The following is a 243,793-nucleotide window of genomic DNA, read 5'->3' on the forward strand; positions in this document are numbered from 1 at the left end:
TGACTTACGTCACACCCACTACAAAATATCAGTATGAGAAATTTTGCATATTATATTCCCTCATATTTAGCCTGTTAAAAGGTCCTTAGAAGTTCTGGAAGAAAGACATGTATTTAAATATGTTGAATCTGGCATTTCCCAAACTCAATTGACCAAAGAGTCTTCTTATTTCATAACATTTATTAAAACAGAAACAAGTTTGAAAGGAAATACACCAAAATGTTAACAGTGCTTATTTCTGGGTGATGGGTTTATGGGTATTTTTTGCTTCTTTCTGTATTTTATGACGGCTTTTTGTAATAAAGTTTGTATTACTTTTATAACCAAAGCAATAATAAAGCTAGCTACATTTTTCAATAGTATCCTTTGAGGGAGAAAAAGAACGCAGGGGTGGGCATTTGGCCTAGTGATTTACATGCAGCTTAAGACACACACATCCTACATTGGAAGAATTTTTAATTTGACAGTGGCTCCTGATTCCAGTTTCCTGCTGCTGTGCACTCTTGGAGGCAGTGGTGATGGCTCAAAAAGTTGGGTAGCTGGCACCAACTTGGGAGACCTAGATGGAGTTCCCAGTTTCCAGCTTCAGCTCTGGCCCAGTTCTGCCTGCTGTTGTGGGCATTTGGGAAGAGAGGATGGAATCCCTCTCTGGCTCCCTCTGTAATTCTGTCAAATAAATAATTTTTTTTTAAAAAAAAGCAAAGGTAATTTAAGGTGGAAAACAATTTAATTTTAACAAATGGTTGCTCCCTCATTTTAAGCAAATAGACTACTCTCCACTGTCTTGAAATACAGCAAATCAAACACGATGCTTGTCCTATGGAATCTCCCAGTTCTTCATTGGACTGGCTCACCTACAAGAAAACTGGATAAGAAAGATAAAATGGTGAATTTTGAATTGCGTTTAAATTCCTATATACTTTATTGATCTGCATGCTGTTATTATATATAGTTACTATTAAAGGTAATAACTTTTTCCAAGATCAGATTTTAGCTTTTCTCTTACTATGAACCAAGATAATACAGAAAAAGCTTTGATGAGTTGAAAAAAGAAGAGTAAAAATGTGCTTCTAGTACAACTGGATTTGGAAGGAGTGGTAGAAGTATGGCCAGATAGTTTTCCTTCTTTTGTTTTTAAAGTGACCTTTCTTTCTGCAACATGTATAAAACTATAACTTTGGGTATCCTTTTTATGTTAGATTATTTTGGTTCTTTTTTTTTCATCGAATAAATCAATTGTATGTCTCTTGTATCATTTTTTCCTCTAATTTTACTTTCAGTAAATTCTTTACTCTATTTCATACTACTTGATTTTTCTATCCTGTTTCCCATATCTTTAATGTTTTTCATCATAATATTTGTCTCTTCTCCTTTGTGCTTCTTCATTTCTGTGAAAGTTTTACTTTTTGTCTTTTGCATTTTCTTGGGCTTTCATCTACTTTTCGTTTTCTTCTTTATCATATCTTGCCTGAGTTCTTGTATTTCTCCTTACTGCTATTATTTTATAGGTATGATTTTTATAGTTACTCAATTTATTTAAGCACACACACATATTCCCATTGCAATGTCCATTTCTGAATACATTTATTATCTTGGAGAATCCCTGTTATTTAATGTTCACAGGCAGAAGTCAATGAGTTATAAGTTATAACTAATAGTCACACTTCCAACTTCCCATTAGAAGAGCGCTAGCTTTGAAAGCTTTAGATTCAGCCCTCTTTTTCATCTAGGAACTCTGGTGTTGGTTTCTGTTGAATGATATTGATAGGGAATCCAGGGGCCCCAGAAAGGAAAGAAAAAACATGATAAAACTCTCTAGGAGCCCTAAGGAAGGGGGCGATGGGAGATGGGGAAGCATACAATGAAATCTTCAGATGTTGTTGAGTCTGCTGAAGGGATCTGATTGAGCACACTGCACACATCTATGCAAAACCGGTTACTCCAATGTCAGTTCCCTAATTGGTTCACGTAGCATGTCTCATTAGCATACAATTTAAGCTCCCTGGCCTCCTGATTGGTTATCTTTGTGTGTGTGGTGGGGGGGGGGGAGAAAGCATGACATTATCATTATACCAAGTAATAAAATGTAATAAGTCCTTAAGTTCTATCGTCTAGTAATTTTAAGATTTTAAGAAGCTAAAAGCAGCCTAAACAATTATAAAAGTAATTCATTGTTTTCACCCTTAGTCAGGGATAGATGTTCAGGCTGGCTGCTGCTTCACACCAGTTACAAGTAACTATTTACTACTTTTTAATACATAAAATCTTTCACCTTCATGAACCCATAGGGAGGAAAACTGCTTAATCCCCTTATTTCTTCAAAGAATTGTGTTTTTTTCCTTACTAGATCTAAGAAAGAAAAAAATGAGCATTGACATATATGCTGCTTGGTCTAAAAGGCACAAGGAAACACACAATATATACTTATTAAATTTCCCTAAGAAATAAGAAGAAAAAAATGAACTCTTTGGGTAAGTTCTAAGTCTGTACAAAGAAACTAACAACTTAAGGGCTCTCCTATGTAAAACACAGAAATAACTTAATTATTATAATTAACTGTCATGACAGCAGAGCTTGAGCTTTGCTGAATCTTCATATTCCATGAGTGCATCTAAAACACCCATCCATGGAACACGTACTGATTTCTTCTATCTATTGACACAGTAGCTTTCATGGATTTCTGGCCACATGTCACAACAAAGGCCAAGAGCTTATCCAAGACTTCATCCCGGTTCTGCTGGTAGTATGTCTGGGGGTTGGTCATCTTCTCCTGGGTCTCCTTGTCCACTTCATTGCTGTAAATGCCATGGGATCCTAGTGCCACAGCTTCTTTGTCCTTGAACTCCTTCCTCTGTTCAATTTTGGCCCATACTGCTTCTTTGGCCTGCTTCAGCCTCTGGTTGTTTCACTTGTGGGCCTCTGACACCTTCTCTGTATCCCACTTCTCAACCTGTAGTAGCTGCTGGATTCCTTGTGCAACTGACTGCCCGTGGTGGTGGCTGGAACTCTGAGCTCCTGATTGACTATTATTCCCTGCCTTCTGATTGGTTGTTGTTCTACTCCTCACTGATTGATTATATCTGTACTCATTTTTCAGAAAGGGGCCAATCAGAAAGCTTCTTTGGCAGCTTCTCCCTTGGAGTCCTCCCTCTTAGCTGCTGTGGCAGGATGTTTCTCATTTTCAATAAATCTCGCTTTGCTCATTGTCCCCATCCGTGTGGAAATCCTTCTTTCATGTGAGACGAGAACTGAGATCTTCCCCATTTTCCCACAACAATATCAATTCCTCCTATACCAGTTATTTATAGGAGATTCGCATGGCAAAGCACCAATGCCATATTTGAGACTAACAAAATATTTCCATGATGTTGAAGTGTGTGAATCATTAGTGACTTCTTTAGCCTTTACTTCTTCCCAACCAATTGAGAGCAGCAACTATCTTCATTTAAGACAAGCAAATACTGTAAACTCTTCTGATGCAGCTGACCTGCTAGCCAGAGTCTGTGTAACAGCAATCCACAGGATGTAGGATGAGATATGTCTTGATTTCAGTCCCAGCTTCTTTAGTCAGTGTAATACTCAGCTGCTATATCAAATATTCTTGAGATCTTAGTTGGTTAGCACAACAAAATTTTTATCTCTGATGCCTGCCTCATTTGTATGTAGGTCAAGTTCTCTTCTATCAGGTGATTCTGGGATCCCAGCTCCTTCTGTCATGTGGCTCCACTGTCTTTTTTTTTTTTAATATTTATTTGTTTGAAGGGCAGAGTGTCAGAGACAGAAAGAGAGACAGAGAGAGATATTCTACCCACTGGTTCACTCCTCAAAAAGCCACAATGGAAGCCAGGGACTTAACCTGCTGTGCCACAATGCCAGCCCTATGGCTCCACCATCTTATAGTCTTTCATTCCAAGCCATGTATATGTAAGAATGAGAAATGGTCTAGACAGTTGTGCAGGACATTTTATAGCCAGGCCTGGAGCTCTCAGTTTGACTTTTGTCCTTATTCCCCTGAATAAATCTCAGTCCCAAGGTCCCAGCCTAACTACAAGGAAGTTGGGAAATGCAATGTTCCTCTGTGAACACAGCCACCCACATTCCTCCAGGAGAAAGCCCTTGTTTCTCTAGTTGCTGAGGGTGCTGCTGACAGTCTCTAGTTGTTAGACTGGTTATGTGTTTCTAAAATCCCATTCACCACTGTGTCCCACTCAAAGTCCAGAGTATCTGCATGATATTTGGTTCTCTAAAGTCTGGGCACAGCTCTGTTTGATTAAATGACCTATGAACTAAAGCAAGTTATCTTCCCCTGATCTCCACATCCCATAACAATGATCTAGCAGGAAGAAGATAACCACAATAAATATTCCCATTTGATAGAGGAAGACTGGGAGATAAAGCAGTCCTTGCTCTGTAATTATCCTGGAATCCTGCTGGGCAAACATTGATTAGGCTCAGATCTTGCTTTATGAGAGGCGCTCCCTGGCCTATTGTTCACCCTTGAGGAGACTCTTCTGGTTCATTATTTTCTAGGGCTTCATCTGAAGCAAGGGTTTGTGAGTGTGCCCTCCTAAAGGCCTTCAAAATTGGTGCTCTTCTCATGGAAAATCAGAAGTTTAAATACAGCATTCTTCACAATTTAGTTCCTGCCTATAATTTCATGGGGGCATTAAGTGTTTCTCAAGACCTTAGCTGGGAGTGAGCGTTTGGCCTAGAGGTCAAGGTACTGGTTAAGACACTCATGTCCCGTATTGGAATGCCTGGGTTCAATTCCTGGATCTAGCTCTTTATTTATTTATTTATTTGAAAGCCAGAGAGAGAGAGAGAGAGAGAGAATCTTTCATCTGCTGGTTAAATACTTAAATGGCCACTACAGCCAGGGCTGGGCTAGGCTAAAGCCAAGAGCAACGAGCTTCATCCTGGTCTCCCATGTGGATATGGAGGCACAAGGACTTGGGCCATTTTCTGCTGCTGGCATCACAAATAGCAGTTGGCAACTTAACCTGCTGTGCTACAACGCCGGCCCTCTGTCTCTAGCTCTTGACTCAACCTTCCTGCAAATGCAAACTCTATAAGGCAGTAGTGATTGCCCTAGTGACTGGGTCCCTGTCACCCATGTGAGAGACCTGGATGCAGTTTTTAGGTCCTGGCTTCAGCCTGGCTCAGTCAAGGCTGCTGTGGTCATTTTGGGAATGAAGCAGGGGATGACTGTTTCTTTCTCTTCTTTCTCTCTTTCTCTCTCTCTCTCGTTCTCTCTCGCTTGCTCGCTCACTCTGGCTCTCATTCTCATCTATCTCTCTTTCCCTGTATCTCTGTCTCTCTCAATAAATACATTAAAAATAAGCTTAACTGACTTCTGATCTATTCACCTCCAATCTGCTCTGTGTTGCTTCCTAGACCTGGTTCTTGATCTTGTGATAATTTTGAGGTTATCAGGAACCATAATCTGATGTTTGCCCTCAGCCACCAGGAAGTTAAAAGCACTTTGGGTTTTTGAATTCTGCAAAAACCTACATTTCTATTAAAATTTTAAAAGTTTATTTTCAGGGGCCAGTGTTGTGGCATAGCTGGTTAAGTCTCTGCCTTTAGCACTGGCATCCTATATGGGCATTGTTTCGAATCCCAGCTGCTCCACTTCCCATTCAGCTCCCTATTAATGAGCCTGGGAAAGCAGCAGAGCAAGGCCAAGTCCCTGGACCCCTGCACCCACGTGGGAGACCTGGAAGAAGCTCCTAACCCCTGAATTTGGCCTGGCCTAGCTCCGGCCTTTGTAGCCATTTGGGGAGTGAACCAGTTGGTTGGAAGACTTCTCTTTCTGTGTGTCTGCCCACTCTCGCTCTCTCCCTCTCCCTCTCTCTAACTCTGCATTTCAAATAAATAAAATAAATCTTTAAAAATTTATTTTCATGGGGCCAGCGCTGTGACGCAGCGGGTTAATGCCCTGCCCTGAAGCGTTGGCATCCCATATGGGTGCCGGTTCGAGACCTGGCTGCTCCACTTCCGATCCAGCTCTCTGCTGTGGCCTGGGAAAGCAGTTAGAAGATGGCCCAAGTCCTTGGGCTCCTGCGCCCATATGGGAGACCCAGAGGAGACTCCTGGCTCCTGGATTCAGATGGGTGTCGCTCTGGCCATGGCGGACAATTGGGGAGTGAACCAGTAGATGAAGGACTTCTCTCTCTCTCTCTCTCTCTCTGCCACTCCTCTCTCTGTGTAACTCTTTCAAATAAATAAAATATTAAAAATTTTATTTTCATTTTATTTGAAAGGCAGAGCAAGAGTGAATGGAAGGGAAAGAGAGGCAGAGAGATCTTCCATCTGCTGGTTCACTCCCCAAATGCCCACAATAGCAAGGGCTGGGCCAGGTCAAAGCCAGGAGTCAGGAACTCAATCAAGATTTTCTATATTTGTGGTGAGGACTCTCCTATTTGAGCTATCACTGCTGCTTCCCACCATCTGAATTGGCAGGAAGCTGGAGTTAGGAGCTGGAACCCTCCCACTTAGGTACTGTGATATAATAAGCAGGTGTCCCAAGTGCATCTTAACTGCTGAACCAAATGTCCACCCTCTAACATTTCTACTCTCTATTCCCCTTTTAAAAATATTTACTTATTTATTTGAAAGGCAGGGTTACAGAGATGCGGGGGCGGGGGAGGAGAGATAGAGAGATAGAGAGATAGAGAGATAGAGAGATAGAGAGAGAGAGAGGTCTTGCATTTGCTACTTTGCTTCCCAGATGGCTGCAACGGCCAGAGCTGCGATGATCAGAAGCCAGAAGCCAGGAGCTTCCTCTGGGTCTCCCACGTGGGTGCAGGGGCCCAAGGACTCGGGCCATTTTCTGCTTTCCCAGGCCATAGCAGAGAGCTGGATGGGAAGTGGAGCAGCCAGGACTTGAACTGGCATCCATATGGGATGCTGGCACTGCAGTCAATGGCTTTATCCACTACACCACAGAGCCAGCCCTCTCTATTCTCTTTTATATATTTTTGCAAACTGGTCAACAATTCCCTGACCTCATCTCACTTGGACTTGACCCAACGACTTGCGAGTAATTGTCTTATTTCTCTCTCTAGTAACCAGCACAGAGACAGGCAAGTAATCATCTCTTGGGAGATTGAGATTTGGTTTAACAAAATTTAGTTTGTTTTATTTTCCACAGAAATTTCCTTGTCTTCATATGATTTTGTAGATAAATATTTTGGTAAATTTTCAGGCAATTGAGAATGCAGTTGATACATCATTTGTAATTCCTGAGCCAAAGGGAAGGGAAATTAGTAGTAGTTAATACAATTAATAAAATAAATGATCAGCTGCAAACACTGGTTTAAATATAACCTGTCAGTCATTGGCAATAGATATGGCAGGTTGGAGGGAATAAAGGGAGAGGGGATCATTTGAAAAGAGATCACACAGCTTTTGAGTTTTGTTCCCAGAATCACCTTCCTTAAATTTTCTCTCAATTATGAATGTGCAGACTGGTATCTCTGCCCCCCTTCTTCATGTTCCCTGTGTCCTCTTCCCATAGTAGCTTACGTGAGGCAGCAGAGGGTCCCCATTATTGCTGTGGTGATAAGAAAAGCAAAAATGGCTGCTGGAGGTATGAAGTTCTTGATGAGATCCCACAAATAATTCCTGAAGTTGCTAAGCCAGGACTTGTGCTTTCCTGCATAAGAGCATAGATATTCATTGAGGAGAGGTCTAGTAAAGGATGGGGCTTGGATTTAAACCAAGTTCAAATTCAGATCGTTGCCCCAGATATCATGTTATTACACTTGCCCAAAGCATATGACAAATATTCTTTGCTGTGCTGCTTCTAAGATGTTCAAAGGTTGTACATTTGTTTACAACTGTATCCTTGCAAGTTAAATAGGAACAATAATCTCTGCCCCACATATCTAATGGCTTATTTTGAGTATATGGGATATATTGTGAAAGAGGACCCTATTCTTTACTAAGTGAAGGAGGAAAGAGTACTGTGAGTTGATCTCAAGAAAAGAGGGAGTTGAGCTTCATCAGCAAGACAATTTCCACAGCTGGAGCACCAGAAAGGACCTGAACAGTGTGTGTGTATGTGTGCACATGTGTGTGCAATGAGAACCCCTGAGATATGGATCAGTAGAATATCAGGTTAATTTTAGATTTTTATCTCCTCTGTCAAGTTTTCCATGACCCCTCCCCTAAAGCAACTTTCATTATACGCTTCCATGCACTGGTTAAGATGGTCGTGTTCCACTTTGGAGTGCCTAGATTTGATACCTAGCTCCAGCTCCTGATTCTAGCTTCCTGCTAATGCAGATCATAGGAGGCAGGAGTGGTGGCTCTGACACTTGGGTCCCTGCCATTCATGTGGAACACCTGAATTGAATTCTTGACTCCCAGATTCATCCTGGCCCAGCCCTAGCTCTTGCAGGCATTTGGGGGAGTGAATCAACAGAAGGAAGATCTCGCTGTCGTTCTGTCTCTGTCTGCCTTTCAAATAAATAAACATTTAAAAAATTTATTCACTTGTCTTTGGGGAGAATTTCTCACGTTCCATGGAAGGGTGGTATACGGCTTTGTCCATCTGTGAGCTACTTGATAATGAGGCTGCTTAACTCCTAATCCATGTACTTTAGCAAAGGGCTTGCTACATAGAGTAGCTTGTTGAACCAAACTGAAACAAACCAGAATACCAAGATACTTCAAAAAGTTCATGGAAAAGAGAAGTGAAATATAAATTTATTTTGGTGCAAGAATTTTTTAAAACTCCATTCATAATATGGATTCTCCATGAACTTTTGGAGGTACCTTCATAGTTTGCTTTCCTGTGAATGTTATTTTTCAACATGAAATCACTTTTTCCTGACCTGAGACAGGAATCTTATTTCTTACAAAGAGAGGAGCATTCATTCTGAAAGCAAACATACCCCTTGGGCGTGGCTTTGACCCTGCTTTCCATCTCGTTTTTTCTTGTATTCCAAAGGCAGATGAAGGTGACCTAGGGGGTGCCGCCGTCTCCAACAAGAGGTAAGTCAGAGAGCACAGCAGAAATCCAACGCTCAGCAGCTTCTGAGGTTCCATGGACTCCCGTCCTCGCTGTGGTTGGCTCTGCCCAGAAGAGATTTCTTTGTCCTTAGCTCTGTCCACAGAAACTTGGTAGGAAAGACTAGAAGATGGTGCTTTAATTTTCTTTGCTAAAAACTCCTCGTTTATCACAAACACAAAAGGCAAATCAAAGCAAATCATTATCTGACATTCCCTGCTACACTTTTTCTCCAACTCAATTACTAGAAACTCTTTCAGCTGTTCAGGCCAAAACCTGTGACACCATCTTTGACTTTGACTCCTACACCTTATTCATTAGAAAAAAATCTGGTGTGTTTTATTTACAGATGTATCTAGAATCTTGCCATGTCATACTACCTCTGGTGCTGCCCATCATCATCTCTGTCTCCCTGCTTTTATTTTTGCCTTCAATGAGCAGACAAAGAAATCTTGTTGACTTGCAGGTCATATTTTGTGCTAGTTACTTCTCCTAACTCATATCCTACTAGTTTTCTTATGCTCACACCAACTCAGCTTCATTTCCTCCAATATAGTCTCAGGATCTCTTCCCTCACCTTCTTCAGATGCTGAAATAAATTCTCAATGAAGATTCTCTTGTGATCACTTTTATTAAAATTCTATCACACTCCAAAAACCATGCTAATCATCTTACCTATTTGATTTTTCTCCATAAACCTCATCAAAACCTAGTGTGATATATATTTTACTTGTTTATTTTGTTACATGTTTTTCCTGACTATAATATATGCTCCATGAGTTCAGGACTTTTTATTGGTTTTATTCACTGCTCATAGGGTACTAAAGTATTCAGTGAGATGTTTTTGAATGAATGGATGGTGAATTTTGGCAGATGTTGTTCATTGTATGACTCAACAGTCTTTCCCACCTCTTATTTATTTATAAGAATCTCGCTTTCCCAGCCGTCCTTGCATCTAGGCATGCTTATGTGACATAGTTTTGGACAATGAAACATAATGGAATGTGATGGATACTTTGGGGAAGGCTTTTTTCTGCCTTGATGAAAGAGATATTATTTGCCCTTTGGGCTCTACACTCAACATTGTTTGAGGAGTGTTGTTTGAAGTATCTAGGGTCATCTTGTGACAATGAGGCAATGGCCATGAGAAAAAGTCCAAAGAAATGACATATATTCTGACAAACAATTTCAAGCCAATAAAATGACACCTGTATCTGCTTACCTCTAGCCTGCTTGCTATGAAGAAAATAAATCCCTATTTAAGCCATTGTGTTTGGGCTATTATTTAATATATTTATAGTACACACTTACCTATGGTTTGGTGGGCTGAAAAAAAGTCTTTGTCTGGTAGAAAGCCACTTACCTGAAAACTGACTTAGTACTGGGTATCCAAATAACCCAGTAAATTAGACATGAATATTGAGAATAGAGCAGTTTTCAGAAGAAGCTGACCTATTTCTTCCCCTTCAGTCTCCAGAGTTCCAAATAGAACACCACTCCTTATGATATCACCTATCGCATTTGACTCTTCCCAGTATCTCTATTTGACGACTGAGCACTCAGACATCTTCTGTCCATGCATAAACATCTGAATTGATATCAAAATCCATCTTCATAGTAGTTGTGTCCTCTTAGGCTTGAAGAATTCTAAGATATTTTATTTTCTACATGATGTCTGCTACTGTATTGTTTTACACACTGAAATAATGACAAATGTAGTATTTCATATCCACAGAGCAAGAAAAGATTATTTAACGTGATGGAATGATTGACTATTCAATTGGATGCACACTAACATGAGACAGAATAAGAGGGTGATCAAAAAGGAAGTCATGGCCTTTTTGTAACCCAATTTGAGAGGGACACCCATCAGTTTTGTCATATTCCATTGGTTAGAGATACATTCCTAGGTCCATACTACAGTAACAAGATAGAAACGATACAAGAACATGAATACCAGAAGATAGGGATCAATGAGTTCACCTTAGAAACTGCCTACTACATAAGTTTTTTTAAAAAAAGATTTTATTATTTATTTGAAAGAGTTACACACAGAGAGAAAGAGAAGAGCAGAGAGAGAGAGAGAGAGAGGAGAGATGTCTTCCATCTTCTGGTTAACTCCCCAACTGACCACAATGGCCAGAGCTGTGCTGATCTGAAGGCAGGAGCCAGGAGCTTCTTCTGGGTCTCCTACGTGGGTGAAGGGGCCCAAGGACTTGGGCCATCTTCTACTGCTTTCCCAGGCCATAGCAGAAAGCTGGATCAGAAGTAGAGCAGCCGGGACTCAAACCGAAGGCTTTATGGAATCATGGAACTGCAGGCGGTGGCTTTACCCACTATGCCACAGCTCCGGTCCCACCACATCAGTTTTTAATCAAATGAATCCATATTGTAAAGATTGCAGCATTGCATATACTAACTAACCAATGAATTTCATAAAATTCCAATGAATTTTAAGTTTGGGTTTCCTAGAGGCAGATTCTGGATAAAGATTCCTGTGGATATAATTTATTGAAGGAATGCACTCAGAAGAAGTCTAAGGGAGTGAGAGAAGCAGCATAAGGAAAAGGAAAGAACTTACAGGGTGTGCTAGCAGGAGCATATTTTGCACCTTAGGGGATTCAGCCTTTGTATCCTAGCCTGTCATTTCTTGGCCATGGTCTGCCACGCCTGTGTCAGGGTGAGTAACCCTCCGATATTTCTGAGTGAGGAAGCTTATATGCCTAAGGACTGTCCTCTGAAGAATATTGTAATCAGGAGCCATTCCATTGGCCAAAGCAGTTGAGAGATGGGTGCAAACACTAAACTGGTAAAAGGAACTCTAAGAGATCTGTGTGGCACAATTAAAGCACTTACTGTAGTCTACTTCTTGCTCAAAACCACTTATGTGTCACATTAGGTTCACTACATTCTGCCAGGTTTCTTCAGATTTCTGGTTGGTCACAACCTCTGGGGAAAGTTACAACAGGAAAGTTAGTAGGCTTAGGCCCCCCGTGGATCACCTAAGTGCCAAGCATATTCCTTGCCACCTCTACCATAGAGCAGCATTCCCAACTCTACATGAATATCACCATCAATTATTCTTGCCAGCATGTTAACTTCTTGCTATATGTGAGGTGAGAAAGAGGAAGAGTGCTATGAGTCACAAGACAATCCAATCTCTTGATCCTGCTGTTTTCGGTAAGATAGATAGACTTTGCCCATTACCATGCCTGGTGTCTCTCTCAACTTCAGGCTTCTGCTAGTGTGAAGCAGAGTAGAGAATTGCAAATTAAACTATTACTTTTTTAAAAAAGATTTATTAATTTATTTGAAAGTCAGAGTTACACACAGAGAGAAGGAGAGGGAGGGAGGGAGGGAGAGAGAGAGAGAGAGAGAGAGAGAGAGAGGTCTTTCATCTGCTGGTTCACTCCCCAGATGGCCACAATGGCCAGGAGCTTCTTCCAGGTCTCCCACACGGGTGCAGAGACTCAAGGACCTGGGCCATCTTCTACTGCTTTCCCAGGCCATAGCAGAGAGCTGGATTGGAAGTGGAGCAGCCAGGTCTTGAACTGGCACCCATATGGGATGCCAGCACTGCAGGTGGTGGCTTTATCCACTATGCCACAGCATCAGCCCAGATTAAACTATTTCTAATTGTCTAATAGTTTTTCAATAGTTTTCCTTAGTTTATCACCTTCACCTTGATTTCCAGGATTATCCAAAGCCACCAATTCCTGACTATTTTGAGAATTCTATAGTACAACTCCAGTTGCTGGCGGGGGGGGGGGGGAGAGAAACTCATTAAACTGGTTCACTCCCCAAATGTCCACGATCAGCAAGAGGGAGCATGATAAACCAAGGCAATTATAGCTACCCCTACATCAAAGTGGGAGCTGGAGTAGTAATCAGTGATGAAGCTTGATGCGAATTCAGAGATATTTAGGAGTTAAATGGATTGTGCTATTGAGTTATAGGAATAGATGTAGTGAGGGGGAGAGAGGGAGCAAGGATAACACTTGAATTTCCGGATAACATTTGGTGACTGGGATAACTAGTCACGTCAAACACTGAGTGGGAACACTGCAGGCCTAGGAGAGACAATGATTAATATGATACATGAAACATTTAGGACAAATGAACAGTAGGCATATATAGATCTTATGCATAGGGTAAATGTTGAAATAAAATATGTGTGTGTATATATATTCTAGGAAATACATGTACTTTGGATGGAAAAAAAATCTTGGGTTACATTGAGGAAATATTTTCCACAAATCCTTTTCATTGTCTTGTTGAGATGAAAATTGTAATTGAGAACCATCAAACTTAGAAAGTAGTCTTTTGGTTGTGAGTAACAGAAACTCAACTAGTTTACAAAGAAAGAGAAATCTTGGTTCACAAAACATACACCAGCTAGGAATGCTATGGTGTGTGATAGGGCCAATTTCCCAAGGGAATGAATGCTGGCTACACATAGAGCAGGTGACTGCCATAGGTAACCACTTTAATTCTAATTTCTTCTTTTAAGGTAATGTATTTGTCTGACAGATGCCTGAAAAAATTTTCCTTGTTTGTAGAACTAGAGTAGCAATGAGACTGAAAGAGTCAGTCTTGGTTAGCAATATAAATGAAATTATAACCCACAAGTTTCAATGGCACTTAAAGAGAACCTTTGAGAAAAAGAAGCTGTTGACACTTGTTTCTGGAAGTGTATGTTTATTGTCACCCTGTGATTAAATAGTCAAAGAAGAGGCTTAGAAAACATTACAGTGAAAGTCAAATCTGTCCTTAGTCTATCCTGTCATCATAAAATTGAGGTTCCAGATAGCATATAAAAGGACATAAAACTTTAAAAATTTTAAGTAATACATAGTGGTTACAATATTTATGGGATACAGTGTAACATTTTAATACATGTATAGAATACATACAAATTAAATTAGGGTAAGTAGAATTTCTATCTCATCCTTTCTTTGAGCTCCTCTCTTCTTGTTGTTCTCAAATTTATAATAGGCTATTGTCAAATATAGTTGCCAATTTACTATAAATTGTTATTCCTATCTGATACAGAGCATTTCTGTTAACACTCATAGACTTGTTTTAATACATTTAATGTTTTAATACATGTCTTCCAAAGACAGTTGATTTGTAATCTTGAGATTTGCTTTTTAGTTTTTTAAATTTATTTTTAAATTTTAATATTTAACTATTTTTAAAAACATTTATTTATTTATTTGAAAGGCAGAGTTACAAAGAGCATGAAAGGGAGGAAGTGAGGGAGGGAGGGAGAGAGGGAGGGAGGGAGGAGGGAGAGAGAGAGAGAGAGAGAGAGATTTTCCATTGTCTGCTTCACTCTCCAAATGGCTGCAACAACAACCAGGGGTGGGCCAGGCTGAAGACAGGAGCCTGGAACCTCCTCCAGGTGTCCCATATGGGTGGCAGGGGTCCAAGTACTTGGACCATCTTCCAGTGCTTTCCCAGGAACATTAGAAGAGAGTTGGATTGGAAGTGAAGCAACTGGGTATGGAACCAACACTCGTATGGGATGTAGGCATTACATATGTTAGCTTAAACCACTGCACCATAACTCCTGCCACTAAATTTAACTATTTTTAACATTTTACCATCTTCATTTCATATGTAGACATTATATACATACTCACATATCCTATGTTTTTCTTGAAAACAGGGATATTAACATCAAGTGTTGTGGGATTCATGATAATGAGTATAGAGTGAGGAAAGAAAGGTGTATTATCATGTATGTCGTATAATTTAGTGAAGACATTATTTATAACTATCTATATACCAAATAATATGACATCAACATAATTTTATACTCCCTATATATTAACTTCTACACATGAGAGAAGAAGACATGAGATATTTGTCTTTCTGGGTCTGGCTTATTTTATTCAGCATAATGATCTCCAGTTGCATCCATTTTATTGCAAAAGTGAGGATTTCATTCTTTTTTATAGCTGAGTAATATTCCAGTGTGTACATGTACCATATCTTCTTTATCCAGTTATCAGTCAATGGACATCTAGGTTGATTCTACACCTTTGCCATTGTGAATTAAGCTGCACTAAACATGGGAGTTCAGGTATCTCTTTCATATGCTGTTTTCACTTCCTGGTAATGGGATAGCTGAGTCATATGGTAGATCCATTTGTAAATTACGTTTGAAAAATGTTTGTGACAGGGGCCTGTGCTGTGGAGTAGTAAGCTAAGCTTCCACCTGTTGTACCCGCACCCTGTATGGGTGCCAGTTTGAATCCTGGCTGCTCCTCTTCCAATCCAGCTCTCTGTTATGGCCTGGGAAAGCAGTAAAAGATGGCCCAAGTGCTTGGGCCCCTGCACCTATGTGGGAGACCTGGAAGAAGCTCATGGCTCCTGGCTTCAGATTGGCCCAGCTCTAGCCATTGCAGCCATCTGGAGAGTGAACCAGAGGATGGAAGACCTCTCTCTGTCTGTAACTCTGACTCTCAAATAAATAAATAAATAAAAATTTTAAAAAATGTTTGTGACAGAAAATTATAGTTAATCACTTAAAGTTACAAACTATGTTTGTCTTAGTGAATTTGCTTACCAATATTCTGATAATTAACTTCTTATGGTTTCAATGATCCATAATTAACTAGTATTATATAATCGTGTACTTTTTTTTGGAGTTAGCAATGGTATGTGTTTTCATACGTCACTAAGTTTATGCTAGTAAACAATGTATAATCTCATTCTTCCACACTATTCCAGGTATTTAAATGGGCCCTAGGCAATGCACTGCTTGATCTAACATTTAATTCTGTTATTATCTCAAGTTATTTTCTCTTATTGTTTTATTTTACCACACCTGTCCTGCATTTTGCATTAAAAAAAAAAAAACTGTGGTAAGAACACTTAGCATGAAATTTACCATCTTAACGAATTTTGATGAGAATGATGCAGCATTTTTACCTCTAGGCACTATGTTATTATACAGTAGATCTGTAGAAGTTACTTATCTTGCATACTTGAAGAGTAATTCTCCACTCTTCCCTCAGTCCCTGTTTACTATATGCTCTTCTCTGAGATTGAGAGTCCATTTCTTCTTTTTTAAAACATTTTATTGAATGGCTCATAAATCCTATAAGTTTTTACTTAATCTGCTATTCAGTTCCCTATTCATTTAAAAATATGCCCATATTTTAATTTACAGTATAAAAACACCATTCTTAAAGGCATTTGTCTTTATGCATCAATATTTTATTTAATTCATTACTGAGGAAAGTAGCAGGAAGACAAAATAGTTGGTTCCAAGAGCATTGGGGAAATATAGATAGGGGAAAGAAAGCCAAAATAAGATTATTAACTTAGACGTAAGAGTGGTTAACCTTTTATAAGAATGAAAACCCTATCGCTTTTTGGCTTAATTCCTCTCCCAAGCTATAAAAGAACACTACTTATTGGTTTCTGTGAGTTAACTGCTAACCTTAAGAGCTCTACAGGTCTACAAACCACTTGCTCCTTTATCAGTTGAGTATACTATGATCATCCCCAAAGAGGTCAGAACACAATAAAGAAGGATTATTAGAAAATGCTCTAGAATTGGAGAAAAGCAGCCATATTCTTGCTTTGGGATATAATTTTCTCTTATTCTAGGAACCTCTGTTTTCAAACTGCCCTCAGTTGTAAATTCTAGATGCTTCCTGAAACTGTCCCATGGCTTGTGCTTGCCTCTAGCCACCTCTAGAGCTCTATACTAGCAGGAAGTGATCCTTTGCATAGTTCTAGTGAAGGGGCAGGTAGATGGAATAAGTAAACCCTACACAACCACATATGGGAGTGGGGCAAAGTGGGGGTTATATAGTTCAGCTAAATAAGTAGAACTGTACTTTCTGGTCATGGTATACAATTTCTCTGTTACATTCTTCTTGTATTCTTTCAGCAGGAAGTTAGGTGAAGGAGAGAGTACAATGAGTACATTGTGACAGTTATCAAGTTTATTGTCTCCTACCACAGACAGCTGTGAATTTCTCTCATTTTCAGTGAAGCATATTAAAAATATACCATTTATAAGCCTATTATAATCATTACCTTTCTTGAACATCAAAAGTTTCAGGAGGATATTGTTATTCTATTTCCAGTTTCCTGATAATTCTGTATCCCCACCATCCCATTTTTTTTGTTGGTTAGAATTAGGATAAAATGGATTTATCTGCACAGAATTCTGGGATTGAGTCAATAACACTTTAATGGAATTCTTGTATTTTCTCTATTTTGCAGACTGTCAAAATGACTGGCATTTGATTTCAAGGCTATGCTGATATGATTCCAAAACATGTTTCTATCCATGCTTGACCAGAACCATAAATGTGTGAGAGTTTTATGTTAAGTGTATGAAGTTGGGTGTTACAGCTAAGATGCCACCTGGGACATCTGTGTCCCAAAGCACAATGCCTGGGTTCAAAACCTGACTTCGGCTTGTAACTCCAGTTTCCTGCAATGTAGATCCTAGGAGGCAGCAGGTGATAGCTCAAGTACTTGTGCACCTGCCACTCCTGGGGGAGATCTTGACTGAGTTCTAGGCTCCTGGCTTCAGCCTGGACCAGCCTGGCTGTGGTGGGCCCTTGGGGAATGAACCAGCAGATGGAAAATCTCTGTGTGTCTTTCTTTCTCTCTGTCTTGCAAATAAAATGAAAAATAAATCAATAGTTTTAAAATATGTGATGCTTAATCTAAAATGCTTACTTACATTATGCCTATCTTCTGCTGACTTTCAATACATAACTTTTCTACAACAGAGGAAGTGGTGGCACTGTGAGAGACTTAACCCTGAGTGTGTTTCTCCTTACTTCTTTTTGCCTAGTTGCATTGGAGGAATCTGCAGCAAATGCACAAGAGTTCAGTTACAGGCAACACTCTCAGGAAACTTATTTGGGAGGCTTCACACCAGTGTCTGCTAGGGTTGTATAGTTTAGACATGGAGAAATGATGATGCCATGGACAGTGGGGGAAGATAAGTAACCTGGAGGCAAGGCACAAAGGTAGAAGGCAAGTCAGAGAGAGACAATGGCCTAGAGTTAGGGAATAACCTGGATCTGAGGAGCAAAGGGGCTAGCTGACTCAGTAGAGCTGCTGTGCTTCACAGCCCAGAACCTCCAGCCTCAGGGCAATCTGGTGGACCCAGCTCTTGGGGTGAATTCTGAGATAACGAGTCAACAGTGGTGGGTCTAGAGAGTTCAATACAGGTGTGAAGGAGTCTTGATTTCCTTTAAAAACCTGAAAGAAATAAGATAGCATCAGTTGTCTGATAGGAAATATACTATCAAACCATCCTCCCTACCCCACTAGGTCCCTGAAATCTTGCTCTGTCAGTGATCCATAGCTCCTTCCTCAACATGGCCCTCACTTTCCTTGACATCTATCACAATGCCCACCAGAAAGCACAGGCTCTTTTCTCACCACCACAGCTGAACCCTGGGAAATCACTGAAAGACTCTAGAATTATAAATACTATGTTTTTTTTTTTTTTGACAGGCAGAGTAAGACAGTGAGAGAGAGAGACAGAGAGAAGGTCTTCCTTTCCATTGGTTCACCCTCCAATGGCTGCTACGGTCGGCGGGCTGTGCTGATCCGAAGGCAGGAGCCAGGTGCTTCCTCCTGGTATCCCATGCGGGTGCAGGGCCCAAGAACTTGGGTCATCCTCCACTGCACTCCCGGGCCACAGCAGAGAGCTGGACTGGAAGAGAAGCAACCGGGACAGAATCCAGCGCCCCAACCAGGACTAGAACCCAGGGTGCTGGCACTGCAGGCCCAGCCGTTTACCTTTTCTAAAAAATATCCATGGGGCAAAACCATGTAAATGTTCTGTTCCCCAGTAAGCTTTCCTTCAATGATTTTAGTATCCATTGAAATTCCTTAAAAGTATTCAATAATATATTGATGGTTGAAAATTGATTTTCTATTTTTGTGATTTATTAGCTGGGATTCTTCTGTGAAGAAAAACTCTCCCTTTTCCTTTATTTTGTTCACTATGATTATGGACTCTTGAATTCTGTATTATATGCATTACAGCATATTTTTAAAGATTTATTTATTTATTTGAAAGGCAGAGTTACAGAGAGGCAGAGGCAGAGAGAGAGAGGTCTTCCATCTGCTGGTTCACTCCATAACTGGCTGCAATGGCCAGAGTTGGGACAATCTGAAGTCAGGAGCCAGGAGCCAAGAGCTTCTTCCAGGTCTCCACTAGCGTGTACAGGGGCCCAAGGACTTAGGCCATCTTCTGCTTTCCCAGTCTATAGCAAGGAGCTGGATTGGAAGTGGAGCAGCCGGGTCTCGAACTGGTGCCCATATGGGATGCCGGCACTACAGGCAGTGGTTTTCCCCATTACACTTCAGTGCCGGCCCTTATAGCATATTATTATAACTATTATCTGTGATGTTCATATTGTCTCAAATTTGGTCAACAGTAAGGCCTTCCAGCCAGCTGTTATGTTCTTTTCACAAGACTTCATTCATCTTTGAGTGTTTCCTTGTATTCTGGTACATCAAGGTATTCCAAGGTCACCAGGTACTGTCCTTGCTCCATCCATGAAATCAGTTGTTTCTCTAAAGAACCTAGATCCCATTTACTTGGAAATGATACTTAAAGACCAACATCTAGGCACTTAGTGTGCTCATTGTCACTTTGTCATTACTTCTAGGCGTTCTCAGTGGACAGTACTAGAAAATATATTTTTTTCAAGAGTTAACAACTCTTTTTTTAAAAGATTTATTTTTTATTTATTTGAAAGACAGGGTCACAGAGAGAGGTAGAGACAGAGAGAGAAGTCTTCCATCTGCTGGTTCACTCCCCAGATGGCCACAATGGCTGGAGCTGCACCAATCCAAAGCCAGGAGCCAAAGGCTACTTCCGGGTCTCCTACACGGGTGCAGGGGCCCAAGGACTTGGGCCATCCTCCACTGCCTTCCCAGGCCACAGCAGAGAGCTGGATCAGAAGAGGAGCAGCCAGACAAGAACCGGCACCCATATGGGATGCCTGTGCTTCAGGCGAGGGCTTTAACCCGCTGCACCGGCCCCAGGAAATATATTTTTAATTCCTGAGTTCTTACTGATACTGATAATTCAACTCTAATATTCCTTGCTTGTATTAGTTTTCAAGGGCTGTCATAACAAATTACTCAGTGGCTTAAAAATAAAAGAAATTCATTCTATCTAAGTTTTGAGGTTCAAACTGAATCCCGGGGCCAAAACATAAGAGACTGAATCAAACACCCAATCACATTTAAAATGTGTTTGGAAGTGGAGTGTGTCATATCCACTTAAATTCTATTGGTCAAAATAAATCATAACTCTCTGCCCAAAGTCCATGTGGTTTTCAAGGAAAGAGGTAGTGGAAAACCAAGAAAGATACCACCTACTTCATATATCATTTTCTGTTCACTTAGAAAATTGTTATATTTTCTGGTTCTAGCATGTAAGAGGTGATTTTATGTCCGCAGAAGTGAGGGGTTTGGGCAACTAGCTAGGTTTCTTGGTTCAGGAGCACCATCTACTGTTGATAAAGTGAACCGCATTTATTTAATAGACGGGATCATAAGAGGTTTAGTCTTGTGATATTGTTTTTATAGGATACTTAATTTCCACTACTAGCTTTTTTCTTTTGTTCATCATTTCTAGTCCTATGGACTTTAAACACCTTTCCTTTCAGTTTTCCAGAAGCCAATTCAGATATCACATTAGTGCATCATCACTGGAGGAGACATTCTGTTCAGAAGTAATTTTACCTCTGTTTTATCATAACCAGTTCCTGCAATAACCTTTCCTCATTTCTTTTATTTCTGTCAGTTTTTGCTTTAAATAATTTTGAGGCCATATAATTAGGTTATACAAATGAAATTGCTGTATTTTTGACATTATGAAGTTGTGTTCTTTTATCTTAAACACATGTTCTCCTTAGTGATTTTTTTTATTTATTTATTTTCATTTTATTTGAAAAGCAAAGAGACACAGAGATAGACAGTCAGAGAGGGATCTTCCACCTATTAATTCACTCCCCAAATGCCCACAACAGCCAGGGTTGGACCAGGCCAAAGCTAGGAGTCTGGAACTCCATCTGGGTTTCCCACATGGGTGGCAGACACTCAACTATTTGAGCTATCACCTGCTGACTACCAGGGCACACATTAGCAGGAAGCTGAATTGAAACCAGAGCTGGGACTTGAACCAGGCACTCCAATATGGGATTCAGATGTCCCAACTATGTCTTAACTACTGCACAAATGCCTATCCTTGAGGTCATATTCTTAATCTCCAATAATATTCTCTTGCCTTAAATCATTTGTCTGATATCAATAAGACAACAGAAATCTTTTAGATAATATTGTATAATCTTTTTTCATTATTTACTTGCTACTTTTCTGTATCTAATATTTTAAATATTTCTTTTGTAAAACATTGAATTTGCTCTTGTGTTTTTATCAATCTGACAATCTTTGTCTTTTAACTGGAATATTTCATTTTTTCACGTTACATATAATTACTGTTGCATTTGGAGTAAAATCTACCATCTTATCTTTTTCCCCTGCCTATTTTATGTTTCTGTATCTCTGTTTGTTTTCATTGAGATTTATATTTTGTCCTTTGATATTTATTTTTCTACCATTTTGGAAGTCCTATACCCTATTTTATATTCTACTACATACCTTTTTTTCCTAGAAATTATAGCATGCATCAAACTATCAATGACTAATGTTAATATTTTATGTCCTGGATAATATAAGAATTTTAGATCCTCTTATTCTATTTAACCCCATCCCAACTTTTATGATGTTGCTGTTAACATGCTCTAAATACACACACATACACGCAGACACACACTTGGCTTAAATGATAGAAATGTATTATCTCACAATTCTAGAGGTTGAAAGTCAAAGATCAAGGTGTTGGCAGGGTTGTTTTCTTCTGAGGCCTCTCTCCTTAGCATATAAATGACTATTGGTCTTCATTATGTCCTACCAGTGCTTATTCGTCCCTGTGTCTGTGTCCTAATCTCTTCTTCTAATAAGGACATCAGTCTTACAGGAATAAGGGCCACCATAAGGAACTCATTCTAGCTTAATTACCTCTTTAAAGATCCTATCTCCAAATAAGGTCACATTCTAGGAACAGGGGTGTTAGGACTTCAACATATGCATTTTGGTGGGATAGATACAATTCAGAGCATAAAAGCCTTCAGTGAACTGGAGTCTAGTATTCAGGATATAAAAAGTACTCTTACAAATCAACAATAAAAAGAATCAAATTTTAAAATAGGCATAGGAACTTTTCCAAAGAAGATGTATAAATGGCAACAAGCTCATGAAAAAAAATAATCAACATCATTAATTAATCATTATGGAAATGCAAGTCAAAACCACAATGAAATACCATTTCACATCCACTAGGACAGTTATAATTTTTAAAAAAGAAAACAAAGTGGGAAAATAGCAAGTGTTAGTAAGATGTAAAGAAATTGGAACCCACATTGATGATGTAAATGTGAAATGGGACAGCCACTGTGGAAAACATTTTGGTGGTTCCTTAATAAGGAAAACATAGAATGAACATATGATTCAGCAATTCCACTCCTGGATATGTACTGAAAAAATTTAAAACACTAAAACAAAAGACTTGTACAGAAATGCTCATACCAGCATTATTTGCAATAATCAACAGATGAAAACAATCCAAATGTCCTTCAACTGATGAATGGATAAGGAGAATGTGGTATATACATACATGGAATATTATTCAGCCATAAAAGGGTAGATTTACTGATACATGAAGCAACATTGATGGACCTTGAAAACATTAAGCAAAATGAAATAAACCACCACAAAATTTGCATTTTGTATTATCCCACTAACATGAAATACCTATAATGGGCAAAACCACAGAGACAGAAAAAAGACTTTTGTGATTGCCAAAGGCTGGGGATTTCCTTATAGCAGCAGTATATCATTTTGATTCATGTAGTTTTATAGTCAGTTTTGAAATAGGGAAGTGTGAGCCCTTTAATGTTATTTTGCAAGATTGATTTGCTCTTCAAGATCCCTTCAGATCACATACTAATTTTAGGATAGTTATTTTGCAAAAAAAAAAATGCCATTGCTATTCTGATACAGAATGCTTTGACTCTGCAAATTGTTTTATTAATACTAAGGGACTTCAGAACATTTGTGGAGAAGTGGAATTAAAAGATACATTGATTTTGGTGCAAAAATTTTGAAATCCATGCATAATTTTCTCATAACACACATTTTCCGTGAACTTTTTGAAGACTCCTTGGTATTGTCATCTTGACAATGCTGTGCTTTCAATCCATGAACCCAGGATGTATTCCCATATATGTGAGTCTTCCTTCATTTATTTCAACAATGTTTTGTAGTTTTATGTGTACAAGCCTTGCAGATCCTTGGTTGATTTTGTTCTTAAGTATTTTATTATTTGATGCTATTGTTTTTTTAATTTCTTTTTCAGATTTTTCATTGTTAGCATATTGAAATACAACTGATTTTTGCATGCTAACCTTGTATTCTACAGTGGTTATTTTTTTTAAAAAAAGATTTATTTATTTATTTATTTGAAAGAGTAACAGAGAGAGAGGGAGAGGGAAAGGGGGAGAGAGAGAGAGATTGAGATTTTTCACCAGCTGGTTCACTCCCCAAATGGCAGCAATAGCCAGGGCTAGACCAGGCTGAAACCAGGGGTTACGAACTCCATCTGGGTCTCCCATGTGGGTGATACAGGCCCAAGAACTTGGGCCATCTTCTGCTGCCTTCCTGGGCACATTCGCAGGGAACTAGGTCAGAAGTAGAGCAGTCAGGATTTGAATCAGCGCTCATATGGGATGCTGGCATCACAGGTAGCGCCCTTACATGCTATGCCACAATGCCGGCCCTTGCAATGGTTATTTGAAACTGCAAGTAATTTTGGATAATTTGTGTTTTATGCTTTCATATTTCCTTGCTTTAAGATTTTATGCATAATTATTTCATATGTGTATCTGTCAATATGGAATGCTCTTCAAATTATAAATCTGCATCAATTATTTCTGCTCACTTATACTCAAGTTGTCTTACATGTTTGCTGGTCTATGTCTATGACCTTATCATTTTAACATGTGGAGGCCTAAGTTACAGGATACTTTTTTTCTAGAGAAAATTTAAGAATGATTCTTCTAGGTGTCAGAGGATGCTACTGACCTTATTTCTTTAGCTCTCTTCTAGGATTCATGAGTGAATGAAGAAGTCTCACACTCAGTTCTCCTTATATTTTGCCCAAGACTTTGTCTCCCAATAACACCACTACTGTGATCATTTTCCTTGAGGGAAGTTCTTCCTTTTTATATATTTTTTAAAGATTATTTATTTATTTGAGAGGTAGAGTTACAGACAGAGAGAGACAGAGAGAAAGGTCCTCCATCTGCTGGTTCACTACCTAAGTGCCCACAATGGCTGGAACTGTGCCAATTCAAAGCCAGGAGCCTGGAGCTTCTTCCAGGTCTCCCCTGGGGGTGCAGGGGCCCAAGGACTTGGGCCATCTTCTACTGCTTTCCCAGGCCATAGCAGAGAGCTGGATTGGAAGTAGAGCAGCCAGAAGCTTAGCCTGCTTTGCCACAGTGATGGCCTCTTAAATATATTTTTCCACTTCTCTCTACCCTGATTTCTACTTTTTTTTTTAAATAAAAGATCATGGAGGAGGCTGATGATTTCCCTTTCTATGCTGAGTACAACATATTAAGAAGTACATATTGTCAGCAATAAAGCCTTTTAAATTGTAGTATAATATACATAATATAAAATTTACCACTTTAACCATTTTTAAGTGTAGAACTCAGTAGCACCAAGGAAATTCACAGTGTTATGCAACAGTTGGCACTATCCACCTCCAGAACTTTTTCATCTTCTCAAACCAGAACTCTGTACTATTAGACAGTAATTCTATTCACCCCTTCTAGGCCCTGGTAATCTCTCTTCTACTTTCTTACTCTATGAATCTGCCTATTCTTGGTATTCCATTATGATGGTTAACTTTATGTATCAACTTGACTGGGCCATTAGTACCCATATATTTGGTCAAACTTCATTGTAGGAGTGTCTGAGGGTGTTTTGTTTTATGCGATTAACATGTGAATTGGTAGACTGAATAAAGCAGATTTATTTATTTGAAAGACAGAGTTATAGAGAGAGAGAGGGAGAAACAAAGAGATCTTCCATCTGCTGGTTCATTCTTCAAATGGCCACAATGGCTAGGGCTGGGCCAGACTGAAGCCAAGTGCCAGGAGCTTCTTCCAGGTCTCCCACATGGGTTCAGTGGCCCAAGTACTTGGGTTATTTTCTGTTGCTTTCCCAGGTGCATTAGCAGGAGCTAGATCAGAAGTGGAATAACCAAGACTCAAACAGGCAACCCACATGGGATGCTGGTGTCACAGGCAGTGGCTTAACCCACTACACCACAACCCTGGCCTCAACATGTGGAAACTTCTACAGTAAAAAAAAAAAAGAATGACACTTCCTAGTTTTTTTTTTTGGAGGCAAACTAATCCTAATTTAGGTGAGTTAATCTATTTCATTTACCAAGTGATCCAAAAGCTGTTAGTTTTGAGTGGGATCCAGAACAAGAGAAGACTCAGCTGTATATCCAGTCTGCCATGTAAGCTTCTCAACTTGGTCAATTTGACCCAGTAGATACAATGGGACTTGAGGTATCAGTGGCAGATACAGATGCTGTTTGCAACATTTGACAGGATCCCATATGTGAACTGCAGTACAGACCCTTAGGATTTTGGAGCCATCATCTGTTTGGTAAGTACTTTTCTTCTGAGAGATAGATCCTGGCCTGTTACTAGGTCTTAGCAGAAATTAATGCTTGACAATAGGCCACAAAGTTACCATGTGACCCGAAATGTCCTTCATGAACTGGATGTTACCTGATCTAGCACACCACAAAGTTGAGCGTGCACAGGAACAGTCATCAGGTGGAAGTGGTACAATGTGATTGGACTTGAGCAGGTCCTGAAGGCACAAGTAAGTCATGGTTTCTACTGCTACACTGCCCTTTCTCTCCCAGTCTGCACTTGTGGCCTATTGGGGAATAGACTAAGATCAGTTTACAGAGAAAGAGAGCCCTCAGGCCTGCTTTACAGATGGTCTGAAGAATATGCAGGTACCACCCCAAAGTTGAAAGCTGCAGCGCTACAGACACTCTCTGAGACATGGCTGAAGGAGAATAGTGAAGGGAAATCCTCTCAATTGGCAGAACTTCTGTGTTTCTAGTTGTGTGCTTTGCTTGGAAGGAGAAATCACCATATCTGCAATTATGTACATATTCAGAGGCTGTAGTCAGTTGTTTGGATTTCCAGGGACTTGAAAAGAACATGATTGAGAAATCAATGACAAAGAAATTTGAGAAACAGGTATAGATGTATCTGAACAGGCAAAAAACATGAAGATATTTGTGTGCTATGTGAATGTCCACCAAAAGAGGACCTGAAAATAGAAAAACTTTGATAATCAAATGGATGGGATGACCGACCTATTTTATGGATACCAGACAACCACTTTCTCTGGGCAGCCCTGTCATTGGTCAATAGGCTCATGAATAAACCAGTCATTCTAGCTGGCATGGAGGTTATACTTGGGCTCAGCAATGTGAATTTCCACTCACCAAGTATAACCTGTCTACAACCACAGCTAAGTACCTAGTTTGCCAGCAGCAGGGACCAACACTGAGCTCCTAACAAGACATCATTTCCCAGGATGATCATCTACCTGGTGGCAAATTGATTACATTACTAAGTGGGGAAGTATTTTATTCTTATTGTAGTGGACAGTCTGGATATGATTTGCCTTCCCAGCACAGAATTCTCCCAAAATTACCATCAGTAGAATTATACAATTTTTTATCCACTTTCATGGTATTCCACCCAGCAATGCTTTTGACCAAGAAAATCACTTTATAGCCAAAATAGTTGTCCTATGCCTATGGAATTCACTGGATTTCTCATGCTCCCCAATAATATGAAGCAGCTGGCTTGATAGAATAGTGGAATGAGCTTTTGAAGGCTTAATTTATAGCACAAGCTATGTGGCAATATTTTGAAGGTCTAAATTGAGGTTCTCCAAAAGGCTATATATGTTCTTAATCAGCATCAAATAGAATGTATTATATTTCTTCCGTAGGCAGGAGTCAGAGGTTCAGGACTCAAGGGATGGGTGGAAATGAGCATAGTACCCTTCACCATTATTTCTAGGAACCCACTAGCAATATATTTGCTTCCTGTTCCCATGGCCTTATATTCTTTTTTTTTTTATTAACTTTTATTTAATGAATATAAATTTCCAAAGTACGGCTTATGGATTACAATGGCTTCCCCCCCATAACGTCCCTCCCACCCGCAACCCTCCCCTTTCCCACTCCCTCTCCCCTTCCATTCACATCAAGATTCATTTTCGATTATCTTAATATACAGAAGATCAGCTTAGTATACATTAAGTAAGGATTTCAACAGTTTGCTCCCACACAGAAACATAAAGTGAAAAATAATAGATGATTTTTTAAATGATGATGAGATCAGATCAGACCTATTGTCATGTTTAATCCCAGTGAGAGTCAAGTTGGGAATTGATAATTTCTTCTTTTTTTTTTTTTTACAGAAGATCAGTTTAGTAACATTAAGTAAAGATTTCAACAGTTTGCACCCCCATAGAAACACAAAGTGAAATATACTGTTTGAGTACTCGTTATAGCATTAAGTCTCAATGTACAGCACATTAAGGACAGAGATCCTACATGAGGAGTAAGTGCACAGTGACTCCTGTTGTTGACTTTACAAATTGACACTCCTGTTTATGGCATCAGTAATCTCCCTATGCACCAGTCATGAGTTTCCAAGGCTATGGAAGCCCCTTGAGTTCTCCGACTCTTATCTTGTTTAGACAAGGTCATAGTCAAAGTGGAGGTTCTCTCCTCCCTTCAGAGAAAGGTACCTCCTTCTTTGAAGACCTGTTCTTTCCACTGGGATCTCACTCACAGAGATCTTTCATTTAGGTGTTTTTTTTTTTTTTTTTTTTTTTTTTGCCAGAGTGTGAGTGTCTTGGCTTTCCATGCCTGAAATACTCTCATGGGCTTTTCAGCCAGATCGGAATGCCTTTAGGGCTGATTCACCTTATATTCTAATGGCCTAGAGGTCTTAGTTCCAAAGGGAGGAATATTTGTACTAGAAGAATCAAACAAAGATTACATTAAACTGGATGTCAAGACCTGTCCAGACACTTTGGACTTCTCATGCCTCTGAATCAGAAGGTAAAGAAAGGAGTTACTGTGTTGGCTGGGGAGATTGAATCTGAATATTCCAGAATACTCTTCCTTACCTCCATTGTGGAGTAGTAGTTTCCCAATGGATATTCAGGATCAATCTACCCAGCCAACACAGTAACTCCCTTTTTTATCTATTGATTCAGAGGTATGAAAAGTCCAAATTGGGCAAGTCTTGACATCCATTTTAATGTAATCTTTGTTTGATTCTTCTGGTACAAACATTCTAGAATGGGGAATGAAAGAAGGTATTTATGAATACCAGCTACCACCATGTGACCAGTTACAGAAACACAGGAATTCTCATGAGTATTTTCTCCTTACATTGTTATGAATATGTGTATGTATCTATACATATACCTGTTTTCTTCCTTCTCTTATTGCCCTATAAATGTACATAAGATACATTGACTTTATATCATATTCTTTAAGTATCATTAAATTATGTCATAGTATTTTGTTGCAAGATGTCAAGACATAGAGTAAATAAAAATTCAACAACTTCACTTCTTCTTTTAGGAAACAGGTTAATGTGTTTTTGGTTAAACACAATTTTTTAAATGTCCTATTATAATTGAATTATGACCTTGTTTTTGTCTTCATTTGGATATTGAGAATCATGTAAGGAGATGCATATGAATGCCAAATTGATGGTTAACTCTATACGTCAACTTTACTGAGCCACAAGCAATTCATATATTTAATCAAACATTATTCTGGGTGTTTCTATGAGGGTGTTTTTGGATCAGATTGACATCAAAATTGGAAGACTGAGTAAAGCAAATTGCCTTCCCTCATGTGGGCATCATGCAATTTGTTGAAGAGATGAATAGGACAGAAGGGTTTACACTCCTGCAAGTAAGAGAACCCTTGCTCTCTGACTACCTTCATACAGGGACATCAGTTCTTTCCTGCCCTCGGACTTGAACTAAAATACTTTAGTTCTTCTTGGGTCTCAAGCTTGCAGATCTTCTGACCAGAGCTATACCATTGGCTCTCCTATGTCTTCAGCTTGTTGATTAACCCTGTAGATCTTGGAACTTGACAGTCTCTATAATAGCATGGGCCAATGCACTCACTCTCTCTCACATACATCCCATATTCATATATTTTATATATATATATATAATCTACTTGAAATATATATTTCCTATGTATCGCCTATGAGTTCTATTTCTCTAGATATCCCTAACATGCCCATATAATAATAATATAATATTCATCCTTTTATGTTTGGCTTATTATACTTAGCAAATTTTCAAGGATCACCTATGCTGTAGCATAAATCAGAGACATTTTCTTTTAAATATGGGAATTTATTCTACAGTAACTATTGTCTAGACTCTAGTCCACGAAACTGCCAAAAGCATAAGTCTTTAACCAAGTCTTGAGGGATCAAGTAATTCTTCTTGGAGATGTTTGTCCAAGATTTGAAGAATTAGTCAGGCAAAAGGGCAATGAGGGGTAGTTAGAAAAATGTTATAGGTAGAAGAAATAATATATATATATATATATATATATATGCCTTATGTGGTATAGATTTGCTACATCTAGAGATCTGAGAGTTTCTTGCTATAGATGGACATTATAGAGCAAAGGAGCAAGTGGCAAGATACTGTACTAGAGAGATTGAAAATTAAGATAAAACACACTACAGAGCTGAACTATTCCTTCCTCCATCATCATGGGATAGTAAGACTTTATGTCATATCTTCTGATCAATATACTGGCAAACTCGGCGCTGCGGCTCACTAGGCTAATCCTCTGCCTGTGGCACTGGCACTCTGGGTTCTAGTCCCGGTTGGGGCACCAATTCTGTTCAGGTTGCTCCTCTTCCAGTCCAGCTCTCTGCTGTGGCCCGGAAGGCAGTGGAGGATGGCCCAGGTGCTTGGGCCCTGCACCTACATGGGAGAGCAGGAGGAGGCACCTGGCGGCCATTTGGGGGTTGAACCAACGGAAGGAAGACCTTTCTCTCTCTCTCTCTCACTGTCTAACTCTGCCTGTCAAAAAAAAATATATACTGGCAAACTGAGATCAAGACTGTCTGGACAAATAGAGTTAAAGTTTAACAGGTTTGGGAATACGGGTTGTTGATGAGAATATGGACATTATTATGCATTTTTGCAGATAACCTTCATTCTTCTTCACTCTCATGATTTTTGCCCACATCATGAATGATCTTAGCATCCATGAGGAGAATCAACTCTTGGCTCTATTCTTCCCTATTTTTGGGCTTTTAACTACTTGCTTAAAGTCACTGTGTTCTCTCAAAATGCCCTTCACATGTCCTGTTACCACAGGTACTCAGTAAGTTTTATGTTGGAAGTTTGGTCATATATCAACCTTGTTGTGTATCTAAACGTCAAGCTCTAGGAGCAGTGTTTTTTGTATGTCTTATGAGACCAGCATACCTTTAACTTGCCTTTCTGAAGAACAAGAGTCCAATGATGGCCATCTTGACTGCTGGAGATGAGGAACTCCGTTACATACATGCTGGTAAGGAGAGACTTAACTCCCTGGGTGGTGATTCCTGTGACTTTCATTGTCTTCCGCAAGTCCACTTGCAGCCACTCTTTTGGATTATTCACCTGAGGAAGATAGCATTGGACTATCCTGTTGGTCACCAATTGCTCCCAGAAATCCACAAATCCATTCTTAACCATATCATAACATTTATCATTCTGTATTTTAATGATTTGTCAGTCTCCCTTATTAGACTCTAAGAAACTTCAGGAACAAAACTGTTCAGAACTGATTTCTGTATTCTCAGAGTCAGCTAATTAATAATCTATTAATAACCCATTTCATTTAAAATAAACCCCTGGAGGAGAACAGAAATTTATTTAATTTCTTCAAAAAGTCATTCAATGATCGAAAAATCACAAACTGTGTGGCTCTGGAAAAGATCATGCCCAGTGAATTTTATATGACTACAACCATTTTTCTTTGAGGTACTGAGAAACCTGGAAATAAAGTTAATAGTTTATATTTATCCATAAAATTTGACTTTATATATCATAATTATTTGACAGAGGTTAGCCAATTACTGGATGTAAAGATTCTTCTTTCGCCTGTGGGGTTGTGAGTCCTTGACATACTTTTAAAAGAACAGGTGACAAAAATACTTCTGATGGAACGTCAAGGGCTTCCTTTATTTTTTTTTACAACCACTACTCCCTGCTCTATGTCAGTTAAGTGGTAAATCTGTTATATCTTACCTGAGGTCTCCAGGCATTAGTCTTTCCCTGGAGGTGAAGTCTGGCTTTTGAAGGAGACCAGGTTGTAAACATATTGGTGAAGTAAGATGAAGCAGTAATTTGTGAATCTGATATTGCTTTACTTTCCATTCCCAATGGCATGCTGCAACCTCAAATAAATGAAAGGAGAATGTTATTACAAGGGCATAATGCAGTTTAAGTTCCACTGGCCTCACCCATCAACACTCTAAGTCTACTGTCATCATGATATCATTTCTCAAGCAGTAATTTTTGCACAGATTTTGTTATTGTTAACATGATCCTCATTTTATTCTCAGCTCTGATTTTTATTTTCCTTGTTAATAGTAGTGTAGGGAGATGGCTGTCTCTGGGGAATCCCATAGTTATGGAAACAAATTCCTCAGTATTTCCAGGATTACGTTGCTTTTAGTACTGATATCTCTGTTTCCCAAGACTGGAAACCCCCACCAAGCTTCAGGTTAGCTATAACAGTTAGTCACCCTACCCTTGGTAGGGAGAAGTAAGGATATAGGAGGATGTGGCACTTACTATTTAAATCACAGCCTATCAACTCCATGCGAAGCGTGCTACGGATGCTATAATGAGTTGGGTGCAAACGAATATACTGAGCAATAATTGGAGGGTTAAAAATGTTGTGTTTTATCCCAGATGAATCCACATTGCCAAAGAAGACCTGTTGGAAGATTACCACAAATACATGGGAAGTGAATACAGAATGAAAAGCAATTCCTCCCAAACACATCTTCCTTATAATTTGGCTTTGTGTATTCCTCAACAGCATGTCATATACAAATAAATCTATGCTGAACTCTGGCCTCAGAAACAGCCGTTAAGGCATTTGGATCTGGCTGAAGAGCCCATGAGAGTATTTTAGGCATGGAGAGCCAAGACACTCTGGCCAAAAAACAACAAACAAACAAACAAACAAGAACACCTAAATGAAAGATCTCTGTGAGTGAGATCCCAGTGTAAAGAACAGGCCATCAAAGATGGAGGTACCTTTCTCTGAAGGGAGGAGAGAACTTCCACTTTGACTATGACTTTGTCTAAATAAGATCGGAGTTGGCAAACTCAAAAGGCTTCCATTCCATAGCCTTGGCAACCCATGACAAGAGCCTAGGGTGATTACTGATGCCATAAACAAGAGTGTCAATTGTTAAGTCAACAACAGGAGTCACTGTGCACTTACTCCCCATGTAGGATCTCTGTCCTTAATGTGTTCTACAATGTAAATTAATACTATAACCAGTACTTAAACAGTACTTTTATACTTTGTGTTTCTGTGTGGGTGAAAACTGTTGAAATCTTTCCTTAATATATACTAAATTGATCTTCTGTATATAAAGATAATTGAAAATGAATCTTGATGTGAATGGGATGGGAGAGGGAGTGGGAGATGGGAGGGTTGTGGGTGGGAGGGAAGTTATGGTGGGGGGAGCCATTGTAATCCAAAAGCTGTACTTTGGAAATTTATATTTATTAAATAAAAGTTAAAAAAAACCCATGCCGAGTAAACACAAGTCAATGTTTTTCATATGAAGAAAAAAAGTACCAGGCAGAAGAATGGAACAAGGGAGATTAGGCGTTGGACAACTCTACCTTGAGTTCCTTTAAAAGATTCATCAAAACTGACAGAACTATTTGGAATTTTGCTCCTCTGTCATGGTCCACAGGCCAGTAACAACAGTATTATTTTTTTATTAAAGATTTATTTGTTTATTTGAAAGAGTTAGAGAGAGAGAGAGAGAGAGAGAGAGAGTGGTCTTCCATCCAATGGTTTACTCCCTAATTTGCCGCAATGGCCGGAACTGTGCTGATCTAGAGCCAAGAGCTTCTTCCAGGTCTCCCACGCAGGTGAGGCGACCCAAGGACTTGGGCCATCTTCTACTTCTTTCCCAGGCCATAGCAGAGAGCTGGATTGTAAGTGGAGCCAGCCGGGTCTAGAACCGGCGCCCATATGGGATGCCGGTGCTTCAGGCCAGGGCATTAACCCATTGTGCCACAGTGCCAGCCCCAACAACAGTTTTATTATATGGGAATAATTATAAATGCAGAGTGATATTAGCAAGTTGGTAAAATAGGAGGGTCTCAGCTCCCAGTCCTCTGTAGAAACAACAATTTAGCAACCATCTATGGAAAAAAGTGCCTTTGTGGGAGCCTTGGGATCCAAGTTTAAGGCTGAGAAAGCCCAGTAGAACCTAAGACCAAGAATGACTGGTTTGAAAAGGCAGGCCCACATCTTGGTGATATGGCTTCCAACCATGGACCTGGCTACAGACCCAAAATCAGCCTATACCTTTGTGGACTCAGTGTTAGCCACATTTATGTATGGTCCTGCCACCAGCCTTATCTGTGCAGGGACCTGGGAGAAACAACTCCAACTGATACCCCTCCATGATAGGCCCACTGACTGTATACCCTGGAATATCTCTTCACCATGGTCTGTGGGGAGTTCTACCTATCCAGGGAACTGGGGGAGCCGTGCCAGTCTATGTACTCCAAAACAGGCACACTAACTGGAGCCAATTGTAGACTCAGAAGTATCCCTATGATCTAGCTTCAGTACTGCTCTACCATGGTCTTGGGAAATCCTGCCTGTAAAGGGATCCAGGGGGATTCCATGCCCATATGCATTCAGGTTCAACAATCACAAGCCTAACTAGGGATGTTGAAGCAGTTCCAGGCCCTCCACTATGGTCTGCAGGTATTTCTGCCCACCCTGAGACACAGTGAGAGCTTCACTCATTCATACCTCTAGTAATGGGATTACTGTCTAAAGTCCTGAATGTGGGCCCAGAAGAAGTGTCTATTTCTTTAAATGTCCAGAGACCAATGAAAGGCTGCATGGATTACAATCAGGAAAACATGACCCCCTCAAAGGAAACTAACAAAGGCCTAATAGTCAATCCAAAAGACATGAAGATCCATGAACTTCTTGACAAATAATTAAAAAATAATTACTTGGGAGATCCAAGATGGCTGAATAGGGTGTAGCCACACTAACTTAAGCAGCTCTGGGACATGAAAAGAACAAAAGAAGGACTACATTTCCAGAGGTAGGACAGAAATTTTCAGCAAAGTGAAAAAAGAAAAAGAAAAAAAAAAAAGACTCCATGGGACAAGAGAAAACAGAGATATCACTATAGCCAGCCATGTGGTGCTGCCAGCTGCTGGCTCTGAGCTGCCATCTTACCACATCAAGGTAGGAAGAAATATCTACATGCCCCAGTGCTCACAGTTTTAGCTAAGAGGGAATTCTACAGTCACCCACTGACTTTTACTTCAGCCTGGAGAGCTGACTGAGGTCTAAGCAACTGCCAGGTTTGGATCAAGGAAGCCACATTGCTTTCATCCACTCCCCCACCCATACAGACTGCCATATTCATCAGTGAAAAGTTGCACAGTGTGCCTGTATTCTGCTCCTACCAGCATCTAGTCAGAGTCAGGGCAATGTGTGGAGTAAAGGACAGAATTCCCTGAATCTTGCAACTGTGGAAGTTGTGGAGCATTAGCCCCAGAGCTATGCTTACACACTCTACATGAGCCAGGTGGATTCACCTTAGCTTCTGGGGACTAACACCAGAACCAGCCCATAAAAATCTGCTCCCACCCTGGGAGATCTGTATAATGACCCCCACTACACCCTGCAACAACAGGACAATTCATGCTAAATTTCTTGGTGCCACTGGATCTACCCAATGGACACAGGGGAGAACCTACCTGCATTCCACCCCTCTGGACTCATACCCTCCAGAGTAAAATCCCCTGTATACCTTGTAGTCACACTGTAGGACTGGAATAGGGTTCAGTTCATATACCCTAGTCCTAGGACTAGGGATGTTGGAATTATAAGCCATAGCCTCAGTTGAACTCTGCTAGTAGGACCTGAGGAAGGCTCCATCTACACCACACAGACATAGAGCCACAGCAATTGGTGTCATTGGTGGTACAAGTGCCAGTATCACTCAGGCTTGCCAGTAGGACAAGGGAGTAGCCACCCTTGTCTCCCTCAGCACCAAGAACAAGGCCTTGGCTATCACATTTGCCAAGGAGACTGACAATGAATTTTCTTTGGACCAAAGACTCATACCCAAGGAAACCCTTATTCATCTCAAAGCCATACTTCTATTCTTATGAACTGCAGCAGTCTAGACCACTGTGTCACTTACAGACACAGCTGACATTGATTAAGACAAAAGAAATCACTCAGAAACTATACTCCTGGGCTCATCTAGAACCAAAGCCAAAACAATAAACTAAGTGATACACTGAATATTAGCTAAACCATAAACTATTTTCCAATAAAACCTACTCCATAAAGAAGGGACAAGTATACCAGATGGGCAGATGTCAATGTAGGGACACAGGAGACATGAAGCAAGGTAGCGTGATACCTCAAGAACAAAATAACCCTCCAGAATTAGATCCTGAACTGAAGGAAATCTACGAAATAACAGATATAGAATTCAAAATAATGATTGTAAGGAAACGCAATGAGATGCAAGAGAATACAGATGGACAGATTAAAGAAATGAGAAAATCAATGATTGACATGAATGAAAATATTACTAAGGAGATAGAACTCATTATGAAGAACCAAATAGAAATTTTGGAGAGGAAATCTTCCATCAGTGAAATAAAGAATACAACAGAACTTTAACAGCAGAATAGACTACATGGAGAAAAGAATTTCTAACCTCAAGGGCAAGAATTTTGAAATACCCCAATCAGACAAAAGTAAAGAGAAAAGAATTAAAAAGAAAAAAGCCTTTGTGAAATATAGGATGTCATTAAATGACCAAATATTTGTATTCTGGGTATTCCTGAAAGAGAAGAAAAGCAAAAAGGTATTGAGAACTTGCTAAATGAAATAATAGTTGAAAATTTCCCAGGTCTTAAAAGAGACATGGGAATCCAGATACAAGAAGTTCAAAGAACCCCAAGCATATTGAGCCAAAAGTCTTCTCTAAGGCGTACTGTCATCAAATTGTCAAAAGTTAAAGAAAAGGAGAGAATCCTATGGACAGTAAGAGAAAAGCTTCAAGTTATATACAAAGGAATACCAATTAGGTTAACATCAAATTTCTCAGCAGAAACCCTACAGGACAGAAGACTGGGATGATATACCCAAGGCCTTAAAAAGAAAAGACTTCCAACCAAGAATATTGTATCCAGTGAAGCTGTCCTTTAAAAGTGAAAGAGAAATGAAGTATTTTCCAGATAAACAAAAACTGAGAGAATTTACCACCAGCAGACCAGCCTTACAAGAAATTCTGAAGTCTGTTCTGGATTAGAAGGAAACATGAAACACGTGTCACTGCCAAATTCACCAATAGAGCAGATAGAATCAGTATCCAGTTAGAAAAATGCCAGGTCTTGGTTCTTATCTATCAATACTAATCTTGAATGTAAATGGATTAAATTCAGCAACCAAAAGACTTAGGTTGGGTAAATGGATAAAAAAAGGACATCACTATATGCTGCCTACAAGAAACTCACTTCACAATGATACACACAGACTAAAAGTGAAGGGCTGGAAAAAGATATACCAGGCAATCGAAAACCAAAAGCAAGCAGGTGTAGCTATCATGAAAACAGATAAAGCAGGCTTTAAATAAAAAACTGTAAAGAGAGATTAAAGATATTATATTTTCATAAAGGGTTAAATTCAGCAAGAGAACATAACAATCATAAATATATATGCACCCAACACAAGACCACCCAGATATATACAGCAAATACTATTAGACATAAAGGGAGAGATAGACTCCAATACAATAACAGTGGCTGACTTCAACACCCCACTCTCATCAATGGAGAGGGCATCCAGACAGAAAATCAAGCAAGATAAACGGGAGTTGAAATATACTACCAAGCAAATGGACCTAAAAGACATTTATAGGACATTTCAGTCAACAGCTACTTACACACACTCTTCTTATTAGCATATGGAACATTTTCTAAAATAGACCACATATTAGGACACAAATCAAGTCTTATCAAATTTAAAAAGCTTGAAATCATACCATGTATCTTCTGAGACCATAAAGGAATAAAACTAGATATCAACAACAAGAACAACAGAACACTCATAAATGCTTGGAAATTAAACAACATGCTACTGAATGATCAATGGGTCATTTAAGAAATTAAAAAAAGAAATTTAAAACTTTCTTGAAAATACAGCAAAAGGAGTATAAAGTGGGATGTTTATAGCATTAAGTGCTTACATTAAAAAAAGAAAAATGTCTCAAATTAAAGATCTAATGATCCATCTTGAAGACTTAGAAAAACAAGAACAACCCAAATCCCCAATCAGCAAGAGGAAAGAAATAATGAGGATCAGAGCAGAAATAAATGAAATTGAAACTAAAAAAGATCAACAAAATGAAAAGTTGGTTTTTTGAGAAGATAAAAAATAAATAAACCTCTATAAAGAAAAAAAGAAAAAAATCTCAAATAAACAAAATTAGAGATGAAAAAGGAAACATTACAACCAACAGCACTGAAACACAAGGAATCATAAGGAACTACTATGAAGAACTATATGCCAATAAACTGGAAAACCTTGAAGACATGGATGAATTCCAGGATTCATATAACCTACTAAGATTAAATCAAGAAGATATAGACAACCTAAACAGACCCATAACAAGCAATGAAATTGAAGCTGTAATTAAAAGTCAAGGGAAAGTTGGGACCTGATGGCTTTTTTACCGAATTTTATTAAATATTCAAAGAGGAAGCAACTCCAATACTCTTCAAACTATTCCAAAATATTGAACATGATAGAACTCTGCTAAGCTTTTTTATGAGGCCATCATTACTTTGATACCAAAACCAAACAATGACATGAAATGAAAAGAAAATGACAGATCTATATCCTTAATGAACATAGATTCAAAGATTCTCAATAAAATACTAGCAAATCAAATCCAGAACCACATCAAAAGACCATATATCATGATCAAGTGGGATTTATCTCAGAAATGCAAGAGTGGTTCAACATTCACAAATCAATGAACATCATAAGTTGCATCAACAGAATGAAGAACAAAAACTATATGGTCATCTCAACAGATTCAGAGAAAGCTTTTGATAAGATTCAACACCACTTCATGATAAAAAAAAAAAAAACAACTCCACAAATCAGGTATAGAAGGAATATTCCAGGGTCAGCTTTGTGGCATAGTGAATAAAGCTACCTCCTGCAGTGCCGACATCCCATATGGGCACAAGTTTGAATATCGACCACTCTGCTTCTGATATAGCTCCCTGTTAATGCATCTGGGAAAGCAGCAGAAGATGGCCCAAGTGCTTGAGCTCCTGCACCCACGTGGGAGACCTGGAAGAAAATCCTGGCTACTGGTTTCCGATTGGCCTGACTCCTGCTATTGCGGCCATCTGGAAGAGTGAACCAGCTGATGGAAGATCTCTCTCTGTCTCTTCCTCTCTCTCTCTCTCTTTAACTCTGCCTTTCAAATAAACAAATAAATCCTTTTTTTAAAAAAAGAAGGAACATTCCTCAACATTATTAAGGCTATATCTCACAAACCAACTGCTAATATCATGCTTAGTGGGGAAAATTTGAAAGCATCTCCCCTCAGATCTGGAATAAGACAAGGATATCCATTTTCACTACTCTTATTCAATATAGTACTGGAAGTTTTAGCAAGAGCAATTAGGGAGGAGAAAGAAATAAAGGGCATAAAAATTGGAAAAGAGGAAGTTAAATTATCAATGTTTACAGACGACATGATGTAGTACATAGAAAAACCTAGTCACTCCACCAAAAAAGCTGTTAGAATTGATAAACCAGTTCAGCAAAGTTACAGGTTACAAAACAAACATACAAAAAAGAGTAGCTTTTGTATTGCTAATGATGAACTCACAGAAAAGAGAAATCAAGAAAGAAATCCCATTTACAATAGCCACAAAAATCAAATATATAGGAATAAACTTAGCCAGAGAAGTGAAAGATCTCTACAAAAAAATTATCAAACATTGATGAAAGGAATCATCAAGGACACACAAAATATGGAAATATATTCCTTGCTCATGGATTGGAAGAATTAATATCATCAAAATATCTATACTATGTAAAGCAATCTACAGATTCAATGCAATCCCTTTTTTTTTTTTTACTGTGGAAAAGATTTATTAGTCTGTACAAGTTGGTTTTTGATAAACTACTGATTGCTTGTTACAATAAATTACCAAGGTTTTCTTGCAACAGTGTTTTCCCACACACATCAGAATCTGGAAGTAAAACGCCTTTCTCAAATTGTCATTTAGTGTTTTTGTCCCTACCCCTCTAAACAGAGAAACAGGTTTTGAATATCAACTCCATTTATAGATGCCAGAAGACATGGATATTCACCAACATTACACGAGCTACAACAGAGGAACCTGGACAAACACTGTCAACATTTATGATGGAAAAAAAAAAGCTGGTTCTAAAAGTGGCAATTATGACAGGAGTTACAATAAACACACTATATGTGCCCTTCTGAAACCAAGATGAGGGAAACCTTACTGCGGTTCTGCAAAGTACCACGCTAACTCTAGATGCTGGGCACAGGACCGTGAGTCCAACAGACACACCACAAGATTAAAACCCCAGGTAAGCAACTGCGCTAATCACTGAAGGAAATCACAAAGTAATGCCAAACTTCTTTAGTGTATCAAGACTATTTTAGAAGCATCATCAAGACAAATAGATTTAAGACTAAATTGGCCTGGGCTACATTCTGTAGTGTGGGTTTTGCTTAGTGCTCGCAGAGACTCTCAAACACCCTAGAAAAGCTGTGAAATCATGCTCGCTGTCGTTCCTGAAAGGAACTTTGGCAGGTCTGATGATGCCTGTGAACCTCCCTGGGGTTCTGGGGTTCTACATACCAAATGATCCAGTAATTTAAAGAAATATTTAAGCACAAAGAAGGAAACCAAAAGTGGACCTTGTATCAACACATACTAGAGATGGACTTTTAAAAATTACATGATAAATGTAAGTCATAAAATCAAATGCACTGATAAAGGTACACCTGTTTTATGTTACATAAAAAACTGAAGACTGCAAACTGTGCATGCTTACCATAGCATTCTACCTGGGAAAGCCGATGAGTGGGATGTCTTGCAATTATTTACTGCCATGATACAAAACAATTATGTGCAAACTGCAAGGTCCCCCAAATAGCAGTTAAAGAATATTTATGCAGAACGATGCCACTGTGGGGAGCAACTGGGAGCAACTCGGACTAGACTAAGTTACTGGAATTAAGACTTATTCTATGCATCTGCTTTCCCACAATATGGCGCTGAGAAGGGAAACAGCTTCTACTCAGCTGCCTCCAGTTCAACCAATAAACTGTGGGACCTGCTCCTGATTGGAGAGCAGCGTACTCGGCGTGTGGGTAGCAGAGTTGGGATTGGTGGAAGGACTATAAAGGAGGAGAGAGACAACATGCACCAGGAACATCTAAGGGGAACATCTGAAGGAACACCTGTGCAGCCCCCGAGAGAGCCGGCCGGCGGTGTGCCGCTCCCCCGCGGAAGTGGGGAATGTGGCAGGGGGAACCGCCCCTCCACGGAGGTGGAGGGACAGTAGCCAACCCGGGAAGAACCAGCAGCAAACCCGGGGAGGGCCGAGCAGACGAAAGAACAGCGCAGGGTCCTGTGTCGTTCCTCCACGAAGAGGGGGAGCGACATGCCACTATCTGGTGAACTAGGCAAGAGATGGAACTTCCCAGAGTTGACAGCACAGAGCAGTAACCACTGCAGGCGTCTGCCCCGTGGCCTTCTTCCCTGTGTGACAGTTTCACTCCTTTGTTCTGGGTCTCGCTCTCCCACAGTCCGGGTGTCTGAATGATCTTTTTGACAAGCTCCTCAAAGGCACACTGGACACCATCACACGTTTTTGCACTTGCCTCTATAAATAACATAGAATGCTTCCGTGCAAACTTCAGGCCTTCATTTCTGTTGACTTCACGATTTTCCTTATCAATTTTATTTCCAACTAGCATGTTTACTATGTCATTTCTCGTACAGTATGTTTCCAATTCATTTAACCAATTATCCAGTTTAACAAAGGTGTCCCTTCTCGTGACATCATAAACTAAAATAACACCCTGTGCACCTCTGTAATAACTTGGAGTTAGAGTTCTAAACCTCTCTTGACCAGCAGTATCCCATATTGCAAGTTTAGCCTTATTTCCATCCACTGAAATTGTTTTCACCTTAAAGTCGACACCTATAGTTGCTGCGAGCTCTGGATCAAAAGTATCATCTGTGAACCTCAACAGCAGGCTGGACTTGCCGACTCCGCTCTCGCCGATGATGAGGATCTTCAGGGTGGTCAGCACGTCCTCGTGCATCCTGATCCTGCTCTGAGCCCTGCTTGGCCACCCCGGTCCGCCTCTCACTTCACCAGGGAATCCCCCTTTTTTTTTTTTAAGATTTCATTTAGTTATTTGAGAGACAGACTTACAGACAGTGAGAAGGAGAGACAGAGAGAAAGGCCTTATGTTCACTGGTTCACTCCCCAAATGGCCGCAATGGCCGGAGCCGCACCGATCCAAAGCCAGGAGCTTCTTACGGATCACCCACGTGGGTGCAGGGGCCCAAGGACTTGGGCCATCTTCTACTGCTTTCCCAGGCCATAGCGAAGAGCTGGATGGGAAGAGCAGCAGCCGGGACTAGAACTGGCACCCATATGGGATGCCAGAACTGCAGGCGGAGGATTAACCTACTGCACCACAGCACTGGCCCATAATGCAATCCGTTTCAAAATAGCAATTGTGGGGAGCAATCCGGACTAGACTGTTACTCGAATTAAGACTTATTCTATGCATCTGCTCTCCCACAATATGGCGCTGGGAGAGAAGTAAACAGCTTCCGCACAGCTGCCTCCAGTTCAACTAATAAACTGTAGGACTTGCTCCTGATTGGAGAGCAGCGTACTCGGCGTGTGGGCAGCCGAGTTGGGATTGGCGGAGGAGGACTACAAAGGAGGAGAGAGACGGCATGCACCAGGAACATCTATGGGGAACATCTAAGGGAACCCGTGCAGCCCCCGAGAAAGCTGGCCGGCGGTGTGCCGCTCCCCTGCGGAAGTGGGGAATGTGGCCAGGGGGAACCGCCCTTCCACGGAGGTGGAAGGGATAGTAGCCAACCCGGGAAGAACCAGCAGCAAACCCGGGGAGGGCCGAGCAGACGAAAGAACAGCGCAGGGTCCTGTGTTGCTCCTCCACGAAGAGGGGGAGCGACAGCAATGACATTCCTTACAGAATAAGAAAAAGCAATCCTAAAATTCATAGGAATCACAAAAGAACCATAATAGCCAAAATGAACCTGAACAAGAAAAATCAAGCTGAAGGCATCATAATATCTGACTTCAAAGCATACTACAAACCTGTAGTAATTAAACATCGTGGTACTGGCATAAAAACCTATACATAGGTCATTGGAACAGAATAGAGAGCCCAGAAATTAATCCACTAACATACAGCCAACTGATTCTTGACAAAAGTGCTCAGAACACACAGTGGAGTAATGCTAATCTTGTCAACAAATGGTGTTGGCAAAACTGAACATATATATGTAGAAGAATGAAATTAGATACATACCTTTCACTATATACAGAAATCAACTCAAGACCAATCAAAGACCTAAATTTAACACCTGAGACTATGAAGTTGCTGAAGGAAAATGTAGGGGAAACACTCCAAGACATTAGCATAGAGGATGACTTCTTGGACAAGACCTGCAGAGCACAGGTAACAAAAGCAAAACTAGGGGTAGGTGCTGTGGCACAGTGAGTTAATGTCCTAGTCTGAAGTGCTGGCATCCCTTATGGGTGCCAATTCGAGACCTGGCTGCTCTACTTCCAATCCAGCTCTCTGCTGTATCCTGGGAAAGCAGTAGAAGATGGCCCAAGTCCTTGGGCCCCTGCACCCATGTGGGAGACCCGGAAGAAGATCCTGTCTCCTGGCTTCGTATTGGCACAGCTCCAGCTGTTGCAGCCATTTGGGGAGTGAACCATCAGATGGAAGACTCTCTCTCTCTGACTCTCCTCTCTCTATGTAACTCTGAATTTCAAATAAATACATAAATCTTTAAAATGAACAAAAGCAAAACTAAACAAATGTGACTATATCAAACCCAGAAGCTTTTGAACAGCAAAGGAAAAATAGAGCGAAGAGACATCCAACAGAATGGGAAAAAATATTTGCAAACCACCTATCTGACAAAGAATTACTATGCCAAATATATCAGCAACTTAAGAAAACAAACAACAACAACCAATTCAGTTGAGACATGACCAAAAAACTTCAATAGTGAGTTCTGAAAATAAGAAATACAAATGGCCAATATATGGGAAAAGGCTCAACATCACTAGCCATCAGGGAAATGGAAATCCAAACGACAATGAGATACCACCTCACTCTGTCAGAGTGGCTAAAATTCAAAACACAGAGAGTAACAAACGCAGATGAAGATATGGAGAAAGGGAAACACTTATACATTGTTGGTGGGAATGTAAATTAGTGAAGCCACTGTAGAAAATAGTGTGGAGATTTCTTAAAAAAACTAGAAATAAACTTGCCATATGCTACCCAAAAGACTTGAATACAATATATCAAAGAGATACCTGCACCATTATGTTTATAGCAGTACTGTTCACAATAGCTAAAATTTGGAACCAACCAAGGTGTCCATCATCAGATGAATGGATAAAGAAAATGTGGTATATGTACACAATGAAATATTATTCACCTATAAAAAAGAATGGAATTCTACCATTTGCAGCAAAATGGATGCAACTGGAAACATCATGTAGAGTGAAAAAAGTTGGATCCAGAAAGACAAATACTGCATGTTCTCCCTTGTTAGGTGGGAACTAAAATTTAAGAAACAAACAAACAAACAAAAAAGTTTGTGTTTATCAGTATTGCTACAAATATAGTTTTTGTAAAATTTTGTTTTATACTTTTGTCAAACCAATGGTTAAGAGTGTTATACTACTATAGTTTTAATGATCTGTGATTACGTTAAAATTTAATGTATATGGGTAAAATGATCTTTTTTTCATTCAATTATTGCTTATAAAGATTTTAGATATTCACTAAACTAGGTTAATTTTCCTTTTTACTTGTTATTTTCCAGTGACGTATTAAGCCTTTTTTACTGTAATGTAAATTCAAAATGTTATCTCTAAAACTAAAAAAGAGACAGAAAGAAAGGGAGAAGGAAGGAGGGTGGGAGTAGAGGGGAAGGAAAGAAGGAAGAGAGGAAGAGAATATCATTATGTTCTTAGAATTGTTTCTATAAATCACATTGAATCTGTTAAAAACTAATTTGTGGGGAGCAACTCGGACTGGACTGAGTTACTGGAATTAAGACTTATTCTATGCATCTGCTCTCCCACAACATGGCGCTGGGAGAGAAGAAAACAGCTTTTACACAGCTGCCTCCAGTTCAGCCAATAAACTGTAGGACTTGCTCCTGATTGGAGAGCAGCGTGCTCGGCGTGTGGGCAGCCGAGTTGGGATTGGCAGAGGAGGACTATAAAGGAGGAGAGAGACGGCATGCACCAGGAACATCTAAGGGGAACATCTAAGGGGAACATCTGTGCAGCCCCCGAGAGAGCCGGCCGGCGGTGTGCTGCTCCCCTGCGGAAGTGGGGAATGTGGCCAGGGGGAACCGCCCTTCCACGGAGGTGGAAGGGACAGTAGCCAACCCGGGAAGAACCAGCAGCAAACCCGGGGAGGGCCGAGCAGACGAAAGAACAGCGCAGGGTCCTGTGTCGTTCCTCCACGAAGAGGGGGAGCGACACTAATTAAAATTAAAATAATTTTTAAAATTAAAAATAATTTCTTAAAGAAGCTTAATAACCTATAAGACAACAGAGATAGACAATAAAAAAATTCAGGAAAACAGTATATGAACAAAATGAGATGTTAGTAGAGAAATAAAGAAAATAAAAAGAACCAAACCAAAATTCTTGAGCTGAATATAATGACTAAAATTAAAAACCAGTAGAGATCTTCAACAGCAGATTTAATCATGCAGAAGATAGAATCAGTTCAGGGATGGGTGTTTGGTATGACATAGTTAAGTTGCCACTTGGGATGCCCACATCCCATGTTGGAGTGCTTGAGTTTGAGTCCCATCTTTGCTTGCAATTCAGCTTCTGGCTAATGTGCACAGTGGGAAGCAGTAGGTGTTGGCTCAAGTACTTGGGTCCCTGCCACCCACATGGGAGACAGATTGAGTTCCAGGCTCCTAACTTCAGCCTGACCCAGATGGCTACTGTGGACATTTGAGGAGTGAACCAGTAAATGGCAGTTCTCTATCTATCAACCATCTATCTATGTATATATTTATTTTTTCTATCTCTGTCTCTGAAATAGAATAGAAATAAATAAAAATTTTAAAATGATTCAGTCAATTTGAAGACAGGTCATTTGAAATTATCCAGTTAGAGGAACAGAATGAAAAAAATGAGAAAAGGGAAGAAAGCATATTCAACTTATGATATATTATCAATATATATTTATATATATTTATATATACTAACATATATAAATATGTATTTATATAAGGAGCCTTAAAAGGAGAAGAAAGAGACAAAGGAAACTTATTTAAGAAATAAGGACTGAGAACTTCTCAAATCTAGGAAGATCTTATGGGTAAAGTAGGACATGTCTCTCCAAAATTCATACAGATATTTAAACTCTGATGTCTCAATGTTAATGGGTGATGAATTAAGGGTAGAGACTTGATCTAGTGGTGGTAGCTAGGAGGTAAGTCTGGTAGGAGGTGTTTTGGTCATTGGGGGTGCTCTTGGAGGGTGGTTCTCACAAGAGAGTTGGTTATTTGAGTTTGACCTGGGTTCTCTCTACTTCCTGTTCATCGTATGAGCATCGTCCACAGCTGCCGTTGCCAGAGTCCATCAAATGGCAACCATGGAACCACCTAATCCTTACCTTAACTTCAAACTGTAAGCTGAAATAAGCATTTTATTTCCCTATAAGCTCCTCTCAGGTATTTTAGTTAAAGTAATGAAAAGCAGATTAGTATAGAAAATTGGTACTGAGAAGTGAGGCAATTACTATTAAAACTTTATCTGAAGGTGTAGAGGAGCCTTTGGAATTGGTTTGCTAAGAAGGCTTGAAGAAGGCTGGAGAAAGCCTAGAATGTTTTAATCTGAGCATTATGAGCAATTCTCATGAGGGCTCAGAAGACCAGAATATTTGCAGAAATGTGGATAGTAAAAGCTGCGCTGGTGAGGTTATAGTTTTAAACGAGGACCTTACTGGGAACTGAACTAAAAGACACCCTTGCTGTAGCAAGGTACCTGGCTGCACTGTGCCCCTGTCCAAAGATTTTGTGGGAGGCTGAACTTAAAGATGGTGAACTAAATTGTTTGGTGGAGGAGATTTCAAGGCATCCAAGTGTTTAGGCTGCAGCATGGATGGTTCTGTGTGTGTGTGTGTGTTTAAGGATTTATTTATTTATTTGAGAGGCAGATTTATAGACAGTGAGAGGGAGAGACAGAGAGAAAAGTCTTCCATCTGCTGGTTTACTCCCCAAATGGCTGCAATGGCCAGAGCTGTGCCAATCCTAAGCCAGGAGCCAGGAGCTTCTTGCGGGTCTCCCACGTGGGTTCAGGGGCCCAAGCACCTGGGCCACCTCCTACTGCTTTCCTAGGCCATAGCAGAGAGTTGGATTGGAAGAGGAGAGCCAGAACTAGAACCAGAGCCCATATTGGATGCCAGTGCCGCAGGCGGAGACTTAACCCACTGCACTGCCCCAGCATGGGGTTAATGGTCACTCTTAGTGTTAGGTATCAAGGTAGACAGCCTATGTGTGTAAGAGGAGCCAAAGAAAATGGGAATGTTCTGAAGAAAATCGGAATTTTTGTGTGGTTGAATAAGGGAAGAAACATAGAAGCAAGCTTGGAAACAGACAAGTAATTGCACATCAGAAGTCTTGCCCTTGTTCAACAAATTTGTTAGGTGGGCCCCAGCCCTCTCCTGGAGGCAGCTTAGGGGAATCTTCCCAACCCTGCACCAAAGGGGTTATTAGGTCTAATAACACTGTGATAATAAGGTTCTGGGAGGAATTTCAGGAATTCCACACCCAGAAAAGCCCTCCACCCTACAATATCCCAAAGAAGGAGGGGAAGGAGAAGTGGAGGGCCCATAACTATGTCCATGAAAACTCCAGTCTGAATATATATTGGACTCTTAGTTCTTTACAGTTCTTTACTGAGATGCCTGTCTAGCCTGTCAGATGTATTCTGTTCACCAAACTTGGCTACCATGCTTACTGCTACTATCTCATGTCTGAAATACTCTTCCTACATAAAGTCAAGAACTTCTGATCAGCCATCTCCCATAACATTACTATGTTTTATACAAAGAATTGGGGATAATTAGGGATAGAGCAGAAAGATTTTGAAAATTTGCAGCTTGGTCAGAGAAGGCACAAAAAGAAAGCAGAACATGTATGACAGGAAAATGCCATTGAGAAGCTATTTACCGAAGAGTTAAGTTCAGGTAGAAGGGAGTCATGTGTTAATGAGAAAGAATCTGGAGCTGGTCTAGAGTGAGCAGGGTGCCCTGGGGCTCTTTCAGGGGAGAATAAAATTTGGTCATGTCACTTCCAAGCTTAAAGACCTTAGTGATATGAATGGAAGGGGAGAGAGAGCAGGAAAGGGGAGGGTTGCGGGTGGGAGGGAAGTCATCGGGGGGTGGGGGGAAGCCAATGTAGTCCATAAGCTGTACTTTGGAAATCTATATTCATTAAATAAAAGTTAAAAAAAAAGACCTTAGTGAGTTAGCTGTTAGCTTACAGGGTATTCTAAAAGCTGAGCATGGCTTGGCTTATGCTTACCTCTCCTCCAGCCACATCAACTACCACTCCTACTCTTCAGACTTATTGAACTAATGACAGATCTTCCCAAATGTTTGGCTTCTCATCATGCTACCGATGCTTTCACACATACATTGTCCATAAGCAGCTTGCCTGATTTACTCTTACTGTTTCCATAGATGTTTATTGACCATCATACACCATGATCAAGTGGGATTTACACCTCCAGTGTCAGATTGGATCAGCATATGAAAATAAATTTATGTAGTAAGCCATATTAACAGAGTGGCAGTGAAGAAAATTTCATGGTCATCTCAATCATGTGGAAAAAGGAACATTTGGCAAAAATAAACTCAGCAGACTGCAAATAGAAGGGGGCTTACTTAACCTGACAAAAGGCATCTATGAGAAAGCCAAAGATAACATCATGTTTAATGATGCAAGACTGGGTGACTTCGCCCTACAATCAGGAACAAGATAAGGATGTCTTCTCATGTCAGTCCTATTAAACATTGTACTCAGAGTCCTAGTCAGGTCAATTAGCTAATAAAAAGAAACAAGTGGCATCCATTTTAGAAAGGAACAAATGAAATTATCTCTGTTCTTTTTTTTTTCTGTTCATACACAATATGTTCTTATATATAGAAAATACTGAAGAAGCCATCAAAAAACCAAACACATTAAAAAAAAGCATTCAAATATACATCAAATCAGCTCAGAAAAGTTGCAGGATCTAAGATCAATGTGCAATAATCATGTAGATGCATTTCTACACACTAGCAATGCTCAATCTGAAAATAATATTAAGAAAATAATTTTACAATAGCATCAAAAGGAATGAAACACTGAGGAATAAATGTAGCAAATATGTGCATGACATTTACTCTGAAAATCACAAGACATTACAAAAACAAATTTAAAAGACCTAAATAAATGGAAAAGTATTCCACATTAATGGACTGCAACATTTACTATGAATAAGATGGCCCTTATCTTCAAGGAAATATACAGATAGAATGTGGTGCCTGTTAGAATATCACCTGCATTCTTTGTTAAAATGGACAAGCTGATCCTAAAATTCATATGGAAAGAAATGCAAGAGCCCCAGATACCACAAACAATCTCAAAATGGTACCAAATTGGAGGGCTGACACTGGCCAGTTTCAAAACTTACTACTTACCATAGTTCAAAAAGAGTGCCACTAGTGTCATGATAGACAGGTCAGTGTGATAGGACTCAACAATGGTGCCAAGAATGTTCAATGGAGAAAAGCATAATCCCTTCAACAAAAGGGTGTTGGGACAATTGACTAGACAAATGCAAAGAAATGAACTTGGACCCCAAAATCACTTCATGTAAAAATACATGTAAAACTCAGAATGGATCACAGATGTAAGTCTCCATGACCTTGGAATAGGTGACTGTTCCGTCACCAAAAGTACAGCCACAGAACTTATTTTTCTTTTGACAAAATACAGTTCATCCAAATTAAAATCTTTTGTACAAGAAAGCACTCTATTTTGAAAATGACCACCCATAGGATGGGAAACGCACTTTAAGCCACATACCTGACAAGGAATGAGGAATATATAGAAACCTTAGGCCTCCACAGCGAAAAGATAGTGAATGCAATGAAAACATAGGCAAAGGATTTGTGTAGACTTCCCTTCAGAGTGAATATCTCAAGGACCAAGAAGTATCTGGAAAGGTGTTCAATATGATTAGGCACTGGGGAAATGCCAAGTCCAAAGCACCATGACCTAGGACTCCAAACACACTAGGATGGATACTAGAAACTACAGCAGAGGAAAAGAAAGCAAGTTCTTTTGCTGGGAATACAAAAGAGTAGGGCTGCTGTGGAAATCAGTTTGGTGATTCCCAAAGAAGTTAAATATGTGGTATAGGATCCAATGGTATGAAAAGGAACAAAGTACAGCTTAATGTCACAAAGAGGATGACCACAATGAAAACGTTATGTGAAGGGGAAGCAACAGGGCACAAGAGGCCCAACATTTATTATGAGTCCACCCGCAGGGCACCTGCAGAATAGGAAAACTGCTGTGTACTATAGGGCCAGTTACTGGTTGCTGGAGACACTGGCGAAGTGGGATGACTAGGATCAGAGGAAGGGGAGAAGGGGGAGTGGAGAGAAACGAGGGGGAGATGGAGAGTGACTTGTTCATGGCTGCAGGGGCTTCTTTTTGGGGACAGGTGTAGTGAAGTGTGTTGGAAACAGACGGCTGCGCAGCACTGCAGCTATTCTGGACATCACGGAGTTGCTCTCATGCCTCCCCCCCCCACCCCGTTTAATCCTTCTGAGGAGGCTTGCACGTGGTGGAAAGCGACAGTTGCCGCCAAGAGATGCGGGTGAGTTGGCACCGCCCACAGCGCGTCGCGCGGCCCAGCGGCACGCGGCCCAAACGGCAGCCATCTTCACTATCACCGGAAGTGCCCGCTCGGTGGTCTCTAGGCTACCGCGGACCGCCTCAGGAGGCAACGGCTGGTGGCGCCGGAGGAGGCCGAGCCGAGCGAGCCAAGCCAGGCAGTCCCCAGCGCTCAGCATGCCGAGGGGTGACAGCCGTCGAGGGTCCTCCATGCCGAGGGGTGACAGCCGTCGAGGGTCCTCCATGCCGAGCGGTGACAGCCATCAAGGGTCCTCCATGCCGAGCGATGACAGCCGTCCAGGGTCCTCCATGCCGAGCGGTGACAGCCATCCAGGGTCCTCCATGCCGAGCGATGACAGCCGTCCAGGGTCCTCCATGCCGAGCAATGACAGCCGTCGAGGATCCTCCCACCGCAGACGGCGGGCCCGCTCCCGCACCGCCCGAGCCCAGCTGACCTTCTCTGTGAGCCAAGTGGAGCGCCGTCTGCGGCAGGGCCACTACGCTCAGCGCCTGAGCTCATCCGCATCTGTGTTCCTGGCTGCCACCATCGAATTCCTGACAGCCAAGGTGCTGGAGCTGGCGGGCAACGAGGCCCACAACATCGGCAGCCGGCGCATCACGCCTCACCTGGTGGACATGGCGGTCCACAACCACGGGCTGCTCAGCGGCTTCTTCGGCACTGCGACCATCTCGCAAGTGGCCCCGGGCCGGGGCCCGGAGTAGCCGCTGACACCATATCCTTGCCTGTCCAGCCCACGGCGGACCCGCCAGCGTCCACGCACAGAGCCCTGGGCCACCCCTCGCTCCAGGCCGGGCGGGCCGTCCCTGACCGGTGCCTCGACAGCATTCTGTGATTAAATTGTTGAAGCAAACCACCAGCTTGCCTCAGTTACTCTGCGTCCTCAGAGGGACAGGGCTGCAACCCAGCGTGGGGGCGGGAGGGATGCTGGTCAGAGGGTACAGGCGTCCGGGAAGTCCAGGAGGAGCAGGGACTCGCACCAGGACAGGGTTTTGGGATGTGGGGGTCTGCAGGGTCCCCGAAAAGGGTGGTGAAGGACAGGGGTGCTGGGTGGGAGGGGCTTGTGGAGGGCAGGGTGTGCTGGGTGGGAGGGGCGTGTGCAGGGTGTGCTGGGTGGGAGGAGTGTGTGGAGGGCAGGGGGTGCTGGGTGGGAGGGGCGTGTGGAGGGCAGGGGGTGCTGGGTGGGAGGGGCGTGTGGAGGGCAGGGGGTGCTGGGTGGGAGGAGGCTGTGGTTAGAGTAAGGGGGTGCTGGGTGGGAGGGGTGTGTGGAGGGCAGGGGGTGCTGGGTGGGGGGGTGAGTGGAGGGCAGGGGGTGCTGGGTGGGAGGGGTGAGTGGAAGGCAGGGGGTGCTGGGTGGGAGGAGGCTGTGGTTAGAGTAAGGGGGTGCTGGGTGGGAGGGGTGAGTGGAGGGCAGGGGGTGATGGGTGAGAGGAGGCTGTGGTTAGAGTAAGGGGGTGCTGGGTGGGAGGAGGCTGTGGTTAGAGTAAGGGGGTGCTGGGTGGGAGGGGTGAGTGGAGGGCAGGGGGTTCTGGGTGGGAGGGGTGTGTGGAGGGCAGGGGGTTCTGGGTGGGAGGAGGCTGTGGTTAGAGTAAGGGGGTGCTGGGTGAGAGGAGGCTGTGGTTAGAGTAAGGGGGTGCTGGGTGGGAGGGGTGAGTGGAGGGCAGGGGGTTCTGGGTGGGAGGGGTGTGTGGAGGGCAGGGGGTTCTGGGTGGGAGGAGGCTGTGGTTAGAGTAAGGGGGTGCTGGGTGAGAGGAGGCTGTGGTTAGAGTAAGGGGGTGCTGGGTGGGAGGGGCGTGTGGAGGGCAGGGGGTGCTGGGTGAGAGGAGGTTGTGGTTAGAGTAAGGGGGTGCTGGGTGGGAGGAGGCTGTGGTTAGAGTAAGGGGGTGCTGGGTGGGAGGAGGCTGTGGTTAGAGTAAGGGGGTGCTGGGTGGGAGGGGCGTGTGCAGGGTGTGCTGGGTGGGAGGGGTGAGTGGAGGGCAGGGGGTGCTGGGTGGGAGGAGGCTGTGGTTAGAGTAAGGGGGTGCTGGGTGGGAGGAGGCTGTGGTTAGAGTAAGGGGGTGCTGGGTGGGAGGGGCGTGTGGAGGGCAGGGGGTGCTGGGTGGGAGGAGGCTGTGGTTAGAGTAAGGGGGTGCTGGGTGGGAGGAGGCTGTGGTTAGAGTAAGGGGGTGCTGGGTGGGAGGGGTGTGTGGAGGGCAGGGGGTGCTGGGTGGGGGGGTGAGTGGAGGGCAGGGGGTGCTGGGTGGGAGGGGTGAGTGGAAGGCAGGGGGTGCTGGGTGGGAGGAGGCTGTGGTTAGAGTAAGGGGGTGCTGGGTGGGAGGGGTGAGTGGAGGGCAGAGGGTGATGGGTGAGAGGAGGCTGTGGTTAGAGTAAGGGGGTGCTGGGTGGGAGGAGGCTGTGGTTAGAGTAAGGGGGTGCTGGGTGGGAGGGGTGAGTGGAGGGCAGGGGGTTCTGGGTGGGAGGGGTGTGTGGAGGGCAGGGGGTTCTGGGTGGGAGGAGGCTGTGGTTAGAGTAAGGGGGTGCTGGGTGAGAGGAGGCTGTGGTTAGAGTAAGGGGGTGCTGGGTGGGAGGAGGCTGTGGTTAGAGTAAGGGGGTCCTGGGTGGGAGGAGGCTGTGGTTGGAGTAAGGGGGTCCTGGGTGAGAGGAGGCTGTGGTTAGAGTAAGGGGGTGCTGGGTGGGAGGGGTGTGTGGAGGGCAGGGGGTGCTGGGTGGGGGGGTGAGTGGAGGGCAGGGGGTGCTGGGTGGGAGGGGCGTGTGGAAGGCAGGGGGTGCTGGGTGGGAGGAGGCTGTGGTTAGAGTAAGGGGGTGCTAGGTTACAGGGGAGTGTGGAGGGCCAGAGGGCCCTGGGTAGGAAGTGCTGGCCAGAGTATGGGTACATAGGATGCCCATGTTGGCCCTGTGCCAAATCGGGGCCTACCTGGCTATGTCCCCAGAGTGGTGGCGACTGTGGGGCTGCAGCTCAAGACCTGGACTGAGGCGGAAACGCGGCGGCGTGACGGGGCAGACGACTGGCCCGGGCGACCCTGCGGGGCTGGGGAGGTGGACGGAGCCTGGGTGGGCACGGGCTCCCGTCGGGGCAAGGCTGCTCCTGGACGGAGCCTGCAGGGGCGGGCGGAAAGGCCCCAGGAGCAGAAATTCGGAGGCAGGGTGTTGCGGGGTTATCAGACCAGAGCCGGTCACGCTCAGCGGAAACCGCCGTGAGGCGCTGTGCGGGAACGGAGGAAGCCAGCGGGCAGCAGGCAGCAGTCCGCGCCCGCGGCCGATTCGCTCGGAGGAGCGGGAACGGGGCCAGGCCCCGCCCCGAGTCCCTTCACGAATGTGTGCGCGCGGCGGGCTGCCCGCCCGGCCGGGCCCGCCCCCGCTCCCGCCTTCGGCCTCGGCCCGTCAGGTCCCGGGGCAGCGCGCGGCGTGGGGGGAAGGGGCTGGGCCCCGGGCGCCGGCCGGTCCGCCCGCCGCGTCAGCGCCGGTGCCGGCCGGTCCGCCCGCCGCGTCAGCGCGCCGGGACGCGCCAGGGGCGGCCAAGATGGCGGCGGCCGCGGCAGGCATGGGCGGCGGCGCGGGCGCGGGGCCCGAGCCCGGCGACTTCCTGGCCCGCTACAGACTGGTGTCGAACAAGCTGAAGAAGCGGTTCCTGCGGAAGCCCAACGTGGCCGAGGCCGGCGAGCAGTTCGGGCAGCTGGGCCGCGAGCTGCGCGCCCAGGAGTGCCTGCCGTACGCGGCCTGGTGCCAGCTGGCTGTGGCGCGCTGCCAGCAGGCGCTCTTCCACGGGCCCGGGGAGGCGCTGGCCCTCACCGAGGCCGCCCGCCTCTTCCTGCGGCAGGAGTGCGACGCGCGCCAGCGCCTCGGCTGCCCCGCCGCCTATGGGGAGCCGCTGCAGGCCGCCGCCAGCGCCCTGGGCGCCGCCGTGCGCCTCCACCTGGAGCTAGGACAGCCAGCTGCCGCCGCCGCCCTCTGCCTCGAGCTGGCGGCCGCCCTGCGCGACCTGGGCCAGCCGGCCGCCGCCGCCGGACACTTCCAGCGCGCCGCGCAGCTCCAGCTGCCCCAGCTGCCCCTGGCCGCGCTGCAGGCGCTCGGCGACGCCGCCTCCTGCCAGCTGCTGGCGCGGGACTACAACGGCGCCCTGGCGCTCTTTACACGTATGCAGTGCCTGGCGCGGGAGCACGGCAGCCACCCGGTGCAGCAGCCGGCGCCGCCGCCGCACCAGCAGCCGCCGCCGCCGCCGCCGAACCAGCTGCTGCCCCCGCCGCCGCCGCCGCCGCCGCCGCCGCCCCCGCCGCCGCCCCAGCTCGCGCCGCCGGCCGCGCTGCTCTCTCCGAACGCTGGCGCTGCGGCGCCCTCTCCCGCCGCGCTGGGCGCCTTCTCCGACGTGCTGGTCCGCTGCGAGGTGTCCCGAGTGCTGCTGCTGCTGCTCCTGCAACCGCCGCCCGCGAAGCTGCTGCCGGAGCACGCCCAGACCCTGGAGAAGTACTCCTGGGAGGCCTTCGACAGCCACGGGCAGGACAGCGGCGGGCACCTTCCCGAGGAGCTCTTTCTGCTGTTGCAGTCCTTGGTCATGGCTACCCACGAAAAGGACACGGAAGCTGTCAAGGCCCTGCAGGTGGAGCTGTGGCCGCTGCTGACCGCGGAGCAGAACCACCTGCTGCACCTCCTTCTGCAGGAGACCATCTCCCCCTCAGGACAGGGCATCTGAGCCCTCACGTGACCGAGTGGCTTCGCGGAATGTCGTCGGACCTCTCGCGCGCAGCTGCCTTTGCGAGGGGGTAGGGGCTGCCCAGACGCTGCGCAGGTCCTGCCTCTCCTGTTGTGCGTCTTCTTCGGCCGCTGGGAGAGTCGAAGCCATCCGCATCCCGGGGGCTTGTTTCCATGGCCGTGGGAGGGGGGCGTGCAAAGGCGTCGGTCGTGATAGGATCTTGCCAGGGGTCTGGCTCTCCTCCGCGGGAGGAGAACCCCTTTCGTAGCTTCCCTTGCTCACTTGCACCGCACGTCGCCTCCCGCTCCCATCTTCATTTCACAGCCAGGGTTTCCTTCCGCACGGCTCTGTCTGAATGTGCACGCTTTCCGATTTTAACCGCGACTCGCATCTCTTAGCCTATGCCTGCGCCTCTGTGACCGCCGGAGTCCTCTTGTTCCTTCTGCGCCCCAGCTGCGGCGCGGAAGGCCCCTTTATCCCTTGCAACCTTGCCTGTTGCGTGAGAAAGCGGTGCTGATACTGCCCACTTGTGATGTAGACGGGCCCTGTCTATAAAACGTGGCTGGCTATCTCACCTGTTTGTCAAAAAGCTGAGCCAGGGAGCTAGGTGTCTTGGAGCCCGGGGATGGATTCCTTCTTTGGAAGTTGCCGATGTGGCGTGCCTAGCGCGTGGGCGACGTACCTACCGACAGGGGTCCCATGGAAGGCAGACGCGTCCAGGGCAACAGTTCCAGCGCCGCTGTTAATCTGCCTCGGCTTCACAGCTGCGAACGGTGGCGGGTCTGTCTGACGCCTCGTGTGTGTAATCTGCCTTAGAGCTTTTGTTCGGAACGGGGGTCTTGCTGCACCTTTTATTTGACCCAGGTGTGCAAAATTGGAGCACGGCCTCTTTGGTGTGATGAGATCACGGCTAGGCAAGGCAGTGTCCCTGTCCCCCAAGAGCGAGGTGGTGCTCCGTTGTAAACCACCGCATCGCCAAGGCTCTTTGGCCCACGTGTTACATGCAAATCTGCTTAGCTCCTTTCCTAGTTTGAGAATGAGCATAGGAATTCTACAGAATAGAACCTCACTCTCAAACGTTCGACTTTGGCAAAAATGCGTTCTCTCGGCTGAAGGTATGCACACTTCTGATCTTCCGGGGTGAGGTTTAAGGTTGCAGCCTGGGGATAGAGCTTTCGATGTCTTATGGTTTGCTTTTGTTTTGTATTCCTGAAGGGGTAGGGAGGGAAGTTGGGAATTAACTGCCTCCAGGTGAGTGAGGGAGTTTTAGGGCATTCTTTTCTGCCTCTACATCTGCCTCAACAGTGTTGAGGGGATGGAAAAGACAGGAGAGTCCCGGCACATGGGACGGATCCAACCACCACTCCTGTGCTGGCACTGGGCTCCTGGGGAGGGTACTACTATGGAGCCTTAAAGGCTGTGTCCAACTTCCTGCAGAAGTTGTGTGTGCAAGTGTGCATGCTCCTTTCCTTTGTTGCCTTGTTACTTTCCCCCTTCCCATCCCCACCCCTCAATATCGTCCTCTCCACCTGGGCTGCAGGCCTGGGCAGCTAGCTTCCTCTTTCTCGTATGACCAAAATGCTTAGGAGTTGGTTATGGAGCATGACTGGTGTTATGTTTTGGATTTGTGCTTGAGGCAGAGCCTCATTAGGCCTCCGGCCGAAACTTGTACCAGGGAGTCGGGTATCGGGTGTATAAGCGTCGTTCTAGAAAACACTGAAGTTGCTTGTTCTCCGTTTGCCGTTGGCTCATCGGTGTATCTCCCTCAGAAACTGAAGAGCAGGGATAGCCGGGCCAAGGCCAGATGTCAGCAAATTTGATGGAGTTCTCTTGGAATGCCACTTAATATCAAAATGGATGCCAGGGGTGGGCGTTTGGCCTAGTGTTTAAGATGCACACTAGGTAGGACACCTGCATCCATCTCCTATTGGATTACCTGGGTTCCGTCCCTGGCTCCGGCTCCTGGTCCAGCCTCCTGCCAATGCAAACCCCAGGAGGTAGCGGTACTGATGGCTGGAGTAGTTGGGTTCCTGCCACTCATGTGGGAGACCCGGAATGACTTCTCAGCTCCCGAATGGTCTGATTTTTAATGTGAAAACCAGGGACAAAGATCCTTGCTGTCTAAATGTTCATCAGCAATTCGAAATTACCATTGAAAATATTGCAAGCTACTGACAATGGTGGCAGTGAAGCAGTGATCCTTAAAGGGAGTTGGAGTTCTCCTCCTCCCATTGTGAGATACTCCTATGTTGAGAAATATTGCTTATGAAAGAATATTTTATATGTGAATGAATGCGACAAAGAGAAGACTTTTGAGAACCACAATGCTGGAGGAAGAGGATCACAGCTGAAATTAACATACTAGGCAAGCTCTGGGATCTAAGGGTTCTGACACCCGAGGGTTAATGTCAACTGTCTAGGCACCTGCTCTGCTGGTGGAGTAGACACAGTTTACAATTTTGGGGGGCTGGTGTTGGGGCATAGTGGGCTAAGCCACCGCCTGCAATGCCCGCATCCCATTTGGGTGCTGATTTGAGTCCCGGCTGCTCCACTTCTGATCCAGCTCTCTACTAAAGTGCCTGGGAAAGCAGCAGAAGATGCCCCAAGCCTTGGGAGCCTGCCCCAACATGGGAGACCTGGGTGAAGCTCTTGGCTCCCGGCTTCGGCCAGGCCCAGCCCCAGCCATTGTTGCCATTGGGAGTTAACCAGTGCATGGAAGACCTCTCTCTCCTCCTTTATCTCTCTCTCTATAACTCTGACTTTCTAAAAATAAATAAATATTGAAACAAGCAAATTTTTGGCCATAAAAGGTCAGATTGAAATATGTTGGTCTTGGCCGGCGCTGTGGCTCACTTGGCTAATCCTCTGCCTGCGGCACTGGCACCCCGGGTTCTAGTCCCAGTTGGGGTGCCGGGTACTAGTCCCAGTTGCTCCTCTTCCAGTCCAGCTCTCTGCTGTGGCCCGGGAGGGCAGTGGAGGATGGCCCAAGTGCTTGGGTCCCTGCACCCGCATGGGAGACTGGGAGGAAGCACCTGGCTCCTGGCTTCGGATCAGCATGCAGCACTGGCTGTGGTGGCCATTAGGGGAGTGAACCAGCGGAAGGAAGACCTTTCTGTCTCTCTCACTGTCTGTAACTCTCTCTCTCACTAACTCTGCCTGTCAAAAAATTAAAAAAAAAGAAATATGTTGGTCTTGAGGCTGGCATTGTGGCACAGCACAGTAAGCCACTGCCTACATTGCTAGCATCCCATATTGGAGTGTGGTGTCAAGTCCTGGTCGCTCTGCTTCCAATCCAGCTCCCTGCTAATGTGCCTGGGGAAGCAGCAGAAGATGGCCCAAGTGCTTGGGCCCCTGACACCCAGGTGGGATGGAGTTCTGGGCTCTTGGCTCTGGCCTAGCCCAGCCACATCCAATACAGTCATCAGTGGGTGGAAGATAACACATACTCTTTGTCTCCCTGTCTTTCTCTTTGCTTTTCAAACAAACAAATAAATAAATCTATTTAAAAAGAAATGTGTTTGTCTTTACAGGTCACAAATGGTCTTTGTCATGTAGTCTTTATTTTCATGCATGTCTGTTTTTGCCATCCTTTAACCATGTAAGAAACTATTCTTTACTCAAAGTCCCCACGAAAGCAGATTTCAGGCCAGATCCTTGTACTATAATTTGCCCATTCCTGTATTCAAACCTAGAAAATAGTGACTATTAAATAACTGTTAAAAGAATAAATGTCAAGAGTTATTAATCACTAAGTTTTTTGTCCTTATTGTTAATGAAACACTGAGATAAGTGAATTAGACATTCAGCTCCAGATTCTAGGAAACAAAAAATGAAAATGTAAAGGAGTTTCTTTTTTAAAGTTTTAAACAGAAATTAATGAATTAGAAAATAGCTCTTTCAAAGTTATCTTTGATTTTAAAACCAAGAGTTGATGCTTTGAGCAATCAGTAGCCAAACATTTGCCTATTCTGATAAATGTGGAAAATGGAGAGAAAGCTATATATGTGCATACACAGATTATAACTATATGGCAAGATAAGAATTATATGACTCTACAAACATATTTGTAGTAATTACTGAAGGTAACAAAAGGAGAATATTAATAATTACATAAGAAATGTACAACATAGTCAAGTACCTATTACCACATAACCACAAGTTTCATGTAGTTTTTCCTTTCACTAAATGTTATTGATACATTACTTAAACTATTCTAGAGAAACAATTTCATAGAAAAAGGTGGAAGCTTTCCTAATTTACTCTTAAATGTAATATACCCTTCATGCCAAAACCTGGTAAATAGAGGGACTTCCAAAGACAAACCAATTTCATTAATGAACATACAGAAATCCTATGTAAAATGTTGGCAAATTGGATCCATCAAAGTTTTGAATGATTGGTACTCTATGACCAAGGGAAGTTTTCCCAGGATTGTAGCTGGAGCCAATTGTGCCCACCTCTTCCCAACTGTGAATTCAATGGCAACATGGCCCTATATTGAAATCAGGAATGATGGGAACATTTTATAACGTGGAAATCATCAGATACTACAAATCAAGGGCATGTGTCTAATGTCCCTCCACTTTTCCTGTAAGTTTCTTGTTGATCACTTGCCAGCACATTCTTTCATGTAAGTGTAACTTGACAATTAAGGAAAGAAATGGAATCATGTCAAAAGTACTGGAAAAGCTTTTGAGAAAATTCAGTTGCCATTCTAAACAGGAATAAAAGGAAACTTTTTAAGTTTGAGGAAAAGTGTGTGCAATTAATAGTTATTAACAATGAAGCATGGGCTATATTCACATTAATGTCAGAACCAAGAGAGGCTTATTTTGTTGTTGGTGGTGGTGTGTATGTGTGTGTGTACGTGCCTGCCTTGTATATGTATCTCAATCACAAAAATATTTATGATTATCTCTGTTTCCTGTTTACTAGGTTGTATCAGCACAATGTCATCAATGTAGAGGGCAAGCATGGTGTTTGTGGAGTGTCAAGATGTTTTGGAATCCCTTTGTCTATATTATGATAAAGAACATGGAAGCACCGGAGACTGGGAAGAGTTTGCTTCCTCAGGCAAAGGAGGTTCAGGGGGATTTAGAGGTTTGCAGAACTCAGTCTTGTCCATATCTGCCTGAATTTCTCCATCCCAGGTCTAAGATTTCCACCCCTTCTTATCTGTGACCTTACTTTAGAGTAATAGGCCTGGTGAGATTGAGAATTTAACTGCCACTGCAACTCTAACTCATGCTCAGTCTCTTAGTCATGTTTGCCTAACACTACAAGGTATGTGAATATCTATTATGCATTTATGTGTATAGTTTTCTTTTGTATAAAAGGTTTATGGAAAAATTAAAAGGTAAGTTTATTTTGGTGCAAACATTCTTAAAATGTATACATAGTTTTTTTTCATAATACTTTATTTTCTGTGAATTTTTTGAAGACCCTGCATATGCTCATAATATTCAATTCCTTTTTCTATATGTGTGCCCTTTAGAGATGAAAAAGAAGACAGTTCACTCTAATCAAGTGATGCTACAGTTGTTACCATAGCATTGGTGCTGTCAATCTCCTAAATGTCTTACAATGTCTACAACTCATCCCATAGTATAATTGGTGATAATCTGAGAAATTGTGATACCACCACATCTCACTGCTCAACATCCAATCTTCTTCCCAGGTATGGCAGTTACTTGTGTTTGAATATATTATTAATATACTACTAGAATTGTTTTTTGTGAATCTGGTTTCTAATGCTTCTTCTAGCAGCAATTACTATGTAAAACAGGGTTCCAACAAAGAACAAGGCATACTCAAATTAAGATAATTTAAGGCAGGTTTAATAAAAGTACTAGTTAAGAGGGTGGGGCAGGATATTAGCCACCTTTGACCCTAAGGGATAAGGAGAGATTAGTAGAATTCTAAAAGAGATTCTTGTACTGGCTTTTAAAAATTATCACAAATTCATTGATATTCCCTCCATTGAAAATTAAGGTCTGGCTGGCGCCGCGACTCACTAGGCTAATCTTCCACCTGCGGTGCTGGCACCCTTGGTTCTAGTCCCGGTCGGGGCGCCAGATTCTGTCCCAGTTGCTCCTCTTCCAGTCCAGCTCTCTGCTGTGGCCCAGGAGTGCAGTGGAGGATGGCCCAAGTGCTTGGGTCCCTGCACCCGCATGGGAGACCAGGAAGAGGCACCTGGCTCCTGGCTTCAGATCGGCGCAGTGCACCGGAGCGGCCACTTGGGGGGTGAACCAACAGAAGGAAGACCTTTGTCTCTCTCTCTCACTGTCTATAACTCTCTCTCTCTCTCTCTAACTGTGCCTGGCAAAAAAAGAAAATTAAGGTCTATGTCTTTTCCCCTGAAATCTGGGTAGATGGGTGATTTGTTAAATGCGATGCTTCAAAATTTAGTGGACTAGTTCAGAAAATATTCTATCTTGTTAGCTGTAGCGCTCAACATTTGGAGCCCCTAAGACGATGCTGAGGACCCAGATATTGTGGAGCAGAGCCCAGCAAGCCACTGTACTCTGTCCAGAGTACTGATCCACAGACAAAATAAAATTGTCGTTTTTATCACACCTAAATTTGGAGTGGTTTGGTACACAGCAATAGTAACTGGTACAGGTACAGAAAACCACTCTGATGGGAACAGTGGCCATCAGTGCAGAGATACGGCCAACTTCTCTATAAGGAGGAAGTCAGGAAGATAACTACCACGGTCTTTTCTCCTTTCCTCTGATCTGCTAGTTCTCCCTGTTGGTGAAGACCTGGAGAATAAAGTAGTCTGTTGATGCATTCTATATAGGCCTGCTTTGTGGAACAAGAATCAGGGTAGAGAAGAGAAAAATGGTTCTACGAGGGCAAAGAAAATTATTTTGTGCAAGGTCATTTGAGGGTCTATTCTTAAGATAACAGGAAAACATTGAAAGGTTTTAGGTAGGGGACTCAGAGGAGCACTATCCTGAAAATTATATACAAATTTTATTGGAGAAGAGACTAGAAATGAGAGAAGACTAATTAAGAATGTAATATAATATATTAATGATGGGTTCCTGGGCTATGGTAACTGTAATATAAATGGAAACAGAAAGAAGAGATGTGAGAGGCACCATGAAGGAAAAAATGACAAGATTTGTGGATCAATTCATCAGAGAGCATAAAAATAAAGGAAGAGTGAACAATGCTGCTAAGGTTTTAAACCTGTTTAATTAAGAGTCTTGAGCTCACCTTTAGAGTATTCAGATCTCAAAGTTCTACCCTTTTATGTCAAAAACATCAATCTTTATCTCCATTAATGGTTTTGTGCATCAACTCATCAGATAGCATAAAAATAAAGGAAGAGTAGACAGTCAGCTGGTGTTGTGGTTTAATGCAGTGCTAGCATCCTATATGGGTGCCGGTTTGAGTCCTGGCTGCTCCACTTCCAATCCAGCTCCCTGCTGATGGCCTGGGAAAGCAGTGGAAGATGGCCCAAGTGCTTGGGTCCCTGTACCCATATGAGACACCCAGAAGGAGCTCCTGGTTCCTTTCTTCGTTTCAGCCCAGTTCCGACCATTGGGGCTACTTGGGGAGGGCACCAGCAGACGGAAGACCTCTCTCTCTCTCTCCCTCCCTCTCCCTCTCTCTCTCTCTCTCTCTCTAACTATGCGTCTCAAGAAAATATATGAATCTTAAAAAAAGAGTAGGCAATGCCACTACAGTTTTAAACCTGTTTAAAAGTCTCGAGCTCACTTCTAGAGAATTCAAATCCTCACACTTTCTTTTATATGAAAAACACAAATCTTTATCTCCATTCATGGTTTTGACCTCTGAACTCCAGTCTTTTCATCTACTGCCTGCTCCATGTTTCAACTGATTGCTACACTATCACGTTACACCTAGGAGATCCACATGCAAGCCCACAATCTTATCAATGAACCAGTTCTAAATCACTTGTCAATTGAGAATCTCTTCATTTCTATTATGTATGAGAGCCTTGACACAAGTGGTCTTTTGTTTACATGTCCAGAATCACTTCCATTGCCCAAAGGTAGAAAAATCCTTTTAGAGAAGTTTATAAAAGCTGAGAGTACTTGTCCCATATCTGAAATCTATCTTTTAAAAAATTTTTACCAATATAGAGTACAGAGTTCATGTATTTCATATAGTTCTAAGAAGATAATAATATTTCCCTTCCTTCTTCCTTCCCTTAACTCCCCCTCCTTATTTCCTTTCTTTTTTCATTTAATTTTTGCAAGAACATAATTTCAATTTACTTTATAATCACAGGCTTAATACACTACTAACCATGATGAAATCTTTCAATCACTCTCTAAAAGACTCATGCATTCTCTTGAAAGGACTAATTACATACCATTAATGTGCCAGTGGAATTTCCTCTGTAAGTCTGCCATTTCTTCCCATCAAGACTATACATGATGATAAATTGAGAGATGTAGAGGCTGGAGAACTTCTGACGGGCACCCTGGGTCTTGATGCCATGAATAATCATTGGTGTCAACAGATCCACCTACCAGTTAAAATAGCACTTTATGTTAACTGGTTTTTAAAACTGTGTACTACCTCCTAAAATTATTTATTGGCTTAGAAGAATCTACATTGCTACAGATGTCTTATCATCACCTTGCATTGAAGTAGACATCAATGTGGAAAGGTAGATGTGAGTGAGGCTGTGAGATAAATGGTGGGAATGAATAGAAAAGGTAAATACCAAATTCCCTGCTTCTTGGCAATCAAAACCATGTCCATATCATTGAGCCCTTTCCTCTATATACATATCCTTTGCGCTACACATGTAAAGCCACATAACCTAAAGTTTTGCCTACACCTCAGTCTAAGTCCAGTTTAAGCCAATTTCCTCCCCTCTCCCTAGACCAGCCCTATCCCAACATCAGTTACCAGTGATAAATTGCTACATCTTCTTCAAGTGTTAGTTGAGAAACCATTTCACCTAGTTAGCCTTTCCTGACTCATCCAAATTTAGTGCTGCTGCTTCTGCATTTTCACTTCATTTTGTATGTAACCTCCTCAAAGCAAAATATTGCACCATATATTAAAGGTTGCTTTGCTTGTCCGCCTGTTTGAGTCTCCTAACCTCTCTGTCTCAATTTGTTTATTTGTATAGATAATGTTAGTGTTTATCTCAAGGGATTACCATAGGAATTAAAGAGTTAATACATGGAATGGGGTGAGTACAGTGTCTGGCATATACTAAATACTCCTTATGGGTTAACTTATATGTCCTCTCTAGCCACAGTACATAACATGATGTCATGTAATACTGGTGCATTGAAAATGCTTTGCAATGAATGGATGAATGAATGAATGAATGAATGATGGCAGAATGGTAAGAACTAGTCTGTTCTTAAAGAAGGGAGCATGGTTCTTATAAGTATTACAAGGGGCATCAGTTGCTGCTGGACCAAGCAAGTCAAACATAACACATTCTCACAGATGCCTGGCACACCCATATTGAACTGCTCATGACTCTTGTGCTTAATGATGATTTCCTTAGTTAACTGTAAGCTCCATTAATACACTCAATTCACTCACAGAATATTTTTTTTTTACTGCTTGATATGTGCCAAGCACTGTTTTAGGTTTTGGAGATTAGATTAGATGGTATTCTTATTTGAAGACAATTGATTTTTCCTCTTGGTATTATGGCATCAACAACTAAAACCACCAGGTGAAAATCATGATTTTTGTTGAATTGACTATACTGTTTCTTCATGTAGAGTCTGAGAGTTCTTTTTGGGACCACTGACTATTGGACCTTTTAGTAGTATTAATAAAGCCTTGCCAGCCTATCTCCATTTTGTAATTGATGAATTCTTAACAAACTTCTTACTTCATTTACTTCATCTTCTTGTTGTATATCTTCTACATTATAATTGGTACCATGGGGCAGTTTGGCAATTATAGTGTCAATAGGTTCACTCATATATCCAGTCAGATATTTCTGTGTAGCTGTAGGACATATATCTCTACTACAAAGTAACCAAGGTTTTAATGAGTTTTCCAGTATAAAAGTAAAAAAAAAATATGCAGCTTTATATGTCTATGGGTCCTGATAACTATCCTCTGTTGAGTGCTTGATTTTGATCACTCAGTGCCTCTCAAGCCATCCCAGTGCTCTTGTTCTTGGGAATCAGGCTTCTATGCACTGTCTAGGTCTTCTCACTACAACTCCAATTCCATGCCTGCTGGCTCCTTGGAACTATTTCTTTATTTCATAAAGTTACAAAATCAAGAAAATGTCTATCTCTTCTTCATTAGGACAGATTACAAAAACCATCCTGAGCATCACATGATTTAATACAGGTTGGATGATAATACAGTTGGATAGATTTGTAACTGGTTTAATTACCATAAGTAAGTAATGATAGTTAGTAGATGATTATCAACCTAAAGGGAGCACTGTAGAAACAGTATAGTGTATGATTAAGAGTTAGGACTCTGGAGCCAAATTACTAGGATTTGAAGGTTTTTTTTTTTTTAAGAATTATTTACTTGAAAGAGTTACACAGAGAGAGAAGGAGAGGAGAGGCAGAGAAAGAGAGAGAGAGAGAGAGAGGTCTTCCATCCACTGGCTCACTCCCCAGATGACCACAATGGCCAGAGATGTGCTGATCTGAAGCCAGGAGCCAGGAGCTTCCTCCAGGTTTTCCCACATGGGTGCAGGGGCCTAAGCACTTGGGCCATCTTCCACTGCTTTCCCAGGCCATAGCAGAGAGCTGGATCAGAAGTGGAGCAGCCGGGACTCAAACTGGCGCCCATATGGGATGCCGCACTGCAGGCGGCAGCCTTACCTGCTACGCCACGGCACTGGCCCCAAGGGTTTGAATTTTGGCTCAGCAACATATTGGCTGTGTGACTTGGGATACATTATCTAAATTCTCTATTCTTTGTTTTCCTTATCTGAAATGAGGATGATGATAGTAATAACTACCTTGTGAGGTCATGATGATAAGGATTTAATAGTTTATTTGTGTTAAGTTACATACTAAGGGAGCCCTGAATACTTCAGTATTTTGATCATGACTTCACTGGAGTGTTAAAAAGCAAATGTAAAAAGTGCTTCATGCTTCTGCACATGGAAATCCAATTTTCCCAGCACCATTTATTGAACAGAACCTATCTATTTGCTGCTTACAAGTAACACATCTTTCCAACAAAGATGCATGCAGACTGAAAGTGAAAGGCTGGAAAAAGATATACCATGCCAACAGAAATGAAAAAAGAGTGGGCATAGCCATCTTAATATCAGACAAAATAAACTTTAACACAAAAACTGTTAAGAGAGACAAAGAGGGGCACTATATAATGATTAAGGGATCAATTCAACAGGAAGATATAACGATTATCAATGTATATGCACCTAATTATAGGGCACCGGTTTATTTAAAAGATATGTTAAGGGACTTAAAGGGAGACTTAGACCCCAATACAGTAGTACTGGGGGACTTCAATACTCCACTCTCAGAAATAGACAGATCAACAGGACAGAAGATCAACAAGGAAACAGTAGATTTAAACGACACTATAGCTGAAATGGATCTAACAGATATCTACAGAACTTTTCATCCTACACTTAAAGAATTTACATTCTTCTCAGCAGTAGATGGAACCTACTCTAGGACTGACCACATACTAGGCCATAAAGCAAGTCGCAGCAAATTCAAAAGAATCGAAATCATATGATGTAGCTAAAAATAAATGTTGTGAAACTTGAAAAACTAAGAAATACTTTGAGGAGATAGAAGCTTGGTGAGCTGAACAGGTACATGAAAAAAATACTCAACATCACTAATCATCATGGAAATGCAAATCAAAATCCCAATGAGATATCACCTCACGCCAATTAGGCTATTAGCAAGCATACAGAAGGTAACAAGTGCTGGAGCCAGCATTGTGGTGTACCAGGTAAATCTGCCTCTTATAACCCCAACATCCCATAAGGGTGCTGGTTCGAGTCCCAAATGCTCCATTTCAGATTCAGCTCTCTGTTAATGGCCTGGAGAAAGCAGCGGAAGATGGCCCAAGTGGCTGGACCACTGCCACCCACATGGAAGACCAGTATGAAGCTCCTGGCTCCTGGCTTTGGAGGAACTCCTGACCTAGCCCCAGTGCTGTCACCATCTAGGGAATGAACCACAGATGGAAGATCTCTCTGTAACTTTGACTTTCAAAGTAAAAAAATAAATAAATCAAAAAAAGGATAAGAAGTGCTGATGAAGATGTGGAGAAAGGGAAACACTTGCACACCATTGGTGGAAATATAAATTAGGATAGCCATTGCAGAAAATAGTAGGGGAATTTCTCAAAAAAAAAAAAAAAAAGAACTATCATATGATCCAGGAATCCCACTACTGGATCTGTCTCTCATAAGTGTGTGTGTGTGTGTGTGTGTGTGTGTACCCAAAGGAAATTAAATCTGCCACTGAGAGGTTGGCAGTGTGGTAAAGCCTCCGCCTACAATGCCAGCATCCCATATGGGCACCAGTTCGAGTCCTGGCTGCTCCACTTCAGATCCAGCTCTCTGCTATGGTCTGGGAAAGCAGAAGATGTCCCAAGTCCTTGGGCCCCAACACCCGCATGGGAGACCCAGAAGAATCTCTTGGCTCCTGGCTTCGGATCAGCACATCTCTGGTCGTTGCAGTCGATTGGGGAGTGAACCAGAGGATGGGAGACCCCCCCCTCTCTGTATAACTCCTACTTTCAAATAAATAAATAAATCTTTAAAAAATAATTCTGTCACTGAGATATCTGCACTCCCGTGATTATTGCAGCACTATACACCATAGCAAAGCAGAGAAATAGAAACAACCTAAATGTCTATCCACTGCTGAATAGATAAACAAAATGTAGTATAGAATCATATGATGCAGCTTCTCAGACCATAGGGGAATGAAGTTGGAAATTAGCAACTCAGGAATCCCTAGAGCATATGCAAACACATGGGTATTGAACAATACACTCCTGAATGAACACTGGGTCATAGAAGAAATCAAAAGAGAAATCAAAAATTTTCTGGAAGTAAATGAGGATAACAGCACAACATATCAAAATTTATGGGATACAGCAAAAGCAGTGTTAAGAGGAAAGTTTATAGCAGTAGGTGCCTACATCAAGAGATTGGAAAGGCACCAAATAAATGAGCTTTCGGTGCATCTCAAGAATCTAGAAAAACTGCAGCAAACCAGACCCAAATCTAGTAGGAGAAGAGAAATAATGTAGTATATATGCACAATGGAGTGTGATTTAGTTACAAATTTTTTTTTCATTTACAATCTATGAATGTAACTGGAATTCATTATATTAAGTAAACTAAACCAAACACAGAAAGACAGCTGTCACATGGTCTCACTGATATGTGGAGCCTTAAAAATAGATATCATAGAAGTTAAAATATAATGATAGTTACCAAAGGCTGGAAATGTAAGAGGTGTGGAGGGATAGTGAGAGGTTAATTATTGGGTACCAAGTTATAGCTAGATAGGAACAAGAAGTTCTTGGGTTGTTTTGGCAGTAGGGTGATAACGATAATGCTAATAATATACTGTGTTTCTCTCTAGAAAACACTAGATAGGGTTTTGAATGTTTTTACCACAAAGAAATATGTTTGAGGAGATAGCCATATTTAACATGATTGGACATTACACAGTGTATACATGCATCAAAATATCACATGGAATCCCATAAATATGTACAGCTTTTGTGTGTCTGTTAAAAAATGAAAAGAAACCTGCCAGGCTGAAACAGAGGGCCAAATTTAGTATGTACCATTTTAATGGGGTGTATCACTCAGAGTTATTTGGTGATGCATAAACAACACCTGTTTACTAATTTCATCAGACTCTATCCAGTGAGAGAGATAATTCCCAAAACAAAAATAGAATGTCATTATCCAAAATTGAATAGAAGAGATGTGGTGCTGCCAAATAGATAAAAATGTCTGCTAGGTAGGGATACATGTAAGGCTGAAAATGATAACCATAGAAATAAAAACAGAAGAACATGTGTTTTGGCAGAATCACAAAAAATAGAGATTAATGAAGAGGCAGCTCAATTTGAGTCATAATTGGCTGTGCCTAGAAAACAACAAAAAGTTGCTATGGCATTGATAGGATTGCTCTTTATGTCTGCTTACTGGTAAGTTCATTTTTCTCTGGTTCTTATTTACTATTTTATTCTCAGGAAAAATGGAAGAGTATATGCAGTCCTTCACAGAAGGAAAATATGTAGGGGAATGTACTCAGCCAACTAAGAAGAGAAAGCTGATATACCATGAGAAGTTGGAGGCAGGGGAACTAGGTGGTACTACATGTGTGCATTAGTTCTCTGGGCTACAGGTACAAGTGGAAAGCAAAACTAGAAGCAGAAAATTTTTTCCATTTCCTCTTTGGGGCTCTAGAAGAAACCTCACTTTGTGTTTAGACAGAAGAAGCTGAGTTGGCCCTTACAAGCTGCCCTGAGCTCTCATGTGGTCTGGAAGGGACCCAAAGTTCCTATCTGCTCTTGAAAGGATCCTAGGCCTGATTGATCACATGTTGAAATGACAATATTTTTGAATATATTAGGTTAAATAAAATATATTATTAAAATGAACTTAGCATTTTTATTGTGACTGCTAGAATATGTAAAATTACATATGTGATTTGCATTATATTTCTGTTAGACAGCACTGCTCTAGAGGAAATGGGGAAGTGAGAAAATCTGAAAGACAGTCCTTTAAATCAATCAAGTTCACCTAAAGACATTGTTTCAGGTATCAATTCCAACTTATTTTATCAGATTAGACTAAGTAGGTGCTTCCTACCACATAGTGGTATAGAATTCTTGATTGTTTTGTACAAAGCATAAGCCATTCTGCTCTTCAACTGAAGCTCTTCAAGTGTTCTTTGATAGAAATGACTGCAGTACAAAGGAGGTATGTAGATAGATACATATATACAGGTATAGATACAAAATATATATGTGATTATGTGATGAAATGCAATAACTTTTCCATGATTGATTAAGTTTTCTGACCTTGATCCAGGAAAAGGGATCTTTGGTGCTCCAGGCATTGATTGATCCAGAATAATGAAGTCTGGCCAACTTTGGGGCCCACTGTCCTTTGCCCAAGAAAGAAGAGAGAGATTAGATTCAGCTAGCTTTGTTGGTCCTAGACTCTTAGGAATAAAATCAATATTTTGCTGAAGGTTAATCCTAGCTGTGGAGAAGATAAGGTAAAAAGACTTCATAACATATTATCTAAGCACTTTGCTAGTCCTTCTTGCCCACTCTATTTTCTGAAATTTAATTAAATAACTCGCAAGCCTCCTTTTCAAATACTTAAAAGTAGAAAATTATTCATATTTCACATGCCATGCAAAATGAGATGAAGGGCTAGATTTGGCCTTTGCACTAAAATAATGTTTAAGAACTCTCTATAGATGATATCAAGCTTTACTATCACTGCTCATAGAAAATTATAGCTTCCCGCTATAGTGAAGAGAATGGACTCCAGGGGAACACTGCTGAACATAAGGAGGGCACTTAGAGAGGCAGTATTCTTGCCCAAGTTAAAAATTAAGGTGGACTGAATTAAAATGGTTACAGTAGAAAATGAAGAGGAGGAAAAGATTTGAGAGGCATCTATGAAGTAGAATTAATAGAAGCATGGAAATAGGTTGATTGTCTGAGACTCTCCAGTAGAAATAAAAGAGCTAAAATCATCCCAGTTCTTAAAGCAAAAATAGTAGTATTTACCATATTGTCCTGAAGCTGTAATCTGAAAATCTTGAATGTGTCCAGAAGCCATCCCCAGGGGAATCTGACAATCTGAAATCAAACAGAAGTGCACAGAATTTAGCTCATTAAATTTAAGTCCATGAAAACTAGAGAACACCAAGAAATTTTTAGTGTTTATGATATGTCAATAACAGTGCTAAATCTGTTATTACGCTATTTTATTTAATTCATCCTAACAGATGGGTGCAAAAACTATTGACATTTTGCAGCTGAAGAAATTAGAGTCCATACATAAGTAGACTAGTGATTCTCTTGTTTAGGGTTAAATACCCAAACATTATCAAGTAATATTTATATAAGTTATCTATAGTAACTATCAAAATTAACTTCAAAAATCTGCTACTGGAGATCTTGGAGTTTCACTAAGGTATGAAAATAAGGAAATTTGTTTTTATTTTTAGCATTGGTTCATTAAATGTTAGAGTTTTTAGGGTCAAACTTCAAAAGTTATCCACCCTTCCTTGAGGACTCTGATGATTTTATCAGCACTATTCCTTTTAGATTTCATAATTCTGTCAGCTTCTATTTATTTGTTGACATAGGCAACCAACCAATCCAGGAAGGAAGAAAGTTGTATAGAAGTCAGCTGGGGAAGCAGGGAGCTTCTGCCGACAGTGCTACTCACTCTTGCTGTACACCAGAAAAAGAGTGCTCATCCCAGCATGTAGGTGCTCGCCAATAAGGCATTCTACGCGCCAAATTCCAGCTTTGGATGGTAGCATTTCCACTGTTTCAAAAACACCTCATTAAAACCAAAACAAATAAAAATTATTTCTTTTCACTAAAAAATGAGCATGTTATACACTGATTTATGCAGAATATCAAGGGAGATACACAAAATTCAGTTCCATTACTCTTGGATCCTTTAAGCCTAAAGTGGTTGTTATGTAATTCCTATAGTTGGAGATACTGGAGATCGAGTTCTGGCCTTCTGTCTCCTAGAAAATGAGACATGTGATGGAGCACTTGGGTGGAGGAGACAGGATAATACAACCACATCAGGATTGGCCTATACTCCCTAGGTTTTTCAGAGCAACTGCTGGATTTCCCATTGATTGGATCTGGGTTCTGAGAGAGAGAGAAGTCAAGGTAAGGTCTTAGGTCCAGTCCATTAGGGCTGCTTAGAAGGGTAACATTGCTCCAGTAGAAAGAACATGGAAGTGAATGCCGAGGGACCAAGGAATAAAGGTAGAACCAACCAGGTCAAGTGATTTCACCGCTGAGAGTTTCAGAAGGAAATCTCTGAAGAGTCTCTGAAAGTGCCCTGCTTTAAATGTCTGCCAGTAAGAAGTTAGAAATTTCTTTTTTTTTCCTCCATGAAACCCATCTTCAAACACTCCAAATGGAGAAATAGCTCTGATCATAAACTATGCATGATTTTATAAGCACAATATTTTGATTTTGAGTAATTTTAAGCTCTGAACAGTTCGGATTTTATAAAAAGTCAATGGTCTTATTTAAATATTTGTTTTACTACTACACCTATGGGGCCAGCGCCCTGGCTCACTTGGTTAATCCTCCACCTGTGGTGCCAGCATCCCATATGGGCACTGGGTTCTAGTCCCGGTTGCTCCTCTTCCAGTTCAGCTCTCTGCTGTGGCCCGGGAGGGCAGTGGAGGATGGCCCAAGTGCTTGGGCGCCTGCACACACGTTGGAGACCAGGAAGAAGCACCTGGCTCCTGGCTTCGGATCAGCGTAGCTCCGGCCGTAGCAACCATTTGGGGGGTGGACCAACAGAAGGAAGACCTTTCTCTGTGTCTCTCACTCACTGTCTAACTCTATCTGTCAAATAAAAATAAAATAAAATTACTACACCTACTTAGGATCATCATTATGACCCCATTGCCTTCAAACTTGATAAATTATTATTTATTTAACTGCTAAAAATACCCTTTAAAGTTTTCATTTTTGATCATAAGGCCAAACTTAGAAGAACCTCATCTAAGATGTTTTAAGTTGTCTATCTGTGTTTCTGTGCAAGGGACTGCTTCCAAGCAAAATGGCAGTTCATGAAGAGTAGACCCTATTTCCTTGTGTTGTAGTCAACAAGTGCATTTTGTGGCATCATAAGGATTTGGCTTAATTTCATTTTTAATTTTTACTGCACACTTAAAAATTCTCTTCTTACGGAGAGGGATTCTGCATCTTTGCCTTTAATACCTGTTGACACTCATGAATCATGTTGCATGCTATGTGTATATGAATTTAAAATGTACATTTACTAGTATGAAAGAATATACCTGTTAATTTGTAATGTGTTTGAAAGCTTATAAGCTTTTTTATTTATAAAAAATTATATATTTAAATAATATTTTGGGTCTTATCATATACATTAATAAATATCTGCAATCCCTTGTTTGTAATTACAATTCCAAAATCCAAAAAGCTACGAAAACAAGGTTTTCATAAGCCTGATGACAAAACTCACTTGCAAATATAATCCGAACTGACACTGACTCTACTTATTCGATTTAGTGTGAATATTGATTTATTTTGCTGCAGAACTAGTAATACTAGTTACTCGTGATCACTGGAGGGGGCAAGAGGAGTGCTGCCAGATTCTGCTGAGGATCGATACAGTATGGTATCTGCACTTAATGATCTTCCTAAAATCTAAATATTTCTTGTTCCTGAAACATTTGGCTTCAAGGATTTCAGATAAAGGATTGTGAATCTCTATTGTCTACTTGGGAATTTAGAAGGTTGTTTTTTTTTTTTTTTCCAAAAAATGTGAGATGCTTTTATACTACAGTTTTTCACTTTGTGTATTAAACTAAAAAAAAAAAATCTGCCAGTGCAAACAGTATGAAATAGCTTATAGCAATGGTGTCAATTGTAAATAGGTAAGAACTGTCATATTCCCTTACCTTTAACTTATCAATGCTGACAATAGCAGTTAGCAAGGCGTTAGGAGAAGCACAAGCACAAGGTAGTGAAACGGATGATTCAACTATGTCTCCTTTTCCAGTGAGGCTTCCAGCTGATGCAGGATTAAGTTGGGGGAGTGAAGACTGAACTTAAACCAAGTTCTGAATTTTGATTAGTATTTTGGAGTAGACTTTGTAATTCCTGACTTGAACTGTATTTATTACCGAAGAGTCAGCAGAGAAGTCACAGGGCTTATCAGATTTTTTTTAATAAACAGGGGAAGTTTACCTCTACTATTTTATTTATTTATTTTTTATTTAGTAAATATAAATTTTCAAAGTACAGTTAATGGATTACAATGGCTTCCCCCCCATAATTTCCCTCCCACTCACACCCCTCCCATCCCCCACTCCCTCTCCCATTCCATTCACATCAAGATTCATTTTCAATTATCTTTATATACAGAAGATGTTCTCCCTGATTGGCGACAACTAACTGAGCACCAAAGGGAAAACCTATTGAAGTGAAATGGACACTAGAGAAACCGTGACTTGATCAGCTCTTGTCCTGACTGTTGATGTAGAATGTACCTCTACTATTAAATCTGTTTTAAAGGGACAACAGAGAACCAAATAAAATTGTGTTTTGATTAACACTGTGAGTAGTGATTAGTCAGTACACTTGTTACACATACAAATTGCTATATTGGTGTCATGTGGGATTTGAGATGGAACATGAAAAGGAATGAATACATTTTTTCTTAAGAATGTGCCATGACATTAATTATCCATTTATTCTGTTCTGTTTTCTTTATAGCAGTTTTCCTGTATCTGAAATTATTTTGTTCATTTACTAATTTATTTAGTTCTCTATATAACATTAAAGTTACTTGAAAAAGGAAGTTACCTGAGAGCTTAGAGCTTGTCTTCTTTGTTTACTGACTGTATCTTCAAGTGCCTAGACCATTTAAGGTAAAGCACAGTAGGCAGAAGAAAGAGCACAAACTGGTGCATACCTGGGTAGAGGTTGTACACTGCCATTTTATATTCTTCTTTTTTCCGAACAGTGAACACATGCCCACTGAAATGAATAGAATGGATGTTTTCATTGCTGCCCATGCTGAGCAGATACCATCGGATCCTTTGATCCTGAGCCATCACTAAGCCAGGGAGTGTATCCATCACATAGCCATTAATTGCTGGAAAACACAGAGAAGACTGTTAAAATGGACTATAGAAATTTCTTTCCTTCTACTCCACCAAAAATGCTGACATCCATGAGAATTCTACTCCCTTACATATACTCTCAATTCATAGTGCTCAAGTCTCTGGCTCAAGGCTTACTTGTAAAAGTGCATGCTGCATTTCACAGTGAATAATATTTGGGTATGGGATACATTACCATGGAAGCGATAATTCTCTTTAAAAGTAGGGTCTTCTGTCTGGATGTTGCAGGGGGCCCTGCAGTTCCTTTCCATGTTTTCAGTGAAGTACCAGCTCTTAGTCTCATCAAAGATAGTGAAAAACAGAGCAAATTCCTGCACAGTCACTTGTCTTCCATGAGCAGGGTTCAGTGTGTTAGTATGACAGATGAGAAGGGGCCCAATCAAGCCTGAGTGCATATCTTTTTCCTAGGGAGGGAAGACATAAATCCTGAGTATAGCTCTCTCACATATGAACCAGACTGGATTTTTCATCAACTTTTATGGTATTCCAGTCTGCTCTCCATCTTCCCACACTGCAATTCATTCTCTTTAGTAGATTCTATAATGAAATTTCTAAAACATAAATATGATGTCATCTCTCTTATTTAAAGCCTCTCATTACTTTTAGGATAAATACCCAAATTCTTAGTACACAACGCAAAGACCATTTCTTTTAAACCTGAACATGGCCAGCACTATGGAGATCTGCTTACCAGATCAACATCAGAGAAATAAGCCCAGGCCTTGCAGTCAAACTCATCTTTAGTGGGTGCCATATGATGTTGCACTTCCCAAAAGTAAGTTTTGGTTTCATTAGGCTTGACAAAGTTTTTCCTAGGTTCGGCTCCTTGTCTCTGATCATCCTTATAAGAAATGAGGCTAGAGTAGAAGGAGTAGGGACGAGAAGCCATATTTTTGAAAGTGACCTGCATAGCAAAACAAAACAAAATAAACAAACCAATAACGATGATCTTTTAGGATCCTAAAGCTCTTTACTTAGAGTTTGCATCCCTAATAAGAACACTCATATTTTGTCCTTTTCCAAGTTTTTAATATAACAAAGAAAGTAGTACAGAGGATGGCAGTTATTAGAACCCAAACCTAAAAACCTATGCAGGAATTTCTGAGGAATTAAAAAGAACTCTTATTTATTGATTTGAAAAGCATAGGGACAAGAGGGAGTGGAAGAGGGAAAAGGAGATATCTTCCATCTGCTGGTTCATTCCCCAAATGCCTGCAACAACCATGACTAGACTAGGCTAAAGCCAGGAGCCAGAAATTCCATCCTGGTCTCCCATGTGGGTGGCAAGGACCCAAGTACTTGGGCCATCTATTGCTGCCTTCCCAGGCTCACTTTCAGGAAGCTGGATCAGGAGCAGGATGCCAGTGTTGCAAGCAGTGGCCTAACTAGCTGTGTCACAATGCTGGGCCCCTGAGGAACTTTTGAATTCTAAATTTAAGTCATGAACTCAAAGTTGTAAAAGAGAAACTCTGAAGCACTTAAAAACACTTCCAAAGTAAAAAGGAAAGATTGATAGATTACTAATTAAGAATTCAAACCCATTGTATTTCAAAAACCATCATATATAAACTCAAAAGATAATAAACCTGGAAAAATACTTTTCACTAAAATTATCAATGGTTAATTTCTACTATATGAAGCTATATAACTAATTAGAAAGGTATCCCCCCAAAGAGACAAATATACAAAGGATATTGACAGATTAAGAGAAAAACTTGAAACACTGCATTCCTAGTATTTTATCCTAGGAAAAGGGTTGTGATCAAAGCTTTATTTCTTAAATGAAAAAAAAAATTGTCTAAACTATTATTCAAAGTAAATGGTTAAGTAAACCATGGTTCCAAAAATTCATATAATTATGCAGCCATTTAGAAATACATAGGAGGGGACCGGCTCTGTGGTGTAGCGGGTGGGGCTGCCAACTGCCGTGTCAGCATCCCATATGGGCGCCAGTTCAAGTCCCGGCTGCTGAACTTTTGACCCAGCTCTCTGCTGTGGCCTGGGAAAGCAGTAAAGGATGGCCCAAGTCCTTGGGCCCCTGCACCTGCATGGAGACCCGGAAGAAGCTCCTGGCTCCTGGCTTCAGATGGGTGCAGTTCCAGCTGATTGGGGAGTGAACCAGTGGATGGAAGACCTCTCTCTCTCTCTCTCTCTCTCTCTCTCTGCCTCTCCTCTCTCTGTGTAACTCTTTCAAGTAAGATAAATAAGTCTTTAAAAAAATACATAGGAAGTGTTTTGAATGATATAAGCAATGTTTATAACATAGTATTTTGTGAAAACCAAGAAGACAATGAATGTTATCAATTTTAATACATAGTAAGAAAATACCTAGGAAAAAGGATATACACCAAAATGAAAACTAAGAGTTTATTTTTCTATATTTTTTTATTTTTCAAATGTAAGAATACATTATTTATAACCAGAAATAAAATAAATATGCTACATTTTCCTTTAATTCTATTATCCTTAACTTACCACAATATTATCTTCAACTTCTGCTCTTATATATGGCCCCAAGATTCCTAAGTGTTCATTTAGTTCTCCACGATATAAGGGCTGAGTGAATGAGCCATCAGTAAATTCCTGGAAAACCACCTTCTTGAACTGAACACTGGAGAAGAAGCAGAGGAAAAGCAGAATCTTGATGGACCAAATGCATATAAATGCCTCATATCCTTGCCTTCCTTGTATTTTAGGTGCATTTAATAGAATTGATGATGGATTGTAAGTGTAATGGGGCAGAAAGTAGAAAGAGATTAAAAGTAACTTTCGTGTTTCTGGGTTGGGCAAATGAGTAGATGGTGATGCAGTTCACTGAGATAGAGAGCCCTACAGGAGTAGGTTAAGGTAAATGCTTTTGGACATATGGGACATCTTTGAGAATCAAAGTGAGAAATAGGCAGAGGTCAAGAGTTCACAAAAGAGGTCCAGATGAATATCATCTAAATTTAGATGGTATCCAGGTAACACAAGGGGTTTATTAAAGCTAATTGTCATTTTTTATGTTCTCATTTTAATAGAAATCTAAGCAGAATTTTGTAGAGTTAACCTTTCCATCCTTCCTGAAATAGTCACTCCAGGGTTTACTAGTTATGTAAGTTTCATGAAAGCAGGAGAATTTGATTTTGTGTGTTTTGTTCATTTATGTATTCTCAGAAGCTGAGAATATTTGATGAATGTTAGATTAATATAGAGTTTAGAAACATATTCTAAATATGCGATTCCCAGGATCTAGTCTTTGGACCTCTTTTTTTTATTTATTTTTATTAATGTAAAGAGAACAGATTTTCAAGTACTTCATAGATATAATTTGTAAGAACATAATGATACTTGTCTTCCCCCCTCCCTCCCTCTCCTTCTTTTATTTTTTCTTTTTAAATATTTGCAATAATATATTTGTAAATTTACTTTATAATCACGGGCGTAATGCTCCACTAATGAAAGAGTTCAACAAATAAAAAGTAGAAAGACTAGTATTCTACAAGAATATCGACAAGGACTAGAAACAATAATCAAATACCAACATGTCAATTTCACTCATATATTCTAAGGCATAGTTTTTTTGTTGTTTTTATATTCTATATATCAGTTATTACATATCAGAAAAAAACATATTTATCTTTTTGGGACTGGCTTGTTTCACTGAGCATAATGCTCTCTAGTTGCATCCATTTTGTTGCAAATATCAGGATTTCATTCTTCTTTATGGCTGAGTAGTATTCTATAGTGTATATATACCACATTTTCTTTATCCAGCTATCAGTTGATGGACATTTGGATTGATTCCATGTCTTAGCTATTGTGAAATGTGCTGTAATAAACATGGGGGTACAGACAACTCTTTCATATGCTGATTTCATTTTGTTTGGGTATATTCCCAAGAGTGGGATTGCTGGGTCTTATGATAGATCTATTTTCAGATTTCTAAGGAATACCCAAACTGTCTTCCACAACGGTTGTATTAGTTTGCATTCCAACCAACAGTGTGTATTAGTGTACCTTTTTCCCCACATCCTTGCCAGCATTTATTGTATTTTGATTTCTGTGTGAGAGCTATTCTAACTGGAGTGAGGTGAAATATTGTATTTTTTATTTGTATTTCCTGGTTGGCTAGTGATCCTGAGCACCTTTTCATGTGTTTGTCAAACATTTGTATTTCATCTTTTGGGAAAAATGCTTATTAATGACTTCAGCCTATTTCCTGACTGGATTGTTTGTTTTGTTGTTGTTGAGATTCTTGAGTTCCTTATATATTCTGGATATTAATGCTTTGCATAGTTTGCAAATATTTTCTCCCATTCTGTTGGTTGCATTTTCACTTGATTCAGTGTTTTCTTTTCTGTACAGAAGTTTCTTAGCTTGATGTAATTCCATTTGTCTATTTTTACTTTTATTGCTTGTGCTTTTGGGATATTTTTCCAAGAAATCTTTGCCTATTGTTATCTTTCAGCATTTATTCTGTTTTCCTCTAGTAATTTGATAGTTTAAGGTCTTAGGTTTAGATCCTTGATCCACTATGAGTTTGTTTTTGTATAGGGTGTAAGGTAGGGATCTTGTTTCATATTTCTGCATGTGGAGACCCAACTTTCCCAACACCATTTGTTGAAGAGGCTGTGCTATTTCCATGGAATGATTTTAGCTCCATTGTCAAAGATTAGTTCGTTGTAGATTGTAGATAGGTTTATTAGTTTAGGCAGAGAGAGAAAGAGAAAGAGAAAAAGAGAAAGAGAGAGAGAGAGAGAGAGAGAGAGAGAGAGAGAGAGTTGAGAGAGAGTTAGAGTTCTTCCATTTATTGGTTCACTCTCCAAATGGCCACAAGAGCCAGGGCTGGGCTATGCTGGAGCCAGGACCCAGGAGCTTCTTCCAAGTCTCCCATGTAGGTGGCAGAAGCCAAATCACTTGAGACATCTTCCTCTGCTCTCCCAGGCACTTTAGCAGGGAGCTGGATCAGAAGTGGAGAGGGAGTCCAACCAGTGTGTATACAGGATGGCAGCATCACAGGTGATGGCTTAACCCATTTTGCAACAATGCCAGCTCCAATTTCTGGAATTTTTATTCTGTTCCGTTAGTCCACATGTCTACCTTTGTGCCAGTACCAGGTTGTTTTAATTAAAACAGCCCCACAGTATGTCTTAAGGTCTGTTATTGTGAATCCTCTGACTTTGTTTTTATACAGATTGCTTTAGCTATTTGGGGTCTCTTGTGTTTCCATATGAATTTTAGGACCTTTTTTCCTAGATATGAAAAAATGTTCCTGGTATTTTTATTGGGATTGCATTGAATCTGCAAATAGCTTTGGGTAGTATGGACATTTTGATGACATTAATTCTTCCAATCCATGACTATGGAAGAACTTTCCATTTTTGCATCATCTTGTACTTCTATCCTTGATGGTTTGTAATTTTCATTGTTGAGATCTTTAACATTCTTGGATAAATTTACCCCAAGGTATTTAATCTTTTTGTTAGCTATTGTGAATGGTACTAATCTTACAAGTTCTCTCTCAACCATGGCATTGTTAGTGTCTATGAATGCTATTGGCTTTTTGTGCATTGATTTTATATCCTGCAACTTTGTCAAATATGCTTACCAGTTCTAATAGTCTTAGTGGAGTCTTTTGGTTCCCCTATGTATAGAATCATATCGTGAGCAAACAGGGATAATTTGACTTCCTTCTTTCCAATTGGTATCCCTTTGATTTCTTTTTCTTGCCTAATGACTCTGGCTAAAACTTCCAGGACAATATTGAATAGCAATTGTGAAAGTGGGCATCCTTGCCTGGTTCTGGATCTTAGTGGAAATTCTTCCATCTTTTGCCCATTCAATATGATGCTGGCCATTGCTTTGTCATATATTGACTCGATTGTGTTGAAGAATGTTCCTTCTAACCCAATTTGCTTAAGGATTTTATCATGAAAGAATATTGTATTTTATCAAATGCTTTATCTGATCTATTGAGTTAATCATATAGTTTTATTTATTTATTTATTTATTTATTTGAAAGGCAGAGCTACAGAGAGGCAAAGGCAGAGAGAGATAGAGATCTTCCATCCTCTGGTTCACTCCCCAGATGGCCACAATGGCCGAAATTGGGCTGATCCAAAACCAGGAGCCAGGAGCTTCCTCCAGGTCTCCAACATGGGTGCAGGGGCCCAAGGACTTGGACCATCTGCTACTGATTTCGCAGGCCATAGCAGAGAGCTGGATTGGAAGAGGAGCAGCTGGTACTCTAACCAACACCCATATGGGATGCTGACACTGCAGGCGGTGGCATTACCTGCTACAACACAGTGCTGCCCCCAGTTATATTGTTTTATTGCTCAGTTTGTTAATGTGATGTATCACATTTATTTTTCTGTATATATTGAACCATCCCTGCGTCCCTGGGATAAATCCCACTTTGTCCAGGTGGATGATATTTTGATGTGTTGTTGGGTTCAATTAGCTAGTAGTTCATTGTGGATTTTTGTGTGTATGTTCCTCAGGGATATTGATCTGTAGTTCTCTCTTGTATCTTTCTGGTTTTGGAATTAAGGTGATGCTGGCCTCATGAAAGGCGTTTGAGGGGATTCCCTCTCTTTCAATTGTTTTGAATAGTTTGAGAAGAATTTGGATTAGTCCTTTTTTATTTATTTGAAATACAGAGTTACAGGGATATTCCATCTGCGAGTTCACTCCCGTTGCAGCTGGGGCTGGTCCAGGCTGAACCCAGGGTCATGGAGCTTCATCCAGGTCTCCCACGTGGGTAGCAAGTGCCTAAGTATTGACCATTCTCTGCTTCCTTCCCAGGCTCATTAGCAGAGAGCTGAATTGGAAGTGGAGTTCCTGGCACTCAAACCAGTGCTGTTATGGGATGCTAATGTCACAGGCATGATGGCTGTCCCTCTAGTGAACTTTTTTTTAAAAGATTTTATTTAATGAATGCAAATTTCAAAGGTACAACTTTAAGACTATAGTAGTTCCCCCACCCTCCCACCCCCACTCCTATCCCACCGACTATTCCCGCTCCCATCCCATTCTTCATTAAGATTTATTTTAATTAACTTTATATACAGAAGACCAACTCTATACTAAGTAAAGATTTCAACAGTTTGCACCCCCCACATACACACACAATGTAAAAAGTACTGTTTGAGAACAAGTTTTACAGTTAAATTGTAGTGGACAACTCATTAAGGACAGAGGTCCTACATGGGGAATAAGTGCACAGTGACTTCTGTTGTTAATTTAACAATTAACATCCTTATTTATAATGTCAGTGATCACCCAAGGCTCTGGCCATGAGCTGTCAAGGCTATGGAAAACTTTTGTGACCACAAACTGTCAGTATTTCGACAAGGTCATAATTAAAGTGCAAGTCCTCTCCTCCCTACAGAGAAAAGCACATCCTTCTTTGATGGCCCCTTCTTTCCACTGGAGTTTCACTCACAAAGATCCTTTATGTATAATAATTTTTGTCACAGTGTCTTGGCTTTCCATGCCTGAATTGCTCTCATGGGCTTTTCAGCCACATCCAAATGCCTTAAGGGCTAATTCTGAGGTCAGAGTGTTATTTAAAGTGATTGTCATTCTATGAGTCTGGTGTGTGGACTGCTTCCCATGTTGGACATTCCCTCCTTTGTAATTCTGTCTATTATTATTACCAGGCACTTCATACTATTTATGTGATCCCTTAATACTTAATCCTATCTATATGTCCATTTTAACACTTAATATGATCACTTTAACAATTAAGATGTGGGGCCAGTGTAGTGGCATAGCGGTAAAGTCATCACCTGCAGTGACAGCATCCCATATGGGTGCCGGTTCAAGACCCAGCGGCTCCACTTCCTATCCAGCTCTTCTATGGCCTGGGAAAGCAGTTGAAGATGGCCCAAAGCCTTGGGCCCCTGAACCCATATGGGAGACCCGAAAGAAGCTCCTGGCTCCTGGATTCAGATCAGCACAGCTCGGGCTGTTGCGGCCAACTGAGAAGTGAACCAGTGGATGGAAGACCTCTCTCTCTCTCTCTCTGTCTCTCCTTTTTTTCTGTGTTACTCTGACATTCATAAATAAATAAATGTTTAAAAAATTAAGATGGCATTTTACAGCTTTACAGTTACAAAGTTCCTCCTCCCTCTCTTATTTCCCCTCTTGTTTTTTTTTTTTACTGAAATCTATTTTCAATTGACTTTATATACATATGATTAACTATCTTAAGCAGAGAGTTCAACATATAGTATGAAGAAGAGAAAATAAAAAAATAAAATATTTTTAAAAATTTAACAAAACCTGTTCCATGACAGTGAAGACAAGAGCCATTTAAATCATTGTTCCTTAAAGTGTCAGTTTCACTTCTACAGCATTCATTTTCGGTGTGCTATTAGTTCTCATGGATCAGGAAAAACATATAGTATATGTCCCTTTGGGACTGGATTATTTCACTAAGTATAAATTTTTCCAAATCCATTTTTTTTTGCGAATGACCAATTTCATTTTTTTAATGTTGTGTAGTATTCCATATTGTACATATCCCATTTCTTTATCCAGTCTTTGGTTGATGGATATTTAGGTTGACTCCATGTCTTAGCTATTGTGAATTGAGCTGCAATAAACATAAAGGTGCAGATAGCTCTTTTGTTTACTGATTTCACTTCCCTTGACTAAATTCTGAAGAGTGGGATGGCTGGGTCATATGGTAGAACTATATTCAGATTTTGAGGTATCTCCATAATGTCTTCCATAGTGGCTTTACCAGTTTACATTCAAATCAGAATGGATTAGAGTACCTTTCCCCCCACATCTTCTCCAGTATTTAAAGTTTGTTGATTTCTGTATGAGGGCCATTCTAACTGGAGTGAGGTGAAACCTCACTATGGTTTTGATTCTCATGCGAACATGAACATTTTTTCATGTGTCTGTTGGCCATTTGGATTTCCCTTTTTTGAAAAATGTCTGTTTAAGTCCTTTATCCATCTTTTAACTGGGCTGTTTGTTTTGTTGTTGTGGAGATTCTTGATCTCTTTGTAGATTGTGGTTATTAATCCTTTATCAGTTGCATAGTTTGCAAATAATTTCTCCCATTCTGTTGGTTGCCTCTTCACTTTCCTGTTTCTTTTGCTGTACATAAGCTTCTCAATTTGAGGTAATCCCATTTGTTTATTTTGGCTTTGACTGCCTGTGCCTCTGGGGTCTTTTCCAGGAGTTCTTTGCCTGTGCCAATGTCTTGCAGGGTTTCCCCAAAGTTTTCAATTAATTTCATGGTGTCAGGTCATAGATTTAGATCTTTAATCCATGTTTAGTGGCTTTTTGTGTAAGGTGTAAGTTAGGGGTCTTGCTTCATACTTCTGCATGTGGAAATCCAGTTTTCCCAGCACCATTTGTTGAAGAGACTGTCCTTGCTCCAGGAATTGGTTTTAGATCCTTGATCAGATATAAGTTGGTTGTAGATGTTTGGATTGATTTCTGGGGCATCTATTCTGTTCCATTGGTCTAACATCTGTTTTTGTACCAGTACCAGGCTGTTTTGATTAAAGCTGCCTAACAGTATATCTTGAAATCTTGTATTGTGATGCCTCTACCTTTGTTTTTGTTGTGTAAGATTACTTTTTTATTTGAGGTCTCCTGTGCCTCCATATGAATTTCAGTATCACTTTTTTCTAATTCTAAGAAGAATGTCTTTGGTATTTGGTTGGTATCGCATTTAATCTGTAAATTCCTTTCAGAAGAATGGACATTTTGATAATATTTATTCTTTCAATCCATGAATGTGGGAGGTTTTTCCATTTTTTGTATCTTCTATTTCTTTCTTTAATGTTTTGTAATTCTCATTGCAGAAATCTTTGACATCCTTGGTTAAATTTATTCCAAGATATTTGATTTTTTATAGCTATTATGAATATGATTTATATTAGAAGTTCTTTCTCAGCCATGGCATTGCCTGTGTATACAAAGGCTGTTGATTTTTGTGTATTGACTTTATATGTTGCTACTTTACCAACCCCTTCTATGTGATTCAATAGCCTCTTATTGGAGTCTTTTGGATCCCCTATATAATGAATCATGTTGTCTGCAAATAGGGATAATTTGAATTCCTGCTTCCCAATTTGTATCCCTTTGATTTCTTTTTTCTTGCATAATGGCTCAGGCTAAAACTTCCAGGACTATATTGAAAATAAATGGTGACAGGGGGCATTCTTGTCTTATTCTGGATCTCAGTGGGTATATTTCCAGCTTTTCCCCATTCAATAGGACACTGGCTGTGGGTTTGTCATAAATTGCCTTGATTGTGTTTGCTTAGAGTTTTCATCTTGAAAGGGTATTGTATTTTATCAAATGCTTCCTCTACATCTACTGAAATAATTAAATGTTTTTTTTCTCCGCTTGTTAGTGTGATGTATCACATTGATTGATGTATGAATGTTCAGACATCCCTGCACATCAGGGAGAAACCCCACTAGGTCTGGGTGAATGATCTTCCTGATGTGTTATTGGATTTCATTGGCTAGTACTTTATTGAGGATTTTTGCACCTATGTTTATCAGGAAATTGGCCTGTAGTTCTCTTTCTCTGTTGTATCTTTTTTCTGGTTTAGGAATTAAGATGATGCTGGCCTCATAGAAAGAATTTGGGAGGATTCTCTCCCTTTCAATTGTTTTGAACAGCTTGAGAAGAATTAGAGTTAGTTGTTCTTTAAATGTCTGTTAGAATTCAGTAATGAAGCCATCTGGTCCTGGGCTTTTCTTTGTTGGGAAGGTCTTTATTACTGATTCAATTTCTGTCTTGGTTATTGGTCTGTTTAGGTTTTCTGTGTCTTCATGGCTCAATTTATGTAGGTTGTATGTGTCCAGGAATTTGTTAATTTCTTCTAGGTTTCCCAATGTGTTGGCATATAGCTCTTTGTTGTAATTTCTGATGATTCTTTTTTATTTCTGTGGTGTCTGTTGTTACATTTCCTTTGTCTTTTCTAATTGTATTGATTTTGGTCCTCTCTCTTCTTTTTTTTTGGTCAGTTAGGTCAATGGTGTTTAAATTATTTTTAGTTTTTTTTTTAAAACCAGCTCTTCATTTTGCTGATCTTTTATAATTATTTTGTTTCAACTGTACTTATTTCTTCTCTAATGTTGATTATTTCTTTTATTCATCTAGTTTGGGGTTTAGTTTGCTGTTGTTTTTCTAGATTCTTGAAGTGCATAGGTAGTTCATTTAATTTGGTGCCTTTCCAGTTTCTTGATGTAGGCACCAATTGCTATAAACATTCCTCTTAGCACTGCTTTTGCTGTATCCAACAAATTTTGGTATATTGTATTACCATCTTCATTTTTTTCTAGAAATTTTTTTATTTCTCTTTTGATTTCTTCTATGACACAATGTTCATTCAGAAACATGTTGTTCATTCTCCACATGTTTGCATATGATGTAGAGATTTTTGAGTTGTTGATTTCCAGCTTCATTGTATTGTGGACTGAGATGATGCATGGTATGATTTTCATTTTTTTTGAATTTGCTGAGACTCACTTTATGGCCTAGCATATGGTCAATCCTAGAGAACATTCCATGCCCTGGAGAAAAAATGTGTACTCTGTGGCTGTAAGGTGGTAGGCTCTGTAGTTATCTGCCAGGTCTATTTGGTCTGTGCTGTCAATTAGCTCTGTTGTTTCCTTGTTGATTTTCTGTCTGGTTGATCTGTCCCTTGTTGAAAGTGGGGTATAAGTCCCCAATTACTATTGTATTTGAGTCTATATCTCCCTTTAAGTCCCTAACAATTCTTTTAAATAGCCAGGTGCCCTGTAATTAGGTGGATACACATTTATAATAGTCACATCTTCCTGTTGAATTGATCCTTTAATCATTATATAGTGTCCTTCTTTGTCTCTTTTATTAGTTTTTGTGTTAAAGTCTATTTTGTCTGATATTAGGATGACCACACTAGCTCTTTTTTGGTTTCTGTTAGCATGGATAATCTTTTTCCATCCTTTCACTTTCAGTCTGCATGTGTCTTTGTTGGTAAGATGTGTTTCTTGTAGGCAGCAAATAGATGGGTTTTATTTTTTAATACATTCAGCCAGTGTGTATTTCAGCTGGGGAGTTGAGATCATTTGAATTCAGTATGACTATTATTAAATGCCATCTTTGCCCTGCCATGTTTCCTTAAATAGTCCTGTTTATGTATTTTGGATTTCATTTGTACCTTTGCTGGGTCATTTTCTGCATTCATCTTCTTTTGTTGTGATGTTTCTGTTTCTGTGTTTCTCTGTGTAGCACATCCTTGTGTCTCTTTTGTAGGCATGGGCAAATACTTACAAATTCTTTCAATTTCTGCTTGTTGTGGAAGATCTTTATTTCTCCTTCATTCATAAATGAAAGTTTTACAGGGTACAGTATTCTGGGTTGACAGTTTTTTTTTTCTCTTAGGACTTGGACTATGTCTCACCATTGTCTCCTTGCCTGTAGGGTTTGAGATGAGAAGTCTGAGATGAATCTAATTGGGTTTCCTCTGAATGTGATTTGTTGTTTCTCTTGTGCACATTGTAAGATCTGCTCTTTGTGTTTCACTGATGTGATTTTTGTACTACGTGTAGTGATGAAGTTCTTTTCTGGTGTGTCTAGTGGGAGTTCTGTGTATTTATTCTACTTGGGTGTCTCTCCAAATTGTGGAAGTTCTATATTATTTCATTAAGAAGGTCTTCCAATCCCTCTGTCTTTCCACACCTTTTGGACTTCCTAGGATCCGTAAGTTTGGTCATTTGATAGAATCTTGTAACTCTTCAACCGTGATTTTTAATTTTCTAAATTCTTCTTGTATTTGGCCTGACTGTATTATTTCTGTAAGTTTGTCTTCTAGTTCTGATGTTCTTTCTTCTGTCTCATCTATTTAATTGCTAAGACTTCCCACTGCATTTTTCTATTTAGTCTACTGAATTTTTCATTTCCAGTATTTCATTCTGGCTTCAATTTCTTGGGAGCACTTTTCATTTAGATCATGAATTTCTTTCTGATTGCTTCTATGTAATCTATTAATTTTCTGAATTCCTTTTCTGGCATATCCTCTATCTCTTCTTCAGCCTTCATTATTGAGGATTTGTATTGCTCCACTGGAGAATTTATAAAGTCTTCCTTATTTTTATTTAGGATTTTTCCTTTGTTCTTTGGCATTTCCTGTTGATTTTATTTTTAAATTTATTTCCCTTTGCTATGAGCTGCTATGTGTCTCTGTGTTGCAAGTGGAAGCACACAGCCTCACCTCCTGGAGCTCTGTTTACTTCTGGATCATGATGAAGGCGGGTACCAGGGCTTTGGGGCACTAAGCCCCACCTACTGGGGCCAGGCCCGCTTCTCACTAGCACATGAAATGAGCTCAGGATTTACTGTTTAGGACAATTCCTTGTTGTACAGCTTGAGTGGTGGGGAGGAAATCACTCTGAAATGCCATGATCCTTGTTCCTGGGTGGGTATGTTGTGAGGTGGCCCCTGCAATTGATGGGTGTGTGCATGAGAGGCAGACGTGGTGGCCCCCTGCTTACACTTGAAAATGTAAACAATCAATATGGCATTTCACCCCTGGGTGTAGGTCCAGCTACAGGGAGAGGGGGAGACACAGAAGAACCATGGCATGCCCAACCTCTCTGCCTGTTCCCCTACAATTTCTCCTTTTTCCTGCTTGGAGCTTCAAATGCCATTCGCCAAACTTCCCCACCTGCTGCTGTCCACAGCTCCATGGACTTGCAACCTCTCACCTGGTTTGCTGGGGGAGGGGAGCAGCATCAATCTCCTCATTTGGCCCCTCTTCCACTCCTTTGCTGCATGTCCACCACCTTTCCCTCCTTCTTGTGATTCTGCCAGCAGCTTGCATCCCCTCTGCTCACTAACTATCCATTTTTCCCTGCACAACTTGGAATGTCCTGCTGCTATACTGCCATCTTGGCCCCTGTCCTTGGATTAGTTCTTTAAAAGATTGGTAGAATTCAGCCTTGAAGCCATCTGGTCCTGGGCTTTTCTTTTTTGGGTGTGTCTTTATCACTGATTCAATCTCCATCTTGGTTATTGGTCTATTCAGGTTTTCTATGTCTTCATGGCTCAATTTTGGCCAATTATATGTGTCTAGAAATTTATCATTTTCTTCTACATTTTCCAATTTTTGGCATATAGCTGTTTATAATAATTCCTGATGATTCTTCTTATTTCTGTGGTACCAGGTGTAACGTCTCCTTTTTCATCTCTAATTATATTGATTTGGATCTTCTCCCTCTTTTTTGGTTAGTTGGGCCAATGGTGTGTTAATTTTGTTGATTTTCTCAAAAACTCAGCTCTTCATTTCTCTGATCTTTTGTATGTTTTTAAATTTGTTTTGTTCTCTAATTTTTATTATTTCTTTCCTCCAACTAATTTTGGGTTTGATCATGTTTTTTTCTGAGTCCTTAAGTGAATTGTTAGATCATTTATTTGATACCTTTCAAATTTATTGATGTAGGCATTAATTGCTGTTAACTTTTCTATTAACACTGCTTTTTGCTGTATCCTGTACATTTTGATATATTGTATTATAATTTTCATTCTTTTCAAATAGTTTTTTATTTCCATTTTGATTTTTTCTATGACCCACTGTTCATTCAGGAGCATGTTGTTTGGTTTCCATGTGCTTTTATATTTTTTAGAGTTTCTTATATTGTTAATTTCCAGCTTCATTCCATTGGGGACCTCTTTTCTTTACTTAAAAATAACTTAAACATGTGAATTAAAATAACAAATTGCATAAAACATAAATGTTCTGGGTAAAAAAATGCAGAGTACCATGATTAAGAACATTTCCAGCAACCCTAAAGAATCACTTTCTGTCCCTTTCAATCACAGCCTTCACTTCCCTACTAAAGGTAACCACCAATCTTACATTGATGATAAGTATTTCTTTGCTTTTCTTCATAATTTTTCAGCTTATACACTTAACCTTAAAGAACACAGTTCAGTTTTTACTGTTTTTGATGTAAATATAAACATATTGTGGAAGTATATATTTCATTTCTTGCTTCTGTCAACCAGTATTATAGTTGTGAGATCTGTCTATGTTGTCTGCAGCTATAGCTTGTTCATTCCTATTGTTTAATAGTATTCCATTATATGAATATATCCCAATAATCACGGACATATGAGCTGTATCTAATTTTTTGGTGTTTACAAACAGTCCTAATTTGAGCTTTCTGGAACATGTCTTTTGGTTAAGAAAAAATCTGCGTGCACACACACACTCACACACACACACACACATTTCTGTTAGGTCCATGTTTAGGAGTGGAATGCATATGTTTTCCAAAGCAGCTGCACCATTTTACTTGTTAATCAGCAATGCCTAAGAGTTCCATTTGCTTAAAATCTTCACAAATACTTAGTATTGACTACATTTTTGCATTTTTTTGCAATTTTTGTGGTGGAATAGTAATGTCTCATTGTGATTTTATTTTGCATTTCTCTGATTAATGGAGACATATTGATTTACAAACTGTTTCGTACCAAAATAAACTTAATCTTTTCTACTAATTTCTTATTAGTTTGCTTTTTTGTTATTGAATTAACAGAGTACATAATCTTTCAAAAATTATTTATATATCTATTTATTTATTTGTTTGAAAGGCAGAGTGACAGGGAGAGGAGGGGGAGGGAAAGATGGGGACAGAGAGATAGAGAAAGATAGAGAGAGAGAAATATCTTCTCTCCAGTGGTTCACACCCCAAATGCCTGTAACAGCTGGGTCTAGACGAGTCTCCTACATGGGTAGCAGGGGCCTAAGTACTTGAGTCATCTCCCTCTGCTTTCCCAGGTGCTCTAGCAGGAAGCTGCATCAGAAGCTGAGCAGCCTGGACTTGAACTGGTACTCTGATAAGGGATGACTGTGTAGCAAGGGTCAGTTTAACCTGCTGTGCCTCAATACACGTCCAGCTCTATATAATCTTAGTATAGATCCTTTGCCTTGTGTGTTGCAAACATCTCCCCTCCGTTGCTAATCTTTTCATTCTCTTTATGTTATCTTTTGATGGAGCATAAGTTCACAATTTAATGTAATGAAATTTATCAGGGGCCGGCGCTGTGGCGTAGCAGGTAAAGCCACTGCCTGCAGTGGCGGCATCCCATATGGGCACTGGTTTGAGTATCAGCTGCTCTGGGATCCAGCTCTCTCCTATGGCCTGGGAAAGCAGTAGAAGATGGCCCAAGTGCTTGGGCCACTGTACCCACATAGAAGACTCAAAAGCAGCTCCTGGCTCCTGGCTTCGGATAGGTGCAGCTTCGGCCATTGCAGCCATCTGGGGAGTGAACCAACAGATGGAAGACCTCCCCCCTCTCTCTCCCTCTTCCTCTCCCTCTCCCTCTCCCTCTCTGTGTAACTCTGGCTTTCAAATTAATAAATAAATCTTTAAAAAAAGAAATTTATCAAAAGTCCTTCACATTAAGTGCTTTTCATATCTTAATGTCTTCCCTTACCCTGAAGTTAGATATTCTCTTTCTTCTTAAAGCCTTTTTATCTTTCACTTTTATACTTGCACTTTTTTTATCTTTCACTTTTATACTTGCAACCCAATGTTACTTTTATACTTGCACTTTTTTTATCTTTCACTTTTATACTTGCAACCCAATGTTAGTGGATTTTTGTGCATGATGTGACTAAGGAATTCAGTTTAATATTTTTTCCACATGATTCCAAGAGTTCCTAGAACCTTCTATTGAAAACTATTGTTCTGTGATACCTTTGTCATAAATTAAGCCTCTGTACAAGGGTACTTCAATAGGCTCACAGAGAAATTGGATTAAAAGTATTAAGTTTTTGGTAAAAAACCAAGTTTTGGTAAAAAAAAATTTTAAATCAATGCATCTGAAGGGTCTTAAAAACATTCACGGAAAATGCATGCTTAGAAAGTCTATGGTCAGAACATAAACTAGTACAGCCATTGTGGAAGACAGTATGTAGATTCCTCAGCAATCTGAAAATAGACCTACCATATGACCCAGCCATCCAACTCCAGGGAATTTACCCAAACAAAATGAAATCAGCATATGAAAGAGTGATCTGTACCATGATGTTTATAGCAGCTCAATTCACAGTAGCTAAGATATGGAATCAACCCAGATATCCACCATCGAATAATTGGATAAAGAAAATGCAGTATATATACACTATGAAGTATTAGCCATAAAGAAGAATGAAATCTTGTCTTTTGCAACAAAATGGATGCAACTGGAAACCATTATGCTTAGTGAGATAAGCCAGTCCCCAAATGACAAATAGCATATGTTTTCTCTGATGTGTGGTAATTAATATAGAATACACAAAATGTATAGGAATGATATAGACATCTTAATGATTTGTTTATTGTTTTAACTCTTGTCTATACACCTGTGGAACAGTGGTCTACTTTTTTTTTTTTGACAGGCAGAGTGGACAGTGAGAGAGAGAGACAGAGAGAAAGGTCTTCCTTTGCCATTGGTTCACCCTCCAATGGCCACGGCAGCCAGCGCGCTGCAGCCAGCACACCACGCTGATCCGATGGCAGGAGCCAGGTGCTTCTCCTGGTCTCCCATGGGATGCAGGGCCCAAGCACTTGGGTCATCCTCCACTGCACTCCCTGGCCACAGCAGAGAGCTGGCCTGGAAGAGGGGCAACCGGGACAGAATCCGGCACCCCGACCGGGACTAGAACCCGGTGTGCCGGCGCCGCAAGGCGGAGGATTAGCCTAGTGAGCCACGGCGCCGGCCAGTGGTCTACTTTTTATTTGTTGAATATTATTGTTAGTGATGCATTAAGACTGTGATTATAAAGTAAATTGAAATTATGCTTTTGTAAAAATTAAGGAAATGTAGGAAGGAAGGGGATTGAGGGAGGAAGAGAGGGAAGGAGGGAAGTAAGGTTTTTTCTTAGAAATGTACCTATGAAATACATGAAATCTGTTCTCTCTATATTAATGAAAATTTTAAAAGAGTATATTTGAATTTCAAAATTTTTGCAGCATTTTTTAAATTTAACAATTGGCCTTCATTTTATTTATTTATTTGTTTATTTATTTATTTTTGAAAGGCAAAGAGACAGAGAAAGATCTTCCACCTGCTGATTTACTTCCCAAGTGCCTACAACAGCCAGTCTTGGGCCAGGCTGAAGCCAGGAACCCAAAACTCAGTCTGATGTGGGACATGGGTATCATAAGCAATAGGCTGAACACTTGCCCCAATTCTAGTTATTTCACTTCCCTCCTTCCCTCCTTCCCTCCCTCCCTCCTTTCCTCCTTTCCTTCTTTCCTTCTTTCCTTCTTTTCTCCCTTTCTTCCCTTTCTCCCTTTCTCCCTTTCTCCCTTTCTCTCTCTCTCTCTCTCTCTCTCTCTCTCTCTCTCTCTTTCTCTCTATTATTGCCAGCAATTTCTTCTGATGGATGTAACCGTGAGAGAAAAAGGGGAGTTACAAATAATGTCAGTTTGGGATCTGGGTAACTGAAATGAAGGCATGGTCATTAAGTTCCATGGAGAAGACTGGGCAAGCAGCAGTTTTGAGGGAGAAGTCAGAAATTGGGCTCTAACTTTGTACATGTTAAGATAGAGAGCTGATATGTAAATTTCAAATGCATGGAACAGATTTGAGATAGACATATACTCATATAACTGGGATTTGTCTGCATATATACAGTGCTTAAAACTATAATGCTAGACAATATCATGACAGGGATGAATGTAAATAGAGGATAAGTTGGAGTACTCTGGTATTTAAAGATCAGGAAGATGAAGAAGAATCAGGGAGATGAAGAAGAGGAAGATTATAAATTAATTTAGTAGAAAAATGAAGGGAAAATGGCATCAGAAAAGCGATGTGAAAACATGTATCAAGAATAGAGGAGCAGTGTTTTTTTTTCCCTTCATACTATTTGTTTAACTCTTTTACTTAGTGTGGGTTAACTATACGATCATTAAGTAAACTGAAAATTTATCTTTGTAAAAATTAAGAGTGGGAATGTGAGAGGGAAGAAGGAGGAAGAAGGGTTGGAGTGTGGGTGGGGTGTTCCTAAATCTGTGTGTGTGTGTGTGTGTGTGTGTGTATTACATAAAACTTATATAACTTAAATAAAATTTTAAAAAAGAATAGAGTAGCTTGTGTGGAATAATGGAGATGAAAGTTACTTCGTAGTGAGTTAAAGGGAGAATAAAAGGGAAATAAACAAAGGCAGGAAATAGGGACAATTATTTTAAGACATTTTCTGTAAAGATAATGGGAGACATAATAGCACAGTTGATAATGATGAAATTGATATAATGGAGAATGAGAAATGAATGGTGTAGGAGAGTAGAGGGGGAATTTTAGGATCTACTTTTTTTTTAATGAGGGAAGAAGGGATGGCACCAAGTGCAAAACTGTAGAGATTGGCTTTATTTAGGAACACAGTGTATTTATTGTCTTGAGTGTGAAGGCAAAGTATATAGGAACAAATGTCAGTAAATATGGTACCAGAAGGACTGTGGAGGTTGTTACACAGAATCAGCTGTGAATGGGTGTTGGAGAATGGCTGAAAAGTGTTAGAGATTTAAGGAAAAATCAGAAAATGTAAAATAGAGATCAAGAAGAGGGGGAAGTTCAGTGGACTATAATATTCTATGGTTTTTGTGTAGCAATAGGGACTCACTTCAGGTAGAAAGCAAAGTGAGAAAGTGACAAATGATTAAGGCAGCTCTACTCTTCCTCTAGGACATTTTTATCTGATTGCTGCTCATCTCTATTACCTTGTCTCCCTGAATCCTTCACTGTACTCCCTTTGTGCTTGTCATTTTTTGTTCCTCAAACATGCTAAACTTGTCCCATTCTCAGGGCTTTTGCATTTTCTGTCCCTATCTGGAAACATCTTCTCTTAGACCTTCATCAGCTGACCTCTTTATCATCCTTTAAGTCTTAACTTCACAAAGAAGATTTCTGTGATCACCACAGGTGAAGTAACACCCAAGTCTCTTTCTACCATATAAGTCTATTCTACTTCTCAATAGTACCATTGAGAGTCCCTCATTTATTTTTATACTAATTTATTATTTCTTGCTATCCCCAATAGAATGTAAGTTCTTACTGGCTGCAATCCAATGTCTATAGAAATTTCTGGCATATAGTAGGTGTTCCATAAGTATTTGTCAACTAAATGTCCATGTGTTTATCTTCCAAATTTAGCTGCACTATCTCTCCCCTGCCCAATCTGCCTCTGCTCCTTTAAAAATCAAATCCTCCCACTTTGCCCTCTGGATCCCCAGTACCTTGAAAAACAATTCTTTAATCACACATTTTCCTACCTTTCTCTCTGAGGCCTCAGCGATTTCCCTTGCAACTCATATATCAATCCTATTGACATTCTTCCTACTCTCCACTGCCTCTTCTTGATCCTGACTCTTCCACCCTCTTGAAAACCTCTTGAAAACCCCTCTCCTATCCATAGCACCAGAGTAGGTCTTTCATGCCATATTTATTTACCATACTCTAATTTTCGTTGTTGTTGTCATCACCTAACTTCCCATTTACTTCCTAGCTTCATCTAGATTTTGCTACATGGTTTCAGTGTTCACTGGAGTTTCATTGCTGCAGATTGGTACTGCCTTTCCTACCATTTTAGCACCTATTAAGTAAAAAGAAAAATAACCAATGGACTCATACCTGTTTCTTAGAGCATGGGGGGATGTACTCATTCCATAATCCCAAAGCCGCTCCACTGCAGCAATAAAATAGTGTCGTGTTCTCTTTTGAAAGCTGCGGGGACCCTGGATTTCATCCTCACCATAAATGTCAAAATCTTCCCTCTTTATTTCAGATGAGATGGTATCATCATAGTAAATTTCTTCTTGCTGTGATTGAATGGTAGTAAGGGTTATTTTCCTTTCTTGGTGTATCAAATCTGATGGGTTTTGAGAGCACAAACTTCCAGTTCCTCCTTGCTTTGCCCAGCTGGCTTCTCTTGGGAGCCTATCTTGTCCCTCATTCATTGTTTCTATTGCATAATTGTTTTCACAAGGAGTCAGGGACAAAATGCTGTCCTTTGTCTTAAAATCTGTGTTTTTAGGTGACTTCTCTTGGGATTTACACTCTTTTTTTGGTGTCTGAGTAACATATTGGTTGTCCCAAACAAGAGGCATCATCAGCTTGGAGGGAGTCTTTTCAGGGTTTTCTGCTGCCTCTTTCAGAAAGAGTACTTTTCCAGGTCTGTTTACTTTATTCCATTTAACAGCTCCCTGTGTTTTCTGAAGGCTCTCTTCCACTAGATCTAGGTGATCAGGAGACCCATTACTAGTTACTTCAGAGAAAAGGTCTTCCTGATGAATGGGAACTTTAGGAAGCAACTCAACATTGCTAGATGCTTCAGGCAAGCCTGGTTTCAAGAGTACCACGTTATCAAATTTCTTGTACATGACTGAGTTTGTGGCACTTGTTCCCAGGGAGCCAACCTTTTCTTGATCTCTGACCACCTCTAAGGGTAAGATGGCTAATGAAAGGTTATTTTTTTTGGCGTCTTGTAATAAATGATTGTTTTTTTGGACTCCAGGACTTCTCTCCATAAATTTATAATTATAGGCTGGTGTTAGAAGATGAGGCGAGTTATTCTGGGATGGGATCTTGGTCAGATCTGTAGGTCTAATAGATGGAAATACTGATAGATTTGCAGTGGGTAACACAGAACCATTCATGTGGATGATGTTATGACTCCTCAATGGGCCATCCGATGTAGGAGATTGAGTAACAACCTTTTTCTTTTCATTGCAGTTCATCTGTGTGAGGGCACTTTGGGTCAAATATTTTGTGTTTTTGGACTGTTGGGTTGAGGTATCATCCACACTTATTCCCCTTTCAATTTCTATTTCTTCTAGTGAGTGTGTAAATTGTTTCAAAGCTTGCTTACCACGTTCATTGATAGCATTGTGCTGACTTAAATTAGGAGACATTCTTGTGGTGCTTGAATATTTATCTACCATTTGCTTTGTTTGATTTCCCAAGCCTTTCAAGTTATCTTCCTCTTCTTCCTTTCTTTTTGAAAAGTGAGTGATCTGAATATCTGCTCTATTTACTGAATCATTTAATGGCCTGGTGTCATCTAGACCTATGTTTTGACTAGTGCTCACCAAGAAAAGTTTTTTCAGAAAATTCTTGGTGCCATTCATTGTATACACCTGAGGCATAACTACATTCTCTTGGACTAATTCTTCCTTCTTTTCTACCTCTTCCTGAAAATTCTTTTCTTGATTGTGGGTATCATTTTCCCAGACATTAGTCAAGTTAGTAACAAACATACTCCCGTTGCTTGGAAGAATCATCTCTTTGAGTCCTGTGTCTTTTGTAAATGCATCCTCTCCCACTGCTACTTTATTTTTCTCAGATAAGAAATTCTCATCTTTCACAGATTTTCCTGATCCTAAGGATATTAATTTCTTTGGACCAGGCCCCTGAGCAGAGTTCAGAGAGTTCTTTCCATAGGTCCTCTTAAACCAATTTGGTGAGTCTGGCAATAACAGTATCTTGAAGAATGACATATCTGGATTTTCTGCATCTGGAGTCACAAGACCTTCTTTTTTTTGATGGACCATTTTCACATCTTCTGATGAAGTATTTTTATTTAACTCATGATTTAGCCTCAAAGCTGTAGTATTTTTACTCATAAGCATTTCATCATAAATCAAAGATGTCACTTCTTGAAACTCAGTATCATTTTCTAATATAATATTTTGCCAGACTGATGTACTATTCTCAATAAATAATGTTGGGCCATCAGTGTGGGTCTCTTTAGTAGTTGTTGAGTTATGAGATAACTTGTTTGTCTTTAACAAAGAGATAGGAACTTTGAAGGGAGCATTATCTTTGGTCAATGAAGCAGATTCATGAACTCTTTTCTCTTTAAATAACTTATCACTGTCCATTGATATATTTTTCCCCAGTGAACTTTCTTGATTGTTCATTAAATCTACCTCTAATAACATGGGATTATTATTTCTTTCATTCAAATTCAGAGGTATACCAGAATCAATAACGATGGAGAGTTTTTTATCCAATATAGCGGTGCCTAATTGACTATCAACATGAACTGGCATATTTGGGGATCCTAAGGAACCTGACTTTTCAGTTCCTGCTAAGTTGTCTGATGGAATTGTTGGTGGAGTCATTAGGTTATGTGATGAACTAGAATCTTTTAGATCAAGTTCATTAAACTCTACTGGTGTGGTTATCTCCAAATTCTCATTTAATCTTAATTTGAGTCCTGGTTCAGGTGTAAATATTATGCCCCCACTGTAATGGAGCTCTGGTGTGAGGTGTGCCACTTTATATAAGTCTTCATTATTGTCTGTTGCTCCAGGTGAATTATCATCAGAAACAGCTTCATATGTAGATTCTTGGAGATCTGATAATGCTAATCCATGTGGAGTAGGACTCTGTCCCAGGAGCATCAGCAAATCACTAGAAGAGACACTTTGTACTTTAGCCATCTGCATTCTCTCTCCAAGTGGAGAGTCAATGTTCTCCATGTCATTTTCTGGAATTGTGGTGGCTGTGAATTGCTTTTGCCGAGTTCTAGCGTGCCTTGAATTCTGAGAGAAACTTCTGGGTTCAATGCCATTGTTTTCATTCAACAAGTGTATTGGCATATCTTCATATATGTCCTCATAATAATCACCAATGTTCCTGTCACAAGTAGAAACCTTTAGTAAAGCTGTCATGCCCCTGTTCCGAAAGTCTGAGTTGTGGCATCCTATAACCCACAGACCTGAAAATGAGAAAGAAAAAAAGCTTTGATTACTCATAGCCCAGGTTCTGAGCAGGTCCTGTGTTAGAGTTTCTCCCTCATTCCAAGATAAATAAAAAACACTAACAAGTTATCAATTTAAATCCCTGACACATATAACATTTAACAATGGTGGTGAAAGTGGTTTTTGCATTGCTTGCCATTATGCTATGCCTATTTGTGACCACAAAAAAAGGACCATGATTAAAAGTGAGCAGTTATTGGGATATTGGGATATTGATGGAGAAATATAATTAACACATACAATAGTGGAAGGTCTTGAGACTTCATACACAACTCTGATGATGACATTGACTTAATTCAGGAAAGTTTTTATATAGGCTAGGTGTTATTGCTCCATGACATACTAGCACAATCTTTGCAGGCAAGACCTTAATCCCATCCAGCTTTCCCTCAAATGGAAGGCTTTCCCAAAATTATATTCCATAGAGTCCTGTGAAATAATGAGATGTCCAAAGAAAAGATTTCTATGGTCAAATACACTTTGGAATCACTGCACATTACATTATATGTGCAGTTAAATTATCAATCAAGTGGGAAAGAAGAATAAAAGCATTTCCTAATATACAAGGACACAGGAAATCTACCTCTAATCCAGCCACTCTCAAAAAGTAATCACAGTAATTACCACCAAAATAAAGGAGTGTATCAAAAAAAGAATAATACATGGTATCCAGGAACCAGGTACCTGTCCTGAGGGAAGGTGAAGTTGATAAATGAGCCTCAGGTCTAAAAAGAGCCAGCCCAGACTAGAGCAGGAAGATGCATGACTCTAGGAGGTCCATTTCTAAGCAAAATTAATAAATTATGTGATGGAACTCTTGAAAAGTGAGGACAACTAAAGGGAATACATTACAAGAAGAACAGGGAGACAGAAATTCTGGTTAGCTAAGTTATGCAAAATTGTGATTTAATACTATTGGATTCCACAGTAAACAACATCTACAGTCATACTAATGTGATTTCACTAAAAACAGAGACATGACTATATCATACATTTGGGGATTAGGAGCCTAATTTAGTGATATTTGAAGCATATTTTTGCTGGTATAAAATCAAGTTGGGTGAGGGTAGACCAGGATTGAAACAGAAATGATAATTTACATAATGTTTTTGACTCAAAAAATTCCACTGTTATAACTGAAACCATGACCAAAATATTTCCTTCAAATTTCTGAGTTAGAAAGTAACTGGGCAAGAAAGGGGGAAATGAACCTCAGTAAACAGGTCTGCAAGGACAGACAACCAACTCTGAGAGGGACCTGGTATTGAGAATGGAGATCAAAAGGGTCTTAATCTTAACATTGCTTGAATTTTTGTAATTAGATTATTTTCTTGCATTACATGTTATTAAAAATAAATTAAAACATTATAATTGATTCACAAACCTTAATCCATGTGTTTAAAGAGCAATTGGTTCTTCAACAACAAAAAAAAATCCATAAAACAGATAATGAAATAAAAATTAAGACATTTCACATGTACTAAATTTGAAAAAAGCAAGGGAATATAATCACAGATACACAGAAAATGAGAAAAATTATAATTTACCTCAGCTGATAATCTCCTCTTCCAATTCCTGACACAGGAAATAAGACATCAGGCCAAGTTTTTACTTGGTCAGCACTGCATATATTTAGACTAACTTCCCGCCTCTGTGATCTAATTAAGCTTTCAGTGAGCCATTTAATTCTGTAAGCTGTTGGAACTAGTCCCTATCAAAATAACTTGGAGAGAATTCATCTGATCATAAGCCTACAAGACAATAAAAGAAAGAAAGAGGAAAGAAGCCATCATAGGAGAAGAGAGATAAAGACCCAGTAGAAGCTAGAAATGGAGCTGGGATTAGTTAATTTTAACTTTTCTTCCAGCTGTTGAGAATGGAATTCAACATCCACTAAGTGAATAGATATTTAGGCTAAAAGCAAGCCACTCATCCTTTCTGCTTTAACAAACCTTGATCAGTATAAGTTTGTACCCTGTTTGAGGGTAAGAGAAAACTACAAGATCAACCTATAAAAATACCAAGGAACAAGAAGGGAGCAAAAGTTACAACACTCAAAGGAAGTACCTATCTCTGAAAGTAATTTACTATATATTCTAGAGGAAATTAAGAGCAAAAATCTTGGAATACCAAATATAACCACAAGAAGATGCTGTTTCCCTCTCTGTCTCTCTCTCTCACTATCCACTCTGCCTGTCAAAAAAGAAAAAAAAAAGATGCTGTTTCCCTAATTTAAGACCACAAATGATGTATACAGGTTGAAATGGCAATTTAACCAGATGAAATAGAAAGAAAAGATTATAAGGAAACTTAATACATAGGAGAAGACCAGCATTCTTGTCCCCATTTCAGTAAAACTTTATTTATCACAATAGGCTAAACAATGGCCATAGTTTGCCAACTCCTCATGCAGATAGTAACCTACTATGCCATTCATGGAGCTTCAATAGATGGGAAGTTTTTTAACACAGTGAAGAAGTCTAGTATCTCTTCATGCTCTTTTCATAAATCACCTCAAATAATCAAGACAGAACACAAACTTGATCTTCAATGAAGCTAGAAGATGTCTGTTGATATCACAAAATGAGTAAGTGCAGTTAATGTCAAACAGGTATCAAAAGAATCAAAGAGTGACTGCCTATAGCTAGCCTGTAGATTTCACCAAAGTCTGGGAGGACATACTTCTTCATATTAAGTATCAAATATTGATACAAAAAGACAGCCTTCATTGCCAACAATAGGCTCAGGGTTTATAGTCTAGCACCAGTGACTTTCTGGACCACTTTCAACACAAATCTGAAGAGGTAGAAAAATGGTACCTAAACAAATAATAAGATGCAGATGCAGTTTTTACAGTATAAGTCAGTTTTGTGAGTGGAAGAATTGAATAAACAACCCTGCAGCCTTGATCATGATGAACTGATGAGAAGTCAAGTCTACAAACTCATATACACTTGAAATTAAATTCTGATGTGTTGCTTATATATGCACATGAATATTCTGCAAAAAGCTTATTTAGCAAGAATTTGCCTTGGTGATAATAACAAAAAGGAACAAGACACTACACTATAAAAGCTGGAAAGGAGCAACAAAACAAACAGAGAAGAAACAATCTCAGAAAAAAAATGTTACCAGGGAGCATATGAAGCTTATAACAAAACACATGGCTGTAATTTTAATCAAACTAATGAAATGGCCAAATTGGATTATAGACATAAATGTATATTTAACACTATAAAACTCTTAACGGAAAATATTGTTTCTGATGTTGACCTAGGCAAAGGTTTCCTAGCTGTGCCATCAAATGCACAAGTGACACAAGGAGAAAATAAGGTAAATTGTAAACTTCATCTATGGATTCATCAGTTGACTCAACACAGCTCAAGAGAGAATTATTTAAGAGGAAATAGGTCAATAAAAGTTAACCAAACTGAAAAAGTAGGAGGAAAAACAGCAAGAAAGGAAAAAAAGCCAGAACAGCATACCCAAGAGATGTGTGTCAATATCAAATAGTATAACATATGTATTACTGAAATCCCAGAAAAGGAAGAATAATAGATACAGTTTCAGAAGATATATCTGAAGAGCTAGCTAGATAACAAATACTTCTTCAAATTAATGATATAACAAATCATAGATTGAAAGTAGAAAACAGCAAAAAAAATAAATACATATCATATTGCAACTGCTGAAAACCAAAGAGAAAATCTTGAAGGAATCCATATTTTTAAAAGATACATTATATACAGATACACATAGATGAGAACATATGAATGGCTACTGAAGCAACCACAGCTGTTAGTAAAAGAATACTATAAGTAACTAACCTGGATTTTCCATTGACATGAAGACAGTTTCTCCTGAGAATGGGAATAGGGTAAGTGTATCTTCATAGACCATTTTGTGTTTGAATGTATATCCAGAGAAGAATATAGATAGGAAGTCAGTCTGTGCTCCAACACTTAGAATGTACCAGTATGCCACCTCATGCAAACAAACTGACAACTGTAAGCTGTCAAAGACATAGCCATTGATACCTGCAAAAGAAATGGAAAGAAAGAAGTTTAGTAGTTTCCAAGATTTAATATTTAAGCTGTGATTGCCATGATATAATTATGTTGTTATATGATATGACCATTACCTTATTCCCAAGAAGAGATAACCTTATACCTCCCCAAAAGTACATTGTTAGTACTTGATCAGCTAGCCCCCAGTCTCAAAGACAGAGTTATGGATCACCACGGAAAAGTCGGATTTGGATACTTTATGGTGTTAGGGCAGTTAGATGAGGAGCAGGGTCTCCGTATGGGCCACTTATTAGGAGGAGCTGACACAGAGGAACCAGAGAAAACCTTGACACTCATCAAAGCTGACTTGTGGAAATGTTGTCCCAGAGTCAAGGGAAGGAAAGAGGCAGGATTGGGTGATTCTCCCAGGTCCTCCCAACCACAGGGAGGGTGGGCTTTGTCACTGGCAGGTGTGATTGGAGCCCAGGCTGCCAGTCACAAAGGGCACTGCTGTGGAGTCTCTGGGATTTCATATGGCCATGTGTGAGGGTGACAACACATCCTTAGCCTAGGGTGCATGCACTGCCATTTCTAGAGGTGAGGGCATAGTGTCTACATCTTATTTTCAAATGGAAAAGAAGTATGTATATAGAAAAAAAGAGAGAATTAAAAAGTAAATACAGGCTGGCGCCGTGGCTCAATAGGCTAATCCTCCGCCTTGCAGCACCGGCACACCGGGTTCTAGTCCCGGTTGCCCCTCTTCTAGGCCAGCTCTCTGCTGTGGCCCGGGAGTGCAGTGGAGGATGGCCCAAGTCCTTGGGCCCTGCACCCCATGGGAGACCAGGATAAGTACCTGGCTCCTGCCATCGGATCAGCGCCGGCCGCGGCGGCCATTGGAGGGTGAACAAATGGCAAAAGGAAGACCTTTCTCTCTGTCTCTCTCTCTCTCACTGTCCACCCTGCCTGTCAAAAAAAAAAAAAAAAAAAAGTAAATACAGCCAAATGTTAAAAATCAATGAATCTGGGTAAAAGGGATGTGCAAGTTTTCTGAACTATTGTAACATTTCTGTAAGTTTTAAAGTATCTCAAACTAAAGAGTTAAATGAAAGCAGCATTGGTTCTAGTATATAAAGGGAATTATTCCTGACAGTGTCTTTCACTCATCTATCCATCCATCCATTCAATAACATTTGTCTGTTTTGTAACTGGCTACTGTGCAAGGTGTTCTGCAAATCCAGTAAGCAATGCTCAAATATCTTAGTGTAACTAATTAAGAATCAAAGTTTCTTTCCCTACAGGGGACTAAGAGATGCTATAAAGCTAATATAATTGAAAGTGTGGTTTTAATGTAGAAATAGATAAATATGTCAAACAGATTATGGGGTCCAGAAATCAACACAGATATAAGTAGTAATCAAACATATGACAAAAGAAATAGACCAGTAGAGGAAGAAATGAGATATTTGATAAGTGACAATGGAAAATATGATTATTCATTTAAAAAAATAAAGAGGTCTTGGGGCAGGCACTGTGATGCAGCGGGTTAACACTCTGGCCTGAAGCACCGGCATCCCATATGTGTGCTGGTTCAAGATCCGGCTGCTCCACTTCTGAACCAGCTCTCTTCTATGGCCTTTTGGGAAAGCAGTAGAAGATGGCCCAAGTCCTTGGGCCCCTGTACTCACAGGGAAGACCCAGAAGAAGCTCCTGGCTCCTGGCTTCAGATTAGTGGAGCTCTGGCCGTTGTGGCCAATTGGGGAGTGAACCATCAAATGGAAGACCTATCTTTCTCTGCCTCTCCTCTCTCTGTGTAACTCTGACTTTCAAATAAATAAATAAATCTTTAAAAGAAAGAGGTTCTATATTATTTCACATCATTAACAAAAGTAAATTCCACATGGATGAAATATCTACACACTTCTTTTGGGTACTATTTCAGTCTGCTAGGGCTACCACAACAAAGTACCAATGAATGGGTGATTAAATGATAGAAATTTATTATCTTACAGTTCTGGAGACTAAATGTCCAAGATCAATGTTTCAACAGATTTATTTTCTTCTATTGCTGTTCTTGTTGTCTTTAAAATGCCTACAAGAAACACATCTCGCCAACAAAGATACCCACAAACTGAAAGTGAAAAGATGGAAAAAGATATTCCATGCTAGCAGAAACCATAAAGAGCTGGTATAGCCATCCTGATATCGGACAAAATAGATTTCAACACAAAAACTGTTAAAAAGAGCCTACAAGGGCACTATGTAATGATTAAGGGATCAATTCAACAGGAAGATGTAGCTATTATAAATGTATATGCATCTAATTACAGGGCACCTGGTTATTTAAAAGGAATGTTAATGGATGTAAAGGGAGACATAGACTCCAATACAGTAGAAATGGGAGAATTCAATACTCCAGTTTCAGCAATGCGCAGATCAACCAGACAGAAAATCACAAAGGAAACAACAGAACTTAATCGACACTATAAACCAAATGGACCTAAGAGATATCTACAGAAATTTCCATCCTACAGTTGAAAATACACATTCTTCTCACCAGTGCATGGAACTTTCTCTATGACTGACCACATACTAGCCCATAAAGCAAGTCTCAGCAAATTAAAAAAAAAATCAAAACCATACCATGCATCTTCTCTGACCACAATGGAATGAAACTGGAAATCAACAACTCAAAAATCTCTACATCATATGCAAACATGTGGAGAATGAACAACATGTTTCGAATGAACAATGTGTCATAGAAGAAATCAAAAGAGAAATAAAAAAAATTTCTAGAAAAAAATGAAGATGGTAATACAACATACCAAAATTTGTTGGATACAGCAAAAGCAGTGTTAAGAGGAAAGTTTATATCTATTGTGCCTACAGGAAGAAATTGGAAAGGCACCAAATGAATGAGCTATCAATGCATCTCAAGGACCTAGAAAATCAAGAGCAAACCAAACCCAAAACTGGTAGGACAAAAGAAATAATCAAAATTAGAGAAAAAAATCAATTAAACCAAAATGAAAAAAAAAATGATACAAAAGATCAGCAAAGTGAAGAGCTGTCTTTAAAAAAAAAAAAACTAAACATAATTGACACACCATTGACCTAACTGACCAAAAAAAAGAATAGAGAGGACCAAAATCAATACAATTAGAAAAGACAAAGGAAATGTAACAACAGACACCACAGAAATAAAAAAGAATCATCAGAAATTACAACAAAGAGCTATATGCCAACACATTGGGAAACCCAGAAGAAATTAACAAATTCCTGGACACATACAACCTACATAAATTGAGCCATGAAGACACAGAAAACCTAAACAGACCAATAACCAAGACAGAAATTGAATCAGTAATAAAGACCTTCCCAACAAAGAAAAGCCCAGGACCAGATGGCTTCATTACTGAATTCTAACAGATATTTAAAGAACAACTAACTCTAATTCTTCTCAAGCTGTTCAAAACAATTGAAATCTTTCTATGAAGCCAGAGAAAGAGAACTACAGACCAATTTCCCTGATGAAGATAGACACAAAATTCCTCAATAAAATACTAGCCATCGAATCCAACAACACATTAGAAAGATCATTCACCCAGACCTAGTGGGGTTTCTCCCTGATGTGCAGGGATGGCTGCACATTCACACATCAATCAATGTGATACATCATATTAACAAGCTCAGAAAAAAAAACATTTGATTATTTCAGTAGATGCAGAAGGAGCATTTGATAAAATACAACACCTTTTCATGTTGAAAACTCTAAGCAAATTGGAAATAGAAGGAACATTCCTCAACACAATCAAGGCAATTTATGACAAACCCACAGCCAGTGTCCTATTGAATGGGGGAAAAGCTGGAAATATACCCACTGAGATCCAGAATAAGACAAGGATGCTCCCTGTCACCATATTTTTTCATTTTAGTCCTGGAAGTTTTAGCCAGAGCCATTAGGCAAGAAAAAGAAATCAAAGGGTTACAAATTGGGAATGAGGAAGTCAAACTGTTCCTATTTGCAGATGACATGATTCTATATACAGGGGATCCAATGACTCCATAAAGACTATTGGAACTCATAGAAAAGTTTGGTAAAGTGGCACAATATAAAATTAATACACAAAAATCAACAGCCCTTGTATACGCAGACAATGCCATGGCTGAGACAGAACTTCCAAGATCAATCTCACTCACAATAGCTATAACAAATATCAAATACCTTGGAATAAATTTAAACAAAGATGTCAAAGATCTCTATGATGAGCACTACAAAACATTAAAAAAAAAAGAAATAGAAGAAGATAGCAAAAAATGGAAAAATCTTCCATAGTCAAGATTGGAAGAATCAATGTCATCAAAATGTCCATTCTTCCAAAAACAATTTACAGATTCAGTGCAGTACCAATCAGAATACCAAGGACATTCTTCTTAGATACAGAAAAAATGATGCTGAAATTCATATTGAAACACAGGAGACCTCAAATAGAAAAGTAATCTTATACAACAAAAACAAAGGTGGAGGCATCACAATACCAGATTTCAAGAACTACTACAGGGCAGTTATAATCAAAACAGCCTGGTACTGAAACAAAAACAGATGGATAGACCAATGGAAGAGAATAGAAACACCAGAACTTAATCCATGCATCTACAACCTACTTATCTTTGACAAAGGAGCAAAAATCAATCCCTGGAGTAAGGAGAGTCTTTTCAACAAATGGTGCTGGGAAATCTGGATTTCCACATGCAGAAGTATGAATCAAGACTGCTACCCTATACCTTACAAAAAACCTACTCAAAATGGATTAAAGACCTAAATCTACGACCTGATACCACAAATTATTAAAGAAATTTGGGGAAACTCTGCAAGACATTGGCATTGGCAATGAGTTCTTCAAAAAGATTGCAGAGGCACAGGCAATCAAGCCAAAAATGACAAATGTTATTGTATCAAATTGAGAAGCTCCTGCACTGCAAAAGAAACACTCAGCAAAGTTTGGGGCAACTAACAGAATGGGAGAAATTATTTGTAAACTATGCAACTGAGAGATCAAGAAACTCAACAACAACAACAAAGCAAAGAACCCAGTTAAGAAATGAGCAAAGGACTTAAACAGGAATTTTTCTTTCTTTTTTTTAAGAAAGCTTTTAATTAATAAATACAAATTTCATAGGTACAGCTTTAGGAATATAACAGTTCTTCCCCCTATATCCACCTTCCCACCCCTACTCCTGTCCCACCTCCTACCCCCTCTCCAATCCCATTATTCATTAAGATTCATTTTTAATTATCTTTATATACAGAAGACCAACTCTATACTAAGTAAAGATTTCAACAGTTTGCACCCACACAGACACACAAAGTATAAAGTACTATTTGAAGAAAAGTTTTACTTCACAGGACACCTCATCAAGGACAGATGTCCAACATGGGAAGTAAGTGCGCTGAGATCTCACTCACAGAGATCCTTCATGTAGATAATTTTTTGCCACAGTGTCTTGGCTTTCCATGCCTGAAATGCTCTCATGGGCTTTTCAGCCAGATCTGTATGCCTTAAAAGCTGATTCTTAGGTCAGAGTGCTTAAACAGGCATTTTTCAAAAGAGGAAATTCAAATGGCCTCAGACACATGAAATAAATGCTCAAGATCACTAGCCATCAAGCAAATGCAAATCAAAACCACAATGAGGTTTCACCTCATGCCCGTGAGAATGGCTTTCATACAGAAATCAACAAACAACAAATGCTGGCGAGGATGTGGAGAAAAAGGTACCCTAATTCACTGTTGATGGGAATGTTTACATTATGGAGATACCTCAGAAATCTGAATATAGTCCTACCATATGAACCAGCCATCACACTCCTAGGAATTTACCAAATGGAAATGAAATCAGCATATGAAAGAGTTATCTGTAACCCCATGTTTATTGCAGCTCAATTCACAATTGCTATGGTATGGAATGCACCCAAATGCCCATCATCTGAAGACTATATAAAGAAATTATTGGATATGTACACCATGGAGTACTACATAGCAGTAAAAAAAAAATCCGGTCATTTGCAACAAAATGGATGAAACTGTAAATCATCACACTTAGTGAAATAAGATAGTCCTCAAAGCACAAATACTATATGCTCTCCCTGACATGTGACAGCTAATAGAACACCTAAAAGGCAATCTATAGAAGTGACATTGACACTTGAGAATCAATGACTTTGAACAACCCCTTGTCTTGACTGTTGAGGAATAGTTTTTTTTATCCCATACTATTTGTTGAACTCTTAACATAGAGTTAATCCTATGTGTGTAAAGTTAATTGAAAATAGATCTTAGTAAAAATATGAATGGGAATAGGAGAAGGAGGAGGAAGAGAGGTGGGAGAGTAAGTGGGAGGACAGGTATGGTGGGAAGAATCACCATGTTACTGAAGTTGTAATTTTGAAATGTATAGAGGGGAGTTCCAAGATGGCAGAGTAGGGAGGGAGCTTGCTGCTCTAGCCCAAGAGAAGATAGTTTTTAAAAAGTGGAGAGGGGGCCGGCACCATAGCGCAGTAGGTTAATCCCCGCCTGTGGCACCGGCATCCCATATGGGCACCGGGTTCTAGTCCCAGTTGCTCCTCTTCCAATCAAGCTCTCTGCTATGGCCTGGGAAAGCAGTAGAAGATGGCCCAAGTCCTTGGACCCCTACACCCGCATGGGAGACCAGGAAGAAGCACCTGGCTCCTGGCTTCGGATCGGCACAGCTCGGGCTGTTGTGGCCGTCTGGGGAGTGAACTAATGGATGAAAGATCTCTCTCTCTCTCTGTCTCTCTCTCTCGCTGTCTGTAATTCTACCTCTCAAATAAATAAATAAAATTTTTTTAAATAAATAAATAAAAATAAAGAGTGGAGAGAGTGTAGTCTCTGGGAAGAATTAGAGAGAAAATGATAGAGGAAACCATAGAAATTAGAGGGACATCGTGGACCTATGTGGAGGGCGTGGGCACCCATGGCTTGGGACTCCAGCAGCTGAGGGCCTACACACCAGTGCAGGAAAGTAAGGCTAGACCACAACAGCCCAAGCCACTGGTGAAAAAGCGGCAGGAAGTGCCTAGAGGGAACCTGGCTTGGAGCCCTGTGGGGGAAAGTGTACCAGCCAAACTAGAGGAGAAAAAAGTAAAAGGACAGGATGGACACATTTCTCTCTCCCAGATCACTTTACAATGACATACTGTAACAAGCCAATAGAGCAGGCACCATTTTGGACATACATAACAGCTGATCCAGCTCATGTCAGCGCCTGGCAACCAGCTGAGTAGAGACTCATGACTCTGGTAGGGAGAACTAACAGCGAGAAGGACCTTGTGACTGTGTGAGTTTTCTGTACTGGGACTCAAAAAAAACTGAGGGTGTATGGGAGGACTCACGGTGTGGTTGGGACTTCGAGCAGTCTCATTGGGAGATTCCACAAGCTCAGGGGTTCCTGGTTACCTCATGAGAGATATTGCTGAAGAATCTGAGCTTACACTGAGGACTGCACAGATCCTTTGTGTGGACCCTGGGACAGAACGGATGAATATTACACCTACTGGGGCTAGCGCTCCAGTCTCCTTTGAGGAGAGGAGCTCAGCTGAGCAAAATAAACCTCCCTTCTGTTAAAAAGATTCACCATGCCAAACCTGGGTGTGTCACCCTAGACATGCCCTTAACCCTGGAGAAATGAACAGAGCTCTCTGGCTACAGCCACTACAAGCCTCTAGAAATTCACTGAAAGCAAACATTCCACTTATTTACAGAGTCATAGTACAAAGATAAAAGCCACCACGGGGGGGGGGGGGGGAAACGAGTATCTCCACAAATGCTGAACAACAAATGCACCAATTCAAGAAACAAGAATAAGGAAGACATAATGATGCCCCCAAAAGAACATGACCTTCAGTACTAGATTGTGAAGATGATGAAATAGAAGAAATGCAAGAAATGGAATTCAAAAAATTGATGGTAAAATTCCATAGAAGTAATCAAAAGCAAGTGCACAAACTACTGAAATCCATACAGGACATGAAAGAAAATTTCTCCTATGAAATTGAGATCTTAAAGAGAAATCAAAATGAAATGAAGAATTCAACAGAATAAAAAATGTAGTGGAGAGTCATAAGAACAGAATTGGTGAAGCAGAAGAAAGAATATTGGACTTAGAAGGAAAAGCACAGGAAAGTATACAGTCAAACCAAAGACAAGAAGAAGAAATTAGAAAACTAAAAAACACTGTTGGGCACTCTGACCTCAGATTCAGCCCTTAATGCACTCGGATCTGGCTTAAAAGTCCATGAGAGTATTTCAGGCATGGAAAGCCAAGACACTTTGGCAAAAAAAAAAAAAATGACTTAAATGAAAGATCTCTGTGAGTGAGATCCCAGCGGAAAGAATGGGTCATCAAAGAAGGAGGTACCTTTCTCTGAAGGGAGGAGAGAACTTCCACTTTGACTACGGCCTTGTCTAAATAAGATTGGAGTTGGCGAACTCAAGAGGCCTTGGCAGCTCATGACGAGAGCCTTGGGTGATTACTGATGTCATAAATAAGAGTGTCAATTGTTAAATCAACAACAGGAGTCACTGTGCACTTACTCCCCATGTAGGATCTCTGTCCTTAATGTGTTCTACAATGTAAATTAATGCTATAACCAGTACTTAAACAGTACTTTTATACTTTGTGTTTCTGTGTGGGTGAAAACTGTTGAAATCTTTACTTGGTATATATTAAATTGATCTTCTGTATATAAAGATAATTGAAAATGAATCTTGATATGAATGGGATGGGAGAGGGGGTGGGAGATGGGATGGTTGTGGGTGGGAGGGAGGTTATGGGGGGAAAACCCACTATAATCCAAAAGTTGTACTTTGGAAATTTATATTTATTAAATAAAAGTTAAAAAAAAGAATTTAAAAAAACCACTGTTGGGAATCTAAAGGATAGTGTGTGTGTGTGTGTGTGTGTGTACACCCCAACATATGGGTTCTAGGAGTTCCTGAAGGCATGGAGAGAAATAAAGGATTAGAAGGCCTTTTAAGTGAAATGTTAGCAGAAAACTTCCCGGGTTTGGAGAACGAAAGGGACATCCAAGTACAGGAAGCACACAGAACTCCCAATAGACATGACCAGAAAAGATCCTCACCATGACACATTGTAATCAAACTCACCACAGTAATACATAAAGAGAAGATCCTAAAATGTGCATGAGAAAAATGCCAGATTACTTTCAGAGGATTTCCAATTAGACTCACAGTGGACTTCTCATCAGAAACCTTACAGTCTAGGAGAGAATGGTGCGATATAGTCCAAGTCTTAAGAGATAAAAACTGCCACCCCAGAATATTATATCCTGCAGAGCTCTCATTTGTGAATGAAGGTGAAATAAAGACCTTCCATAACAAACAGAAATTGAAAGAATTTGTCACCACTCGTCCAGCCCTGCAAAAGAGGCTCAAGGCTGTGTTGCATACACATGGTCATGATTACAAAAGAAGGTAAAGGAAGAAAATCTTCCAGTAAAAGATCACAGAAAGTTCAAAGTAAAAACTAGGAATATCTTTGGAAAAATGGCAGGGCAAAGTCATTATTTATCAATAGTCACCTTGAATGTAAATGGCCTCAACCTCCCCAGTTAAGACAGGCTGGCTGAATGGATTAAAAAATAAAACCCATCTATTTGCTGCCCACAAGAAACACATCTCACCAACAAAGATGCATGCAGACTGAAAGTGAAAGGATAGAAAGAGATATCCATGCCAACAGAAACAAAAAGAGAGCTGATGTGTCCTCATCAAATTCACTCTGTCAGCACATGAACTCCTTATTCCACTCCCTGAACTGGCTTCTTCTCTAGTCTTCACCTCATCAATAAAGCACAGCTACCCTCTTAGTTACCGAAGTCAGAAATCTAATAATCATTCTTGAGACCTTACCCAAATCAGTCCCAAATCCTACACATTCCATCTTCTAAACAAATCTTATACATGTGCCTTCCTCTCTGTTCCTACTTCAAATTTTCTATTCTTGTGGAATCCATCTACAAAATAAGCCCCAGGCCCTACCACTTTTGAAACACAAAATTATAAAACAACCAGTTTTGTATTTGCTTTGATATCCTTCAAAATCCTTAAATGTCTATTCTCAACCACATCTCTCACCCTAAGAGGTAGTCACTATCCTGTCTTTTATGGTAATTAAATCCTTGCTAATCTTTATATTTTTCTTCCTAAGTACACTTTTCTAAACTGTATAATTTAATTTTGCCCATTTTGAACTTTATGTAAATAACATACTATGTGTATTCTTTTGAGACTCTTTTACTCAATATTGTGTTTGTGAGATTAACTTTTGTTATTGTGTATAGTTTTATTTTATAATATTCATTGTCAAATAGTATTACATTGTGTGAAATATATTATCCATTTTACTGCTAATGGAAATTTGAGTGATTTATTACTTGAATCCCTCTTTCCCTTTCCTTCTGGCCTTTCCCTTTGTCTTTCCTTATTCCTCTTTTTCAGCATTCTCCTCTTTGCTTCTGTCTCTGTATTGTACTTTTGTCTCCCTGCTTTTGTAATATCTTTATCTCAATTCTTATCTCTTCTTTCCAGGCTCCAGACTCTTAGCTCCAACAGAAGCTACATTAGATATTCCAGAGAGGAAAAAGACTTCCCTCTTAGTATCCATATGTCATGTTCAGTGCAAATGGTTTTTTGGCTCTAATTATGCCATCATAGCTCTTTTATTCTAATCATTGTCTCCATAAATATGGGGCACTTTAACGGTCCAGGTAATGTAACAGGTGCACTCTCTACTTGGAACAAGCTTTTTTAGGGGTGGGATAGAGAAATGATCGGTAGAAAAATAAAGAAACATATCTAGTGTATAATACAATAAGGAAATAATAAAATGCAATGAACTATAAAGTGAAAGGAATTAAAAACCTAATTCAATATCCTGCACTGTATAAAAAATGAAATTCCAACTGAATGAAATAAAAATAAAGTTTTAGAAGAATGAAGAGTTAAGAGTTGGGGCCAGCACTGTGGCGTAGCATGTTAAGCCTCCACCTGTAGCAAGGCACCCGCCATGGGCAGGGATTTAAGTCCCAGCTGCTCCATTTCCAATCCAGCTCCATGATAACATACCTGGTAAAGCAGTACAGGTGGCCCAAGTGATTGGGCCCCTGAACCCACATAATAGACTCCGAAGAAGCTCCTGGCTCCTGGTTTCAGGCCAGCCCAGCTCTGGACATTGCGGCCATTTGGGGAGTGAAGCAGTGGGTGAAAGATCTCTCTCTCTTTGTTTTTCTCCCTCCCTCACTCCCTCCCTCTCAAATAAAATAATCTTTTAAAAAACAAGAGTTAAGTTTTTTAACTTAACAAGAGTTAAGTTTTTTTAGGTAGCTTCTCCACACATTTTGTTCATGATTTTTAGTTGTATACAGTAGGACATGGAACTTTCAAAGGAATATGTTTTTAATTTTATAGACACACCATATTTGTTTTTAAAAGACTGTATTAGTTATCCACTAGCATTGTATGAGAATATGCTTTTACCCATAAGCCCACTAGTAATAATGGTCTTATAATTTTTGAGGTTTGCTGAGTATAGTGTTATCTCATTAGTATCATACTTTTGCATTACTCTAAAGGGCAGTGAAATTGCAAATTTCTATCATATTTGTGAACATTAATATATATTTATATATATATAAACACATACACTTATGTATGTATGTGATGGGCTGAATTGTGTCCCCCTCCATCAAAAAATAATAATTTTATCAATTAAAGTCCTAATCTTCAGTGCCTCAGAATATGACTTTATTTGAAGATGGGGTCAACTTAAAAGGTAATTGGAAAAATTAGGGTCATAAGGATGGGCCCTAACCCAATACAACTTGTGCCCTTATAAGAAGAGGAGATTAGGACACAGACATACATAGGGGAAACCATGTGAAGACCCAGGGAAATTATAGCCATCTACAAGCCAGGGAGAGAGGTCTCAGAAGAAACCAACCTTTCTGACACTTTCTTCTCAGATTTCTAGCCTCCATAATTGTAAGACAATACATCTGTTTCTTAAACCACCTGCTCAGTGGTACTTTGTTATGGCAGCCCTAGCAAACTAATACTATATATTTAACTAATACTATATATATAAATAATACTATATATACTATATATATACTAATACGCACACATATATAAATATATACTAATACACACATATTTATGTGTGTGTTTATATGATATTATACACTCATTGAGAAAATATGTTGCCTGGGCATGGACTGGTTTATGAAAAGACATAATATAGAAGGAGATGGTGAAATAAAACAGGGGCAGCCAAGTAAATATTGAAAGGAAAAATAGTGACTGAACTTTAAAAGTATGCATTGTAAGATCACATTTGTGTATTTATATGTTTATAGGTATTTATATGTTTATATATTTATATGTTTATAGGTAATGTAATTGTTAAAGAAATAAGACTCTTTCATGGCATATAAATTCATGTATTATTTGGATATTAGTTTGGTGGCATTCATTTCCCTTTCTCCAATATCCACGGGACCCAAATGCTGTTTAACTCACTGTGCATAATGTTGGAGGCTTGGAACTCTGGATCCTGGGGCTGCACTCCAGCTGCCTCTGGGAGAAAGCGTTGCATATTCTCTGTGAGGTACCAACTCTGATTCTCATCAAATACAGAAAACAGGATGACATTTCTCTTGTCTGACATCATCTGTTAATTATATATATTGTCCATGTTCATTGCAGCAGTTTTAGCCAAGAAATTAAAACAACATAAATTTTCATCAATTGATAAGTAAAGAAAATGTGGTATATATACATAATGGAATGCTCTTCAGCTATAAAAAGGATGCAATCCTGTCATTTGTGACAACCTGGGTGGAACTGGATGTCATTATGTTAAAAGAAATAAGCCAGGCACAGAAAGATACATACCACATGATTTCACTCACATGTGGGATCTAACTTGATCTCATAGAGGTTGATAAAATAGTAGTTACGAGACTGGAGAAAGTAGGAGGAAAGGAGAGATGGTAAAGATTGATCAATGAGTGTAAAATTAGTTATATAGGAAAAATAAACTCTGATATTCTATTGCACAGCAGGGTTTCTACAGATGATGAAAATGTGTTATGTATTTCAAAAAAGCTAGAAGTCTTTGAATGTCTTCACCACAGAGAAATGATAAATTATTGAGGAACTAGATAGGTTTACCCTAATTTTAACAGTATACAATGCATACATAAAGTTGTATTTATGAAATACCTTAAGTAAAAGGCTTCTGGGAAAAAACACAAAATATCACATGGCATGCCATAAATATGTATAATTTTATGTGTCAATTAAAAACAAATAAATAGAGTTGGGCATTTGATACAGTGGTCAGGATGTCTGTATCCCATGTTGAAGGGCCTGGGTTTGAGTCCTGACTCCACTTGAAGGCATTTAGTGACCAAAAAATGGGAGTTTCTCTCTCTCTCTCCTTTTGAATAAAAATAGATAAATAAATAATGGAAAGAAGCATTAATGATATTGTGAAGTAGGAACTTGTGGTGTATGATAGAACTGATGATATGCACGCTCACTTTCATTTCCTCTTAGGGTTAATATTATGGCATGTACCAGGGCTGAAAATGGAAGTGGATGCTATGAGCAGTGAGTATAAGTTCAGAGCAAATGTGTCCCCAAGGCAAAAGGGTGACTGGATCCACTTAAAGTTTCTTCTGGATTGAAGACCATATACTAGCTGATATTTTGGTACAGTGAGTAGTATCATTCTCTCCATGCTCAGATGAGAAGATTTTAACCCTTAATGCACAAGTAATTATTTGGCTTTTAAATAAGTTATTTGAGTTAAATATGATTAATGCCTTTCCTAAACTTACAACCACAGGGCTACCAAGCTATAAAACTAATAAAAATACAAAGGCAGAAATCAAATAACAGAGATATGGAGAACTTCAAAAATGTTGAACAACAGTAATGCCTTAAGTTTTTGGATTAAAAAATTAAATTTTTTTCAGAAAAGCAATTTTTAGATGAACCAATTTTATGAATTAATTTCTAATGGAATATATATTTAATGTGTAAAAATAACTAATATGTATAATTTCATTTGCACAATCTATAGCTACTGAAACCAAAATTCCGAGGGGAAGTAATTGACGAATATATAGATACATTTCAGTCCTCTTCAAAAACTGGTGGGAAGGGCAGCATTGTGGCATAGCAGGTTAAGCCTCTGCCTGTAGAACCGGCATTCCATATGAGTGCTGATTCGAGCCCCAACCGTTCCACTTCCAATCCAGCTCCCTGTTAAGCATCTGGGAAAGCAGCAGAAGATGGTCCAAGTCCTTGGGCCCCTGCACCCACGTGGGAGACCCAGTTGAAGCTCCTGCCTTTTGGATTCAGCCTTGCCCAGCTCCAGCCATTGCTGCCATTCAGAGGATGGAAGATCTCTATGCCCATCGCTCCCCCCCCTTCCATCTCTCCGTAACTCTGCCTTTCAGATAAATAAAAATAAATCTTAAATTAAAAAGTTGGTGGGAAAACTGTAATTAGGAAAAATGTGTTGGGACAACTCTAGCTTCTGTGAGGTTATATGCCACATGTTTTACCAGCACTAAAGTTTATGTGCTTAATTCTCAAAACAAATGAAATGTTTTCAGACTAGTAATAATCTTACGGATCATAAATAACCAAATGGACATTCAGTTAAGCCTTGGCAATATGGCATTGAGTTTTTCTGGACTCAAACGGGCAACTGAGATTTATTTCTTAAAGCAGCAGAAGTGGTCCAAATGCTAGACATTCTGAAGGATTTTATATTTTGAAGTGTTTTTGAGTCACCTATAATTATATGTTCAGGGTATAAATCTGATACACACACACACAGTATGTGTGTATGTGTGTGTGTGTCTGTGGATCATCTAGAAATAGGTGATAATTAGAGAGTTAAATCCAAGACTGAGAATGAGTATTATAGAAATACTTTCACTCTCAGGCTCTAGCAGGCAAATTTATTACACCAAATTCAAATTCAGCAGCAGCTAAGTGGGACCGGGCTCATTTCCTCTATATGCCTATGTTGCAGGCTACTTTATTTTCTGGAGGCTATAGGGGAACATACACTGAGAGATTGTTGGACTTACATGGAAGTTCATATGACTCTCATTTGATTCTTAGCTTCACATTCAGCATTTAGAAAGGGAAGAACTTACCTGATTTCCTCTTTGATCTACAGATTCTTTGTAGCAGATGAGGAGAGGGCCAATGAGTCCTGAAGCTAGATCTCTGTCCAGATTAATGAAACTAGAGTAATATCGTGTGAGGCATCGAGGATCTGATTTAGTTGGCCCATCTTCTACGGTCACTTTCCATTTGTACTTGAATATTTCTCCTGGCAGAATTGGCAAATCCTTCAAATGTTTCATACCTACCCACACCCAAACACAGAAATATCTGTTAGAGTATAACAAATTTCATATTGGCAAAGTTAAATTGAATTAAGTTTTTCTTAAAGCTGATCCCATACATACTTTAAGTTTGGCCTATAGATTTCTTCACATAGTGAACTGTAACCTAACCTAGGTATAGAGTATAACCTAATCTGGAAGTACATCCTTGTAACAAACAACTGAATATAAATCATATAAGGAAAATGCTAAAATTCTGGCTGTAGTTAATCATGTTATTTCTGCATACCATTTCCTACTATCTAGCTATAAGCCACACATGAAGCAGGGCAGGACATGCTGAACCATTTTTTGTCTGGATCTCTGCCTCTGTTCTGGTAAACTCTGCTAGATTCAATTTATCTAAAGTTTCCTTTGTTAACAGTAATAATATTATTGCAATGATTTATCAGTAATTGGAAACTGAAATTGTACCCATTTTAAGATGAACACATTTTTCAACACAGGAAATGGGTCCAAAATGAAGGATAAAAATCATATAATTATCTCAAGAAGTGTAGAGAAAGCATTTGATAAAATTCAATGTCCTTTCATGACAAAAATATTTTACACATTGAGTATAGAAGGAACATATTTCAATACAATAAAGGCAATACATTACAAGCCCACAGCCAACATAATATCAAATGAGGAAAATCTGGAAGCATTTTTATTAATATCTGGAACCAGGCAAGGAAGTTTACTCTCACCACTTTTTTTTTTGACAGGCAGAGTGGACAGTGAGAGAGAGAGACAGAGAGAAAGGTCTTCCTTTGCCGTTGGTTCACCCTCCAATGGCCACTGCGGCTGGCGCGCTGCAGCCGGCGCACCACGCTGATCCGATGGCAGGAGCCAGGTGCTTCTCCTGGTCTCCCATGGGGTGCAGGGCCCAAGCACTTGGGCCATCCTCCACTGCACTCCCTGGCCACAGCAGAGAGCTGGCCTGGAAGAGGGGCAACCGGGACAGAATCCGAATCCGGCGCCCCAACCGGGACTAGAACCCGGTGTGCCGACTCTCACCACTTTTATTCAATATGATTCTGTTTTAGCCAAAGCCATAAGGCAATAAAAATAAATTAAGGGGCTACAAATTGGAAAGGAAGTCAAATTATCCTTGTTTGCAGATTACATGATTCTTTTTATAGGTAAACCAAAAGAACACACTAGTAGACTGTTATAACCGGTAAGAGAATTCAGCAAAAGTTGCAGAATATAAAATCAACACACACAAAAAATTCTTATATAACAACAAAAATCTGACTGAGAAAGAACTTTTAGCAATCCTATTCACAATAGCTACAAAAACATTTAAGTACCTTGGGATAGATTAACCAAAGATGTGAAAGAGCTCTACAATGCAAATTATAAACCATTAATGAAAGGAATAGAAGATACCAAAAAAATGGAAAAAATTTTCCATGTTCATGGATTCAAAGAATTAATATTATCAAAATGTCCATTGTACCCATAGCAATTTACAGATTCATTGCAATTCCCATCAGAATTCTAATGACATTCATTAGAAAACTAAAAAAAACTAAAATTTTTATGAAAACAAAAAAACACCCCAAATAGCCATCTTAAAGCAAACTCAAAGAAATCTTAAACAGAAAAAGACAGAAGCATCACAATGTCAGATTTCAAGACAAACTACAGGGATATTATAACCCAAGTGGTATGGTACTGGCATAAAAATAGACATGCAAACTGATCATAAAGATGGAAGTGTCAAAGGGATCACATAAATAAGACCAAGTGTCTGGTAATAACAATAGATAGAATTAAAAAGGAGAGATGATCCAACATGGGAAGCAGGGCACACAGCAGACTCACTGAATGACAAATTCCCTAAACAACACTCTGGCTTCAAAATCAGCCTTTAAGGCATTTGGATCTGGCTAAAAAGCCCATGAGAGCATTTCAGGCATGGGAAGCCAAGACACTGTGGCAAAAAAATGACCTACATGAAAGATCTCTGTGAGTGAGATCCCAGTGGAAAGAAGGGATCATCAAAGAAAGAGGTACCTTGATCTTCTGTATATAAAGATAATTAAAATGAATCTTAATGAAGAATGGGATGGGAGAAGGAATAGGAGGTGGGTCAGGAATGGTGGTGAGAGGGCAGGTATGGGGGGAAGTACTGCTATATTCTAAAAGGTGTACCTATGAAATCTATAGTTATTAAATAAAAGCTTTCTTAAAAAAAGAACATAATTGTTTATAAACAAATATAATCTTAAAAGAAGGCTACTGGTTAATTTTAAGAAGGGCATTTCTGGGAATAGATACAAAAAGGAAAGTGTGGATTAAGATGTTGCCCCAGATGGCTAAGACAAAAAAAAGCCCCTAATGTGCCCAATACACAAGACAGATTGACCTAATGTACAAGATTAATAGCTCTACTTGTGACAATCCTCAGATGAGTCTCAGCAGATGCTTCTCTTGAGTACTTGGCAAGCATTTTTAGAGTAATTTATTCTCACTCTCAAAAGAATATTTGTCATTCAATTCCCCTCTGTACTGTTAGGTTTTTTCCTTTTTTAACATTCATAGAAGGCAAGGTGGCAGCCAGTTAAAGCAGAAAAGGCTCTTATTGTAGGGGGCACAGAATAGGTGGGTGAAAAATTTAGCTATTTCCAAAAATCGTAATATGACTTAACGTATTTTACTATGCACTCAACACAAAACTGAACTGTAGATGTATCATGTCAAATAAAACTAATAACCTCTGGAAGGCAGAGGTTCAATTGCTCCTACATTTCTGTTCAGACAGGTTATCTTTCTGCTTAAAGGAGCCTTTTGTTTCCCCGTTTTGTTGTGCAACTTAATGTAAGAGTGTGTAATTGTAGTTTGCATGTAGGTAAAACTGATTCTCTATCATTTTTAATAGAAATCCAAGAGCACAATGAAAATGAACCTACCTTGACATTTATAGTATTTAATTCATATAGTAGCTGATGATTCCTTTTAGAAGAGGTATTTTTGAGTATAAAGAGCTACTAGGGCTATAATTCTCTGCATATGAAATATGGATCTTGACACATGTATGCCCACTCTTCTCATAATTTCCTGTATGAACTGAACAGGTTTGCAATCTCTCAGGGATATAGGGTCCATACCCAAATGGTATGGAGGAAAATAAGTTCATTTTGTAACATCCTCTGGAATGATTTTTCTATCTAGAGATGAGCAGACAATGTTAAATTTCTGTTTCATTGCAGAATTAAATTATTTTTGACACAGAAGAAATAAGAATGGGATGGCATGCTTAACTGAATATTCCCAGTAATTGAAACTTATCACACAAATGGTATCAATTTTTTTTCTTTTTTTCTTTTCTTTTATTTATTTATTTTTTTTTTTGGACAGGCGGAGTTAGACAGTGAGAGAGAAACAGAAAGAAAGGTCTTCCTTCTGTTGGTTCACCCCCAAGATGGCTGCCATGGCCGGCGCGCTGCACTGATCTGAAGCCAGGAGCCAGATGCTTCCTCCTGGCCTCCCATGCGGGTGCAGGGCCCAAGGACCTGGGCCATCCTTTACTGCCTTCATGGGCCACAGCAGAGAGCTGGACTGGAAGAGGAGCAACCGGGACAGAATCCAGCACCCCAACCGGGACCAGAACCTGGAGTACCGGCGCCGCAGGCGGAGGATTAGCCTAGTGAGCCGCAGTGCGGGCCTCAAATGGTATCAGTTTTAAAAAGAATAAAATATAGTAGAATGCACTCAACACACACACACACAAATCACTTAAATCTAGTAATGCCTTACTCTTTCCTGGTTATCAGAATATTTGTTAAGGTATATAGTTATTTGAGTGTGTTAGACTGGTTCCCAAAAAAGCAGAACCTGAAACAATGGCTTGCTTGATGAGGAAGATAAGTTGGCCATCACTACAGACAACTCAAGTTTCATTCCATGAAATCTAATAAATTGTGGTTCAGAATTGTATTCCTCCTTATGACTAAAAACAGAAGCTTTTGTTCATTAGTTCATGTCTTGCAATGATCAATGGCTCTGCCAGCATAAAATTCTCCAATTCCTAGTTACACATCTAGGTCTCCTGCAGGTTTTTTCTGGAAGAAAGTGAGAAGTCTTAGGTATTGACTCATGAAGTTAATACTGAGCAAAGCTGATCCATTCATTAATTGTGACCAATATAGTAACATGAGATGTTAGTAGGGGAAACGGAATGAGGGGCATATGTGAATTCTTTATGTTACTACCTCACAATTTTGTTTTGTAAATTTAAAACTGTTCTGAAATAAAATGTTAAAAAATTGATCTAAAAAATAGACATGCTGATCAATGGAACAGAATAGAAACCCCCGAAATAAATCCATGCACCTTCAAACAACTAATCTTTGACAAATGAGCTAAAATCACACCCTGGATAAAGGACATACTCTTCAACAAGTGGTGTTGAGAAAATCGGATCTCCAGATGCAGTACTTGGAAACAAGACCTCTACCTTACACCTTATACAAAAAAATCAAATCAAAATGTATCAAGGGTCTAAACCCAATTCCTGAAGATATCAAATTGCTAGAAGAAAATTTAGGGAAAACAATGCAAGACATCAGCATAAGGAAAGATTTTTTTGGATAAGACTCCAAAATCACAGGTAGTAAAAGCAAAAATAGACAAATGGGATTACATCAAGCTAAGAAGATTCTGCATGGCAAAGGAAACAACTAACAAAGTGAAGAGACAACTGACAGAATGAGAGAAAATTTTGTGAAGCATGCATCTAATAAAGGATTAACATCTAGAATATATAAAGAGCTCGAGAAACTTAACAACAAAACAAAAAATCCAGTTAAGAAATGATCAAGAATATGAATAGATATTTTTCAAAGAAAGATGTACAAATGGCTAACAAACACATGAAAAAAAAAACCACTCAGGATTACTAACCACTAGGGAAACGCAAATAAACACCACAATGAAGTATCACCTCACTCCAATTAGAGTGGCTTTTAACCAAATATCAAAAAATTACAAGTGTTGGCGAGGTTGTAGAGAAAAGGGAGCACTAATACACTGTTGGTGGGAATACGAATTAACACAACCATTATGGAAAATAGTATGGAGATTCCTCAAAAAAACTAAAAATGGTTCTACTGTATGACCCAGCCATCTTACTCCTGGGAATATATCCAAAGCAAGTGAAATCAACATATGAATACTCCTATGTTTATAGCAGCTCAACTCATAATAACAAGGATATGTAATGAACCTAGTTGTCCATTAACTGATGACTGGATAAGGAAAATATGACATACATATATATATATAATGGGATATTACTCAGCAATAAAAACAAAGAAATCTTGACATTTGCAACAAAATGGATAGAATTGGAGATCTTTATGCTGTGAAACAAGATTCAAAAAGACAAATATCACATTTTCTCTTATATGTAGAAGTTAATATACATAGAGCATAAAAATTGTGTGGATGTCCCATTATTTGGTATATAGATAGCTATAAATAATGTCTTCATAATTATACCATCTACATGACAATATACCCATTTTTCCTCACTTTATGATATATGTGTACATATATATCTACATATGAAGTACATGTGGCAAAATGTTAAAAAAATCACTAAATCTTAAAATAAATTTTAAAATGCAAAAGAGATTACTAGATTTCAAAAGTATGGAGGCAGCCAACAATTATATTCAGAGAAAAAAAATATGACTTTATATGCCAAAGCAATCAGCCTCAAGACTTTAGGACACTTGTATTAGTTGCAGTGGAGAGATGCCAGTTGAATAGGCTGTGTGATAGTTGAGTGTCAGCAAGAATACTTACCTTTTGACAATCTTCCTGAGTGCAGAGGACTGACATCAGTGATTCCATGTGGGTAGATGTTATATGGCCGGCTTGCTTGATTCTTAAATATAATCTGAGAGTAAAAATTAGATGTAATATCAAGTCCTAAGACAACTGGAATCAGCAAGAAAATTGTGACCTATCGCCAGAAAAACAAAAGCTGCCTGTATGCATCAGCAATATAGGAAGTCAAGCCTAGCTAAAATTCAAAGTGCTATTTTCATGAAATTGCTCATTCAGAAACTTAGGTTTCTCCTAAAGGCTCTTTCCCATAAAAAAAATGTTTCAGCCACCTGCAATGCCAGCATCCTCTATGGGGACCGGTTTGAGTCCCAGTTACTCCACTTCTGATCCAGCTACCTGGTATTGCACCTGAGAAAGCAGCAGAGGATGGTCCAAATGCTTGGGCCCCTGTACTCTTGTGGGAGACCTGGATGAAGCTCCTGGCTTCTGGCTTTGGCCTGGCTTAGTCCTGGACATTGCAGACATTGGATGCAAATTTACTCCCCAAATATATTCATATTTGAAAGTACCATCAACATTTGTCTAACATTTATAATTTTTAAAAGGTTATGTCTATTGCAGACAAAACTGAATTATGTAGTATTTCAAAACTCAAAACACTTCAACTTACCAACAGTGTGTCTCCAACTTCTCCATAAAGTAATGGTCCCAAGATTCCTGATTCATATTGCATAGTTTCACGAGTCTTGAATGTTTCATCTGTGTATGCCATAAATCGGACCTTTTTGTACTTTCTACCAATCCGCTGAGGACCATTATTCAAATACTGACTTTGATAACTTCTATGTGGCAGAAAAAAAAGTTGAGACATTGGGATGGAAAACTCTAGGTAGGATAAAATCCAACTGTAAAATAGCTATATGATTTGATCAAGGCAAGGAGTGAGAAGAATGCATTGCTGATGTTTAACTGTGTCAATCTCTGAATATGTTAATGCCCTTGCCATTTGATTCCATACTTGTGCCTAACTTTTACTGATTTGTTGGTTTGAATATCTTGGAAGAACCTTTTGAGTAAAGAGAAGAGATAGTACCAGAAGTCAAAGGGTGCTTACCTGTCATCAGGTGTGGCAACTGAAGGTGCATAGTCCCAGTCCTCCTCTTCAGCAGCAATATAATGTATCCAAGTTTTAGGGTGTTTCTTGGCAACTGAGCGAATTTGGATATAGGAAGCAGAGTTGTCATCATCAAACCTGAACACATCCATTTCAGAATCCTTAACATCATCATCATAATATTCTTCTTCTTCATGATTTTTCATCCGCAGTTGGGGTTCCTCTGGGCATTTATCAACTTTGATATAAGCTTCCATGCCATCTGGAGTCACATAAGCCAAACAAAGTTAGATTTCTGGCTTTAACTTATTTTTTATTTTATTTTAAATTTTTAAAATTTATATAAAGGGAAAAATTTCACATCTTTCATATACAGTTTTAAAAACATAATTATATTTCCCACCCAACCTTCCCTCATTCCTTCTTCCTTTCTTGTTTTTACATTCAATTTACTTTATAATCACAAGCTAAACCTAACTCCACTAAATAAAGAATCCAACAAGTAGTAGGTAGAAAAATTACTGTTCAGGGCTAGTGCTGTGGCGTAGTGGGTAAAGCTACCTCCTGCAGTGCTAGCATCCCATGTGGGTGCCAGTTCCAGTTCCGGCTGCTCCACTTCTGATCCAGCTCTCTGATATGGCCTGGAAAAGCAGTAGAAGATGGACTAAGTGCTTGGACCCCTGCACTCGCATGGGAGACCTGAAAGAAACTCCTGGCTCGTGGCTTCGGCTCGGCTCAGCTCCCGCCATTGCAGCCATTTGGGGAGTGAACTACTGGAAGAAAATCTCTCTCTCTCTCTCCTGTCTCTGACTCTCAAATAAAATAAATAAATCTTTTTTAAAAAAGAAAGAAAAACTACTGTTCCTCAGGAGTATACACAAGGGCTATAAACAATAAATCAAATCTTGAAATGTCCATTTCTGACTTCTTTATCTCTTAAAAATAATTGATAACATCTTATCAGGAAATATGCAGGTAGGTATAAATTTCAAGACACATTATAATGTCATAAATACATGAAAAATGAAACTTAAAATTAAAAAAATGCTATATGTTTTAAGGTAATATGCTATTTTGAATAACAAGTATGAGGGTACTTCAAAAATTTAATGGAAGAATAGAATTTAAAAATGAGTTTCTGGGCAGGCATTTGGCACAAGTAGTTAAACTGCTGCTTGTGATGCCTGCTTTCCATACTGGAAAACTTGGTTCAAGTCTTGCTTCCTCCATTTCTGATGTAGCTTCCTGCTAATGTGCACCCTGGAAAGCAGTGGGTGATGGCTCAGGTACTTGGGTCCCTGCCACCCAGCATGGGAGACCCATGGATTTCCCAGTTCCTGGCTTCAGCCTGGGTCCAGCTCTGGCTGTTGTAGGAATTTGGAGAGTGAACCAGTAGATGGGAAGGTTCTCTCTCTCTCTCTCTCTCTCTCTCTCTTTCTCTTTCTCTTTCTCTTTCTCTCTCCCTTTCTATTTTTTTTTTAGAAATTTATTTATTTATTTGAAAGGTAAAACTACAGAGAGGCAGAGGCAGAGTGAGAGGTCTTACATGCACTGGTTCACTCCCCAAATGGCCACAATGGCCAGAGCTGGGCTGATATGAAGCCAGGAGCCAGGAGCTTCTTCTGGGTCTCCCACTCCAGTGCAGGGGCCCAAGGACTTGGGTCATCTTCTACTGCCTTCCCAGGCCATAGTAGAGAGCTGGATTTGAAGAGGAGCAGCTGGGACTCGAACCAACACCCATATGGGATGCTGGCACGGTAGGTGGTGGCTTTACCCACTACACCACAGCACTTGCCCCTCTCTCTCTTTTTGAAACAAAATGAAAATCAATAAATATTTTTAAAAGTTTAATTTTATTTAAAAAAATTTGAAATCCATGCATAATTGTTTCATAATACACATATTACATGAGCCATTTGAAGACTCCTCATACATCTATGATGAGAGATCTGTTAACTGGATTATGGGGAACAATGAAGATTTTGTGAACCACAAGCAACTGGTCCTTAAACATAATACAATATGGATATAAAAATGAAGAATTTTGTGGGAATGTTAGTTACATAGTTTGATTGGTTTATGTTGTGTATATGTGTTGAGGTATAGCACTGTATCCCATAAAATATACAAGTATTATATGTCAATTAAATTTTCAACAAATATTTTTTTTCAACAAATATTTTTTTAAAAAAATAAAAGGTTTCATCTGAGGCCCAATAATATGAAGCATTTTTCTGGAAAATGAGGATTCAAATTAGGGTAGAGAAGCTGCAAAAAGCATAAAACAAAAGAAACAATAATCTCTTTTTAAACTGAATCAGGCTCAAAGTGGACAGTGACCAATCTTCAGGATTTTTGTTACTGCAGCAACTTCTTATTCACACGTCTCAGGCCATTGTCATTGAGTATGACAATCTTTGTGCCCTCATGTCTTGACAAAGTCCCATAAATATGTAACAGATTGAAAATCAGATACTCCACCCTCATGAACAGACTAATACTATTATCTGTGGAGAAAGTTTTTTTTTTTTTTAATCTTGGGAGTGTGCTTTCTGTTTTTGTTTTCTCTTTCCCTTTCTTTGCCTTTCTGCCACGTTATGAGAGCAAGAAGGCCCTTACCAGATGCCAGCATCTTGATATTGGACTTCACAGCCTCCAGAACTGTGAACCAATAAATTTAAGTACATTACAAGTTACCCAGTCTGTGATATATCATAAATTGGCTCTGACAGCCTTCAATGATCATAAAAGAGGAGTGGAGAAACAGGGATATTAGAATGCTCTGAGATTAAGAGTTAGTCAAGTAAATGCACATGAAGAAAGATGGGGGTGAAATGATGATGTGATCTGAATTTGCACAGCTGGTAGCTACAAATGAAGTCACATTAACAATAATTTGAACTGTAGATACCATTACCCAGATTAGCTTTCATAAGGCCTTTGACCCTTTGCAAAACCCTCATCATGTAGTCCTTTTTTTTTTTTTATCAGTATGTGGGTTGTCATGTGTCACTTGCTGTTTTCTTTTTTTTTTTTTTAAGATTTATTTTATTTAGTTGAAAGAGTTACACAGAGAGAAAGAGAGTCAGAGAAAGAGAGAGAGGGCTTCCATCCGCTGGTTCACTCCCCAACTGACAGCAACAGCTGGAGCTGGGCTGATCCAAAGCCAGGAGCCAGGATCTTCTTCCAGGTCTCCCACATGGGTGCAGGGGCCCAAGGACTTGGGCCATCTTCCACTGCTTTCCCAGGCCACAGCAGAGAGTGAGATTGGAAGTGGAGCAGCCGGGACTCGTACCAGCAGTCATATGGGATGCTGGCACCGCAGGTGGCTGCTTCACCTGCCACACCACAGCGCTGGCCCCATGTAATCCTTAAAAACCTTATGTGATGCCTCACATATGCTGACAAAGTTCTGCTCTGATGTTTCTTCCAGCATCCACTATCTCTTGATATACTCTTAGTTTTCCAGGTTCCTCTTATTGCCTACCAGGTAGCTAAGAAGCACCTCAGCTGTCTGTGTTTCATACCGAACACTATGCTATCCCCTGTATTTGCTATTTACTGCTCTGGACATCACTACTGATATCCTGAAGCTCTTACAATTGAAACATAGGCAGTGTTCTTTTTCTCTAGATTTCTGACGCACACCTCTTCAACTGCAACCTAAAGTCCCCCTCTCCATAGTATTTTCCCTACCTCATTCATCTCTAAACCACTCTGCCTTCCTTTATCAGTAGCATTTAACTAGAAATCCATAGTCACTATGAATACTAATACCTTCTGACATTCAACATAAAATTTAATTCTATAAATGGCATCTTCTGCAACACACTACCCCCTGTACACATCCAGTAAATTCCATAAAAGTAGAGATGAATATTTACAATACTCATGTTTGAGATCCAAGACATTACCATGTTGATGTGAAGAGATATGACAAAAAAGTAAAAACTGTCCAAGGTCCATCAAGAGTGTCTCAGCAGTGAGGAAAGTTATTGGTGAGATCTCCAAGGAAGCCTGACGATGATTCCTCACAAGAAATGTGTGACCTTCAAGGAATATTGAATGTACTTCAGGGGTGGTGCCCATTCCAATCACATGCCAGTACACCTGTTTTCTGTGGCATCCAATCAGACCTGCAAAGTAAGAACAGGACAGCTATGACTATGAGGTAGAACATTTGAAATTTTATTACTTTGACTTGTAAAGAAACTTACCCAAGGAAATTGGGGCTATTAAACCAACAGCTCTTTCCAAGGTAACCAAGAGACATTCCTTCTTGAAATTCTCTCCCCTTGGTCTTTCAGCCAACATTATTTTAGATCTTGTTCCTGTAATGTTCAGACTGCTCCTTTTTCTATTTCTTTCCTGACTTCTCATGGAACTTCAGATGTATACAATTACCTTCTCAACATCTCCACCTGGATATCTCATAAAAATCCACATTTCTAAAACCAAATTTGCAAGTAAGAGTTATCCTTGTCACAATTCTCAACTCTTTATTTATTTATTTATTTATTTTTGACAGGCAGAGTGGACAGTGAGAGAGAGAGACAGAGAGAAAGGTCTTCCTTTTGCCATTGGTTCACCCTCCAATGGCCGCTGCGGCCGGCGTGCTTCGGCCGGCGCACCACGCTGATCCGATGGCAGGAGCCAGGTACTTATCCTGGTCTCCTATGGGGCGCAGGGCCCAAGTACTTGGGCCATCCTCCACTGCATTCCCTGGCCACAGCAGAGAGCTGGCCTGGAAGAGGGGCAACCGGGACAGAATCCAGCGCCCCGACCGGGACTAGAACCTGGGGTGCCGGCGCCGCAAGGCAGAGGATTAGCCTAGTGAGCCACGGCGCTGGCCCGATTCTCAACTCTTATAACCTATATAATATCAACCATAGGCAATATAATTAATAATGCATGCAGCTGTAAGTTTAGTTCCCACACTGCAAACTGCTGACAGCTGTCTCCTATTTTGGCTTTTAAAATTTTTGAATATATATATTTTCATAATCAACAATACCACCACCTTAATCCAAGCTATCATTATACCTTGTCTAAACCACTGAAATAACTTCATTGGTCTTTCCACATCTGGTCTTATTCCCTTTCAAGTCTTTACTCACAAGGAAACTGGTACAATATTTTTGCATTTCAGATCTGATTGTAATATCCTCCACTCTAAACTTGTCAGAGGCTGTCATTTAACGTAATGTCAAAATTCTCCATTAAGGGCTAAAAGGCCCTGATTATTTTGATTCTTGATCCCTCTCCAATCTCATCTCACATAGCCTCACTTCCCTGTTACCAACCCTGTTTCAAACCTCATTAAAGTAGCGTTTTCCTCAGAGATGCCTTCTCTGATTCCCCAATCTAGGTTAGATTCCTTTTATTCACTTTCAGAGAATTATGTATTCCTTCATGGTAATTGCTATTTCATAATTTTTGTGTTTATTATTATAGTTAATTGATTACTATCTGTCTCTCCATTATACTACAAGCTATGTGATAGGAAGGACTTTTATGTTTAAATATATTAAATCCACGTGCAGAAAGACAAGTGCTGCATGATTTCATATCTTAAAAAATGATCTCATACAAGTTAAGAGTACAATGAGGGTTACCAGAGGCTGAGGAGTGTGTGTGTGTGTGTGTGTGTGTGTTTGTGTGTGTCTGAGGGAGGGAGGGAGAGAGGGAAGGATGAATAAAGGTTGGTTAAGGAGTACTAAGTCACAGATCAGAGAAAGCAGCTCTGGTATTCTATTGCATAGTAGGGTCACTACAGTTAATAGCAATGTGATGTATATTTGTCTATCAAAAAAGGTACAAGAAAGGATTTTGAATGTTTTCACCATGTCTAAGGAGATAGATATGCTTCCCCTGAATTGAACATTATAAATGTGCACATGTATCAAAAAAGCCCATGATGCCCCATAAATAGATATAATTTTAATGTCAATTAAATAAAAATATATATAATCACAATTGTTTTTCCTAATTCTAAAATTATGCACATTAATTCTGGAATTACTAGAAAATGCAGAAAATGAGAAGAAAGTATCTCTCCTCATCCATCATTATTCTCTCATTCCTGATTATTCCATATGCTTCATATGCTCTGTAGTATATATCCAGTGGCTTCTAAGGCCTCTCATTTCTAAAAATATTTTTATTCTTCCCCCAAAGCTGATTCATAGTTTGACTACAAATTGTCAGTTTAATTCCTGTTCCTTTGCACATCACCTATTTCTCTGAGGAGAAACTTTAAGTATCTTCTCTTTGTGCTGTGTTTGAAATGCCACAATGATAATTTTGGAGATCTTTTTGTTATTTATTTATTCTCATGGGAAATTTTAATATGAGCACACGTGTCTTCTAATTATGGACATTTTAATTCTATCATTTTTAAAAAATTATTTTATTTTATTTAAGAGGTACACACACACACAGGGGTAGAGAGAGAAAGAAGAGCACTCTCCTAGCCATTCATTCACTCTCCAAATGCCTGCAACAGCTTGGGCTGGGCCGGGCTGGGCCCAGCTGACACCTTCAGGAGCCAGGAACTCAATCCAGGTCTTCCACGTGGGTGTCAGGAGTCAAATTCCTTGAGTCATCACCTGCTGCCTTCTAAGGTGTGAATTAGCAGGAAGTTGGAATCAGGACACAGAGCCAAGACTCAAACCCAGGCACCCCAGTGTGGGACACAGGCATTTTAACCAGCATCTTATCCACTAGGCCAAATGCCCACCTCTGTTTAATTTTTAAGTCTGTTTTAAGATATATTCTCAAGCTCTTTTATTTTTGTTTTACTTTATGGGAGATTTTCTGTATTTTACCTACCTTCTATTGAGTTTTTAATTTGACAATTGCATTTCTTTCTTTTTCAAGATTTATTTATTTATTTGAAAGGCAGAGTTGGGGAGAGAGAGAGAGAGAGAGAGAGAGAGAGAGAGAGGTGCCAGAGAGAGAGAGATGCCAGGGATGGGCCAGGCCAGAGCCAGAATCCAGGAGCTTCCTCCATGTCTCCCATGTGGATACAGGGGCCCAAGAACATGGGATATCTTCTGTTGCTTTCTCAGGCCATTAGCAGTGGGTTGGATCAGAAGTAGAACAGCTGAGACTCAAATACGTGCCCATATGGGATGTTGGCATCACAGGTTGTAGCTTAATCCACTACACAATAGTATTTCTGATTTTTATCAGCAGATTATTGTATTGATTGTTTTTCATAAAATCCTATTGTCAGGGCCAGCGCCATGGCACAGTAGATTAATTCCCCACCTGTAGTGCCAGCAACCCATATGGGAGCCGGTTCTAGTCCTGGCTGCTCCTCTTCCAATCCAGCTCTCTGCTGTATCCTGGGAAAGCAGTAGAAGATGGCCCAAGTCCTTGGGCCCCTGCACCCATGTGGGAGACCTAGAAGAAGCTCCTGGCTCCTGGCTTCGGATCGGCACAGCTCTGGCTGTGGTGGCCATTTGAAGAGTGAACCAACGGAAGGAAAACCTTTCTGTCTCTCCCTCTCACTAACTGTAACTTTACCTCTCAAATAAATAAATAAAGTCCTTAAAAAATCCTATTGTCATTTTATTGATGTAACTTTTCATAAAATCCTATTGTCAATTTATGGATATAGTACCTTCTTGAATCTTATGAAAAATCTCATCAGAGCTTTTGAGAAGCTCTGTTACAAGCATTACTGCTTTTTCCTCTAGGATTATTATTTTATTTACCTTGGCATATCCCTTTCATATTTCAAGGTCTCCTTAAGTATCATTTCACCCTTGATTGGTCATTTATATTTTCAGCACAAAGAAAAATAAATCTGATTATGATCTCTGTGTACATGAGCAACCTTCATTTTCAGATGCCTGAAAGAAGAATTGTCCACTATACCTTAAGAGCCCTAAGAGGCCAGGATTTAGTGAGCTTTCCTCTGGAGTGCAGAGCTGTCTGAGAGCTGGAGAGAATATCTCTGGTGTTGAACTCAGAAAAACCTAAGGATCGCTGAACCTGCACTACATACCTGGCAGAGACCTGTTGACATAGCCATTGACTGTGTGCATTTTAGGCCATGCCTGAGCAGATGCAGAATCCATAGCTGGAGTTCCTGAGTGCCAAGTTTTTCCTGATGAGAGAGGGAGCAAAAAACAGTTTAGCTCTGCACTGGGGCAAAGATGGCTCACACCTTTAAGCATTTTTGTCAGTGAAGGAGAAGACAATTAGTGAAAGGCAGATATGCCTTGTTCAAACTGATTCTCTCTTCCTGTGGAGGGGTCTTCAAAAAGTTTTCAGAAAATATGTATTCTAAAAAACTGTACATGGATTTCAAAAATTGTTTGTACCAAAGTGAACTTATCTTTTAATTCCATTTTTATATGAGCTTTTTGAAGTGTCCTCCCTCATATTTCATCCATGAAAATAGAAGGGGAGGGATAATGACAAGTAATAACTGGAAGGAAGAGTTCAGTGGGAACCAAGAGGGTTTACTTTTATTTATTAGCAGATTTATTCAAAGGAAGCAGATGTAAATCTTCCTAGGAAACAATGGTTTATCAGTACCTGTCCCTGTGGTAATGAAACCCCAGCAATCTGAAAGCTTCCCAACTGTCCTCTCTGAAATTAACAAGCACTGCAAATATTATTGGAAAGTTGCTTCTTGAAGCTACCCCTTTGCATGGAGGTACTCGCTGAAGCACTCAGCTGCTAGGCAATTCTCCTAAGTTTCATTAGCCATTTTCAGATTCATTTATTCTGTCATTGAAACACATTTACTGAGGATTGCTAAGAGCAGCACTGATGACTGAGAGGACACAGTTGCTGCCTTCATGCGGTTTCCACTCTAGCCTGAATAGACAGATAAATAAACTGACCACTACAACACAGAGTGGTACAGGATATGTGACAGTGGGCTGTGACAGGAGCAGAGAAGGAAGTTGAAGCGAAAAAGATATGAAGTCAAAGAAGATAAACATTAAATAAATAGACAAGAATGATATGGCATGATAAGGAACACGCTCAAAATGATGTGGAAATGTAGAAAATGGGCAGATAAACTGGACTGGAGATCATCCTGGGAGAGGCAATTAAGGAGCAGGAGGGATGAAATAAGGAAAGGAGAGGATTGGCTCTTTGTAAAGACGAACCTACCTAAGCAAAGGTCTAGATGAAAGGTAAGGCAGGAATAGGAGCTCACTGAGGCTGGAAATGTCAGAGGTCAAACTGAAGAGTTGTAGGACTAGGGGACAAGACCAGGTACATGCTTTGGTCAACTTCCTCTATCTGCTGTAGTGAAAGTAGAATGTCAGGAGAGGTGACATTAAGAAGGCGGCAGTGTAGGTGGATATATTGGGAGAGGAGAAGATCATGATGTTGTCAATAATTGTGTAGAAAGAGGAGGGGCAGAAGTACTAGCAGTATTGAGGGCCTACACTGTGCTCCATAGTGTTCTATATTACTTAAAAAATCACTTATTGCTCAATCCTCACAACAATGCTGTCAAAAATGTTATTATTTCAATTTTACTTACATATAATATTTTCATTGACACACAGTAATTGTACCTATATGCAGCATGCATTTGTAAGTTTCAGGTTATTATTTTCATTTTAGGAAACAGACACAAAATTCATTTTGAAGTTCACGAACCTTCATCAAATACAGCAAAAAGAAGTACAAATTCATGCAAGATCTGTGTTGTTTCTTTGGCCAGACTCCCTGAAAAAGAAGTGAGAATTTTATGTTCTACTTAAAAATCCTATTACAGGAAATTGCCTCTAGGAGGAGACATCCTTCAACAACTGCTTGAGCATAAGCGCAAATTGAATTTTTTTGTTTTGCAAATTGAGTTTTTTGTCTCTTCTTAACTTTGCCATAACACTGTTTCTCTATTAGGTCTCCAATATCAGTCTTTCTAAAAGTACGTGGGATAAAATGTTATCTACTTAAATTTCAAATTTGTTGTAAACCACTACTTTTGCACAATAGATTAACGCAAATTATTAAAGAATGAAATTGAAAAGATGTGCAAAATACAAGCCCATATAATCACATACACATTATAACAGAAAAAGAAAAAAATTATGGAAAATGTGCCTATGGGTAATTAGTTCAAAGAACTCCTATTTCTTTTGTAACTTTTTTATACTCCTGCAACTATAAATAAACAAAAGTTACAGCTGAAATACAACTGTCCAGATTAAACATGTACACCCACATTTCCAGTGAGTATATGTTTCTATTTTTAAAGTTTTTGGTGATAACTGAGCTTGCTTTATGATTTAATTGCTGAATTTGTCTTTGTAAGTATCATATTAATTTGATTGGGAGATTTTGAGAAAGAATGTCTCTCTTGTACCCTGTCTGCTTAGAAATAAAAATTTCCTTTGATTAAGAAAGTAACAAATACATGCTGCAATAGGAGATGCAGAGAAAGCTGCAAGGTTAACAACACTCAAGGACACACTGGCAACTGCACAGACTCTTGTTCTCTGCAATCATAACCTGTTAGAAATGTTTGAGACCTTGTCAATACAAATGAAATATTCCATTCTTCACTAAGTTAAAGCACTTTGACACAGGAAAACAACCTCAATTTAAAGCTCAGTCACAAAGCTTCAGATGAGGGCTATTAAGGTTAAGATCCAGGCACTTTCCAAAGAAGGTGCACACACAGCTGATCAAGATAGGAATCACATTTTGTAGAAAGGACAGCATAGTAAAGTTAAGGCTTCAGCCTTCCTCTCCCCACCCCGCCCCTACTGCCCTATGCTCTGTACCTGGGACAGGGCCGCCTATTCTGAAAGACCCATAGTACCTGGCAAGGAGCTGTAAAAGGCAGAGTCAAGCTGGCAAACTCAGGGTTGGTTTGCTTGAGCCCAATTTTATCAGGTGCAGAGTAAAACCATTTGCGTCCCAATGGCTTAGCAAGAGCTAACAAGGGGTGACTGGACTTAACCTCTCACATTCATGCAACCTTTCTGGCTTTCAAAGAACTTCAATGCTTTAACCCATACAAATTTAAAATTGTAGAATACATAGGAAACTGCCTGAAAAGTCTGATTATTTTTATTTTATCTTTAATTATCATATAGTAAGTTTATGACTTAACAAACATAGAGGTTCAAGAAGCCGAATTACTTCATCTTGTTTTGTTGCTGAGTAGTATTCCATGTTTTGGATGTACCACAGTTTGTTTAACATTTAGGTGTTGACAGTTTGATCGATTATGAATAAAACTGCCACAAACAGTTGTATACATGTTTTTATGCAAAGATAAGTTTCCATTGCTTGAGGTCAATTGCCAAGTTATCTCTGTGTATGAGACTTCCTGTTTCTCTGCATGTTTGGCAATTGAATCCTGGTGGCTTTATAATGAGAGAGAGAGAGAGAGAGAGAGAGAGAGAGAGAGAGAGAAGGAGAGAAGGAGAGAGAGAGAGGGAGAACACAAACACTCTCTCTCTGTCTCTCACCATGTGATGCTCTGGATGCTTCTGGACTCTGCCATAAAAAAGTTATCATCAGATGCAGCCCCTCAATTTTGTACTTCCAGATTGTTGAATGAAATTGAACCTTTTTTCATTTTTCAAGCATCTTGCCTCCAATATTTTGCTATAGTAATAAAAACCTGACTAATACAGGGATGATCTTAGCCACTTTTTGAGTATAACTTCAGGAAACACCTTGAAAAAGGCCACTAAGACAAGACACTTACAAATTTCATGAGACCCACAAAACTGTAAAAAATAATAAGTGATTATTGTTATAAGCAACTAAATTGTAGCTGGAACAAGAAAATGTCACTGAAGTTGATATCACCCTTATAAAGAAATAAGAATAAAAACAAATTATACAAAACATGCTTCTTAATTTAGTTTATGCTGTTAATCTATAATTAAAAAAGACTTGAATTAAACAATATTAAAATATTGTATTAAATATAAATAAATGTCTACTTTTCTCATATTTTTATATACTTTTGGTTTACAGATGAGAAACTAACCACCCGAATCAGTCTTTATGCTATTGATTGTACACACGGCTGTGCTCACCTCCGTGAAGCTCCCAAGGAACCTAGTCCAAAATTCGCAAAAGGAAGACAGCAATAGAAATAACTAATAAGACATCTAACAGATTTGAAGTGGAAAATATCAATGTTTTGCAAGCAGAAACCTAATTATGGAATTGGCTGCTCTTGACACAAGATTAGAGGTCATTGTGGTCACATAGAATAGAAAACCTTTTCTCTCAGAAATTAGTCTACTTTCCATGAACATGATGCTAGGAGAAAGAAGCCTCTTTCTGGTGAAAGAACACAAATACTGTTATGAATATATCCAGTTGCTTATACTTATCTGCCTTTTTCATCTCAATCATATGCTTTTTTTCTAACAAAAATTATTTTATTTAATATTTACAAACAAAGCTAGAAATGATAAACCACACACTGAAAACCAAGGTTAGGGGAATTTATATAGTTTGACCAAATCACAGAGCTGAGTCTTCAACCCTAATCTTTGACTTTCAATCCTGCACCCCATTGTCAGAAAGAAAATCTGTGGTTGGCGTTACAGTTGGATGATGAAAACAATCACTTGTAGCTCCTAACAATCCCCATCCCCACAGACCTTTAGGGTTATTGAACAAAATCATATGCTTTTTACACTTACCTTCTCTACATACCAGCAAGGCTCCAATCAGACCTGAATTCAGGTCTTTCACCAAGTCCACATGAGAAAGATATGAGTAGGTGAGACATGGTGGGTCAGAGGCCATTGGACCATTTTCTTTCAGGACCTGCCAGACATAGGTATGACTCTCACCAGGAAAGATTTTATCATCTTCTTTCTCCCTTTGGCTGGTCTGATCATCATATTCAGCTCCTAAAGCAAGAAAGGATAAAAGTGTCCTTTCTAGTCCCATTACACACTCAAACATATCAAGCTTATTGTCACTAATAGATTCTACATAAGATACAGACTTCTGGGATTCCAAAATTTTTATCAATTTTATTTTCTTTCAATACAGATTTTCTTTTGGCTCAAGATTTTATTGCAAACATGTTACCAATCCACCTGTTAGCAGCTTCTTTATTTGCTTGATGTATTTCTTCTACAACTTGTGGGTCACATTCTTAGTATTTTTCTATTTCCACCCGCTTTGTCCCCCCCCCCCTTTTCTTTGGCTATCATGGTTTGTTCTTCCATCTCATGTCAGCCAGTTTTAGCTTTCTAAATGTTTTTCTGTAGGTTTGCATGCTTCTGGTTTCCCTCAGACAACTGAGATTCCATAACCTCCAACTTAGATTTCCTTGTCATGCATAGCTTCATTGGGAAAAGCCCAATTAGACATTCCAACCCTCGCACAAGCATACCATCATCAACTAAACTTCGGAGGACTTCTTTTACTGACATAGCAGTAATGCCTTCTTGTTTGTGAGCAACCTTGTCCATATCTTTTAGTAGAAACATATCTTTTGTCTCCAAAAATATTTCAATCTTGAAGGTTCTGTTTTCTTCTACACTCAGTCCTTTTATTTTTTGACATGGGGTGGGCGGCTGAGCTTCAGGTGACAGGGCCAGCACCACAAAGGAGTTTTTAGTTTCCCTGTTTGGCACTCTAAGAGAGTTTTTAGCCACTTTCCTGTTACTTTAAGATTCCCATTTCAATGGTTATTCAAATATTCCTTTCAGCTGAGAAACCTCATAGTTTTCTGCTTCATCTACCTGCATACTATATATTTATTTAAGAGAATTCTCTTTCAGACATGCATTTATATTTTGTATCTATAATATTTTACTGCAGGTGAAATCTTTTCAAAAATCAAGAGACTAAGTAGATAAGAATATATGAATAATATTCACAAAATTTAAGGTATCAAAGTCTACCTCAGACTTCACTATGCTCACCAATCTTTGAGGAGAATTAATTCGATCATCCGGATGCCAGTCTTGGGAACTAGCAGCACAGAACACTCCCAAGCCACCAGTGCAGTTAGTATGCTCTCATGGTTCTCTAATCCCACAAGAGGTTGGTATTTTTATAATAACACGTAAGGTCCTTTTCTGAAAGACTTTTTATGGGAGGTAGAATTTGCAAAATTTAGTATGTTTTGCCTCTCGACTGCATTAACATGCCACAGACTCAGACTGTTGTTGTGTAAAGAATGTTAAAAAGTAGTACTTTTTCTAAAAATACTTTGTATTTTGTATGTTAAGAAATTATAGTGCTAGAAAGTAAAAATGGACAACTGATTTTTAAAATTGATAAATTGTGCTTCATTAACTAAGAATTTCTGTTTATTAAAAATATATATCATTGACAGTGAAAATTCAAGTCATAAATTACTGGAAGAAAACACACAAATATTTACATCTGCCAAAAGATTTATATTCAGACTATATAAAGTGCCTCTAAAATCAGTAAGGAAAAAAACTCATTTTTTTCTTTTTTTGAAATGTAAAAAATTATTTTTAAGCAATACATAAAAAGTCTACCTATTTATGGGCTATCATGTAATGTTTTGATACTTGTACACACTGCATAATGTCCAATCAAGGTAAAAATATCTCTCTTTTCCAACATTTAACATTTCTTTTTGATGAAAACATTCAAAATCCTTTCCATTTTTTTCTTTTTTATAGAGAAATATATATTATCTATCATTGCCCTACTGTGCAATAGACCTCTAGAACATCTTACTCTTATGTAATTATAACTTAGGACCTGTTAATCAACCTTATCTGATATCTCCCTCTCTTTTCCCTGCCCAGCCTCTTGTACTTTTACCTTCTGTCAGGTCACCTTTTATTCTTTAGGATCCACAAATAAGTGAAATAATGGGATTCTTGTTTGTGTGCTTGAATTATTTCACTTAACATAATAACCTCTAATTCCATCCATGTTGCTAAAAATGACAAAATTTCATGAGTAATATTCCATTGTGTTTATACCACATTTTCTTGATCCAGTGATCAATGGATGGACATGAATTGTTTCCCTTTCTTGGCTATTGTGAATCGTGCAGATGTCTCTTTGACAGATTTAATTTCCCTTGTATATATACCCAGCAGTGGAATTGCTGGGCCATATGGTAGTTCTACTTTTAGTTTTTGAGGAAACTCCATACTGCTTTCCACAACAGCTATACTAATTTACATTCCCATTGACAATATACAAGGTTCTTTTTCTCCATATTCTTACCAATACTTATATCTTTCATCTTTTTGATAACTTTGGTTATCAAACTTTAGTCTAACTGGGGCAAGATGATATCTCATTGAAGTTTTGATTTGTATTTCCTTGATGATTAATGATGTTGAACATTTTTTCATGCACTTATTGGCCATTTGTAGGTTTTCCTTTGGGAAATATCTACTTAAATGTACTGACCATAGGCCGGCGCCGCGGCTCACTAGGCTAATCCTCCGCCTTGCAGCGCCGACACACCGGGTTCTAGTCCCGGTTGGGGCACCGGATTCTGTCCCGGTTGCCCCTCTTCCAGGCCAGCCCTCTGCTGTGGCCAGGGAGTGCAGTGGAGGATGGCCCAGGTGCTTGGGCCCTGCACCCCATGGGAGACCAGGAAAAGCACCTGGCTCCTGGCTCCTGCCATCGGATCAGCAGCGGCGGCCATTGGAGGGTGAACCAACGGCAAAGGAAGACCTTTCTCTCTGTCTCTCTCTCTCACTGTCCACTCTGCCTGTCAAAATAAATAAATAAATAAATTAAATAAATTAAATAAATAAATAAATGTACTGACCATTTTTTAAAAGATTTATTAATTCATCTGAAAGACAGAGGTAGAGAGAGAGAGCAAGAGAGAGGTGAAATATCTTTCATCTGCTGGTTCACTGCACAAATAGCCACAACAACTGGAGCTGTGCCTATCCAAATCCAGGAGCCAGGAGCTTCTTCTGGGTCTCCCATGTGGGTGCAGGGGCCCAAGGACCTGGGCCATCTTCTACTGCTTTCCCAGACCATAACAGAGAGCTAGATCAGAAGTGGAGCAGCTGGGACTCAAATCAGCACCCATATAAGATGCTGGCACTTCAGGCAGCGATGTTACACACTATGCCACAGCACCAGTCCCTGTATTGACCATTTTTAAATTGGATTATATGGTTGTTGTGCTATTGAATTGCTTGAGTTTCTTATATATTCTGGTTATTAATTCCTTGTCAGATGTATAACTTGCAAGTATTTTCTCCCATTCTGTATGTTGTCTCTTCACTCTGTTGATTGTTTCCTTTGTGAGGCAGACTTTTTTTTAAAGATTTGTTTTATTTATTTGAGAGGAAGAGTTACAGACAGAGAGAGGGAGACACCGAGTAAGAGGTCTTCCATTTGCTGGTTCACTCCCCAAATGGCTGCAACAGCCAGAGCTGAGCCAATCTGAAGCCAGGAGCCAAGGGCCACAATGCCTGCCCCTAAATGTCTTACATTTAGATCTTTAATTCATTCTGAGATAGGGGTCTAGGTTAATTATTCTGCATTCTGTGGATATACAATTTTGCCAGCACAATTTATTGAAAAAACTATCCTTTTCCAATGTATGTTTTTAGCAAATTTGTCATAGATCAGTTTGGTTGTAGATGTGTCAGTTTACTTCTAGGGTGTCTATTCTATTCCATTGGTCTATATGTTTGTTTTTATGTCAATACCATGCTGCTTTAGTTACTACAGATTTATAGTACATTTTAAAGTCAGGTAGTGTAATGGCTCCTGCTATGTCCTTTTTGCTCAAGATTGCTTTGGCTATTTGTGGTCTTTTGAGATTCTGTACACATTTTACTAGTGTTTTTATAATTTTGTGAAAATGTCATTAATATTTTGATGGAGAGGGCACTGAATCTATAAATTGTTTTTGGTAGTATGCACATTCTAATGATAATGATTTTTCCAATCCACATACATGGGATGTCTTTCCATCTCTTTGTGTACTCTTCAATTTCTCTCATGAGTTTTTTTATAGTTTTCATTGTGGAAATCTTTCTCTTCTTTGGTTTAAATTTATTCCTAGATATTTTCTGGGTAGCTATTGGAAATAAGATTGCCTTTTGGATTTATTTTTTAGACAATTTACTATTGGTGTATAACAAGGCTACTGATTTTTGTATGTCAATCTTGTATCCTGCAACTTTGAGGAATTTGTTTATCAGTTACAGATATCTTGGCTGCAGTCTTTGGAATTTTTTATATATATAAGATCATGTCATTTGCAAATAGTGATAATTTGGGCTCCTCCTTCCTCATTTGTATGACTTTTCTTTCTTTCTTTTTTTAAGATTTACTTCATTTATTTGAAAGGCAGAGTTACAGTGAGAGAGAGCGAGAGCGAGAGCGAGAGAGTTCTACCCACTGGTTCACTCCTCCAGATGGCCACAATAGCCGGAGCTGAGCCGATCCAAAGCTAGGAGCCAGAATCTTCTTCCGGGTCTCCCACATGGGTGTAGGGGCCCAATGACTTGGTCCATCTTTGGCCATAGCAGAGAGATGGATCAGAAGTGGAGCAGCTGGGACTTGAACCGGCACCCATATGGGATGCTGGCACTGCAGGTGGAGGCTTTACCCACAATGCCACAGTGCCGGCCCCTTATTTATTTCTCTTATCTAAATGGCTCTGGCTAGGACTTCCCATTCTATGTTAAATAAAAGTGGCAAAAGTGGGCATCCTTGTCTTAAAAAGCCTTCAGCTTTTCCCAATTCAATATGATGTTGGCTGTCGTCTTGTTATGTATAGTCTTCATTAGGTTGACGTATGTTCTCTCTATGCCAAACCTGTTCAGTGATTTTATCATGAAGGGACATTAGATTTTATCAAATGTATTTTCTTTTTTAAAAAACCTTTTAGTTAATAAATGCAAATTTCATAAGTACATCTTTTGGATTATAGTGGTTTTCCACCCATAACCACCCTCCCATCCACAAACCATCCCATCTCTTACTCCCTCTCCCATCCCATTCTTCATTCTTCATTTTCAATTATCTTTATATACAGAAGATCAACTTAGTGTATACTAAGTAAAGATTTCAACTGACTGCACCCACACAGAAACACAAAGTATAGAGTACTGTTTGAGTAGTAGTTTTACTGTAATTCACATAGTACAACACATTAAGGACAGAGATCCTACATGGGGAGTAAGTGCACAGTGACTCCTGTTGTTGACTTAACAATTGACACTCTTGTTTATGGCATCAGTAATCACCCTAGGCTCTTGTCATGGGTTGCCAAGGCTATGGAAGCCTCTTGAGTTCACCAACTCCGATCTTATTTAGACAAGGCCATAATCAAAGTGCAAGTTCTCTCCTCCCTTCAGAGAAAGGTACCTCCTTCTTTGAATGCCCATTCTTTCCACTGGCATCTCACTCACAGAGATCTTTCATATCAAATTATTTTCTGCATCTATTGAGTGATAATATGATTTTGTTCTTTATCCTGTTGATATGATGTGTCATATTTATTGGTTTCTGTGTGTTGAACCATCCTTGCATCCCTTGGATAAATCCCACTTGATCATGGTCAATTATCTTTTTAAGGATTTTTTGGATTCGGTTTTTTTTTTTTTTTTTTTTTGACAGGCAGAGTGGACAGTGAGAGAGAGAGACAGAGAGAAAGGTCTTCCTTTGCCGTTGGTTCACCCTCCAATGGCCGCCGTGGCCGGCGCGCTGCGGCCGGCGCACCGCGCTGATCCGATGGCAGGAGCCAGGTGCTTTTCCTGGTCTCCCATGGGGTGCAGGGCCCAAGTACCTGGGCCATCCTCCACTGCACTCCCTGGCCACAGCAGAGGGCTGGCCTGGAAGAGGGGCAACCGGGACAGAATCCGGCGCCCCGACCGGGACTAGAACCCGGTGTGCCGGCGCCGCAAGGCGGAGGATTAGCCTAGTGAGCCGCGGCGCCGGCCTGGATTCGGTTTTATAGTATTTTGTTGAGTTTTTGAAAGTCTGTTCATTGAGGCTATTAGCCTGTAGTTTTCTTTTTGTTGTTTCTTTGTCTGGTTTGGGTATCAAGGTAATGCTGTCCTCATTGAATTTGGAAGAATTCCTTCCTCTCCTATTTTTTGGAATAATTTAAGAAGAATTAATCTTAGTTCTTCCTTTTTTTTTTTTTTACTATTTTGTTTTGTTTTTAATTTATTTGAAAGGAAGAGATATAATCAGAGATACACAGACAGAAATCTTCCATCCACTGGTTCACTCCTCAAATACCCACAGGGCTGGGCCAGGCCAAGAAATTCAAATTCTATTTGGGTTTCTCCTGTAAGTGGAAGGGATCCAAGTACTTAGCTATCACCTCTGCATCCCAGGGTGGTAATTTACAGGAAACTGGATTCAGAAGCAAAGCCAGGATTCAAACCCAGGTACTCTGACGTGGGATGTGGGCATCCCAAGTGGCATCTTAACCACAGTGCCAGATACCTGTCCCTTATTCTTCTTTAAATATCTGGTAGAATTCAGCAGTAAGATCATCTGATCCTTGAATTTTCTGTGATTGGAGGTTTTTATTAATGCTTCAATTTTGCAACTCATTATTGGTCTGTTAAGATATTCTATTTCCTCATGATTCAGTCTTGATAAAGTATATGTGTTCAGAGATTTGTCCATTTTTCTAGGTTATCAAATTTGTTGCCCTATACTTGATTTGTTGCCCCATACTTGCTCATAATAACTTGTAATAATCCTTTTTACTTCTATGGGTTCCGTTATAATTCTCCCTTTTTTATCTCTTTAAATCTTCTCTCTCTCTCTCTCTCTTGACAGGCAGAGTCAGACAGTGAGAGAGAGAGACAGAGAGAAAGGTCTTCCTTTTCCGTTGGTTCACCCCCCAGATGGCTGCTACAGCCGGCGCGCTGCGCCGATCTGAAGCCAGGAGCCAGGTGCTTATCCTGGTCTCCCATGTGGGTGCAGGGCCCAAGCACTTGGGCCATCCTCCACTGCACTTCCTGGCCACAGCAGAGAGCTGGACTGGAAGAGGAGCAACCAGGACAGAATCCGGCGCCCCAACCGGGACTAGAACCAAGGGTGCCAGCGCCGCAGGTGAAGGATTAGCCTAGTGAGCCGCGGCACCGGCCTCTCTTTTTTTAAGTCTAGCTCAGGACTTGCCAATTTTGCTTATCTTTTCAATGAACCAGCTCTTCATTTTATTGATTTTTTGATATAGTTTTTTAAATGCATATTTATTTGTTTCTTCTCTGAGTTTTATTACTTCCCTTTTTCTACTACGGTAGGGTTTGATTTGTTCTCATTTTTCTAAGTCCTTAAGGTGCAGTGATAAGTTGTTTATTTGAGATCTTTCTTCTTTTTTACATAATCATTGATTGTTATAAACTTCCTGTTAGTATTGCTTATCCTACATCTCATAGGTTTTGGTTTGTTGTATTTCCATTTCCAACCATTTCAAGAAATTTTAAATTTTCCTTCTTAATTTTTTTCTGGATCAATTGATTGTTCAGGAGTAAGTTGTTTATTTTCTATGTATGTGGGTAGCTTTCATTATGGATTTATTGCATTGAGGTCAGAAAAGGTATTTGATATAATTTTCTATTCTTTAAAAATTTTTGATACTTTTCTTATGACCTGCCATATGACCTGCCCTGGAGAATGTTACATATTTTGCTAGAAGATTGTGTATTCTGCAATTGTTGTATCAAATATTCTGTAAATATCTGTTAGATTCAATTGAATTTGAATCTGCTCTTTACTTGTTGATTTCCTCTCAGCCTCCATTTTAAAAGTGAGAGGTTAAAGTGCCCTACTGTTATTGTATTGGACTCTCTCTCCCTTTAAGTCTATTAATATTTGTTTTATATATTTTGGTGCTCCAATATTGGGTGCATATATTTTTAGAATGTATTGCCTCTTGCTGGATTGAACCCTTGATCATTTTATGATGACATTCCTTGTCTTTTTTTACAACTTTTGATTTTAAGTCTATTTTATCTGATAAAAGTGTGGCTACTCTTGCTTTCTTTTGGGTTCCATTTGCATGGAATGTCTCAGACTATCCTTTCACTTTCAGTTTATGTGTGTCCTTATAGATCAGTGAGTTTCTGGTAAGCAGAATATAGCTGGGTCATATTTTTAAACCATTCTGTACTGATCCAATAATTTACTGATAACTTGCTGGAATATTCCTGATGTATATATGCTATAGGCTGAATGAATAATATTATAGGTAGCATTTTACCCCCTTTACTCCCTTCCTGAATTGTGGAGGTTAATAAAAAGCTAGCTGGAGTGGGAGCTGTGGCCAAAAAGATTATTTGTTTCAACAAGATCAGCCTGTGCCACTGCTAGGTGGCTCTCATTACCTGGTAGCATACATATTGAGAAATTAGGTGGTGAAAGAATATCTGGATAGTCAGATTATATCCTCTCTAGGATGCTGTCTGGCTATAACAAGGCAGACATAGTGAGTTGGTTTTTTTTTTTTTTTTTTTTTTTTTTTTTTTTTTTTTTTTGGGATCTTGACCTGGCTCCACAAGACAGAACAAAGGACCTAATCAACCTAGCTCTCCAAATGAACCCCTTGGCAAGGCCACACTCAAGAGGGAGGTCATGTGCCACCATGAGTCATGTTCCATTACAGTATACTCTGATTTTCCTATGAAGTCTCAAGATCGGACCTTTTCTTCAAACCTTTCCTGACTGAGTGGTTGTTCCTTGAAGAACTCCAGTGTAAGTGACCCAGTTCAGAAAGCTTTGAGACTTCTTTTTAGGTATGAGTTTTCCTGTGATAGAACAGCCCAGCTAGCTAGATCTGATATATATGAAGTCTTTGGAGTTCAGGATCTATTGTTTTATAGCATATTTCAATTAGGACTCATTACGTTTCAAGTGCATGATAGTCACATCTGGATCTTGGCTACCATACAATAAACATGTCTGGTGTTTTCTTGTTGTATAATATACTTCTACTGTAATTTGACCATTTGGGGATCCTGAAAAGGTTTCCAGTGTGTTAGTTTTTTTGATGGGTTTAATTTGAGCTGGATTTTGGAATGTTTATATCCCCATATTCATAATTTTAAGGCTTTTATCTCTTAAGTTAGCAGAAAAGAAAAAGGTAAAAAGTATGTTGGCCACCATTTCTCTGTCAATCTTTGGAAAATTTTAGCAATGTTGACCTTTAATTATATGTGACTCTGTAAGATACAAATTCAGATGCTCTAGATTTGTCATGGCTTCCTATCTCTGATTACTTGCCAAAAAGTTCAACATAGGATCAGTGATGTTGAAGGAGCAGAGAAAGTTAGCTTTCCTTATGATTGTTCCATGCCTACAAAGGACAGGATCAACACCCCTTAAGACTCTTATAGAGTGTGTGGCCCACAAAGAACCTCTGAATCAATAGTCTTGATTTGTTACATATCTGGATTTCATCCCCAAATTATAGAATTACCTGGTAATTGTAGGTCCTTTCTCATGAATTTTAAAATCCTGGAGAGTGGAAGTTCTCTCATTGGCACAGTTTAGATTAGATGCCCATCTGTAGACAATCCACTATAGCCAAGGAAGCTAGATACCTGAATTAACTGCTCATCCCTAGGCCAATGACTATGCCGGGAAGGTAAGGTTTTAAGGAAATGGCAGGTTCCACTTAAAATACATATATTTGAGGCTGGCGCTGCTGCTCACTAGGCTAATCCTCTGCCTGCATTGCCGGCACACCGGGTTCTAGTCCTGGTTGGGGCGCTGGATTCCATCCCGATTGCTCCTCTTCCAGTCCAGCTCTCTGCCATGGCCCGGGAGTGCAGTGGAGGATGGCCCAGGTCCTTGGGCCCTGCACCCACATGGGAGACCAGGAGGAAGCACCTGGCTCCTGGCTTCAGATTGGCGCAGTGCGCTGGCCACAGCACACTTGCCGTAGTGGCCACTTGGGGGGTGAACCAACAGAAAAGGAACACCTTTCTCTCTGTCTCTCTCTCTTCACTGTCTAACTCTGCCTGTCAAAAAAAAATACATATATTTGAAACAATTCCCATAGGATAGGGAGTGAGGAATATATGTAACCTTAGGAAGAAACATGACTACTGCCTGCTATACCCTGGATATTGTATTGAGCATTCACTATAGGCTAGGGACCATGCTATGTGCCAATTAAACAACAAACAAGACATTGATCCTGTCTTGAGATAGTTACACTCTAGTAACTTTGAGAAACAGATATAATGTTTAGTTAGGCTGTCAAAAGATTTTAAAGAATAATCAGTTCACAAGAATGAGAACATGGAGACTTACTCAGAACATGGCTATGTCCTAAAGCTTACACATTGGATTGGTAACTGTGCTTGCTTCAGTTTATGCTTGATTCCCTTTATTGACTTCTCTTGGTTTAGGAATCTCTGGAAATAGTATCTACAAACTTGGAAGGCATGAATATGAATATGGTCTTTTTTCTCTCCTTTACTCCTTATCCCTCTCCCTGACCCCAGCTTAATAACATCTATTGTACTTCCTCAAGATCCATAAGTACCATCGCTGATACTTCTCTGCTTTCTATTAATGTCTATACTAGTTGTAGGAATCCATTCTGGAATCTAAGTTGCCCACATCAATCTCCAGACCACATTCATTGTATCAAAGAAGTCTGTATGACTTAAGTAAAACAGAGATTTTGGAGATTTGGAAATCTAGGGAGATCTTTTCGTAGAGGTGGGGAGTCTGTCCCAAATCAATTTTTACTATGTCTCAAACAACCAACTCTAGAGCACTGCAACTCTATTGGCCTCTTCAAAACAATATAATCTTGGTAATTCATCATAGTTACTAGGTCTCCCAGTTTACCCCTTCTACTCAGAACCCTTTCTCAAGAGAGTGCTGGAAAGTTCATGCTCCCTGGCCATTGTCATTGGGAATAGATGTAGATATCTGAAGATAGCTTCTTCACATGGTGAAACTAACATGAAGAGAGAGTGAATGCTGAGGTCCTGAATCTGTGCCCTTCCCATGACCGGGTTACAGAGACCTGTAGAGGTTATATTTGCAGATGACTGATATGCTTTTCCTTACCTCTTCCCTCTTATAAAAAATCCCCTTTTTGTGGGACAGGACCCCTTTCCTGGTGGATTGGGTAATACTCATGCTGCCTCTCTCTTTCTAACTCTCCCATAGTACCCAACACCAGGAAGCACTGGGAACTTTCCTACTACACACTAACTATGAGATAAGCCTTGAACTTCCAGTGGCTATCTTTGACATTACACTAGAATACCTTGCCTGAGAATCAAACCAAAAAGAAGGAAAATAGAGCCGAGATGGTGGGAAAACACTATGTTGCTGAGGGCATCATTTTAAATTATTTATTTATTCATTTTTATTTTATTTGGAAGAGATAGAGCCAGAAATAAACAGAGAGAGAGAATCTCCCCAAATATTTGCACAGTCAGAGTTGTACCATGCCAAAGTCAGGCACTAGGGACTCCATTCAGTTCTTCCACATGGGTGGTAGGGGCCTAAGCACTTGAGCCATCACCTGTTGCTTCCCATGGCATTCATTAGCAGGGAACTGGATCAGAAGTGGAACTGGGACTCAAACCAGGCACTCCAATATGGAATCATTTAAATCCTTAGATTCAGCCACACCCTGTTGATTACATTGGACTTTCCAGTTACATGAACAAAATTCAACATTATTTGTGTGTATCCTTCAGTATAGCATAATGGGTCAGAGCACAAGTTCTGGAATTATTTAGGCCTAGTTTTAATCCTTATCCCATCATTCACTAGCTGTATGACCTTGAAATCAATATATGATGGTCCCTGTTGTTATTGTTATCCTTCAGTAAGCTTATATTGAATATAATGGATATAATTCCAAGTTTGTCATTGCAATGGTTTGGATGTGGTTTGTCTCCTAAAGCTTACACATTGGAAGCTTGTTCCTCAGTGTAATGGGACTGAACTGGTTAGCACAGAGCAGGTTGTTATAAAAATGAATCCAATTTTTTTGCCTTATTTTGCTTCCTCTCTCACCATGTGACCTCTCCGTCTTGCATGTGCTCCTGCCATGTGATGCCACCTAACATGAGGCCCTCAACAGAAGGGCACAGAACTGTCAACTAAATAAATCTCCTTTCATTATGGAGCACCCAAACTCCAGTACATTTGTCAGCAACACAAAATGAACAAAGATAGCCATTATCACAAAGCACCCATATTTCCCTCTTGTAATCCTTAGGATGACAATAGGAGGGTATTTGACTCACCCTCAGAAGCTTTCCAGTAAGATACACCAACAGCATGAAGACTGACAGGATGAGAAGCCATGTTCTTAAGTGTAATGACCACTGTGTCATGAACCTCAGCCCAGATGGTAGGACCCAGCAGACCTGCAAGAATGAGATGTTCCCCAAAAGTCACTCCAAGAAGCCTGTTATTACAAAAGTCCGGGCCAAAGCCACAGTAGAGAAGCATGCCCCTATGGTTACTGATAAAGAATAGTTATTCTTGCTATTAACACTAGCTCAGCTTCGTAGTTGTTCTGAGAAGATTCATGGTAGTTCATTCAGTGTATTCACTTATTCATTCACTCAAATAATATTTTTGTCCCTACTATATTCTAAAAGCTGTCGTAGACTTTGGAAATGCAGGAGTGAGTAAAACAGATCACGAAAATCCCATTCCAGAGACACTGAGCATGTAAAGAATTCAGTGTAATGAAATAACTTTATTTTTAAATTGAATTATGTGGAATTTTCCCTTCTACCACTTTGGCTGATTGTAGATTTTTCCAGTGACCGTCATGTATTAACAAACAGTATGATTTTTAGGTACTAAGTCCAGCCCAGTCTATTAGCCTGCTCCCCTCCAGCTGAGTTGGACAGGTTCATTGCTTTCCTACATTCTTCTGCTAATCTTCCTCATCTCATTGCCTGGGGATCCTCTAAGGTATAATGGAAAGAGGGTGTGAGTGGAAAAAGAGACATAATGACAAGGTCTTTCTTGGAGGGTGCAGTGGCACATGCCAAAATTCTGGCTCTTCTTTTATAGAGAATTTATATGTCTTCTCCAGGTATTCACTTACATTTCTCCTCTCAGTCCCTGCTTCTGGCAGGTATGAGCCATACAGAATTTTTCTGCTGGGATAACCTAGCCCTGGTAGGAAGACCACTCTTCCTGCTATGCCATGATGGGAACTTCCCCCATAAATGCTCTCCATAGGTATCTTCAAATCTAAACTCTTTCATACAGTTCTTTCCCTTCTTTTATATGGGCTGCAGATGAGTCATGAGCTAAGGGTTGCAGAACCAATTGAAAAAGTCTTGAATGTGGGAATACTTGTGTGTTATAATTCTGAGCAACATCTAAGTGGTGGTAAGCAGCTGGCATTCAGGGAAAAGGTTGGAATTGAAAATATAAAGTTGGGACTTATTAGCATATACATGATATTTTAAAGCCATCAGACTGGATAAAATCACCTAGGTAATGAAGATAGAAAGAAAACAAAATGAATCTAGGACCAAGCAGAGTACTGAGAAAATTTCAGCCACTGTATTTCTCTGAAGGTGGAAGAACAGAAATGAGGTCAAAACAACATTCTCTTTAGCAGCTGCCCTCTTTAAATGCAGCTTCAGCATTAGGGATCCTTGCTAGGAAATAAGACACTCAGTTTCATAATTAAGATTCAAGACTGTTTCCATTACCCATCCAGGGTGGCCTGGGCTTGACGATGTTGAAAAGTTGATCCGTGAACTCTACAAACACAGTCTTTTTGTATATGACTGAAGTGTTGAATGGAAAAGATCTTGGCATTCTAGGAGGAGATCTGTGTGAAGAAAGAAAAAAGTCATTAAATTTGGTGGGCTCTTATTCCCAAATTAATGTCAGATACCAGCTTCAGGAAGCTCCGAGAATACCAAGAAAGATAAATTAAAACAAACAAAAAACTATACCTACGCACAATATGTTCCAATTTCAGGAAAAAAAAAAGTCTTGTAAGCAGTTGAAGAGAGAGGGGAACGCTTTCCCTGTAGAGGAGCAAAGGTAAGAATTTTAGAGCAGAAACCAGGCAAGCACGAAGAGAGTAGAGTGAAAGTGTGAAAGAGTGAAGTGTTGAGAGAATTCAATACTCCATGAAATTTTCCTTTAAAAATGAAGGAGAGGGGTGCGCATTTGTCACAACAGTTAAAGTCATGCCTTGGAATGCCTTATTCCCATATCAGAATCCCTGGGTTTGAGTTCTGGCTTCAGTTTTTTTTTTTTTTTATTCTTTTTTTTTTATCTTTTATTTAATGAATATAAATTTCCAAAGTACGACTCATGTGTTACAATGGCTTCCCCCCCATACCGTCCCTCCCACCCACAACCCTCCTCTTTCCCACTCCCTCTCCCCTTCCATTCACATCAAGATTCATTTTCGATTATCTTAATATACAGAAGATCAGCTTAGTATACCTTAAGTAAGTATTTCAGCAGTTTGCTCCCACACAGAAACATAAAGTGAAAAATAATAGATGATTTTTTTAAATGATGATGAAATCAGATCAGACCTATTGTCATGTTTAATCCCAGTGAGAGTCAAGTTGGGAATTGATAATTTCTTTCTTTCTTTCTTTTTTTTTTTTTTTACAGAAGATCAGTTTAGTGTACATTAAGTAAAGATTTCAGTCGTTTGCACCCCCATAGAAACACAAAGTGAAATATACTGTTTGAGTACTCGTTATAGCATTAAGCCTCAGTGTACAGCACGTTAAGGACAGAGATCCTACATGAGGAGTAAGTGCACAGTGACTCCTGTTGTTGACTTTACCAATTGACACTCCTGTTTATGGCATCAGTAATCTCCCTATGCACCAGTTATGAGTTTCCAAGGCTATGGAAGCCCCTTGAGTTCTCCAACTCTCATCTTGTTTAGACAAGGTCATAGTCAAAGTGGAGGTTCTCTCCTCCCTTCAGAGAAAGGCACCTCCCTCTTTGAAGACCTGTTCTTTCCACTGGGATCTCACTCACAGAGATCTTTTTGCCAGAGTGTCTTGGCTTTCCATCTGGCTTCAGTTTTGATCCAGGCTACAACTAATGGGCACCCTGGGAAGCAATAAGTGATAGTTTAAGTACCTGGGTCCCTGCTGTCTCCTTGAGAGAACTGGATTGAGTTTTACTTTATTTATTTGAAAGAAAGAGCAAGAAGAAGAAAAAGAATAATTTTTTCTCGTGTACTTTAAAAATTATAAAATCACCCAAAGAGGCACAGAAGTTGTTAATACTTGAACAACGATGCTTGAAAAAATGTTTTTGTCTGATTTGCTTTCAGACAATTAACTGTCAGCTATGAATGTATGGAAACACTGCCACACAAGTTGAGCAGACGTAATTGGCAAAAGAGTGACTAGAAATACTGAAAACTTAAACTGAATCATGGTGCTTTGTATGAAAAATGTAGATGCCAATCGTAAGCCACCAAAACTATGGAAACACTCAGCAGGTCCCCAGGATTGTGTTGCTGGAGCTCTAATGAGGAGTGTGGACTAGAAACATTATGTTTTTACTATTTTAGTGAAAAACAAAAATGCATAAGGGAGCAGAGAAAACCCTTTCCAATGGGAAAGAGCCTCTATGATTCCCACATGCTGTCAAAGTCAAGGCAGAAAGGAATAACTGATGAAATAAAGGGGATTGTCTCTTAAGAACAGTAAAATCCAGAAGTGATATCAAAATGGTGAGTTGTTTAAAACTAAGAGTTCAGCATCAATTCACATGAAGTGCAAAGTGTTGGAAGCACAAGTAGGAAATGGCCAACCCATAGTCACACAGGAAGATCTGGACACCCCTTTTGAGTCCTGGCAGCAGATGGACTGAAAAAACTCCTTGAAACTGTGCACTGTTTGAGCAGGCGTCTCTCAAGGAGGCCAGCTGTGTGCAGCAAAGATGGAGCTGACTTGATGCTCACCTCCCTCTTCTGTGGTGTAGCCCTGCATCCCACGCTTTTGTAGGGTTTCCAGGACACATGAGAAGCCATGGGAACAGTTCTGCTGACTGAAGGCCGTGATTTTCTGTCCTGACTTGAGGACAGGGGCCAGAGTACTGATAAGAAAGCTCTTCCAGGAAAGAGAGCTGATTTACAGGGAATGAATGGGGATCTGCATGGGCCAGAAGGCACAGCAAGCTGTGTAAGCAGGTCATCAGAGCCCCAGCTAGTTTACACCTGCTGCATTGCCACCTCTACCTCACATCAAACCCATGGCCTTGTGGGGCATCTCTGACAACTGGCTCATGGGAGAGGGAAGACAAAAAATACTGAATTTGATTTATGGTTGGGACAGATTAAGCTAGTCCCAGCCAAAAATTTACTGCTGTTGTACTAAAGCCCCACTTGGGGGTGGCTTTGGTAGACAGTGGTAAAAGAAAATTCCCCCAGTGGGCCAAACCTTGGCCAATATTGCTGGTTTTCCACTTCACGTAAAAGGAGAAATAGCTTGAGGTTCAAATACAAAAAGATCATGGACAAGTGGAATTACAATTTAAGTTTATTTTAGCCTCCTAAACTTTTGAAAATCTTGCATAGTTTTTCATAATATGCATTTTCTATGAACACTTTGAAGATCCCTCATCTATATAGACTAAGGGAATAGCATATGGCTTGGTGTTTGGTCAAGGGTCCAGAAAATGCCATAGATCATTCTAGTGCTGGCAAGGTGTGAACTAAGTGGATACAGTGCCATAGAATTTGTACTTGTGTGAGAAACAGCCTCACCCATCCATTTAAATAGTGGACTCAGACTCAAGAACTGCACCAAAAGCAAGAGTTCATTAGTGATCACCAGGTGCCTCACCCAGTTCCTCACTGGCTGAATACTATGGAGTTAAAATCTTCTGGCGTTTGCTTCAGCTGTTTTGGCCACTCCTAGAATCCTGTTTGCCTAAGAACTTTCTAGGTGCATGTAACTTAGCTGTTAGGCTACTTGTCTGCAACCTGTTAGGCTAGCTAGTTGTTTACTCACAGCTAAGCACCTTACTTTGAAAATTAACCAAATGTTTACTTTTCACACTTGGGCCTAAAAGCATGGGTTCCCATTGACTAGAGTAATTTAGCTACTGTTGCCACTAAAGTACAATCCACCAGCAACAGACACCAATACTGACTTACCCATATAGCACTATTCATTATGGGAATCAACCAGTCTCTCAGTGGCAAGATAACTACATTGGAGCTGGCGCCGCGGCTCATTAGGCTAATCCTCCGCCTTGCGGCACCAGCACACCGGGTTCTAGTCCCGGTCGGGGCACCGGATTCTGTCCCGGTTGTCCCTCTTCCAGGCCAGCTCTCTGCTGTGGCCAGGGAGTGCAGTGGAGGATGGCCCAAGTACTTGGGCCCTGCACCCCATGGGAGACCAGGATAAGTACCTGGCTCCTGCCATCGGATCAGCGTGGTGCGCCGGCCGCAGCGCGCCAGCCGCGGCGCCCATTGGAGGGTGAACCAACGGCAAAGGAAGACCTTTCTCTCTGTCTCTCTCTCTCACTGTCCACTCTGCCTGTCAAAATAAATAAATAAAAATAAAAAAAGAGATAACTACATTGGAATTTTTCCATCCTGGAAATGACAGCACTTCATTTTTCCAGAAAGAGACACACAATCCAGGCATGCATTAGCCTTTTCTACCTGCAAGGTTTCAGGCAGCACTACCATCTGAGGTTTTACAGAAGATTTGAGTCACTGATGCAGGATCCCTTACAACATTATATCTGACAAGGGGACTGTTGCACAGTAAAGGATATGCAGAAGTGGGATCATGATCCCAATCAGAAGCTGGTAAAGGCACAAGCGAAGCTCTAGCTTGAAGGCAGTTCTCTGAGGATTGAGGTCCAGCCTCCAAGGTACTGCATATGCATCAATTCAAGGATCGTTCTGTTTCCGCAATAGGAAGAATAAATGAGTTTGGGAACCAAGGAATGAGGCAAAGGGTGCTGTGCCCCCTGCCATTCCCAGTGACAAAACTTGGAAGCCTGTGCTTCCATTTCCTGCAACTCTGACCATGCAGTTTAGAAGATCCCTGCAGCAGAAAACCAAGGTTCTGAGTGAGCTGGAGGCTCCAGGTGCTACCTGGACATTGGGACATAACTGTGGCAAGGACCAGCAGGCCAGAATATGATCTTGAGATGTGTGAGGGTGAGGGGGAAGCGTGCAAAGGTGCAGTGGTGCTGTCTGACTGGGTGGCAGGAATGTGCAACTGTTCCCTGAATGCCAGGGAGCACATGAAGTGGAGTGGCATGAGAATAAGGGGAACTGCCCAGGGAGGTACTCTGGCACCAGCTACTGTTATGGGGAGCTGAGGAGGCTGCCGAGAGGGCCTGCACAGGGGTTCCTACAGGGAACGCACCAGCTGTCCCCACAAAACTGCCTCCCTCCAGCAGGGGCCATGTCTCTCTCATGCTGACCAGCACCACCTCCTCTCAGGGTGGGCCACACCAACTTCCCAGGGCAGGCCACAGCACCTCCCTCCCAGGGATGACCTGACCCCTCCTCCCAGACAAGACCACAACCTATCCCAGAAAATTCTGGGTCCCCTCCCAGGGAAGACCTCCTCTGAGGCCAGGCTATGTTGGTCTAGCTTGGAAGTGTCAGTCCAGCCCCGGAGTTCCCTGTGGGGTCAGCCAAGGCTGTCCCAGAGCCTTCCCTGCAACCTACTTCTTCTTGTCTACCCCGACCTTCTCTGGGTGTAAAATTCCAGCACGTTTATCTCCATCCCAGAGTCTGCTTCTAGGGAACACAACTTGTTACATTAATTCTTATTGAAACATGGTCTAATATCATCCATCTCTAAAAATTTCCACAGCACTGGTCATGGCATAATATGATGTGGTGCATATATCATTGAGGACACTTCTCTCTGCAGTCCATTTGTCTTATCTCCCAGCTACTCAGACTTATGTCCTTCTCCAAAGTTTCCATTGGTTTCTGATAAGACTCACACCCATGTTATTTTGACATACACTAGCACAGTGTCTTCACTTTTAATATTTCTTACTAAAATGAACACATAAGACATAAAAATGGTTTCTACAGCAAGATTAGGATCAAGAGTGGATAGAAACACTTTTTCTTCCTCTGAGAGAAGAGCGAAAAACACAATAGATAAAACACATTGTGGGAAAGAGAAACAAAAGGCCTAGGCTGTAGAAAGCAAGATACTTTTCAAGGCAAGATTCATGATTTCTTATTCAAAGGAACATAAGACCATCAGCACCATCCAAGTATGTGTGGTTCTATTCTGAGCTGCAGGAGGGGAATGTTATTTATTTGCCTATCTCAGTTTCAGGGTAATCTTCACAATAAGTGACAAAATGTTCCACGGTTCACTTATTTTGCTCTTTCCTAATTTTAGTGAGTTTTTTGTTTGTGTATTTCCTTTGTGATTCAATATACAAACCCTGCCAAATATTTTTGGCAACAACTGTCCTTGACATAAACTGCTCTTTCACATTTTATCTAAAACCAATCGGAAAGCCTATTCTATTCCCTGACCCTTGCTTAGGAGAAGCTGAGCAGCTGCAGGAACAGATAATACAAAACCGATTTTCCCAAATTGTTTGTTTCAAACCTTGGCACAGGCTTTCAGGACGTGACCAGATTCAGTTTATCCTGTTAATCAGTATCAGAACAATCTGGATTATAAAATGGTATCATCAAAATAAAAATTCTATCAAACTTTTCCTGGTAAATACATGTGACTCCCTGTATAATAACAGAAGACTGGATAACAAACAAATGGCTTACTTCATTCAATTCAATTTTACACTCCAACTACTCACTTTACCTAAGGCTGCATGCAAGATGGACACTACAATATAAAGCACAGTGTATTAACCATAATTATTGCAATATTAATTGTTAACAAGACTATTGTTAATAAATAAGTTAGCTAATTGTTCAGATACCGGGTTACTAAACATCTGTGCCTCTACTTCAAGATCGTTAACACTGTTCCACTGCAAGATATATAGACTATAAGATGTACTTGGATTCCCTATACAAAAATTAATTCAAAATAGATCAGTCTTCAACGTCAGCTAAAACTATGGAACTCTTAGAAGACAGTATCAGTATTTTCTGATCTTACATTTGGCAATTAATGCCTAGACATGACATGACAAATATAAAACTGAAGGGAAAAAATAAACTATACTCTATCCAAATGAAAAATTTTGTACATCAAAGGATTCCACCAGGAAATCCAAATGACTACTTCCCAGAATGGGGAAGAATATTTTCATATTATAGATGTTATAAGCGTTGTAGCAACTATATATAAAGAACACTTACAATGTACTAGTACAAAGATGAATAATTCAATTAAAAATAACTGATTTGAATTTTTTCCAAAGAAGATATGCAAAGGGACAGTAAGAACATGGAAGGATACTGGATATCATTAGTCTCAGATAAATGCAAATCCAAATCACTCCATCCCCAGTAGGATTGTTAAAATAAAAAAAGATGGACAGTAGCAAATATTGGTGAGGATGTAGAAAAATTGGAATTCTCATAGACTGCTAATGGAAATGTAAAATGATGGAAAAACATTGGAAGTTCATTAAATTAAACACAGGGGGCCGGCTCTGTGGCGCAGTGGGTTAACGCCCTGGTCTGCAGTGCCGGCATTCCATATGGGTGCTGGTTCTAGTCCCAGCTGCTCCTCTTCTGATCCAGCTCTCTGCTGTGGCCTGGGAAAGCGGTGGAAGATGACCCAAGTCCTTGGGCTCCTGCACCCGTGTGGGAGACCCAGAAGAAGCTCCTGGCTCCTGGCTTTGGATTGGCACAGCTCCAGCCATTGTGGCTAATTGGGGGTGAACCACAGATGGAAGACACCTCTTTCTCTCTCTCTCTCTCTCTCTCACTCTTTCAAATAAATAAACAAATAAAAAATTGGTTTTTTTTTGACAGGCAGAGTGGACAGTGAGAGAGAGAGACAGAGAGAAAGGTCTTCCTTTGCCGTTGGTTCACCCTCCAATGGGCGCCGCGGCTGGCGCGCTGCGGCCGGCGCACCATGCTGATCCCGATGGCAGGAGCCAGGTACTTATCCTGGTCTCCCATGGGGTGCAGGGCCCAAGCACTTGGGCCATCCTCCACTGCACTCCCTGGCCACAGCAGAGAGCTGGCCTGGAAGAGGGGCAACCGGGACAGAATCCGGTGCCCCGACCGGGACTAGAACCCGGTGTGTCGGCGCCGCAAGGCGGAGGATTAGCCTAGTGAGCCGTGGCGCCGGCCTAAAAAAATTTTTAAACACAGTATTACCTATTCTACTTATCAATTCTACTGCTAGATATGTACCTAAGAGAAATGAAAACATATGTCCACAGGAAGACTGTACATGAATGTATTTAATAGAATTATTCATAGTAGCCAAAAAGTGGACACAATCCAAGTGTCCATGAAGAGACAAATGGATAATAAAATGTGATCCATCCATATAACATAATGTTATTCAGTCATAAAAAGGAACGCAATACTGACTCATGCTATACCATGGAAGAATCCTGAAAATATTATGCTAAGTGAGAGACGCTTAGACACAAAAGGCCATATATTTTAGGCAAACCTGTATAGACAGTAATTAGACTGATGGTTGTCAAGGCAGGAAGAAGGGGGAAATTGGGAGAGAACACATAATGAATACAGGATTTCTTTTGGGGGTGATGAAAATATTCTAGAATTAGATAGTTGTAATGGTTTCACAAATTTATGGATATACTAAAACTCACTGAATTGTACACTTTAAAAATGATGTATTTTCAGGTATATGAATAATATGTCAGTAAATGGTGGGGATTTAGGAAAGAAAAAAAAGTGTAAATTTTACAATATGTAAATCATACTTACAAGAAGGAATTTTTAAAAGACCAGGAAATAGTCTGAACTTTATACTATTAAATTCAATAACTCAGATGAAATTCCTTAAAAGAAATTATTAAAATTCTCCTTTAAAGGAACAGAAGTCATAATGAAGACCCTTCCTACACACATGCACACAGCCTCCAGAATAAGATGACTTCACTGTTCATTACACTCAAAACATTTTCTATATAGACTATTCCATAAAATATAGGAGTGAAAAATTCCCAACTCATTTTAGAAGGATAGCATTTCTTTTATACCAATCCAGGCAATGGAACTACAAGAAAATCACAAGTATCTATCACGAACATAAACGTACAAAAAATCTTAACAAAATTTTTTTAGTTGACTCAGGTGACCATAAAAAAACACCTTATTTTCTTGCAGTTCTGGAGGCTGGAAGTCCAAGATCAAGTGCCAGCATGGTTGATTTCTGGTGGGGGCCTTTTTCTGGCTTGATGGACATGGTATTTCCCTCAGTGAACGCACATGGAGTGATAGTATTTTTCCCCTCTTCTTATAAAGCCACTAATCATATTAATTACCTCCTAAAAGCGTATCTTCAAACATAGTCACATCAAGGATTAGGACTTCGACATATTAGTTGGGGAGGGAAGACAAAATAGAGTTCCTAACATACATGTTAGCAAAATAATAAATCATAACCAAGTCGGTTTCCCCCTCATAAATATATATCTTGTTCACAATATAAAAATATATATCTTGTTCACAATATAAAAATCAAAGTAATTGTAGTACAATGTGGTTAAGCTGCCACCTTGTGATTCTGGCATCCCATATCTGAGTGCCGGTTGGAGTTTTGGCCGCTCCACTTCTAATCCTGCTTCCTGCTAATGCACCTGGAAAAGCAAAAGATGCTGGCCCAAGGATTTGGGCCACTGCCACCCACATGGGAGACTGAGATGGAGTGTCAGGCTCATGGCTTTCAGAGTGGCCCAGCCCCATCAGTCACAACCATTTGAAGAGCGAGCCAGTGAATGAAAGATCTGTCTGTCTCTGTCACTCTGCCTTTCAAATAAATAAATCTTTTAAAAACTCAAAGTAACTCACTAAATTAACAAAAATAAGATAAACCATACGATCATTTCACTAGATATAGAAAAAGTATTTGTTCAACATCCAATCTTGATAACAATTCCCAAGAAACTAGGAATAGTAAAAGGGAACTTCTTCAATTTGACAAAGGACATCTACAAAAAGATTACAGGTAACATTGTACTAATGGTGAAATACGGGATTTTCCTCCTTAAAATCAGGAACAAGATAAGGATTTCTGTTATTACAAAGTCTATTCAACATTGTACTAGAGGTTCTTGCCAGTGTAGCAAGACACAAAAATGAAGTAAAGGGAATCTAGTTTGTAAAGGAAGAAACAAATTGTCTATTTGCAGACAGCAGCATTATATATGTAGAAATCCTAACGGTAGTGAAAAAAAGCTACTAGAGCTAAAATGCAAATTTTTCAAAGTTAGCATAAACAAGATTGATAGGCAAAAATAAATTGAATTTTTATATGTTAGTAATAATTACTGAAAATGAAAGTAAATAAAAATGGCATGATTAAAATTACCATTAAACCTCTCAAATACTTAGACATACAACAAACAAAATGTATGCAAGAAATACAGTGTTTACTGCAATGCATCCTACAGGTAAATTAAAGAATATCTAAATAAAGTAGAATTATGCCACCATGTTGTATTGAACATTGAATGTTGTTTAGATGTTAAATATTCCCAAAACTGATTTACAGATTCAATTCAATCCCAGTCAAAAATCCCAGCAGGCTATTCTGTGGATATTTACCAGCTGACTACACAACTAACACAGAAATGTAAATCTTCAATATACTAAAGGCAATCTCAAAAGAGAACCGTTGGAGGTTTTAGATTGCCTACTATCAGACTATAAAGTTACAGTAATTGAAATAATGTGGCATTGGCATAAGCATAGGTATATAGAGCTAAACATAAATATCCAAACTATAAACATTCTAGAATAAGCATAATACAAAGTTTCCGAACACCTTTACTCCTAAGGGAAAGGCAGATTAAAAGTGTTGTGCAATATCAGCATGCAGTTATTAAAATGACTAAAGTTAAATGATGGCAACTTGAAATGTTGTCCAGGATGTGATGCAACTGGCACTCTCATGCACTGCAGGTGAGAGTATAAAATGTCACAAACATTGTTGTACACTGATAAGCTTGAGATACTCTGTTACACAGCCATAGGAAACTAATAGGATAGTCAAAGGTGATGCAAATATTTAAAAAAAAACTGACAAGCAAATAAAAATTCAATGAAAAGAAATTCCCTCATAGCAATGTATTGTATACATTTCACAATGCATATGTATATCAAAACTTGACATTGTACACCTCAAATATATACAATTTCCATATGTTTACTTCAATAAAGCTGGGGGAAAATTCACCTGGTAAGTGAATTGATCTCTAGATGAAGTCTATAAGCTTGCATTTTAATAAACTCCCTGGGCAACTCCTAACCACATTAAGTCAGCTTTCAAGTGAATTTTTAAGAAAGTTGTGGTCTGGTTGATTAATATAGGTTATTTCTTTGTATTTCCATGCTCTACAGATCAGAAAACAAGTGTAACTTTGAATGCCTTCACTATTAAAAGCAAAGACAAAACAAGAGATGAGAATATATTAATATTCTTAGGTATTAGGGGAAAATGCAGCAGGATAAGACAAAAGGAACTAAAAACAGACAATTGATTCACACAAATATCTAAATATATATTTAAAAAATACAAAAATCCAATCAAAACTTAAAACTTATTCTTTGAAAATACCACCACTAACAACGAAATACACTAATGCCTGACAAGCTTACTGATGGAAAAAAGATAAACAGCAAAGATATTTGGAATTTAGTAGTGAGAAAAGGCACTTAACTACATTTAATATGGAGTGAAAGAATCATCAGAGTGCTATTGGCAACACTGAGGCAATGAAATTGAAAAAGTAAAGAAAACTATTTCCTAGAAACATACAAAATTATTAAAACTGATCCCCAAAGAAGTGGAAAGCTGAGTGCTGATTTTCATTTTTATTGTTTAACATTTCTTCATGTTTTCTAATACATTCAGCAATATGAGATATGAAATGGCTGGCTATACACATTAGAAAAGAGCTAAAGTCTGTCTCCTTTTGGTGATGAGAGTTTTGTATAATGAATGTGTTGATTCAAATCAGTGGCACATAGGTATTATTTAATAAGTGATGACATTGCAATAGATTACTGATCTGGATAGAAATAAAAACTAGCAAGATCTCTCGCTCACATCATATATAAAAAATAATTATCAGATGAATTGAAGCTGTAAATGTAAAAATACAAAACAGTAAAAATCTTGCAAGAAAATCTGGGAGAATATATTTGCAACCTTGAGGTGTGAAAGATATTTTCACCAATTCTGAAGATATATTTGACTATAAAAATTAAAAACTTTTCTGTTAAAAGTTATAAACAAAGCCAATAGAGAAACAATGGATTTTGAGAGAAATTTCCACATGACAAACGGTTAATACTTGTAATAAGAGGATTCTCATAATTTTTTAAGAAAATAACCCAAAGAAAGAGGGGCAAAGCACAATAGTCAAATCCCCCCAGGTAAATCCAATAGCCCATATACATTTAAAAAGATTCTCAATCTCATTAGAAAAAGAAGAGAATTAAAGCATGCTGCATCATCACTGTACACCAATAATATTGGCAAGCATTTTAAAACAAAATAAAGGGGCCAGCGCTGTGGCATAGCACGTAAAGCAGCCACCTGCAGTGCCAGCATCCCATATGGGTGCCGGTTTGAATCCCAGCTGCTCCTCTTCCAATCTAGCTCTCTGCTATGGCCTGGGAAAGCAATGGAAGATGCCCCAAATGCTTGGGCCCCTGCACCAAGGCTCCTAGCTTCAGATAGGCAAGTTCCAGCCATTGCGGCCATTTGGGGAGTGAACCAGCAGATGGAAGCCCTCTCTCTCTCTCTCTCTCTGCCTCTCTGTAACTCTGCCTTTCAAATAAATAAATAAATTTTTAATAAAAAAAAAAAACTAAATAAAACCTACAGAGCGAAGGGCTTACCCATAGGTGATGGTGCAAATGTGTGAAGAGTTATGGCCATTTTGAAAATTAAAACTAAAATAAAATATTCCTTGTTTCCAGAAATATCCCTCCTGAAGATCTGTTCTATAGAAAAACGTTGAAAAGCAGTTTGTAATGATATAAGATATAATGACAAAAAAACTGGAATAAGATGAGTGCATTCATGCAGAAGTATGAAACAAGACTCTTACCTTACATCTTACACAAAAATCCACTCAAAATGGATCAAAGACCTAAATCTATGAAATGATACCTCAAATTTTGGGGGAACATTGGGGAAACTCTGCAAGACATTGGCATAGGCAAAGAGTTCTTGGAAAAGACTCTAGAGACACAGGCAATCAAAGCCAAAATTGAAAAATGGGATTACATCAAATTGAGAAGTTTTTGCACTGCAGAAGAAACAGGAAAGTGAAGAGTCAACTGACAGAATGGGAGAAATTATTTGCAAATTATGAAACTAATAAAGGATTAATAACCAGAATATATAAATAGATCAAGAATTTCAACCACAAAACAAACAACCCAGTTAAGAGATGGGCAAAGGACTTAAACAGACATTTTTCAAAAGAGGAAATCCAAATGGCCAACAGACACATGAAAAAATGTTCAGGATCACTATCCACGAGGGAAATGCAAATCAAAACCACAATGAGATTTCACCTTACTCCATTAGAATGGCTTTCATACAGAAATCAACAAACAACAAATGCTGGCAAGAATGTGGGGGAAAAGGTACCCTAATCCACTGTTTATGGGAATGTAAACTGGTAAAGCCACTGTGAAAGACAGTATGGAGATACCTCAGAAACCTGAATATAGACCTACCATACAACCCAGCCATCCTACTCCTGGGAATTTACCCAAGGGAAATGAGAACAGCGTAAGAAAGAGTTATCTGTACCCCCACGTTTACTGCAGCTCAATTCACAATAGTTAAGATATGGAATCAACCCAAATGTCTGTCAACTGAAGACTGGATGAAGAAATTATGGTATATGTACACCATGGAATACTATACAGTAGTAAAAAATGAAATCCTGTCATTTGCAACAAAATGGATAAAACTGGAAAACATCATGCTTAGTGAAATAAGCCAATCCCAAAAGGAGAGAAATACTATATGTTCTCCCTGACCTGTTATAACTAATAGAGCACCTAAAAGATAATCTATAGAAGTAAAATTGACACTTTGAGATGCAATGACTTTGAATAACCCTTGTCTCAACTGTTGAGGAACAGGTTTTCTTTTTCATGCTATTTGTTGAACTCTTGACTTAGTATATAATTAATCATATGTGTATAAAGTTAATTGAAAACAAGTCTTAGTTAAAAGAACAAGAATGGGGGCCGGCGCCATGGCACAGTGGGTTGGTCCTCTGCTTGTGGCACCGGCATCCCATGTGGGTGCTGGTTCTAGTCCTGGCTCCTCCTCTTCCAATCCAGCTCTCTGCTATGGCCTGGGAAAGCAGTGGAAGATGACCCAAGTCCTTGGGCCCCTGCACCTGTGTGGAAGACCTGGAAGAAGTTCCTGGCTCCTGGCTTTGGATTGGCGCAGCTCTGGCCATTGCAGTCATTTGGGGAGTGGAAGACCTTTCTCTCTGTCTCTCCCCCTCACTGTCTGTAACTCTGCCTCTCAAATAAATAAATAAAATCTTAAAAACAATAATAAGAAGAATGGAAATAGAAGAGGGAGGAGGAAGAAGGGTGGGTGTGTGGTTGGGAGGGTAGGAATGGTGGGAAGAATCACTATGCTCTCAAAGTTGTATTTATGAAATGCATGAAGTCTTGTATACCTTAAATAAAAGCTTTCTGGGAAAAATCAATCAACAACAATCTTGAAAATACCTGCAAATCTTTCACAATGATCACAATGATATTTTTCATAGACTTAAAGTAATGAGTGGCAGAATTATTATGACATGTAGTCAGTACACTTTCCAGCTCCTTTAAGTGTAACATTTCATAAAATTCCAAAAAGGAGGAAAGTTAATGGAAATACAATAATTAGGTTCAGTATTATTTGTAATACAAATGAATCCATGCACAAAACATTAGCAGAAATTAAGTCAGCAGTCTGTAAGCCATGTCTGGGGCAAACATGGAACTTAAATGAAATTTAAAAACAAAATTTATCATTTATAGAAAAAAAGATGAGTTCATTGACTAAATTATAATACAACCATATCATTGAATCTTATATAGCCATTACAAAGAATAAATTAAAGTTATGCCAACTGAATTCTATTAGGTGAGTGAGAAATGCATGTATAATATCCCACATTTGGTAAACAAACAATGACCATGAAAACCTATATTTGCATATGAATGATGAATACATGATGAATATATCTCATTCCCCCGCCTCTCGTGTGTGTGTGTGTGTGTGCATGTGTGTGTGTGCGTGTGTGTCTGTGTGTGAGTATGTGTGATCATACTGGGCTTCCCTGGCTGGGATAGATGAGGAAAAGATAGTTGTAAAAGGAGGATGGGGAGCTAAAGGAACAAAAATGACTAGAAGGTTATGTATGACATGTAATATTTATATTTCCATTTAAATATTATATACAATATATAGTTATACTAATTAATATGTTGAAAGAAAACAAAATTTAAAATGCATTATTTCAGCATTCAACTCAATAAACAAAAGGGAACTACAAAAGGAACTACAGGAAATTAGAAAGAAGGAATGAATTCATGGAAGTAAAAGCAGAAACTGATGTAAGGAAAAGAAAAAAGGATTCATAAATTGAACCAGAATGTTTTTTGAGAAGACCAATAAAATCCAAGAAACCTCTTGGAAATATTATTTTTTAAAGAGTATGAAAAAGGGGCCGGCTCCATGGCACAGTAGGTTAATCCTCCGCCTGTGGTGCCAGCATCCCATTTGGGCGCTGGTTCTAGTCCTGCCTGCCCCTCTTCCAATCCAGCTGTCAGCTATGGCCTGGGAAAGCAGTGGAGGATGGCCAAAGTCCTTGGGCCCCTGCACCCGCATGGGAGACTGGGAGGAGGCACCTGGCTCCTGGCTTTGGATTGGCGCAGCTCCAGCTGTTGCAGCCATTTGGGGAGTAAACCAACGGAAGGAAGACCTTTCTTTCTGTCTCTACCTCTCACTCTCTGTAACTCTACCTCTCAAATAAATAAATAAATAAAATGTTTTTTTTTTTTTTTAAAAAAGAGTATAAAAAAGAGAGAGAACAGGCCGGCGCTGTGGCTCACTTGGCTAATCCTCCGCCTGTGGCGCCGGCACCCCAGGTTCTAGTCCCGGTTGGGGCGCCGGATTCTGTCCCGGTTGCTCCTCTTCCAGTCCAGCTCTCTGCTGTGGCCCGGGAGGGCAGCAGAGGATGGCCCAAGTGCTTGGGTTCCTGCACCCACATGGGAGACCAGGAGGAAGTACCCGGCTCCTGGCTTCGGATCGGCACAGCGCCGGCCATGGCAGCCATTAGGGGAGTGAACCAACAGAAGGAAGACCTTTCTCTTTGTCTCTCTCTCACTGTCTATAACTCTCTCTCTTTCTCTCACTGTCTAACTCTGCTTGGCAAAAAATAAAAAAAGAGAGAACATACACAACATAAAGCATGAAAAAGGAGATAAAACTGCAGACACAGGACACGTAAATGAGACTGCTATGTAACTTGATAACCAATATGTGATCAAATCTAGGGATAATAAATTGCTTTCCAGGAAAATATATAACACCAAAATTGACTAAAAAGGAGATAGAAAATCTGAATAAATACATCAACAACTATAGATAGTACTGGAAAGGTTATTTATTAATCTATGCTACCCAAATATACCAGAAACCCCAAAAGATGAAAAGCTTCTGAACTCATGGTTAATGTTACTCTTACACCAGAAATGGACAAAGATATTAAAAACACACCACATGCATACATTTCATAACTAGAGACTAAACTTGCGTGTAAGATTGAATGAATTTCATTGTCCTGGTTTTCTCCACAGAAGCTTAGGGAAATTTTGTTCTCTTTCTTATGCTTCTTACCCTAGACTCTAGAGTGGCATCATGTGACAACAAGAAGCAAAGAAGAAAGCAGAACAAATCTCAGCTAATAGACTAGATAGTACAGAGGTGTGCATGCCTCAGTTTTTTCAGGGCTTGCCTGAGCATCACAACCACTCTAACCTGATGTTTGTATCTTTCTCCAGCCAGAGTCATGTCCTCGCAATCCTGAACCCCGACCAGACACTAAGAACATGCCTTTACCTTGTGTCCACATGCAGCTCACTGAGCAGGTCACTGTGCATATAGTCCCAGGACAGTTCCACTGCACCCAGGTAGTATCTTCTGGTGGCACTAAAGCTCAATTGTAAAATACACACAAAGAAACAGGTGGAGAGCTCTATTTGCATGGCTCTTATTGATAGAAAATTTTCAACAAAAGAAGCAAAAGATTAATTCTTCTCTAAAATATCTTTGACTTCCAGGAGGAAAAAAAAGGTGATTTAGTGAAAAGTCCCAATTTTTTTTTTTGCAGAGAATTTTAGGGAGTTTACGCACTGCATGTGACAGCAGCATTGACACTAAGCAGTAACTGATAGCATTACTTCCTTTTTGGCAATGGGAAGTAGCCACAGGAAGAACTGAAGTAGGAAAAGGGAGGCTGAGCTAAAGTTTAACCCATTCACCACTGAGAGCAGTAGGGGTCCATGAAGTCTGTTTTAATCACAACCCTTAAGGGATGGAGAGAGGATAGGGAGGAAGAGGTCAAGGTGAAGAGGAACTTTAATTCATACTCATGTTCTGGCTTACTCCCACCATCTTCCTTAGTGGCAACAGCAAGAGAAGTTTCAGACGTTGTTGAAGATTGTAGAACCCACTTTCACCAAACAAGAGCAACTAGTATCCCATTAGTCTCCACACTTCAACCCTTCCCTTCACCCAGCTGGCACTGAGTTATTTAAATAAATATATATATGTATATGAACTGACTCATGCTACTCTGCTCAGAATCTTCTGATGGCTTGTGGCTTCCCTTAGGGTAAAATTTTATATCTAAAGCATGACTTAGAGCCATCCTGCCTGGTCTGCATGCTCCTTCCCTTCACCTCTTATCTCATGCCTGCCATCTGGTCTCCATGCTCTTCCTTAAAATATCATGCATCACCTTTTGTCTTCTAGCAACACCCATGCTTCATGAGTGACACCTACTTATTCCTCAACCTAAAATGGCTTTCTTGGGCAGGTGTTGGGAGCAGCAGTTAAGACACCTGAGATACCCACATTCCATATCAGAGTGTCTGGGTTTGTATCCTGGCTCGACTTTCAATTCCAACTTCTTGCTGATGCACACCCTAGGAGGTGGCAGGTGATGGCTCAAGTGGTTAGGTCCTTCACAACCACATGGAATACCTGAGTTGAGTTTCCTGTTCTTCCTTTGCCCAGGCTCAGGTCAGGCTATTGCATGGATTTGGGAAGTGAATCAGGAAACAGGAACACTGTCCTCACACCTCAACCTTTAAAATAAGTTAAATACCATTGCATTCAATTCTCAGCTCAAGTCTGGCCTGATTAATAGGTTTCCATATGACCACATTTACATTGTAAGTTCTTTACCACCAGTGACACTAATATCCCTCTTGGCTCCATTTTTCTCGATAAGTATGTGGCATTTATTTGTATTTTGCATTATCTGGTGCTTTTTTTAAACTTTTATTTAATGAATATAAATTTCCAAAGTACAGCTTATGGATTACAATGGCTTCCCCTCCCCCATAACTTCCCTCCCACCCACAACCCTCCCCTTTCTCGCTCCTTCTCCCCTTCCATTCACATCAAGATTCATTTTCGATTCTCTTTATATACAGAAGATCAGTTTAGCATATATTAAGAAAAGATTTCAACAGTTTGCACCCACACACAAACACAAAGTGAAAAATACTGTTTGAGTACTAGTTATAGCATTAAATCACAATGTGCAGCACATTAAGGACCGAGATCCTACATGAGGAGTAAGCGCACAGTGACTCCTGTTGTTGACTTAACAATTTGACACTCTTGTTTGTGGCATCAGTAATCTCCCTAGGCTCCAGTCATGAGTTGCCAGGGCTATGGAAGCCTTTTGAGTTCACCGACTCTGATCATATTTAGACAAGGCCATGGTCAAAGTGGAAGTTCTCTCCTCCCTTCAGAGAAAGGTACCTCTTTCTTTGATGACCCATTCTTTCCACTGGGATCTCACTTGCGGAGATCTTTCATTTAGGTTTTTGTTTTGTTTTGTTTTGTTTTGTTTTTGCCAGAGTGTCTTGGCTTTCCATGCCTGAAATACTCTCATGGGCTTTTCAGCTGGATCTGAATGCCCTAAGGGCTGATTCTGAGGCCTATCTGGTGTTTTTTAAAGTTATTTGCTTTTGGCTGAGATATAGAGTATATGAAGAAGAAAAGTTTGTGGGAAAATGCAAAAAGTTTTGAAATCCATGCATAGTTCTTTTCATAATATACGTTTCCCATTAGCTTTTCGAAAGATCCTCAAATTTCTGCATATCAGAATGTAGCCATGTTGAGCTTAGGCAGAGATTGTATTCTGGTTAATGTATATTGGGGTATAATGGGCCTTCCCAAAGTCCTGAAACTATAGGAGTTAATAAGAACAAACTTGACCAGGTTGCTATAAGAAAAATTATCATTGAGTCCAGTTATGCACAAATAAGAATGTATTAGAGAGAGAATAAATGTTGAATTGCTATTTGGCTTTGACAAAGTGGCTGGGACCTTGCCCCTGAAGTATGGAGAAATTAGGCAACTTGCTCATGCTTACACAGCTTGTATAAATAGCATTCAAGCCTATATAATGTGGCTCTAGAAGTCATGCTGCTAATCTAAGGTGGTCAGAAATGAATAAAACCCAGTTCCCGCCCCATAGGTATCACAGTGCCATCGGGGAGACAGAAAGGTGGATGGATAGTTACAATACTTGGTGACAAATTCTCTGCCAGGTGCTTCACTGCACTTTCTTATTTAATCATCAAGACAACATTGTGAAATTGGTACAGATAAAACAGACCTGTAGAAAGGTTCAATGGCTTCGTAGGGGTGAGTATTGTGGTGTAGCATCAGAGTTCCTACTCCACACTTGTGAGCCAGCTTCCTGCCAATGCTCCTGGGGGCCAGAGGATGGTGGTCCAAGTGGTTGTGCTTCTGCTACACAAATGGGAGACTAGGATGAAGTTTCTGGAAGCTGCTGTTGAATTTTTATCTATGGGCTTTGAATAGCACCACGGTTTTGGATGACAAGAGTAGTTTAAGGGTGGAGCAGTTCAGTGTGTGTACATAATTAAAGGGTTCCGTGGGTACTGCAGGCTCATAAGTGCTTTCCTGACTGCTTCTCTGACTTACTGTGGTTGCAACTTTTGTTTATTTATTTATTTATTTGAAAGACAGAGTTACAGAGAGAAGCAGAGCCAGAGAGAGAGACATCCTCCATCCACTGGTTCACTCCCCAAATGGCCACAATGGCTAGAGCTGAGCTGATCCGAAGCCAGGAGCCAGGAGCTTCTTCCAGGTCTCCCACGTGGGTGCAGGGGCCCAAGGACTTGGGCCATCCTCTACTGCTTTCCCAGGTCATAACAGAGAGCTGGATCAGAAGTGGAGCAGCCAGGACTCGAACCGCCGACCATATGGGATGCCGGCACTGCAGGCTGGGGCTTTACCCCGCTGTGCCACAACGTTGGCCCCTGCAATGCTTCTCTTTTTTTTAAGATTTATTTATTTATTTGAAAGTCAGAATTACACAGAGAGAGGAGAGGTGGGGGAAGGTGAGGGGAGTCTTCCATCTACTGGTTCACTCCCCAATTAGCCGTAACAGCTGGAGCTGAGCTGATCTGAAGCCAGGAGCCAGGAGCTTCCTCCAGGTCTCCCACGTGGGTGCAGGGGCTCAAGGACTTGGGGCATCTCCTACTGCTTTCCCAGGCCACAGCAGAGAGCTGGATCGGAAGTGGAGCAGCCAGGACTCGAATCGGCGCCCATATGGGATGCCAGCACTGCTACACCGCAGCGCCAGCCCCTGCAACGCTTTTAGAATGTGCTTTTCGCCACTAAATGAATATCAGGCAGATGCTAAGAGCTGAAATGTGCTTACTTGATATTTACATTGACGAACAGAATGAGCCCGTCTTTTTTACTTTTAGCGACGGTCCGCCACAATACTAAGCAGTGATGGACTCAGACACAGTTGCTTCTGAGATAGTCACCAGTAAGTGAGAAGACTAGAAAGGCCAAAAGTCGGCTCTGCCTCCGGGAGGGTTTCTGGGCATGCGCGTCTGGACTCGTCTGATGGGCGGGGCCCGAGGGCTTTGGGACCTGTGACGCGACCGCTGTGCCTTGTGACGCAACTGCTCCCCGGGGGAGGGAAGGGGCTGCACCTCACCTAGCCCGCCCTCTTCCGCTGTCGCCGTGGGAATGGAAACATCTGCCCCACGTGCCGGAAGCCAGCTGGCGGCGACAGCGGCAGCGCGCCACCCTGCGTCGCACCGCGCTGATCCTCTGCGTGTATCCTCGCGAGATAAGCTCGCCGAAATGGCCGCGTCCAGTCAAGGTAAGGGCTGGGCGTGCGTGCAGCCGTCGCTGCGGAGAGCCACCTTCCTGGGCCCGGAAGGGAAGGACTTCGTACCTGCCAGTCCCTGCAGAGTTCTCGGGGTACCCAAGAGAACTGGGGGCGAGGAGGGTACCCAAGGTTTGCCTCTGACCCAAGCACTCTCAGGGTCCGGCCAAGGTCACGCACCAGGGTGGGACTGAACTGTTCCCGGGTGTTGTCTCCGGTTGAGCTCACACGGCCTTCCGGCGCCGCCCTCAACAGACTTTCTGTCTCTCTTCTCGGAAACAGCTGGTCCGTTTGGACACTCGCTGCAGTCGCCTGGCGGCGTCATTTTTTGTGCAAGGCGCCTTCCCAAGTGCGCTAATGGTGTTGAAAAAGTACCATACTTGAGATAGTCTTGTTAGGTCGTTAGTTAAAGGGAAATTCCCTTCGTGTAATTCGCAGCACTACACGTTTTTTAAGTTACGCGTTGTACCTTTTTTCATGGCTCTGTTTAGCAATAGGATCCTGACGACAAGTAAGCACTCAATTAAACATTACTTCCTATCTCTCTCATCTTTGAAGAATCATAAAGTATTGCAAATTGTTTGTGCACTAATGAATACTATGTAGTCACTACTGAAGAGGCAAGTGAAGAAAATCTGTTCCATTAAATGTGCGTTTTTAACTATCACTGGCATTTTTCAGGGTCCTTTTGGTGATTTTAAATTTGAGAATAAAAACTAGACCCTAACTCTACATGTTTTAGCTTTTTTCTCTAATACAGACACTAGTAATTAGTGATTTTAGTCTAATTTTTCCAAAATTGCAACCTAGAATTTCAGAGTTAACATACTGTTTCAAATACAATAACATTTAGAAGTTCTTTGTTGAAACTACCTCTCTGTTTCTTTAAAAGGCTGCTAATCATCAGAAAGATAATGAGTTGTAAAAGGAAATTTTTTCTTATTTACTACCTTAATTCTTATAGGAAACTTTGAGGGAAGTTTTGATTCCCTGGATCTTGCAGAGTTTGCAAAGAAGCAACCATGGTGGCGCAAGCTGTTTGGGCAGGAATCTGGACCCTCCACTGAAAAATACAGTGTAGCAACCCAGCTGTTAATTGGAGGGGTTACTGGATGGTAAGTGTATTGGTTCACCTTTAGTACACTTGGCTTTTATAAGCTCTCGAGAAGTACTTTCCAAGGACTTCCCACTAGACCCACCTTCTAAACATAGTAAAAACTTCCCAGTATCTCTTATGCATGAGGAACTATCTTCTTTAGCCAATGAAAACACATTAATAGTGCAGGTTCTTGACATAGCAGTGAAGATGGTATATGGGATGCCCTTATTCCAGTGCATACTCCGGGATTCAGCAGATGATGGCTCATGTACTTGGGTTCCTGCTACTAATGTGGGAGACCAGGATTTAGTTCTGGGGTCCTGACTTCTGCCTGGCCCCAGGCCTAGTATGGTGACTATTTGGAGAGTGAACCAGCAGATGGAAGATCTCTCTCTTTGTCTCTCTGTTTCTCTCTGCCTTTCAAATAAAAACGAAAACAAGTTTAAGAAGACAAATAAAACTGACTTTTGTGAAACTGTCCCTTATTCCTTGAAACCACTCCATCGTCAAACTTAGCCATGCTTTATTTATTTCCTTATTTATTTTTTCTTATATCTGCTCTGTCTTTATCATCTCTATCTCAGTCCACCAGCATTTCTCTTCTGAAGTCTTTGCCTTCATCTTCCCCCTTTAATCCATTCTCCACTGTGTAGTCAGAGTCATCTTTTAAAAATACAACATAAGAATTGTAAGGGACTTAGTCAACACTACAAAATTAGTAGGTGGTAAAGCCCAGCCATGATTTCCTAACATCATGCACCTGTTTATTCAGGGGGCGGGAAGGAGCTGGGTCATGTCAAGGTAAGTAGGGTATAAACAGCCTGTCAACTTGTCTGATGTCGGTTTGATTTTTATAGGTGCACAGGTTTCATATTCCAGAAGGTTGGAAAGTTGGCTGCAACAGCTGTAGGAGGCGGATTTTTTCTCCTTCAGGTCTGTATGAGCAATGTTCCTAGATGTTTGAAAATCCCATTTGACTTTGAGGAATGTGGTGTTCAGAGTTGTAATGTAGCCTTGTCTATATTATGCTAAAGTACTGTTTTTTTCACTTGTTTTCATGTTCTATGTTAAATGTTAATGACCATTTCAGGAAGATTTTATCAACTACAAGTTACATTTTACTTCTTCATTGATAGCATGGGAACAGAAATACATAATCTTATAGCTCCTTTAAGACCACTTTAGGCTTCTTCACACCACTGTGACCTCAGGACTCCCAATAGCGGTGCTCCAGAACCCTGTGAAACTTGTACCCCCTTTTCTGTCCTTGCTTTGTAACGTATCACCTTTCCAGGCCCCTTGTGGCTGGACAGGTTAGACTCCTTGCAGGGCAAAGCCCCCTGTTCATACCTCTCTCCGCTTAAGACAACTCTATCCTTGTGACTGACTTCCACATCCTTCATAAATATCCTAATGCCACTTAGAGTTCTCCTAATTTGAGTGTGTGAAGGATGCTGGGAGATCAAGGGTTATAGTTTGACGGTAGGGATTTAGATTCCTTTTTTTCTTACTGATAATTGCCCCAGTAGTGTTTAGTGAATTGTTCCTTTCCCCAGTATTTGCAGTGAATATGAATATCACAGTCTATGCATGTGTCATTCTGATTCTGGTTTTTCTGTTCTGTTCCACTGGCCAACTTTCTACCTATAAGACAGTACTAAACCTTGATATTGGATAAGGCAAATTTCTCTATCTTATTTTTTAAGAGTGTCATGCTACTTTTGTACTTCTGTTCATCCATCTAAATTTTAGTTTAGATTTGTTCAGTTGCTATCAAATATCTTGTTCAAATTTTTATTGGAATTGCATTGGGACCATATAGATAAGCTGGAGAAGAATTATTGTCTTTTATAATATTGAAGTATTTCTCTGTGAGCATGGATTTTTTCTCCATTTATATGAATAGACCTCTTTTTTATATAGATTTTGCACAGCCATGATTTAAAAAAAATTATTCATTTGTTTGAAAGGCACAGTTATAAAGAAAGAAGGAGAGACAGATCTTCATCCACTAGTTCCCTCCCCAACTGGTTGTAACAGCAAGGTCTGAGTCAGACAGAAGCCAGGAGCCAGGAGCTTCTTCAGGGTGTCCCACACAGGTGTAGGGGCCCAAGGACTGGGGCCATCTTCCACTGCCTTCCCAGAACATTAGCAGGGAGCTGGATCAGCAGTGGAGCAGCCAGGACTTGAACCAGCACCCATATGGGTGCTGGCATCACTAGTGGCATTTTAACCTGCTCCATCACAACCCCGGCCCCCACAGTTTATTCCTAGATACTGTATAGCTGTAATTGCTCTTCTGTCTGATATGATTTTTTAAGTGACACATCTAACTCTGCTGATTTGTTACTCACTAAAATTTCTTTAGTCTTTGTTTTTGTCTATGAACTCATACCAACAGTGAACAGTTTTTTCCTTCCCAATGTTTATGAATTTAATTGGCTTTCATTGATCATTTCTAGTACTTCTTGTAGCTTCCAGCCAGTATTTTCAGCCACAGGCACCAGTTGTTGTGTATTGAGTCTCCACTGCGTATTCAATTGTATGAGCCTGTTGAACTTTCATAGAATGGACTCCAGCATCTCTCCTTTATGGCGTAAACATTGCGAGGAGAAGTCACTAGAAGAACTTTGCAGAGGAAGGGGCTGCTTTTCTGAGTTCTGGTGTGTTCTGTGGCTTACTTTCTTTGCTTCTGCAGTGCAGTCAGCCAGGAATGCCATGGAGGAAAGCAGGAAGTTACCTCGCAGTCTTGGCTTGGGCTATGCGGGGGACTTCACTACTACCAATACTCCTTTTGTAGCTTTTGTGTCTGTATTTCTTGTTCTGTTGCTTTGATCTATGTGTCCATCACTTTTCCAATGCCACACTGTGTTCACCGCTGTAGCATTATAGTACACAGTAAAATTTGATAGTGTCATCCTTCCAGCTGTGTTCTTTTTCAAAATAATTTTGGTGATTCTAGTTCTTTTGCTTTTGCATCTAAGTTTTAGAAGCAGCTTTTTAATGTATCTATTATAAAAATTCTGCTGGGTTTAGGATTGAAATTAAATCTATAGATAATCAACAGAATTGGACATGGTGTCTATGTTGAGTCATCCATAAGTCCTCATTTATTTGAGGTGTCTTTTGGTTATTTCTTTGGCATTTTATAGTTACCAGCATGTGGATCCCATTTGTTCTGTTAGATTTATGCCTAATATTTGATTATTATTGTAGATGTTGTAAATTGTTTTTTAGTTTCCACTTCCAGTTCAGATTACTAGCATGTAGAAATTCAGTTCATTTTAAAAATTTATTTAACAGGTAGAGTTTTACAGACAGTGAGAGAGAGAGAGAGACAGAGAGAAAGGTCTTCCTTCCATTGGTTCACTCTCCAAATGGCTGCAGTGGCTGGAGGTACACCGATCCGAAGCCAGGAGCCAGGAGTTTCTTCCTGGTCTCCCATGTGGATGAGGGGCCCAAGCACTTGGGCCATCCTCCACTGCTATCCCAGGCCACAGCAGAGAGCTGGACTGGAAGTGGAACAACTGGAACTGGAACCCAGCGCCCATATGGGATGCTGGCGCTGCAGGCAGAGGGTTAACCTAGTGAGCCACGGCGCTGGCCCCTCTGTCTTGATCTTGTATCCTGGGACCTTGCTGAACTCTAGTTTACCTCTAGTTTTGTTTTTTTGTTAGGTTCTTTGAAATTCTTTATGTAACAAAGATGTCCATGCATAGGACACTTTGACCTCTTCCCTTCGAAATTGATGCCTCTTACTTCATTTCCTTGCCTTACTGCTCTGCAACTGTGACTTCATATCCAGTGGCACAGGAGTGGAGAGCATGAGCACCTTTGCCTTATTCCTTTATGTACAGTGGACTTTGGTAAATGCTCTTTGTCGAGTTCAGGAAGTTTCCCTTCTATTCTTGTTTTTCTGAGAATTATATGGTGAATGTGTAGTGAATGTTATCAAATATTTTTGAGTCCTGCTGTGAGGCAAGACCAGGTGTTCTGAGAACATGAAGCACCCAGCCAGTGGTGCTTTGAATTCTGATCTTCCATCTATTGTGTCAGTTTGACAGCAGGATTCCGTGGGAAAAACAGGATAGAGTAAATGAAACCATACCACTTATTTAGCATACAAGTTTTTTTTTTTTATTTGACAAATAGATTTAGACAGAGAGAGACAGAGAGAAAGGTCTTCCTTCCATTGGTTCATCCCCCAAATGGCCGCTACGGCTGGCGCTGCGCCGATCCGAAGCCAGGAGCCAGGTGCTTCCTCCTGGTCTCTCATGGGTGCAGGGCCCAAGTACTTGGGCCATCCTCCACTGCCTTCCCGGGCCACAGCAGAGAGCTGGACTGGAAGAGGAGCAACCGGGACAGAATCCAGCACCCATATGGGATGCCGGCGCCACAGGCGGAGGATTAACCAAGTGTGCCACAGCACCGGCCCTAGCATGCAAGTTTTGATGTTCAATTATATTGCTGCTATAACTGGTTTATTCTTTTTAATACTAAGTAATATTCTGTGTGTAAACATGATACAGTTTCTTTGTCCATTCATGTATTGGTGTACTGTGGGGTCATTTCCAGTTATTGACTATTATAAATAAAGATACTATGAAAACAGCTAACATTCTGGATGTAGCAGTACAGCATATGTAGTTTCAGTATTGATAAAATTATTATTTTCCTAAAAGATTACTAGTTAATACTCTTACTAAAGTGTATATAACTGTCTATTTCCCCATACCTTACCAGTATAGAATATTTTCTATCTTTTTCTTTTCTCAAACTGATAAGAAATTATAATAACTCATTTTAATTTTCATTTCCTTGATTACTTGTAAATTTGGACATTTTCCTTTCTTTTAGCCACTTTGTCCTGTGAAATGCCTTTACTCATTTTAAGTGGGTTTTTTCCTTACTGATCTCTGTGAGAACTTCACTGTTTTCATGACTATTAATATATTGTTTATGATATACATTGAAAATATTTCCCCAGCCTGTTTAGGTGACTAATTGGCTGCAGTGCCATTAAATTAAAGGGATTAGAGGAGGAGCAACAATGCAGATTTTTGGACTGATCAAAAATTGGTAGACAGGGGCCAGTGTTGTGACTCAGAGGGTTAAGCCACTACTTGCATTCCATATTGGAACATTGGTTCAAGTTCCAGCTGCTCTGCTTCCAATCCAGATCACTGCAGAAGATGGCCCAAGTACTTGGGTCCCTGCCATCCACATGGAAGACTCATGGAGTTATTGGCTCCTGATTCCAGCCCTGTGCTATGTGCACTCCGGGAGGCAGCAGGTAATGACTCAAGTGCTTAGGTCCCTGTTACTTATGTGGGAGACCCAGATGGAGTTCCAGGCTCCTGACTTCAGCCTGCCCCAGACCTGGCTGGTGTAGGTATTTGGGGAGTGAACCAGCAGATGGAAGATCTCTTTAACTTTCTTTTTTTAAAAAAAATTATTTATTTATTTGAAAGGCAGGGTTACAGAGAGGCAGAGGCAGAGAAAGAGAGAAAGTTCGTCCATCTGCTAGTTCACTCCCCAAATGGCTGTAATGGCTGGAGCTCTGCTGATCCCAAGCCAGGAGCCAGGAGCTTCTTTTTTGTCTCCCACATGGTTGCAGGGGCCCAAGGACTTGAGCCATCTTCTACTGCTTTCCCAGGCCACAGCAGAGAGCTGGATTGGAAGTGGAGCAACTGGGACTTAAACTGGCTCCCATATGGGATGCTGGCACTGCAGGTGGCGGCTTTACCCACTATGCCACAGCGCCAGCCCCATCTTTTACTTTCTATCTCTTTCTCTATCTCTTTGTCACTCTGCCTTTCAGATAAAGAAATCTTTTCAAAAACTTGGTAGACAGAGTGATATTGATGGGATATTGATTTTTTTCTAATTGTATGTATGTTACTTATTTTTAGTCGATATAATAATTGTACATATTTATGGGGTATGGTAATAATTTGATACATTTCTATATTTAATGAGCACATCATTTCTGTGTGTTAGGACCTTCAAATTCTTCTCCTTTGGTTCTGTAGCACTATAGGGTAACTGTAGTCCAAAACTGTGTATTTTGGTGCCCTTTTTTTTCCCTCTATTTCTCCCTGCTCTTCCTCTTTCCCTTCCCAACTTTTGATAATCAGTATTTTACTCTCTGCTTCTATGAGATCAACTTTTAAAGCTTCCACTGGGTAAGAACATGCAGTTTTTGTCTGGCTTGCCAGACATGGCTAAATAATATTTGATTTTGTAATATATATGATAGTGGATTGATGGGGCTACAATCATTCTTTTTTGGATAACAGTGATCCATCAGAAAACTACATACTTGAGTCAGTGTTACCCTCTTCAGAATTTCTTGATAAAATTGTTTTCACTGATTTTTAGTGTTCGTGCTTGCTGCTTTTATCAAGAAAACTAGACATTCTGTAATTGTATTTGGATGTGCTTCTCCCACTACTCTGTACCTGAAGTCAGTGGTGAAAAATCTCTGGGGAGGACATATGTAGCTTGACCTCCCTATTCTGATTTTCACTTACCATTTTGTTTTTTAAGGTAATTTAACAATTTGTGAAGGACAAGTTAGAGAATACATAGATTAAAAGATTTGCCAGCAGTTATTGAAAGCCAGTCTATTTCCAGTGAGAAATAGAGGGCCTATAGGGTGGATGTTGAGTGAATGTCATAGAGTTTTGACAGTCTACTTCCTGATTAATCTGGACAAAAAGTAGTAACAGCCCTGTGATTCTCATTTCTTGTTGTCATTGTTCAAACTGCAGATTGCAAACCATACTGGGTACATCAAAGTTGACTGGCAGCGAGTAGAGAAGGACATGAAGAAAGCCAAAGAGCAGCTGAAGATCCGTAAGAGCAACCAGATACCAACCGAGGTCAAGAGCAAAGCAGAGGAGGTGAGACTTGTTCACATACACTACATGAAAAGTGTAGGCACATCTGTGTGTGCAGAAATTGGGTAGATACTTCAGTATTTCAGTGATGGAAAAGGCTTAAAAATGACAAAGAATTTGGGTTAGTGAGACAAAAGCTATATTGTATAGATGGGTCAGCTGTAGTTGAAATATCTTTACTCAGAGGCATTTTTTTTTTAATTGAAGGGTAGTGCACGGTGACCTTTGTTAGTGAGTAAGAGTGCAAAGTGGTACAGATAGTACTTGTCTGCACATTTGGGGATCTACTACCACTTTAACTAGTTCTTGTAGGAATGGGGGTGGGATAGTGGGTGGGAAAGATGTACTGCTATTGTGATTTTTTGAGTCATGTTTTGTCTCCCAGCCCACTTGTCTGTAAAACATTCATTCTCTACTTGTTCTAAACATAACTACTAGTAAGGTCTAGCTGAGAGGTTGGCACACTTTTTTCTGGAAAGGGCCAGATGGTAAGTATTTTCAGTCTGGTATACCGTATGGTTGCTGTCACAATCACTTAGCTGCATTGTGTAGTGTGAAAATTGCTGTAGGTGATATGTAAGCAAGTGGGTGTGGCTGTGTGGCAATAAAACTTTATTTATAAACAGGTGGCAGCCTGGATTAGGCTGATAGGCTGTAGTTTGGTAACCCATAAAGAAGTAAGTGCACTGAATTGGGTAGAAATAAAAGCAGGTTCAGGGTGGCAAAAAGGTGGCTGCATTTCACAGGGCTAGGGACATATTGAGTGTTGAGGAGGAGAAATATGTTGGATCCCCTGAAGGTTCTCTTGTCCTTGTGGCATTCACACTCTGGCAGAGGTGACAGGAAAGTGTGGACATCTACAAGAGCCCAGCAGCTCAACAGTCCCCTTCCTTTCTTCCCTCTCTCCACCGCCCTCCTCAATCTCAAGGTTTTGAAGGTTAGACTTTTTTCACTAAAACTTTACTTCTCAAGCATTTATAAAAGTAGTGATTATTGAAAACAACTTTTTTTATTATAATACTGGCAGTGCAAAAAATAAAAAGCATACAGTTAATGTTTGGTTAGAAAAGTGTTGACTCACAGAGGGACTTGTCATAAACTAGATTTGGAATTGGTTCATTCTCAAATGTTTGTGTTCCTGTTTATGGCCTGGCAGTGTTGCAGGCCCCAGCAATATAGGGGCTCTTTCTCCTATGTGTGGGTTGACTTCAGTGAGAACAGTTTTAGTTTCGTGGTGGGGTTGAAAGCCACACTGCAGCAAGTTGAGGAATGAGTAGGAACTGGGAAAGTCAAAAATAGTAAATGAAAGCAGACAAGTTGTAATTTTTTTTCCTTTCCCTTAATGGCAGATGGCTTTGTTTCGGGAAATGTTAGGCTGGAAGAGGCTTACGTGCTTGGGATATGAAGTTCCTGTACATGGGTTCAAAAAGTGATTAGACCAGGATGCTGAATTTGTTGTTCATGCGAATACTTTTTAAGCAAAATGTTCAGGAGATTGATAGAGCATAAGTGATGCTCTGAGGCTCAGATGAATATGAAGTTTTTCAAGTGGTATAGGAGAGGTGGGAAGCTTGGGGAGTTTAGAAAAATAATGACCTCACCTGTTAATTATAGGTAATAGACATGATTTCTAATATTAACATGCTTAGCAAAATAACCTATTATGCTGTCTCCTCTTCCTAGGTGGTGTCATTTGTAAAGAAGAATGTTCTAGTGACCGGGGGATTCTTTGGAGGCTTTCTGCTTGGCATGGCATCCTAAGGAAGATGACTTCACTTCTATTGTTTCTGTTTTTTTTCCAGCCAGCAGCCTTTACGCTTAATCGTAGGATATCAAATCCCTCCTCTTCTTCCTCTCTGCCATGGAAAATCTGAATGGCTTCCATAGGCATCTGTGGGTAGAAGCTGATACAGCTCTACTACTGGTAGACAGCTACGGAAGAGACAGTAGATGTTAGCTCTCCTCCAAGTACACTCCCTACCTGGCCAGTCTTGAGGTCAGCAAGAATGTTGCAGGATGGAGAGATGTTAGCGCATAAATACCTTATTATGTGCTGCATGGAAAGGAATTGAATACAGTTGTCTAAGCATGAAAGATTTTGGTGTCTACTTTCTTTTATTAGTTGGTTTTAGATGATATAAATAGATCTATTATACCTGCTGCAATTATCCTGACAAAAGTGGCAGCATAAGTGCTATAATTGAACAATCTGAATATGAAATCAACTTGTGCTAAAGGTATATGCTGTGCTGAAGGTATTGTATTTGGCAGGAAGATCGTTACAGAAACCAACTGCTAGAAATACTTTGTTGGATGGTCAGACTTGGCCAGAAATTTAGGGCCATGAAGATACTGCCCAGGAATGTTGATACATCTTATGGCTGTTTCCAAAGGACTTATATATAAAAACAAGTGATCTCAGTGGGAGAGAGAAGTTGTTTCTTGGATTTTTATTTTTGTTTTATAGAAAATGTTTTAAGCTATGAAATGGGAAGTATTTTTCATATCTTGTCAAAGCATTAGGGATTGCCTTAGTTCCTGTGTGCCAATTCTACTATTTCTTTACCGAGCTCCTATGAAATATAACATTTAAGTCACTGCCAGTGAGCGTGTCAATTCCTGTTTGCATTTCTTTATTACATTATAGTAATATTTAATGGACCATAACATTTTCTTTGTAGTATATATATATATGTATGAATCATCCCCAAATCATAATGCTATGTGCATCTTTATATTTTTCTAAAAGAATTTAATTTTTTGTATAATATGATGGTTGTTGTAGGTAGGTGATAGATATGTGTGGGGGTGTCATTGTACAATAACCATCAAGTTATAGCTATGTTTATTTTATCAGCAATTGTGAAACAAATTCCAAAGAATCATTTGATCATATTTCAGTATGTATCTATCTCTAAAAGGTAAGAACTGGTTTTAAAAATTATAAATGTTAACACCTTATACCAAAAATTCTTTCATGTCATCAAATACCTAATTGCTGTTCAAAATTTTCTTTTCTCAAGTGCTTTATGTTTAATTTGAATCAAAAGCCATCCCAGGTCCACATTGTGCTTGGTTTATGTCTCTTTTAATCTTCTTAATTTGGTCTCAATTTTTTTCTTCCCCACCTCCTGGTTCTGATGCCTGGGTCCCTTGGTTATGCCATATATGGTGATCATGGCTACAGCCATTTAACTCTACTGTGTGACTTAGCACACCAATGGAATGGTGACAACAAAAGCTAACTGAAGTGCCCTGAGAGTTACCTTTTGGTCCATGTGTTTTCCCTGTGATTATTGGCAAGGGCAGCAAAGATTGGTAGGGCACTCTAAACTTCCTTGAGCAGGTTGTAATACATAATAATTTGGTCTTAGATCTGTCTTGGTCATCTGAAAGATCTATCAGTCACTGTTGAAGACCCTGATGGGCATTGTTACAGTCAGTACTGTAGGTTTAACTGAGCCATCATTGAAATAGGCTCAAGCATTTAGGAGAACTTCTAAATTTAGGCCTTAATAGATCAGCAGCTTTGCTTTAGGAGGTGAAATGGGACATAAGGATTGAGCAATTGTTAATACATAAGGTCCCAGGAAACTTGTCTTTGAATGTTAGTGATTTTGGCTCCCCCTGCTGGCAGGTGTGTGATAACACCACGCTGGCAGCCCTAGCTCAGTGACTTACGCACCATTAGCGTGATCTCTTGGAGAATTAGGAAGAAAATGTGTTTTAGTTCTGGACCCAATTTCCTAGGAATCATACAGCATGGCTTACATTTGTGATGCTTTTAATCTTAAAAGGATCATAATTTTTTTAAGATTTATTTATTTCAAAGAGTTAACAGAGAGAGGTAGATACACAGAGAGGTCTTCCATCTGCTGTTTCACTCCCCAAATGGCCTCAATGGCCAAAGCCGAGCTGATCCCAAGCCAGGAGCCAGGAGCTTCTTCCTGGTGGTCTCCCACGTGGGTGCAGGGACCCAAGGACCTGGACCATCTTCTGCTGCTTTCCCAGGCCATAGCAGAGAGCTGGATCGGAAGTGGAGCAGCCAGGAAGACTCAAACCAGCACCCGTATGGGATGCCGGCACTGCAGTTCAGGGCTTTTAACCTACTGCAACATAACCCTGGCCCCCATAAATTTCTTTTACAAAGATCTATATATTTATTTGACAGGCACAATGGCTATGGCTGGACCAGGCGGAAGCTGGGAGCCTATAACAACTTCATCCAGGTGGCAGGTACCCAACTACTTGGGCCATCACCTGTTACTTCCCAGGGTACACATTAGCAGGGAGCTAATGTTACTATGTAACTCTGCCTTTCAAATCAATAAATAACTCTTAAAAAATGAAATGGTAAGGAAAGACATGATTACTGAGAATAGTGGTACTCATGCTTGCACATACCAATCACCTGACTCTCATTCTACAGATTCTGACTTCATTAGTCTGGAGTACTGCTGGGGTTGCTGTACTGTGGCCAAATGGGAGAGAAAGGGCTTTTTTCATAAGTGAACGCTAACTATTGGGTGAAAAGTTGTGGGATAATGATACTCACCTGGCACCAAAGCAGCACCCCCCCCCCCCCCCCACACACACAAATTACCTGTCACAGTTGCTTCTCGGCCTTTTGGCTAAGATGAAGTATGGAATTACCTGCCACAAAGGGAAAACTAGTTTTCCAAGTAAGAGTTCTGCTAATCATTAACTGACTAAACTCACAGGTGTTTAGAGTCTTATCTCTGAAGCAGAGGATGAGAGCAGAGCTCTCACCTTCCTAAATGGTTCCCTGAAGCCTGAGATTTAGTGCTAATCTTGGTCCCTAAACATGCAAAAAGTACTCAGTAAATGTTAAGCCCTCTCTGATGGTTCTGTTTTTCGGTATGTCATAAAAATAGGTAAAGAGAAGAAGATTTAAATTGATGTTCTTCCAGTAGATGTGTTGACACAAACTAAATCAGGACAGTTTTAAAGGAAAGAACAATTGATTTGAATCTTTCAAAATTAAATAGAGTGCTAAACATTAGGAAAGACAATTAAAACAGTGTGAAACTTAAATTGTTAACAGTTAAAATAATTTTTATAAAACAGAAAAGCAGCCTATTTGATCTTGTAGTGTCAGTATCAATTGATAAGTGTAATTTAGCTTGATAGTATACACATTGTACTTGCAAAAATGTTTTATTAAATTGTTTTACTATTAAGAGTTCATGGCTTTGTGGACCAAATGTCTGTCTCTAAGGTAGCATTTCCCCAAGTCTTTCTGGAAAACAATCGCTTGAAGAGATGCTGTCTGCAAAACAGGATTCATTTTGGCAAGGACTGCATATGACAGTTCTTTCAGAAGACTCATAATTCACATTGTATGAAAAACTCAGAAGTCTGACAGGAAAGGAAACTGGCATTCCTCAAACATCTGACCACAGGCTTTTTTCCCTATTACAGACACTTTGGGGAATGCTGCTTAAAAGGTAACAGTTGGCTTCAAATAGTAATCAAATTTGAACATCAGGGAGCTTTCAGAATTTGATCTCATTATTACAAAGTCATCTCTTTCTTTGTTGGGGCATCTGAGGAAAGCTTGAGGGGACACCTGCCTGGATCTACTCTAAAAGGCTTTTATTATGAGATATCAAGAACCAATAAGCCACGTAAGACTTTTGATTCTGTCACTGCCATACAATGAAAATCTTCAGTTCCTTCATGATAAATTGGATCATTAGACATTGCAAGAATCATTTCTAGGGGCTGACACTGTGGCATAGTGGGTCAAGCCACTTCCTGCAGTGCCAGCATCCCATATGGGCACAGGTTTGAGTCCTGGCTGCTCCACTTCTGATCCAGCTCTCTGCTGTGGCCTGGGAAAGCAGTGGAAGATGGCCCAAGTCCTTGGGCCCCTGCACCCACATGGGAGTCATGGAGGAAGCTCCAGGCTCCTGGCTTCAGATCAGCCAAGCTCCAGCCATTGTGGCCATTTGGGGAGTGAACCAGAGGATGAAAGAACTCTCTCTCTGCCTCTATAACTCTGCCTTTCAAATAAATAAATCTTCAAAAAAATCATTTCTACGCCTACCACTGACTGAACAAATATTAGGCACCTCCCCCTGGCTAGACATTGTGGTAGGGGTGTAAAAGCAGAAGGCAGGCTCTTACTCGCATCTGGAAAGACACTTTGCATTATTGGAAGAACATCAGGTATTGAGTTGGGTTAAATGAATCTGAATAAATTTAGCATGAAATCAATGAATGGTGTCAGGATTTGTGATACTGGAGGGATGAGTCCTTTCACATAAGAAGCCTCATATCACATTTTATGAATTATATCAGTCTGAATTCAAATGCTAAAGAGAATTCACAAATAACTATATCAAATCATCTTAAAATACATTTAATACCAAAATAAAATTTTCACTTACACAGGGTTATCTTAGCAGCTTAGTTTTATTACACTCTACATAGCTGTCTTAATACATTTTTCTGTCTGTGCTGCATAGACAGCATATTCTCTTAGAGTTGACTTTTTCATTTGCTGTTTGCTGCTACCTGGCCTCAAGGAAGGAGGATAAATAAAACTCGCTTGCTGGAAACATGAAGCAGCGTTTAACTTCTCAGTAGAAATTTACTTTGCTGTAGACTTCCGTGTCAGGTTTTCTTCCTCTTCTTTTTCAAATCCTGTACAGACCACAGATCTTCCCTTGGGATACTGAGCACAACACTTACGCAGTTCTTGAATGACAGCCTGACACTTTGATTCCACGTAGTTGTTGGCTGAAAAAACAGACAGGCAGACCCTAGTCATGATCTTATAGGAGGAAGGTACAGGAAAGTTTAGATCAGTGCTTCTCATTTGCTTTTCACTGAAAGAAACAGGATATCTCCAAGTCCAGCCTGAGGGTCAAGTTCAACTTTATTTTTCTTTTAACAGATGGGAGCTAAGCATGGCTTTTGGATTTTTAAAAGGTTGTAAATACAGAGTATACAAAAAAGATCTTATGATCTCCAATACCTGAAATAGTACCTGTTTGACCCTTTACAAGTAAAACATTTATAGATTCTGACTATACATAAAATGTAAGTTAAGGAGGAGTTGACCTAAAGGTTCTAAGTCAGATGCAATTGGTCTGAGTACCCCAAGACCAAACAGTGTGCATGGGAATTATAGAAAGACAAATCTGACTAGAAGGAGTATAGCAACATGGCTAAGAGTTCAGGTTTGGGATCAGATCAAGTTGTGTTTAAATTCACCTTGTAACCCTTACTAGTTTTTTGACCCTGGACGAGTTACAGAAGTTTGGTTTCTCTGCCCTTATCCATAAAATGGGTGTCAGCCAAGCCCTTACAGTGGTGCTTGTCATCCCTCCTACACTCTACCAGGGGGGTGTAACCAGCTTTTTTTAACTTGATTTTTTTCCCTCAGCTATAGAAATTTGGGATAGAAAATATTAAAAAATACATTTCACTTATTTTTAAGGTTGAAGGAAGAAGAGTAGCATTAAAGTTATAAATTAACATTTAGATTATAAAAGAATTTATAAAATATTGCTTGAGTCATAAAAATCCAAAAATGAATGTTAAAAGAAATAAGCAAGGGTTTTCTTTGGTGCTGGATCTTGGGGGAACTTTGATGATTTTTTCCCCAATATTAAAATGTAAGGAAAACTCTCATGATCAATCCATTTCCATCTATTACTTTCATAATGGAAAAAGCCAATTTTCAAATTCAGACAGCATGTAGGCTTTTCCATTTACTCTCTGGCAATGATTATTTGCTGATTAAAAAAAAACCCTTTAAGATTTGGCCAAACTTACCATTTGATTTAAAGCCAAATGGACAAATCACATCAAATATGCTTTATTTGAAATTTACTTCTGCTTTTAAGAGTTAGTTGCTGACTTTGGCAGCCTGAACTCCAATTGTATTTTCAAAGTCCATTCTACCAGATTGCTCAGCTCACTCTGGCTATGCTAGCTAGAATGATTCCTACCTGGAACCTAGTCCCAGGAAGTCTGATTTAATTTCTGGGTAATTCTAATGTACAACCAGGATTGAGATTAGGTCACATACGTTTTATTTTTGCACCTTTGGTAATACAGTGTAGAAAATTTTTAGGATAAGTTAATTACAGAAATGTTAAAATCCGAGAAAAGTTAATAAATGTTGCTGATAAAAGAATAGTCTTTCCAATTAGTTCACAGATTTAAAAATATTCTACATACTACCTTGTAAACATTTCTGTATTTCACAGGCTTGTTTCTGGCACGGATCCTTTCGCGGCATATCCAGAAAACTAAAACAAGAAAAATGATTTTTATTTTGTTTTCCATCAAGATTTTAAAAGCCCCTCTCCATGGAATTTTCTTGTTAGACCAGCTGTATGCCCTTACAATTGCTGGAAAACAATTACACTAATACTCTTTCCCTTCATAGGGTGAATCAACTGTATTTTTATAATATCCATTTCATTAGGTTTGGAAAAGAGCTTTACATGGAAAAAGACCTTGAATTCAGAGAACTTGTCTTGAATATTATAAATCAATGTCGGGCTAGAGTAGCCAGTGCTTCCCTAGGAATCAGCAGTATTTGGTGCTATTACTTCCTGAAAAAGGTGGCAGTTAAGCTGCTAAAAAGTGCTTTGAGCTTTTATAGAAATCAGCTTGTTTAAAATATCTGTAACCACAGAATGAATTTAAGTGCCCACTATTTTGATCAGTAGCTCTAATAATTTGAAGGCAAAATTTCACAAATAAAGGCCTAGCAGCCTTTGTGCTAATTTCACCAATAAAAATAATGCCCCCCCCCCCAAGCCTCCTAAATTCGCAGTAGATCCAAATTAGGTCAGTACTGGGATGGGAAACACTGGAGGAAAATCTAGGATATTTACAGGATGGGAGAAGGAAAGGCAGGTGAATTGTTGCAGGGCAAATAAGCGACAAATAGATGTTGATGCTGCTAGGAGCTGCTCTCTTCTCTCTAAATCAGACCAAGTCCTTGGTGATCAGGGCATCTGTTCTGTAGCAGGTGCTGACTTTTGTGGGACTCATCAGATCCCAGTTCCAGCCGCTGATGTCCATTAAAGGTTCTATGGCAATCTCCAAAGGAGTCAATTTCAAGTTAAGTATCCTGACTAAATGCTTTTGTTGACTCACTTTCTGCCTGTGTAACCCTCTCTGCAGTTTCACTTGCAGTAGTCTTCATGACCCTTCCTAAACTTGTTTTGTGAGCAGTTTTTCAACCCACTCCCTCCCGCCAGGCACAAGGGTGGGTGCACTGCAGTAGTGGATGAAGTGATTGCCATATACTGAACAGAACAAAGGAGCATATCTTCCTAGAATCCCAGCACCTGGAAAAAAAAAATCGTTAAAATCACCACAACTGAATAGAGTGAAAACAATGTGGGAAATGAGAAGCAGTAGAAATACTTACCAGGTTAATCATCAGGCAAAAGCTTAAGCAACAGCTCCTGTACTCCCCTGACCTGTCAGAAAAAGACAAGTTTAATAGAGTACTGTGCTATAAAGGAGTCCCAAAATAAATGGAAAATGATAAAGCAACATGTTACCATTAAATGATGCTGTATCTGCCACAAGCGAGAGTTGTTGTCCATGTAGCGCTCCTCTGGGTAGAGTTGCCACATGAGAGGTAGCTGGGAGGTAAGAAGGTGACTTGGCCTAGCTGCGTCACCTAAGGGAACCTGAACTTGCTGGACTCGCGCCCTTAGGAAACTCGTCTCCTAATGGAAAGGAATGATCAAAAATAAAGCCAAAGACTTCAGAATATCGAGACTGGATAGAAACCAAGTTGCATGAAACAAAAATCAAATAGGCAAAATGTAAAGTTACCTCTTCCACGACGGCCACCCACGTGCGCTGGTATTCGTCGCGGTAGATACCCTCTTGGTGAACCCAGAGGTGATCGGGTGGAGCCCCCACATCCTCTCCTGCCATTCTGGGCTTTGGGTTCCAATTCTAGCCCTGCTTTTCTCCACCTAAGCCTGCAGCACCCGCGCACAGGACACAGGTGTGACTTTTTGGGTTTGAATGCACTCAGCAGTGAGTAAGGGGACCTGGGACTATTGACCACCAACCAGAATCAAACTTCATACATGTCTGTACACTAAACAAAATCAAAGGCATCTGAAGTTTCCTGCAAGACAACTGAAGGGACACTGAGGTAGAGATTTCGGGTAATGCTAACTTTTAACTGAAAGCATTCAAGAATTTGGATAGGTGAGGAGTTCAGTGGAAATGCGGGACAGGCCCTACAGGAGGCTGGGCAGTGAATTCACAAAGCAGTAAGTGGCCATAGAATGTGCATGCCATACATTCCCCAGGTAAAAGCCCCTTCTGAGCACTTTCCATTTTAAAAGGTAACATTTTGAAGGTCAAATAATATTGCTGGCTTTCTAACTTGAAATAAAAAGTTTGTTTTAAGGGCAAAGGACCTATTTATAAGTTAACTAAGGCAGGTTACTTACAGCGGCTGGCCATTTCCTGAAGGCAATTTCCATGTAGGGAAAAATATTTAAGGTAGTCTCATGGAATTGCTAAGCTATGAGCCTGTAGGGGCCATGGTAATTTGAAGATGAGTGACAGCAAATGATAGTCATCCATCCAGGTTCTTGTTTCATTTTAATGATCCTGCAGGATGTTACAGAAGTCTTTTTCTCCATAAAGGCATAGGTTTCAATTTGAATTTTCCAAGGCAGAGGGGCAAAAAAACCTCTCTGGATTCAATAGCACCATTTTCTTTTCTTTCTACCTTTCCTACCACAATGCAGACCAGGAAAAAGTTAACAAATTGACCTAAACCAAGTCAATATCACCTCTCCTGAACCTGCAGACTCACTGTGTACATCATCTCTAATTCCAGCAAGCACCACCACTACCATTGTATTTGAAATACATTTTCCCCTAAATACCAGGCTAATATTCTAGTTCCATTGCTTAAAATGCCTAGAATGCCTCCCCAGGCCTCTATACCTGTCTTAATACTATTACTGAACAGTCCAGAGCCTTCCAAAAAATGTTGCTACTGTAACATTTATGTTTAAGCTAAAGTAAAGATTTATATCCTAATTATAAATCAATTTGCACATTTTAATTTGCTCTTTTCATAGGTCCTTTCTCCTCCCAAATACATATGGTATGCTGTTCAACAGCAATAGTGATATAGTTCTTAGTCTCATACAATGTTTCTGTGAGAAGGTGAATATATGTATGGTGGGTAGGGAGGGAAATGAAGGAAGGCCAGAGTGGCAGTTATGATTAACCATTGGTAGAGATTAATTGTCTAGGCATAATCTTGTTGCTACTCTATTACGTATTTTTTTCACTCATTTTTCCCCATTTAGCAGTTCTGCCTCTCTCTCTCTCCAAAGCTTTGGAAAGGAGAGATAAACAAAAACCCAGTAAAGAGTAATGACAAAATAAAATATATTAAAGCCTAGATTTTAAACACAAGATATTAACTGTGACCAACTACTATTTTACAAAGTAGAAACTGAGGCCGTTGTTGTGTTAAGCCACTGCCTGCAATTCCAGCATCCCATATGGGCACATAGATCTCTCTCTGTCTCTCCCTCGCTCTCTGTAATTCTTTCAAATAAATACATCTTAAAAAATATATTCTCATCAGGATGAGCATGTGAACAACCCTCAGCACATTATCCTGACTTGTGTGTGCCCCATTCAGAGTGCAGGAAGATCCAGAGAAGCCATCATAAAAGCATGAACTATCAACATCCTCAGTAGAAAAATGCAAAAGCTGAGTGAGAAGGATTTAGATCATTAGCCTATAAAAATCACACTTTCTCTGAATGGAACACCATTTCCCTAAATGGGATTCTTAGAAAACTTGCTCTCAACATTTTATTTGGTCAAATAAGTTTGGGAATCTCAGAGAGTCATTAAAGCACATTTGGGTTGTAAGAACTCTGGCAAGTTATGCCATAAAGAAACTTTATGATGTTTAATGTTTCCCAAATTTATTTGACTACAGAACATTTTTTTGGCACATAACACTTATTTACAAGTTCAGGACTCCTTGAACTAAGATGGACTTCTTAAAACCTCAGTATAAACTTAGGCGCAAAATGCAATCCAATACATGGACTATGAACTTGTGCAAGTGATGGAATGTTAACAGCTGCAAATACAAATGGATTCCAAAAAGTGATTAGATAACTATAGCATTATCATCCAGTTAAAAGACATTGTTCTGTGGGAGTCACACTGATACCATGGCCAGACCACACTGGCCTAGACTTACTGTTATTTGGTATTTTGTAATTTAGGTTGTAAATTGATGATAAATAACACAGAAGTGCTTCCTTGGGTAGCAATTTAAGAAAAAACATTTCTTTTTACTATGAAGAAGGAATTATTTTGTCTTTAAAAAACAAACTATGATTTGCTTTGATTTCCAGGTGTTTGAACAGTTTTTAAACACTACTTAACTGAATGCACTTATTTGAAGCCAATTAATAATCTCATCCCATTATAAAGGGTGAAATTACCAAGAACACAGGCTTTGGCATCAGCCTGGCCTATAAATAAATCCTGATTCTGTCACTTACTATCTTTTAATCTTGGACAAGTTAATCTCTCTCCACCTCAGTGTGCTAATGTATAAAATGAGAATTAAATTACATATATTGACTCCTTTAATTTTCATAACCTTCATAGGGTAATATGATGTGGGCACAATTATTATCCCCACATAAAGGAAAGACAGTAAGGCATACAGAAGTTAGGTAACTTGTCCAAGGTCACACAGCTGGGAAGTTGAAAACCCTGATTTTATTTTGGGCAATTTATATACACTAGGCATATAAGTGCTTAGTAGAATGTCTAGCACATTATAAGCTTCCTTTACATGTTAATAGTTTTTCTGGGATGACTATTTGGTGCTGCAGTTAAGCCACCACCTAGGACTCCAGCATGCCATATCAGAATGCCTGGTTACAGGTCTATTTCCAATGCAGCTTCTTGTTAATGTGCACACTGGGAGGAAGCAGGTGTTGGCTCAAACACTTCAGTTCTTGTCACCCATGTGTGAGACCCAGATTCAGTTTCCTGCTCCTGGCATCAGCCTGGCCCCGCCAGGTCATTTGGGATGTGAAGCATGGATGGAAGATTTCTGTCTGTCTATTCACTTTGTTTTTTCACTTTCAAATGAAATACTTTTAAAATAGTTTTCTTCTATTACAATTGAATGTTTTCAGCTATAAAAGGCATCCATCTGCACTAAAATAGTGAATGTAATTTTGAAATGAGCCTAAAACCAAAAAGAAAGAAAAGGTGTTTTTAACCTTAAGCATGTCTGAAGGCTCTTTTTAAATTGAAAGATATCCTATCACCAAACACAATAACAAGAACAGACATTCTTGCCCCATCAGGGCAGAGCAGACTAGCCAAGGAATAGAAAGTGGAAATGATATATGACTTAAGAGCAATACTTCAGATAAAATTTTTGATGGGTACAATATAACTGCACCCTTGAAAATTTTGCAGCTTTCATCATTATCAAAAGTAATCATGGAAATACGTGCCATATTAAGCATTAGGTAAATCTGGAGGTGGCTGGCAGATACATTACAGATAGTCCCCCTGGATGGGAGCAGTATTTGTGGCTAGATGGGTTGGAACTGACTTGGGAGAAAAGTGCAAAGCATCAACGCTTCTTCAACTAACACCTTGGGAATGTTCCCTTTCCAGTACTGGCTTCAAAACTACATAGGGAATAGAAAAACAAATCAACAAACATAAATGCGGATGGGCTGTGGCAGCAGCATGACATATAGTCATAGTTTTCTTTGGTTTAGAATCGCGCCAAAATTCCTCATGTAATTCGTCAAGTTGTGCGGTGAAAGATCTTAAGTTTTGCCCCAGGACAAGTTTGCCATACTTCAAATAAAACTTTTTTTTAACATATAATTTCACCATATCATCAAGACAAGGAATGCTGAGGAAAGTTGTATTCTGGATACAAACTGAATACAACTGAGGTCCCCCAATTCCCCTTTTCCTGTATCAAGTAAGTAGATAAAGGCCTTTGTTGAAAGTAGCAGAAGCCAAGCTTAAGAGTGATACTTTTTCAGATACAGTATAGCACTGTTTCTGCAAAAGGTTACTCACATGAATATAATGTTTCTTGGGCTAATTACTCCGCTTCAACAACAGCTAGGCTACAATTTCCAGGTCCCCCACCCCAGGCCACTCAAGCCGGGATCGCGACGTGAGCCAGGGGCCAGCCGGGGGGCATCCCGGGCCGAGGTCACTGGAACCGAAGTTACAGGCGATCGCCGGCAACCGGAAGTGGTCCAGGGAGAGTTGTACAAGATTCAAAGACTGCGACTTGGAAATAAAGGAAAAGAAAATAAAACCTTAACTGTTTAGGACCGACTTTGAAAAAACAGTCTCCCTGGCTCAAGAGGCTGGCGTCCGTGGCGATGTCGCCTCAAAGGGCTGTCCCTGAAGCATGTAGGCCGCGCATGGCTCTCCTTAGCGGACGGAGAAAATGGGCGCCGGCGCTCAAGAGGCGCCTGGGCGCCGCTCACAAGACCGAACGTCCGCCCGTGGCTCGAGAGCGCCCCCTCCCTACCACCCCCGTCGCTCGGTCTGTCGCCTCGACCCCAACTGGCCACCGCCCTCCGTCCTGACGGCCACGCCTGCCCCAACCGGTGTTTCCCAGGTGCTGCTGGGTGGGCCCCGCCCCCGCGCATCGGCCCTGGGCCCCGCCCCGCCCCCGTAACCCACCCACCCCCGCCCTGCATGCCCAAGCCCCGCCCCCGAAGAACTCGCGCTCGCTGAAGGCTAGACAAGGGCGGAGCGCGGAGCGGAGAGCGCGGGGGAGGCCGCACCGGAGCACCCGGTTGGTCAGGCTGGAGGGGCCCGAGGCGGACGTGAACAGGGTTTGACCAAGATGGCGGTGCAGGTGGTGCAGGCGGTGCAGGCGGTTCACCTCGAGTCTGACGCTTTCCTAGTTTGTCTCAACCATGCTCTGAGCACAGAGAAGGAAGAGGTGATGGGGCTGTGCATAGGGGAGGTGAGTAGGTCACTCCGCCTGGCTGGGACCCTATTGAATCGCCCCAGTGTGGTCCCGGGGTGGGGGCCGGCAGCACCAGGACCATGGAGTCCATAGGCACCCCTGACTTAGATTCTTGCACAACGTTTAGAGGCTCTGTCTCAAGCCCCCAGCAATCTGCATAAGCTCTCTTTAGCCTGCGGCTTTTCTTTAGATTTGGGGCTATTTACCCCACTGGCAAAAACTGCAAGTCAGACCAAAAAGACATGCTAGTATAGTAAGGTCATAAGGGTATTAGGAAGCAGGAAACCGCGGCTAGAGCCCCTTGCTTCCCCTCTGCTCTTCCCTCGAGGGAAGCACAGGTATGCATAAAGCATATTAACCGATTCCAACAACCTTACAAACCGCGGGGGTTTCAAATGAAGCCAAAGTTTCCACTACTTGAAATGGTGCAGAGGGAAGAAAGAGGATGAGGAAATGCAGTGTAGCTGTTTCCAGTCTCCAGTCTACAATGCTACTGTGCGCGAACACATGCCTACTTTTCATGTAATTGTGCCCTGTACATGACATAAGTGTAATGTGATCAATAATGTTTTCTACTCTTTTCCACTCTAGTTGAATGATGACACAAGGTAAGACTATATTTCTTTATGCATTTCTTATGATTGTTAACTGAAAAATGTAACAAATATTATGCATTGTATCTTAAGTAACCATTATGACTCCAAAGCTCCCTCAATGATACATTTTGACTTTCACGTCAACCCTTTCTTATAGAAGAATTTTCACTTCAGATTGTGTGTGTGTCTATCTGTGTACATATGCTCCTAGGTGAGAAATATGGCTAGGGAAACCTCTTTCTGGACATAAATAAAGGGAGTATATTGTAACAGAGTTTACATTTGTTTATTATTTTTCATTTTCTTGCTTGATATATTTTAAGTCTTCTCCCATAAAATGTCAGTGAGATACCAGCAATTGCCTTTGTGTTCATCCATTCCTCCATGCAAATTGTCACTGACTTTTTGCCTCCCCAGATCTCACAAATCCCCAGTAGCTTAAATGCTTGGCATAGTTAAACCTTTGGGTGACTATTTAAACTTCAACGTATACCATAGTATACTTCTCAAACTTACATCCTTAATACCTAAAATTCCAAAAATTTGGCTTTGCCTTTAATAACTTGTGCATGTAGCCTACAATACTTTCCACAAATGTCTGAGTACAGCTTTAGTACTAGTTCCCATGCCCTCATCTGCTAAGGTTCCATTGCAAAAAGTGTTAATCTTGTTATTTCACTTTAATTCCTTTTTAAATATTCAAATCCCCAGTCCCGTTTTTTTCTAATTTATCTCCAATAGGAGTGACTCCAAATTTGCCTGTACTGGAACAGAAATGCGCACAGTTGCTGAAAAGGTATGTGTGCTAAAATTTTATATGATGGGAACTTGGCAGCTTAGGAGGGATTTCTGTACTGTGATGATTTAACTTTGTGGTTCAGTCAAATCAGATGAAGGAATAAGAGCTATTTGGGTTTTTTTATTAGCAAATTATTGTTACTTGATCAGGTTGTGTAATAACTATCAATAGCACTCGCTTTCTTTCATTTCCTGTTTTCTGATTCTTCTCCCATCTTCCTTGAGATCATTGCTCACATTGCTGTTGTCTCTATCCTGAGCCCCTCTCTTAGTATACCTTGACTTTTCTTCTGTCTGTGCTCCCATTCTGCCTTTTCTGACATACTCTAGCCTTTATGGTCTGGTATAATGCTTCTCAGCCTACTGGTGGTATAGGACCAGTGATTTTTTTCTCTAATATGTCACAGATAAAATACTTTTGTAAAATACAATAAAAACGAATTACTTTCTCCCCTCCCACCAAACTATCTGACAAGAACTTCATCTACTTATTACCATTATGTATGAACTTCACCCCAACCACATTGCCTTCTTCCCTGTCACCTAAGAAGCACTATACTAGACTGTGAAAGGTTAGAGTATGCCAGAAAAACTTCTCAATCCGCTATCTTCTTATGATCACTGTTATATACTTCCTTTTATAATCAGATTTCTTGAAAGAATAAACCACTTTTGTTACTTCTTCCCTGTCCTCTCAAATCCACTGAGATCTGGCTTCAAACTCTACCTCTCAGGCCACTTCATTGCTACATCCAATGGGTGGTTTCTTGGTGTTTAACCTTTCTCCTTGCAACTCTGAACTTGCTTGGTTTTTTGTTTTGCAGTGTTTCCTGGACATCAACTGCTAAAATATATTCATTTTCAAGAATTCATACTCTCATCTTAACTTTTATGTCAGTTATACCATTTAAATTTGATATTAAACTTCCTGAGTTCAGTGACCTTATCTTTTTAGTGTTGGCAGAGTAATAGTTGTTTTATCTTTTTACTTCTGCCCTTTCAGTATACTAATATTTAAATTATGTCTGTTATTAGTAACATACAGTTTTTTAAAAAAAAATCCAGTCTGATAATCTTTAGTTTGTAGCATTTAGTCCAGTTACTCTTCATGTACTTATTGATATGGGTTATAATGCCATATTTTTGCTTTCTATTTGACCCACTTTTTTTTTTAATTTGGGGATTTTATTTTTTTTTAAAGATTTATTTTATTTATTTATTTTTAAAGATTTATTTTATTTGAAAGACAGAGTTACAGAGAAAGGTAGAGACAGAGAGAAAGATCTTCCATCCGCTGGTTCGCTCCCCAGATAGCTGCAACAGCCGGAGCTGCGCCAATCTGAAGCCAGGAGCCAGGAGCTTCTTCCAGGTCTCCCACGAGGGTGCAGGGGCCCAAGGACTTGGGCCATTTTCTACTGCTTTCCCAGGCCACAGCAGAGAGCTGGATCAGAATTGGAGCAGCCAGGACTAGAACCGGTGCCCACATGGGATGCCAGCACTTTAGGCCAGGGCTTTAACCCACTGTGCCACAGCACAGGCCCCAGACCCACTTTTTTGGTATTGATTTTTTGCCTTCTTTTGGTTTAATTAAGTATGTTATTTCGTCTTGACCCTCCATTAGTTATAACATTCATTGCTCTCCCTTTAATGGTTATCCTACATATTACAATATGCATTCTTGATCTGTGATTATGTTTACTACTTCCCCAATAATATGTATGTTACTTGATTTATAATAGGTCTATACCCTGATAAAGCTACCATACACTGAAAATATTGTAAGTTGAAAATGCATTAACTTACCAAATGTCATGCTTAGTTACATATTATACTGTAGAATATCACTTGATAATCTTCATGATGTATAGCTGACTGGAAGATGCAGATTGCTGTCACATATTTGTACATTGCTCACCCAGGAAAAGCTAAAAATTAAAAATTCAAGGTATAGTTTCTGTCAAATGCATATTGCTTTCACAACTATAATAAAGTCAAAAAATCACAAGGTAAACCATCATAAGCCAGGGACCATCTGTACTTGATCCTTGGAACATTTTAATTTTATTTATATACTTCTACCTTTTGGATTACCATTGTCTTTCATTTTAGTTCATAATTACCCTTTTTAGTGATTGCTCTTCCTTCCTCTAGTATTTCTGTGCTGGTGATGAATTCTCTCCACTTTTGTGGATCTGAAATGTCTTTATTTTACTTGCAATTTTGGAGGATATATTCCTTGAGTATAGCATTCTTGGTTGGAAGATACTTTCTTTTGGTACCCTAAAGTGTTTTCCCTTTCTCTTTTTCCTTTCATTATTTCTATTGGAAGATCATGCATCTTCTTTGCTTTTAATTTTTTTTAGTGTGTACTCTGTGCCTGCTAGACACTGTACTGATTACTGGGTATAAAAACAAACACAGCATAGTCCTTACCCTTAAGGTACTTACATTCTAGTAGGGGAGAAAATTATGTATAATAAATAGTAAACAACACAAGATGATATACCTTTTAGCAGAAATAACTGTTCATGGAAGAGAAGGTAATTATAGGATTATCAAGAAATTTAAAGGACATGAAAGAGTTTACAAGGTAAGGAAAAAAGATGTAGGAATTATCTTTTAGATAGAAAGGGCGGTGGCTGCAGAGGCACAGAGGCATGGAATGGGATCACATAGTGGATAGGGGAAAATGCTAAAACAAAGTCTTTTGAGATGCTATACAGGGTTACTACTGCTTTTTAACAGATAATCACTTGTACAACTCTTTACTTATGTATTTGAAAAACTTAAAGTTGTAAGCAGATTACAGAAAACATAAAAGTTTTGTTTATCTATATATAGAAAACAGTTAAAATCTTTGCTTGTCTGCTAATGAGAAATATGAGGTATCTTCAGAATGTTCAAGGAAAGCATATTCTGAAGACATTGTGCATAGAATTCAAATGTTTTGCACCCAAACCTATCTTTTAATTCAGTTTTCCATGAACCTTTTGATGTATCCTTGTATAATTTGAAGTATTAATATGAACTATGTATATAAATTTTTTTAGTAACCACAGTAAAAAGATTAAAAAAGTGAGAGAGAGAGAGATCTTCCATCCACTGGTTCATTCCCCAAATGGCCACAATGGCCAGAGCTGGGCCTATCCAAGGCCAAGAGCCAGGAGCTTCTTCTGGGTCTCCCATGTGGGTGCAAGCACTTAGACCATCTTCTGCTGCTTTCCCAGACCATAGCAGAGAGCTGGATCAGAAGTGGAGCAGCTGGGATTTGAACCAGCACCCATATTGGATGCCGGCACTGCTATGCCACAGTGTCAGCCCCTGAGATTAATTTTAAGAGTGTATTTTTTTAAAGTATGAAGGATTACTTTAATATATACTCCATGTTAATAAGTATTGAGATACTCTACATTGTTTTTTTTCTTTCTCGTTTGTGTTAAGTCTTTGAATTCCTGTTTCTATTTCATACTTGTGGCACATTTGAAATCAGAATTGCCACATTCCAAGGGCTTAGTAGACACGTGTGCCTAACGGCTGCTATGTTGCACAGTGTAGGTCTGTAGAATACTTCAAAAACCTCTTATTGGCTGGGGTGCTGTGGTGTAGTTGGTAAAGCTGCCACCTGCAGTGTTGTCATCCCATGTGGGTGCCAATTCTAGTCCTGGCTGCTCTACTTCCGATCTAGCTCTCTGCTATGGCCTAGGAAAGCAGTGGAAGATGGCCCAATTCCTTGAGCCCCTGTACCCATGTGGGAGACCCTGATTTCGGATTGACTCCACTCTGGCCATTGTGGCTATTTAGGGGATGAGCTAATGGGTGGAAGACTTTCTCTCTCTCTCTCTCTGTCTCTCTCCACCTCTGCCTCTCTGTAACTCTGCCTTGCAAATAAATAAATAAATCTTAAAAAAAACCTCTTGTCAGATTTCAGCCTCACAAAAACAAAGCAAAGCTAAACAAAACAAAAAATATTTCAGCCTTATCCATTCAACATCTGACAATGCCAGGCCCATCCTTTCCCCCTGAAAGCCTTGAACCATTTTATCATTCCAATTTTGCCTCCTCTTTCTCCATGGGCCCTTTGATTCTATGCCATCCTAAAGGTGTGCACCCTTCTTGATTCATGCCCAGACCTCTGTTCCCTCTCTCCACAGCTTTTTATCTACTCAATAAAAGCTTGACTCCCCACAGAATCTGTTTTAGCATAAGCTATAATCTCACCTGCCTCCTAAACTTTGCCATATTTTACATCCTCTCTTCCCAGATCAGCTCATCTGACACTGAGTTCATCTTCCTTCTTTCCCCTTTCTAAATTTAGATCTGCCTTCCATGGGTCACCTCATTTTAACCTTAAAACTTGAGAGTCATCTTTGATGATTTCCTGTTTTCTATCATCCATGGTTCATAAGCTATCAAAAGATTCTTCTTTCTTGATGAATCTGAAATCAGTTTTCTTTTTCTTAGCTGTTTCCTTAGTCTAGGACTTTATCATTACTTGTATCTAAAATAATTCCCATTCTTCCAGTTCATTCTGCAGATCATCTGATACCTTGTACATTCTCATCACAGTCTTCTTCCATTGTACCTCAAGCTCTGTATTTATGTCAGTTGCCCAACCTGTCTCTCAACCTCACTCATACCTTACTACTTTCATAGGTCATACACTCATGTTGCACCTGTAGAAAGAATCTAGCTATAGACAGAGAGACAGACAGCAATTGAGGACTAGATACACTAGGTTAGATCTTTTTTTTTTGTAACCTAAGTGATTCCTTTCCTCTGAGTTCTCAAAGCATTCATTTCCTACATTATTGTAGTGCAGCTTCATATATGTAATTTCATATGTTACTTGCTGTTCAATCATATCATTAGTACTTTTGAACAGTTGATGTTCCTTTTTGTGATATAATATCTTACACATGGTTGTAAATCAAATAATTATTAATTGGTCACTCAAAAAGAACTTCCTTGATCTAAACATTAGCTTTGTGGGTTTTGTTTCTTATATGTACTCCTGTGTGTTGAGGTTGGATGTCTTTTACTTGAAACATTCCATTATCCATGAGAAAACTGTCATCATCTAAAATGGAATCTTTAACCTGATATTGTAATATATGTGATTCTGTAATTGAATGGAGATGTGTAACCATTTTTGTGGCTTTTCCTTTAGGTTGACACTGTCAGAATTGTTCACATTCATTCTGTCATCATCTTGCGACGTTCTGATAAGAGGAAAGACCGAGTAGAAATTTCTCCAGAGCAGCTGTCTGCAGCGTCAACAGAGGCAGAGATATCCTTATTGGTCAATAAAAAGCTTTCACATGCTCTGGGCTTTGGGCTATAATGGTCTGCTTAGGTGGTTTCACAAATTTTCTGGTAACTGTTAACAGCTTTTAACCTTTACCCATTAGACCTAATTGTTTAGTCAGTCAGAATTCATATTTCTACTTTAAAATGAGAAATTTCTGACATTACTGCTCCTAAAAGCCAAAAGAGCTGGAGGCAAATAGTATACTCACCACCCTTTCCTGCTCCATTCCCCTCTCCATGCCTCTCCATTGCTCCCTATTGCTCCTTCCAGTTTTCTTCATATTTAGTTTCTAGGCCTCTCATGATCTTGGTCTCTATCCTTTGGAAAGATTCTTTTTGGAGACTTCCCCTCAAAAAATGCAGTGCTAAGAATTGAATATAGGGGCCGGTGCTGTGGTGTAGTGGGTAAAGCCACCGCCTGCAGTGCCAGCATCCCATATGGGTGCTGGTTCAAGTCCTGGATGCTCCACTTCTGATCCAGCTCTCTGCTGAGGCCTGGGAAAGCAGTGGAAGATGGCCCAAGTCCTTGGGCCCCTGCACCACGTGGGAGACCCAGAAGAAGCTCCTGGCTCCTGGCTTTGGATAGGCACAGCTCCAGCCGTTGTGGCCAGTTGGGGAGTGAACTAGCAGATGGAAGACCTCTCTCTCTCTCTCTCTCTCTCTGCCTCTGCCTTTCCTTCTCTCTCTGTGTAACTCTGACTTTCAAATAAGTAAAATCTTTAAAAAAAAAAAGAATATGACATTTCATGTAAAATATAATTGAAGAGTGATCAAAGAGGATATTTGCTTCCTATGATCTGGATGATATACCCTAGCTATAGCAAGTTAAATTTGCATCAGTGGCATTCTAGTCAGTTAGAAAGTCCTTTTTTAAAATTGATAGTATGCATTTGTAAGATAAGCTTTAAAATGTATAAAAAAGGCATGGAAAGTAAGTATTTCTCCTCAACTTCAGTGCCCAGTTCTACCAGTGACCCTCCCTTAGACATGACCAGGGTTAGCAGTTATTCATGTATCATTATGGATGAATTCAGTATATATAGAATCATCCATGACTATTTTCTTTTTTAAAAAAGCATTTAATACATAGGATAGGCCATACATATGGTATTCATCTTTTTTTTTTTAACTTAACCGTATATCTTTAGAATTGTCTACCTCATTATATAGAACTGTCTCATAGTGATACAAAGTATATAGTTCTGTGCTATTTTGTTAAACAAATTAATGTGAGTTGTGTGCCTGGACGGTGTTGAGTTCCTTGGGAATGGTTTCTTCCCCTGCTTGGATGTCCTTTCAAGTGTCACCTTGTTTATTTCCCATCGGCTTGGCCTTGTCATTTCTTTGTTTCAGGCAGGGAGATAAGTCTAGTCCCTCTTACTCTGTCTTGGCCAGAAGCAGAAAGTCCAGTCACTGGTATTTTTTTTTTTTTGACAGGCAGAGTGGACAGTGAGAGAGAGAGAGAGAAAGGTCTTCCTTTTGCCGCTGGTTCACCCTCCAATGGCCACCATGGCTGGTGCGCTGCGGCTGGTGCATTGCGCTGATCTGAAGGCAGGAGCCAGGTGCTTCTCCTGGTCTCCCATGGGGTGCAGGGCCCAAGCACTTGGGCCATCCTCCACTGCCCTCCCTGGCCACAGCAGAGAGCTGGCCTGGAAGAGGGGCAACCGGGACAGAATCCAGCGCCCCGACCGGGACTAGAACCCGGTGTGCTGGCACCGCAAGGCGGAGGATTAGCCTATTGAGCCACAGCACCGGCCCAAGTCACTGGTATTTTAAAAACAACTGCGAAAATAAAATTCTAGACCATTATTATATAAAGGATATTTATTATGTGGTTATATAGTATACCTTCAAACTAGAACTAGTGCATTCCCAAAATGGGGATGATGGCTGGAGGTACTATTGTATGTCATTAATTTTACCATGGCAGTTACCACTTATTAAGCACCTACTAGTTGCCAAGCACTATACTAAATGCCTTGTGTGGATTATCTCATTTATTCTTCACTGCAGCTGAGGAAATGGGCTAAGAGAAGTTAAATAGTTTGTCACATGGGTAGATACATGTGAAGTTAAATAATTTTTCTTAAAAATATATCTTTTAAGTATTTATTTATTTGAAAGTCAGAGTTACACAGAGAGAAGGAAAGGCAGAGACAGAGAGGTCTTCCATCTGCTGGTTCACTCCCCAACTGGCCGCAATGGCCAGAGCTGTGCCAATGCAAAGCCGGGAGCCAGGAGCCTCCTCTGGGTCTCCCATGTGGGTGCAGGGGCCCAAGGACTTGGGCCATCTTCTATTGCCTTCCCAGGCCATAGCAGAGAGCTGGATCAGAAATGGAGCAGCTGGGACTCAAACCGTTACCCATAAAGGATGCTGGACTGTAGAGGGCAGCTTTACCTGCTATGCCACAGCGCCAGCCCCTAAACTTTGTGTGTCTGTGTGGGTGCAAACTGTTGAAATCTTTACTTAGTATAGAGTTGATCTTTTGTATATAAAGATAATTAAGAATGAATCTTAAAGAAGAATGGGATGGGAGAGGGAATAGGAGGTGGGATGGTTTGGGGGTGGGAAGGTGGGTATGGGGGGAAGAACTGCTATAATCCAAAAGTTGTACTTACAAAATTTATATTCATTAAATGAAAACTTTCCATAAAAAAGTATCATTTCTCAGAATTAGTTTTATAAAAGAATTATTATGTTTTAAAGTAAGTAATTTGTAAGAAAACTAATCACATTTCCTAGGATAACAGCGGCAGTCTAGGAAGTGACAGCTTCTTAAATAGAAGATTCTCAATGTCGTAATGGAAGTGACTTTTGAAGATTCAGATGAGCTTTTCAGGTAGCACAGTTATGAGGATTTGAGTGATCAACCATTAGCCAAATTGGGTTAAGAGGATTTAAGTATGTACATTAATAGATGCCACAGTAAATAAAAAATCCTTGGGAGCCATCATTATAGTGCAGTGGTTCAAGTCACCACTTATGATGCTGGCATCCCATATTGGAGCACTGGCTTCACCTGGCTGCTCTACTTCCAATACAGCTTCCTGCTAATGTGCCTGGGAAAGCAGTGGCACAAGGCTCAAATACTTGTGCCTCTACCACCCACATCAGAGTGATGCCGGATGGAGTTCGAGGCTCTTGGCTTCAGCCTGGCCCAGACCTGACTGTTGCAGCCAGTTGAGAGAGTGAGCCACTGGATGGAAGACCTCTCTCTCCCTGTCTCCCTCTCTCTGTGTCATCTTGCCATTCAAATAAATAGTTAAAAATAAATCTTAAAAAACATCTTTGGCTTTAAATGGGAAGTATAGGAAATTCGGAGTATCACCTTTGTTAAATAGGTTTTATTTTAAACTTTAGGATGCTTTGTGAGTCTTTATTAGCATCAGAAATTTGTTTCTACCTTTTGAAAATCGCCTTGACAGACACACAGATTGGCTGAATTAACAGGTCGCCCCATGAGAGTTGTGGGATGGTATCATTCCCATCCTCATATAACTGTTTGGCCTTCGCATGTTGGTAAGTATTATGAATTTGCAATGCTTATTGGTTTCAGAAATGAGTATCATTTTTCCTGCTCTATTATGTAGGCTATGGTTATTTTAAACCAAAATTTCATTATCCTTAAATAGATGTCATTATTTTGATATATTTTTCCATAATTTGGAAGTAATGACTTATGCCATACTATCTTTCTTGTGGTACAATAAGTTAAGCCATTGCTTGATAGACCCATATCCTATATTGGAGTGCTTGTTTCAAGTCCTGGCTGCTCTGCTTCCCATCCAGCTCCCTGCTAATGCACAAGCTGGGAGGCAGCAGATGATGACTCAAATACTTGGGTCTCTGCCACCTACTTTGGTGACCCAGATGGAGTTCCTGGCTTTGGCCTGGCCAACCCCTGGCTGTTAAAAGCATTTGGAAAGTGAACCAGAGGGTAGAAGATCTTTCTTCCCTTTCAGTGTTTCTGTCTCTCTCCCTCTCTCTATCACTCTGCCTTTCAAATAAAAAATAAATAAGTGCAATAAAGGAGTAAGAGATAAAATTTCAGCATGCCATTTGGCATATATATTCAGAAAATGAAGACTAACGTCTGATAGTGGACTGATATTAAAAAAAAAAAAAACACTATAACTAAAATTTCTGGCTGCTAAGTACCAGTGCTATTCAGTATACTCCTATTTTGAAGACTCAAAAGTGTTAAGGAAATTTACAAAATTGATGTTTATAGTTTCTGTTTACACATAGCCTATCATAGCCATTAGGGTTCTCAATCTGCTTCCTTGCCCATATAAGTTGCTTTTTCTCTATCTTTACTTCTTTTTGAAAATTGTTATTTATTTTTTTCTCTACCTGCTACTTTAGAAAGAAGTAGAATAACTTTACTTGAGAGAGTGAATTAACATTCATGAGCACTTAACTATGTCGTAATGGTTTTCATAGCTCAGATAGGTTAAGTACATGGCCAAGCTGAGGTTAGAACCTAGGTCTGACTCCCAAATATGTGTTCTTTCCACCGTTAATTCTATTTCTGGTCATATGGGCTTGAGTTTATAGCAAATTCTATATTCATCTACACTGTGATATGAATAGCAAAATACCACCTTTGGGTATTGGTCCTCAAGGAATGGTACACTGTTCCAATTAAATACTTAAAGTAGGGGAGGTGACAGATTTGTTCTGTTTCTTTCTGATAGAAATTTACCCAACCTGCTGTAATGTTATAGTTGTAAGCCAGAGATATCTTTTATTTATTAACAAAAATTATAGTATTGCAAAAGCTATTTCAATTGAAAAGATAAAGTTTGAAGCTACAACTTAAAAACATTTTATTTGAGAAACAGACAAATGCTTGGGACCTGGGAACCCCATCTAGGTTTCCCACATAGGTGGCAGGGACCCAACCATTTGAGGCATCACAACTGCCTCCCAAGATGCTTTGTGCAGGAAGCTGGAGTTGAGCAGAGCCAGCACTTGAACCTGGGCACTCCCATATGGAATACGAGCATCTCAGTCACTGTCTTAACCACTGTGCCAAATACTCACCCCATGAAGCTATAAGTTTAAGTAACAATAATAAAGAAGTGGCTGGCGCCGCGGCTCAATAGGCTAATCCTCCACCTAGCAGCTCCGGCACACCGGGTTCTAGTCCCGGTCGGGGCACCGGATTCTGTCCCGGTTGCCCCTCTTCCAGTCCAGCTCTCTGCTGTGGCTCGGGAGGGCAGTGGAGGATGGCCCAAGTGCTTGGGCCCTGCACCCCATGGGAGACCAGGAGAAGCACCTGGCTCCTGCCATCGGATCAGCGCGATGCACCGGCCGCAGCGCGCCGGCCGTGGTGGCCATTGGAGGGTGAACCAGCGGCAAAAGGAAGACCTTTCTCTCTTTCTTTCTCACTATCCACTCTGCCTGTCAATAATAATAATAATAATAAAGAAGTTTTAAACCTTTTTTAAAAAAGATTTTTATTTATTTACTTGAGAGGTATAGTTACAGAGAGAGGGAGAGACAGAGAGGTCTTCCATCTGCTGGTGCACTCCCCAAATGGCTGGAACAGCTAGAGCTGGGCTCATCTGAAATCAGGAGCCTGGAGCTTCTTCTGGGTCTGTCACACGAGTGCAGGGGCCCAAGGCCTTGGGCCATCTTCCACTGCTTTCCCAGGCCACAGCAGTGAGCTGGATCAGAAGAGGAGCAACCAAAATATGAACTGGTGCCCATATGGGATGCTGGTGCCACAGACGGAGGCTTAGCCGATTACACCACAGCGCTGGCCCCAGAAGTTTTAAACTTTTATTTTGACAAAGTACACACTTAAAGTTGATAAAATAGTTAAGGAATACCTCAATCTTCTTCTTCCAAATTTGCCAAATGTTAACAATTTTGCAGCATTTGCTGTCATTCTTTCTACATATATAAATATATATATATATATTTATCTGAGTGTGTTTTCTCTCAAATATTAGAAAGTGAATTGAAGACCATTGGCTCCTAAATACTTTTTAAGCATGAATTTCCTGGACACAGATATTTTCTTGCATAGTCATAGTACATTTATCAAAATTGGGAAATTGATACTCTTATTTAAATTTTTAACCTTACTCAGATTCTTCAGTTGGCTCATTAATGTCCCAATAAAGGTGTTTTTTTTTTTTTTTTACAGGCAGAGTTAGACAGTGAGAGAGAGAGAAACAGAGAGAAAGGTCTTCCTTTTCCATTGGTTCACCCCCCAAATGGCTGCTACGGCTGGTGTACTGCACCAAGCTGAAGCCAGGAGCCAGGTGCTTCCTCCTGGTCTCCCATGCGGGTGCAGGGCCCAAGCACTTGGGCCATCCTCCACTGCCTTCCCTGGCCACAGCAGAGAGCTGGACTGGAAGAGGAGCAACTGGGCAGAATCCGGCGCCCCAACCGGGACTAGAACCTGGGGTGCCGGCGCTGCAGGTGGAGGATTAACCTAGTGAGCTGCGGCGCCAGCCCCAATAAAGGTGGTTTTTATAACTCAACATAGTCCTGTAAACCTTGGTATGCTTTGCATCACTGTCAGTACTCAGATTTCTTCCACGATAGTGCCATCAGCCACAAAGAACTAAATAAATTGCTTATGAAAGGAAGTTTGAATCACCACAGTCCTGAATAATTAGTCTATATAGTAGTAAGTTAGAATGAAAATGTTAGAAAGTTTTGTGGCAAAAAGAAACTTCCTAAGAGCTTAGGAAAAAAACCTCTTAACCGTCTCTGAAGTAGTCACCCCAAAAGCTTCAGAATCCAGAGAATAATTTAATTCCCCTCTCAAGAGAGAAGATCTGAGAAGTTTGCAATGCAGCAGTAACAGCAATTTAAATCTTTTTTTTTTTTTTTTTTGACAGGCAGAGTGGACAGTGAGAGAGAGAGGCAGAGAGAAAGGTCTTCCTTTTTCCGTTGGTTCACCCTCCAATGGCCACTGTGGCCGGCGCACCACGCTGATCCGAAGCCAGGAACCAGGTGCTTCTCCTGGTCTCCCATGCGGGTGCAGGGCCCAAGGACCTGGGCCATCCTCCACTGCCCTCCCGGGCCACAGCAGAGAGCTCGACAGGAAGAGGAGCGACCAGGACAGAATGCGGTGCCCCGACCGGGACTAGAACCCGGGGTGCCGGCGCCACAGGCAGAGGATTAGCCTAGTGAGCCGCGGCGCCGGCAAAGCAATTTAAATCCTGATAGAAAGATGAAATTAAAGTGTGGGGGAAAAATTATTAAAGAACCAAATGCAAATAATTCAGTGCAAAAGTGTAGGGATCGTACTTGGGGCAAATACCAGAACGTACAGTATAGAAAGTTAATCCTTGCTGAGGCTATACTACTTGCAGTCACTGTGAATCTAGAAAATGATAGATGCTCCCTGTAAAGCAGTAGAAATGGGTGGCATATTTCTACATGAGGTTGCTGAAGCAAGAGCCTTGAGTCTTTAACACTTGTGAGTAGAAGGCTGGAAACGACACATTTGTGTGAATCATTTGCTTGGCTGATGATCTAATGGTCTCTGCCCTTTCCCATCTGCTTCGCAAGCTCATTGCCGATAGGGCAACCATGCTTAGCTTAGAACCATGCTACTGTCTTGCTTGATGCCTTCATAAATGACAAGAATGTGTGGATCAACTGAAAGTGACTAGAGAATATATTCTGCATTCTGTCTTGCACCAGAGTGCCCCAGTAAGCTGGTCTTAGTGTCACAAGACTAAGACAAGGATGACAACTCTGATTTTTGTCCAAAAAGGGTTTTCTTGGCATGCTGTGTCTACTTCCACAGTCTCACAGCACTGGAAAACTAAAAAAGGCTCATTTGTGAGAACCGTTACGATACTTTGCAGAGATGTTCTCTTTTTCTGGTGGCTCTTCCTGGAAGCCGAAGGCCCTCTTTGTGACCTTAAAGTATAACCTTGTTTCTCACAGGCCTCAATAATTAGAGCATATGCATTTGTGGCTTGTGATCCCTGCTGATGGTCTCTCCCCTTGTAACCAGACACCTGAGGGATAGCTGTGTGCATAGAGAGGGGTGTATATGGAAAAAAGAGACACTTGAGCACATCTGGAATCTTTATATTTAACAGCCAGAAAGGAAAGGATGCACACAGGTAATGGAGACTGAGAAGGAACAGTAGAAAAATGTCAAAGACATTTGAGAAAGCATTTTAGTGAAATACTGGAGATGGAAAGAAGCCAGATAATAGGAAGTTGAGAAGTGAGTGTGATTTGTGTATGATGTTGGTGGAAGGAAGGAGAATTGCTTGATGTGAAAACAGGGTTTACAGTCCCGAAAAGGATGGGAGGTGCTAAACATGCAAGAGGGGGAGAGATCACTGTTAGGGCCAGAAAGGGGTTGGAATCCTTCCTCTTTGCAGGTTGGAGGGAGTCCAGAAGGGCCATATGAAGCAATGAAGTACTCTTAGGTGAAGTAGGAGGGTCAGAAACAAGGGGCTGGGCCATTTGTGATTAGACAAAGAGTGGAATAGGTTGAAATCACTGCCTTATGAAACAGGAGAAACAGTTAACCCTCTTCTCATTTTTAAAGTTTTGTTCTAAAATCTTTTCCAGCTTTCTTTAAGATGCAACATGGCTAAATTAAATAAGTACAAAAATGCACACAGACCATTTTCTATATTCCAGCCAGAGTTAGAATCACAGACAGCACAACATTAACGAACTGAATCACTGCCTTCATCGAGCTCCCATTTTAATTGGGGTGGGGAGAGTGGACAGAAATAAGTACATCACTGATTAGCAAAGATTTATTGAGAGCCCAGTATGCACTTGATACTATCTTAAGTAGTTGAGATACATAAGAGACAAAAGCATACAAGATCCCTTCCCTTGTGGAACTTACTTTGTAGTGGGGCAAGACAGACACCAGGCAAACTAAGTAACTGTAGAATATGTTAAAAGTAGGTTTATGAGGAAAAATATAAGGAGCAGGGAAAGAGAAAGAGACATAGGAATACTTTGGACTGGGAGTAGTGTTTACTGTTCTCTTAATTCACAATCATTGTAACAAGGGGTTTTCAAAATATCCTGGAAATGCTTATTACAAAATTACTGCATGGAATTCCAAAATTTTTTTCACTAAAGTATGGTTATCTCTTTTTTTTTTAAGATTTATTTATTTATTTGAAAGAGTTACACAGAGAGGAGAGGCAGAAAGAGAGAGAGAGAGAGAGAGGTCCTCCATCAGATGGTTCACTCCCCAACTGGCTGCAACGGCCAGAGCTGTACCGATCTGAAGCCAGGAGCCAGGAGTTTCCTCCAGGTCTCCCGCACAGGTGCAGGGGTCCAAGGACTAGGGCCATCTTCTACTGCTTTCCAGGCCATGGCAGAGAACTGGATTGGAAATGGAGCAGCCAGGTCTGGAACCGGCGCCCATATAGGATGCCAGTGCTTCAGGCCAGGGCATTAGCCTGCTGCGCCACAGCGCCAGCCCGAGTATGGTTATCTTTAATTCCATTTTCTATGGGCTCTTTGGAGTATCCTTGTATACAATTATGGGGTAAGTGTGAAGAAAAGGCAGACGATGTTGGTCAAAGAGTGCAAAGTCCCAGTTAGGAAGAGTAAGTGCTGAAGATCTATTATACATCACAGTGACCCTAGTTAGTGACAATATATTGTATGTTATAAAATTGGTGTTTACATTTTACATGGAATGATTAAGTCACACAGAGATCAACATTTAAACAAATACCTGAAGGAAGTGAGAATGTTGACCACACAAAAATCTGGAGGCCAATATAGCTAGAGAGTGATAGGATGTGAGGTCAGAGATTTAATGGGGCACTGAAAGATTGGTAGGCCCTTGTAGACTCCTGTAGATTCTAATTTTTGCTGTGAGATCAGCCATTGGAAGATTTTCAGCAGAAGCATGACACAATCTCTTTTAAATTTCCGAAGGATCACTGTGTGTTAAGTTAGAACAGACTGGGATGGCAAAGGTGGAAGTGTGGAGACTGACCAGATAGGAGATATAGTCACCCAAGAGAGAAGTGATTGTGTTTTTACTGGATCCTGGTGGTAGCTGGGGAGGAGGTGGTAGAAGTTTTGCTACTGAGTAAGATGGGGAAACCTTGCAGGTGCTGGTGGTGGTAGTATGTTTTGAGGGATAAATCAAATTTTGGGGTTTAGATGTATTGAATTTGAAACATCTGTTAGGTCACTGATACTGACATAGACTGGCATTCTGGTGTAGCAGGTTAAGCTGATTCCTATGATGCCAACATCTCATATGGGTGCTGGTTCATGTCCTGACTGCTCCACTTCCGATCCTGCTCCATGCTAGTGGCCTGGGAAAGCAGCAGAGGATGGCCAAGTGCTTGGGCCCCTCCTGGCAGAATCTCCTGGCTGCCTGGCCCAGCCCTGGCCTTTGTAGCCATTTGGAGAGTGAGCCAGCAGGTGGAACATTTCTCTCTCTCACTCCCTCTATAACTATTTCAAATAAATTTTTAAACACTTTAAAAAATAAGAAGGCTTTCACTGTAGAAAGCAGTACATAATTTGCATTCTAGCTCAAGTTTCTTATCTCCTTGTGAATAACTAACATAGAACTGCAGCTTTGAATACCATTGTTGTAAGACAACCAAGTTAAACTACTAGGTAGACCATCGGGGTAAATGTCTGGGACTAGAGTTTGTTGGGCAGGAGTTGGGAAGTGAAGCAATGGAATTAGATGAAATTCCCCAGGGAGTAAGAGTAAGTAAACCAGAGAAAGGACTCAGGAGTGGGCCTTGGAAAGACTCATCAACTGAGAGAGCAGATAGATTGAAGATCAAGAATAGATCCATTGACCTTGAGAAAAGCAGTTTGGGTGGCATAGTAGTGATAGCAATTTTCAATGATTGTGTATGAAATCGAAGGGAACTAATACTTTTTTTTAAGATTTTATTTGTTTACTTGAAAGTCAGAGTTACAGAGAGGCAGAGGCAGAGAGAGAGAGGTCTTCCACCCGCTGGTTCACTCCCCAGATGGCCGAAACGGCCGGAGTTGCGCCGGTCCAAAGCCAGGAGCCAGGAGCTTCCTCTGGGTCTCCCGCGAGGGTGCAGGGACCCAAGGACTTGGGCCATCTTCCACTGCTTTTCCAGGCCATGGCAGAGAGCTGGATTGGAAGTGGAGCAGCTAGAACTGGAACTGGTGCCCATATGGGATGCCGGCACTGCAGGCAACGGCTCTACCCACTGTGCCATACCGCCGGCCCCAGGAACTAATACTTAGGGAGTACTTTTTGATGTGTTGGGCATCACATCAAATTAAGTTCTGCTAAAAATTCTTGCAATTTTTAAAATACAAAGCCCTGTGAGAGAAGGAATAAGTTTATCTTCATTTAACTGATAAGGAATTAGATTTGGAGCTATTAAGAATTTTACCAGGGGCAAGTATTTGGCTGAGTGCTTGGGACTCACATCACACTTGGAATGCCTGGCTCAAGTCTTGGTAGCTCCACTTCAGATCCAGTTTTCTGGCAATATGCACCCTGGGAGGAAGCAGAAGATGACTCAAGTGTTTGTGTCCTTGCCACCAACATGGGAGACCTGAATGGAGTTCTCAGTTCCTGGGTTGATCATGGCCCAGCCCTGGCTGTTGTGGGCATTTGGGCAGTAAACCAATGGATGGGGCAGTAAACCAATGGATGGAAGATCGAGCTTGCTCTCTCTCCCTCTCTTTCTCTCCTTGCCTTTCTCTCTGATTTTTTTCTGCCTTTTAAATAAGTGAAAATAAATAAAGATTTTAAAAATATTTTAAAAATAATTTTTACCAAGATTGTGTAGCAGCAATAGTTTCAGCCAATTTCTTCCTTTTATATTTGCTGTTGGGTGCTGTTTGCTGTCATTCATTATTTGAGAAGACATTGCAAATCAAAAAGGTATATCTGCAAAGAGGCCCTAAGAATGAATTGTGAACTAAGTGAACATAAATCACTGGACCAATCTGTGCTCTTCAGTGTTTGATTTTGACATATGATCTTTTATATTCTTCATAAATAATGGTTTCAAGACTTAAAATTTAGCTTTACTTTTTGTTATGTAACCTTTTAATAATTTCAAATATTATTTGGTACTTGTTTATTATCTCCTTTTCAAAAGCTGAGTAATGATATAGTGCAAAGTAGGGACCATCCAGCCTGTGGATCATATAAGGCCTATAAAATCATTTGGTCTGGCCCTGCCAAGGCAACTGCAGGTGGGACTCAATTCAGTAAACCTATAGCAGGCTAATTTTTAAGTTGATCATTTTGTATGGCCCATGAATGATGTTCTAAATATCCAAATGACCCCACCTCTGATATAGTGGAATTTTATTTTTCATCTCTGAGATGTTTAATTATACCACAATAACTTCTGTAAACTGATTTCCCCTGAGAGTTTCCTCCATAATAGTTTTCCGCTTCCATTCTTTAGAAGCAAATCTGATTATTCACTTTACTAGAAGTTGTCCATAGAAAGGCTTTTCTGATGACTTTTTTTTTACCTCATTCCAAAGTCTTTCTCTCTGAGTCCTCATGGATGCCAGAATCACAACTACTTCACTTCCAGTTCCCTGCTAATGCACCTGGCCATTTGGGGGATGAACCAGTGAATGGAAGATTCTGTCTCTCCTTCTCTCTCTGTAACTCTGCCTTTCAAATAAATAAATCTTTATTTATTTATCTGTGTATTTGTTTAATTTATTTCAGAGACAGACAGAGCTCCCATCCTCCAGTTTAGTTCTCAGATGCCCGCAGCAGCTAGGGTTGGGCCAGGCAAAGCCATAAGCCTGGATCTCCATCTCTGTCTCCCACATGATTCACATGATCCCAAGTACTGGAGCTATCACTTGTGCATCCCCAAGTCTACATTAGCAGGAAGCTAGAATCAGGAGCTAGGACTCAAACCCTGGCAGCCAGTATGGGATGTGATTGTGCCAAGCAGCACCTCAACCAAACACCCGCTCCAGCATTTATACTTTGTTATATTGTCTGTAGATTAAATCCCTGTAAAATCTGAATTCTGAGGACTATATGTCACCATTATCTTTTTTTTTTTTTTTTTTTTTTTGACAGGCAGAGTGGACAGTGAGAGAGAGAGACAGACAGAAAGGTCTTCCTTTACCTGTTGGTTCACCCTCTAGTGGCCGCTGCAGCTGGCGTACCACGCTGATCCGATGGCAGGAGCCAGGTACTTCTCCTGGTCTCCCATGGGGTGCAGGGCCCAAGGACTTGGCCCATCCTCCACTGCATTCCTGGCCACAGCAGAGAGCTGGCCTGGAAGAGGGGCAACAGGGACTAGAACCTGGTGTGCCGGCACCACTGGCGGAGGATTAGCCTATTGAGCCACAGCGCCGGCCTATCTTTTTATTTAGTAGAAATTTTTGGAGTTATTTTATTTTTTACATGTTTATGTATTTGAAAAGCAGAGAAAGAGGGAGAGAGTGAGCTGCCATCTGGTGGGTCATTTCCCAAATGCCAATAACAGCTCTGGCTGGGCCAGGCTGAAGCCAGGAGCTTGGAACTCCATTCAGGTCTCCTGTGTGAGTGGCATGGGCCCCAATACTTGAGCCATCTTCCACTGCCTTTCTGAGTACACGTTAGCAGCAAGCTGCATTGCAAACAGAGTAGCCAGGACTAAAGTATAAGATATGGGTGTTTCGTGGCCAGCATTTGAAGTGCTGGCATACCATATAGGCGCTGGTTCGAGTCCCAGATGCTCCACTTCCAATCCAGCTCTCTACCATGGCCTGGGAAAGCATTAGAAGGTGGTCCAATTCCTTGGGCCCCTGCACCACGTGGGAGACCCAGAGGAAACTCCTGGCTCCTGGCTTTGGATCAGCACAGCTCCGGCCATTGTGACCATCTGGGGAGTGAACCAGCGGGTGGAAGACCTCTCTCTCTCTGTCTCTGCTTCTCTGTAACTCTGCCTTTCAAATAAATAAATAAAATCTTTTAAAAGAAAATGTGGGTGTCTCAAGCGGCAGCTTAATCCGTTGTGCAACAATGCCTGCCCCTTATGTTTATATTTTAAAATGATACATAGGGGCCACTACTGTGGCATAGTAGGTTAAGCATCTGCCTGCAATGCTGGCATCCCATATGGGCACTGGTTCAAGACCTGGCTGCTCCACTTCCAATCCAGCTCTCTGCTATGGCCTGGGAGAGCAGTGGAAGATGGCCCTAGTGCTTGGACCCCTGCACCCAAGTGGGAGACCTGGAAGAAGCTCCTGGCTCCTGGCTTTGGATCAGCCCAGCTCAGGCTGTTGCAGCCATTGGGGGAGTGAACCAGCAGACGGAAGACCTTTCTCTGTCTCTCCCTCTCTCTGTGACTCTGCCTCTCAAATACTCAAATAAATCTTTAAAAAAATTTATTGAGACTTTTTTTTTTTATGTACCCTATAATCTATCCTGAGAATGTTCCATGTTCCAAGTGTCGTTGAGAAGAATGTGTATTTTGTGGCTGTTACATGGAATATTCTGTAGCTCTCCATTAGGCTCAGTTGATCTAGGGTTCTGCTTAACTCTGTTGTTTATTGATTTTCTGTCTGGATGAAATGTCCATTGCTGAAAATGAGGTGTTAAAATCACCCACAAATATTGTATTGAAGTTTACTTCTTTTTAATCCATTAATATTTGCTTTATATATTTGGGTATGCATGTATTATAACTGTAATTTCCTCTTGCTGAGTTGACCCTTTTTGATTATATAATGAGCTTCCTTGTCTCTTTTTACTTCTTTTTATTTACTTTATTTTCTTCTGCTTTTTTTTAAAGATTTATTTATTTGAAAGGCAGAGTTACAGAAAGAGAGAGGGAGAAAGAGAGAGAGAGAGAGAGAATTTCCATCCACTGGTTCACTCCCCATATGGCCACAACAGCCAGGGCTAGGCCAAGCCAAAGCAGGAGCCAGGAGCTTCATCTGGGTCTCCCACATGGGTCCAGTGGCCCAAGCACTTGGGCCATCTACTGCTGCTTTCCCAGGTGCATTAGCAGAGAGCTTGCTTGGAAGGGGAGCAGCTGGGACTCAAACCTGCACCCATGTGGGATGCTGGCATTGCAGGTGGCAGCTTTACCTTCTGTGCCACAATGCCAGCCCCTTCATTTTCTTGTTATCTATTAGCATCACTTCCTGCCTGTTTGAAGAATTCCTTTTAATATTTCTTGTACAACAGGTTGGTAGTCAAATGAATTGGGGCAAAATGATGAGTTTGTTTCTTTTTTCTTGTAGTGTTGAGAATCATATTATTTTTAACCTTGGAGAAATTGATGATAGTGTCTTGGATAGACTTGGTTGAGCTGAATTTAACTGTTGACTTCTGGTCTTTCTGTACCTGGATAGCTATACCTTTTCTAGGTCTGGAAAATTTTCTCTTATTAACTCTTTGATATGCTTTGTATCCCTTTGGCCTTCTCAGGTCCCTCTTGAATCCCAGTTACTTGGATATTTGTTCATTTCATGCTATTTCCAATTTTCTGTGAGGATCCTCCATTTCTCTTCATTTTTTCTTTTTTTCTCTTCCAGCTATATATTTTCAGATAGCCAGTCTTTGAGTTCACTGAGTCTTTCTTCTGTTTAATTTAGTCTGCTATTGATACCTTCAATCATGTTTTTAATTTTGCTTAATGTATTGTTTTGCTCATGGACTTCTGTTTGATTTTTTTTTAGTATATGTGTTACCAAAGTGAGCATTGTTTGTTTGTTTGTTTTTGCAATTGCTTCTATCTTCCTATTAAGTTTCTCTATTAAAATATTTAATTGTGTTTTCCTAAAGCTCTTGGGTTTCCTTAAAACAGCAATTTTGAGTTCTTCATTTGAAATTTTTTGCCTGTTTCTGGTACTTTATTTTGTTTATTCGGTGAAGTCATGGTTTTCTGAAGGTTCTTTATGCTTGTTGGTATATAATGTCACCCGTGTATTGTAGGATTAGATATGTTTTTCTGTTCTTTGTGATCTTTGTTTCCTGTCCTTGCAAAAAATTTAAGCAGCCTGTTTATTTACTTTGAGTCTGTGGACCCTTCCACTATTTTAATATTCTATGATGCTCTAATTTGAGGTTTCTTTGTGTCTTTGATGTATTTTTACTATTTCAGCACTAGTGGTGACTCATCCCAGATTTATCCCAAATCATCAGTTACTGTGCTGTTCAGAATAAAAGACTTCATCTATTCCTGTAAGCTGGTTCCTGTGCCTTGTGTATATCCAGATTTGTGCGTAGTTTCTGATCTGTGGGATTCTACTTTACTCTGGACCTCACCATTAGGGGCACCAACTCCAGTTTAATACGGAATGTCAACACCCACCTCTCATTTCTTCCTCCAAGTGAACAGTTACTGTTTTTGTATTCTGCTTTATGGGTTGGGGGAGGAATGAAGTGGGAAGTCCCATGACTCAGAAAGCTGGATCACACCTGGAGCTTACATCTACGCAGCCTAGTAGTAGAAGCAGAACTGAGACTCAGGCTGCTATAGACTTACTGATGCTAAGGTGGAATCATGGCCCAAAACTGCCAGAAACAGCAATAAGCAATGCTGGCTTGCAAATAAGTTCAATTGACTTGGGCCATGGATTTGCACTGAAGTGGCATCTGCCCAGTGTTGACTTTTACCTGCCCAGAACAGAGTCCCAAGATACTGTCCTGTGCTCACTTTCAGACCCTACTCCCCACTGCTTAAGTTGTACTCCTTGCTGTCTGCCTGAGGTAGGAAGGGGAATAGTGGAGGCAGTTCCTTGGGTCCCACGTTAGTCTTGCTTTCTTGGGGCCTTTCATAGTCTTGTAGGTGCTCACCAGGCCTACATAAGACTAGTAGTGATGCTAGCTGACATATAAATCCATCCTACTGTGGTGCAGCTCTCTGCCTCATGGCAGGTATAGAGGCTCCGTGTGTGAATTCTGCCCTTGTGATAGAGGCCTGGTGCTAGGCCTCACAGTAGAGAGACTGGCACTAAGTTCCAACACAATTTCCCGAACTCATTTTCCCACCCTACGATCCTGTGGTTCGAGTTGTACTTCCTCTCTGCCCAAGGTTGGGGAAGGGGTATTGGAGGGAGTCCCCTGTCTGCTTTGGCTGATATTAAGATGGGTCATATCAGGGTCTAATTATCACCAGATTGTACACAGTCTCGGGTGTGTGCTAGGCCTGTGTATGTAGCTGCTGGTGTTAAAAACTGAGATGACTCCATCTCACCAAGGCATAGCTCTGCCTGATGCTGGGGTAGATCTAGAGGGTCTATCTGTGAGTACTGGCCTGGGGTTAGAAGCCTTTGGGTTCTGTCACTGGATCTCACTGCAGCAGGCCCAACACTGAGCTCCAAGTCAGAGTCCTGTGCTCACTTCCTTGCCCTGCTCCCTGCTATTGGAGTCTTGCTCCACTGTCTGCCAGAGGTTGAATAGGTGTGGTAGAGTTCATCCCTTGGCTAAGAGAGATCCAAAAGTTGTAGTGCAAATACTGGTCTGAGAGGGGACTGTGGGGCCCTGTCTTTCACTAGGTTTTACTGTGGTAGACCTAGCACTGAGTTTCAAATCTAAGGTCAAAGTGATACAGGCACCATTTTCCTTCCTGCCTTCTTCAACGTGATTCTTCTTCGCTTTACACTAAAACCAGACACTGTGGTCTCTGCCCTGGTTTCCATAGCTCTTGTGAAAGTAGTCGGGGAGATGGTCACTGGAACATCTAACCCAGATGCCATGTTGTCTTTAAGTCTGAAAGGTACAATTTACTTTTTTTTTTTTTTTTTTTTTTTTTTGACAGGCAGAGTGGACAGTGAGAGAGAGACAGAGAGAAAGGTCTTCCTTTGCCGTTGGTTTACCCTCCAATGGCTGCCGCGGCCGGCGCGCTGCGGCCGGCGCACCGCGCTGATCCGATGGCAGGAGCCAGGAGCCAGGTGCTTTTCCTGGTCTCCCATGGGGTGCAGGGCCCAAGCACCTGGGCCATCCTCCACTGCACTCCCTGGCCACAGCAGAGGGCTGGCCTGGAAGAGGGGCAACCGGGACAGAATCCGGCGCCCCGACCGGGACTAGAACCCGGTGTGCCGGCGCCGCTAGGCGGAGGATTAGCCTAGTGAGCCACGGCGCCGGCCCGGTACAATTTACTTTTAAAAATTATTTAGTGGGGCTGACGCTGTGGCGTAGTGGGTGAAGCTGCCATCTGCAGTGCCAGCATCCCATATGGGTACTGGTTCGAGTCTAGCTGCTCCACTTCCCATCCAGCTCTCTGCTATGGCCTGGGATAGCAGTAGAAGAGGGGCCCAAGACCCAAGGGCATCCACGTGGGAGACCTGGAAGAAGTACCTGGCTCCTGGCTTCGGATTGGCACAGCTCTGGACATTGTGGCCAACTGGGGAGTGAACCAGTAGATGGAAGACCTCTCTCTCTCTCTCTCTCTCTCTGCCTTTCCTTCTCTCTCTGTGTAACTCTTTTTTTTTTTTTAATTTTTTTTTTTGACAGGCAGAGTGGACAGTGAGAGAGACAGAGAGAAAGGTCTTTCTTTACCGTTGGTTCAACCTCCAATGGCTGCCGCAGCCAGCACGCTGCGGCTGGCACACCACGCTGATCCGAAGCCAGGAGCCAGGTGCTTCTCCTGGTCTCCCATGCGAGTGCAGGGCCCAAGCACTTGGGCCATCCTCCACTGCACTCCCTGGCCACAGCAGAGAGCTGGCCTGGAAGAGGGGCAACCGGGACAGAATCCGGCACCCTGACCGGGACTAGAACCCGGTGTGCCGGCGCCCCAAGCGGAGAATTAGCCTATTGAGCCACAGCGCCGGCCTCTGACTTTCAAATAAATAAATAAATCTTTAAAAAATTATTTAACATTTGGTATTTTAACTTGTCTTAAAAAGATTTTATTTATTTATTTAAAAGGCAGAGCTATGGACAGACAGTGACAGAAGGAAAGTCAGATCTTCTGCTAGTTCACTCCCCAAATGGCTGCAACAGTTAGGGTGGTATTTTAACTTTTTTAAAAGATTTTATTTATTTATTTGAGAGGTAGTGTTACAGAGAGAGGGGAAGGGGCGGGGGGGGGGACTTCCATCCGCTGGTGCACTCCCCCAAATAGCCCCAATAACTGGAGCTGAGCCAATCTGAAGCCAGGAACCAGGAGCTTCTTCCGGGTCTCCCACGTGGGTACAGGGGCCCAAGTGTTTGGGCCATCCTCCACTGTTTTCCCAGGCCATAAGCAGAGAGCTGGATTGATGGAAGAGGAGCAGACAGGACATGAACCAGTGCCCACATGGAGTGCCGGCGCCACAGGCAGAGGCTTAGACTACTATGCCACAGCGCCAGCCCTGACATTTTAACTTTTAAAAAATGTTTGTTTATTGTCATCTACTTAGAGTCACTTACTTGTGCACACAGATACATATACACACATACACAGGCAAACACATGCACACACACAGATCGTGAGTGAGCAATCATGAGCGCTATTGATCTTGCCACTTGCTGGTTCATTCTCCAAATGCCTGTAACATCCAGGCTGGGCCAAGATGAAGCCAGTAGCCTGGAACTCCATCCAGGTCTCCCACTTGGGTGGCAGGGACCCAAGCATTTGAGTCATCATGTACTTCCTCCCAGGATGCATTAGCAGGAAGCTGGATCAGAGGCAGAGCAGGTGGGACTTGAACCAGCACTCTAATGTGAGATGCTAGTGTCTGGAATGGTAGAAAAACTTGCTGTGCTACAGCATCCACCCCTTTAATTTCTTTTATTTTTTACAAGATAACAGGTTCATGAAAATTGTACACATTTATCAGGTACTACATGATGTTTCATTACATTGTGTAATGTCCAATCAGAGTAAATTTATTTATCTTTTCAATATTCAACATTCAACATTTCCATATCTTCCAGGTTTTTTAAAATAGAGAAATATATAGTACATAACATTAACATTATCTTTAGTACCCTGTCCCTCCATCCCCACTTCTCTCTCCAGCCACTGGTAACCACAATATTTTTTAAACTTCTATGAAATCACCTATCTTTTTTAAACATTTTATTTATTTACTTGGGAGGCAGAGTTACAGACAGACAGAGGCAGAGAGAGAGAGAGAGAGAAGTCTTCCATCCACTGATTCACTCCCCAAATGGCCACAATGGCTGGAGCTGGGCCCATCTGAAACTAGGAGCCAGGAGCTTCCTCTGGGTCTTCTATGGGTGCAGGGGCCCAAGCCCTGGGGCCATCTTCTACCACTTTCTCAAGCCATAAGCAGGAAGTTGAATAGGAAGAGGAGCAGTCAGGAGTTGAACTGATGCCCATATGGGATTCTGGTGCCACAGGTGAAAGCTTAGCCTGCTACACCACAGTGCCAGCCCTGAAATCACCTATTTTTTGGGCTCCACATATGAGTGGGATCCTGTATATTTGTGGTTTATTGACAGAGGACTTTTATCTTTATTTTCAGATGTTCGCACACAAGCCATGTACCAGATGATGGATCAAGGTTTTGTAGGACTTATTTTTTCCTGTTTCATAGAAGATAAAAATACAAAGGTACTGTCATGTATGTTATGTTATCCATGCATTTATACAGAGTAGAGAAAAATATCTGCAATTTTATTATGGTGGCCAGGAAAAGGTTCAGTGAGAAAGGTCACTGAGTCAGGGCCTGAAGGTGAAAAAGGAGGAACATTCCAGGCAGAGGAAACAGCCAGTGCAAAGACCCTAAAGTGAGTATAGTACATTGAAGAAGTTGGTGTGGTTATAACAGAGTGAGGAAGACCATCACCATACATCCCAGTTTGTCTCTGTCAGTCCCAGGTTTATGCTATTTAGTTAGCCCCTTTCCTTCTCAGAAATGGATTCGTTTGGACAAGAACTCATTCTGTCATCTTAAATGAGGTCCAAAAGATAATGTGGGGGGATGGTAACAGCTCCTTTAAGACCTTAGCTTTGACTCTGAGTTCAGAAGTCACTGGAGGTGACTTTGTTTTTAATAGGATCTCTCTAGGTACTATTTTGATAATAGACTGGGAGAGGGAAGCTAGAATCCATGGCTTCAGTGAAACCAACTGGGAACATATTACAGTAATCCAGACAAGAAATGATGGAGATTTGAGCACAAGGCTAGGATGGAGATGGTGATAAGTCATCAGATTCTGTATATATATTGCTATCTAATAGTAACAAATGCTACCATTTATTATCTATTGTGTGACAGGCACTTTTTAGGTGATTTACGTAAATATGCTCTGACTCTGACAGTAAGCCTATGTGGAATCTTCTTACCCACATTTTACCGATAAAGTGAAGCTCAGAGAAGTTAAGTAGTTTGATTCATGGTTACTTTTGCCATTTTTTATTTGGATTCTGCTTGAATTAAATTCTACCTGAATTTTATATTCACATCAAGAGATTTTAATATGTGTCCAAACAAAAAGCAAATTACCGTTTCACATTATAGGTATCAATTCTTTCAAGAATTCCAAGGGTTTCTATCATTTAGAATATTAGTTATATTCTCAGAATCTGTGTTAATGACTATTTTGTATAATATCACTCTTTTCCAGAAACATTAAAGTTCAATACCTTGAACTTAGTTCATTCTAAATGCCTTCAGCTTTATCATCATGTATTTATGTACTTATTGTTATCATAAATAGTTGTTGGCAAGTTTGAATTTCCAACATTCTAGTTTGAATATTCTGATTTTTAGGTTCTTGGTTCCAAGATTTGTCAGGAATTCTTTGTTTCCCATAAGTAGATGTTGGCTGTGGCCATCTTAGGTTGATTGAGAATATGATCCTTCTTATGTAAATTGGTTTATGTATCTTTGGAACCTCTTAACCTTCCACTTCCAGAGGGGACTTTGGATTCTATATTAGAGTGTACTAAATTGCTGTACTTTTTTCAATATTAATCCTTCTTTGTGTGACATTTCTTTCTTTCCTTTTTTTGTTGTTGTTTTATGGATTTTTGTTTGTTTCTTTTCTAGACTGGCCGAGTACTCTACACTTGCTTCCAATCCATACAGGCTCAAAAGAGTTCTGAGTAAGTATGACAAATTAGAAATATATATATGTATTGATGGGCTAATTTCAAGTCTAGGGAATTGGTTATTCTTTTGTTTTATTTCTCTTGCTGGTAAGACACTAAAAACTCTATTTTTCTACTTATGCTCATTAGCAGCTTTATGAACAGTTAAAATCTTTTTAGCAGCTTTGATATTGGGTATATAGGCAGTTTCTTCACTGTAATTAAGTCACTAAAACTATTTCATTTTTCTGGTTAGTTGTAAATCAAAAGTTGTATAGAAGAGTATTACAAGTTTATATAGATTCATGTCTGTGAGGTTCATAGCAGTACTATTCAGAACAGTCAACTTATGAATGGATTAACAAAAATCTGTATCCATTCAGAGAAATATTATTCATTAAAAGGAAAGAACTGAAACATGCTACAACCTGAAAGAATTTTGAAAGTATACAAAGTGAAAGAAGTCAAATGCAAAAGGTCACATATTCTGTGTTTTATAGGAAATAGCCAGAATACCTAAATTCATAGAGGAAGAAAATACATTGGTAGTTGACCTGGTCTGGCAGGAGTGAAAAATGGCTATAGAGTTTATTTTGGGGTGATGAAAATGTTTTTGGCCAAATAGGAGAGGTTGTCACACAACATTGTGAATATATTAAATGCCTCTGAATTATTCACTTTAAAATGGCTAATTATATTTTATGTGAATTTCACCTCAATTTTTAAAAAATGAACAAAGGGCTTGAAGAGATATTTCTTCAAGGAAGGTATACAAATGGCCAAAAGTACATGAAAAGCTGCCCAACCATATTGGTCTTTAGGGAAAGGTGTATAAAAATCACAGTAAGATGCTGCCTCCCACACAATAGGCTGACTATAATTTTTTTAGGAAAAGGAAAATAACACAAGTTGGCAAAGATGTAGAGAAAATAGAATTTTCATCTGTACTGGTGGAAATTTAAAGTGGTTCAACCACTGTGGAAAAGTGAAACAGAATTGCTGTGTAACCATGCAACTTCACTTTTAGCCAAGACCGGTGTTAAAACAAACAAGAATTGTACATGAATGCTTAACGCAGGGTTTTTCATAAACTCTGGTTCAGTTTCTTCTGAGGTTTTTCTGTGCCTTGTAGATGGTCTGTTTCTTGCTGTGTCATCACATATTCATTCCTCCAGGTACATGCATCCTTGGTGTCCATTTGTATATCTACATTTCCCCTTCTTTTAAGAAGAGCAAGATTAGGACCCTCTCTCAGACTTATTTTAACTCAGTCATCCCTTTAAAGGCTCTGTCTCCAAATACAGTCACATTTTGAGGTACAGGGACTTAGGACAGAGGTAGAGAGTGTAAAACCTGCAGGTTATATAAGGCACATGAAATCATTTGGTCTGGCCCTGCCAAATGGGACTTGAGTTTTCCACCCCTGGGCTAGGACTTCAACATACATATTTGGAAAAGGTTATACTGTAGCCTATAACAAGAAGTTGCTGCTTACTGGGTACAGGGTTTCTTTTTTTGGGTGAAAATATTGTGGAATTAAGTTAGTGGTAATGGTTGTACACCATTGTGAATATGCTAAAGTCCCTGAGTTACATACTTTAGGTAAGGCCATAAATTTTGTTTTCTGAATATTATCTCAGTTAAAAGTGAACAAAACCAAAAAATAGCTGTAGATTAAAAGATACATCATTCATATCATCATAGTCCAGTCATAAAGTAGAAAGAAGTGTTCAGCAATTCAAGAAATAAAAGATAGATAGATATGAAATGAATAAATAAATCTGTCCCTTCTTGCATAAAACATAGCTGTCTATATAGAAAAATCTCAATAAATCTACAAAAAAGTTTCTAAAACTACTAAGTGAGATCACAGGATAGAATGTCAACACACAAAAAGCAGTACTATCTTTATTTCTAGAAACATGAAATTTAAGGCACTGGTGCCGTGGCACAGTGGGTTAATCCTCCACCTCCAGCACCGGCATCCCATATGGGCACTGGTTCTAGTCCTGGCTGCTCCTCTTCCAATCCTGCTCTCTGCTATGGCCTGGGAAAGCAGCAAAGGATGGCCCAAGTTCTTGGGCTCCTGCATCCACATGGGAGACTGGGAAGAGGCACCTGGCTCCTGGCTTCGGATTGGTGCAGCTCTGGCCATTGTAGCCATTTGGGGAGTGAACCAATGGAAGGAAGACCTTTTCTCCCTGTCCCTCCCTCTCACTGTCTGTAACTCTACCTCTCAAATAAATAAATAAAATCTTACAAAAAAAGAAATATGAAATATAAAAAAAATCTTTAAAATAATACATTTATAAAATGAAATAATTAGGATTAAATGTATCAAGATGTGTTGGATCTGTATGCCAGAAACCACACAGATGGAAATAATCAAAGAACACCTAATCAAATAGAAAAATAAACCATGTTCCCAATGGGGAAAAGCTGAATGTATTCTCTCTGAGATCAAGGGATGCCCATTCTCACTATTTCTGTTCAACATAGTATTGGAAGTCCTAGACAGAGCAATTAGGCAAGTAGAAGAAATAAAAAGCATCCAAATCAAAAAGAAGGAAAATTACAAGTCTGCAGCTGAAATGATCTTTTATATATAAACTTCTAAGGACTCTATCAAACAACTGTTAGAACTAATAAAACAGATTCAGTCAAGATGTAGGATACAAAATTGGCATGCAAAAATCAGTGGCATTTCTATACATTAAATATGAGTTATCTGGAATAAACTCATAAAACAATTCCATTTATATAGCATCAGAAATAATAAAACTTTTTGAAATAAGTTTGACCAAGGAGGTGAAAAATCTATACCCTGAAAAGGACAAAATATTAATAAAAGAAACTGAAGAAGAAAAAATTAATTGAAAGTCTGTATTAATAGACTACAAGACTTAATATTCTTAAAATGTCCATACTATTTCATGCTGTCTATAGATTCAATGCAATCCCTACCAAAATTCTAATAATTTTCTTATACAAATAGAAAACACAATCCTAAAATCCACATGGAACCACAAATATTTCCGAATATCCAAAGCAATTTTGAGAAAGAACGAATATTGAGACATCACATTACATAATTTTAAGGTATATATAAAATATATATATAAAGATTTATTTTGAAACAAAGAGTGACAGAGACAAAGAGAGATCTGTCCCCTAGTTCATTCCCCGAATGGCTACAACATCTGGAGGTGGGCTAGGCCAAAGCCAGGAGCCTGGAGTTCCATCTGGGTCTCCCACATCAGTGGCACTTGTACTATTTTCCAGTGCTTTCCTAGATACATTAGCAGGGAGCTGGATCAGAAATAGAGCAGCTATGACTTGGACCAGCATTCTGATATGGGATGCCAGTGTCACAAACAGTGGTAGCTTAACCTGCTGTGCCACAATACTGGCCTCTACATAAAATATCTTTAATTTTTTTTATTTTATTTATTTGAAAGGCAGAGTTACAGCAGAGTGGGAGAAATAGAGAGACCTTTTACCTACTGATTTACTCCCCAAATGGCCACAAAGGCTGGACCTGCGTCAGGCTGAAGCCAGGAGTCAGGATCTTCATCTGGATCTCCCATATGGGTGCAGGGTCACAAGGATTTGGGCTATCCTCTGCTGCTTTCCCAGGCGCATTAGCAGGGAGGTGGATTGGAAGTGGAACCGGCACCCATATGGGATGCCACCAGTGCAGGTAGAAGCTTAACCCATTATACCACAATGCCAATCCACATAAAACATCAATAACAACTCAATTATCAACTGCATACAAAAGCTCTACAGTTCCCCCGCCATTTTATGTTATTGATGTCACAAACTATATCTTTATTTATTGTGTACCTATTAACATAGATTTGAAAAAATTTCTGCCATTAATCCAAATCAGTTGTTTTCTAATTTCCTTCTTTTTTCTTCCTGAGCTCCCATAATGTGCATAATGGTCCACTTGATAGTGCCTATGAGTCCCTTAAGCTCTCTTAACTTTTCTTCCATCTTTTTCCCTTGGTCCTCTGATTTGGAGATTTCACATGACCCATCTTCAAGTTTTCTGATTCTTTTTCTGTCTTATAAAAAGTCTTCTGTTGACTTCACAGTGACATTTTCAGTTGAGGTACTGTTTTCTGCCTCCAGTAATTCTGTTTGGTTCTTTTAACATTTTTCACATTTCTGTCCTTATCTTCATTTTATTCATACACCACGTTCCTGATTTCATTTAGTTGTCTACCTCTATTCTCATTTAGCCCATTGAGCATCTTTGTGATGGCTAAAAGACAACCACATCTCCTAGTCTTTTTTTAGAAAGCTTTTACTTAATAAATACAAATTTCATAGGTACAGCTTTGGGAATATAGTGGTTTTCCCCCCATGCCTGCCCTCCCACTTCTACTCCTGTCCCACTTCTTAGTCCATCTCCCATCCCATTCTTCATTAAGATTAGTTTTTAATTGACTTTATATATGGAAGACCAACTCTATACTAAGACTTCCACAATTTGCACACAGGCACACAAAGTATAAAGTACTGTTTGAAAACAAGTTTTACAGTTAATTCTCATAGTACAACTCATTAAGGACAGAAGTCCTACATGGGGAGTAAGTACACAGTGACTCCTGTTGTTGACTTAACAATTGATATTTATGATACCAGTGGTTGCCTGAAGCTCTTGTCATGCGCTGCCAAGGCTATGGAAGTCTTTTGAGTCCACAAACTCCGTCAGTATTTAGACAGGGCCATAAGCAAAGTGGAAGTTCTCTCCTCCCTTCAGAGAAAGGTACCTCCTTCTTTGATGGCCCCTTCTTTCCACTGAGATCTCACTCACTGAGATCCTTCATTTAAATCATTTTTTGCCAGAGTGTCTTGGCTTTCCATGCCTGAAATGCTCTCATGGGCTTTTTGGCCAGACCAGAATGTCTAAAGGGCTGATTCTGAGGTCAGAATGCTATTTAGGGTGTTTGTCATTCAGTGAGTCTGCTGTGTGTCCTGCTTCCTATGTTGGATCATTCTCACCTTTTTAATTCTATGTAATGTTATTAGCAGACACTTGGTCTTATTTGTGTGATCCCTTGAACACTTATTCTATATGATCAGTTACACACTTAAGATGATCACTTTAACATGTAAGATGCCATTAGTACCACCCAGCTTAATGGGATTTGAAGTGTGATGGCAAGTTTTTAGCTTTACCCTAGCCTGTGGGGACGTGTGCCAAACTACGTGTACGTCTCCTCTCTCTCTCTTATTCCCACTCTTATTTTTCACTGGGATCTATTTTCAATTGGATTTAAACACCTATGATGAATTCATGTAAAGTAAAGAGTTCAATCAATGGTATTAAGTAGAAAAAGAAAATAGTAAATAAAATAATAAACTTCTTTGATAGGACAAGAGTTGATCAAGTCATAGCTTCTCATAGTGTCAATTTCACTTCTACAGGTTTCTTTTTAGGTGATCTGTTAGTTGTCACAGATCAGAGAAAACATATGACATTTGTCCCTTTGGAACTGGCTTATTTCACTCAGCATGATGTTTTCCAGATTCCTCCATTTTGTTGCAAAGGACAGATTTCTTTTTTTTTTTAACTGCTGCATAGTATTCTATAGAGTACATACCCCATAATTTCTTTATCCAGTCTTCTGTTGATGGGCATTTAGGTTGATTCCATGTGTTAGCTATTGTGAATTGAGCTGCAATAAACATTGAGGTGCAGACAGCTCTTTTGTTTGCCAATTTAATTTCCTTTGGGTAAATTCTGAGGAGTGGGATGGCTGGGTCATGTGGTAGGGCTATATTCAGATTTCTGAGGAATCTCCAAACTGTCTTCCATAGTGGCTTTACCAGTTGGCATTCCCACCAACAGTGGATTAGGGTACCTTTTTCCCCATATCCTCGCCAGCATTTGTTGTTTGTTGATTTCTGTATGAAAGCCATTCTAATGGGGATGAGGTGAAACCTCATTGTGGTTTTGATTTGCATTTCCCTGAAGGCTAGTGATCCTGAACATCTTTGTTGGTGTGATATGTTTCTTATAGGCAGCAAATAGATGGGTTTTGTTTTTGAATCCATTCAGCCAGTCTGTGTCTTTTAACTAGAGAGTTGAGACCATTTACATTCAAGGTGACTATTGATAAATAATGGCTTTGCCCTGCCATTTTTCCAAAAATATTCTTATCTTTTTACTTCAAATTTCCTTTGTACTTTTACTGAGAGATTTTCTTCCTTTACCTTCTTTCATAGTGATGACTGTGTTTCTGTGTTTCTATGTGCAACATATCCTTAAGCATCTTTTGCAGGGCTGGATGAGTGGTGACAAATTCCTTCAATTTTTGTTTGTTAAGGAAGGTCTTTATTTCACCTTCATTCACAAATGAGAGATTTGCAGGGTATAATATTCTTGGATGAAAGTTTTTTTTTTCTCTTAAGACTTGGACTATATCTTGCCATTCCCTCCTAGCCTGTAAGGTTTCTGATGAGAAGTCCACTGTGAGTCTAATTGGAAATCCTCTGAAAGTAATCTGGCATTTTTCTCAGGGTTAAGGGCATGCCTAGGGTGACACACCCAGGTTTGGTGTGATAAATCTCTCTCTCTCTCTTTTTTTTTAATCAGAATGAAAATTTATTCTGCCCAGCTAAGCTCCTCTCCTCAAATGAGACCAAAGCCTGAATGCTAGCCCCAATGGTTATATTTGTCTGCTCTGTCCCAGGGACCACACAAAGGATCTGTGCAGTTCTCAGTATAAGTTCAGATTCCCCAGCAATATCTCTCACTAGGTATCCAGGAACCCCTGAGCTTGTGGCATCTCCCACTGTGACTGCCCAAAGTCCCAGCCACACCATGAGTCCTCCCACACACCCTCAGTTTTTTTCATAGTCCTGGTACAGAAAACACACACAGTCACAAGCTCCTAGCCCCCTATTTGTTCTCCCCACCAGAGTCATGAGTCTCCACTCTGCTGGGCATAGATAAGAGCTGGCACAGCTGTTACGTTAGGTCCAAAATGGCACCCGCTCTGTTGGCTTATTATAGGACACCGTTGTAACACAATTGGGGAGAGAGAAATGTGTCCCATGCTTTTTTTTTTTCTCTCCTCTAGTTTGGCTGATATACTATCCCCCATGGGACTACAACCTGGGTTCCCTCTAGGCTCTTCCTACCACATTTTCACCAGTGGCTTAGGCTGCTGCAGTCTGGTTTCACTTCACTTTCCAGCACTGTTGGGTAGGCTCTCAGCTGCTGGAGTCTTGAGCCATGGGTGCACATGCCCTCCACGATGGTCCACCGTGTCCCTCTAAATTAGGTAGGATTTTCTCTGTCTTTTTCCCCCTAACTTTTCCCTGAGACTACGCTCTCTCTACTTTTTTAAAACTATCTTCTCCTGGGCTAGAGCAACAAGCTCCCTCCCTACTCTTCTAGCACCATCTCCTAGTCTTTACAGGACAGGCTGCATGCAGAGAAAGACCTTCACCAATTAGACCAGTTAAAGAGTCTTCTTTTCTGAGGATTTGTCTTTTCCAGAATTGTGCATGTGCTTTTAGTAACCTAAAAATTCCCTAAGTTGTTTGCCCCTGCTTCTTTTCAGAAGCCCATAATCTCTTACTCCCAGTGGCAGCTGCCTGCACAACGAAAGTTCTCACATGCTGTATCAGTTGTGCTGGTTTTCATCAGCTTCCTGACAAGGCTTCCACTTCTGTCGGTCAGGAAAGACAGATACTTTAGCCTCAGGCAGTTCCTGGACTGACCAGATGCTGTACTCCTGGTCCACTCTTTTTTTTTTTTGCACCCTAAGGGAGGACCCCCAGTGTAGGAGGTTTCCTACCCACTGTGCAATGGTAGAACAGATAGGGGGAGGTACATGGATAGACATACAAAATGCCACAGATTTTCTGACCACTTTGGCTGGAATCATTTCTAGGTTTTACATTGGTTTTGGTGATATAAGTTTTCTCACGTTTCTTACAAAGGTACTGTAGTCTACAGTGTTTACCCATAATGTCTAGGAAAAACAGGGCCTGAAACTTTTCAGTTTTCTATTTTACTGCTTTACTACATTTGGTTCATTTTTGCATTCGTTTTGCTCATTTTCCCCTCTAGTTTCTTTAACATTTTAATAGTTATTCTAAACTTCCTTATCTACTAATTGTGTCATCTGTGAATCTTCTACTGACTTTTTCTTTCGATCATTTATTATATTTTCTTGATTCTTCATACCTTTCCCCCTTTTTTTGGTTATATGCCATATTTGTTAAAAGAATCATAGATATTAAGCTAAATAATATTATTCTCCAGAGGCTACATACCCATTCCGGTACCAAGCAGCTAAAATAGGAGGCTTATAACTTCCATCTAATTAGGATGAATCTTTTAGTGATTTTCTGTTTTAATTTGCTGGGATTTGAGTTTCTCCACCTTGACACTGCAATTTTATCAGTCTATACTCATAAGCCTTTGAAGACTATTCAACCTCTTTTTAAAGAGAGAGGGAAAAAGAGAGCAAAACATCAATATCTTCCATCTACTAGTTCACTCCCAAAATGCTACCAATAGCCAGGGCTGAGCTGGACTGAAGGTGGGAGCCCTGAACTCAATCTAGGTCTCCCACATGAGTAGCAAGGACCCAAGCACTTGAGCTGCCTCAAATGATTTGCATTAGCAGGAAGCTGAATCCAAAGTAGAGCCCAGGACTCAAGCCCAGGAATTCCACTATGGGATGTAGGCATCCCAAGAAACAACTTAACTACTGTTCCAAACACCTTCCTACTCGTTTCAACTTCTTGTAAGTTTCTTCCTCTAGAATTGATAGCTACCTCTTCAGGAAAGCTGCCCCTAAATGTCAGGCTCATATCTAGTTTTTTTTTCTACTTTCCCAGTTGTTGGTCCTACAATTACTCATTGCCTTGGTAGCGCCCAGTGATTTTCCACAGAAGTTATTTTACTTGTCTCAGATATTCTAGTTGTTTTCAACAGGAGAACTGGTCTTAATCATCTAGTTTGTTATCAGAAGCAGAATTTTTGTCATAAGCTTTGGCTTTCTACTTGCTTTGGTCCTGGGATTGTAATTTGGAACTATTTCTGCTCATGCTCCTGGAAAACAGTAGAAACACTGTTAAGTAGACTAACAGCAGCTGCAGATTGACTTCTTCAAAGTTTCTGGAACTATCGGTAATAGTAGTTACTGTGTAATAGTAGTTACCACCTAACCACCATGAAATTTTCTTTTATGAATTCTTCCCTGACTACTTGGATGAGGAGAAAGGGGGTACTTGTAATTTGCTATAATTTGTGTTGCATCTGGTTGTGTTAAGGGGCCTAGACATACTACTGGGTTGGAAAAAGAGAGAGGGGAGCTGGATTTCATGTTGCTTTACCATCATGTGCCAGTGAGGCCTCCCAATGCCATGGGAACTCAACCTGGATTCTCCACTGATGGAGTTTTAGGTATGAGTATCTTTAGTGAGACATGGTAGAGGTAGATTGGTTGGCTTTGGTAACAAGCATATCTGTTTTTCCCCACTCTAGCATTAAAATACAAGTATTTGTGAAAAAAATTTTTTAACCTATTTTCCCCCAAGGTAGATAATGGGAAATGAGGGCCACTGATGAACCCTGAGTTAGAACAAGTGAGCATTGAATGCTCTATCTGATAGAGTCATTGAAGAGTCTGCAATTCCCCTTCCTCAGGCTTTATGATCAATTTATGCAACCTCATTGACAAATTCCTGACTTAAAACAGTATTGATTAGCTATTTCCTTTGTCTGGCTTCTATTAACTTTGCAGAAATGACCTTGAATTCTCTATGGGACTAGAGAATATTGACTCTGCAAATGGGCTTCTAGTTTACTGCCAGATGAACACATTTTCAACTTTATGTACTTAGAAGTTTAGTCACTTAATGAATTATAGTGATGTTTAACCTTTGAAGTAAGGTGTGTCACAAAGTCTCAAAACTGTAGAGAACTTTGGATTATGATAACTTGGGGTTAAAAAACAACCTGATCTGGTTACCTTGCAGGTATGAAAGAATTGAAATCCCAATCCATATTGTACCTCATGTCACCATCGGGAAGGTATGCCTTGAATCAGCAGTAGAGCTGCCCAAGATCCTGTGCCAGGAAGAACAGGACGCATATAGGAGGATCCACAGGTACAAATCCTCCTTGCTCCTCTTTTCTACTTCTCAGGGACTAGTATATATTTTCTTCTGTCCTTTTATCTTTAACATCTTAACTCTTGAGCCTTTCCTTTCACCTCTCTGTAAGATAGCTTTATAGTAGTTTCTAATCAGGTTTCTCATGTTGTATGGTAATTCTCCCTTTTTAACATTTGTTTCTCTCCTGCTATACTTCTTTTTTGATACTTCTATTTTGTTTATGAAAATAAGGTAAACCACAACATCTTAGTAGCTCTGTGTCAAGGTTTCAGTGACACAGTAATTTCAGAATTGTCTCTTTGAATTATCTCTTGAATCTTTGAATAAATTACATCTCCCCATAATTAAAACAATAACAATAATGGGAGCTTAAATAATACATATTAACCTAATCTAGTTAACAAAGGTCTCATATAGTTTATCATTTTGTTATAGTATATTGTCATTTTATTTTCCTTTCAATGTTTCCTTTGCTAGCAACCTAAACTATTTTCATTCATTTAGCCTTACACATCTGGACTCAGTAACCAAGATCCATAATGGCTCAGGTAAGATTTTTTTTTTAAGATAAATGATGATTCCAGAAATGCTCTGCTGACAGAAGAAAATTTAGGTGTAAGTGATTGAAAGGATTGGTATAAGTTATCCTTAAGTTTCATTTCTCAGGAGCATTACTGATCCTGCTCCCAGCATTTCTTATGAACCTGGTAGATTGTGCTGCCGAAGGCAGCACATACACTAAAATTGAACCCAGTGGACCCCTGAGTACTGTAAATGCAACCTAAAGTAAGACAGGAAGAAAGACAGGAAAGAGCTTTGTGGTAGACCTACTCAGTGGTGTGCTGGCACATGTTTAACAGCCAGTTCCCAGGGAGGAAGAAGAGCCCTCATTTGTTATGTATGCTAGTTTCCAGCTCTCAGACTTTCTGAAGGTTTAACAGTTGTCTCTTGGGCATTGGTATGAGCTAGGACTTGAAAGACATAGATAGACAAAATTTTGAAATTCATGCATTCAAAAAATTCATGTAAGATGCATATTTAAAAATATGCATGGACTTCAATTTGGGGCACCAAAATAAACTTATCTTTTAATTCCATTTGCCATGATCTTTTTGAAGGGGATTCTTTGGGATGATGGAAATGATCTATATCTTGACTTCAGGTGGTTACATGGGATATACCTTTATCAAAGCTCATGGACCTGTGTACTTTAGATTGGTTCATTTTGGGAGCAGACATTTGGTACAGTGATTAAGCCTCTCTCTGCTTGGCTCCTGACTCCAGTTTTCTGCTAATTCAGACCCTGGGAAGCAGCAAGTGATGACTTAAGTGATTGCATCCCTACTACCCACGTGGGAAACCTGGATTGCATTCCTGGCTCCTAGCTTTGGCCTGACACATCTCTGGCCATTGTGGGCATTTCAAGAGTGAACCAGTGAAAAGGAGCTCTTTCTCTGTCTCTCTTTCTCTCTCTCCCTGACCCTGTGTCTTTCAAATAAATAAATTAAACAATTTTTAAAAACATTAAAATAAATAGGTTCATTTTTGTCTGTAAAGAATATCCTGATAAAGCTCATTTTAAAAGTTAAAGAAGTAAGGGAAGACAATCTAGGAGAATACTTTTCAAACTCTTGAGAGATAATGGCCTAAGTGTAATCTGAAGCCCTGAACTCACAAAAGATTGACTAAATAAACATAAAAGGCTTTTTCAGACCCTGACAATATGGGAGATCTGAAGCACTGGGGAGAGGAATGCTTCTGTGCCTTTGAGCCTTTGTCTAAGGGGAGTAAAGAGCTGGCCATCTTTCTGCTCCCTGCACAGCCAGGCTTCTCTCTGGCTTACCAATCCAAGGGTATCAAGTATCTTTGTTAAGCGCCTCTGTCTTTTACCTGGCTGACAATAGAAATCATTTACCAGTCCTACTCATACTTTTTCTACTTCTTCCTCCTCCAGCCCCCTTTTTCTGTGCTCATGATTGGAGGGCTGTTGGGGAAAAGCCAGAGGATAGTGCTTTTCCACAGTTATCTCATCTTTGTCTTTCCTGTTGAAGTATTCACCAAGAATCTGTGCAGTCAGATGTCAGCAGTCAGTGGACCTCTTCTACAGTGGTTGGAAGACAGATTGGAGCAAAACCAACAGCATTTGCAGGAGTTGCAGCAAGAAAAGGAGGAGCTTATGAAAGAACTTTCTTCTCTAGAATAAAGAAGACAAAATGAGGTAAAAGGAGCTCTTTTCAATCTGTGTGCTAAACATGGTCTGACACAACTCTACTCTCTGCCCTCATTGAGAAGCATGCATCTCTGTCTTCCTTCATCACTAAAATGTACTGAGGTACCTCTCAAACGTTAATTCTACATAGATGCTCTTTCTGCCAAATAGGAGAGTTCTAGCATAGTGGACTCTGAAGCAAATTCCTATTGAATAGATCCCATCTACCTAGGAATTTTCATTATAAGTGTGTTTTCCAGAAACATTAAAGATTTAGGATATAATAGAGTCAGGCCTGTTGCATACTGGAAATTGAAGTGAAAATTCAAGGAATTGGAAGAAAGAAAACAAAAAGGGCCCAGATTCTGTTAACAGTGATACAGGTTATTTGCATTTTTGTTTTTTCTTCATGATTCACCCTATATTATTGTTTTTCAAATTTCAAAGGATAATCTGGAACTACCTACATCAGAATCAATTGGTGATCAAACTTTGTCTTTGGAGGTAGAAACTAGAAATCCACATGAACTGCCCAAATTTCCAAGGCATACTAATGTCTCAAAAATACTAACCTAGGATATATGAAATGTAAATAATATATTTTCTCTGGTTCTCCACAGCCACAGTTCCTCTCTATTCTTTTTCATTCCCTATAGGAAAAATGAAGTTATTCGTGTAAAATGAATTAAGATAAATCAATTTTGAAGAAGAAAAAGTTGGAGGACTCATATTACCTGATTTCAAGACTTACTATAAAGCTATATCAATCAAGATTGTATAGTATTGGCAAAGGAATAAACACACATACCAGTGGACCATGCCCAACTGATTTTGATGAAGTGCAAAAGCAAATCAATGGAGGAAGGATAGCTTTTCAAACAAATTATGCTGGAACAATTATACACCCCTGTGGAAAGAAAAATACCTAAATATCTCACCTTTATAAAAGTTTTAGCTCAAAACGTATCATGAACTTAAATGTAAGATGTAAAACTATAAAACTTTCAGGAAAATATCATAGAAGAAAAAATTGCAGGACCTTGACAAGTTCTTGGACTTCATCTCAAAAGCACAATCCAAAAAAAAAAAAAAAAGAAGAAGGTGATGTATTGGATGTCATCAAAATTAAAAACTTTTGTTCTGGGGCCAACATCGTGACACAGTAGGTTAAGCTGCTTCTTGCAATGCCAGCATCCCATACCAGAGCACTGATTTGAGTCCTGGCTACCCCATTTCCAATCCTGCTTCCTGCTAATGTGCCTGGGAAGGCAGCAGAAGATGGCCCAAGTGCTTGGGGCTCTGCCACCCATTGTGGGAGACTTAGTTGGAGTTCCTGGCTCCTGGCTTCAGTCTGGCTCAGCCCCAGCAATTGCAGCCATTTGGAGAGTGAAGCAGTGGATGGAAGATCTCTCTCTTGTCTCTCCCACCCCTCTCCATCTCCCCCTTTCTCTGTTACTCTGCATTTCAAAGTAAATAAAATAAACCTTTTTAAAAAGTTTGTAAAACTTTTGTTTTATAAAAAGGTTAAGAAGAAAAGACAAACTACAGATTTAAAGAAGGTATTGTTGCCAAGTATGTATCAATCTTGAATATATAAAATATGCTTGAAACTCAACAATAAAAAACAATCCAGTAAGAAAATGGACAAAAGACATGTATAGACATTTCACCAAATAGGATATGTGAATGGCAAGTAAGCACATGAAAAGATATTGATATTTATCAGTCATCAGAGAATACAAATTAAAATCACAATAAGATGTGACTTAAAACACCAGAATGGCTAAAGACAAAATAGTGAAAATGCCAAATGCTGTTGGAGATACAAACTGGATCTCTCATACATTGCTGATAGGGATGCAAATTGGTGCAGTCACTTTGAAAAAGAGTTTGACAATTTCTTATAAAGTTAAACAGTTAACATGTGACCTAGCAATTGTACTCCTGGATGTTATCCCAGAGAAACCTATGTTGGCACAAAAACATGTACACAGACATTCGTAGCCCAAATTGGAAACACCCTAAATGTTCTGCAACATGTAAGTAGTTCAACAAACCATCTGTACCATGGAACGCTGTTCTGCTATGATACACACAGAACAACTTGGATGGACCTCAGGAGTGTTTTGAGTGAAAAAAAAAGCCAATCTGAAAAGGTCATACTGTATGATTGCATTTATACTTATATAGCATTGTTGAAATAATAAAATTATGGAAATGAGGAACAGATGAATGCTTGCCAGGAATAGGGAATGCATGACTATAAAGAGATGACACAAGGATTACCTTTGTCCTGATGGAAAAGTTCTTTATCTTGATTGTGGTATTGAGTATGTGAATACATACCTGTACTAAAATTATGTAGATCTACACTCATACAAATGAATGCATGTGGAATCTAGTGAAAAAAGAATAAATCTGTAATCTAGTTAGCATTATTACATATAACATTGTCAATGTCTTGATTTTAAAATTGTAAGACTGCAACATGGGGATAAACTGAGAGAAGGGTACATGGAACTCTGTACTATTTTTTAACTTCCTGTGAGTCTATAATTATTGCCAAATAAAGTTTAAAGTTTTAAATAAGGAGCTAGAAAGTATGGTACCTACTTTATGAAATAAGAAAGGGGTGGGCCGGCGCCACGGCTCAATAGGCTAATCCTTCGCCTGTGGCACCAGCACCCCTGGTTCTAGTCCTGGTCGGGGCACCAGATTCTGTCCCGGTTGCTCCTCTTCCAGTCCAGCTCTCTGCTGTGGCCTGGGAAGGCAGTGGAGGATGGCCCAAGTCCTTGGGCCCTGCACCCGCATGGGAGACCAGGAGGAAGCGCCTGGTTCCTGGCTTCGGATTGGCACAGCACGCCGGCCATAGCGGCCATTTGTGGGGTGAACCAATGGAAGGAAAACCTTTCTCTTTGTCTCTCTCTCTCCCACTGTCCACTCTTCCTGTCAAAAAAAAAAAGGCAAAGAAAAAAGAAAGAGGTGATAGAAAAGATCTGAGGAGGATCAAATAATTTGACAATCTAACTTTGAGTGTGTACTTCTTTCCCTTCCTGCTTTTCATTTTCTTTGTGTATAAAATGAGGTGAGAATTGGTCACCACTAAGGTTCCTTTTAGCTCATTGTTCAGTCTTTGAAGGTCTTTAAAGTCAAAAAGAAGAGTGATTTGAAGAAGACATCAATACTTTCTCAGCTGTATTAAAATAATGCATTCTGGCTGGTGCCATGGCTCAATAGGCTAATCCTCCGCCTGCGGCACCGGCACACCGGGTTCTAGTCCCAGTCAGGGTGCCGGATTCTATCCCGGTTGCTCCTCTTCCAGTCCAGCTCTCTGCTGTGGCCCAGGAGTGCAGTGGATGATGGCCCAAGTGCTTGGGCCCTGCACCCGCATGGGAGACCAGGAGAAGCACCTGGCTCCTGGCTTCGGCGGCCGCAGCGCACCAGCTGCAGCGGCCACTTGGTGGGTGAACCAACGGAAAATGAAGACCTTTCTCTCTGTCTCTCTCATGTCCATTCTGCCTGTCAAAGAAAAATAATAATGCATTCTAACACACAGTCCTGTATCCCCTTGTGGATACCAGATACTTCATTTTTTAATCAGTCAAGACTCTGGTGAAAACAATATAGACCTCTCTCTGTTTCCTTATCTGCTTTTACATTCAACTCATTACATTCTGACCTCTGTCCACATCACTCTTCTGAAGCCATTCCTGCCAAAGTCATGGGTTACCTTCATATAGTGATAGTAGATACTTTGCCTGTCCTCAATGAAGCTCTCAGTCTTAACAAGTTGGTCACTGTTGGAAACTGTCTCTCCTGGCTTCTGCCATTCTATTTTCTGATATTTTTCTTCTCAGAATCATTCATAGGCTTCTCTGTGTTTACTTAGATATATGCAATTGACAGGCAAATCTATATATCCATACCTCTGTGAACTGTGGACCTGTGTTTCTACCTTTTACCTACTAGGTATTTCTACTTGGCTGTTTTAATGGCACATGAAACTTAGTTCATCTAAATTTGAGCTTATGGCTTTCAATAAACATGGGAGTGCAGATGTCTCTTTCATATGCTGATTTTGTTTCCTATGCATATACTCTCAAAAGATGAGAGGCACACACAGAGAGGTCTTCTATCTGGGGGTTCTCTCCCCAAATGCCCACAGTAGCCAGGGCTGGGCCAGGCTGAAGCCAGGATCCCAGAACTCCATCTGGATCTCCCACATGGATGGCTGGGACTGAAGCACTTGAGCCATTATCTGCTGCCTCCCAGGATGCATTAGCATAAAGCTGGATTGGAAGTAGAATGGCTGGAACTCTTATTGGCACTCTATAATGGGATGTGGATGTGTCAAGTGGCCACCTAACCCACTGCAGCACAAGCCCACTCCAGTAAACATGTTTTATAAGTAACAGTGCACTCCAAAGTAATAAGTAATATAGTGAGTTAACAAACCAGTCACATAGTGCTTTTATTATCAAGTATTATGCACTGTGCATAATTGTATTTATGTATGGCAACACAGCAGGTTTGCACCAGGCATCACCACTAACAAGAATAATATATTGCATTATGATAGTATGAAGGCTACAAAGTCACTAAGTGATGGGAATTTTCCAGCTCCATTATGATTTTTGGATAGCACCATCATGTATACAGTCTATCATTAACCAAGTCATATGGTACATAACTTAGTGTGTATAAACACACAGATGTGTGTCTTTATGTTTGAAATCCATGCATAGGTGGGTCCCCCAAAAGCTTATGGAAAATATGTATTATGAAAAAGCCATGCATGAGTTTCAAACATTTTGAGCCAAAATAAACTTTTTAATAGCAATAAAATATATTTTTATTTATTTTATTGAGTCATGTTGATCTCTAACACCATTCCCCCATCACCATTGCTGCAAGAATATTGTGAACTTTGTCTTTGTAGAAAATTAAATCCAATTTACAGACATTTTCAAAACACTTGTCTAATGTTTCCAGGAATACTTGAATTAGATTCAAAATGCCAAGTTCACTTCCTGAAAAATCAACACAGAAGACAAAATATAACATTGCAAATTGTCTGTAAACCAGTTTGCTATCAGATCTTCCAAGTAATAGTCCTCCTAGAAAATTACATTTTCATCTCTCTCAGATTCCCTGATGATTTGCTGTGGTGCATCTTGACTGTAGGCCTGGTAGAACTTGGAGAGCTGTGGCCTCTGTACTTGTTGAAGATGAGGATCACCTTGATTATGGCTGGATGGGGCATACCCAGTAGGCATTGGGGGCCAGGTGGGGATGGTACATAATCCTCACCTTGAGATTTCAGCAGTGATTCTTCCCCACCCACTGATGTACGTGCTCAAAAGCTCTAAATTTATCTTTTAGTTCTATTTTTTCTACAAACTTTTTTGAGGGACCCTCACATGAGTGAGTGTGTGTGTATATACCTACACACATTTCTTAACTGTCCACTAAGAGAGACTAGAAGTGACACCCCAGTAGTTGTACAGACCCAGAACCAAGACAGTGGTTTTCCTATATTATTGAAAGTTAATGAGAATTGAGAATCTAGAAATAAGCTTATACATCTATAGTCAAGATTTTGACAAGGATGTCAAGAATGGGGAAAGAACTGTGTTCAACAACTTGTGATTGGACAGTTGGATATCCACAAGGAAAAGAAAGAAGCTGGACTCATACCCCATACCATATACTTGTATGAGTACGAGGGGAAAATGTGTATTGTGAAAAAACTTCACATGTATTTCAGAGGTTTTCTTGTGCATCAAAATAAAGTATCTTTTAATTCCACTTCCATGAGCTTTTTGAAGTACCCTCATATTAACTCAAAATATGTCAGACTTATATGTAAGAGTTGAAACTATAAAATCCTTAGAAGAAAACACTAATAATTGTTTTTTACCTTGAATTTGGTAGTGGATTCTTAGACACCAAAAGTATAAGCAACAAAACAAAAGCCAGATAACTTGGGCTTCCTGAAAATTTCAAGTTTGTGCATCAAAACATCAAAATGGGGTAGGCATTGGCACAACAGTTAAGTCACCTCTTGGGACACTGCATTCCATGTTGGATTGTCTGGGTCGAGTCCTGGCTACTCCAATTCCAATTCTGTTTCCTGCTAATGAACACCATGGGGGGCAGTAGATGATGACTCCAGTACTTGGTTCTCTCCCACCCATATGAGAAGCCCAAATGGAGATCCACACTCCTGGCTTTTGCCTGACCCAACCCTGGCTGTTGTGGGCATTTGGGGAGTGAACCAACAGTTGCAGGATCTTTCTGTCTCTTTTTCAGAAAGAAAAAAGATTTATTTATTTGAAAGGCAGAATTATGAAAAGAGAGAGAGAGAGTTCTTCCATCCACTGGCTCACTTCCCAGATGGCCACAATGGCCAGAGCTGAGCTGATCTGAAGTCAGGAGCCAGGAGCTTCTTTAGAATCTCCCATGTGGGTGTAGGGGCCCAAGGACTTGGGCCATCTTCCACTGATGTCCTAGGCCATAGCAGAGAGTTGGATCAGAAGTGGAGCAGCCAGGACTCAAACTGGCAGTGC

At 40.2% G+C, this 243,793-nt stretch overlaps 8 protein-coding genes, 1 long non-coding RNA gene and 4 pseudogenes across 22 annotated transcripts; 5 read left to right on the forward strand and 8 right to left on the reverse strand.

Annotated features, from left to right (window-relative positions):
- LOC108175728 (RAC-beta serine/threonine-protein kinase-like) overlaps positions 1-4,597 on the reverse strand; it is an 8,861-nt pseudogene extending 4,264 nt beyond the window's left edge.
- Positions 713-10,485, reverse strand: SMIM9 (small integral membrane protein 9). Of its 2 annotated transcripts, none has more exons than XM_051836030.2 (4): positions 10,380-10,485; positions 8,901-9,081; positions 7,528-7,657; positions 713-865 (listed from the first exon to the last, which is right to left on the reverse strand). In XM_051836030.2, the coding sequence occupies exons 2-4, from the start codon at positions 9,052-9,054 to the stop codon at positions 838-840; spliced, it is 312 nt and encodes a 103-aa protein (XP_051691990.1). In that variant the 5' UTR covers positions 9,055-9,081; positions 10,380-10,485; the 3' UTR covers positions 713-837. The 2 variants fall into 2 exon arrangements, with proteins under 2 accessions (XP_051691990.1, XP_051691991.1); XM_051836031.2 differs by having other exon boundaries at positions 10,328-10,455.
- Positions 2,649-3,445, reverse strand: LOC103345413 (V-type proton ATPase subunit G 1 pseudogene; annotated as a pseudogene).
- A 5,736-nt stretch (positions 10,486-16,221) lies between the features above and the next one.
- Positions 16,222-169,182, reverse strand: F8 (coagulation factor VIII). 5 transcript variants are annotated; one of them, XM_070066324.1, is made up of 26 exons: positions 168,835-169,182; positions 152,269-152,390; positions 150,832-150,954; positions 138,295-138,507; positions 135,275-135,343; positions 133,653-133,754; positions 129,553-129,774; positions 125,639-125,900; positions 125,195-125,366; positions 124,540-124,633; positions 118,486-118,700; positions 115,826-115,976; positions 103,030-103,239; positions 96,069-99,159; positions 77,913-78,048; positions 76,129-76,341; positions 75,613-75,841; positions 75,227-75,409; positions 71,969-72,070; positions 71,302-71,373; positions 70,579-70,664; positions 63,899-64,054; positions 32,108-32,252; positions 31,559-31,707; positions 30,752-30,928; positions 16,222-18,259 (listed from the first exon to the last, which is right to left on the reverse strand). In XM_070066324.1, exons 1-26 carry the CDS (start codon positions 168,978-168,980, stop codon positions 18,104-18,106), a joined length of 6,996 nt encoding a protein of 2,331 aa, XP_069922425.1. In that variant the 5' UTR covers positions 168,981-169,182; the 3' UTR covers positions 16,222-18,103. The 5 variants fall into 5 exon arrangements, 4 of the variants coding, with proteins under 4 accessions (XP_069922425.1, XP_069922427.1, NP_001164742.1 ...); NM_001171271.1 differs by having other exon boundaries at positions 18,104-18,259; positions 71,969-72,085; positions 168,835-168,980; XR_001792396.3 differs by lacking the exons at positions 16,222-18,259; positions 30,752-30,928; positions 31,559-31,707 and having other exon boundaries at positions 32,116-32,252; positions 70,579-70,659; positions 71,969-72,085; positions 168,835-169,123.
- On the reverse strand, positions 39,710-42,037 carry LOC103345409 (ras-related protein Rab-18 pseudogene; annotated as a pseudogene).
- Positions 49,034-51,709, forward strand: H2AB1 (H2A.B variant histone 1). Its single transcript, XM_070067149.1, has one exon. The coding sequence runs from the start codon at positions 51,020-51,022 to the stop codon at positions 51,563-51,565; it is 546 nt and encodes a 181-aa protein (XP_069923250.1). The 5' UTR covers positions 49,034-51,019; the 3' UTR covers positions 51,566-51,709.
- F8A1 (coagulation factor VIII associated 1) lies at positions 54,068-59,300 on the forward strand. Its single transcript, XM_051836016.2, has one exon. It carries the CDS (start codon positions 54,175-54,177, stop codon positions 55,546-55,548), a length of 1,374 nt encoding a protein of 457 aa, XP_051691976.2. The 5' UTR covers positions 54,068-54,174; the 3' UTR covers positions 55,549-59,300.
- On the forward strand, positions 60,129-61,279 carry LOC138847623 (uncharacterized). Its single transcript, XR_011385502.1, has 2 exons — positions 60,129-60,648; positions 61,043-61,279. It is a non-coding gene; the product is annotated as an uncharacterized lncRNA (long non-coding RNA).
- Positions 138,579-146,948, reverse strand: LOC103345412 (meiotic nuclear division protein 1 homolog pseudogene; annotated as a pseudogene).
- Positions 169,183-173,025: 3,843 nt separating the features above from the next.
- FUNDC2 (FUN14 domain containing 2) lies at positions 173,026-183,771 on the forward strand. 2 transcript variants are annotated; one of them, NM_001171385.1, is made up of 5 exons: positions 173,026-173,161; positions 174,132-174,282; positions 175,124-175,199; positions 181,040-181,171; positions 182,852-182,929. In NM_001171385.1, exons 1-5 carry the CDS (start codon positions 173,026-173,028, stop codon positions 182,927-182,929), a joined length of 573 nt encoding a protein of 190 aa, NP_001164856.1. The 2 variants fall into 2 exon arrangements, with proteins under 2 accessions (NP_001164856.1, XP_051691973.1); XM_051836013.2 differs by having other exon boundaries at positions 173,154-173,678; positions 182,852-183,771.
- Positions 183,772-187,537: 3,766 nt separating this feature from the next.
- CMC4 (C-X9-C motif containing 4) lies at positions 187,538-195,688 on the reverse strand. 4 transcript variants are annotated; one of them, XM_070066870.1, is made up of 3 exons: positions 195,556-195,688; positions 189,386-189,453; positions 187,538-187,933 (listed from the first exon to the last, which is right to left on the reverse strand). In XM_070066870.1, the coding sequence occupies exons 2-3, from the start codon at positions 189,441-189,443 to the stop codon at positions 187,785-187,787; spliced, it is 207 nt and encodes a 68-aa protein (XP_069922971.1). In that variant the 5' UTR covers positions 189,444-189,453; positions 195,556-195,688; the 3' UTR covers positions 187,538-187,784. The 4 variants fall into 4 exon arrangements, with proteins under 4 accessions (XP_069922971.1, XP_069922969.1, XP_069922970.1 ...); XM_070066868.1 differs by lacking the exon at positions 195,556-195,688 and adding an exon at positions 195,302-195,438; XM_070066869.1 differs by lacking the exon at positions 195,556-195,688 and adding an exon at positions 190,313-190,447.
- Positions 189,417-195,683, reverse strand: MTCP1 (mature T cell proliferation 1). 4 transcript variants are annotated; one of them, XR_011385503.1, is made up of 6 exons: positions 195,302-195,439; positions 191,006-191,157; positions 190,726-190,896; positions 190,590-190,641; positions 190,048-190,506; positions 189,417-189,453 (listed from the first exon to the last, which is right to left on the reverse strand). XR_011385503.1 is itself a non-coding variant. In XM_002722206.5 (5 exons), the coding sequence occupies exons 2-4, from the start codon at positions 191,108-191,110 to the stop codon at positions 190,594-190,596; spliced, it is 324 nt and encodes a 107-aa protein (XP_002722252.1). In that variant the 5' UTR covers positions 191,111-191,157; positions 195,556-195,683; the 3' UTR covers positions 190,368-190,506; positions 190,590-190,593. The 4 variants fall into 4 exon arrangements, 3 of the variants coding, with proteins under 3 accessions (XP_069922968.1, XP_002722252.1, XP_051691988.1); XM_002722206.5 differs by lacking the exons at positions 189,417-189,453; positions 195,302-195,439 and adding an exon at positions 195,556-195,683 and having other exon boundaries at positions 190,368-190,506; XM_070066867.1 differs by lacking the exon at positions 190,048-190,506 and having other exon boundaries at positions 191,006-195,303.
- A 303-nt stretch (positions 195,689-195,991) lies between the features above and the next one.
- Positions 195,992-239,814, forward strand: BRCC3 (BRCA1/BRCA2-containing complex subunit 3). 2 transcript variants are annotated; one of them, XM_070066866.1, is made up of 11 exons: positions 195,992-196,211; positions 196,806-196,822; positions 197,552-197,606; positions 202,776-202,889; positions 206,342-206,435; positions 223,293-223,381; positions 224,823-224,878; positions 234,878-235,009; positions 235,520-235,563; positions 237,067-237,233; positions 237,881-239,814. In XM_070066866.1, exons 1-10 carry the CDS (start codon positions 196,089-196,091, stop codon positions 237,216-237,218), a joined length of 876 nt encoding a protein of 291 aa, XP_069922967.1. In that variant the 5' UTR covers positions 195,992-196,088; the 3' UTR covers positions 237,219-237,233; positions 237,881-239,814. The 2 variants fall into 2 exon arrangements, with proteins under 2 accessions (XP_069922967.1, XP_002722251.1); XM_002722205.5 differs by having other exon boundaries at positions 195,995-196,211; positions 202,776-202,895; positions 206,348-206,435.
- The last annotated feature ends 3,979 nt before the right edge of the window (positions 239,815-243,793 follow it).

Source organism: Oryctolagus cuniculus, chromosome X (assembly GCF_964237555.1).
Source record: "Oryctolagus cuniculus chromosome X, mOryCun1.1, whole genome shotgun sequence".
NCBI classification, from domain to species: Eukaryota; Metazoa; Chordata; class Mammalia; order Lagomorpha; family Leporidae; genus Oryctolagus; species Oryctolagus cuniculus.

Coding starts and splice junctions, on each gene's coding strand:
- SMIM9 (XM_051836030.2), bottom strand. CDS start 9,054: ATGGAACCTCAGAAGCTGCTGAGCGTTGGATTTCTGCTGTGCTCTCTG. Junction 7,658..8,900: donor GTCAAAGCCACGCCCAAGGG/GTATGTTTGCTT, acceptor GCTCTTATGCAG/GAAAGCACAAGTCCTGGCTT. Junction 866..7,527: donor GGGACCCTCTGCTGCCTCAC/GTAAGCTACTAT, acceptor TTTCTTATCCAG/TTTTCTTGTAGGTGAGCCAG.
- H2AB1 (XM_070067149.1), top strand. CDS start 51,020: ATGCCGAGGGGTGACAGCCGTCGAGGGTCCTCCATGCCGAGGGGTGAC.
- F8A1 (XM_051836016.2), top strand. CDS start 54,175: ATGTGTGCGCGCGGCGGGCTGCCCGCCCGGCCGGGCCCGCCCCCGCTC.
- F8 (NM_001171271.1), bottom strand. CDS start 168,980: ATGCAAATAGAGCTCTCCACCTGTTTCTTTGTGTGTATTTTACAATTG. Junction 75,410..75,612: donor AGAGAATTATCGCTTCCATG/GTAATGTATCCC, acceptor TGTGTTTTCCAG/CAATTAATGGCTATGTGATG. Junction 72,086..75,226: donor AGTGTACAACCTCTACCCAG/GTATGCACCAGT, acceptor GGTTTTAATGAG/GTGTTTTTGAAACAGTGGAA.
- FUNDC2 (NM_001171385.1), top strand. CDS start 173,026: ATGGAAACATCTGCCCCACGTGCCGGAAGCCAGCTGGCGGCGACAGCG. Junction 173,162..174,131: donor AATGGCCGCGTCCAGTCAAG/GTAAGGGCTGGG, acceptor TAATTCTTATAG/GAAACTTTGAGGGAAGTTTT. Junction 174,283..175,123: donor ATTGGAGGGGTTACTGGATG/GTAAGTGTATTG, acceptor TGATTTTTATAG/GTGCACAGGTTTCATATTCC.
- CMC4 (XM_070066870.1), bottom strand. CDS start 189,443: ATGCCGCGAAAGGATCCGTGCCAGAAACAAGCCTGTGAAATACAGAAA. Junction 187,934..189,385: donor AATACAGAAATGTTTACAAG/GTAGTATGTAGA, acceptor CTGTTTTTTCAG/CCAACAACTACGTGGAATCA.
- MTCP1 (XM_070066867.1), bottom strand. CDS start 191,110: ATGGCAGGAGAGGATGTGGGGGCTCCACCCGATCACCTCTGGGTTCAC. Junction 190,897..191,005: donor GGGTGGCCGTCGTGGAAGAG/GTAACTTTACAT, acceptor CCTTTCCATTAG/GAGACGAGTTTCCTAAGGGC. Junction 190,642..190,725: donor AGATACAGCATCATTTAATG/GTAACATGTTGC, acceptor TTTTTCTGACAG/GTCAGGGGAGTACAGGAGCT.
- BRCC3 (XM_070066866.1), top strand. CDS start 196,089: ATGGCGGTGCAGGTGGTGCAGGCGGTGCAGGCGGTTCACCTCGAGTCT. Junction 224,879..234,877: donor CAGGCTCAAAAGAGTTCTGA/GTAAGTATGACA, acceptor GTTACCTTGCAG/GTATGAAAGAATTGAAATCC. Junction 235,010..235,519: donor GCATATAGGAGGATCCACAG/GTACAAATCCTC, acceptor TCATTCATTTAG/CCTTACACATCTGGACTCAG.